Source organism: Rhinopithecus roxellana, chromosome 4, assembly GCF_007565055.1.
Source record: "Rhinopithecus roxellana isolate Shanxi Qingling chromosome 4, ASM756505v1, whole genome shotgun sequence".
NCBI lineage: Eukaryota > Metazoa > Chordata > Mammalia > Primates > Cercopithecidae > Rhinopithecus > Rhinopithecus roxellana.
The window spans coordinates 28,147,000-28,435,357 of record NC_044552.1 but is presented as its reverse complement, the minus strand read 5'-3'; the positions used below and the strand labels follow the sequence as shown (position 1 = coordinate 28,435,357).

Here is a 288,358-nt window from a genome sequence, read left to right as displayed (position 1 = left end):
TCCTCCTGCTTGAGGAAAGAAGAGAGAAGAGAAAAGGGGACTTTGTCTTGCAGCTGGGTACCAGCTCAGCCATAATGGGGTAGTGTACCAAGTAGGTTCCTAGGGTCCCCGATTCCAGGCCTTAGCTCCTAGATGACATCTCTGGACCTGCCCTGGGCCAGAGGGGGGCCCACGGCTCTGAAAGGAGAGACCCAGACCTGAGAGCATTCACCACAAGCTGACTGAAGAGCTCTTGGGCCTTGAGTAACATTCAAAGGAGCTTCAATATGTCTGGCAGCAGACTTCTCAGTCTGCTAGGAGAGAGAGGCATGACATATTTAAAGTGATGAAGGAAAAAAACTTTTTTTTTTTTTTTGAGACTGAGTTTTGCTCTTGTCACCCAGGCTGGAGTGCAGTGGCACGATCTTGGCTCACCACAACCTCCGCCTCCCAGGTTCAAGCGATTCTCCTGCCTCAGCCCCCCGAGTAGCTGGGATTACAGGAATGTACCACCACGCCCAGCTAATTTTGTATTTTTTTTTAGTAGAGACAGGGTTTCTCCATGTTGGTCAGGCTTGTCTCGAATTCCCAACCTCAGTGATCCGCCTGCCTCAGCCTCCCAAAGTGCTGGGATTACAGGCATGAGCCACTGCGCCAGACCAGGAAAAAATTTTTATCTTAGAATAGTATATCCATGAAAATATGCTTCAGACATGAAGGAGAAATAATTTCCCAAACAGAAAAGGCTGAGGGATTTCATCAACACCAGATGTGTCCTACAAGAAATACAAAAGGGAGTTCTTCAATCTGAAAGAAAAGGACGTTAACGAGCAATAAGAAATCATCTGATGGTATAAAACTCACTGAAAATAATAACTACAGAGACAAATATAGAATATTATAACCCTCTGATTATGGTGTATGAACTACTCATATCTTGAATAGAAAGACTAAAAGATGAACCTATCAAAAATAACTACAACTTTTCAAGACACAGACAGTATAATAAAATGTAAAGAAAAACAACAAAAAGTTAAAAACCAGGGAGATGAAGTTAGAGTTTTTGTTAATTTCCTCTTTGCTTGTTTGTTAGTTGGTTTTTGTACAGTGCTAAGTTGTCATCAGTTTAAAATAATGGGATATAAGATGTTATTTGTAAGCCTCGTGGTAATTTCAAATAAAAAACAAACTGGCTGGGTGCAGTGGCTCATGCCTGTAATTAGCCAGTTGTGGTGGTGCATGCCTGTAGTCCTTTGGAAGGCCAAGACAGGTGTATCACTTGAGGCCATGAGTTTGAGACCAGCCTGGCCAACATGGCGAAACCTCATCTCTACTGAAAATACAAAACTTAGCTGGGTGCAGTGGTGCATGCCTGTAATCCCAGCTACTCAGGAGGCTCAGGCACAAGAATTGCTTGAACCCAGGAGGCGGAGGTTGCAGTGAGCTGAGATCATGCCACTGCACTCCAGCCTGGGTGACAGAGCAAGACTTTGTCTCCAAAAACAAAAAAATAAGAAAAAGAAAAAATCTACAACAGATGCACAAAAAAATGCAAGAAACTAAAATGTAGCACTAGAGGAAATCGCCTTCACAGAAAGGAAGACAGGAAGGAAAGTCAGAAGGAAAAGAAGACCAGAAAACAAATTAAATGACAGGAACTTATCAATAATAACATTGAATGTAAGCAGACTAAACACTCCAATCAAACGACAGACTAAACACTCCAATCAAAAGACACAGAATGGTTGAATAGATTAAAAAACAAAACCCAATAATCTGTTCCCTACAAGAAACACAATTCACCTACAAAGACACAAATAGACCGAAAAATAAAGGGATGGAAAAAGGTATTCCATGCAAATTAAAACTAAAAAAAGAGAAAGAAATAGTTATATATACATATATATATATATACACACATATATACACACACACACACATATCTATATACACATATACACATATATCTATATACATATACACACACACACACACACACACACACACACACACACATATATATATATATATATATTTTTTTTTTTTGGAGACCAAGTCTTACTCTGTTGCCCAGGCTGGAGTGCAATGGCATGATCTTGGCTCACTGCAACCTCCACCTCCTGGGTTCGAGTGATTCTCCTGCCTCAGCCTCCCAAGTAGCTGGGATTACAGGCACCTGCCACCACGCCAAGCTAATTTTTGTAGTTTTAGTAGAAACAGGATTTTGCCATGTTAGCCAGGCTGGTCTTGAACTCCTGACCTCAAGTAATCTGCCCCCCCGCCCCCCGGCCTCCCAAAGTGTTGGGATTGCAGCCATGAGTCACCGCGCCCAGCCCTGAATTTTTTTTTTTTTTTTTTTTTTTTGAGACAGGGTCTTGCTCTGTTGCCTGGGCTGGAGTGCACTGGTGCAATCATGGCTCACTGCAGCCTTTACTTCCCAGGCTCAAGCCTATAATCCTAGCATTTTGGGAGGCCAAGGCAGGCAGATCCCTTGAATCCAGGAGTTCAAGACAGGCCTGGGCAACATGGCAAAACCTCATCTCTACAGAAAAAAAAAAAAAAAAAAAAAAATTAGCCTGGCGTGGTAGTGCACGTCTGTAGTCTCAGCTAGTTAGGAGGCTGAGGATGGAGGATCATCTGAGCCCAGGAGGCAGAGGATGCAGTGAGCCAAGATTGCACCACTGTATCCAGACTGGGTGACAGAGTAAGGCTCTCTCGAAAAAATTTAAAAAAAGAAGAAGAAAGGAAAAAAAGAAAAGTAGAAAAATTTCAAGTACATAACCTCATGATACATCTTAAAGAACTAGAAAAGCAAGGACAAACCAAATCCAAAATTAATAGAAGAAAATACATAATAAAAAAAAGATCAAGCAGAAATAAATGAAACAAAAACAATAGAAAAGATCAACAAAATAAAAAGTTTTTTTGAAAAGATAAACAAAATTGATAAACTTTTCCCCAGACTAAGAAAAAAGAGAGAAGACCCAAATAAATAAAATGAGAGATGAAAAAGGAGACACTACAACCAATACTGCAGAAATTCAAAAAATCAGTAAAGACTACCATGAGCAATAAATTGGAAAACCTAGAAGAAAAGGATAAATGCTTAGCTATATACAGCCTACCAAGATCAAACCATGAAGAAATCCAAAACCTGAATAGACAACAGCAAGTAATGAGATCAAAGGTATAATAAAAAGTCTCCCAGCAAAGAAAAGCCCAAGACCCAATAGGTTCACTGCTGAATTTTACCAAACATTTAAAGAAGAACTAATACCTATCCTATTCAAACTATTCCAAAAAAACAGAGGAGGAAGGAATACTTCCCGAATCATTCTGTGAAGCCAGTATGCCCCAATAACAAAATCAGACAAAGACACATCAAAAAGAAAACTTCCTACATGAAAATGTTCTTGGGAGAAAAAAAAAAGAAAAAGAAAACAGAAAACTACAGGCTAATCTTCCTGATAAACACTGATGCAAAAATCCTCAAAAAAATACTAGCAAATGGAATTCAACCACACATTAAAAAGACCATTCATCCTGACCAACTGGGATTTACTCCAGGGATTCAAGGATGATCCAAATATGCAAAACAATCTATAAGATACAACATATCACAGAATGAAGAACAAAAATATATGATCATTTTACCTGATACTGAAAAAGCACTTGATAAAATTCAACATCACTCATGAGAGAAACCTTCAAAAAACTGTGTATGGAAGGAACATAACTCAACATAATAAAACATATATACAACAGACTTGTACCTATTATCATACTCAATGGGGGAAAACTGAAAGCCTTTAAGATTTGGAACAAGATAAGGAGGCCCACTTTCACCACTGTTGTTCAACATAGTATTGGAAGTCCTAGCTACAGCAATCAGACAACAGTAAGAATAGAGTATCCAAATTGGAAAGGAAGAAGTCAAATTATCCTTGTTTGCAGATGATATGATCTCTTATATTTGAAAAAATCTAAAGACTCCACCAAAAAACTATCAGAACCAATAAACAAATTCAGTAAAGTTGCAGAATATAAAATCAACACACAAAAATCAGTAGCATTTCAATAAGCCAACAGCAAACAATCTTAAAAAGAAATCAAGAGAGTAACCCCATTTACAATTCCTAAGTTTATAGGAATAAACTTAACCAAAGAAGTGAAAGATCTCTATAACAAAAACTATAAACACTGACGCAAGAAACTGAGGAGGGCTGGGCTCATGCCTGTAATCCCAGCACTTTGGGAGGCCAAGGCAGGTGGATCACTTGAGGTCAGGAGTCCGAGACCAGCCTGGCCAACATGGTGAAACCCCATCTCTACTAAAACTACAAAAATTAGCCAGGCGTGGTGGTAGGTGCCTGTAATCTCAGCTACTCCAGAGGCTGAGGCAGGAGAATCGCTTGAACCCAGGAAGTGGAGGATGAAGTGAGCTGAGATTGCACCACTGCACTCCAGCCTGGGTGACAGAGCAAGGCTCTGTCTCAAAAAAGTGGAAGCGAGGAAAGCAGGGAAGGTGAGGGGAGGGGAGGGAAGGGGGAGGGAGGGAAGGAAGGAATAAAAGAAAAAAAAATTGGACACAAAAAATGGAAAGATATTCCATGTTCATGGATTAGAGAATCAACATTGTCTATACCACCCCAGCAACCTACAGCTTCAATGCAATCCCTATAAAAATACCAATGACTCCAGACTGGGTGACATAGGGAGACTGCATCTCTATAAAAAATTTAAAAATTAGCCGGGCATGGTAGTGTGCACTTGTAGTCCCAGCTATTCAGGAGGCTGAAGTGGGAGGATCACTTGAGCCTAGGAGGTTGAGGCTGCAGTGAGTCATGATTGTACCACTGCAATCCAGCCTGGGCAACAGAGCAAGACCCTGTCGCAAAACAAAAATAGATACCAATGATAGTCTTCACAGAAATGGGAAAAATAATCCTAAAATGTATATGGAACCACAAAAAAAAGAAAACAGAATAGCCAAAGCCAGCTGAGCAAAGAGAACAAAACTGGAGGAATCATGTTACCTGACTTCAAATTATACTACGGTGCTATAACCAAAACAGCATGAAATAAAAACAGACATTCAGACTAATGAACAAAATAAAGAACTCAGAAACAAATCCATACATCTACATCTACAGTGAACTCATTGCTGACAAAGGTATTAAGAACATACATTGGGGAAAGGATGGTCTTTTCAATAACTGGTTCTAGGAAAACTGGATATCCATATGTAGAAGAATGAAACTAGACCCCTATCTCTTGCCATATATGAAAATCAAATCAAAATGGATTAAAGACTTAAGTCTAAGACCTCAAACTATGAAACTACTACAAGAAAACACTGGGGAAACTCTCCACAACATTGGTCTGGACAAAGATTTCTTGAGTAACGCTCCCAAGGTACAAGCAACCATCGCAAAAATGGACAAATGGGATGACATTAAGTTAAAAAGCCTCTGCACCGAAAAAGAAGCAGTCAACAAAGTGAAGAGACAACCCACACAATGGGAGAAAACATTTGCAAACTATTCATCTGGCAAGGGATTAATAACCAAATAAATACGGAACTTAACAGCAAAAAAAATCTAATAATCCAATTAAAAATGGGCAAAAGACCTGAATAGACATTTATCAAAAGAAGACATACAAATGACAAACAGGCATATGAAAAAGTGCTTAATATCATGGATCACCAGAGAAATGAAAATCAAAACCACAATGAGGCTGCGTACAGCGGCTCATGCCTGTAATTCTAGCACTTTGGGAAGCTGAGGCAGATGGATCACTTGAAACCAGGAGTTCAACACCAGCCTAGCCATCATAGTGAAATCCTGTCTACTAAAAATACAAAAATTAGCCTGTCATGGTCACGAGTGCCTGTAATCCCAGAGGCAGAGGTTGCAGTAAGCTGACATCTTGTCACTGCACCCCAGCCCGGGCAACACAGCAAGACTCTGTCTCAAAAACAAACCAGGCTTGGCGCGGTGGCTCACGCCTGTAATCCCAAACACTTTGGAAGGCCGGGGCGGGTGGCTCATGAGGTCAGGAGATCGAGACCATCCTGGCTTACATGGTGAAACCCCGTCTCTACTAAAAATACAAAAAAAATTAGCCAGGCATGGTGGTGAGTGCCTGTAGTCCCAGCTACTCAGGAGGCTGAGGCAGGAGAATGGCGTGAACCTGGGAGATGAAGCTTGCAGTGAGCTGAGATCACGCCACTGCACTCCAGCTTGGGCAACAGAGTGAGACTCTGTCTCAAAAAAAAAAAACAAACCAAAACAAAATAAAACTACAATGAGATGTCATCCTACCCCAGTAAAAATGGCTTTTATTCAAAAGATAGGCAAAAACGAATGGTGGCAAAGATGTAAAGAAAAGGGAACCCCTGGACACTGTTGGTGGGAATGTAAATTAGTATAACTACTATGGAGAAGAGTATGGAGGTTCCTCAAAAAACTAAAGATAGAACTACTATATGATCCAGCAATCCTACTACTGGTATTTTTCCAAAGGAAATGAAATCAGTATGCCCGAGAGATATCTGCACTCTCATGTTTACTGCAGCACTATTCATAATAGCCAAGATTTGGAAGCAACCTAAGTCAACAATAATTTATTGTACATTTAAAAATAACTGAAAGAGGCCGGGCATGGTGGCTCACGCCTGTAATCCCAGCACTTTGAGAGGCCGAGGCGGGCGGATCACAAGGTCAGGAGATCGAGACCATCCTGGCTAACACGGTGAAACTCCATCTCTACTAAAAATGCAAAAAATTAGCCGGGCATGGCAGCAGGTGCCTGTAGTCACAGCTACTTGGGAGGCTGAGGCAGGAGAATGGCGTGAACCCGGGAGGCGGAGCTTGCAGTGAGCCGAGATCGCGCCACTGCACTCCAGCCTGGGCGACTAAGCTAGACTCCGTCTCAAAAAAAATAAAAAATAAAAAATAAATAACTAAAAGAGTAAAATTAGAATGATTATAACACAAATAAATAATAAATGCTTGAGGCGATAGATAACCGATTAACCTTGATGTGATAATTATGTATTGTATGCCTGTATAAAAATATCTCCTGTATCCCATAAACATATAACCTATTATCCATAAAAATTAAAAAGAAAAAAGAAAATAACTTTTAAACTATTACTCATTCAGATAGTGTCAACATTTTTTCAGCACTTGATTAACTTAACGATGAACTGAATAACTTTTACAGAATTAAATAATAAAACATATTTTCTGAATTGTATATAGACATGCGGGCAAAAATAAAATAAAATAAAATAGAAATAACATAGATCAGGTGCAGTGGCTCACACCCTTAATCCCAACATTTTAGGAGGCCGAGGCAGAAGGACAGCTTGAGCTCAGGAGTTCAAGACCAGCCCTGGTAACATAGCAAGACCTCATCTCTACAAAAAATACAAAAATTAGCCAGGTGTGGTGACACATGCCTGTAGTCCCAGCTACTTGGGAGGCTGAGGTGGGAAGATCGTTTGAGTCTGGGAAGTTGAGGCTTCAGTGAACTATGATCATGCCATGACACTCCAAACTGGGTAACAGAACAAGACCCTGTTTCAAAAAAATAAGTAAATAAAATTTTAAAATAAAGTATTTTCATCTAATACTCAAAGTTCAAATCACAAAAGTACTGAGGATCAAACATAAGTAACACTAGCAAAGCAGCCAACGGCAGCCAAAAGGCAGTTGCAGGCCACCTCTCACCATATAACTTTGAGATGGAGCAAGTGATTGAGAGAAAGTCCTCCAACCACAGCCATCTGCTTGTCATAGTTTGTAACACTGATCTTCCACACATTTTGTGTATCTTCCATGAACTCACTGTCAATGCTGCTCACGTAATGCCCCAGAAAACCCAGTGAGATAAATTAACTACTAAGGAATAAAATTTTGTCAGTCAGGTTAAACTTTATTTTTTACTTTTTAATTTTTTTTAAAAAATAGAACTCCTGGGCTCAAGCAATCTTCCCATCTCAGCCTCCCAAAGTGCTGGGATTACAGGTGTGAGCCACCATGCCTGGATGGGTTAAGCTTTAGAGGGCCACAGATGATTGTTCTATCTAAGAGCCCCACTGCACCCCTGAAACCAATTTTTAATTTCCAGAATAGGCAAATATCAAAAATAGATTAGTGGTTGCTTAGGAATTCGACATGGGGCGTGACAGCAAATGGATACAGGGTTTCTTTTAGGAGAAACAAAATGTTCTAAAATTAGATCATTGAGATGGTTATACAACCCTATGAATATATCAAAAAACACTGAGTTATATATTGTAAATGTATGAACGGTATGGTAAGAGACTGTATCTCAATACAGCTTCAAAGAAAAGAGCCAATTTTCACCTGTTTGGGGTGATATCATCTCAGCTGAAAATGCATAACCTAGGCTACTGGAGGAAGAAGGTTCCACAACCATGCTTCCTCTGCTGGAGTTGCTTAGAGGCAAAAGAACAATAAACTACATGGAATGAGCATATTATAGTATGGTGTAGAATTGGAATCAAATATAATTAACAATTATCGACATATCTAATTGTAAACACATAATCATATATGAGACATAAATGGTAAATAGTGTATATAAATGACTATAATTCTCTAGTGAACTAGTGGGAAGAGGATAGCCTGCCCTTAAAAAAGAGAAATAAGGAAAGCTTTTGGCTAACAGGCTTTACCCTAAGAGAAAACAGTTAAAAAGCAGGTGGTGCTCTCTTCCCTATCAATCACCAATCTTCTCTCAGAGGCCTGAAATGTGAGCTCCAGTTTGATTTTTTTCTTTTTTTTATTTTCTGGGGGAAGCCTTACTTCTATCTTTGCCATCCAGTTTGATTTTAAAAGACAGTGCTGTCCCACCTCAAGACAGTACTGACCCCAATGACCCATCCAGTTTTCGATCATTTCACCTCTAATACCAAGGGATAGGCGAGCATGTTAGTCAGCAGCTCCAACATCCAGGCTATCATACCCCTTAATTTTAAAAAAGCAACAGGTGTAGCCTTCAAGTAGTCTCTAGAGCAGCACTGTCCAAAGAACTTTCTGTGATGATGGAGGTGTTCTATGGCTTATAGACTATACTGAGCAACTGAAATGTGGCTAGAGCAAATAAAGAACTAATTTTAATTTTAATTAACATGAAAATGAACTTTTAATTGTAATTTTCATTTTAATGTAAATAGCTGCATGTGGCAATTTAATACCATATTAGACAGATAATTCTAAAGTAATGATATCTAATAGAAATATAGACTGGGGCTGGGCGCACTGGCTCATGCCTGTAATCCCAACATTTTGGGAGACTGAAGTGGGTGGATCACTTGAGGTCAGGAGTTCAAGATCAGCCTGGCCAACACAGTGAAACTCCACCTCTACTAAAAATACAAAAAAATTAGCCGGGCGTGATGGCAGGTGCCTACAGTCCTAGCTACTTGGGAGGCTGAGGCAGGAGAATGGTGTGAACCCGGAAGGCAGAGCTTGCAGTGAGCCGAGATTGCGCCACCGCACTCCGGCCCGAGCAACAGAGCAAAACTCTGTCTCAAAAAATAAAAATAAATAGTGAAATTAATGGCAATAATATTTATTTATTTATTTATTTTTTATTTTTGGAGACGAAGTCTCGCTCTTGTCCCCCAGGCTGAAGCACAATGGTGCAATCTTGGCTCACTGCAACCTCCACCTCTTGGGTTCAAGCAATTCTCCTACCTCAGCCTCCCGTGTAGGTGGGATTACAGGTGCCTGCCACCATGCCCAGCTAATTTTTGTTTTTTTGTTTGTTTTTTAAGTAGAGACGGGGTTTCACCATGTTAGCCAGGCTGGTCTCGAACTCCTGACCTCAGGCGATCCACCGCCCTTGGCCTCCCAAAGTGCTGGGATTACAGGTGTGAGCTACCAAGCCTGGTCAATAATATGTATTTAAACCAATATACCCAAATGTTATTTCAACATGGAATCAACATGAAAATAATTATTGAGGTGGTTTACACTCTTTTTTGGTACCATATTGTAAAGTACATGGATGTGCTTTGGTCAAGGAATATGCCTAGGCAGATGTCCAGGCCTGCATGACTCAGCAAGTTTAGAGCACCGTATAACTCCACCTGTTATCACAGCCATGTAGCCATAACATAGGAAGGCCATCCCTTGGCCCTGTACCACTATTGTCTGTAAAAGGCATAACTGCCCTGCTGATGCTAAGCTCTTGGGGCTCAGTTTGGCACAGCACAGCATGGCACGGCTCTTGTGCAGGTGCTGGCGCCCAGAGAGAGTGAAGCTACTGACCCCTGTAAGGGAGCAGGTGCTGGCACCCAGAGAGAGTGAAGCTACTGACCCCTGTAAGGGAGACTGGCTGTCTGGCAGACAGGCAGGGGAGAGCCAGGAACTGGGTTGTGCCCAGAGGGAAAGAGTTAAGCTGCTGACCCTGAAGGCAAGGGAGAGCCACCCACGCAGCTCTCTGTATGGGAGCACCCGGAACAAGCAGCCGGGACAGTGTGAGAGAGCTGTTGGTGAGAGAGCTAGCTGCTAAATAAAAGTACATTTCACCTCCCTCCCCCCCGACCCGCACTGCCCCCCCGACCAAGTGTTCTTTCAGCTATCTGCCCATCCACCCACTCCCCTTAACCTCAGCATGGGCTGGAACCTAACTCTGGTCATGACTTTGGCATAGTCATGGACCTCACACATATCTTTGAAATCCAATGTTTATTTTACCTTTACAGAACATCTCAATTTGAATCAGCCACATTTCAAGTGCCCAGTAGTCACATGTGGTTAGTGGCTACTGTACTGGACAGAACAACTCCAGAAAGTCTTGAAGCCCTTTCTATGTTACCTAGTTATCCCTTCCCCTTTCTCCCCAAATCCCAGACAGAGTTACAAGAACTCTCCCTGATCTCTGCCCCTATACCACACCTGGGTATGGTAGGCTGCGAATTATTCCCGTATTTTAAAATGTCTCATCTAAAACTTCCTTAAATTCCACCAAAAAGATCAATATAGTTTAATAAATGAATGGTAAAGCTACAGTCATTCACATCTTTGTATGATTACAGAACTCTGGCACTTGAAGAGAACAGTACTAAACATCCCTCATCAAGTGACAGGGTGAAACTCTCAATCGTGTACTCTTAATTAGGACTTCTGAAACGATTAAAAACAAAATCTAAACAATCAAACCAAAAAACACCCAAAGCCTTTAGGTAACACTTGGAAGAAAAAACTAAACAAAATAATACTTGTTTTAGTAACAAACTTCCAAAATGAGTGAGTGGCAAATTATTTTCTGTGGTGGTAAAAACAATCTTTGCACTGTCATTGCTCCTTTCTTTCCTTTCAGAATGAGAGTAGAGGAGGGTTGAAATAACTTTAACACCAAGGAGTAGTCAAGCAGGAGAGGCAGTGCTGCTTGGTGCCCCAGAAGAAATGAATAGGCAGGTCACCCAAGGAAACAGAGTCAAGATTTTTTTTTGAACCAGGATTTCACTGTGTCACCCAGGCTGGAGTATGGTGGCACAAATCATGGCTCACTGCAACCTCAAGCTCCTGGGCTCAAGCAATTCTCCCACCTTAGCCTCCTGAGTAGCTAGAACTATAGGGACATACCACCATACCTGGCTAATTACTTTTTTAAAAGATAGAGTCTCACTATATTGCCCAGGCTGGTCTCAAACTCCTGGGCTTAAGCGATCCTCCCACCTCAGCCTCCCAAAGTGTTAGGACTACAGGTGTGAGCCACTGCAGCTGATCTATGGCTAATTTTTAAATTTTTTGTAGAGAAGGGTTTTGCCATGTTGCCCAGGCTGGTCTCAAACTCCTAAACTCAAGCAATCCTCTCACCTCAGCCTCCCAAAGTATTGGGATTACAGGCATGAGCCACTGTGCCGGCCAGTGAATCCAGATCTTATTATAAGGTAAACAAAGCCTTCAGAGAAGATAAGCCAGCAAGAGAAATATCTATTTAATACCACATGTAAGCATCAAAAACCAAGAGCTGATGGCAAAGAAGAGCTTAAAGGGAACACAGAGATAGTTTTGAAGAAACAAGCAGCAGTGTAATAAAACTTAATATTAGCCTATAATCAAGGTCCTCCAAATTCAGCATATTGGCTCATTTGAGCCTGACAACAACTTTTTTTTTTTTTTTTGAGACAGAGTCTCGCTTTGTCGCCCAGGCTGGAGTGCAGTGGCCGGATCTCAGCCCACTGCAAGCTCTGCCTCCCGGGTTTTACGCCATTCTCCTGCCTCAGCCTCCCAAGTAGCTGGGACTACAGGCGCCTGCCACCATGCCCGGCTAGTTTTTTGTATTTTTTTAGTAGAGACGGGGTTTCACCGTGTTAGCCAGGATGGTCTCGATCTTCTGACCTCGTGATCCGCCCGTCTCAGCCTCCCAAAGTGCTGGGATTACAGGCTTGAGCCACCGCACCCAACCGACAACATCTTTTGAGGTAAATGAGTGAGACATGATTTAACTCAATTTCACGAATGTGGAAACTCAAACAGGTTAAGCAGAAGATTAAGTGATTTCCCCAGGGCTCATAAAGGAAAGCAATGAATCAATTAGTTTTTTTCATGCTGAATAAATGTAAACACATACATAATGCTAGTTGTTCTAAGTATGTCGAGATTACAACATAACCTTGCTTGGGAAGAGAACATTTACACACGATAAATATTTAAACTGATCCCAAATCTAAAAATTCTGAGGTTTCCTATAGTTGAATTTACTTACCTAAAATCTCACCCCAGTCGTTTTCAACCTCTGATAAGCATTAGGATTGCCTAAGGAACTTTGGTGAGTGGGAAAAAAAGTTTACACTGCTTGAACTCTACCACGGAAGACTAATTTAGAGGTGTTTGGGGAGAGGCCCAACATCTGTATTTTATTAAGTATGACATGTGGTTCTACTGCACCCTAAAGGCTGAACAGCCCTCAAACAAACAGGGCTACCACAGGAAGGCTGAGGCCCAAGGAATGCCTGTGATTAAGGGAAACCAACCAAAGTACTCCACAGTGTCTTTTGAAAAGAGCCTTCATCCCCAGGCTCTGCCCTAAACTAGACAGTGACGTGGACCACCCAGCCCAGGCTCAGGCCTCATGGGGTACCTGGCTCTCGGGACTGGCTATCATCACAAATGTGCAGGTCCAGGCGGGAGATGAGCAGATGGTAGGAGGACTCTTTCACATCAAATTTCTCAAAGTACTGGCTGAGGCGGCTGCTGCTGCTGTTGCTGTTGCCCTGGCTGCCACCAAATGCCTGGGCCCAGGACTGCTGGGCACTGGGAGCTGGTGGAGTGATCTACATGTGACAGAGAGAGAAACAGGAAGTCCAGACCCTGAAAAGATCCTTTGTAGGCTTTCCTTAAGCTTTGGTCCAGCCTGAGGAAAACCACAGTTTAGCAAGATGTTCCTTCCCTCTCATAACTGTTGGCCTAGTAGCTCACTTAGGTCTGTTTCAATTATATCACCCAAACTCCCAAAGCCTAATTATAATTAGTCTAATAACCGTTGGAATACAGTTCATAGTTCTGAATTGCCCCCCCGGCTCTCGCCCACCAGGTCTTAGTGGACTGATGCTAAAATATTTCCTCTAGGATGTCTTCCCTAAATGCTCTCTTTCAGCCTGTGTAGTGAGATGCCTCTTCTTTGTGCTCTCATGGCATATTGTTTATTCTATTACAGCATATCACACCATACTGTAATAACTCATTTATGGTCCATCTTTCAAGACAGTGAGACCCCCAAGGACAGGAACAAGAGGTGTATTCCATTTTTCTTCTCCAGTGGCCAGCACTGTATACTTAATACACTGGAGGTACCCAGTGAACAGAATAAATAAAAAATCAGAGGTGCAGGCAAAGCCTATGAATAACCAGAAGTAAACAACAAATTTCCCAAATAAAGTCTAGATTCCACCTACATTAGTATGAGTTAGGTCTGGCCTACTGAGTCCCTAGCACACCAAGGGTGTCTGTTTCATCTCTAACCTGTACAGGTTCAGGGGCCAGGGTCTTTCTTTGCTGGGCTGACTTCTCCATGGCTTCACTCAGTGACTCTGCATACTTCATCATAGCCTTGAGCTGTGAGTCAGTTAGCACCCAGAGCAGGTCATCCAACAGGAACATCAGCTTGGAGGATATCACATTGCAATCTTTGGTCTGAGGAAGCCACAGACAACATGGGGTTTGTTACCTTGTTCATTCCAACTTTCAAAGTGTTGCCCAATCAGTTTCAGAAGCGGCTTTTCAATCTCCAATATGTGAAAGTATCAAGCACTTTGGAGAGACAATTTCTTACAAAACTACTAAAGTTTCCTTAATTTAAAAAAAAGCAGCAATAGTCAACTGCCAGGTGCCTATGTCAGTGTCCCTACATATGGGTAAAAATTGCAGTTTCCAAAACTAAGAAAACAGGAAGGTAGAAACAGTCTATTACTAGAGGATGTTGGGCAACACTGAATTATAGGCCTTTCCCCTTCAACTGCCATTCCAGGGGCCAGTAACATTCCAAACAATAAGGGAATACCAAATCCAGGCTGTCTCATAGTATAAAAGATGGAAGTTTTCATGAAGACAGAGAAGACACTTACTCTTCTTTTGAGGGCTATTTGGATCCTGCCTTGGTTTGTAATAAGCCTCAATGGAGTGGTGACTGGGTCCTGATCACCATTGTCTGTAGCATCTGCCTCAATTCGGAGTGTTTGCCAAGTTATTTCCTTAAATGTTAAAACCTGGGAGGAGAGAAAGTAAAATCCTTAATCCTGTGAATGAAATTAACCAAGCAGCAAGAAGTCCAAGGAAAAAAGACTGGCAAAGCAGAGACTCCCAGCACTCTCAGTTGGGATCCCACCAAGAAAAAGCAGTGAATTGGGGATCCATAATTAAGGAAAGGATGTAGCAGTAACACTGGACAGAAAGGCCTCTGGGCTCCCAGGAATGGGGAACATTTGAGGAAATCCACAACGTGGGAATAATATCCTTTAATTAGTCCGACTTTGAATCTTTCTCCATTCTCTCCCCTCACAATGACGGGGCTGTCACCTCTCCTCGGCGGGGGTCAGTGATGCGGGTAAGGCGAAGGTCACTCTGCTGCCAGTTGGGGTTGACACTATAGCCCTGGAGCTGCCACAATTCAAAAGAAGCGTGGAAGGCCTTGGAGTGAATCTTGATGGTGATAGAATTGACGATGATAAACATCCCTTCCACCACCTTTTCGGCAAAGCCATATTCACTACAACAAATGAGGTAGACCAACAATCAGAATCATGGGAGACTTTCTGCACAGTCTTTACGCGGGATGTTTAAATTATTTTATAATGATAATACAGTAGTCTTTTTTTATTTTTCTGAGACAAGGTCTCGCTCTGTTACCCAAGCTGGAGTACAGTGGCATGAGCACAGTTCACTGCAGCCTTGAACTCCTGACCTCAAGTGATCCTCTCATCTCAGCCTCTGAAATAGCTGGGATCACAGGTATGAGCCACTGGGCTTGGCTGCAGTACCTTTTTTTTTTATGAGATGGAGTCTCACTCTGTCGCCAGGTTAGAGTGCAGTGGCGTGATCTCGACTCACTGCAATCTTCGCCTCCCAGGTTCAAGGTATTCTCCTGCCTCAGCCTCCGGAGTAGCTGGGAACCATGTGCCACCACGCCCACCTAATTTTTGTATTTTTAGTAGAGACGGGGTTTCACCATGTTGGCCAGGATGGTCTCAATCTCTTGGCCTGGTGATCTGCCCGCCTCGGCCTCTCAAAGTGCTGGGATTACAGGCGTGAGCCACCGCACCCGGACAGTACTTTCTTTAATTATAAATTTTTTTTTTAAAGAATGGAATAAAAGAGAAAGAGTTGACCTTGAAACAATCTCCCTCGTATTAGAAAGAATAAATTGATAAATCTTTTTATAGACCACAAACTATCTAATATTTAGATAATGTCTGTGAGGGGAAGTATAACTACAGAAAAGAGACATAGGGTTTCTATAAAATCTTCAAAGACACGACAGCAAGACCTGGTCTCAAAAAAAAAAAAAAAAAAAAAAACTTCAAAGATGGAGCATACTCGGCAAGGGTAGTGGAAAGAAAAGCAGTACAGCCAGGTGAATAAGAGGTTCAAAATCAGTCCCACCTTGACCCTGTCAAATACAGTCATCCCTTGGTTTGTGAAAGTACTGGTTCCAGGACCCCCCAATACCACCTACCAAAATCTGCTCAAATCCCACAGTCACCCCTGAGGGATCTGCATATATGAAAAGTCGACTATCCATGTGGGTGGCACCCTGCAATATTTTTGATCTGCATTTGGTTGAAAAAAATCTGCATATGCATGGACCCCTGCAGCTCAAACTTGTGCTATTCAAGGATCAACTGTGCTTCCCAAAGAATATAGCTATACTTCCACAGTGAGAGGACAGAAATGGCAAAAGGAGAGGAAGGAAGGACATAAAGTCCCTCTAGATGTGAAGAAAACAGCAATTCTTGACATGTAGGTGAAATCACTGCTCATTACAAGAGATAAAAGGAGGTTTGAAAATTCAAACTGAAAAAATATATATATATTTGGAATTTATGTCACCAAGAACTAGTATCCCTAATGTATAAAGAACTTCAAAAAACAGAGAGAAAAAAGAGCAAGAGCCTGACAGAAGTGGACAGGTCACAGAAGAAATAAATGCAAATAGATATTAAACATAAAGAGGCTGTGCACAGTGACTCACACCTGTAATCCCAGCACTTTAGGAGGCCAAGGTGGAGGATCATTTGAGCACAAGAGTTTGTGACCGGCCTGGGCAACAAAGGGAGATGCCCTCTCTACAAAAACTCTCTACAAAAAAATTTAAAAATTAGCCAGGTGTGGTGGTGCATGCCCATAGTCCCAGCTACTTGAGAGGCTGAGATAGGAGGATCGCTTGAGCCCGGGAGACTGAGGCTGCAGTGAGCCAAGATTGCGCCACTGCACTCCAGCCAGGGTGACAGAGTGAGACTCTGTCTCAGAAAAAAAAAAAAAAGAAAAAAGAAAAAGGAGAAAAGAAAAAAACGCCAGGCACAGTGGCTCATGCCTGTAATCCTAACACTTTGGGAGGCTAAAGCAGGCACATCACTTGAGCCTAGGAGTTTGAGCTCAGCCCAGCAATATAGTGAGACCTGGTCACTACAAAAAATAGAAAAAATTAGCCAGGTACGGTGGTACATGCCTTTGGTCCCAGCAACTTGGGAGGCTGAGGTGGAAGGATCACCTGAGCCTGAAGAGGTCTAGGCTGCAATGAGCTGTGATCGTGACAATGCACTCTAACCCGAGTGACAGAGTGAGATCCTGTCTCGAAAGAAAGAAAGAAAGAAAGAGAGAGAGAGAGAGAGAGAAAGAAAGAAAGAGAGAAAGAGAAGAAAAGAAAGAAAGAGAAGAAAGAGAAGAAAGAAGAAGGAAGGAAGGAAGGAAGGGAAGGAAGGGAAGGAAGGAAGGAAGGAAGGAAGGAAGGAAGGAAGGAAGGAAGGAAGGAAGGAAGGAAGGAAGGAAGGAAGGAAGGAAGGAAGAAAAGGAAGAAAGAAAGGAAGAAAGGAAGGAAGAAAGAAAGAAAGGAAGGAAGGAAGGAAGAAAGAAAGAAGGAAAGAAAGAATAAAAGGCCGGGCACAGGGGCTCACGCCTGTAATACCAGCACTTTGGGCGGCAGAGGTGGGCAGATCACAAGGTCAAGAGATCAAGACCATCCTGGCCAACATGGTGAAACCCCGTCTCTACTAAAAATACAAAATTTAGCTACATGTGGTGGTGCACACCTGTAGTCCCAGGTACTCAGGAGTCTGAGGCAGGAGAATTGCCTGAACCCGGGAGGCAGAGGTTGCAGTGAGCCGAGATCACGCCACTGCACTCCAGCCTGGTGACAGAGCAAGGCTCCGTCTCAAAAAAAAAAAAAGAAAGAAAGAAAATGATCCTCAACCTCACTCATAAATGAAAACTATGCTGAGAGTCACTAGATTTATGACAAAGGTGACAGTGCAGTGTGAAAAAGATAGTTTTTTCAATAAATGGTGCATGGTCAGTTTGCAGCTATCCATAAAGAGAAAAATTAATATTGATGCCTACCTTCACCAAACAAGAACAACAAAAAATCAGTTCCAAGACAGACTAGAGATTTAAATGTGAAAAGCCAAACAATAAAGCTTTTAGAAGAAAATATAGGAGACTCTCTTCCTGCCTTAGGATAGAAAGATTCCTTAAACAAGATACAAAAAGTGCTAACTATAAAGTGAAAAAAAAAGATATACAAAAGATATACTGGACTACATCAGAATAATTTCTGTTCAATAATTTAAAAAAATGAAGAGTGGGCCAGGCACAGTGATTCGTGCCTGTAATCCCAGCATTTTGGGAGGCCGAGGCAGGTGGATCACCTGAGGTCAGGAGTTCGAGACCAGCCTGGCCAACATAGTGAAACCCCATCTCTACTAAAAATACAAAAATTAGCTGGACATGGTGGTAGGCACCTGTAATCCCAGCTACTCAGGAGGCTGAGGCAGGAGAATCACTTGAACCCAGGAGGTGGAGGTTGCAGTGAGTTGAGATTGCGCCATTGCACTCTAGCCTGAGTGACAAGAGCAAAACTCCGTCTCAAAAAAAAAAAAATTAAAAAAAATAATTAAAAAAAAATAACAGTGATCAGTATCTTAGTATTCCGTACTGAGTAGAAGATATCTACAATACATGTATCTAACCCAGTACTTGTTTTCAGAATATACAAAGAACTTCTACAAATTAAGAAAAATACAACCCAAAGATAAATGAGCAAAACACTTACACAAGTGCTTTATGAAAAACAATATATCCAAAATTCCAATAAACCAATCATTGGAAAAATATAAATTAAACCATAATGTGATACAACTACACACCCACCAGGATGATTAAAATGAAAAGATAGACAATACCAGATATGGAGCAACTAAAACTTTCATGCAATGCTAGAGGAAAAACTGGTGCAATCACTACGAATAACTATCTAGCAATATTTACAAAAAACAGAAACCATAAGCCAGCAATTTTACTGCTAGGAATATAAAATAGAAACATGTACATATGTTCACAAGATATACATACAAGAAGGTTCACAGCAGCACTATTCTCTTTTATTATATATTTTTAACTTATATGCAGGAAAACTCATTCTTTGTGGCGTATGGCTTTGTGGGTTTTGTTTTGTTTTTTTCCCTGAGACAGTCTTGCTCTGTTGCCCAGGCTGGGGTACAGTGATGTGATCTTGGCTGACTACAACCTCTGCCTCCCAGGTTCAAGCAATTCTCCTGCCTCAGACTCTGGAGTAGCTGAGATTACAGGTGCGTGCCACCACGCCCAGCTAATATTTGTATTTTGTTTCAGTAGAGACGGGGTTTCACCATGTTGGCCAGGCTGATCTCGAACTCCTGACCTCGTGATCTGCCCACCTCAGCCTACCAAAGTGCTGGGATTACAGGCGTGAGCTACTGCACCCGGCTGGCTCTGTAGTCTCAAACTCCTGACCTCGCGATCTGCCCACCTCAGCCTCCCAAAGTGCTGGGATTACAGGCGTGAGCTACTGCACCCGGCCGGCTCTGTGGGTTTTGACAAATACATGGAGTCATGATTGACCACCAAACTCATCAGAGAGAAGAGTTCTACAAGCCTGTAATCCCGGCATTTTGGGAGGCTGAGGCAAGTGGATCACCTGAGACCAGGATGAGACCAGCCTGGCTAACATGGCAAAACCCTGTCTCTGCTAAAAATACAAAAATTAGCCAGGAGAGGCCAGGCATGGTGGCTCACGCCTGTAATCCCAGCACTTCGGGAGGCCGAGGCAGGCAGGTCACAAGGTCAGGAGTTCAAGACCAGCCTGGCCAACACAGTGAAACCCAGTCTCTACTAAAAATACAAAACAAAACAAAACAAAAAACTAGCGAGGCGTGGTGGCAGGCACCTATAATTCCAGCTATTTGGGAGGCTGAGGCAGAAGAATCACGTGAACCTGGGAGGCGGAGGTTGCAGTGAGGTGAGATCGTACCACTGCCCTCCAGCCTGGGTGACATAGCGAGACTGTCTCGAAAAATAGAAAAAGTAACTGGGTGTGGTGGTGGTGGCACACACCTGTACTCCCAACTACTCTGAAGGCCGAGGTGTGAGAATCGCTTGAACCTGGGAGGCAGAGGTTGCAGTGAGCTGAGATCGCACCACTGTACTCCAACTTTGGCAACAGAACAAGACTCTGTCTCAAGAAACAAAAAAAAGAACCAGAAACTAGAAACGTCTACAACAGAACGGATTGTGGCATATGCAGGTAATGGAATGGTATACAGTAATGAGGAAGAATGAACTACAAATATATGTAACAAAATGGATGTCTCTCACAAACATAATGTTAAGCTAAAGTAGTAAGACACAAATGACTATACATTTACATAAAACAGCCATGCTGTAGCATATAACAGTACTTTATTCCTTTTTAAGGTTACAACATGCCTGAACCTTGAAAACATTATGCTAAGTGAAAGAAGTCAACCACAAAAGACCACATAGTTATGATTTCATTTATATAAATGTTCAGAATAGACACAGACAGTAGATGAGTGGTTGCTTAGGGCTAAGGCAGGGAAGAATGAGGAGTGACTGCTAGTATGTATGGGGTTTCTCTAGGGTGATGAAAATGTTCTAAAATTGATTGGGGTCATGGTTGTACATCCCAGTGAATACAGTAAAAACCACTGAATTGTACACTTCACACGGATGAATGTTATGGTATGTGAATATATTTCAATAAAGTGTTTTCTAAATTATGTTGATTATGTTGACTTCTTTGGCTTTCTTTTTTTTTTTTTTTTTTTAAAACAGAGTTTCGCTCTTGTTGCCCAGGCTGGAGAGCAATGGTGCAATCTCAGCTCACTGCAACCTCTGCCTCACAGGTTCAAGCGATTCTCCTGCCTCAGCCTCCCAAGTAGCTGGTACTACAGGCATGTGCTACCACTCCTGACCTCAAATGATCCACCTGGCTTGGCCTTGAATCCTCAAACATTTTATTCTATCTAAAAGCAGAAAGATTACTGGGGTCTTGTCAAAAGGACACAGGAGCTCACTTGGAAATGCTCTAACTGGCCAAAGATGGGGAGATATGAACATCAAGAAGAATAATGACTATAAAGGTACAACATACAAAAAAATACATATAAAGAGTAAATGTAGGATGTAAAGCCAGGTGCAGTAGCTCACATCTGTAATCATCCTAACACTTTGAGAGGCCAAGGTGGAAAGAATGCAAAATGTAAAAAGAATATAAAATGGTAAGCCACTCTGGAAAAGTTTGACAGTTTCTGAAAAAGTTAAATCCTCCCCTAAATACCATAACTAGGTATTTACCCAAGAGAAAGAAAAGCACACATGACCACACAAAAACTTGTATACAAATGTTTATGGCAGCATCATTCATAATAGCCAAAAAATGGAAATAAAATGACCATCAACTAGTGAATGGATAAACCAACTGTGGTATACCCATACACTAAAATGTTACTCAGTGCTACGGTCTGAATGCTTATGTTTCCCCAGAATTCATCATATGTTGAAACCTAATAGCCCAATGTGACAGTTTTAGAGATGAGGCCTCTGGAAGGTGTTTAGCTCATGCAGGAAAAGTCCTCATTAATGGGATTAATGCCTTTAGAAAAGAGGTCAGAGACTAGGCTCAGTGGCTTACGCCTGTGATCCCCGCACTTTGGGAGGCCAAGGCAGGTGGATCACCTGAAGTCAGGAATTTGAGACCAGACTGACTAACATGGTGAAACCCCATCTCTACTAAATACAAAAAATTAGCTGGGCATGGTGGCACATGCCTGTAATCCCAGCTACTTGGGAGGCTGAGGCAGGAGAATCGCTTGAACCAGGGAGGTGGAGGTTGCAATGAACGGAGATCGTGCCATTGCACTCCAGCCTGGGCGACAAGAGTGAAACTCCATCTCAAAAACGAAAAAAAAAGAAAAGAGGCCAGAGAGAGACCTTTCACCCCCTTGGAAGTATTCTTACCAAGAAAACAAAAGCAAACAAAATGAATCAGGGCAAGCCTTTAAATCTACCAGATTAAATGAGAAACATTTTCAATGACACCTTGATGATACAATCAGCCAGAATACAAAACAAGGGAAATTCTTTAGAAAAGATTATCTAATTCCTACAAAGAATAAGTGGTATATTTAAAAATGTGTGTGTGGTGGGATATAATTAAAGAATTTTAAAAGGCCTATCGCCCAAATATAAAGTATGGACTTCTTTTGATCCATATTGTTCTGTAAAAAATATATATATTTAGGCCAGTCACAGTGGCTCACACCTGTAATTCCAGCACTTTAGGAGGCTGAGGCAGGTGGATCACCTGAGGTCAGCAGTTCAAGACCAGCCTGGCCAACATGGCAAAACCCCATCTCTATTGAAAATACAAAAATCAGCCAGGTGTGGTGTCAGGCACATGTAATTCCAGCTACTCAGGAGGCCAAGGCACAAGAATCACTTGAACCCAGGAGGTGGAGGTTGCAGGGAGCCAAGATCGTGCCACTGCACTCCAGCCTGGGTGACAGAGCGAGACCTTGTCACAAAACCAAAAAAAGAAAAAAAATATGTATACATATATATATATTTTAGAGATAATTCAGGAAAATTGATTACAAAATAGGTATTAGATGATATTAAGGAATTCCTGTGGGGTTTTTTGTTTGTTTTTGAGATGGAGTTTTACTCTTGTTGCTCAAGCTGGAGTGCAATGGCACGATCTCAGCTCACTGCAACCTCTACCTCTCGGGTTCAAACAATTCTCTTGCCTCAGCCTCCTGAGTGGCTGGGATTACAGGCATCTGCCACCACACCCGGCTGTTTTTTTTTTTTATTTTTAGTAGAAAAGGAGTTTTTATTTTTAGTAGAAATGAGGTTTCACCATGTTAGCCAGGCTGGTCTCGAATTCCCGACCTCAGGTGATATGCCCACCTCAGCCTCCTCAAGTGCTGGGATTACAGGCGTGAGCCACCACACCTGGCCTGTTAATTCTTTTTAATGTGATAGCAATATATTTTTTTTCCAGTCCTTGTCTGTTAAAGACATGATATGAAAGTATTTGCAGGTGGGTTCACAACCAGCCTGGGCAACATGGTGAAACCGTCTCTACCAAAACTACAAAAAATTGGCCAGGTATGGTGGGGCATGCCTGTGGCCCCAGCTACTTAAGAGACTCAGGTGGGGAACCACTTGACCCTGGGAGGCAGAGGATGCAGTGAGCCAAGATCACACCACTGCACTCCAGGCTGGTTGACAAGGTGAGATCCCATCTCAAAAAAAAAAAAAAGTATTTGCAAGTGGAATCATACGGTTTCTGAGATTTGCTTTCAAGTACTATAGTGTCCACATGCACATACATACACATACACAAACTGGCAAGAAAAAGAAAAAAGAATGACAACGTTGGGCACGGTGGTTCACATCCATAATCCCAGGGCTTTGGGGAGGCTGAGGTGGGAGGATCGCTTAAGGCCAGGAGTTCAAGACCAGCCTGGGCAACATAGTGAGACCCCATTACTATGAAAAACTAGCCAGGCATGGTGATGTGTGCCTGTGGTCCCAGCTACTTGGGAGGCTGAGGTAGGAGGACTGATTGAGCCCAGGAGGTCGAGGCTACAGTAAGCTGTGATCACACCACTGCACTCCAGCCTGGGTGACAGAGCAAGACTCTATCTCGGGAAAAAAAAGAAAAAACAGAAGAATGACAAAGTGTTGATAATTGTTGAAATCAAATCTTGGGTATATGGGGGTTCTTATACCATTTTCTCTACTTTAGTGTAAGTTTGAAAATTTCCATAATAAAAAGTTTTTATTTTTTAACTAAAAGGGGATCTAGAGCAATTGATACATTGGAAATAACAGGGTTCAAAGCAACTAACCTCTGTCCTGAAGCAAGGGCAATGGGAGACTGTCCATTGGGGGGCCGAGGATCCTCACATGTCTTCATCTCCACCTCTACCTTATCCAGACACTGAAATAAAAGTCAAGAAGAGCTAAGCATTTACACAAATACACACATAGCACAATGACAGCACAGACTGTGTCATTCATCTCTGTGCTCCAGAGCCTAGTCAAGTGCTATACCCACAGCGGGCAGACAATCAATATTTACTGAATGAATGAATGAATGAATGAATGAATGAATGAACGAACAAACGAACGAACAAACTAAAATGCAAGGAGAGTCCTCATTTTCCCCCTTCCATTTCCATTAGCAGCAGAACCTCATGACAAGTATGGGATGAGCTCAGAGCAAAAAGATAAAACACAAATCCAAGTTGCAGGAATATTATTGTTCCTGGGGATTCCAGTTTTCGGGATAAAGACACACATTGTCCAGCCTCTGAAGGACCCTCAACTGATAATCGTTCAACAGTCAATCCAAACTAAACTTTTTTTTTTCTTCTTTTTTTTTTTTCAAGACAGAGTCTTACTCTTATCGCCCAGGCTGGAGGGTGATCTCAGCTCACTGCAACCTCCACCTCCCGGGTTCAAACAATTCTCCTGCCCCAGCCTCCCGAGTAGCTGGGATTACAGGCACCCACCACCACTATACCTGGCTAATTTTTTGTATTTTTAGTAGAGATGGGGTTTCACCACATTGGTCAGGTTGGTCTTGAACTCCTGACCTCAGGTGATCTACCCACCTCTGCCTCCCAAAGTACTGGCATTACAGGCATGAGCCACCACACCCAGCCCAAACCAAACTTCTAATTTTTCCTCTGTCAAGATTTCAAGGAGTGCCAGGCACAGTGGCTCACGCCCGTAACCCCAGCACTTTGGAAGGCTGAGGTGGGTGGATCACCTGAGGTTAGGAGTTCGAGACCAGCCTAGCCAACATGGCAAAACCCCGTCTCTATTAAAAATACAAAATTAGCTGGGCATAGTGGTGCATGCCTATAATCCTAGCTACCTAGGAGGCTGAGGCAGGAGAACTGCTTGAACCCAGAAGGCAGAGGTTGCAGTGAGCCAAGACCATATCATTGCACTAATGCTTTAGTGATAAGAGCAAAACTCCATCTCAAAAAAAAAAAAAAAATTTCAAGGGAAAATAGGAAAGTCTAAGGTTAGAGCCTAGGCAGCCATAATTGTTACACTAAAACTGAGAAAACAACTGAGAAGTCCTGGGTCTTGTGTCCCAGTGCTAATCCTATACCACACAGCAGTTCCAGAGTAAGCCCAGACAATAGTCACACTGTCTCAGAGAGAAGCTCACAGGGACATAAGGAGACACCCACCATTCCTAAAAGGGTTAGCCTATCATTTTCTCCCTCATCTTCTAAAAGCCTACCCTGGCCATCCCCATTTGATTACTTGCAATCAAGAAAGGTCATTACCAAGCAAATTGGGTGTGTCTTCAACTTTGTCCACTGGATCTGAAAGAGGAAAGCAAAGTCTCAGGGCTGTGGTAGCTGACCCTCCAGAAGGCAGGCCTGCTGGCCGAAGAGAACAGCAGCATTCTGACCCTCATTCTCACCCGGATGGAGGCCCTGTTGCAGTAGACCCGAGTGATGGCTAACCAGGTGGGCAGCTCCAGTACATTCTGTAGAACCTCTTCATCCAGCTCCAGGTTGGTCAGCTGACCCTCCCCTTTCAGGGTGCTCAAGTTGATTTTGTCTGGGGAAAGATTCTTAGTGAACCTGAAAAGAGTAATGATAAGAAGCTATTATTTCCATGGGAATCTGCTAACTGGGTATTACAGCCAAAACACTTCTAAATCTAAAGAAAAAATTAAAGAACATTTGTTAAGGCTACTCAAGTGAAGCAGTAGGAGTGAAGGAACACAGAAATCTGTAACTGGTTGTGATCAATTAGTTGTAAACAACACCGTACTCAGACCAGCCAGAACAAATGTACTCGGACCACACTATCTCTACACCATAAAAGATGTTAAGTGAGACCTATGATTCTACTTATGATTGTGTCATCACCCTACTAAAGAACCTACGATGAGGATTCTGGGGCAATAGCTGTAGCAATGGCAATGTAGTCTTTCAATATTTCTGAACCCTCACATAAAAACAGACAGAGGGAGCCAGGCACAGTGGCTCACGCCTATAATCCCAGCACTTTGGGAGGCCGACGCGGGCGGATCACTTGAGGTCAGGAGTCGAGACCAGCCTAACCAACATAGAGAAACCCCGTCTCTACTAAAAATACTAAATTAGTCAGGCGTGGTGGCGCATGCCTGTAATCCCAACTCCTCTGGAGGCTGAGGCAGGAGAATCGCTTGAACCTGGGAGGCGGAGGTTGCAGTGAGCTGAAATCGTGCCATTGCACTCCAGCCTGGGCAACAAGAGCAAAACTCCGTCTCAAAAAAAAAAAAAAAAAAAACAGAGGGCCAGGCGTGGTGGCTCATGCCTGTGATCCCAGCACTTTGGGAGGCTGAGGCAGGAGGATCGCTTGAGTCTAGATCAAGATAAGCCTGGGCAACATAGCGAGACCCTATCTCCACAAAAAAACAAACAAAAATTAGGCACGGTGGTGCATGCCTGTAGTCCCAGCTACTCAGGAGGCTGAGGTTGAGGCATGAAAAGCAATGGGGGCTGATTTGACACAGTAACTGACACTGTCCACTGCAAGGGATCCTTAGTGAGACCCCAAGGAGCTGGAGCAGTCTAGTCCTATGAACTCATGAAACTAACCTTCCCAAGCTCCTTCCTCGGAAAGGACTCCCACACAGAAAAGAATTAAAAATGAGCAAGATAGGGATGACAGAAATGAAGAAAAGAGGTGGTCTAGACAAAAGTAAGGGAGGGGAACAGAGACTTGTTATCTCAGGAAGCAAGCTGTTATATTTTTTAGCACTACTTGAAATAACAGAAGAGGGAGCTACATGAAGTTAAGGATGTGAAACAGTACCAGGCTAATTATCGGCTTATTAAAGCAGGGTAAAATGAAATCCCAGACCCCTACACATATCTTTACTGATATGAAAAAAGAACAACCAGTTCTATAAGTCTTCCCAAAGAGACTAAACTTGAATGTCATCAAGCCACTGGGTCCGGCTGCTAATTTGAAGGAAATACTGAGGACAGATGAAAACTGCTGAACTACACTGTAAGTGTGCAATCAGCAAAATCTAGACCACAGGAAACTCTATCAGTCAAATGGTCTTGAAATAAAATATTCGCACAGGCCAGTCCTCTCACTATTCCTCACTGCTCCAGTCCTCGCTCCTGTGCTCTCACCAGCCACTCCCTTTCCCTCCACACCACTATCTGCCAAGCAAGGCTGAACTGGAGACTTCTCCCTGAGGCCTTCTTTCCCTCACTGCTGTAACTCACATTAAACTCTTTTATTCTCCATTCCTGGAATCTGTAAGGCGTGTTTAGTTCATAATCATATGACAGAGTCTTGGGATGTTCTCTAATTCTCAAACGCATAGTATAACCACCCCTGCTCAATTAGATTAAGCTCTTCAAGGTAAGGGGCTTAGTCTTGGCCATTCTTCCTCATCCAAATGGTGACCCAACAGAATGCTGGCCCACATATCTCTTAGCTAACTGCCCTGCTGGCTAACTACTCCCAGTTCCCTTCTCTCATCTTTTTGGCTGGATCAATTTAAGGCCAGTTCCTCATAGCATAACCCTATCTCCTGTAAGACCAACTGTCTAAATTAATCTCACTCCTGTAATTCACTGCTGCTGCCTGTCATAGTCACTATTTTCACCCCAATCATGAATTGTATTTTGTCCACCAAACTTAACTATACTTTGTGTTTACATATATTAGATGCTAACAGTTTAGAGTTACATATTTATATATTTACCAACTTTTTTCACTATATGTATCTTTTCCTTTTACTAAACTGTGTTTTAGTGATTTTGCTTTTCCTTGGACCATAAAATCATGATGTGCCAAAGTTTATCTTTGCAATGTTTTTCTAAAGTACTTAAGAAGGTACTATGAAAACAGCTCTTTAACAATTTTTAAATGATAGTAAAAATCATTTTTAGAAGTTTGTGAACATGCAAAACAATACTGTATGATATTAAGGGATACACAGGAATGCACTGGCATGATGACAAATTTAGGAAAGTGCTTACCTGTTGGGTAAGGGGAGGGGTCGACAGGAAGCTTCAACTGTATGGATAACGCTTATTTCTCAAGTTGAGAGGTGACTGTATGGCTTTTCATTATGCTACTCCATACCTTTTGTATGGCAAATATTTTATAACAAATTTTTCTAAGATTTCTATCAATTATCTATTTACGTACTTAGTGTTGGGAATGCTATTCCTCCACTAAGTCTCTTTTTTTCTGAGACAGGATCTCACTCTGTCACCCAGGCTGGAGTGCGGTGGTACCATCATGGTTCACTGCAGCCTCGACCTCCTGGCCTCCGGTTATCCTCCCACCTCAACCTCCCTAGTAGCTGGGACTACAGGCACACATCACTACGCTCGGCTAATTTTTATATTTTTTGTAGAGACAGGGTTTCGCCATGTTGCCCAGGCTGGTCTCAAACTCCTGGGTTCAAGCGATCCACTTGCCTATCAATGTGCTGGCATTACAGATGTGAGCCATTGTGCCCAGCCCCATGGGTCTCTCTTAATCCTACACGTCTTGCTGGGCCTGTCAATAATGCATGGTCCTAACCACTTCTTACTCAGGCCTCTTCTCAGGATTGTGTTTGCAGAGAACAGCTTTGAGTAAGGAAATAATCTCTCCCACTAGGACAAAGAATAGGCCTGCTTACCATTTACTATAAAAGCAGTGGATTCCCCAAGTTCAGTGTTCTATTCCTATAACACATATGCAGGCATCCATCTGGACCCATTCATGTCACTCCCATAGGACTCTGGGGGCAAGGAAAATTGACATAAACATTATACTTATTATGCTGCTTGCTGGGCCGTGAAAAATAGGCTGTGAGTAATAAAGTCCTTTGTCTCTGATCCAGAAGTCTTGTGTGTTCTGCCAGCATCCATGAAACAGTAGGAGTTAATAATTAGCTTCTAAATATGGTAAAATAAAATCCCAGGCCCTTATACATACTTCTGCTGATTTTAATTCACTTAAAAAAATTTAATCTACATTTACTGAGTATGAACTAACTTTATTCTCTGAACCAAAAAGACAAGTTTTCAATAAATGGTTCCTTTCCTCTAAAAACAACTTGCCACAGAGGGAAGGTGGTTATTTCTCTTCCAGAAAGAAATGGCTTTTCAGTCCTTTTCTTAAACAAATGGCTATCTACAAGAAAATAGGACTGGGGCACGAAGGAGAAATAAACTAATCTACATACTTCCTAATAAGACAACAACAGAAGGAAGTAAAGGAAGACAGTGCATGCCCCTAAGAACTCTTGAGGAGACAGACCTGAGAGAAGGGAAAGCAGAAAACAGAACTCAACATTATTTGTAATCACTAGGCACAGGCAGGCTTTCAAGTCTCTTATGTATTTAAATAAAATATTATAATTATTTCCTTCTACTGTCCTAGCAACCCTTCCTCTAATCTTAAGTGGTCCAGGGAAGCCATATCAATCCAGAAACTGGGGCAGGACATACTTCAGAAGTACTACTAGTTTTAGAAAGATAAGAATGTTTTAACAAGCAGAATGAATTTTACAGACTACAACTACATGTCTCCTCCTCTCCAACCGCACAGATTCTGATAAGATGTTACCTTTCTACCCCAGCTGAGAATTCTTGTAGAAATGAGCCACTGTCAGGGATGGGAGTAAGGATCCCTCTGAGAGGCAGGAGTAAGGAGAAAAAGCTGAGAACCACTAAGATAAACTGCTCTTTCATATGATAAAAAGCCATTTTTATTTTATTTTTTGAGACAGTCTCACTCTGTCATCCAAGCTAGAGTGCAGTGGCGTGATCATGGCTCACTGCAGCCTCAGCCTCCTGGGGCTCAAGTGATCCTCCCATCTCAGCCTCCAGAGTAGCTAGAACCACAAGTGCATGTCACTACACCCAGCTAATTTTTTTTTTATTTTTTGTAGAGATGGGGTCTCCCTTTGTTACCCAGGCTGGTCTGGAACTTCTGGGCTCAAGCAATCCTCCCACCTCAGCCTCCCAAAGTACTGGGATTACAGGTGTGAGCCACTGTGCCCAGACACTTTTAAAGAAAACAAAGTGAGATGGACCTTTTCAAACTGATGACTTCTCTGAAAAAAGAGAAACATACTTCAGATAAAATAAAACATAAACACAGTCAAGAATAAGTTATACTGTTAGCTAGCACTGACATTCTCAGAGTGATTATACTAAGTGCTAAGTATCTAATTTCTACGTTGTGTTCTTTGCAAAATCTAACTCTATTTACAGTTCCATATAAATAAATGTATTTTTCAAGCCTTAACAAAAAAAGTGTATCAGATTGTATTACATTTCATCCTAACCTTGCCAGATTTTAGGGCAATGTGTCTCAAACTATGGTCCTCTGATCACATGGATCTTAATTACTTCGGAATGCTTATTTTAAAATGCAGGCTGGGCACGGTGGCTCACACCTGTAATCCCAGCACTGGGAGGCCGAAGCGGACAGATCACTTGAGGCCAGGAGTTCGAGACCAGCCTGGCCAACATGGTGAAATCCCATCTCTACTAAAAAATCACAAATGAAATTAGCCAGGCCAAGGTGGGGCATGCCGGTAATCCCAGCTACTTGGGAGGCTGAGGCATGAGATTCACTTGAACCCGGGAGGCAGAGGTTGCAGTAAGCCAAGTTTGCACCACTGTACTACAGCCTGGGCAACAAAGCGAGACTCTGTCTCAAAAGAAACAAACAAATAACAAAATAATAATTGTATGTCTTTTTGCCCCATAGGCTGGACCAGATCAATATCCTTTTGTCAGCTAAAAGAAAATTTCATTTTTAAAACATAATTTGGCCAGGCGCGGTGGCTCACACCTATAATCCCAGCACTTTGGGAAACCAAAGCAGGAGGATCACCTGAAGTCAGGAGTTCGAGACCAGCCTGGCCAACATAGAGAAAATCCATCTGTACTAAAAATACAAAAATTAGCCAGTCATGGTGACACATGCCTGTAATCCCAGCTACTAGGGAGGCTGAGGCAGGAGAATCACTTGAACCCAGAAGGCTGAGGTTGCAATGAGCTGAGATTGCACCACCACACTCCAGCCAGGGCAACAGAGCAAGACTCTGTCTCAAAACAAACAAACGAACAAACAAAAAACAACTTATTTTGTACACCACAAGCGGGAAAAGGCATTATTCTCTGGCCTGGACCAGCAAAACCAAACAACAAATAAACATGACATTTTACTTTGCACCAGGCACTGAATAAAGGGTCTTTATAACATCTCAATTAATCTTTGCAATATCACACATGAAGTATGCATTATTATCTCCATTGCTCAGAGGAAGAGCATGAGGTTCAGATATGAAGCAGTTTGCCCCAGATGACAGGGCAAGAAGAGGTAGTATAAATCCAGGTGTGCTCACTGGCTTTTACTTCTATTAACATTTTAATATTATGAAGTTTCCCCAAAACACACTTGGCACAGAATAAATTTATAAGGTATCTCAGACGTGGTTGGAGGACATTCTTTCACTTTTTATAATCTACCATAGACTGCTTAACCTGTGTAAGAGGAATACATCTAAACTTTTTTGGTAAAGTTAATAGTGTAACTCCATCAAAAACCTTTCTGCACTTCACCAACTCAACCAGATTAACAAACTTTTTCTTAAGTATGCCCAGGGCTAATTTACCACCATTCCAGCAGTGACACCCAGTCTCTAGCAACACGCTGACAAGAGACCACAGAGGATACTGTGCCATCAGGTCTAAGATTAACAATACAAGCAAGTAATCACCAAAAGCTGAACAACACTAAATAACCAAGAGTTCTTCAGGCACTCGAAGGACTGCTGATGCTGCATGCACGTCTGCTGGGCCACCATGAGCAGTTCTCCTGTGACTGTAATAATGACATAACATATATATGCTTTTTCACCTATGAGTTTACTTTTAGGAGTCAACAAAAAATGGATACTGCCTTATTCGAGCTTCTCAAAAAAGGCAGTAAGAATTCTTTAACTGATTTTGCCTGCATTTTAGAGCAATACCAAAGAATAGGTTTAAAAAAAAAAAAAGATGGCCGGGCACGGTTGCTCACACCTGCTAGTCCCAGTACTTTCGGAGGCCAAGGCAGGTGGATTGCTTGAGCCTAGGAGTTTGAGACCAGCCTGGTCAACGTGGTGAAACCTCATCTCTACTAAAAATACAACGACTAGTTGGGCATGGTGGCACACCTGTAATCCCAGCTACTTGGGAGGCTGAGGCACGAGAATCGCTTGAACCCGGAGGTGGAGGTTGCAGTGAGCTGAGATCGTCCCACTGCACTCCAGTCTGGGTGTCACAGCAAGACTCTGTCTCAAAAAATAAAAATGATAAAAATAAAAATAAAAGATTTTTTAAACGTCACGTGATCTCTCTGCTTCCGCCTCCCAGTGCTGGGATTACAGGTGTGAGCCACCACGCCCGGCCTGCTTTTTAAAAAATGGGCCTGTTGTTGGGTAGGGTTGGGGAGGTTTGCTCAGCGAAGGAAACCACACCTCTGAGAATTATACAAGAGGCCCAAGTTTCAGCTCTCTCATCACCTGGAGAGGGAAAAAAAAGCTCAAACTCTGCCTATAATGGAGTACAACTGGGTTAAACTGCAGCAATGTGATGATAAAACCAATTATTCCAAGTCACGTTCAATTGCCAGTCTAAAATTCACAAACTGCAACCGGATACTGAATTCTTGAGAATCATTATGTTGTATACTTCTCTTTCTATACCCCATAGTCCCTGGCAAAAAAAAAGAAAAAAAAAAAAAAAAGCATTTCTGTTCCTAATTGAGGATAGTATCATTCCGAGTCCAAGGGCAGCTAAAAAGGCTAATGGCAGCCTGCTATTTATTCCACTTAAAGTATGTGGGAAAACATTTTCTGGCCATCTGTTACTGTTACAGAGTGTAAAAGCTAAGATGAAATCAGGTTGGAAAAACAGATTTTGATCAAGTTTCATTTCTGCCAGAGGATTGCAATCTGCCAAAGAGACGACAGGGAAAGGCTCTCAGATATCTTTGTGAAAATGTACCACAATGTTGGGAAGTGAAAATTCTTAGATTTGCAGATTCTCAGAATTTCAGAGCTAGAAGGAATCTTAAACAATTGTTTAGTCCAAATCTACATTTGCCAATGAGGAAACAAATGGCCAAAAAGTTTAATGACTTGCCCAAGACTCACAGCTAGCCAGTGGTAAAGATGGAACTAAGTAAATAACAGAAATGGGACTTAACCCGGCATTCACTCCACTCTCACAATACCCTGCCCTCTGTAATTCAGAATCTTTTATTGCGAATAATAGGGTCAATAAGTTGCAACAGTCAGGCGGCTTCAGCTCTAAGAAATTGAACCCTCCTGGGAGAAATAAAAAAGTTCACAAATACACTTTGCTTCCTTCACCATTTTTTCCATTGAGGAGGTGATCACAGCCAGAGCCTTGGCTTCTAAGCTTCCTACCCAAATCTACAGCAAAATATTTTCACTGCTAAGCCACACCACAGGCTTCTCTTTAAACAAAGATATAACACAACACTGAAGCAGTTGGTTTGGATAGCAGGATTCTCTTCATCATCCAAACAAAACATATCAATCACTAATATAGCTAATGCTATTTCATCCCAGATAATCTGATAGAATAAGCCATTCAATCTTAGAGATTTGTCCTAATAGATTTTACTCTCAAAACTTCTTCATTGGCCAGGTGCAGTGGCTCACACGGATAGTCCCAGCACTTTGGAACTGCTCTAAGCCAAGAGTTCAAGACCAGCCTGGACAACAAAGTGAGACTCTGTCTCTACAAAAAAAAAAAAAAAAAATTTAATTAGCTGGATACAGTGGCTCATGCCTGTAGTCCCAGCCACTCAAGAGCTGGGGTGGGAGGATCCCTTGATCCTTGGAGGGTGTAGTGGGCTATGATGGTGCCTCTGCACTCCAGCTAAGCAAGAGAGTGAGACTGTGTCTCTAAAAAACACTGCATGACAGTATGACACGCCTTTCTTAGGAGAAAGTTCTTTCCTTCTAAATTTTCGTTTGTTGTTTACAATGTTGGGTTTTTTAACTGTTGTGTTATTTAAGGTGCAATTTCCATACAGCGGCTCATCTTTTGTCTTTTTTTTTTTTTTTTTTGAGACAGAGTCTCACTCTGTTGCCCAGGCTAGAGTGCAGTGGTTCAATCTCAGCTCACTGCAACCTCCACCTCCCTCCTGAGTTCAAGAAATTCTCCCTGCCTCAACCTCCCAAGTAGCTGGGATTACAGGCTCCTGCCACCACGCCTGGCTAATTTTGTATTTTTAGTAGACATGGGGTTTCACCATGTTGGCCAGGCTGGTCTTGAACTCCTGACCTCAGGTGATCCTCCCACCCTGGACTCCCAAAGTGCTGGGATTACAGGCGTGAGCCACTGTGACTGGCTTAACTCTTTTTTCTTTTTTTAAGAGCTAGAGTCTCACTCTGTTACCCAAGCTGGAGTACACTGGCACAATCACAGCTCTCTGTAATCTCAAACTCCTGAGCTCAAGTGATCCTCCCTCAGCCTCCCAAGGAGCTAGGACTACAGGTGCACTCCACTACACCCAACTGAGTTTTTGTTTGTTTGCTTGTTTTTGAGACGAAGTCTCACTCTGTTGCCCAGGCTGGAGTGCAGTGGCACGATCTTGGCTCACTGCAAACTCCACCTCCTGGGTTCAAGCGATTCTCCCGCCTCAGCCTCCTGAGTGGGTGGGATTACAGGCCTGCATCACCATGCCCAGTAAATTTTTGTATTTTTAGTAGAGACGGGGGTCTCACCATGTTAGCCAGGCTGGTCTCAAACTCCTGACCTCAAGTTATCCACCCACCTCAGCCTCCCAAAGTGCTGGGATTACAGGTGCCTGGCCTTTTTTTTTTTTTTTTTTTTAACATTTTTGTAGAGACGGTCTCAATATATTGCCATGGCTGAACTCCTGGCCTCAGAAGATCCTCCCATTTCAGCCTCACGAAGTGTTGAGATTACAGGCGTGAGCCATCGCACGTGGCTATGACTCATGTCTGAACTTTCTATTTTGTTCATCTGACCTATATATATTCATGCCAATACCACACTGCCTTTAATACTGCAGCTTCATATTAAGCATTAAAAAATCCTTTGTGTTCATTTGTTCAGATTATTCTGACCATTCTAGGTCCTTTTCATTTCCATATAAAATTTCACATCAGCCTGCCTATTTCTGTTTTTTAAAAAATCTGCTGAAACTGATTGGGATTACAGTGAATCTTAGCTCAATTTAGGGAGACCTGACATGTCAACAATAATGAGCCTGTCCCTGTCCCTGAACATCATACATATTGAATGTTTATTTGCATTTCTCTAGACTGCCAATGTCGCCACGTACAGTCTACGTTTGTGTGTGTTAACTTTCAATAAATTTGATAAAAGTTTGGAAAAACTTTTGGAGATTTGTAACAACTTGAAAAAACTTGCAGACAAACCTCATAGCCTAGAAATATTTTTTAAATTAAGAAAAGGTTAGGTACGTCATGAATGCATAAAATATATGTAGATACTAGTCTATTCTATCATTTACTATCCTAAAGTTTATACAAATCTATTATAAAAAGTTGAAATATATCAAAACTTAAGTGCACAAATACTTACAGACCATACATGACACCATTTGCAGTCAGGAGAAATGTAAACAAATATAAAGATGCAGTACTAAATGATAACTGGCCAGGCACAGTGGCTCACACCTGTAATCACAGCACTTTGAGAGGTCCAGGCAGGAGGATTGCTTGAGCCCAGGAGTTTGAGACCAGTCTGGGCAACATAGTGAGACTCGTCTCTACAAAAAAACAAAATAATTAGCTGGGCGTGGTGGCACATGACTGTGGTCCCAGCTACTCAGTAGGCTAAGATGGGAGTATCGGTAGAGGCTGCAATGAGCGATGATCGTGGAATGCACTCCAGCCTGGGTGACACAGTGAGACCCTGTCTCAAGTAACTACTAAATAATCATAACTGCATAAAATTAACTGTAGTACATACTATACTGCTGTAATAATGTTATAGCCACCTCCTATTAATACTGCAGTGAGCTCACGTGTTATGAGGATCTGCTTAAAATGTTGTCTCATGTCATCTCAGCAGAGCAGTTCGTCTCTCCAATAAATTGCATATTGCAGTAAAAAAGTGATCTCTTGTAGTTCTTGTGTACATTTCGTGATGCTTAGTGCAATACTGTAAACCCTGAATAATACCATGGGACCCACACAAAATGCCACTAGTGATGCTGGAAATACTCCCAAGAAGCAGAGGAAAGTCATGACATTATAAGGAAAAGTTTAACTGTCTGATATGTTCTATAGATTGAGATCTGCAGCTCCGGTACCTGCCACTTCAGAAAGATGATTAATCTTGTAAACAGATGATGTAAACTTGTGGAATGCATAGATTTAGTACAGTACTGTAAATGTACTTTATCTTCCTTATGATTTTCTGAACATTTTCTTTTCTCTGGCTGACTTTATTGTAAGAATACAATATATAATACATATGCAAAATATGTGTCAATGAACTGTTTGTCATCAGTGAGGTTTCCAGTGAACAGTAAACTATTAGTAGTAAGTTTTTGGGCCAGGCGCGGTGGCTCACGCCTACAATCCTAGCACTTTGGGAGGCCAAGGCAAGTGGATCACATGAGGCCAGGAGTTGGAGACCACCCTGGTCAACACGGTGAAACCCCATCTCTACTAAAAATACAAAACTTAGCCAGGCATGGTGGCACACTCCAGTACTCGGAGGCTGAGGCAGGAGAATCGCTTGAACCCAGGAGGCGGAGGTTGCAGCGAGCTGAGATCGCAACACTGCACTCCAGTCTGGGCAACACAGCAAGACCCAGTCTAAAAATAAAAAATAAAAAATAAAAAGTTTTTGGGGAGTCAAAAGTCATACATGGATTTTCGACTATGCATGGCAACTGGGACCCCTAAACCCCACTATTGTTCAAGGGTCAACTGTCTTTTATTAAGAACTTATTAATCTTTGTTCACAATGAATATTGATCTGAAACTTTTGTTTCTGAGACAGAGTCTTGCTCCATTGCTCAGGCAGTGGTGCAACTGCTGCTTACTGCAGCCTCAACCTCCTGGGCTTAATCAATCCTCCTGCCTCAGCCTCCTGAGTAGTTGAGACTAGTGGCATGCGCCACCACGCCCAACTAATTTTTTAATTTTTTGTAGAGACAGAGTTTTGCCATGTTGCCCAAGCTGGTCTCAAACTCCTGGGCTCAGGATCCTCCCTCCTCAGCCTTCCAAAGTGCTGGAAATACAGGGCTGAGCCACCAAACCTGGCGGTCTGAAGTTTTCTTTCCTTATAAGATCTTTGTCATGTTTTTCTTATCAAGGTCATGCTGAATTTATCAAACAAGTTTGGAAATATTTATTTCCTAAAATAATTTCTGTAAAATGGGTATTATTTATTTCTTAAACGTTTAAAAGAAATCACCAATGAAACTATATGAGCCTTTATTCAAATAATTTTGTGCATTTCACTTAAGTTATTGAATTTACTGACAAAAAGATGTTCAGGCTAGGTGCAGTGGCTTACACCTGTAATCCTAACACTTTGGGAGGCTAAGGCAGGATGGTTCTTAAGTCCAGGAATTTGAGGCCAGTCTGGGCAACATGATGAAACCCTGTCTCTACAAAACATAAAAAAATTAGGCATGGTGGCATGCACCTGTAGTCCCAGCTACTAGGGAGGCTGAGGTGGGAGGATCCCTTGAGCCCAGGGGGTCAAGGCTACAGTGAGCCGTGACTGTGTCACTGCACTCCAGCCTGGGCAACAGAGTGAGATTCTGTTTCAAAAAAAAACAAAAAGATGTTCATAATATCCCTTAACATCTTTTTAACATCTGTAAGATCTATAATGATATCCCCTCTTTTACCGCTGACAATATTTATGTTTTCTCTCTTTTTTCCTTGATCAGTCTTGCTAAAGGTGAACTAAATTCATTAATCTTTTCCAGAAACAAAACAATTTTTGGTTATATTAATTCTCTGTTTGCCCTGCTTTTAATTTCACTGATTTCTTTTCTTTCTTTTTTTTTTTTTTGAGACGGAGTTTCAGTCTTGTTGCCCAAGCTGGAGTGCAATGGTGCGATCTCGACTCACTGCATCCTCCGCCTCCCAGATTCAAGGGATTCTCTTGCCTCAGCCCCCTCCAGAGTAGCTAGGATTACAGGTGCCCACCACCATGCCCAGTTAATTTTGTATTTTTAGTAGAGATGAGGTTTCACCATGTTGGTCAGGCTGGTCTCGAACTCTTGACCTCAGGTGATCCACCCACCTTGGCCTTCCAAAGTGCTGGGATTTCAGTCGTGAGCCACCACACCCAGCCCACTGATTTCTATTCTTATTATTAGACAGAGTCTCACTCTGTTCCCCAGGCTGGAGTGCAGTGGTGCCATCTCAGCTCACTACAACCTCTGCCTCCCGAGTTCAAGCAATTCTCCTACCGCGGCTTCCCAAGTAGCTGAGATTACAGGTGCCCACCACCACACCCAGCTAATATTTTCTATTTTTAGTAGAGACGGGGTTTCAACATGTCGGCCAGGCTGGTCTCGAACTCCTGACCTCAAATGATCCACCCACCTCAGCCTCCCAAAGTGCTGAGATTATAGGCGTGAGCCACCACACCCAGCCTACATTTTCTATTTTGACAGATATTCCCATATTTCTTTCATAGACATGATATGGATTTACATTCTCAACAAATCTAACTCATTGCATATGTTTCCCACACCCATGGTAGCTGTCTAGCCCATGACTTGCAGCACTCTCATTTACTGCCATTCCAATACTGGGCCAGTTGAAAGGACAAGGATTCCCCAGAGGTTCTCTTTTCTTAATTCTCAACAGTAGTCTTGCTGAACATTCTAATTCCCTCCTCTAAGCACAAAGACTTGCTAAAACCTACCCTGTTTAGCTCAAGTCCTAATAACCTGTTTGGCTTGAGCCAGTCTTCTTTCCTAGAAGTGAATACCTTCAGGCCAGGCGCAGTGGCTCACACCTGTAATCATTCTAGAATTAGAACTCAGAGCTCCTCAGTGACTCTATCTCAGAGATAGCAACCCTCTACCCGCTTTCAATTATTTGACCATTCAGCTCCCATAGTGGTTAGGGCCCAAATTCTTTCCCTACACTAGTCCTGAAGATACTATATCTCTTGACTCACGTATTGGCATGGCTCACTTTGTTAGGAACATTTCTCGTCATCCTAACAGCTCCCTTAATTTCCTTTACTTCCATTTCTTGACAATTCCCAAACCTACATCTAGGATAATAATTGATATACTGTGAATATTAGACTCCTAGTGTTAAAACCTACATGCAGGCTCTAGATTACCCCAAGTGAAAATGTACTTGCTCAGAAAAGGAAGGCCTATTCCACTAACAGGCACTGCTTGTTATTCACTATTGGATAAGAATAGGTTATCTGCCAGGTGCAGTGGGTCATGCTTGTAATCTCAGCACTTTGGGAGGCCAAGGCAGGTGGATCACTTGAGGTCAGGAGTTTGAGACCAGCCTGGCCAACATGGTGAAACCCTGTCTCTGCTGAAAATACAAAAATTAGCTGGATGTGGTGGCAGGAGCCTGTAATCCAGCTACTCGGAAAGCTGAGGCAGAAGAATCACTTGAACCAGGAGGAGGAGGTTGCAAAGAGTCAAGATTGCACCACTGCACTCCAGCCTGGGTAACAGAGCAAAACGCCATCTCAGGGGAAAAAAAAAAAAGAATAGGTTATCCATGTTACTGCCTCAAACAGCTATTTAGAGAAGTGTAGCATGTATCTTTGAAAATTGCCCAAGGAAGAAACTGAGGATAAGAAAATTTATACAGTAAGGCTGTCGTTAATTTCTGAGCAGAACTGACCTTAACTTAGACCAACATGTATGCTTATGTTAAGAGGCAAAGACTGCGCAAAATGAGCTCTTTTACATATGGTGGTGAAAGAAAAGCCCTGTCAGACCTCTGAGTTGTTTCACCTGGGCAAATGATTGCACGAACACATACCTGAGAGCAGCACATTCAACTGGCTAGGGTAATGGCCTCAAACCATATAAAAGAACTGTGGAGGATACAAAACAGAATTTAAAATAAAAACAAAGGTCTCTAACCCTAAGGGCTATGAGATCCTTAAGAGCAAGAACTGGGAAATTTAGTCTATGTCAAACATAAAGTTTAGGAAAAGGATGCTCAATTAATACTTAATGACTTGATAACAATACAAAGCAAATAAATGACAATTGCCAAATAGGTGGAATGAGCTATCCAACAGTCCATCTGCATTCTTCTACACATTGCAAACTAACTCTAATATGTCTGATTAACCAGACTTGTTAAACCAAGTTTAAGACTATCATCTGTAAATATGAAAATAAATCTCTTTGTGAGGTTGAGGTAGAAGGCACACTCTTCCCATTAGAGATAATTAGGTGTGCAAAGTGCTTAAAAAGGTGACAGAGAAATAAATACATTTTAAAAGCCCAGTCTAGAAGTTTTATAATAAAATTAGGTCGGGCGTAGTGGCTCAAGCCTGTAATCCCAGCACTTTGGGAGGCTGAGACGGGCGGATCAAGAGGTCAGGAGATGGAGACCATCCTGGCTAACACGGTGAAACCCTGTCTCTACTAAAAAATACAAAAAAACTAGCCGGGCGAGGTGGCGGGTGCCTGTAGTCCCACCTACTCGGGAGGCTGAGGCAGGAGAATGGCGTAAACCCAGGAGGCGGAACTTGCAGTGAGCTGAGATCCACTGCACTCCAGCCTGGGCGACAGAGCGAGACTCCGTCTCAAAAAAAATAAATAAATAAAATAAAATTAACATCCAGGAAAAATGAAAAAGGATGCTATTGCTCTGAGAATAAAAATTATTTTTAAAATAGCTAATATTTAATAATTGCTTACTTTATTCTAAATACTGCTGTAAGCACTTTATACTTTTTCTTTTTTTTTTTTTGAGATAGGGTCTTGCTATATCACCCAGGCTGGTCTTGAACTCCTGGGCAGGCTCAAGCAATCATTCCACCTCAGCCACCTGAGTAGCTGAGAATACAGGCATGCACCACCACACCCAGCTTATCTTTTTTTTTTTTTTGAGACAGAGTCTCGCTCTGTTGCCCAGGCTGGAGTCCAGTGGCATGATCTCAGCTCGTTACAACCTCCACCTCCCAGGTTCAAGCGATTCTCCTGCCTCAGCCTCCCAAGTAGCTAGGATTACAGGCGTGAGCCACTATGCCTGGCTAATGTTTGTATGTTTAGTATAGACGGGGTTTCACCATGTTGGCCAGGCTGGTCTCAAACTCCTGACCTCAAGTGATCCACCTGCCTCAGCCTCCCAAAGTGCTAGGATTATATGTGTGAGCCACCATGCCCAGCCATCCAGCTTATATTTATACTTTTGTTTTTTTTTTTTTTTGAGTCACGATCTCACTCCATTGCCCAGGCTGAAGTGTAGTGGCACAGTCCCAGCTCACTAAATCCTTGACCTCTCGGGCTAAGGTGATCCTCCCAAGTAGCTGGGACTACGGGTGTGTGCCACGATGCCCAGCTAATTTTTTTTATTTTTTGTAGAGATGGAGTCTTGCTATGTTACCCAGGCTGGTCTGGAACTTCCGAGCTCAACCCATCCGCCCACCTTGGCCTCCCAAAGTGCTAGGATTACAGGTGTGAGCCACTGTGCCCAGCCTATACATTTTAAATTAATGTATTTCTCTCAATGACCTCATGATGTAAAAGATTACTATTATCGCCATTTTATATATGAGAAAACTGAGGCATAGAAAGGTTAAATAACTTGCCCAGGTCATAGAGCTAGTAATTGACAGAGCTAAGATTCAAAATCTGGCAGTCTGGCTCAAGAACCTGCAGCCTGGACTAAACCATACAATCTCCCTGACTTTTAAAAAAGTCAACACAGGGGTAGAGGTTTGGAGATGTTTCAGTTGCCTCAGATCAAAGGCAGTAGCAACTGAAGGCAGCAGGGAACAAGCTGAGCCCTATCTAGATGTCTTGGCATAGTACAAAAGGCCTCTATGATCTAGTTTCTGTCTTTCCAATATCATTTCTAGCTGTGTTCCACCCTCGAACCCTACATTCGAGTGATACAGAACCATACGCAGTCTCCTAAATGCACCCTGCTGCTTCTCAACTCAGTACCATTGTTCATGCGGCTCCCTCTGCCTGGCATCACCTTCTTCCCGTCTGTGCCACTCCCCACTCCAACCCCCCAGCTCTGCAGATACTTCTTAATGCATTACTGGGCTTTTTGCTTATAGACCTACTGGCAGTTAGGTCCTTTAACAGAAACCTTGTCTCATTTGTCTTTGAGTTCTTACTGCTTGGCAACCAATGGCAGATGGGCAATAAAGTTTGCCTAAATAATTAATGAATAAATAGTCTCCAAAACAAGAGTCCTCAAAGGTAGCTCAGTGTCTGGGTCCAGCTGACAAAAATGATACACTACCTGAACTCTCCAGGCCAGGCATCTGGGAAGAGCTGAGACACTACCTACAGATGTGTATCCAATATTCCTGCAGCAAACCTTCCTTAAAGAGACAAGGAACCTCACCTGGGCTCAGAGGACTAGGGAGCCAGAGCCTGCCTGAAAGGAAGACAGTGTGGGGATTTACTGAGGCTCAGCAAAACGATACACATACTACTATATACTGCAAGGCCTCTAACTTCGTATCAGCCTCTGTGAAGACACTTTCTCAAATGAAATGTGTTCCTCAACTGCAGCCCCTTCTTTCATCCAAGTTTAAAGAAACATTTAAAAAAGAAAGAAAAAGAAAAAGATTTATCTGAGAAGGAAAAATGAATGTTTTCAGTATTGCTGAGGAAAGCACCGAAACAGATGACCAGAAGCAGTCAGCTTGGATTAACTTATTCCCTCATTTGGATTTTCTACATATTAGAACTCTTCAACTTTCAAATGACTGATACATACCATGCTCCCCAGACCCATGTCCTGTCCCCACTGCCACAGACACCATTTTGGAAAAACAAAACAAACTGGGAACTTTTGGAGTATCTGTGGATTCAGAAACTGTGAAAGTAAGGGTAGCTTAGAAGAGCAAACCTAGTAGGACATATTCTGAATTAGATCTGGTTATTTATTTGGTGGCATTCCTGCTCCAACATATGTTCTCTACTTTTCCTCCTGATTTAGTTGAAATCATATCCTAAAGATTTGAGGATTCTGGTGAAAAAGCAAGGGAAACTGAGCATGCAGACCTGAGCAGGTTGGGGGTACGGTAGCAAAGCACTGAGGGCAAAATCAGAGCAACTAGGGGTATGAGAAAAGAGACCTCCAGAGGTGAGGAAGAGACATATAGTAGGGAAAAAAGAGAGCGTACAAGAGCAAACTTTAGCTGTTTCAAAATTTCATACAAAAGAAATTTCATACTAAGTCAGCAGCTTTCAACCCTAACAGACTCAACTCCTTTATTTATTTATTTTTTTTAACTTTACAATGCCTCTCTTAGTTACTAAAATTATTATTCTTTCTTTTTTGATACAGGGTCTTGCTCTGTTGCCCAGGCTGGAGTGCAGTGGCGCGATCACAGCTCACTGCAACCTTGACCTCCCAGCTCAAGCAATTCTCCCACCTCAGCCCCGCAAGTAGCTTGGACTACAAACACATGCCACCATGCCCCATACCCAGTTAATTTTCGTATTTTTTGTAGAGACGGGTTTCACCATATTGCCCAGGATGGTCTGGAACTCCTGAGCTCAAGTGATCCGTTCACCTCAGCCTCCCAAAGTGCTAGGATTACAGGTGTAAGCCACTGTGCCCAGTCTCTCAGTGATTTTTTTTACATATAATATAATCTACTTACTTACATAATTTCAAAAAAAAGTAAAATGCAATGTCCAAAGTATAATATAAAAGGAAAATAATTTACAATAAAATCATTTGTATTTCAACATGTAAGTGCTCCAACACCACTGTACCAGAAGACAGAGTTGTCAGATGTTTGCATGCAAATGTGGTATCACCAGGATTTGAACTACTAAAAATGCAGTCAGGCTGGGCACAGTGGCTCACACCTGTAATCCCAGTACTTTGGGAGGACGAGAAGAGAAGATCACCCAAGATCAGGAGTTCAAGACCAGCCTGGCCAACACGGTGAAACCCAGTCTCTACAAAAATAAGCTGGGTGTGGTGGTGGGTACCTGCAATCCCAGCTACTTGGGAGGCTGAGGTGGGAGAATCACTTGAACCCAGGAGGTGGAGGTTGCAGTGAGCCGAGATTGCACCACTGCACTCCAGCCTGGGCGACAGGGCGAGACTCCGTTTCAAAAAAAAAAAAAAATTAGCTGGACTTGGTGGCGGGCACCTGTAATCCCAGCTACTCGGGAGGCTGAGGCAGGAGAATTGCTTGAACCCCAGGAGGCAGAGGTTGCAGTGAGCTGAGATCGCACCATTGCACTCCAGCCTATGCAACAAGAGCAAAACTCTATCTCAAAAGTAAATAAATAAATAAATTAAAATACAGGCATACATAACTTTATCATATTGGTGATTCCAATACCAAGAGTAACAGCATTTTCCAAAATGGTGACAAACTCTTGGTAAAGTTCAAAACAATCTTCCCTCATGGTAGTTTCCTAAAATATTCACCATACTTTAAAGCTGTGCAATACTTTGTGCTTTTATGTAAAATAGAGTTAGATTCTAAGTTCATTTAATCTATACAGTTGATTCAGCTACATAAACATCTAATGACATTCAAAAGTCAAAAAAGACAAGGGACAATGCTTCTTTATGTGAGATTATTCCATGTACTGCAGGACATGGCCCTTCACTCACCAAACGCTAGTCATAACCCTCAATCACTGTGACAACCAAAAACAGTCCTTGATGAGATACGATGATCTAAAAGAACTTACTCCAAGGAATGGGGGGAAAAAGTATTTTTCCCCCTCTCCCCAGCTCCTTCAAGTACAGTTCCCTAACAACCAAGACCCAGAACTTCATATAGTAATCTTATGTGGCTTTTGCAGGCTAATGTAGGGAACTATTCAACATTACATCACTATTTCTACCGGACTACACACTCCAAATTTCAAACTTAGAAAAAACTGTTGGGAACACAGTAACACAGTACTTCTGTCAAGTCTGACTTAAATACATTGATTGCCATCAATGCCTCCACAATTTTTTAAAACGATAGGCTGGAATCCAAGCTACATATAACCAATGCACTCTAAAGACCAAGCATACATATAAAAAGATTGCTGTGTAGGCAAATGAAACAACAGTCAATTCAACAAATATTTTATAATATATCTAAGCCTAGCCAGGTGCGGTGGCTGTAATCTCACGCCTGTAATCCCAACACTTTGGGAGGCTCAGGTAGGTGGATTACTTGAGGCCAGGAGTTTGAGACCAGCCTGGCCAACATGGTGAAACCCCATCTCTACTTAAAATACAAAAAATTAGCTGGGCACGGTGGCATGTGCCTGTAATCCCAGGTACTTAGAAGGCTGAGGCATGAAAATTGCTTGAACCTGGGAGGCAGAGGTGGCAGTGAACCAAGATTTCATATATATATATGCCTTATTTTTGTGACAGATACAAACTACATACCCTTTACCTAAACTACTAAGATGTATTATTATTTTACACTTTAGTTTTCTGCTTTACTGTAGATACTGATTGATTCTACTGCTTATAGATACTGGGAAATGTTCTTTTCCAGTATTTATCTGTATTTAGCACCAGTACTTTAATATGTGTTCACAACCAGTACCAAATACTTGCCCTTACCACACAGAGTTAAAAAGTCCCTTAAAGATATGGGATGAACTGGATTTCCTTGTCCTCCCCTCCCTACAACCGCCATTACTCCCCAAGTCTAAGGTTCTCCGAGTTCTGAATTCCAACCATGCATTCTCACTACATATATCTTCTCCCACTTCACCCACTCAACGCATCCTCAAACTCTCCCATTTCAAAGCAGCCAAGACACACATTCCCTGCTATTTTAGAGGACACACTACAGTGGGTATAAAGAACTCAGCTTTCTTTTCAGTAATCAATGCCATACTCAGATTATTCAACCAGGTTCTGCATTAGGTAAGGGTACCTAAATAACCTCTAATATTTTTTTTACCCTAATAAAGTATGTTATCTTCTTAGACTTTGTATAAGTAAATCCTCTAAAGGCCCAAGCCAGTATATACATTTCAGCTATTTCAGCTACACTGAGGTCAAAGTCTCCTCCTTGAGGTATGTGTTGCCATGAAAAAAAAAAAAGATAAATAGGAACAACTTTGGTTCCTTCTCTGCACAAGCATCAATGCAAAAGCATTAATCTCAACCTCTCTGTACTGAAAGACTAAGAAATGTAATTTCCAAATATCTAAATGTCTACAGAATTAGACATCTGGAAAAGTCTGGCATAACCTTGAAGATGATGAAAAAAAAAAAGCATTATCTCCAAAAAGTAACAGTCATCTCTCTTGAGCTACTCTAATAAGATAAATAGTAATGGTTATTGTTTATGGAATACTTTTCCAGGACCAAGGAGATTTATACATTTCTAATCTCTAAAACATTATGCGTTATTATGCCTATTTTACAGATGAAGAAACTGAAACTTGGAGAAGCTAAAAAACTTGCTGAATGTCTGGCTTAGAAGTAGCAGAGTCAAAATTCACAGCCACCTTTTGGAATCCAAAGCCTGGTTCTTTCTGCTACATTGATATGCTTCTCAATTTTTCAAAGCAGGTAATTTTCATTACTGTAAACCATATATTATGCTATTGTATGTCAAATACATACTACAGTATTTGCTTCGAAAATTTTATTGCTGTTAAATACTTTTTTTTTTTTCTCCAGACAGGGTCTTACTCTGTCACCCAGGCTGGAGTGCAGTGGCATAATCTTAGCGCACTGCAGCCTCAGCCTCCCAGGCTCAAGTGATCTGATCCTCCTGCCTCAGCCTCCCAAGTAGCTGGGACTACAGGTGCAAACCACCATGCCTGGCTATTTAAATTTCCATTTCTTTAATAAAGATAAAATGCTATGCTAATGGGGCAAGATTACAAAGTAAGTATGAAACTATTTCATTACTATCTAGGGTAACCTAGGCCAGGCATGGTGGCTCACGCCTGTAATTCCAGCACTTTGGGAGGCTGAGGTGGGCGGATCACTTGAGGTCAGGAGTTCGAGACCAGCCTGGCCAACATGGTGAAACCCTGTCTCTACTAAAAATACAAAAATTAGCCAGGCCTGGTGGTGGGCACCTATAGTCTCAGCTACTCAGGAGGTTGAGGCAGGAGGATCACAGGAGCCCAGGAGGTGGGGGTTGCTGTGAGGCAAGATCATGGCACTGCACTCCAACCTGGGCAACAGAGCGAGACCCTGTCTCCAAAAAAACAAACAAAATCCAGGGTAGCCTAAATATCAAATATTTAACAAAAACCCAAATGCCTGGAGAACAGCCCCTCCCTTCTCTTAATCTACGTGATTGTCATTTTGACAGAGGGCTGAGCATTACATCCAATCCAAGTAAGAAATGTTGTAGTTAATGGTCAGAAATAACCCTAATTATTTTCATCATACCTTTGTAATATGAACATTTCTCCAAAAAAGATCTTACATTTTCAAGGTTCTGACATTTGCTTGTGACTAAAATTTTAAATACCTCAGAATCTAAAAACTGAACTGACAGCAAAATAAAATACCGACCTGGTTTACCACAGACAAAGTGGAAAAAAAAAAGAAAGAAAGAAAGAAAGAAAATTAAAAATACATTCACCAGAATGGCTACAATGAAAAATGCAAAGCACTTGGGAAGGATATAAAATAATCAGATCCCTCACACACTTCTGGTGGAAATGTAAATTGGTATAGCCACTTTGGAAAATGGTTTAGTGTATCCATTGAAGCTGAACATATACATATTCTACAATCTAAAAATTCTACCCTACATATATTTCCAACAGAAATGTGTACATTTGTTTAAAGGACATGTACTAGAATGTTTCTAGTAGCACTGTTCATAACAGCCCTAAACCGGTAAACTATCTAGAATTCCATCAACAGTAAAATGTACAAGTAAACTGAGGTATTATCACACAATGAAATGCTACACAGCAATGAAAAATAGTCTACAACTTGATGCAAAATATGAATCTCACAAATGTTGCACTAAAGAAGTCAGACATAAAAGTATAAATATAATTCCATTTACATAAAGTACAAAATTGACAAAACTAATCTATGCTGTTAGAAATCTGGACACTGGTTACCCTTTGGTGGAGGTAATGACTGGAAGGAGACACAGGGCAGGGTGGGAGGCTTCTCAGATGCTGGTAATATTGTTTCTTCAGGTGGCTGCTAGTGACATGAGCATGTTCAGTTTGAAACATTCAATAGATGAGAGGCATTATGGCAGCAGAGTAGTTGAAGAGCACAGCTCTGGAATTGGAATGCCTGCATTTGAATCTCTCTATCACTTACTAGTTACAACTTTGGGTAAGTTATTTAACTTTTCTGTGCTTCCTTTCTTCATCTATAAAATATGCCTAATATGTACCTCATAGGGCTATTACAAGGACTAAATTGTCTTAAGATTTGTAAAGTGCTTATTAGCCCAGTGGGTTATTATTAAATACTTGCTAAGTAAATAAAAGTGCTTTTATTCTGAAGCAACACAAGAAAATGAGAAAGGGAAACAAACACAGGATTTAACTATTACTAGAAAATGCATGAAATAATTATTTTGGAAAAGAACGTGATAATAACTACAATCTAATGTGAAAAGAACATGACCTGAAGTTGTGACTAGTCCAACAAGCTTCCACCTAAGTGGACCTTGGAAAAGTAACAGCCTCTCTGCGCCTGGAATTCCTCACTGTCAACCGGAGCCTGGCCCTGATGATCTGTAAGATCTTTGCTGCTCCTCAGTGCTCATCAAGATGATGAATGGAGGCAGTCATCATGAACTAAGAGGGCTAAATTTGCAGTCAGGCTCTCTTATTCTCCAAAAGAAATGCTGAAATCTTCTATGCCTCTAAATTTCGTCTAACATGTTTTTAAAATATCTATCATGTCTATCAGCCATGTCTCTATCACTGAGGTTCACATTTCCTGCCACCATTTAAAATAAATAATTAAGGCTCCTGATAGGTTTTTAAAAGAGCCGGCTGGGTTTCTGTCATCCATGCCATCACAGTGGCCCGAACTTCTTTGGCTTCGTTATATAACGACTATTTATTAAACATCTGTTTATATGTCAGGCACTATAATAAAAACTTTATCCCCAATGTGCCAAAAAAAATCGAATAGATACGTATTATTCTTCCTCCTTCTTATCTTTTACAGATAAGAAAACTAAGGCTCAGAGCCGGGCGCAGTGGCTCACGCCTGTAATCCCAGCACTTTGGGAGGCCGAGGTAGGCGGATCACAAGGTCAAGAAATCAAGACCATCCCAGCCAACATGATGAAACCCCGTCTCGGTGTTCGCAGCCGCCGCCGCGCCGCCTCTCGCTCGCTGAGCTCCAGCCGAAGGAGAAGAGGGGGTAAGTAAGGAGGTCCCTGTACCATGGCTCATACAAAGCAGACTGCCCACAAATCGTCCGGTGGTAAAGCACCCAGGAAGCAACTGGCTACAAAAGCCGCTCGCAAGACTGCGCTCTCTACTGGAGGGGTGAAGAAACCTCATCGCTACAGGCCTGGTACTGTGGCGCTCCGTGAAATTAGACGTTATTATAAGTCCACTGAACTTCTGATTCGCAAACTTCCCTTCCAGCCTCTGGTGCGAGAAATTGCTCAGGACTTTAAAACAGATCTGCGCTTCCAGAGCGCAGCTATCGGTGCTTTGCAGGAGGCAAGTGAGGCCTATCTGGTTGGCCTTTTTGAAGACATCAACCTGTGTGCTATCCATGCCAAACGTGTAACAATTATGCCAAAAGACATCCAGCTAGCACGCCGCATACATGGAGAACGTGCTTAAGAATCCACTATGATGGGAAACATTTCATTCTCAAAAAAAAAAAAACTCTCTTCTTCCTGTTATTGGTAGTTCTGAACGTTAGATATTTTTTTTCCATGGGGTGAAATGGTACCTAAGTATATGATTGCGAGTGGAAAAATAGGGGACAGAAATCAGGTATTGGCAGTTTTTCCATTTTCATTTGTGTGTGAATTTTTAATATAAATGCAGAGGCGTAAAGCATTAATGCAAGTTAAATGTTTCAGTGAACAAGTTTCAGCGGTTCATCTTTATAATAATTATAAATAGCCGGGCGCGGTGGCTCAAGCCTGTAATCCCAGCACTTTGGGAGGCCGAGACGGGCGGATCACGAGGTCAGGAGATCGAGACCATCCTGGCTAACACGGTGAAACCCCGTCTCTACTAAAAATACAAAAAAAAAAAAAAACTAGCTGGGCGAGGTGGCGGGCGCCTGTAGTCCCAGCTACCCAGGAGGCCGAGGCAGGAGAATGGCGTAAACCCGGGAGGCGGAGCTTGCAGTGAGCTGAGATCTGGCCACTGCACTCCAGTCCGGGCGACAGAGCGAGACTCTGCCTCAAAAATAATAATAATAATAATAATTATAAATAAACCTGTTAAATTTTTCTGGACAATGCCAGCATTTGGATTTTTTTAAAACAAGTAAATTTCTTATTGACGGCAACTAAATGGTGTTTGTAGCATTTTTATCATACAGTAGATTCCATCCATTCACTATACTTTTCTGAGTTGTCCTACATACAAGTACATGCTTTTTTTTTTTTTTTTTTTTTTTTTTTGAGATGGAGTCTCGCTCTGTCGCCCAGGCTGGAGTGCAATGGCTGGATCTCAGCTCACTGCAAGCTCCGCCTCCCGGGTTCACGCCATTCTCCTGCCTCGGCCTCCTGGGTAGCTGGGACTACAGGCGCCCGCCACCTCGCCCGGCGAGTTTTTTTGTATTTTTTAGTAGAGACGGGGTTTCACCGTGTTAGCCAGGATGGTCTCCATCTCCTGACCTCGTGATCCGCCCGTCTCGGCCTCCCAAAGTGCTGGGATTACAGGCTTGAGCCACCGCGCCCGGCCAAGTACATGCTTTTAATGTTGTCTGTCTTCTGTGCTGTTCCTGTAAGTTTGCTATTAAAATACATTAAACTATTTTAAAAAAAAAAAAGAAAGAAACCCCGTCTCTACTAAAAATACAAAAATTAGCTGGCCATGGTGGCATGCACCTGTAGTCCCAGCTACTCGGGAGGCTGAGGCAGGAAAACCACTTGAACTCGGGGGGCAGAGGTTGCAATGAGCGGAGACTACACCACTGCAAAAGGCTGCCCTGCTGATTAGTGGCAGGACTGGAAGGTGAATCTGGCATGTTTGGCTTCAGAGTCCATGCTCCTTCCATTAACGATAGACGCTTGACTTTCTTTAAAATCTATCATATTTCTTCTTACTTGTATGAAAGGTCATTAGCTTAGGTAATCTAAAACAAGAAAAACCTAATTTAGTGAAAAATCAATTTTGAATATTTTTTAAATGATTACTTTGTGTTTCTAAGAAAAGGTTTCTTCCAAAGTCTATTTAAATGAATGCTGGGCATTAAAGCTATTTGCATTGAGCAGCAGTCATGCAAATCATGAGTTAAAGCCTTTAAAAGACATTTATATTTCCCCCAGTGCCCAGATTAGTGCCTGGCCTAGGGTAGGCATTTAAGAAAAGCATATTGAATACCATTCTCTTCAAATCTTGTTTACCAAAATACTCTACTACTAAGGAGGGTGCATTCCAACAAGATACTTTATCATCTGAAAAACTTCATGCCCCAAATCAGCATAATATGACTAACTAGTATATCCTCTCCGCTGTGGGCCATTCTCCTCTAAGTCAAATGGCACTGTCATCACTAGCAACAAGTAACTATCAAACACCTACAGTATTTATTTAATACAGTATATCTTTATTTAACTTGGTACGCCTTCCCTTCTCTCTCTTTCCCCATCACGTTTGGGAAGCCACAGAGTCATAGTTCCTCCCCAGGCAGGCCAGCCTGTATGTGGTAAAGACTACACAGAGACACAAATGTCACATGTGATTAGGCAGCTTTTCCAAGCTAAACAAACACAAAAGCCCCAAGAGTTTGGCCTTTCCCCCAACAAGACTCATAACTTACCACCTCTTCCTGCAGCCCTGAAATTGCAACTGTAACGTGACCTCTTCCTCAGTCCCCTGCCCAATGCTGAGAAAATCAGAAATTTTCCCCAATGTCTGTGATACTTATTCCTACTTCATCTACTATTTTAAAAAGGCACTGTGTTCACCAAGGAATGTGTAAGAATATACTGCTAAGATTTTTCTTTATAAACTGTATGTTCAGGCTGGGCACAGTGGCTCACCCCTGTAATCCCGGCACTTTGGGAGGCCAAGGCAGGACTGCTTGAGGCTAGGAGTTCAAGACCAACATGGGCAACATAGCAACTTGGTCTCTACAGAAAATTTTAAAAATTAGCCAGGGGCGTGGTGGTGCATGGTCTCAGCTACTTAGTAGGCTGAAGCAGCAGGATCATTTGAGCCTGGGAGGTCAAGGCTTCAGTGAGCCATGATCGTGTCACTGCACTCCAGCCTAGGCACAAAGCAAGATTCCGTCTCTAAAAAACAAAAATAAGGCTGAGTGCGGTGGCTCAGGCCTGTAATGCCAGCACTTTGGGAGGCAGAGGCAGGCAGATCACGAGGTCAGGAGATGGAGACCATCCTGGCCAACATGGTAAAACCCCATCTCTACTAAAATACAAAAAAAAAAAAAAAATTAGCTGGGCATCGTGGTGCACAGCTGTAGTCCCAGCTACTCAGGAGGCTGAGGCAGGGGAATCTCTTGAACCCGGTAGGTGGAGGTTGCAGTAAACTGAAATCGCATCACAGCACTCCAGCCTGGCGACAGAGTGAGACTACATCTCAAACAAAACAAAACAAAACAAAACTCTATGTTCATAGGAGTGCACAGAATATCTGTGCACTACAGAGAAAAGTGTACCAGAATTAGGTTCTGTTCCATTACCTTACCTTCCTATGCAACTCGGGCAAGTCACTTACACTTCTGTAGGCTTTGGTTTCCTCAGCCATAAAATGAAGTATGGAACTAGATCAGGGATTATTCACCTAGTTCCAGGATGCCTTGAGGGATTCAGGCATGTGCTTCAGGAGTTTATAACTGCTCCTTCCTCTCAAACTTATATAAAAATCACCTGTTTGCATATATGAATTTTTTTCCAGAGACAAGGTCTATAGCTTATATCAAATTGTCACACAAATTGTGATCCAAAAAATAACCATACCTGTGTTATTGAGCACATACTGTATGTTAGGCACTGTGCTAAGTCCTCACATATATTAATTCATGTACTACAATAACCTGTTTTAATTTTTAATTTGTGGGTACACAGTAGTGTATATATTTACGGGGTACAGGAGATGTTTTGATGCAGGCATGCGATGTGAAATAATCACATCATGGAGAACGGGGTATCCATGCTCTCAAGCATTTATCCTTTGAGTTACAAACAATCCAATTACACACTTTATCTTAAAATATACTAATTTTTTTTTTTTTTTTTGAGACAGAGTCTTGCTCTGTCACCTAGGCTAGAGTGCTGTGGCACAAGGCTCACTGCAACCTCCACCTCCTGGGCTCAAGTGATCCTCCTGCCTCAGCCTCCCAAGTAGCTGGGATTACAGACGTGCACCACCATGACAGACTAATTTGTGTATTTTAGTAGAGACAGGGTTTCACCATGTTGGCTGGGCTGGACAAATAGTAGGTCTTATTCATTCTTTTTTTTTTTTTGTACCCTTGAAGTAGATACTGTTCTTATTCCCGTTTTAGAGAAAGTAAATCAGAAAGAACCCAGGATCTTAACAATGCTATAATAGGTGAGATCATCTCTAAGCCCTAAAATTCTGTGTCCTTTCAAATTATACAATTTTCTGTTCCATTCTGCGATCTTTGGTCATGCCCCAAATACTACTATATCTTTACACAAAACAACCAGACTCATGGAACATCTAGATTACTATTACCTGAAAAAGAATATATTACGTTAATCTGAGTAAAAGGTCCAAAGGCACTTTCCAGCACCAGCCTCCAATGTGCAATTTTTCTTTTACTACGTTGTGATTAACCAAAAGATGGATCTGGGTCTAATTACTAATTAAAGTCTCAGATCAAAGTAACAGTAAATAAGCTAGAGTGTCAGCCAGGAAAAGGGGATGCAGTGGCAGGAATAGCATCTCACATACCGCTTACCAAAGCAATGAGAAGACCCAGAAAGAAACATCAGTGCAAGCCTGGGTGTCCCATGTTGACCGACATCTCCCCTCACCCCTACCTCCTGAAAACCACTGACCACTGTGCCTCCAAGCCCTGGATCACTCTCCACTTGAGATACAAAGGCTGATCAAGGTATTAACCAACTCCAGCATGAAATAAGGAGTGAAAACTAAGTGAAACCTAGCTCCCAATTTTTGTGGCCACTGGTTCTGACAACCCGCAACCGGAACACGGGGTTCAGCAGTCACTCGGCTACAACTGAAAACTGTTTTGCCGGCCAGCCTCCTCATGCCAAATCACTCAGAGACATAACATTGCTTAATAAAAGGCTGCAAAGCTGAAGCGGATGTTGTTGGTTCTTTTCACAGGCTGTCAAAAAACCTCCACATCTTAAAGGGAAGGTTGCGGAAACTTTATCCCCAACTCTCATGACCTTTCTCCAATTAGGCTGTGTAATGAAAAGAAAAGCAAAAGAGGGAGAAAGAAGTCCACAGGAACGACCCTGGGTGCTGGGCTTTTCCAAAGGTGATGCAACAGGGTCAGACAGAAGAGGAGGAGGTGGTGGGTGCTCCTGGGAAAGAAAAAACCAGTCTTGGTGTTGGAAATCTAAGGGGAAATGGCTTAGCAGGACTGGTGGCAGCGTTATTTAGAACGGGCAGGGGCACAGGATCTGGGAGAGGAGGGCGGTCAGAGGCCTGGAGGAAGGCGCACGGGCCCAAAGGCAGGAGAGAAGACAGCTGGTTCCGGCAGGCAAGGGTGGGCTTCGTGGGGGCCTCGGAAAGACGGTCAGGGGAACACAGGATGACCTGCTCGGAGGTGTGGGAGGTGGGGACAGCAGGCCAGGAGAGCCCTTGAGGGGAGAGAAAAAGTCCAGGGGGCTGTTAGGGTGGGAAGAAACTAGCGGCACCCGCGCCAGGGCAGGAGGGCCCAGCGCAGGGGAAACACAGAGCGGCGACAACGGTGGGCGCCGGCGGGCGCGGGGTGCAAGCTGTCCGGGCTCGAGTTAGGCAGGGCTGCCACGGAGTCCCGGCTCCGGGCTGGAGAGAGGGAGACTGGGCCCGGAGCGCGGCGTCAGGGAGGAGGTGGGAGAGGTTAGGAAGGGCCCGGGACCGCCGGGGGCCGACGCTGGCGCTCTCACCGGGACAGGTGTTTCAGGATCTGCTTCTTAATGATCCCGGCCATGCCGGAGCCGCGGCCCGCGTGGAAGGCGGGTGGGCGGGCAGCTGTGGCCTCCTCAGTGGTGAAGAGGCGGCCCCCTCACCTCGTCGCGGCGTGAGCACCGGACACAGCCGCCGCAGCCGCCATGGCGCTTTCTCGCCCCTGTTTGGGCGCCTGGCGCTCCGCCACGATCCCACCCACCTGCGCGGCGCCGCGGCCGCCGGCCCAGAACGACGCGAAGATCGCGCGCCACCCGCCGGCCTTGCTTGCGGCGGCCAGAGGCGCTCGCTGTGAGGGGCGGTGGCGCGCGCAGCGCGGGGGCGGGCTGGCTGGAGCCTCCTCCCCCCGCGCTCCCATCTGCCTCTCCGGTCTGAAAGGTTTCTTTCTCCTCTGAGGGGTGTGCGGTTCCTTTCGCACCCGGCAGTCGCCTTGAAGCCTAGGAGAAAGGCAGGGTAGCTGTAATTTTTGCAGAAATTCGTTAGATCATTGCGCAGCTCCCGGATGCCAGCGTCCGCCTCTCCTTTATTTCCCTCACACATTCACTCAGTATTTGTTGAGCACCAGCTGTACTCCAGGAATCAGGCTGGGGACTAAAAAGTAGTATGAAGGACCTCACAGACCCGTAGATGGGAGAAGCGAACCAACCGCTGCGGTCAGCTGCGAAGGGCTTTGTGCTGCAGAGCTGGGAAGGGGGCGCCGTCACCCTCTTGGTGCCTCCCTTAGCCTCCGATCCTGAACCGATGGGCAAAATGTATTCACTCAAGACCTGAGCGGCGCACTGCAGAAGCACTCCCTCCCAAATGTGGGGTCAGAAGAAAATGAGACGGTCAGTTGTTAAAATGACCTCGGACTTTAGAGATGAGCATCTTCACTGTGCAAATACTGAAACGGAAGCCCTGGGAAATAAGAGCTTTCCCAAGGTCACCTACTTAGAGCCACCCAGGACTAGAACCCAAGTATTCTGACTCCCAGTCAAGTGTTACTTCCACTCTATTTCATCCATACGCTTAAAAGTGTAACCCATGGCCGGGCGCCGTGGCTCACGCCTGTAATCCCAGCACTTTGGGAGGCCGAGGCGGGCGGATCACGAGGTCAGGAGATCGAGACCATCCTGGCTAACATGGTGAAACCCCCGTCTCTACTAAAAATACAAAAAAAAATTAGCCGGGCGTGGTGGCGGGAGCCTGTAGTCCCAGCTACTGGGGAGGCTGAGGCAGGAGAATGGCGTGAACCCGGGAGGCGGAGCTTGCAGTGAGCCGAGATTGCGCCACTGCACTCCAGAATGGGCGACAGCGCGAGACTCCGTCTCAAAAAAAAAAAAAAAAAAGTGTAACCCACATGCCGGCGACACCCGTAGACCCAATGGCAAGGATAGAAAGGTGACAGTTCTCTGGACTTAAGCCTTCAAGCAAAAACTTGGGGAAAAAAAAGAAAAACAAAAACCTCTTGAGACAGTCTTATTCCTATAATATTAGCCGGTCTGTCCACCGGCTAATATTGCATTTTAAATGTAGTCATTCTTTAATATAAAACCAAGGACATTCAACCATGTCTCTGTGTCTCCCAAAACAATTATTTCCCTCAAAACAATTACTCCCTAATTCCAGAGAGAGTCTAAGCACGGTAAACCATACAAATGTTAAATTTTGAAAATAAATAATCAGGCCAGCCGCGGTGGCTCTCCCCTGTAATCCCAGCACTTTGAGAGGCCGAGACAGATGGATCGCTTGAGCCCAGGAGTTCGAGACCAGTCTGGGTAACATGACGAAATCTCATCTCTACAAAAAATACAGAAATTAGCCGGGCGTGGTGGCACGCGCCTGTAATCCCAGCTACTCGGGAGGCTGAGATGGGAGGATCCCTTGAGCCTGGGAGGCAGAGGTTGCAGTGAGCTGAAATCACCCCACTGCACTCCAGCCTGGTCGACTGACAAAAATAACAGACCATGCATTCCTATGCCTATCCCTTAGTCATAGTAAGTTCAATTTTCCCCAGAAGTCCCCAAAATATTCTATAAAAGGGAAGCAAATCATCCTCGGTCCGGGTACTTTACTACCCACTCCCCTCCTGTAGGATTGAATATCATTAATTGTCCCTCTGCCCACCTCTCACCAGAATATATAACAGGGACCAATAGGGCCTATAGAAGAGGTTTCTTGCCAATGTTATCGGCCATTATTACTTTTTCCCAATTCGGTCCTCAGCCACAGGGGCCTCACAGCAATTTTTGCATTTCAGGCTTCCTTTGCTGGAGCACCCCAGCAAAGATTAGACATCTGAATCCGCTATGTAAGGCAAAACCTACCGCATGCTCAGAGACTCAGCGTCCTCACTGAATGCGTCATCACGACTGGTGAATGAGTTATTTTTGTTGAATGCAAAAATTCGTGCTCTACAAAAATATGGCCTCTTTAGGGACCAGGAAATAGGAGAGTTGATATTCTCACCAACAGTATTAATGTGTTTATCCTGCCTTGCAATTCTAAGAATCTGAGACATATAAAGACAAAAGGAATCTGAAGCCAATCCATACATTTTTTTTGAGTTAAACATTTTATATTGAGATGATTATAGATTAACATTCAGTTGTAAGAAATAATACAAATAGGCGGGGCGCGGTGGCTCATGCCTGTAATCCCAGCACTTTGGGAGGCCAAGGCGGGGGGATGACTTGAGGTCAGGAGTTCGAGACCAGCCTGGCCAACATGGTGAAATCCCATGTCTACTAAAAATACAAACACAAGCCGGGCATGTTGGCGGGTGCCTGTAATCCCAGCTACTCGGGAGGCTGAGGCAGGAGAATTGTTTGAATTCGGGAGGCGAAGGCTGCAGTGAGTGATCATGCCCCTAATTGGGTAACAGAGCAAAACTCTATCTCAAAAAAAAAAAAAAAAACAGAAATAATACAAATAAGTCCTTGTATCCTTTACCTAGTTCTCCCCAATAATAACATCTTGCAAAACTATATTGCAGTATCACAACCAAGATATTGACATCAATAGATAATATACAGAACATGTCCATCACTGTTGCCCTTTTTTTTTTTTTTTTTTTTTTTTTTTTTTTTTGTAGATGGAGTCTTGCTCTGTCGCCCAGGCTGGAGTGCAATGGTGTGAACTCAGTTCACTGCAACCTCTGCCTCCCAAGTTCAAGCAGTTCTCCTGCCTTAGCCTCCAGAGTAGCTGGGATTACAGGTGCATGCCACCACACCGGGCTAATTTTTCTATTTTAGTAGAGACGGGGTTTCACAATGTTGGCCAGGCTGGTCTCAAACTCCTGACCTCAGGTGATCTGCCTGCCTCAGCCTCACAAAGTGCTGGGATTACAGGCATGAGCCACTGCGCCCAGCCACTGTTGCCCTTTTATAATCACCCCAATCTTCCTCCAGTACTCACCACTTCCTTAACCCCAGCAACCACTAATGTATTCTCCATTTCTATAATTTTGTAATTTTGAGAATGTTATATAAATGGAACCATACAGTATGTAATCTTTGGGGATTGTACTTTTTCTTATTATTTATTTTTAATTATTATTATTATTTTTAGAGATGGGGTCTCGTTCTGTTGTTGCCTGGGCTGGAGTGCAGTGGTGCAATCATAGCTCACTGTAGCCTCCAACTTCTGGCCTCAAGGGATCCTCCCACCTCTGCCTCCTAAGCGGTTGGGACTACAGGCACATGCCACCATGCCTGGCTAATTGTTTTATTTTTGATAGAGACAGGATCTTGCTATATTTCACAGGCTGGCATTGAACTCCTGGGCTCAAGGAATCCTCCCACTTTGGCCTCCCAAAGAGCTGAGATTACAGGTGTGAGTCACCATGTGCCCGGCCTGAGGGTACTTTTTCCATCAGCATAATTCTGTAGAGATTCATCCAGGTAGTTATGTATATGAATAGTTTGTTCCTTTTTACTTATGAGTAGTATTCCATGATATAGACATACCACAGTTTGTTTAACCATTCACCTGCTGAAGGACATCTGAGCTGTCTCCAGTTTTTTATTATTATAAATAAGCTTGCTATAAATATTTGTGTACAGGTGTTTGTGTGAGCATAAATTTTTCATTTTGCTGGGATAAGTGCCCAGGAGTGCAATAGCTGGGTTGTATGGTAGTTGAGTGTTTAGTGTATCTAAAAACTGCCAAACTGGTATTCAGAATGACTATATCATTTCACGTTCCCACCAGCAGTGTGTAAGTGATCCAGTTTCTCTGTATCTTCACCATCATTTGTGTTGTCACTATATTTATTTTAGCCATTTGATGGGTGTGTAGTGATATCTCATTGTAGTTTTGATTTGTATTTCCCTAATGGCCAATGACATTGAATACCTTTTCATGTGATTTGCCATCTGTATATCTGCTTCAGTTAAATCTCTCTTCATGTCTTTTGCCCACATTCTAATTGGATTTTTTTTTTTTTACCCTTGAGTTTTGAGAGTTCTTTATATATTTGAAATATTAGTATCTTGTTGGATGTGTCATTTGCAAATCTTTCTTTTTTTCTTTTTTTTTTTTCTGAGACAGGGTCTCACTCTGTCATCCAGGTTGGAGTGCAGTGGTGCAATCACATTCACTGCAGCCTCTACCTCCAAGGTTCAAGCAACCCTCCCACCTCAACCCCCTCCCACCCCACCGAGTAGCTGGTACTAAAGGTATGTGCCATCACACCCAGTTAATTTTTGTATTTTTTGTAAAGACAAGGTTTCACCATGTTGCCCAGGCTGGTCTCAAATTCCTGGGCTCAAATGATCCACCCGCCCTGGACTCCCAAAGTACCGGGATTATGGGGGTGAGTCACCACGCTGGGCCTTGCAAATATTTTCTCACAGGCTGTAGGTTGTCTTTTTTCCTCTTTTTTTATTTTTTTGTTTTTGAGATGGAGTTTCATTCTTGCTGCCCAGGCTGGAGTGCAATGGCACAATCTCCGCTCACTGCAACCTCTGCCTCCTGGGTTCAAGTGATTCTCCTGCCTCAGCCTCCTGAGTAGCTGGGATTACAGGCATGTGCCACTACACCCAGTGGCTTTGGGAGGCATGAGATGGAGTCTCACTCTGTCGCCCCAGCTGGAGTGCAATGGCGTGAGCCACCACACTGGCCTTTGTCTTTTTTCCTCTTAATAGGTGTTTTGTGGCCAGGTGTGGTGGCAATGGCATGATCTTGGGCTCAAGCAGTCTTCCTCCCTTACCCTCCCTGGTAGCTGGGACTACAGGCCCATGCCACTCCACCCAGCTATTATATATATATGTGTGTGTGTGTGTGTGTGTGTGTGTGTGTGTGTGTGTGTGTGTGTGTGTGTGTATATATATATTTTGAGACAGAGTCTCGCTCTGTCACCCAGACTGAAGTGCAGTAGTGCAATCTCGGCTCATGGCAACCTCTGCCTCCCAGGTTCAAGCAATTCTCCTGGCTCAGCCTCCTGAGTAGCTCGGATTATAGGCGCCCGCCACCACGCCCAGCTAACTTTCATATTTTTAGCAGAGATGGGGTTTTGCCGTGTTGCCCAGGCTGGCCTTGAAATCCTGGACTCAAGTGATTTATCCACCTTGGCCTCCCAAGTGCTGGGATTACAGGTGTGAGCCACTGCCCCTGGCCCAATTGGGCATATTTATGTGGATCTATTTCTAGGATCTCTATTTAGTTTCATCGATCTATGTCCTTCTCCCAACACCAGAGTCTTGATAAGTGTAGCAATGTAGTAAGTCTTGAAATCAGGTAGAATCCTCCCACTTTATTACTTTTTTGTTTTTAAGAGACAGTGTCTTGCCCTGTACCGAGTACAGTGGTGTGATCATAGCTACAGCCTCAACCTCCTGGGCTCAAAAGATCCTCCTGCCTCAGCCTCTGCAGTAACTGGGACCACAAGTGTGTGCCACCATACCCGGCTAATTTTTATTTTTGTAGAGATGGGGTCTCAGTATGTTGCCCAGGCTGGAGTGCAGTGCCATCTCCAGGTGTTCCAAAGTGTTGGAATTACAGGCATAAGCCACCACACCTGGCCTATTCGCTCTCAAAATTGTTTTTGCTATTCTAGTTTCTTTATCTTCCCACTAAAATTTTTTATTTTTATTTATTTATTTATTTTTTGAGACACAGTCACCCAGGCTGGAGTGCAATGGAACGATCTCAGCTCATTGCAACCTCCGCCTCCTGAGTTCAAGTGATTCTTATGCCTCGACCTCCTGAGGAGCCAGGATTACAAGTGCCTGCCACCACGCCTGGCTAATTTTTGTATTTTCAGTATTTTTGCATTTTCAGTAGAGACAAGTTGGCCAGGCTGGCCTCAAGCGATCTGCCTGCCTCAGCCTCCCAAAGTGCTGGGATTACAGGCGTGAGCCACTATACCTGGCCCAACCATTTAATTTTCAGAATAATCCTGTCTATATCTACAAACATCTTGCTGGAATTTTGATAGGAATGGGGTTAAAAGTATATATTTAATTAGGGTGAATAAACATATTTATTATGTTGAGTCTTCCAATTTATTTATTTTGATCTTCTGTGATTTATTTCATCAGCACTATGTACTTTTTAACATACCCAGCCTATACTAGTTTTATTAGATTTACATCTATTTTTTTCTTTTGAGCAGTTATTTTTAATGTATGTGTCCATGTGTTCATTGCTAGTATACAGAAAAACCATTATTTTTGTGTGTTTATCTTGTACCTTGAAACTTTGCTGAACTCACTCATTAGCTCTTTTTATAGGTTGAAGCAGTATTTTGTAGTATAAGGTCATTTTGTAGATTCCTTGATTTTTTCTTTTTTTAATGAGATGGAGTCTTGCTCTGTCGCCACCCAGACTGGAGTGTAGTGGTGCTTTCAAGACTCACTGTGACTTCGACATCCGGGACTCAAGTGATCCTCCCACCTTGCCTCCCAAAGTGCTGGGATTACAGGTGTGAGTTACCTTCTTGGAATTTTTTATGTACACAATGATGTCATACGCAATTGAGACAATTTTGTTTCTTCCTTTCTGATCTGCATGCCTTTTAATTTTTTCTGGTAGCTAAAACTTCAAGTACGTTGTTAAAAAGAGTGCTAAGAGTGGACATTTTTGTCTTATTCCCAAACTTAGGGGCAAAACATTCAGTTTTCACCAACACATAGATCAGCTGTAGATTTCTGTGAATGCTCTTTAACAAGTTGAGGAAGTTGTCTATTTTTCTCTATTTTTATCGTGTTGAATTTTGTCAAATGCTTTGTCTGTATGAAATGCTATGATCGAGAATTTTTCTTATTTAGCCTGTTAACATGGTGGATTAAATTTAACTTTTTTTTTTTTTTGAGGCAGAGTTTTGCTCTTGTTGCCGAGGCTGGAGTGCAATGGCACGATTTCGGCTCACCGCAACCTCCGCCTCCCAGGTTAAAGCGATTCTCTTGCCTCAGCCTCCCAAGTAGCTGAGATTACAGGCAAGCGTCACTGTGCTCTGCTAATTTTGTATTTTTAGTAGAGACAGGGTTTCTCCATGTTGGTCAGGCTGGTCTTGAACTCCTGACCTCAGGTGATCCACCTGCCTCAGCCTCCCAAAGTGCTGGGATTACAGGCGCTAGCCACCGCGCCCAGCAATAATTTTTTTTTTTTTTTTTTTTTTTTTTTGAGACAGAGTTTTGCTCTTGTTGCCCAGGCTGGAGTACAATGGCATGATCTCCACTCACTGCAACGTCCACCTCCTGGGTTCAAGTGATTCTCCTGCCTCAGCCTCCCTAGTAGCTGGGATTGTAGGCATGTGCCACCACGCCCAGCTAATTTTGTATTTTTAGTAGACACATGGTTTCTCCATGTTGATCAGGCTGGTCTCAAACTCCCGACCTCTGGTGATCTGCCCGCCTCAGCCTCCCAAAGTGTTGGGATTACAAGCGTGAGCCACCACGCCTGGCCTAATGATTCTCAAATACTGAATCAGCCTGCATCCCTGAAACAGATCTTTTGGTCATGGTATATAATGTTCATATATTGCTGAATTCTGATTGCCAATATTTGGTTAAGGATTTGTGTGCATTTCCTAGATGGCTGATGTTGAACACCTTTTCATAGGTTTTTGGCCATTTGTAAATCTTCTTTGGAAACAATGTCTGTACAGATCTCTTGTCGATTTTTTAATTGTCTTTTTGTTGAGTTATATTTCTTTATATATTGTAGATACAAGTCCGTTACACGATATATTATTTGCAAAACTTTCTCCCATTCTATGAGTTGTCTTAACTTTCCTGATAGAAAAATGAAGTGCAGGCTGGGCGCGGTGGCTCACGCCTGTAATCCCAGCACTTCAAGAGGCCGAGGTGGGCAGATCACCTGAGGTCAGGAGTTCAAGACTAGCCTGGCCAACATGGTGAAACCCAGTCTCTACTAAAAATACAAAAAAGTTAGCCAGGCGTGGTGGCGCACGTGTGTAGTCCCAGCTACTCAGGTGGCTGAGGCAGGCGAATCGCTTAAACCTGAGAGGTAGAGGTTGCAGTAAGCTGGGATTGTGCCACTGTACTCCAGCCTAGGCAACAGAGCGAGACTCCATCTCAAAAACAAACATAAAAAAAGACAAAGAAAAATGAAGTGCAAAAAAATTAGATGATATCCAGTTTATCTTCCCTCCACTTGTGCTGCTGTGCTTTTGGTGTCGTATCTGGGAAATCACTGCCTAATCTGAAGACATGAAGATTTACATCTACATTCTCTTCTAAGATTGTATAGTTTTAGCTCTTACATTTAGGAATATGATCCATGTTAATATGACCCATATATAATTTTTTTTTTTTTTTTTGAGATGGAGTCTCACTCTGTCGCCCAGGCTGGAGTGCAGTGGCACGATCTCGGCTTACGGCAAGCTCCGCCTCCTGGGTTCACGCCATTCTCCCACCTCAGCCTCCCGAGTAGGTGGGACGACAGGCGCCCACCACCTTGCCCGGCTAGTTTTTTCGTATTTTTAGTAGAGACGGGGTTTCACCGTGTTAGCCAGGATGGTCTCGATCTCCTGACCTTGTGATCCGCCTGTCTCGGCCTCCCAAAGTGCTGGGATTACAGGCATGAGCCACCGTGCCCGGCATAATTTTTATATATGGTATGATGCAAGGAATCGACTTCATAATTTTACATGTGGATATCCAGTTGTCCTAGCAACATTTGTTGAAAACATCATTTTCCCCATTGAATTGTCCTGGTGAAAATCAACTGATGACAGATGTTAAGGGTTTATTTCTGGACTCTTAATTCTATTTCATTTATCTATATGTCTATTCTTATGCAAGTACCACAGTGTCTTGATTAATGTAGTTTTGTAATAAGTTTTAAAATAAAGAATCTATTGGCTGGGCGCGTGGTTCATACCTGTAATCCCAGCACTTTGGGAGGCCGAGGCGGGCAGATCACGAGGTCAGGAGATGGAGACCATCCTGGCTAACACAGTGAAACCCCGCCTCTACTAAAAATAGAAAAAAAAAAATTAGCTGGGCATGATGACAGGCGCCTGTGGTCCCAGCTGCTGAGGAGGCTGAGGCAGGAGAATGGCGTGAACCCAGGAAATGCAGCTTGCAGTGAGTCAAGATCACGCCACTGCACTCCAGCCTAGGCGACAGAGTGAGACTCCATCTCAGAAAAAAAAAAAAAGGATAGCCGCAAACAATACATTGTTAGGTGAACCAATGTGTAGAACAATGTGTATCTTGGAGATCTTTTCCTATTGGTACACAGAACTTCCTTATACTGTTTTAACAGGCATAGTATATGGAACTGTGTATTGATGCATGTATATGCAACATGGTATATGCAACTGTATTATACTTAAATCAGCCCCCTATCATTGGACATCTATATTATTTCCAATCTTTTGCTGCAATACATAATACACATACATGTCAGTCATTTCATACATGTGCAAGTCTACCTGCAGGATAAATTTCTAGACATGAAAATACTAGGTCATAGATACAGTTATTATAATTCTGATAGATACCGCCAAATTGCCTTCCCAGAGGGTATAATAGTTTTCATTCCCACTTGCAATATGAGTTTTAAGGTTTTTTGTTTGTTTTTTTCTCGAGACGGAGTCTTGCTCTGTCACCCAGGCTAGAGTGCAATGGTGCAATCTTGGCTCACAACCTCCGCCTCCTAGGTTCAAGCAATTATCCTGCCTCAGCCTCCCGAGTAGCTAGGATTACAGGCGCACACCACCACACTCAGCTAATGTTTTGTATTTTTTAGTAGAGACGGGGTTTCACCATGTAGGCAGACTGGTCTCAAACTCCTGACCTTGTGATCTGCCCACCTCGGCCTCCCAAAGTGCTGGGATTACAGGCATGAGCCACCACGCCCAGCCGAGAATTTAAGTTTTACACTTCACTGAATATGAACAGTGCCAATGGCTTCCTTTCTAGATGCTTCCCTGAAAATATGCTACTTTTACAGCCTACTTATGTAACAAACAGAATTCTAAAAACACATTCTGGGCCAGCCACAGTGACTTACCCCTGTAATCCCAGCACTTTGGAAGGCCAAGGCAGGAGGATCACTTGAGCCCAGGAGGTCAAAGCTGTAGTAAGCTATGACTGAGCCACTGCACCCCAGCCTGGGCAATAGAGTGAGAGCCTATCTCAAAAAAATAAACAAATAAAAGCACCTTCTGTAATATAGAAATCTGTGTAATTTTACTAATGCTACAGAAAGTTTTCAGGCCAGGTGTAGTGGCTCACGCCTGTTACCCCAACACTTCAAGAGGCTGAAGCAAGAGGAATGCTTGAAACCAGGAGTTCCAGACTAGCCTGGCCAATATTGTGAGACACTATCTCTAATTTAAAGTTGTTTGGGTTGCTTTTTGGTTTTTTTTGAGATGGGGTCTCGCTCTGTCTCCCAGGCAGTAACAGTGTAATAATCTCAGCGCACTGCAACCTCCGCCTCCCAGGCTCAAGCGGAATCCTCCTACCTCAGCTTCTAGAGTAGCTGGGACTACAGGCGTGTGCCACCACACCCAGCTTATCTTTGTATTTTTTTGTAAAGATGGGGTTTCCCCATGTTGCCCAGGTTGGTCTCAAACTCATGGGCTCAAGCAATCCACCCGTCTCAGTCTCCCAAAATGCCGGGATTACAGGCGTCAGCTATCACACTTGGCCCTTTAGTTATTATTATTTTTGATTATTATTATGTCATTTATTTATTTTTTTGGAGACTCTGTTGCCCAGGCTGGAGTACAGTGGCACAATCTCGGCTCACTGCAACCTCTGCCTCCCAGGTTCAAGTGATTCTCCCACCGCAGCCTCTTGAGTAGCTGGGATTACAGGCACGTACCACCATGCCTGGCTAATTTTTGTATTTTTAGTAGAGATGGGGTTTCACCACATTGTTCAGGCTGGTCTGGAACTCCCGACCTCAGGTGATCTGCCCGCCTCAGTCCTCAAACTGCTTGGATTAGAGGCGTGAGCCACCATGCCCGGCCTTAAAGTTATTTTTTAAAATAACTTTAAATACGTTTTTTAAAAAGGAGAAACTTTTCACATTATTTGAGCCCAAGGAAGAGGGGAGCTGAGAGAAAGGAGGAGAAGCTGAGTTTAGGGCAATTCTTGCCATTCTTAGCTGACACGCACACAACAGGAACTATTTTCCCTTACTTCAGCATAAAAGACTTAAAATTTTCCACTTACTATACAAAGTGTTATTCATGTGAAAAATTAATCGAGCTGTTGATTGATTTAACCAACAAAAGCTCTGCAAGTGCTAGATTTAGTGCTGTACAAGATGACTTTACTAATAAAGGGAGGATGCCTGAAGAGATTTACTATATAGCTAAGGAAAAATAATCTCACGCAGAGGATATGCTGAAGAGATAATTAGCTAGAGAAACAGAACTGGAATGTTTCATTTCCTTTATGATACACAGAAAACACGGAGAGGAGGAAAAGAAAGAGTTGACAATTTTATTTTCACATTTCCCAATATAAATGAAAACTGCATCTTTTTTGTCCTACTTCTCCCCTCCAAAACTATTCTCTGATAGGACAGGGGAGCAAGTCTTCCCTATGCTGTTTAGAAAACTCAGTATTACAGCAGCATGATCTCCTGGTGAAGCAGAACAGGTAATATAAAACTGATACAATGAGGCCTCCCCTCTATCCTTATCTGTCTGGTCGAGTCATTCCGGGCCGAGTGGGCACCATCATGGGACGGGCAGGAGGTCTCATCATTGGGGGCCCAGGCATCATTGGCATGTGGCCTCCCATGGGCGGCCTCATTCCAGGAGCTGCAGGACAAAACAAAGAAGAGGGAAAAAAAGGGAGTCAGAAAATATTATTTAGGGAGAGTTTGATGGGACTTCAATTAAGAACAAAAAACGTAGCCCCCCTTGCAAAATACTGGAAAAAAGACATACGTGACAGAAGAAATGCAACAAATTTATCACATCTGTAAATTACTTAGACATTCTCAGACAAAAAAACAAAAAGGTCAACACAAGAACCATATGGGAATCATGATCTAATGATAGTAAGGGGAAACTATTAATAGACTGCTTTCCAGAAATCACCAGGGACACTAGTTCCCTAAACTGACCTTTTTTTCTCACTCAGGGAAATTCACAACTAAGTCACATGTTTTTCAGTCAGCTCTTTTAATCAGTGATATCCACCATATAACCAGGAGCTATTTCCTGAATGTACACAGGCACAGAGGACAATCTTGCCACTAAGCGTTTGTTCGGAGTTGTAGGAAAGGTAAGCAGGAGGCCCATGCTGGGAACCTGTTAGTAACCATACTTAGCTCAAGTCAAGAAAAATAATAGGCAATAATGTGATTTATAACAATTAGTGCACACAAAAATCTGATTTTTCTAATGCATTTCAGAAACTATTAATGAATTTTTTAAGTGTCCCATCAATAAACCAGCCAAATAAATGAGCCAGGGAGGGGAAGGCAGGCAGAGGGGTCGGAGAGGAACACAGGTAGTTTCAATGGAATCGATAATGTTCTACTTCTCAGCTGGGTGGTGGGTTCATGGATATTAATTTTACTATTATGCCCCATAATTTCATGTTATCTATATTCTTTTTAAACATCAAATTTTACCAATTTATTTTTAACTAAATAATTTGGATTAAAGGTTTGCAGCAAAGGGTTCAAGAGAAAACTACATTCAAACTTGAATATAGCCTTATCACAAATAGTGAAACACAAGAATATGCAAAGACACAAAATCCAACAGGTACAGAATTTAAGACCAATTTAAACAGGAACAGAGAATACTACTAACTTCTAAATACCACATAAAAGCCCATGCTTAACCTATATTTAAGAATTTCTTAGAGGAAATGGATGGACATAGACCAAAGATTAAAAACTGGCAACTTGTTTTCTTTGGTTTCCATAGTGGATTTACTTTGAATCAGTTGACAACATTGGGATTTCATACGAAAGAGTAGATTCCTTTTTTCTTTTAAACTTTTTATTATGGAAATGTTCAAACATACACAAGAATAGTAAAGAAGAGTATAATGAACATCCATGTATCCATCATCCAGCTTCAACAATTATCCACTCATGGACAACTTTATCTCTACTCGCCACCCATTCCTATCCCTGTCCACCCTCTAACTACTCAATTATTTTAACACAAATCCCACAATCTTATCATTTTATCCTGGCTTGAAAAAACAGAAAACAAAAAGCAAACTCAGGAGAAAAGGCAACACCAAGCCTGTATTCTCGAATGTCAACCACAGGCTGAAGCTGAGTTCTAGAAACCTTCTTTAGACGAATCATGCATTCCCCAGTTCACCACATCCCTAAAACCTCTAAGAATTTGAATTTGTGAGCCTGGGTTAAGGAAGCTAAAGTCATTGAAGTCATTTTGATTGTGCTTTGGGCTCACAAGTCAGTAAGGCAGGAACTCTCTTTATCTATACTCTCCCCTTCCTCTAAGTGATACCCACAGCAGACATACTGATACTTCTGCCTAGGAAGCTACTCTAGTAACTTTGCAGCTTGTTTTTCCAGAGGAGTTGGAGGTGTCGGTCACATCTGTTCCCAAACCTGATTATGTCAGTTGTAGTTATTACTCTAATTATATATATATAATTTTTCTGCAAACCAATTAAATGAGTGTGAAAAGAGAACAGCTTCTATGAAAACTAACTTAATACTTAGGAAGACTCAGATAAACTATCACCAAAAAATGCTCAACAATTTGGTAGGCAAAATAATCATAAAAGATTGGAACTAGATTATATCACAAGGTTTCAGAACACTTCAAAGAAATGAAACTAAAGTTGGTGGAGGATGTGTTATAGTTATGGCTTACTGGTTAATGCAATAAATATACAGTGTTCCAATCATTAGACACACTCTTAAAGCAAAGGTCCTGCTCATGTATCAGAAAGATTTGCAAATTAACGTATGTTTAAACTGACATTAAAATAAAACGTTTGAAGTGTAAGATTTTCTACCCCTCCCCAAATAAAAAACCAACCACCAGGCTGAAAGCTTTTTAATATAATGATGTGGCCAAGTTAAACTGCAAGATTAAACAAGCAACAAGAGGTGGCTCTGCTCCAAATCAAAACTGAGAAAATGTATCCATAACCTTCCCCCTCCCCACAAAATGGAACAAGTTCATCAACCCTTCTCTTCAGTATAAATGGCCAAAAGCCAGGGTGAGGCAAGGAAACAGAAGAGAAGAAAATAAAAACAGACGCAACCTATCCTGCTTTTAGTAGCACAAGGTCACTGGATACCATCCAATTATAATGATAAACCAAGTATTTCTTTTTCTTTACCATTAATAATTGACCAAATTTAATTTGTTACAATAATACATTTAGACAGCTAATTAGACAATTTATGTAAATATTCCACCCTCAGAAGTGGAGCACAACTCCCCATTTTCAAGCTTTGGCTACACATACTAACTTCCTTCCATTAAGTGTCAGTTATGCATAGTGACTAAACTAAATGGAGCAAACTAGAAACACAATGGAGCAAACTAGAAAGACAAGACATTCAAACTTACCAGGTCCCACTGGCATCATCCCAGGAGGAGGAGGGCCCATCATTGGCATCATGGGAGGGCCCCCCATATGGGGTGCTGGCATCATACCAGGGCGAGGAGGACCCGCTGAAATAAAGAATGGAGCCTGTGGTTAAGGTGTGCTCACATATTAACATTTTCTCTTCTCTTTCTTTTCTTTTTTTAGACGGGAGTTTCACTCTTGTTGCCCAGGCCAGAGTGCGATGACACGATCTCGGCTCACCGCAACCTCTGCCTCCCAGGTTCAAGCAATTCTCCTGCCTCGGCTTCCCGAGTAGTTGAGATTACAGGCATGTGCCACCGTGCCCAGCTAATTTTGTATTTTTAGTAGAGACAGGGTTTCACCATGTTGGTCAGGCTGGTCCCGAACTCCCAACCTCAGGTAATCTATCCACCTCAACCTCCCAAAATGCTAGGATTACAGACATTAGCCACTGCACCCAGCAACATTTTCTCTTCTTAATCAAACTAAAAGGATCTCATGAACTCCTTCATATAAGTCTGCCTAGACAGAAGAATAAAATAAAGTCAGATTCCCTAGGTTAAGAAAAATCAAGATTTTAATTTAAAAAAACAAAACAAGGGGATGGAGAGGTTGTACCTTCTATAGGGCTTGTGACAAAAAGCTGATGGACTTAAGCCTTAAGTATTTAATTTCAGATCCCTTTGTAAAAAATGAAAACATGGTTTTAAAAGATTCTTTGGAAATACAAAGACTTATATGCAGGGATGTTCCTGACAGTATCATTTACAATACCTAAAATTTGGAACAACTTAAATATCCAATAAGAAAATAGTGAGGCAGGCTGGGGGTGGTGGCTTAAGCCTGTAATCCCAGCACTTTGGGAGGCTGAGGCGGGCAGATCACGGGAGGTCAGGAGTTCGGGACCAGCCTGGCCAACATGGCAAAACCCCATCTCTACTAAAAATACAAAATTAGCTGGGCATGGTGGCATGCACCTGCAATCCCAGTTACTTGGGAGGCTAAGGCAGGAGAATCACTTGAATCCAGGGAACCCAGGAGGCGGAGGTTGCAGAGAGCTGAGATCATGTCACTGCACTCTAGCCTGGGCGACAGAGCAAGACTCTATCTCAAAAAAAAAAAAGAAAGAAAGAAAGAAAATAGTGAGGTAAATTATGGTAAATTCATACCATAGACTATTCTGCTATCAAAAATAATGGAGTTGAGTGTCAGCCAGTCAAGGTAGAAAAGGAGAGAGAAGTAACCTTGGAGTTGCTATGGGCTGAGGCCTGACCAGGTCCTAGGATGGCAGGTGCCCAGAAAAGGTTTGGCAGGACATTAGTGGTCCACCTACATTAGTGTGCAACTATTACAAACAGCCTACTTCCCTGGGTTTATACTCGCGACTGTGTACAAGATTGAGTCTAGGTCCTGTATGTGATTTCAGTCTGACCCCTCCCAGGAGAGCCACAGTACAGTACGATCCAGTGCAGCACTCAATCTCCTCTTGTTTGTCACACAGAAACAACAAACTTTCCCAGAAAGCTGGGCCCATGATCCACTTTACTTTCAATGATCTAATTCTTACCTTTCTTTTTTTTTTCTTTGAGACACAGTCTTGCTGTGTTGCCCAGGCTGGAGTGCAGTGGGGTGATCTCAGCTCAATGCAACCGCCACCATCCAGGTTCAAGCAACTCTCCTGCCTCAGCCTTCTGAGTAGCTAGGACTACAGACGTGCACCACCACGCCCAGCTAATTTTTGTATTTTTAGTAGGGATGGGGTTTCACGATGTTGGCCAGGCTGGTCTTGAACTCCTGACCTCAGGTGATCCACCTGCCTCAGCCTCCCAAAGTGTTGGGATTACAGGTGTGAACCACCACACCCAGCCTAATTCTTATGTTTCTAAGATACAGATTTTGGTGTTAGGTGGGTTAGAAAATAGGGCAAAAGACTAACGAGTTTATCAGCTATTTCAGTCCTCTAGTGCTGTGCTCATAGAGTAAATAATTTAATGTACCTAGCAACTCCTATTCATGTATTAGCTCATCTAATCAGAGGTTCATTCTGAGCTTTCTTTCCATTTAAATCTGTCTTAGATCCACAACTGGGATGCCACAAATACAGTACTTAGTGACAATGCAATCAAAAGTTAACTCTAAAGTTATTTTAGAAATCATATCACTAAAGTTGTTTGCTATTACTACATGCATCTATATTCAACATTTATATATTTATACATTTATATTACTATCTACATACAAATGCAACAGCATTTGAAAGCCAACGGTGAGATAATGTAACCTAATAAAAGGATAGCCTGCCCCATCACACCCTTTAAGATTAAAACTTTAAACTTACGAAGGCTGGGGGGAGGTGGTATCATCGCCCCTGCAGGAGGAGGAGCAGAGAATGGAGTAGGAGGTATCTTTCCTTGTTGAAATGCAGCCGCTTTGGAGATGAGGGCGAGAAAAAAAAAAAAAGATGAATAAGAATTCAACAACCCAGTAACTAAAATAACCACTTTCTTTTAAGTCTTTGGTGGTTCCAATTACTTTACTCTTGCTAGCTGTCCTCTAAAATTATTACATCATGGTTCTACAGTTTTAAAATCATTTTTAGGTATTCAGCAGCTAAAATTGCAATTAATTGGTTTATTGATTCATGTTTTCTACTTAGCATTTCTTTTTTTTTTTTTTGAGACGGAGTCTCGTTCTGTCGCCCAGGCTGGAGTGCAGTGGCCGGATCTCAGGTCACTGCAAGCTCCGCCTCCCGGGTTTACGCCATTCTCCCGCCTCAGCCTCTCGAGTAGCTGGGACTACAGGCGCCCACCACGTTTCTTGTATTTTTTAGTAGAGACGGGGTTTCACCGTGTTAGCCAAGATGGTCTCGATCTCCTGACCTCGTGATCCGCCCATCTTGGCCTCCCAAAGTGCTGGGATTACAGGCTTGAGCCACCACGCCCGGCCTCTATGGCTAAATTAAATATGGGAGACTGGAGTAAAAATGTCCTGCCTATCAATGTCTTTTCTTTTTGAGACAGAGTCTCACTGTCACCCATGATGTAATGCAGCGACACAATCGCAGCTCACGGCAGCCTCGACCTCCTGGGCTCAGGTGATCCTCTCGCTTCATCCTCCTGAATAGCTACAGGTGCATGGCACTATGCCTGGCTAACTTTTGTATTTTTTGTAGAGACTGGGTTTCACCAAATTGCCCAGGCTAGTCTCAAACTCCTGAGTTCATGCAATCCACTCATCTTAGCTTACCAGAGTGCTAGGATTATAGGCATGAGCCACCATGCCTGGCCCTATCAATATCTTTTACCAAAGAGGAAGAGTCATCTTTAATCTGTAGATGTAGTTTATAACCAATTCAAGCCATTCGTAGTTTTGTTTGAAAAAGTGTATGTAATACATGCTCAAAAAGCTAGGCTTTATAAAATTTCTATCCTTCCTATGTATGCTGTCCTAGGTCAAAATAATACACTATGTTGGTTTACCAGTTTGGAAATCAATGCACTAAACTAGGATATTCAAAACATACAAAGATTTCAAACTATAAGCCTGCCCCAAAAGAGTTACGATTTTTAAGAAAATCTAATACAATCAATTAAAATTTTTTTTTCAGATGAAGCATAAGAGAAAACAAGAGAAACTGAAGATCATCTATATTTGGTTTTAGAAAAGAATCACAAATAAATATTAGAATACACACTTACAAAGTCTGTTCCTGACATAAGCTGTCCATAGCCCATCCCACTCCACCCCCACCAATGCAAAGGAAATCAAATTACTCATCAATTACTGATAATTCATGGGATCAGATCAAAAAAGTGACCTAAGTGGAGATTTATGAATAGCTTATTATCCATATGCCTCTGAACAAAGCCTGTGCGATCACAGGGATTATATCCCAATATGGACTTTTTCAATCAAAAAGGCCTCTCTCACATCTTTTGTAGGAGGACAGCTTGTAAAGCCTGAAGTGGGGGAAGCAAAGTCACAGACTTAGTAGCAGGCTCTATGTCAACATAATCAGGGATTTCATGAGTGTGTCCCTGAGGGGCTCCCCCACTCTTCTCAAAAAGTCCTCCACTAAAAATGTTTATTATTCTGACTATCCTTAAAACAAAAACAAACACATGTACTCAAGCTGAGTGCAGTGGCTCCTGCCTGTAATCCTAGCACTTTGGGAGGTTGAGGCAGGAGGATCTCTTGAGTTCCAGAGTTAAAGACTAGCTTGGGCAACATAGTGAGACCCCGTTTCTACAAAAACTAAAGATTAGCTGGGAATGGTGGTGTGCACCTGTAGTCCCAGCTACCTGGGAGGCTGAGGCAGGAGGAATGCTTGAGCCCAGGAGTTCAAGGCTACAGTGAGCTATGATCAGGCGACTGCACTCCAGCCTGCGTGACAGAGTAAGACCCTATCTCTAAAAAAATTAAAATTTAAATTAAAAAAAAGTTTATTCATCCTAAATTATTTTGCTGCCTATGGAAAGTAACTACAGAATATACTGTAAATCTTTTCATGCTAAGAAATTTCTAACATCTTTTCAAATAAGGGGAAAAGATTACATCATGGTTTATTTTTTCATATGCAGTGGGACAATGGGGCAGGTGTGGTGGCTCATGCCTATAATCCCAACACTTTTGGAGGCCCAGGCAGGAGGATTGCTTGAGGCCAGGAGTTCAAGACCAGCCTGAGCAACAAAGTGAGATCCCATCTCTATACAAAATTTTACAAAATTAACCTAGCATAGTGGTGTGTACCTGTAGTCCTAGCTACTCAGGAGGCCAAGACCGGAGGATCACCTGAGCCCAGAAATTTGAGGCTGCAGTGAGCTTTGATTATACGACAGCACTCCAGTCTGGGCAACAGAGTGAGACTCAGTTTTTTAAAAAAATTGGGACTGGGCATGGTGGCTCACGACTGTAATCCCACCACTTTGGGAGGCCAAAGTAGGTCAATACTTGAGGTCAGTAGTTCAAGACCAGCCTGGCCAACATGGTGAAACCCCATTTCTACCAAAAACAAAAAAAATTAGCCAGGTGTGGTGGTGTGCGCCTGTAGTCCTAGCTACTCGGGAGGCTGAAGCAGGATACTCACTTGAACCCAGGAGGCAGAGGTTGCAGTGAGCTGAGATCGCTCCAGCCTGGGCAACAGAGCAAGACTCAATCTCAAAAAAATAAATATATAAAATAAATAAATAAAATCAATTTAAAAAACTGGGACAATGTCTGAGGTTTGCTCCATAATAATCCAGGAAGGAGAAGGAGTAGGTGACAGTATTCAGTGTCTCTCTTGGCCAGAAACAATTTTGCCTCCCAGGGACACTACACAATGCCTGGAGATATTTTTAGTAGTCACAACTGGAGATTGGTACTGGCATCTAATTAGCAGATGCCAGGCATGCTGTCAAAAATCCTGCAACGCACAGAAAGATCCCCACAGCAAAAGATTATCCAGCCTTAAACGACAACAGTATCAAGGTTGAGAAACTCAGAATAAATGCAACAAGAGTGCTACAGCTGAGTGATGAGAAATGAAGGGTTAGGAAATTCAGAATGGGAGGTTCATTAAGCTTGTCTATTTTTTTTTTTTTTTTCAGACAGAGTCTCGCTCTATCGCCCAGGCCAGAATGCAGTGGTGAGACCTTGGCTCACTGCAACCTCCGCCTCCTGGGTTCAAGCGATTCACCTGCCTAAACCTCCCGAGTAGCTGGGATTACAGGCATGCGCCACCACACCCAGCTAATTTTGTATTTTTCGTAGAGACAGGGTTTCTCCACATTGGTCAGGCTGGTCTCGAACTCCTGATCTCAGGTGATCCATCCACCTCGGCCTCCCAAAGTGCTGGGATTACAGGCGTGAGCCACCACACCCAGCACCCACTTGTCTATTTTATTTGAAAATTTTCACAATAGTTTTGCCTTTTTATTATTTATTAATTATTACTATTGTTTTGAGACAGAGTCTTACTCTGTCGCCCAGACTGCAGTGCAGTGCAGTGCAGTGGCGCAATCATAGCTCGCTGCAACCTCCGCTTCCTGGGTTTGAGCTACTTGGGAGACTGCCTCAGTCTCCCAAGTAGCTGGGGCTACAGGCAGGCACCACCATGCCCATCTGAATTTTTTGTATTTTTAGTAGAGATGGGTTTTCGCCATGTTGGCCAGGCTGGTCTCAAACTCCTGATCTCAAATGATCCACCACCTCCTCCTCCCAAAGTGCTGGGATTACAGGCGTAAGCCAGTGTGCCCGGCCAGTTTTGCCTTTTTATTACTTTTTAATTTTAAAAAAATGTTTTGGCTGGGATTACTGGCGTGAGCCACCACACCTGGGCTAATTTTTGTATTTTTAGTAGAGATGGGGTTTCACCATGTTGGCCAGGATGGTCTCCAACTCCTGGCCTCAAGTGATCTGCCCGCCTCAGCCTCCCAAAGTGCTGGGATTACAGGCATTAGCCGCTGCACCTGGCCTACTGCTTTTTTAAAAAGTCACATCACAAAACCCATATTTGCTTGCCAGCTTGGAGTACAATGAATGATTAAGAAAGGCTGTGATTCAAATACACCAGGATGATCTAAACTAAAAATGCAACATCTCCTTCAGTTAGTGTCCTAGACCCAATAAGCCAGAACAAAATGTTCCTAATAATAAGAGCATGGGATGTACAACAGGGATCCGAAACATATTCAGACTATTTTGTTACATCAAGTAATTTCTTTTTGACTAGTACTCTGTCAGGACTACAAATAAAACATTTAAATATAGTCTCAAACTACTTGGGGAAAACCACAATCCCACTCCTCATCTGTTCCTATTAGAATAGGAACACACTTCTAAAACCTGTGGATTAACTACAAAGGGGCTTTATAGAAATTTGCTATAAAATCTGGTGTTAATAGATAAATATTAAGCAACTCCATTCTTCTCTGCCTCACTTCCCCATCTAACCTTATTGCTGTCTCTGATTGCTCTATCCTCAATAATAAATATTAATGTGTTCTTATATCCTTGGGAAACCAATGACCTTCCACTTCTTTCATTCAACATATCCAAATGCTCCTATTTATCATTCAGAATGAGTTGCCTCTGTGAAAAACACCACAGACAGGGACAAGAAAGAATAGGACCATTTTACCACATCAGAACAAGAGACTGAAGCATACTTGTTTTGTCAATCAGGCTCTGAGCCTGCTCTTCCATCCATTTCTGATAATAGTCTTTCACATTCTCTTTGTGTTTCCTTCCACTGCAGTGTGTCTTTCTCACAGATGGCTGCAAAATAAAAAGATCATATCAGACATAGAAACAAATGTCCAACACTAAAAATTTAATAAAGTTTTGCCTTTATATAAAGTAATGTGTCTAGTATCAGCAGCATTAGCTGGCTGCTACAGTATTACTTAAAAACATTATCCAGCAACATACTGTGGTAATTTTTTTACTATATTATCTAGACCAGAGGTCAGCAAACTATGCCCCATTGGCCAGCCACTGGCTTTTGTGTTAAAAAAAAAAAAAAAGTATTGGAACACAACCACATTTATCTCTATCTACCTTTTTTTTTTTTTGAACAGGGTCCTGCTCTGTTGCCCAGGATGGAATGCAATAGCACGATCTCAGCTCACTGCAGCCTCAACCATCCGGGCTCAAGCAATCATCCCACCTCAGCCTCCTGAGTTGCTGGGACTAGAGACACGAGCCACTATGACCAGCCAACTTAATTTTTGTAGAGATGACGTCTCACAATGTTGCCCAGGCTGGTCTCAAACCCCTAGGCTCAAGTGATCCTCTCACCTTGGCCTTCCAAAGTGCTGTGATATTACAGGTGTGAGCCACAGAGCCCAGCACATTTATTTACATATTGGCTACAGCTTCTCTCTACGAGGAACAGTTGAGTAACTGCAGCAAAGGTGGTGGTCCCAGCTACTTGGGAAGCTAAGGTGGGAAGGACGTTTAAGCGTAAGAGATCAAGGCTACAGTGAGCCAAGATCACTCCACTACACTCCAGCCTGGGTGACAAAGCAAAATCCTATCTCAAAAAAAAAAAAATGTTCCTGGCTGGGCACAGTGGCTCCAGCCTATAATCCCAGCACTTTGGGAGGCCGACGCGGGTGGATCACGAGGTAAGATCGAGACCATCCTGGCTAACATGGTGAAACCCTGTTTCTACTAAAAATACAAAAAATTAGCCAGGCATGGTGGCAGGCGCCTGTAGTCCCAGCTACTCAGGAGGCTGAGGCAGGAGAATGGCATGAACCCAGGAGGCGGAGCGTGCAGTGAGCCAAGATTGTGTCATTGCACTCCAACCTGGGAGACACAGAGAGACTCTGTCTCAAAAAAAAAAAAAAAAAAAAATTATTCCTTGTCCTCCCAACCACTGCTTACATTAATACAACAATGATGCCTTAAGCCTAACAACAAAATCATGACTAGCAGCCAGTCGCAGTGGCTCACACCTATAATCCCAGCACTTTGGGAGGCCAAAGTGGGCAGATCACCTGATGTCAGGAGTTCAAGACCACCCTGGCCAACAAGGTGAAACCCTGTCTCTACTAAAAATACAAAAATTAACTGGGTATGATTGCACGCGCCTGTAATCCCAGCTACTCGAGAGGCTGAGGCAGGAGAATCACTTGAATCTGGGAGGTGGAAGTTGCAGTGAACTGAGATCATGCTACTGCACTCCAGACTGGGCAACACAGTGACATTCCATCTCAAAAAAAAAAAAAAAAAATAACTAAAAATCAACCAAAGTCCAAAAGTTACAGCACTGAATGTTTTTACACATTTCTTTCTTTTTTTTGGTTTTTTTTTTTTTTTTTTTTGAGATGGAGTCTCACTATGTCACCCAGGCTGGAGTGCAGTGGCGAGATCTTGGCTTACTGCAACCTCCGCCTCCCAGGTTCAAGCGATTCTCCTGCCTCAGCCTCCCAAGTACCTGGGACGATAGGTATGTGCCACCACAGCCAGGTCATTTTTTTTGTATTTTTGGTAGAGATGGGGTTTCACTACATTGGCCAGGCTGGTCTTGAACTCCTGATCTCGTGATCCGCCCACCTTGGCCTCCCAGTGCTGGGATTACAGGAGTAAGCCACCATGCCCGGCTGTTTTTACACATTTCTAAGTCCACTACAGGGATCTGTAAAATCAATCACCATAGAAATTTTCTATTTTTGCAAGACATCACTTTAGAAGGAACAAGCGTTCATGACATTTCTCATGAAAAGACATTTTTAATATAAAGAAATACTTTTCAGTTCTCTGAATTCTGGCATTAGCAAGAAAGTGAATAATAGGTATATGAAACTATAATGCCAAAAAAGGGCAGAAAGGCACAGCCCCCTCATTAACAATTTCAGAAAATTATCTCCAGGGGTTTTACCTAGAGAGGGGGTAAAAAAAAAAAAAGGACTAGGGATCTATAAGCACAAACTGACAAGCTACTAAAAATACCAATTTATCAGAGCATTCTACTCCAGGACAATGTATGAAAATACACAGAACTTGGCTGGGCACAGTGACTCTCAGCACTTTGGGAGGCCAAGGCGGGACTGTTTTTTCATGGTGAAACCCCATCTCTACTAAAAATACAAAAACTAGCCGAGTGTGGTGGTGCAGGCCTGTAATCCCAGCTACTCGAGAGGCTGAGACAGGAGAACTGCTTTAACCCGGGATGCAGAGGCTACAGTGAAACAAGGTCGTGCCATTACACTCCAGCCCGGGAAATAAAGCAAGACTCCATCTCAAAAAAAAAAGATAATATACAGAACTGTAACAACGTCTTCAAGAGGAACCACCCGACTTAAATGTTCCACATCTCTACTAATGCTGTACTACATCTGACCATATGTTAGAAAGAATTCCAAATAAAGTGACAATAGAAAAATCACTGGCCAGTTTCTTCCGGCCACTATTCAAGATAATCAAGAGTTATAATTTAGACTAGTCTGGGAAACACAGCGAGGCCTCAGCTGTAAAAAGAGTTATGATTTAATCAGATTTCTACAGAGGCAGCAAAGCATAGAGCTGCAGTGTTCAGGGCACGGTACACAGACATCGAAGGGTCTCTGAGACTCTTTCACGAGGTCTGCAAGGTCAAAGTGTTTTCATAATAGTACTAAGCCATCACTTTCCTTTTTCACTGTATTGACATTTTCATTGATGATGCCAAACTCCTGGTACTTCAGAATGAATCAAGGCAATGGCACCCGACTGTATTAGTGATCACTGTATTCTTCAATGTATGTACTCACAGGGGGAAAACAAGCTAGTTTCACTAAGTGAAATTAATGAAGCAACACAATTATTAATTTTTATTAAATCTCAACCCTTAAGTTCAAGTCTTTTTAATATTCTGAGTGACAAAATGGGAAATATAGACAAAGCACTTGTGTTGCATGCCAAAATATGATGCTCTTTCAAGGAAAAGCAGGCATGTAACTGTTCAAATTATGAGCTCTACCAGCTGCCTCTCTTGAAGTCCTGGGCTCAAGCAATCCTCCTTCCTCGGCCTCCCGAAGTGCTGAAATTACAGGCATGAGCCACCATATCCAGCCCAGCTGCCTCTTTGATGGAACACCATTTTTATTTGAGAGTGACAGGCACAAACCATATATTCAGACTTCTCAAAAATGAATGGAGTGAGCCTGTCACTTCAAAGAGAGCAATGGAAAGTACTGCCAGTGATAGAATTTCAGCTATTAAGCAAAAATCAGAATTTTGGAAAATCTTATCTGCCACCATAAGCTTGACAGCTTCCCAATATTTAAAGATGGTTCTGATTAGATTGTGACATTAATTAATGTGGGTTTTCATTAAATAATCAAATGTGTCCACATTTGAAGCCTGGCACTAACTCAAGTCAATCAACTTTTCCAAATAACCAATGCACATTACAAAATCATGCATGGCAAAGATCCACTCAAGTGCTCTTTAGACCACTAAATTTTTTTTAAGAGGCGGGGTTAGCTGGGTATGGTGGCTCATGCATGTAATCCCAGCACTTTGGGAGGCCAAGGCAAACAGATCACCTGAGGTCCGGAGTTCGAGACCAGCCTGACCAACATGGAGAAACCCCGTCTCTACTAAATATTCAAAATTAGCCGGGCGTGGTGGCCCATGCCGGTAGTCCCAGCTACTCAGGAGGCTAAGGCAGGAGAATCGCTTAAACCCGGGAGGTGTAGGTTGCAGTGAGCCGAGACAGTGCCACTGCACTCAAGCCTGGGCAACAAGAGCAAAACTCCGTCTCAAAAAAAAAAAAAAGCACTAACAAAACATTCTACTTTAACTGCTGTATTATTTGATAAGCAGGTTTTTTTTGTTTTGTTGTCCAGGCTGGAGAGCAGTGCCTGATCATGCCTCACTGCAGCCTGGACCTCAAGCGATTCTCTCATTTCATCCTCTTGCGTAGCTGGGACTACAGGCACACCACCATGCCTGACTTGTTAAGCGGTTTTTAATCAAAGTTACTCTAGGGTGGGAAATAACCTCCAACTATTTTCTACAAGCAGTTGACCTTAAACCTCAGCAGGTGGGAAAGCACAACTTGCATCTTTAAGAAAACACAAAACTCATTTAATTATTACACATAAGGCTTTTTGAAAGTATGGATACGCCACTTACAGAGTCATGGGTGAGGTATGTATCGCAGTAGTCACAATAAAACCTGAAAAGAGATGAAAGGAAGAAAAAAAGAGATGACAACCAGCTAGATGCCCATCCACGGAAGCGCTGTTCATGGAAGATAAAAACCAAGACACAAACAAAAAGCCCGACCTCCTCACGACTCAAAAGCGTCAAAGCGTCGACATACAAACCAGGCTTTTTTTGTTGCCTTAAGCGGGATCCATCTCCACTCTAAAAAGGGGTGTCCAGCGCTCTCCATCTCCCTATCTCCGTTCACCTGCCCCAGATACTCTCCCATCCCATGAGGTTTCAGAAACCAGAACCCGCTCTCCGCTCCTGCATAGGGGCCACAACTAGTGACTACAATCACCCTCAGATTTCGGGGCCCCACTCACTTGGGCATGTTGCTCTGCAGGACGTTGGCCACTCCGTTACGTGACGCCCGGAAATGACGCTCACAGTCAGCGACTACACCGCGGAACCCCACGAGACTAGCGAGAAGACCCGAAGCCCTCGCCACCAGCAGCCGAGCGAGGGGCGGGGCTTTTCCCTTTCTTCCTTTCATCTAATAGGAAGGCGGGAAAGGGGAGCACTACGGGTCGCTACGAGGTTCCACCCAAGCTCTTTTAATCTTGTTTCTCGATGCTTCCGGAAGAGCGTATTTAATCTTTCTGTAAATATCTAATGATTCTCTGCAAAGCGCATGGGGCTGCTATAAATGCTGAAAAAACAGCAGTGAACAAAATGGGTAAAAATTCTTGTCCTCGTGGAGTTGAGATTCTAGTGAAACAAGACAGATATTAAAACCAACAGGAGCCGGTGCCGTGGCTAGCGCCTGGAATCTCAGGTACTCCGGAGGCTGAGGCGGGAGGATCACGTGAGCCCAGGAGTTGGAGACCAGCCCTGGGCAACATAGCGAAACTCTTGTCTCTACAAAAAATTTTAAAACTAGCCGGACGTTGGCCCGACGCGGTGGGTCACGCCTGTAATCCCAGCACTTTGGGAGGCCGAGGCGGGCGGATCGCCTGAGATCAGGAGTTCGACACCCGCCCGGCCAACCTGGTGAAACCCCATCTGTACTAAAAATACAAAAATTAGCTGGGCGTGGTGGCGGGCGCCTCTAATCCCAGCTACTCGGGAGGCTGAGGCAGGAGAATGGCTTGAACCCGGGAGGCGGAGGTTGCAGTGAGCCGAGATCACGCCATTTGCACTCCAACTTGGGCGACAGAGTGAGACTCCGTATCAAAAAAAAAGAATTCGCCGGACGTGGTAGCGCGCGCCTGTGGTCCCACCTACTCGGGGGACTGAGATGAACCCAGGAGGTCATGGCTATAGTGAGTCGTGATCGTGCCACTGCACTCCAGGCTGGGTGACAGAGTGGTACCCTGTCTCAAAAAAATAGTAAATATTTATAGTAGTCGGTTAGGTGGAGCAAAGTGAAGCAGGGAAGAGGGGAGTCCAACTTTACAGATGATAGAGAAAGGTTATCTCTTGCCTTTTTTAAATTTATTTTTTGTTTTTGTTTTTTGAGACGGAGTCTCACTCTGTAGCCCAGGCTGGAGTGCAGTGGCGCGATCTCGGTTCACTGCAAGCTCCACCTCCGGGGTTCAGGCCATTCTCCTGCTTCAGCCTCCCGAGTAGCTGGAACTACAGGCGCCCGCCACCTCGCCCGGCTAATTTTTTGTATTTCTAGTAGAGACGGTGTTTCACCGTGTTAACCACTCTGGTCCTGAAGAACTTCTGACCTCAAGTAATCTGCCCGCCTCTGCCTCCCAAAGTGCTGGGATGACAGGCGTGAGCCACCGCGCCTGGCAGGTAATAATTCTTGTAGGGTTCAAGGAAGAATTACATGTGAAGATCCTTGTAAGTGTTTAATACAGTGTACACACTAACCCCTCCACAAAAGGTAATTATTATTATTATTATTTTTATTTATTTTTTTTTTTTTGAGACGGAGTCTCGCTCTGTCGCCCAGGCTGGAGTGCGGTGGCGCGATCTCCACTCACTGCAAGCTCCGCCTCCCGGGTTCACGCCATTCTCCTGCCTCAGCCTCCCGTGTAGCTGAGACTACAGGCGCCCGCCACCGCGCCCGGCAAATTTTTGTATTTTTAGTAGAGACAGGGTTTCACCGTGTTAGTCAGGATGGTCTCGATCTCCTGACCTCGTGATCCGCCCGTCTCGGCCTCCCAAAGTGCCGGGATTACAGGCTTGAGCCACCGCGCCCGGCCAGGTAATTATTAAATAGAAAGAAATTGATAGAAGTGACTTTTGTAGAAGAAGTAACTTCTACCCTACGTTCTCTAATGGTAGAATTGCAACCAAATAATAATAATAATTGCTAGTTTATTTGAATGTTTACTATGTCATAGGTTCTTTAAACGCATTGATTTACTTAATCCATTCAACAACCCTATTTCAGATGAGGAAACTGACCTTTAGAAATAGTAAGTACCACAAAGATTACTTCCTGGTCCTAAGAGGAAAGTGAATTATGTAATGAAGTTATCAGGCTCTTACCACCCTAATACCGTGGTAAATCTTAACAGAACAACCACATATTACGTGTCTCCTGCTGGGATGACAACATTAAGTGGATACCATCTACTATGACATATTCTTTTTTTTTTTGAGAAAGGGTTTCACCCTGTTGACCAGGCTGGAATGCAGTGGTTCCATCACAGCTCCCTTCAGCCTCCGCCTCCCGGGATCAAGCAATCCTCCCTCTTCAGCCTTCCAAGTAGCTGGGACTACAGGCACATGCCACCATACCCTTGTTAATTTTTTTATTTTTTTGCAGAAAAAGGGTCTCAAACTCCTGACTTCAAGAAATTCTCCCACCTCAGCATCCCAAAGTTCTGGGATCGCATGTGTAAGCCTCTATACCCAACAACTATGACGTATTATAAAAATGTTAAGTACCCACAAAAATTAAAAATATTTTTAAAAAAATGTTTAACCTAGATCTAACCAAGTTAACAGGATAGGCTATAGGATCAGCTAAAGGAAAGCAAAAGGCAGCAAACAAATTCTGGCAGTAGGATGTTGTAAGGACAACTGGCCTCTTTCCTTCACCAATTTAGGAAAAGGTATTTTTCTAGATTTAAATATTAAGAGACATAACAACAGATGTAGTGTATTATGTAGATCTAGATCCTAGTTTCGACAAGGATCTGCAAAAGGACATTTTGCAGAAAATGCCTGGGTCTTGATGTTGCAGTTCCAGAAACCCACCTTTGTCCAGGTACCTTCAGTTGATTTTCCTCAAGGGAATGAATTCATCAGTTACGTTGTTTATTTTGTTTTGGTTTTCGGTTTCTTCTGAGACTTCTCACTCTGTCACCCAGGCTGGAGTGCAGTGGCGCTATCTCAGCTCACTGCAACCTCCGCTTCCCAGGTTCAAGAGATTCTCTTGCCTCAGCCTCCCGAGTAGCTGGGATTACAGGTGTGTGCCGCCACGCCTGGCTAATTTTTGTATTTTTAGTAGAGACAGGGTTTTACCACATTGGCCAGGTTGGTCTCGAACTCCTGACCTCAAATGATCTGCCAGCCTCAGCTTCCCAAAGTGCTGAGATTACAGGCATGAGCCACCATGTTCGGCCTATCAATTATGTTTTGATTTCTTTCTGATTTCCCTCTGTGCTGACCCTGGCCTTTTTTGCTTCCAAGTCTATTCTTCACTTTTCCCCTGCTCTTTTCAAAATGGCAGTGGAAGCCAGGTGCAGTAGCTCATACCCGTAATCCCAGCTGCTCAGGAGGCTGAGGTAGAAGGATCACTTGAGCCCAGAAGTTGGAAGCTACAGTGAGCTATGGTCTGGCCACTGCACTCCAGCCTGGGTAATGGGGCAAGACTCCATCTCTATTTAAAAAAAAAAAAAGGTCGGGTGTGGTGGCACACATGCCTGTAATGCCAACACTTTGGGAGGCTGAGGCGAGCAGATCATGAAGTCGAGATCACGACCATCCTGGCCAACATGGTGAAACCTCATTTCTACTAAAAATACAAGAATTAGCTGGGCATGGTGGTGCACACCTGTAGTCCCAGCTACTCGGGAGGCTGAGGCAGGAGAATGGCTTGAACCCAGAAGGTGGACATTCCAGTGAGCCGAGATCACACCACTGCACTCTAGCCTGGCGACGGAGTGAGACTTTGACTCAAATAATAATAATTTTAAAAAGTCCCTGGCGGACTGACTCCATGAAGGCTGCATGGGCTGGACTTCTGTGCTGGTTGACTTCCAAGCTGAATTGCTGGGCTCCATCAATTGGAGGCATTTTCTGGAGACTGGAGAGATCAAGGAAAAAGTCAGGGTATCTCCTACTCTGACACCACCTCCAAGCCAGAGTATCCATCCTCTCCCCACCCCTCAACATCAGGGTGTCTCCTACAACCTACTTGGATCTAACTTGCAGTTGGTCCTAGACCCTGAGCTCTGGTAGCACAATGTTGTCCTTCTGTCCCTCCAGTATAAGGGTGGCAGTAGCTTCTTGCTGTCACTCATCTCTGTCTGGGCTATTTGACTATTCTCTGTTTGGCTTTTTGTCTCTGCCAATACCTGTATAAACCATTTATCTGGATTAAGTTCCCTGTGTTTTAAAGACTTAGAATGGTTTTCCAGGTTGGACCTTGACATATATGTATATATACACATATATATGTATATGTATATATATGTGCTCAGAGTGACCTTATCTCCAAGTTCCAAGGGGTATCTCCATCATGTCCTGCCCATGGGCCCTGTTATCTTGTAAAGCAGTGCTTTTCACACTTTTTCTCTGAATGTTCCAGGCAACTGAGAGAGTTCATTTGTCACCCTCATTCCTCTAGGTCTGTAGCCAAAATCCCAAGTGCCTACCTGAGCTTGAAATGCCCTTGAACTCTTGTGCGCTTGTGTGGTGTCTTAAAAACTCACAATGTTAGTAATCTACTTAATAACACATCTATGTTGGTCTTAAGGTATTTTACATATAAAATGTATTTTATTTACTTATATTTGAATAGGTAGTATATACACATGGTACAAAATTAGAAAACCACAAAAATATTTCCCAGCCACATCCTTGTTCCCAGTTTCCTTTCTTTTTCTTTATGTCTTTTTTTTTTTTTTTTTTTTTTGAAACAGAGTCTCGCTGTCTCCCAGGCTAGAGTGCAGTGGCGCGATCTCGGCTCACTGCAAGCTCCACCTCCTGGGTTCACGCCATTCTCCTGTCTCAGCCTCCTGAGTAGCTGCAACTATAGACGCCCGCCACCACGCCCGGTTAATTTTTTTTTTTTTTTTTTTTTTTTTTTTTTTTTTTTTTTTTTTTTTGTATTTTTAGTAGAGACAGGGTTTCACCGTGTTAGCCAGGATGGTCTCGATCCGGACCTCGTGATCCGCCCGCCTTGGCCTCCCAAAGTGCTGGGATTACAGGCGTGAGCCACCGTGCCCGGCCTTATTTTTTTTATTTTTATTTTTTATTTTTCTAAGACAGGAGTCTCCCTCTGTCTCCCAGGCTGGAGTGCAGTGGCGCCATCTCGGCTCACTGCAAGCTCCGCCTCCTGGGTTCCCGCCAGTCTCCTGCCTCAGCCTCCGGAGTGACTGGCACTAGACCGTGCCCGGCTAATTTTTTGTGTTTTTAGTAGAGACGGGGTTTCACCGTGTTAGCCAGGATGGTCTCCATCTCCTGAACTCATGATTCGCCCGCCTAGGTCTCCCAAAGTGCTGGGATTACAGGCATGAACCACCGCGGCCTGCCTCTTTTTTGTTTTTTGTTTTTAAGAGAGATGGAGTCTCACTCTGTAGCCCAGGCTGGAGTGCAGTGGTGCGCTCTTGGACCACTGCAACCTCCGCCTCCCGGGTTCAAGTGATTCTCCTGCCTCAGCCTCCCCAGTAGCTGGTACTACAGGTGTGCACTGCCACGCCCAGCTAATTTTTCTAATTTTGGTAGAGATGGGGTATTTCACCATGTTGGGCTGGTCTTGAACTCCTGGCCTGAAGTGATCCGCCTGCCTTGGCCTCCTAAAGTGCTGGAATTACAGACGTAAGCCACTGCACCCAGCCCCTTGTTCCCAGTTTCTTACATATCTTTCCAGAAAAAGATTATCCATACGCTAACAAAAATATGTTTACTGGTTCTATTTTACAGATACATAGTATTTCGTTGTGTAGATGTACCTCCATATATTAATCAGTCCTTTATTGATGAGTGCTTAAATTGTTTCCTGTCTCTTTCTAATTCAGTGATGCTGCAGTACATCATTAATTCACGAATTCACAGACGTGCAAATATGTTTATAAGATAAAGTTTGGGCTGGGTGCTGTGGCTCAGACCTGTAATCCCAGCACTTTGGGAGGCTGGGGGGGGTGGGGTGGGGGGGTGGGGGGTGAGGTGGGGGGGTGGGGGGTGGGGTGGAGGGGGGTGGAGGGGGTGGGTGGAGGGGGGGGGGGTGGGGGGGGGGTGGGGGGGTGGGTGGGGGGTGGGGTGGGGGGGTGGGGTGGGGGGTGGGGTGGAGGGGGGTGGGGTGGAGGGGGGGTGAATCACCTGAAGTCAGGAGTTAAAGACCAGTCTGACCAACATGGTAAAACCCTGTCTCTACTAAAAATAGAGAAATTAGCCAGGTGTGGTGGCATACACCTGTAATCCCAGCTACTTGGGAGGCTGAGGCAGGAGAATCGCTTGGATTCAGGAGGCAGAGGTTGCATTGAGGGAAACCGGCGCCATTGCACTCCAGCCTGGGCAACAGTGAGACTCCGTTTCAAAAAAAAAAAAAAAAAAACATCGACTGGGTGTGGTGGCTCACGCTTGTAATCCCAGCACTTTGGGAGGCCAAGGTGGTTGGATCACCTGAGGTCAGAAGTTCGCAACCAGCCTGGCCAACATGGTGAAACCCCATCTCTACTAAAAATAGAAAAATTAGCCAGGTGCGGTGGCACACACCTGTAATCCCAGCTACTATGAAGCTGAGGCAGTAGAATCACTTGAACTCAGGAGGCGGAGGTTGCAGTGAGCCGAGACTATGCCATTGCACTCCAGCATGGGCAACAAGAGCAAAACTCCATCTCAAAAAAAGAAAAAATAATAAAATAAAATTCTAGGAGTGGAATTGCTGGCTTGAAGAGCTTTCTTTGCATTTGTAATTTTGAAAAATAATGCTAAATCGCCCTTCACTGTGTTTATATTTGAGAGTGCTTTTTTACCCTTTCTATCTGATAAATAAAAAATGGCATCACGCCTGTAATCCCAGCACTTTGGGAGGCCGAGGTGGGCGAGTCACCTGAGGTCAGGAGTTTGAGACCAGCCTGACCAACATGCAGAAACCTCGTCTCTACTAAAAATACAAAATCAGCCGGGCATGGTGGCACTCGCCTGTAATCCCAGCTACTCAGGAGGCTGAAGCATGAGAATCGCTTGAATCTGGGAGGCAGAGGCTGCAGTGAGCCGAGATCAGCCACTGCACTCCAGCCTGGGTGAATGAGCAGGACTCTGTCTCAAAAAAACAAAAAATAAAAATAAATAAATAAATTTTCCCACATATTTTTCTTTTCTTTCTTTTTTTTTTTTTTTTTTTTTTTTTTTTTTTTTTTTTTTTGAGACAGGACCTCTAACTTCATCTCACTAAAAGAGGAAAAAAAGAAAGACAGTCTCACTCTGTCACCCAGGCTAGAGTGTGGTGGTGCAGTCACAGCTCACTGCAGCCTTGGCCTTTTGGGCTCAAGCAATCCTGCCACCTGGGCCTCCCAAATAGCTGATACTATATGCACATACCACCATGCCTGGCTAATTAAAAAAATTTTTTTAGAGACAAAAGTCTTGCTATGTTACCCAGGCTGATCTTGAACTCCCGGGCTCAAATGATCTTCCTGCCTTGGCCTCCCAAAGTGCTGGGATTTTAGGTGTGAGCCACTATGCCTAGCTCATTTTTTCTAATTCTTTTATTATTTCTTTTTCATGTTTATATCCTTTATCCATCTGGAACTTACTTTAAAGTAAGGTATGGAAGAGGAATCTATGCTAATTTTTCTTTTCACAAACATCAACCTAGTTATCCTAGCACCAGTTTTTGAAAAATCTACCATTTTTCCTACTAATTTGAAATCCTATTTTATTATAGGCTAAACTCCTCTATATATTCTATTTCATCTCTGGGCTTTCTGGTCTGTTTCATTGGTCTATTGATGTGCCTCTACCAAGTGTTTTAATTATTACAACTCATATCTGTTATTTTAGTATAACAATCTATGTAAATTAAGCAGTTGAGTTACTTAGCTTTATCCCTTCCTAAAAAATTCTTCCAGTAGGCCGGGTGTGGTGGCTCATTCCTGTAATCCCAGCACTTTGGGAGGCCGAGGCAAGTGGATCACCTGAGGTCAGGAGTTCAAGACCAGCCTAGCCAACATGGCAAAATCCTGTCTCTACTAAAAATACAAAAAATTAGCTAGGCATGGTGGTATACACCTATAGTCCCAGCTACTAGGGAGGCTGAGGCAGGAGAATTGCTTGAACCTGGAAGGCGGAGGTTGCTGTGGGCCAAGGTTGTGCCACTGCACTCGAGCCTGGGTGACAGAACGAGACTCTCTCCCAAAAAAAAAATTCTGTTAGGTTGGGCATGGGGGCTTACAGCTGTAATCCCAGCACTTTGGGAGGCCGAGGCAGGCGGATTACAGTGTCAGGAGACCAGCCTGGCCAATATGGTGAAACCTCGTCTCTACTAAAAATACAAAAATTAGCCAGGCATGGTGGCAGGCGCCTGTAATCCCAGCTACTCGGGAGGCTGAGGCAGGAGAATGGCTTGAACCCGGGAGGCAGAGGTTGCAGTGAGCCGAGATCGCGCCACTGCGTTCCAACCTGGGCGACAGAGTAAGACTCTGTCTCAAAAAAAAAAAAAAAAAATTCTTCCAGCAGAATTGACTTTTGTGTTTTTCATGTAGGTTTGGCACATCTGCTGGCACAATGTGGTATAACCCTATGGGGGAAGAGTTGCCAATTAAATGTATAATGTCCTATTAAATTTGAATTTCAGATATGCAATAATTTTTAGTATAAGTATGTCCCATGCAATTATTTTTTTCTAAATCTGGAAACCCTACTATAGGGTACTCTATTAAAAAGAAATTTTCTAGTTGCAGATGACAAAACCCTATTTAAACCTGCTTAGGTAAATAGGATATAGGGGCTCAGAAAGCTGGGACATTGAAGGGTAGATTTATCCTCAGGTGTGATTGACCCAGGGCCTGAAATAATGTCACTTGGTCTCTTTCTCCATTTCTCATCTCTGCTTGTCTACTTCTCTTTGCCCACTGGCCTCATCGTCCCACGTTGCAACCTGGTTTCCTCCACACAGATGAGACAGCCTCATATATCTCCAAACTTCCATTCTTCTAGCACATAATGCCAGAAGCCAGGGAAGGACCTAAATAAGCACACTTATACGTCAAGAGTCCTCCTTAGTTGGGAATGAGTGGAAAATTGTGATTGCCAGTTCCACTTAAACCTCAGGGAGAGAAGGAGGATACCCAAAACTTCGGGGAGTACTGTTGTCAAAGAAGAAGTATAAAAACACATCCTAGACCCAAAACGGTATGTACAACTGCAACCATTGGTCATCCCTAACCCAGTCTACAAAGCCTAACTCAAAGGAGGTACCAGTTTAAGGTGGTAATTTCCATTGTCACCACCAGAAGACTTGAGTCCTCAGTTCCATAGTAACCTACACCTTCCTCAACTCTCCTGTATCTTTCCACAATGCTGAAACACAAAAAGTAATACTCAGTTATTCAACAAATGTTTACTGAGCTTTCTCTTTGTGTTCAGGTCTCTGTTGGCCACCATTAATAGGAAAATGAGTGACACACTGTGCCCATCATCAAGTTTACTGTGGGATATAAGCATTTAAACAAAGAATTACAGCATTTTATGGTAAGGACTATAATAAGACAACTTTATCAAAAGGCAGTAGCACAGCCTCTAGATCCAGTCTGCCTGTGTTTGAATCCCAGTACCACCACAAGCTGCTGCTTTGATCTTGGGAAAGTTGCTTAACCTCTTTGTGTCTTGGCTTTCTCATCTGTAAAATGCAGATGATAATAGTACCTCCTTCAGAGGGGCATGGCTGTGAGGGCCGATTAAGATCATTCTCAAAGCACTTGGCTGGGTGCGGTGGCTCATGCCTGTAATCCCAGCACTTCGGGAGGCCAAGACAGGCGGATCACAAGGTCAAGAGATTGAGACTATCCTGGCTAACACGGTGAAAACCCATCTCTACTAAAAATACCAAAAATTAGCCAGGCGTGGTGGCGGGCGCCTGTAGTCCCAGCTACTCAGGAGGCTGAGGCAGGAAAATGGCATGAAACCAGGAGGCAGAGCTTACAGTGAGCTGAGATCGCACCACTGCACTCCAGCCTGGGGGCTCAAAAACAAAAACAACAACAAAAACAAATAATAAAGCACTTAGCACTGCGTGATAAGCATGCAGTAATTGGTGGACAGTGTTGGGACTGTCAATAAGAATAAGTACTCAAAACCCAGGTCTCTTGAATTCCAAATCCAGGAATCCCTCCAAGCCTCTTCAGGGTCACACAGGGGATGAGCTGTGGAACTGGAGAGGCATTTTTCTCCCAATAAGATACTTCAGCTTCACTTTGTTGTTTTGTTTGTTTTCACTGTTTTGTTTTTCTAAGACCACCAGAGCGGGTACAAAAGAACCAGCGACTAGCCAAGGGTAGGAGCAAAACTGCAAGTTTATTTTGGTCACCTAGCTTCAAGGGAAGAAGGTGGATAGGGAGAGGTCTGTTGGCCCCTGACAAAAGGGGCCCCCAGAGTCACCCGTACAGCTCTCGGACGGAGTTCCAACAGTCCCGACCGCAGTGGGGAACCGACCGCAGTGGGGAAGCTGGGAAGTCCGCGCGTGGCGATCCTCCGGAGCGGCTTTTCTAGGAGTGGGAGGGCGATAGGCGGGGCACGGGCGTGTCCCGGGGCGTTCCGCAGGTGCGACCAGGTAAATCTTGGTCTCTTCAGATTGACATCACCTGGCGCATGCCTAGTTGGTCTGCACCTTCCCGGGTCGCCGGCTGGATTTTCGCGCGCGCGGGAAAAGTTGGGGGGGGATGAAACCCCGGAAGTGTGCCATCTTGCCTCCGTTCATCCAAACAGTCCAACCTTTTATTGATAATAGTGATAAAGGGGCGCCGTGGTCTGTCTGGCTACTTCCTGCTGTTAAGGGGCGCTGTTAAGGTTGGGGCCCATGGTTGGCATTTGGACGTACGGATGAAGAATAAAATAAAGCACAGTATTAGTATAGGAACGAGGTATGGAAGCATTTGAGGGTTTGAATGTTAGTGTCTGCTAGGCCTGACTTGCTAACATAATAGCAGCACTCTTCTCTAAGGAAGAGACAAGTGCCTCCTTTTTCAGCTGTAAACAAGCCTAGGGCTTGCCTGTTTTGGGCAGCTACTTAGGCTATTGAGGTAGTTCGGCGCTGCAGGGAGGCCAGGCTTTCAGCTGATTCCAATAACTAGAGGGAGGAAAAAGAGCCCGTTTTGACGGGAGTGGCGTAGTGGCATGGAAAGTTGCTGGAAAAGCTCTGCTACTTCTGCCTGGCTGTATAGAGTTAGACTGGGGACCAAGGACACGGGGACATAGAGGGATCAATTAGTGGCTGTATGGTTAAGAGTTTTTGAGAGAGATCAGTTGCACGAGAAATAGCCTTCAATGGGGGCTGTTTTGGCCTCCATTGGGTGCCTGAGTATGGTTACCTCAGGATGAATTTGGAGTTGAATAACGGAAAGGAAGGATTGGGCAGTTGCACGAGAAATAGCCTTCAATGGGGGCCGTTTTGGCCTCCATTGGGTGCCTGAGTATGATTACCTCAGGATGAATTTGGAGTTGAATAACGGAAAGGAAGGATTGGGCAGTTGCATGAGAAATAGCCTTCAATGGGGGCCGTTTTGGCCTCCATTGGGTGCCTGAGTATGATTACCTCAGGATGAATTTGGAGTTGAATAACGGAAAGGAAGGATTGGGCAGTGGAGATGTTCGATGAAGGTTAGGAGACGGGAGAGCCACTGCTCTGGACTATTGTCTGGAGGTAGATATGGGTCTGGGGTTATGTATTGAAAGTCTGATAGGTTTATGTAGAGGATGGTGAGAAAGCGAGCTAAGCGCCAGGGGTCAGGGAGCATGAACTAGTTAAGAAAGTTTTGTAAGTTTGAGGCGAGTGGGGGAAAGTTGAACTGATGTCCACTGATTGTTCCCAGTGGGGGCCCTTTTTAGCTGGGAAATATGAATCCAATGCGTGTGTCCTAGGAGTTTTGCTGCTGTATGTGTAGACAGGAGGACAATGTATGGGCCTTTCCACCTGGGCTGTAAGTCTTTGGCTTGGATATCTTTTATGTATACTTGGTCCCCAGGACTGAGGGAGAGATGTGGGTTGTAGGCATCTGTTGGAGGAGGGTGTGCTAACTCAGCATGTTGTCTTAGGAGTTGTCTGAGAAGAGTGAGATATGGGAGGTAGTTCGCCAAAGGGGCTGGCAGGGAAGGTATTTGTTGGAGGGTTAGGGGCCGTCCGTAGACTAATTCGAACGGACTGAGGCCTGTTGGGCTTTGAGGTGCTGCCCGCAGCCGGATCAGGGCTAAGGGAAGGAGAGTTACCCACGACTGCCGGGTTTCGATTGAGAGTTTGGTGAGCTGCTGTTTGATGAGTCCGTTAGCCTTTTCTACCTTACCAGAAGACTGAGGCCTATAAGGGATGTGGAGTTTCCAGGTGATGTGTAGGAGGGCTGCCACCTGTTGGACTACCTTAGAGATGAATGCTGGACCATTGTCAGATTGAAGAGTGACCGGGAGGCCAAACCTAGGAATAATATGTTCAGTGAGTATACAGGCAACAATGTTAGCGGTTTCTCCTGTGGTAGGATAGGCCTCAATCCACCCGGAAAAGGTGTCCACAAGGGTTAAGAGGTATTTGAATTTTTTATGTCTTGGCATATGTGTAAAATCAATTTGCCAATCTTCACCTGGTTGGTGTCCTCTGAGTTGATGGCTGGGATGGGGATTACGCAATGCGCCTTGAGGATTTGCCCTTAGACAGGTAGAGCACTGCTGGTTGATTGTAAGTAAGTGTTTTTGTAGTGTTGGACAGTGGAGGAGGGGATTTAGGAAATCATATAAGGCTTTGGGTCCTATATGTAAAGAATTATGTATGTCTGTTAGAATGGTATGGAGTTGTGTTTCAGGAATAACTAGTTTGTTATCAATATAGATCCAGTCACCTGTAGCTAGTTTGGCTGTTGGATTTTGTAATAGCTTAGCCTTTTCTTCCTGAGTGTAATTAGGGGCATACTGGGGGGAGAGAAAACAGGCAGAAGGAGGCTTAGGAGTGGAAAATCCGGCGGCTGACTTGGCAGTGACATCAGCGAAATTGTTGCCAGCTGCTAACGGGTTAGATGAAGTTTGGTGCCCTTTACAATGTATAATGGCTACCTTGGAAGGTGCCGACAGTGCATCTAGTAGTTTGAGTATTTGGTTTTTGTTAATAATAGGGGTACCGCTGGTGGTTAAAAACCCTCTCTCTTTCCAGATGACTGAATGAGTGTGTGTGATTAGAAAAGCATATTTAGAATCTGTGTATATGTTTACTGTTTTTCCTTTTGATAGTAGGAGTGCCTTGGTTAGTGCAGTGAGTTCTGCCTGCTGTGATGTGGTCCCTTGTGGTAGGGGTTTTGCCTCTAAAACTGTGGAAGAGGTAACTACTGCATATCCTGCCTGTCTGTTTCCTTGAGGGTTGATAAAGGAGCTGCCATCCACAAATAGGGTTAGTTGTGCATTCTGAAGGGGCTGGTCATGCAAGTGTAGGTGGCTGGGGGGGCTGAGCCTCCAGAACCTCAGGACAAGAATGTTTAGTATGGGGTGGTTTAAGAGAGTCTGGTAGTAAAGTGGCTGGATTTAGAGAGGAGCAAACTTCTAAAGTAACAGTGGGGTCTTCTATGAATAAGAGATGGAAAAGTTGGAGCCGGGATGGAGTTAAGTGGCTAATACTTTTATGAGAGATGAGATCCTGAAGACGGTGTGTGAAGAGGACTGTTAGATTACTACCTCTAATGAGCTTTTTTGCTTCCTGGGTCAGGCAGGCTGCCGCTGCTAGCGCACGCAGACAGGGTTGCCAGCCTTGTACAGTTGGGTCCAGCTGTTTGGATAGATAGGCCACAGGACGGTGGGTGTCACCGACAGGCTGGACTAAGAGACCAACTGCCACTTTCTGCCTTTCATCTGTAAAGAGTTGGAAGGGACGCTGGAAATCAGGCAGTGAGAGAGTGGGTTGTGAGAGAAGGCAAGCTTTTAAGCGGGTGAAATGAGTCGAGATTAACTTGGGGTTGGACAAAGGCCCATGTGGGGTTTCTTTAACTGCGGCATATAAAGGTTTGGCTAGGATTCTAAAATTGGGGATCCAATGTCTGAAGAAACCTATTAGACCTAGGAAGGATTGAATTTCTTTTGCATCTTGAGGGGGAAGAAGGTTACGTATTAGGGCCATGCGGTCGGTAGTTAGTGACCGGGTTGTTGGGGTGATTTCAATTCCTAAGTATATGACGGTTTGGCAAGAAATTTGGGCCTTGTGTTTAGATACTCTATAACCTAATGAGCCTAAATGGTTGAGGAGAGTTGCAGTGTCTAGAAGAGAGTCTTGTTTGGTAGGGCTACAGATTAGGAGATCATCTACATACCGCAGAACTTTGCTATTAGTGAGAGGGCAGGAGGCAAGGTCTTTTGCTAAGGCCTGACCAAAGAAATGGGGGCTGTCCCGGAACCCTTGTGGGAGGACTGTCCACGTCAGTTGAGTGGAGGTATGTGTGTCTGGGTCCTCCCATGTGAAAGCAAAAAGGAACTGGCAGTCTGTGTGTAGGGGTATGGTAAAGAAAGCATCCTTAAGGTCTAGCACAGTAAAATAAGTAGAATTGGTGGGGATATGGGACAGAAGGGTGTAAGGGTTGGGAACTACAGGGTGCGTGGGACGGGTGGCTTCATTGACTAGCCGAAGATCCTGTACTAACCTATACGTTCCATCTGCCTTTTTTTTTTTTTTTTTTTTTTTTTTTTTTTTTTTTTGAGACGGAGTCTGGCTCTGTGGCCCAGGCTGGAGCGCAGTGGCCGGATCTCAGCTCACTGCAAGCTCCACCTCCCGGGTTCACGCCATTCTCCTGCCTCAGCCTCCCGAGTAGCTGGGACTACAGGCGCCCGCCACCTCGCCCAGCTAGTTTTTTGTATTTTTTAGTAGAGACGGGGTTTCACCGTATTAGCCAGGATGGTCTCGATCTCCTGACCTCGTGATCCGCCCGTCTCGGCCTCCCAAAGTGCTGGGATTACAGGCTTGAGCCACCGCGCCCGGCCCCATCTGCCTTTTTAACTGGAAGTATTGGAGTGTTACAGGGGGAATGTGTGCGGACAAGAATATGTTGGCTAAGTAGTCGCGTGATAATTGGCTTTAAACCTTGTAGATGTGTCGGAGAGAGAGAGAATTGGGGGCGGTTTGGGAAACAAGTGGGATCTTTGAGCTTGACGAGAACTGGTGGGTGGTGAGCAGCTATGACTGGGGTGGAAGTGTCCCACACTTGAGGGTGTACAGAAATAGGGAAGATGGGGGGTGGGGGCGACATAGGAGGAGCCTGTGCACTTGCACAAAGCATGAGCAACAGGTCATGAGGGGGTTGAAGGGGAGTGGATGAGTTGGTGGGAATGTATATGGAGGCCTTTAAGGTGCTCAGGATGTCTCGGCCTAGTAAGGGGGTAGGGCATGAGGGTATAATGAGGAACGAGTGCGCAAAGTAGTTGGTGGCCAGGCAGCAATTAAGGAGTGGAGTTTTTCGTGGGGTGGATGGCTTTCCGTCTACTCCTACTACAGAGATAACGGATTGAAGGCTAGGTCCAGAGAAGGACGGCAAAACAGAATAGGTAGCCCCGCTATCTATTAAAAAATCAATTGTCTTACCCGCTACCAAGAGAGTTACCCGCGGCTCGGCGAGGGTGATGGGGGTCCCCGAGTCTCGGCACCTTCAGTTGTCGTCGTCGTCCAGAAGTAGGAGCTGGAAGGAGCTCCCAGGATCCTGGGAAAGGGGGTCACGTGGAGACGCAGCACCTGTTCTCAGGGTGGGGCAATCAGACTTCCAGTGTCCTCCCTGCTGGCAAGCAGGGCAGGGGGCTGCTGGTGGACGAGGGTTAGGACATTCATTGGCCCAATGTCCTGACGCCTTGCACTTATGGCAAGGCTGCGTTGGGGCTCGGGGACCTTGCGGACACCTGTTGGCATAGTGTCCCGCCTTGCCGCACTTATAGCAGGCTCCTTTCGTGGCCTTGGAGTCTGCGGAGTATGTGCTCTCTGGTCTGGGGTTACAACTGGGCCGTAAAGCCGCTGCTAGGAGCTGGGCCTTCTGTTTGAGGCGTGCCTGTCGCACTGCCTCAGCCGTCTCCTCTCTGGAGTTATAGACCTTAAAGGCTAATTTAACCAGGTCTTGTATTGGTGCCTGAGGACCATCCTCTACCTTCTGAAGTTTCTTACGAATGTCAGGAGCTGATTGAGAAATGAAATAAGACGCCAAAATGGTGGCCCCTGTAGGGGAGGCCGGATCTAACCGGGTATATTGGGTTAGAACCTCAGTCAGCCTATTTAAGAATGTGGCTGGATTTTCTTCTGGATTTTGAATAATTTCTTTTAATTTGTTAAAATTTACAGTTTTGTTTGAGGCTGTTTGCATACCAGCCAACAAACACTGAACCATTATGTCTCGCCTACGGCGCCCAGGCTGGTTTGCTTGATAGTTCCAGTCCGGGTCTGCCGAGGGGACTGCTTGCTCCCCTAGTGGGATGGTGGCGTCAGTTAAATGTAGTTGGTTGGCGTGCTGCCTGGCGGCCGCTAGGATGCGCTCTTGCTCCTCAGGGTTTAGGGTGGAGGTTAGGATAACCTGGAGGTCATGCCAAGTTAAGTCATAGGCCTGACAAAGGTATCCAAATTCCTTTATGTAGACGGTGGGATTAGCTGAGAAATCCCCTAAACGCTTCTCAATTTTGGAAAGATTGGACAATGAAAAAGGGACATGCACTCTGACTACCCCCTCCGCCCCAGCCACCTCTCGCAAAGGTGCTAACACTGTAGGAGGGTGTGGGCAGATATAGGGGACTCAAGACAGCCAGTTGGGGGCCCCAAAGGAGGCACGGGACCGAGTGAATTACTAGTAGATAAGGAGGAGGAAGGAGGAGTCTGGATGGGGGGAGGAGGAGGAGTCTGGGCAGGAAGGGAGGGGGTGGAGAGAACAGGGAGAGAAGGAGGAGTATAGGGACGAGAGCTTAAGGCCCAAAAGCCTTGTACGTAATTAATTTCAGACCACTTGCCTAGCCTGGCAGAAATTGCTGAGGTCGATCACGCCACAGTGGAAAGGAAAATTAACCGCTTCCTCCTAAGGTCTTGTTCAAGCTGTAAGGTTTTTAAATTGGCTAGGAGGCACCCCAAGGGGGTGCTCTTTGGAAATTTGGACTGGGGGTTTCCCATTTGTTTCCTCTTTACCGACACAATGGACCCAATGGACATGGGAATGGATCCCTGCCTGGCTTCAAAGCGTCCTTTGGAACCAGCAGAGACAGACGAGAGGCTCTTGAAGCCTAAGTGGAGATTACCTTCAGGTGGACGTCTCCGTCCTGAACGGGTCTCCCGAGCCACTTGGTGGCTCCAAATGGACCCCGGACCTGCACAGGATTTCTGGCCGAGGGAGGTAAAGAGGAGACAAGGGCACTTACCCCAGAGAGGCCGTGGGAGTGAGGGAAGCGGGTCTCAGGTCCTGGTCCGTCTGCGGCGTGGAGCGAGGAGGAGGAGGAGGCTCCCCAGACCCTGGGGGCCCTGAGGAGGGGTCTCCTCCCGGGTTTCGGCACCAACTGTTTTGTTTTTCTAAGACCACCAGAGCGGGTACAAAAGAACCAGCGACTAGGCAAGGGTAGGAGCAAAACTGCAAGTTTATTTTGGTCACCTAGCTTCAAGGGAAGAAGGTGGATAGGGAGAGGTCTGTTGGCCCCCGACAAAAGGGGCCCCCAGAGTCACCCGTACAGCTCTCGGACGGAGTTCCAACAGTCCCGACCACAGTGGGGAACCGACCGCAGTGGGGAAGCTGGGAAGTCCGCGCGTGGCGATCCTCCGGAGCGGCTTTTCTAGGAGTGGGAGGGCGATAGGCGGGGCACGGGCGTGTCCGGGGGCGTTCCGCAGGTGCGACCAGGTAAATCTTGGTCTCTTCAGATTGACATCACCTGGCGCATGCCTAGTTGGTCTGCACCTTCCCGGGTCGCCGGCTGGATTTTCGCACGCGCGGGAAAAGTTGGGGGATGAAGAACCCGGAAGTGCGCCATCTTGCCTCCGTTCATCCAAACATTTACATCTTGTTTCTACTCCATCATATCAGGTTCACTTTGTAGCCATCGTTGCCTGGTGACCCCTCCATCAGTTAGGCAGTCTTCAAAATCTACAATTCTTAGTTCCATTGCCAGACCTCAGGGCCGTGAAGTGCAGGGGAGAGACTGAATTCCAAAGACAGACTTGCCTCTGTACTCCGAGTGACGCTTCCAGAACTGTTGATCTGTTTGTTGATGGATGCCTCATTGAGAAAGATCATACCATTGTGGCCTTCCCTGCTAACTTTTCATTTTGAACTGAGAGCTTGTGGCCATGAAGTGGACTCAGAAGGATAAAACTGGATGTTTCTATTTGGAAACAACAGTGGGATATAGGGTTATAAAAGCTCATGCCAGGCCTCCCAGGTAGGTGTAAACATAGCTGTGGCTGGGAACTCGTGACTGTGGCTGGCAATCTTCATCCCACTTTACCCTGCAAGTGAAATTGCTTGGGAGGTGACCTAGCTGCTGCTTTCCAAGGCCATGGGTATCTGAAGACAAAGCTTTATCCACCTAGCCTGGGCAAATGAGAACAACGCTAAGACTACGATGAGGATGCCCATCTGGCACCTACAAGGTGGTAGCAGACACCATCCATATTTGCCTGGCTATGTGGGAGGGAAATAATTACTCATTAGTTCTGCTGTTATTGTCCTGGCTCCCTCACAGTAAACAAAGGGCTCACTACTGGGAATAGAAAAGGCCAAAGTCCCAGGGCCTAGGGAACATGTTCTTTGTTGAACCTCTTTATTAATCTAAAGCTGTTGGACCAACAGGTTGTGGTGTTAGGTGGAAGCTGGGCAGGCACTAACCACTAAGGTAGAAGAACTGGTTTGGCAGGGTGGTTTTGAGTAGCAGCTTATCGAAAAGGTGTTATTACTCCTTTATTTTTTGAGACAAGGTCTCAATCTGTCACCCAGGCTGGAGAGCAGTGGTACGATCTCAGCTCACTGCAACCTCTGCCTCCCAAGCTCAGGTGATCCTCCCACCCCAGCCTCCTGAGTAGCTGGGACTACAGATGCATGCCACCACAGCTTTCGCATTTTTTTGGAAAAACGGTTTCACAATATTGCCCAGGCTAGTCTTGAACTTCCGGGCTCAAGCTATCTGCCTGCCTCAGCCTCTCAAAATGTTGGGATTACAGGCATGAGCCACCCCGCCGGCCCTATGGCTCACTCTTGAAATGTCTTTTCTTAGATAGATATGATATTTGGTCAGGGACTATTCTATCAGCACAGGAAGCGTTGAGTCTGACTCTAGGGGTGCCAAGCTGGAAACAGGAACATGAGTGGCCTCTGTATGGCTTCCTACTCCAGTAGAACCTGAGGTTGTGGTTGGGAATGAGACACATACACACACCCACACCCACACACATATGCCATTCTGCTGCCCTATGGCATGTTATCTTTTAGTGGCTTGGCTTTTACTGGGAGAGAAGGGAAACTAACATTTATTAAGCACCTAGTTTGTGTCAGCACTAGGCAATGTGCTTTCATTATGTTATCTGATGGGATTTGATTTTGAAGCTTTTTTTACTGATAAGGAAACTGCGACTGAAGAAGATGATGTAATCTGAACAAAATTGCATGGTTAATATGTGGGAAAAATATAATTTGAGCCCAAATAGAGTCCAGTGCTTACCCACTTTCCATTGAACACACTGCCTGTACACCTGAGACCTCCACAGTCCAGGCCCAAGTGCAACCTGCCCCAAGTAACTCCTTTGCTGCAGTGGCTGAAGCTCATTTTTTCAGATAGAGACTTCAAATCACCAACATGTAGCCCCCAGCTGGAATGCCTTCCACATAAAAGGGATAGCTCCCCTAAAAGGTATATCTTTTATATATTTTTTTAACTTTTTTTTTTTTTTTAAAGATGGGATTTTTATGTTGCCCAGGCTGGTCTTGAACTCCTAGCCTCAAGTGATCCTCCTCCCTCAGCCTCCCAAAGTGCTAGGATTATAGGAGTGAGCCACCACACCTGGCAAGTGTATCTTATTGTATGTAAGTTATACCCCAATTAAACCTGACTTTTTATTTTTATTTATGTACTGATTTAGAGGCAGGGTCTCATTCTATTGCCCAGGCTGGGGTGCAGTGGCATGATCATGGCTTAATGTAACTTTGAACTCCTGGGCTCAAGCAATCGTCCTGCCTCAGCCTCCCTAGGAGCAGCAGCTAGAACTACAGTCACACCACTATGTTTGTTTTTGTTTTTTGTTTTTAGGATTTTTTCTCCTTTTTTGAGACATGGTCTCACTCTGTTGCCCAAGCTGGAGTGCAGTGGTGGGATCACAGTTCACTGCAGCCTCAACTGCCTGGGCTCAAGGAATTCCCCTACCTCAGCCTCCTGGGTACCTGGGACCACAGACATGTGTCACCATGCCCAGTTAGTTTTTTTATTATTTGTAGAGATGAGGTCTCACTGTATTGTCCAGGCTTGTCGAACTTCTGAGCTCAAGCAGCCCTCCTGCCTTGGCTTCCCAAAGTGCTGGGATTACAGGAGTGAGCCACCACTCCTGGCTGGACATCTAGTTAATTTTTGAATTTTGGGGATTATAGGCATAAGCCACCATCCCAGCCTATTTATTTAAGTGTAGTCAAAGCAGTGAGGAAGGAGGAAAGAGTAGAACAGCCAGGTGCAGTGGGTCACACCTGTAATTCCAGCACTCTGGAAGACTGACATGGGAGAATTACTTGAGCCCCGGAGTTAACCAGCCTAGGCAGCATGGAGAGATCTCTTCGCTACCAAAATGAAAAAAAAGAGTAGAACAAGGAGTTTGATCTGTAACTTGGAGCAATCGATTAACATAACTCGCTACCTTGGGACTAGCCTGACTTTTTTTTTTCTTTTTTTTTTTTTTTTGAGATGGAGTTTCACTGTTGTTGCCCAGGCTGAAATGTAATGGCATGATCTCAGCTCACTGCAACCTCCACCTCCCGGGTTCAAGCGGTTCTCCTGCCTCAGCCTCCCAAATAGCTGGGATTATAGGCGTGCACCACCATGCCTGGCTAATTTTGTATTTTTAGTAGAGACTGGGTTTCTCCATGTTGGTCAGCTGGTCTCCAACTCCCGATCTCAGGTGATCCACCCACCTTGGCCTCTCAAAGTGCTGGGATTACAGGCATGAGCCACCGCACCCAGCCAGGACTAGCCGGAGTTTTTAAAAGATGTTGGATATATTATATAAAGAGCTCCTACAAAATAACAATAAAGTTACCATCAACTCAATAGAAAAATACAAATGAAAAGGAAATATATATATATAAATGTCCTTTATACAGCTGAAAAAATACTCATCCTCACTATCAGATTAATTTAAATTAAAAATTACTGAGATACCATTTATCACTTACTGGATTACTGGATTAGTAAAAATTCAAAAAATTGACATCACTTTGAATAGCCATGCCTATAGGTAAATAGGAACCACCATACATGTGTAAATTGAAACAGTTCCTGTTGAAGACAGTTTAACAGAGTCTATGAAAATTCCTTGTGTATATACCTGGTAACTCACCAATTCCATTTCTAGGAATTTATCTTACAGTTATAGTTACAGGAGTGCAAAACGATGTGTATACAAGATTATTCATTGAAGCACTGTTTGGAAAAAAGAGCAAAAGTCTATAAACTTAAATGCCCATCAACAAGGGCCTGGTTAAATACATTATGGGACATGCATACAGCAGAATAGTACGCACCTATAGGAAACAATGAGAAGTAGCTGTGTATACTGACATGAAGAACTCTCAAAGATATATTAATTGAAGAAAGCAAGGTGCAGATCAGTGTTTATAGTAGAGACCATTTATATAAAAAAGAGAGATACTATCTATTTATATGATTTTATAAATGCATTACAAATCTCAAAGGATCACAGAGCTTTGGGAGGCCAAGGCGAGAGGATCACTTGAACCCAGGAGTTTGAGACCAATTTAGGCAACATAGAGAGACCTTCATCTCTACAAAAAAGTTTTGGGTTTTTTTTTTTTCTTTTTTTTTGAGACAGTCTTGCTCTGTTGTCCAGGCTAGAGTGCAGTGGTGCGATCACAGCTCACTGCAACCTCTGCCTCCTGGATTCAAGTGATTCTCCCACCTCAGCCTCTCAAATAGCTGGGATTACAGGCACATGCCACCACATCCAGCTAATTTTTTTTTTTTTTTTTTTTTTTTGTATTTTTAGTAGAGACTGGGTTTCGCCATGTTGGCCAGGCTGGTCTGGAACTCCTGGCCTCAAGTGACCCATCTCCTCAGCCTCTTGAAGTGCTGGGCTTATAGGTGTGAGCCACTGCACCCAGCCCAAAAAAGTTTTTTGTTTTTTGTTTTTAATTAGCTGGGCATGGTGGCACATACCTGTAGTCCCAGCTACTTGGGAGGCAGAGGTGGGAGAATCACTTGAGCCCAGGAGTTCAAGATTACAGTGAGCTATGATTGGACCACTGTACTCCATCCTGACCCTGATCCAGTGAGACCCCGTCTCAAAAAAAAAAAAAAAAAAAAAAACTCTCCAAGGAGCTAAGAAACTAGAAACAGTGGTTATCTGTTGTGAAGGGTAGAGGTGGGAGGGATATATTTCACTCTACACTTTTTCAAAAGTTTGATGTTTAAACTATGAATTTTGCCGGGCACGGTGGCTCACGCCTGTAATCCCAGCACTTTGGGAGGCCGAGGCGGGTGGATCACAAGGTCAGGAGATCGACACCATCCTGGCTAACACAGTGAAACCCCGTCTCTACTAAAAATGCAAAAAATTAGCCGGGCATGGTGGCGGGCGCCTGCAGTCCCAGCTACTTGGGAGGCTGAGGCAGGAGAATGGCGTGAACCCGGGAAGTGGAGCTTGCAGTGATCCGAGATCGCACAACTGCACTCCAGCCTGGGCAACTCAGTGAGACTCAAAAACAATCAAAGAAGAAAAAAAAAAAAACTATGAATTTTAAAAATTAAGTTAATCATTGTTAAACAATAAAGAAAGGAAATAAAAAGAAAATAACATGGTGGGAGGGGCCCACCACATGTCATGGTTGCCATTATGGGACCATTTCTTAGAACCACACCCTACAGGCCCAGTGTGGTGGCTCACGCCTGTAATCCCAGCACTTTGGGAGGCTGAGGTGGGTGGATCACTTGAGGTCAGGAGTTCAAGATCAGCCTGGCTAACATGGCGAAACCCCATCTGTACTAAAAATAAAAAATTAGCCGGGCATGGTGGTGTGTGCCTGTAATCCCAGCTACTTGGGAGGCTGAGGCAGGAGAACCGCTTGAACCCAGGAGATGGAGGTTGCAGTGAGCTAAGATGACGCCACTGCACTTCAACCTGGGTGACAGAGCGAGACTCCGTCTCAAAAAAAAAAAAAAAAAGAAAAGAAAAGCCACACCCTACAAACTGCCTTATTCGTCATACAGGCTCGTCATTGGAAGAAGTGACATGCAGTCTCCCAGACTAGAAACCTTGTACTCACTCCCAGACTGGCAACCTTATAGTCACTCCCAGACTAGCAAACTTGTAGGTACTCCCTGCTCCTCCCAAATCCTTCCAATTGTGCAATGGGCAGGGCTGCTTCGTTGGGTCAGCACAGAGTGCAGATGATTCGGCTTGGTTGATGACTCTAATCTAGGATGTGTCAGTGACACGTGAGGATTATTCTGCTTGGGAAAGGAGGCAGTGAAATCAACCTTAGATTTATGTCCCGAGAACCCCAGGCTATTGTTCCTAACCTTCTTGGATATCTTTTAAAATCCTTCATTTGCTCGCCAAAGAAGTCTGTTTGGACTTCTCGACTCCTGAGTTTAAAGAAGTGGGTGCTTGTTTGATTCGACACTAATGTGAAGTACTAGGGACCTGTAATCTGGGAGTAAGCAGAGATTTCTTAGGACATAGAAAACCACAGTCATCTGAAAATTGGATAAATTAAACTTCATCAGAATCTATTAATAAAACTTCAGCTCATGACATAGACTGAGAAAATATTCATAAACATTTATTTCATGAAGGAGTTGGATCCAGAATATATTTTTTAAACTCTTGCAAATCAATGAAAAAAAAAAACATAAGTTTTTAATGGGAAAAGACTTGAACAGGCCGGGCGGAGTGACTCATACCTGTAATCCCACCATTTAGGGAAACCAAGGAGGAAGGATTACTTGAGCCCAGGAGTTTGCGATTAGCCCAGGCAACATGGTGAGACACCATCTGTACAAAATAAAAACAGAGGGGAGGATTGTTTGAACCCCAGAGGTTAAGGCTGCAGTGAGCTGTGATTGCACCACTGCATTCCAGCCTGGGCAACCGAGCAACCGAGCAAGAATCTGTATCAAAAAAAAAAAAAAAAAAAAAAAAAAAAAAAAAAAAAGACTTGAACACTTCACAAAAAAAAAAAAATATATACAAAAGGCCAAAAAGCCCATTTAAAAAGCGCTTGAAAATAATATTAATCATTATGGAAGCACAAAGCAAAACTACAAAGAGATATTATCACAACCATAATGGCTACAATTTTAAAAATAGAAAGTAGGGGCTGGACATGGTGGCTCACGCCTATAATCCCAGCACTTTGGGAGGCCGAAGCAGGTGGATCACCTGAGATCAGGGGTTCAAGACCAGGCTGGCCAACATGGCAAAAACCCATCTCTATTAAAAATACAAAAAATTAGCCGGGCATGGTGGTGCGCATCTGTAATCCCAGCTACTAGTAGGGTCTGAGGCAGAATTGCTTGAACCCAGGAGCAGAGGTTGCAGTGAGCTGATATTGCACCACTGCACTCCAGCCTGGGCGACAGAGCAAGACTCATCAAAAAATAAATAAATAAATAAAGTAGGGCTGGGCATAGTGGCCACTAGCTGTGTCTGGGCTGTCAACTGGGAATGAACACTAGGGAAATCGCAAATCGCTGGGGTAATGGAAATTGTGGAAGTGTCCTATATGTTGATAAGAGTATGGATTACATGAAGGTAGGCATTTGTCAAAACTCAACAAATTGTGCACTTAAGGTTTGTGCAAACAGGCCAGGCTCGGCGGCTCATGCCTGTAATCACAGCACTTTGGGAGGCCTAGGCAGGCAGATCACCTGAGGTCAGGAGTGTGAGACCAGCCTGGCCAACATGGTGAAACCCTGTCTCTACTAAAAAATACAAAAAATTGGCCGGGCACAGTGACTCACGCCTGTAATCCCAGCACTTTGGGAGGCCAAGGCGGGCAGATCACGAGGTCAGAAGTTTGAGACCAGCCTGGCCAATATGGTGAAACCTCGTCTCTACTAAAAGATATAAAAATTAGCCAGGCATGGTGGCATGTGCCTGTAGTTTCAGCTACTCAGGAGGCTGAGTCAGGAGAATCACTGGAACCCAGGAGGTGGAGGTTGCAGTGAGCCAAGATCAAGCCAATGCACTCCAGCCTGCTCAACAGAGCGAGACTTTGTCTCAAAAAAAAAAAAAAAAAAAAAAAAAAAAAATTAGCCAGGCATGGTGGTGGGCACCTGGAATCCCAGCTACTTTGGAGGCTGAGGCAGGAGAATTGCTTGAACCTGCGAGACAGATGTCGCAGTGAACCAAGATTGCGCCACTGCACTCCAGCCTGAGCAATAGAACAAGACAGAGCAAGACTCGGTCTCTGAAAAAAAAAAAAAAAAAGAAAGAAAAATTCAACATTTTGGGAGGCTGAGGAAGGAGGCGTGAGCCCAGGAGTTCCAGACCAGCCTAGTGAGACCCTGTCTCTGCAACAAAAAAAAAAGTTTTAAAAATTAGCCAGGTGTGCTAGTGCACGTCTGTAGTCCCAGCTACTCAGGAGGCTGACCAGGGAGGGTCACTTGAGCACAGGAGGTTGAGACTACAGTGAGCTGTGATCATGCCACTGCCCTCCAGCCTAGATGACAGAGCAAGACCCTGACTCAGAAATAACCAAACCAAACCAAAATAAAATGTTACTGGAAAAAGGGTCCAGGTCCAGACCACAAGAGGTCTGGATCCTGCACAGAAAGAATTCAAGGTGAGTTGCAGAATGCAGTTAGAAGAGATGGTTTTTTGACAGCTACTGAGTTACAGCATGCAATGCCCTCAGAAAGCAGGAGGAACTTCTGGTTTTAAACTTTTTTTTTTTTTTTTTTTTTGAGATAGAGTCTTGCTCTGTTGCCCAGGCTGGAGTGCAGTGGCGCAATCATGGCTCACTGCAACCTCCACCTCCTGGGTTCACGCCATTCTCCTGCCTCAGCTTCCCGAGTAGCTGGGACTACAGGCGCCCGCTACCATGCCCGGCTAATTTTTTGTATTTTTAGTAGAGACAGGGTTTCACTGTGTTAGCCAGGATGGTCTCAATTCTGACCTCGTGATCCGCCCGCCTCGGCCTCCCAAAGTGCTGAGATTACAGGTGTTAGCCACCACACCCAGCCTTTTTATTTTTATTTTTATTTTTTTTTGAGAAGGAGTCTCACTCTGTCACCCAGGCTGGAGTGCAATGGCATGATCTCGGCTCACTGCAACCTCCGCCTCCCAGGTTCAAGCGATTCTCCCACCTCAGCCTCCCGAGTAGCTGAGATTACAGGCACCTGCCATCATGCCCGGCTAATTTTGGTATTTTTGTGGAGATGAGGTTTCACCATGTTAGCCATGCTGGTCTTGAACTCCTGACCTCAGGTGATGCTCCCACCTCAGCCTCCCAAAGTGCTGGGATTACAGGCACAAGCCACCGTGCCTGGCCTAAACATTTTTTTCTTTTTTGGGGGACAGGGTTTTGCTCTGTCACCCAAGCTGGAGTGCAGTGGTGCAATCACAGCTCACAGCAGCCTTGACCTCCCAGGTCCAAACAAACTTCCCCCCTTAGCCTCCTGAGTGGCTAGGACTACAGGCACATGCCATCAATGCAGGAATTTTTTTTTTTTTTTTTTTTCAGACGGAGTCTCACTCTCTTGCCCAGGCTGGAGTGCAGTGGTGCCATCTCAGCTCACTGCAACACCCGCCTCCCCGGTTCAAGCAATTCTCCTGCCTCAGCCTCCAAAGTAGCTGGGATTACAGGTGCCCGCCACCATGCCTGGCTAAGTTTTTTGTATTTTAGTAGAGATGGGGTTTCACCATGTTGGCCAGGCTGGTTTCAAACTCCTGACCTCAAGTGATCTGCCCGTCTCGGGCTCCTTAAGTGCTGGGATTACAGGCATGAGCCACTGCACCCAGCGTAGGAATTTTTTCTGGGTCGCTCTGCAAGCCGGGGACCTCTGGCTGGTGATGCCCCGGCCAAGCCTTGCTCCAGCACACTACCTGCTGCAGGAGGCTGCCCGCTCATTTGGCCCACCCAGGCCAGGTCTGGCCTTGCACACTGGTTCCCAACTTCTTGTCCTGTGCCCAAGAAGAATGAGGATGCACTGACCATCAAAGAGTGAGCAAGGTCGGGAGTTTTATTGAGTGATGAAACAGCTTTCAGTGGAGAGGGGACGTGGGGGTGGTCCCCCTACCCAAAGGCAGGAAAGTCCCCTGTGTAGCTGGGTCTGGGGAATTTTACAGACTTAGAATGGGAAGTGCATGCGGATTGGTTTGTGAGCATGCAAAAAAGGTTAAAGTGAAGACACCACTCACAGATGGGCACAACAGTGTAGAAAACCAATTAGGAAAGGGTAGATACATGTAAAATAGGTGAAGGGTGGAGATCAATCAAAGGAAGGCGCACCAAACTGGAAGACAAGCTCTCAATCTGGTCTGAGGATTTCACTTGTAGATTGACTTTCAGACTTTAAACTGTCTTCAGGTCGGAGGTGGGGTTTCACTGGGAATCCGCCCCATCTGCCTAGGCATTTGGCTGCCTCTTGTCCCTATCACCACCGCACCTAGCTAATTTTTTTTTTTTTTAAAGATGGGGTCTTGTCATCTTGCCTAAACTGGTCTTGAACTCCTGGGCTCAAGAGATCCTATTGCCTTGGCCTCCCAAAGTGCTAAGATTACAGGTGTAAGCTACTGTGCCCAACCTATAATTTTATTTATTTATTTATTTATTTATTTATTTTGAGACAGAGTCTCACTTTGTTGCCCAGGCTGGAGTGCAGTGGTGCAGTCTTGGCTCACTGCAACCTCTGCCTCCTGGGTTCAAGCAATTCTCCTGCCTCAGCCTCCCAAGTAGCTGAGGATTACAGGCACCCTCCGGCATGCCCAGCTAATTTTAGTATTTTTAGTAGAGATGGGGTTTCACCATGTTGGCCAGGCTGGTCTTGAACTCCTGATCTCAGGTGATCTGCCTGCCTCGGCCTCTCAAAATGCTTGGATTACAGGTGTCAGCCACTGCGCCAGGCCTATAATAATAATAATTATTATTGTTGTTGTTGAGATGGAGTCTTGCTCTGTCGCCCAGACTAGAGTGCAGTGGCACGATCTCAGCTCACTACAACGTCCGCCTCCCGGGTTCAAGCTATTCTCCTGCCTCAGCTTCCTGAGTAACTGGGATTACAGGCGCCTGCCACCACGCCCAGCTAATTTGTATTTTTGGTAGAGACAGGGATTCACCATTTGGTCAGGTTGGTCTTGAACTCCTGACCTCGTGATCCACCCACCTCGGCCTCCCAAAGTGCTGGGATTACAGGCGTGAGCCACCATAACAGGCGGATGGAGTCAGTTTTTAAAGTGGTGTCACCTTGGCTCTCCTATGCTCCTGCTTCCCTAACATAATCCAAAAACTAAAAAGATTTCTCTACCTCATGTCCATCTGCCCCCACAAAAAGACCCCGTAAATAAATATTGACTATAGTTGGTAGATAAGGCTTGAGTAAATGAGAAGACATACTGAAGGTAATGGAAACCAGTGTTCCTACTGTTAGAAAAGGAAGCTACAAAAATGGGGAGGAGGAAAGTACTATGTGATGTTGGATTAGACTTGGAGGTATCAATATGAACTCTTGGCTTTATACACATTTCCTGGCTTTGTCCACTGAGAGAGCATACAGAAGCAGCCACATACCTAGCTCCCAGATCTTGGTTTCTGAATTCCATTCTCCAACAAAAGGAACCAGGGCTTCTGGGAGAACAGACTGCTGCAGAGAAACTGTAAGATGAACCTGAAATATCTTCTTATGCTACAAAGTAAGAAAATGCTCAAAGAATGTTGGGGATATATCAAAAGAACAAAGAAGCCAGTTTAAGGGGCTCCTGCTGGCCAAATCTGGGACAATCTGGCCATCAAAAATAAAAGACAATCCAAGGCCAGGTGCAGTGGCTCATGCCTGTAATCCCAGCACTTTGGGAGGCCAAGGCGGGCAGATTGCCTGAGGTCAGGAGTTTGTGACCAGCCTGGCCAACAAAAACACAAAAATTAACCAGGCATGGTGGCGGGTGCCTGTAATCCCAGCTACTCAGGAGGCTGAGGCAGGAGAATTACTTGAACATGGGAGGCAGAGTTTGCAGGGAGGCAGAGATTACAGTGAGCCAAGATTGTGCCATTGCACTCCAGCCTGGGTGACAGAGCAAAACTCCATCTCAAAATGAATAAATAAATAAATAAATAAAATAAAAAATAAAAGACAAGTCGCTGCAGTGGTTCATACCTATAATCCTAGCCCTTTGGGAGGCCAAGGTAGGAGTATCCCTTGTGCCCATGAGTTCAAGATGAGCTCTGGCAACATAGCAAGATTCACTCTGAACAAAAATTTTTAAAAGTTGAGTGGGTGTGGTGGCTCATACCTGTAGTCCTAGCTACTCAGGGTAGTTTGGGAGCTGGGTGAGGTGGGGGATCACTTGAGCCAAAGAGGTCAAGATTGCAGTGAGCCATGACTGTGTCACTGCTCTTCAGCCTGGGTGGCAGAGCGAGAACCCTGCCTCAAAAAATAAAAAATAAGGCCGGGCGCAGTGGCTTACGCCTGTAATCACAGCACTTTGGGAGGCTGAGGTGGGAGGATCACGAGGTCAAGAGATCAAGACCGTCCTGGCTAACATGGTGAAACCCATCTCTACTAAAAATACAAAAATTAGCTGGGCGTGGTGGTGTGTGCCTGTAGTCCCATCTACTCGGGAGGCTGAGGCAAGAGAATCGCTTGAACCCAGGAGGCGGAAGTTGCAGTGAGCCAAGATCACGCTACTGCACTCCAGACTGGCAACAGAGTGAAACTCTGTCTCAAAAATATATATATAATAAAATAAAATAAAAATCAATAAAGATGGTAGTGAATTATAACCCAATTAATAAAATATAGATCTACAAATGTATTATGATATAAATAAATAAAATGAATACATAAATAAATGGCGAAGAAGGAAAAGATCTTCCTTATGGTAGACTTACATCTACTAAATATTAAAGAAACAATGCAGTTAGAAAATCAGCATGGAGGCCGGATTTGGTGGCTCATGCCTGTAATCTCAGCACTTTGGGAGGGCAAGGCAGGCGGATCACCTGAGGCCAGGAGTTCAAGACCACCCTGGCCAACATGGTGAAACCCGTGTCTCTACTAAAAATACAAAAATTAGCCAGGCCTGGTGGCACACAGCTGTAGTCCCAGCTACTTGGGAGGCTGAGGCTCGAGAATCACTTGAACCCGGGAGACAGAGATTGCAGTGAGCTCAGATCGCTCCATAGGACTCCAGTCTGGGTGACAGAGTCAGACTGCCTCAAAAAAACAAAAAAAGAAAAAATAATCACGGATGCTAAAACTTGAGTGTTAAATCATAATGAGAAACAGCCTCAAGGCATATCCTCACAAATTACTTGTTAATTATATGGAGGAAATTAATAACTTTACAGAGAGCATTCTGGTAGTCCCACCATTAATCAAGTGATTAAAATCAACTATCAATTTTAGGACAAACCAACTTTATATACCTCCTGAAATGAATATTATAGTCCTGTATAACTGCATAATTTGAACCTAACCATAAGGAAACATTAGCCAAACAAAAGTCAAGTGAGATTCTGCAAAATAAATAACCGTACTTTTTTGCGGCAGGGTCTCGCTCTGTTGCCCATGCTGGAGTGCAGTGGTATAATCATAGCTCACTGCAGCCTTTACCTCCTTGGCTCAAGCAGTTCTCCCACCCCAGACTCCCGAGTAGCTGGGTCTACAGGTGCTCACCATCACGCCCAGCTTTTTTTTTTTTTAGAGACGGGGTCTCACTATGTTGTCCAGGTGGGTCTTGAGTATTTTTAGTAGAGACGGGGGTTTCACCACGTTGGCCAGGCTGGTCTCGAACTCCTGGCCTCAGGTGATCCTCCCTTCTCAGCCTCCCGAAGTATTGGGATTACAGGCATGAGGCACCACACCTGGCCAATAGCTGTACTTTCCAAAAATGTCCAAGTCAAGAAAGACAAAGTAAGGCTAGAGAACTGTTCCAGGTTAGACTAAAAACACATGATCCTGAATTGAAAAAATATGATCCTGAACTGAAGATTGTCTTGAGAACAGAAATGGGTTAAATGAATACTATTTAGACAATTGCCAAAATTTGATTATGGATTATATTCATTTCCTACGGCTGCTATGGTGAATTACCACAAATTTGGTGGCTTAAAATAACACACATTTGTCTTCTTATAGCTCTGGTCGAACTCCCTGTGTACTGGTAAAGCACACATTGTCTCCAGTTTACTCTTTTTGTTTTGAGACGGAGTTTCGCTCTTGTTGCCCAGGCTGGAGTGCAATGGCATGATCTCAGCTCACTGCAACCTCCGCCTCCCGGGTTGTGATGGGATTACAGACATGTGCCACCACACCCAGCTAATTTTGTGTTGTTAGTAGAGGTGGGTTTTCACCATGTGGGTCATGCTGGTCTCTAACTCCTGACCTCAGGTGATCCACCCACCTCAGCCTCCCAAAGTGCTGGGATTACAGGTGTGAGCCACTGCGTCCAGCCACCAGTTACAAAATGGGGCAAAATATAAACACATGGGAAATCTAGGTAAAGGTACCATTTTTGCAACTCATCTGTAAGTTTGAGATTATGTTAAAATTTAAATGGATCAAAAGAATAAGTATTAGCAATAATATAGGCAGGGATATAAGCATAAATGTTCATGTCATTTCTAAAGTCAGTGGGATAAGTTCCTAAGTAGAGTCAGAACACTGTTAAATAATAACACTTCTTTGCCTTTGGAGGATGCTTATTTTCCAAATCATTTCACAGCTATTGCCTTATTTGCTTCTTGCAATAACCACAGGAAATCAGAAGAGCAGATGTTTTTATTCCTATTGGACAAATGAAAAAACTGAAGCATGAAAGAGTTAATTGAATCACTTAAGATTCCACACATGTAAGTGGCAGAGTTCGAGATTAGAAACTCTCTTCTGATTCTCCTATGCTAGGTGTAAAAGAGTAGTCAAGAGTGGTTATAGGTACAGCTTAAGACAGACCTGTACTGAAAATACACTTGAGTCCCGGCTACAACTTGTCTAGCTGTATTACTCAGGGTAGGCAAGGTTATGTAGTGGTGACAAATAAACCCTGAAATATCAACAGCTTAACAGAACAAAGGTTTATTTGTTGCTCCCATTTACAGTGTAATGTGGGCCAGTCAGCTATTTTTTTTTTTTTTTTTGAGACAGAGTCTCGCTCTGTCGCCCAGTCTGGAGTGCAGTGGCGCGATCTCAGCTCACTGCAACCTCCGCCTCCCGGGTTCACGCCATTCTCCTGCCTCAGCTTCCTGAGTAACTGGGACTACAGGCGCCCACCACCATGCCCGGCTAATTTTTTTGTGTGTGTATATTTTTAGTAGAGACAGGGTTTCACCGTGTTAGGCAAGATGGTCTCGACCTCCTGACCTCATGATCCGCCTGCCTCGGCCTTCCAAAGTGCTGGGATTGCAGGTGTGAGCCACCGTGCCCGGTCTCTTTTTTATTTTTATTTTATTTTATTTTATTTTTTTTGAGGCGGAGTCTCGCTCTGTCGCCCGGACTGGAGTGCAGTGGCCGGATCTCAGCTCACTGCAAGCTCTGCCTCCCGGGTTTATGCCATTCTCCTGTCTCAGCCTCTTGAGTAGCTGGGACTACAGGCGCCTGCCACCTCGCCTGGCTAGTTTTTGTATTTTTAGTAGAGACGGGGTTTCACCGTGTTAGCCAGGATGGTCTCGATCTCCTGACCTCGTGATCCGCCCGTCTCGGCCTCCCAAAGTGCTGGGATTACAGGCTTGAGCCACTGCGCCTGGCCTCTTTTTTATTTTTTGACAGGGTCTCACTCCGTAGCCCAGGCTGGAATGCAGTGGCACGATCACAGCTCACTGCTGCTTCAACCTCCCAGGCTCAAGCAATCCTCCTACCTCAGCCTCCCAAGTAGCTGGAACCACAGATGCACACCACCTCACCCAGCTAATTTTTGTTATTTTTTGTAGAGATGTGGTCTCCCTGTGTTGACCAAGCTGTACAGTCAGCTCTCTTGAGAGGCTCTCCTCCAAGCAGTTACTCAGGGATCTAGGCTCTGTCTTTCGGAAGAATGGCTGGGATGGATCCTTTGTTTCTAGCTGTGCAGATAAGGAAGAGAAAGTGGAACTTTGTGTGGAATGTTTTTAACCTGGAAATGGGGCATAGCACATCCAAAATCTATGGACCCGAATTCAGTCACATGGGTCCACCTCCAAGCATGGAGTTCTGGGAAATGCAGTCTTTCTGTGTGCTCGGGGGAAAATAAAACTGTTCAGGCCAGGTGCAGTGGCTCACACTTGTAATCCCAGCACTTTGGGAGGCCAAGGAGGGCGGATCACCTGAGATCAGGAGTTCGAGACCAGCCTGGCTAACATGGTGAAACCCCATTTCTACCAAAAATACAAAAAATTAGCTGGGTGTGGTGGCGCATGCCTATAATCCCAGCTACTTGGGAGGCTGAGGCAGGAGAATCGCTTGAACACGGGAGGTGGAGGTTGCAGTGAGCTGAGATCGCACCATTGCACTTCAGCTTGGGCAACAAGAGGGAAACACCATCTCAAAAAACAAACAAAAACCAGTTCAGTGCATGCCTAAGTTTGACTCTGCCATACTAGCTATTGTAAACTTGAGTAATTTATTTAATCTCCTAAATATTCTCATTCATCAAATGCAGACAATAATACCACAAAGAGTAGTTGTATTGACTGAAGGACAAAATGTACATGGCATGTATAGCACAGTGCCTGGCACTGTAAATCATAAATGGGAGTTATTAGTTTTTGTTTGTTGTTATTAAGACAGGCTCTCCCTCTGCCACACAGGCTGGAGTGCAGTGGCACGATCACAGCCAACTGCAGCCTTGACTTCCCTGACTCAGGTGATCCTCCCACCTCAGCCTCCTGAGTAGCTGGGACTATAGGCACACTCCACTATGCCCAGCTAATTTTATTTATTTATGTATTTATTTATTTTTGTAGCGACGGGGTCTCACTATGTTGCCCAGGCTGGTCGTGAACTCCTAGGTTCAAGCCATTCTCCTGCCTCAGCCTCCCAAAATGGGGGAATTCAGGCATGAGCCACCATGCCCAGCCAGTTATTAGTATTATAGAATTTTTCATGTCTCTTACAGTCCTGGTTATGTCAATTCCCTGGCCAGTAGTGGAGATTACTCATGCCAAACCTGTCCACGTGGTATTCATTTGTTCCTTGCTCTCTGCCCACAATGTAATGTACGTTGGTTTCATCAAAAGGAAAGACTAAGGCCTTGGAGCAGGGCCCACTTGGCAGGATGTAATGTGAAGAGCAGTGGGTTACAAGTGTCATTTTGCAAGACATGCCCTAATGCAGAGGCTTGGGAACAGTGGAGGCAGCCATGAACCCCCTGGGGGGGCTGAGATGGCCCCTCTTGTTGTTCTTAACAACAGGTGTTGGCAGACTTCCAACAAAGCTGCCAAGGAGTCTTTTCTCTCTAGAATTTAAAGGGAGAGGACAGGGTGGTGTCTACAGGAGGTGAGGGGCAGCAGCTGCCCAGAGCTTACAGCTTTCTCCATACTCAATGCCACTGTAATTTAAGTGGCTCAACTAAGGCCTGTCCAAAAAGGCCCACATAGGAACACCCTGCACCCTCCTGAAAAACAGAACATGGAGACTCATGAGCAGGATGTAGGGTTGACTCCCTGCAAAGAGTCATGCATGACCATTTATTTTCTGCTGGGTAGAAATGTCCCTTTCAGTTTGGAAGTGGGGACTGAGAGCCAGAATTTGGGAACCCAAGCCCTCACAGACCTTACTCCATTCCCGACACACAGCCAAACCATGATTTGGCCCCAACACAGAGGGCTGCTTAACTTTCTAGTTCTTGACCAGAGTTGAGAAGTTCAGCACATTTGGCAAACAATGTAATTCATGCTGGTGTAGCCAAATTAATCCTCTTTTAGGTTAGCAGATGTCCAAGTTTTCTTTGTTTTACATACTAGTAGATTTGGGCCGGGCGCAGTGGCTCACGCTTGTAATCTCAGCACTTTGGGAGGCCGAGGCGGGCAGATCATGAAATCAAGACCGTCCTGGCCAATACGGTAAAACCTCTTCTCTACTAAAAATACAAAAATTAGCTGGGCGTGGTGGCATGCACCTATAGTCCCAGCTACTCGGGAAGCTGAGGCAGGAGAATCGCTTGAACCCAGGAAGCAGAAAAACTAGCAGATTTGGGAACACAGTAAAGTAAAAACTCAAGATTCTAGATCCATTTTAAAAAACTAATTTATTTATTCATTTATTTATTTTTGAGACGGAGTCTCACTCTTGTCACCCAGGCTGGAGTGCAATGGTCAGCTCACTGCAACCTGCACCCCAGGTTTAAGCGATTCTCCCACCTCAGCCTCCCTAGTGGCTGGGATTATAAGTGCCTGCCACCACACCTGGCTAATTTGTTGTTTTTTGTTTTTTGTTTTTTGACACCGAGTCTTACTTTGTTGCCCAGGCTGGAGTGCAGTGGCACGATCTTGGCTCACTGCAACCTCTGCCTCCTAGGTTCAAGCGATTTTCCCACCTCAGCCTCCTGAGTAGCTAAGATTACAGGCGCCTGCCACCATGTCCGGCCAATTTTTGTATTTTTAGTAGAGACGGTGTTTCACTATGTTGGCCAGGCTGGTCTCGAACTCTTGACCTCAAGTGATCTGCCCACCTTGGCCTCCCAAAGTGTTGAGATTACAGTACAAGCATGAGCCACTGCTCTCAGCCTTAATTTTTATATCTAAAAAATTTTTTTTTTCATAGAGACAGTGTCTTGCTTTGTTGCCCAGACTAGTCTCAAACTCCTGGGCTCAAGCTATCCTCCTGCCTCTGCCTCCCAAAGTGCTGGGATTACAGGCATGAGCCACCGTGCCCAGACTGCCTAGCACTGTTTTTATATAAATAGTGCGTTTATTTGGAACAGCTTGCTGCGTAGGTAGATTAAAGCTGTCTCCAAGTCACCCCATGGTGCCACTGCTACCACCCATGACCAGGCATGAAAATAAATGTGTGGAGAGCACTTGAAATCAAAGGTTGTGCTGGGCACAGTGGCTCACGCCTGTAATCTCAGCACTTTGGGAGGCCAAGGCGGATGGATCACTAGAGACCCACCTAGGCAACATGGTGAAACCCCGTCTACTAAAAATACAAAACTTAGCTGGGCATGGTGGCGCATGCCTGTAATCCCAGCTACACCGGAGGCTGAGGCAGGAGAATCTCTTGAGCTTGGGAGGCGGAAGTTGTGGTGAGCCGAGATCGTATCACTGCCCCCCAGCCTGGGTGACAGAGAGACACTCTGCTCAAAAAAAAAAAAAATTAATTAATTAATTAATTAAAATTAAAATTTAAATTTAAAATAATTTAAAAATTAAATCAAAGGTTGTGGCAGACTGCAGTTACCACCAGCATTTTCTGAAGAGTCAAGAAGTGATATAGCAGAAGTTGAGACTACAAGGAAAGCAAGGAAAGTTAAGAAGAAAGAGGACGAACTTGCCAAAAGCAAATCTACACTTAAGGGCACTGAATCCCTCTCTACTGGTTCTGGGGAGACTGGCTAAAGAAACCCTGTTGTTAAAAAGGTTTTCCTGGGAGGAGAGTGCAACATGCGGCCATGACTCCAGTGACCCAGTTTCACATTCTAAGACCTTCTAGTTCCATTTATGTAACCCTATGAACATTTCTTTTTTTTTTTTTTTGAGACAGAGTCTCACTCTGTCGCCCAGGCTGGAGTGCAGTGGCACGATCTCGGCTCACTGCAACCTCCACCTCCCGGGTTCAAGTGATTCTCCTGCTTCAGCCTCCCGAGTAGCTGGAACTACAGGCACGTGCCACCATCCCCGGCTAATTTTTTGTGTTTTTAGTAGAGACGGGGTTTCACCATGTTAGCCAGGATGGTCTTGATCTCCTGACCTCGTGATCCGCCCACCTCGGCCTCCCAAACTGGTGGGATTATAGGCGTGAGCCATCGCACCCCAGCCTCCTATGAACATTTCTTTTTTTTTTTTTTTTTCTTTTTCTTTTGAGACGGAGTCTGGCTGTGTCGCCCAGGCTGGAGTGCAGTGGCGCGATCTCGGCTCACTGCAAGCTCCGCCTCCCGGGTTCATGCCATTCTCCCGCCTCAGCCTCCAAGTAGCTGGGACTACAGGCGCCCGCCACCACGCCCGGCTAATTTTTTGTATTTTTAGTAGAGACGGGGTTTCACCGTGTTAGCCAAGATGGTCTCGATCTCCTGACCTCGTGATCCGCCCGCCTCGGCCTCCCAAAGTGCTGGTATTACAGGCTTGAGCCACCGCGCCCGGCGAACATTTCTTAATAGTGACTGTCCTGATCTATCCATTAGGGCCAATGACCCAGACTACCTCACAGGGTTGTTGTGCGGTTCAAATGAGATAAGGATGTGAGTGTATAATAGATGCTTTGATTTAGTTTGGTATTTTAATTTCAGTTTAACTAAAAGCTTCTGAGCTTCTTGGAATTTCCGATAAAAAGTTTAGGGAAACACAATAATTTCAAATCCAGCTTACTCCTTTCTGACCTCCCCTTCTTCTTCCCAACATATATCCCTGTCTAGAAAGTCCCTATAAGTTCTCTCTTATAATACAAACGTCCCTGGGGAAAAGACAAGAGCTGACATATTTCCAGATAACACCTTAATGGTCCACATATGCTTCAGTTAAGGACTGGGATGGTGTATGAGTTGGGCCCTTGAGAAGGAAGGGAGGACCCCCTGGAGGCTTAAACTCTGTAAAGAGATACAGAAAGCTGATGGCAGACTAAGTAGAAAGCAAACCTGGTCAACTTCCCAATTTTTCTGAGGGAAAAACCTGACAGAACAGGGCCATATTTCAGCAATTTTGTTGTATGTGCCAATTCCTATCTAAAGGGTTAGAATTGTTTGTTTTCTTCTCTTGTAAGATATACATAATTTACACATGTAAATGTCTAAATTATTTTTAGGCTGGATGTGGTGGCTCACCCCTGTAATCCCGGCACTCTGGGAGACTGAGACAGAAGGATCCCTTGAGCCCAGGAGTTTGAGACCAGCCTGGGCAATGTAGGGAGACCCCGTTTCTATAAAAAATACAAAAATTAGCCCAGCATGGTGGAGTGTACCTGTAATCCCAACTACTTGGGAGGCTAAGGTGGGAGGATAGCTTGAGCCCAGGAGGTTGAAGCTGCAGTGAGCCAAGATCATGCCACTATGCTCCAGCCTGGGTGGACAGTGTGAGACACTATCTCAAAATAATAAATAAATAAAAATTTTTAAAAAATCAAAATCCAAAAGAAAAAAAAAGAAAGTAAGACAGAAAAAAAAAAAAAGAAAGCAAAGCAAGGATGGATGATAATAGTCCCTCCCTGAAACTAACTTCCTCCTTGCTCAGGAATCAAACCCTAATTTTGTAAGACTAATGAAAGGTTGCAAGAATAGGATTATGGGAGGGGCCTGAACTCTGCTAAAATATGGGCATAGTTTCTATGAGCCCTTACTGCTCACGGGTCATGTGGCCAGAAGTCACAAGATTTGTGATTTCCCAATTGCTCCTATAGATAACATCACTATTGTAGAGCCTAAGGTTTTTTTTTTTTTTTTTTTTTTGAGATGTTTTTCAGACTAAACCTATCCAGAATTGTGATTCATGACTCACCAGATCCTGTGGCCCCCGCTGTCCAGGGGTGCACTTAGCACATGAGGACGCCTGTGATTCTGCCCCTATGAGTTCATCCCCAACCAGTCAGCAATACCCATTCCCTAACCCCCGCTCATCAAATTGTCTGGGAGACTGATTTGAGTGATAACTCCAGTTCTCTTGTGTGGGCCAGCCACATATCAATCAAACTCTTTCTCTACTGCAATGCCATGGTCTCAGTGGATTGATTTTGTCTGTACACTGGGGCAGGAAGAACCCATCAGGCAATTACAATAGTATTTTGATGAATTGCTTTTCTTAGTTTTAATATAGTCCAATCTATCAATTATTCTTTTTATACTTGGTATTTTTTGTGTCCTGTTTAAGAAAACTTTGGCCTATTCTCACTTTGGTTTTTTTTTTTTTTTTTTTTTTTTGAGGTGGAGTTTCACTCTTGTTGCCCAGGCTGGAGTGCAATGGCACGATCTTGGATCACTGCAACCTCTGCTTCCCAGGTTCAAGCAATTCTCCTGCCTCAGCCTCCCGAGTAGCTGGGATTACAGGCTTGGGCCACCACGCCTGGCTAATTTTGTATTTTTAGTAAAGACGAGGTTTCTCCATGTTGATCAGGCTGGTCTCGAACTCCCAACCTCAGGTGATCCACCCGCCTCGGCCTCCCAAAGTGCTGGGATTATAGGCATGAGCCACCGTGCCCAGCTTATTCTCACTTTTTTAAAAATAGAAAATTATGGCCGGGCGCAGTGGCTCAAGCCTGTAATCCCAGCACTTTGGGAGGCCGAGACAGGCAGATCACGAGGTCAGGAGATCGAGACCATCCTGGCTAACACGGTGAAACCCCGTCTCTACTAAAATACAAAAAAAAAAAACTAGCCGGGCGAGGTGGCAGGCGCCTGTAGTCCCAGCTACTCGGGAGGCTGAGGCGGGAGAATGGCGTAAACCCGGGAGGCGGAGCTTGCAGTGAGCTGAGATCCGGCCACTGCACTCCAGCCTGGGCGACAGAGCGAGACTCCGTCTCAAAAAAAAAAAAAAAAAAAGAAAGAAAATTATTATTTTCCAAGGTAAATTGTACTTTGGTAGACCAAGGTGAAAGAATTGCTTGAAGCCAGGGCAACATAGTGAGACAAAAAATAGTCTCTACAAAAAATTTAAAAAATTAGTCAGATGTGGCGGCATGGGCCTCTGATCCTAGCTACTTGGAAGGCTGAATTGGCAGGATCACTTGAGTCTGGTGGTTGAGGCTGCAGTGAGCCATGATCATGCCACTGCATTCCAGCCTGGGTGACAGAGGGAAAAAAAAACAACCAAAACCAAAAACAAAAACAAAAATTGTAAAAAATGTAGGGCCTGGCCTGGTGCCTCAATTCCTATAATCCCAGCACTTTGGGAGCCCGAGGTGGGAGGATCACCTGATCCCAGATGTTTGAGACCTGCCGGGGTAACATAGTGAGACCTTATCTCTTCTTAAAAAAAAAAAAAAACACTTATGGACTTATAGATTATCAAAAAGAAGAAAATTAATCACCTATAATGCAGCATCCAGAGACAGAGCTTTATAAACATTTTGGTGCATACTCTATTATTTATAAATGTTTATACACATACTTTTTTTTTTTTTCTCAAAAAAAACATGACCTCTAATCCCCAGCACTTTGGGAGGCCAAGTTGGGAGGATCACTTGAGGCCAGAAGTCCAAGAACATCCTGGGCAACAAAGCGAGAGCCTGTGTCTCCAAAAATGAAAATAGAAAATTAGCCAGGTACAGTGGTGAACACTTGTGGTCCAAGCTACTCAGGAGGCTGAAATGGGAAGACAGCTGAAACACAGGAATTAGTGGCTGCAGTAAGTTGTGATCACACCACTGCACTCCAGCCTGGTAGACAGAACAAGACTCTGTCTCTTAAAAAGAAAAAGAAAAAAAAAAGGATGAAACTGTCCTTGCTTTTAGTAAATTTTTTATTTTTATTTTTAATTTAATTTAAAAAAATTTTATTTAGAGACAGTCTCACTCTGTCACCCAGGCAGGAATGCAGTGGCGTGATCTTGGCTCACTGCAACCTCTGCCTCCTGGGTTAGCAATTCTCCTGCCTCAGCCTCTCAAGGAGCTGGGACTACAGGTACCTGCCACCGCATCCGGCTAATTTTTGTATCTTTAGTAGAGAGGGGGTTTTGTCACGTTGGCCAGGTTGGTCTCGAACTCCTGACCTCAGGTGATCTGCCATCCTTGGCCTCCCAAAGTGCTGGGATTATAGGCGTAAACCTCTGCGCCCAGCCAATTTTTTTTTTTTTTTTTTTTTTTAAATAATAGACACAGTCTCACTATATTGCCCAGGCTGGTCTCAAACTCTTGGGCTCAAGTGATCCTCCCACCTCAGCCTTCCAAAGTGTTGGGATTATAAGCATGAGCCACTGCACCTGGCCTAGTTAATTGTTTAAAACTTAACATTTTATTTAAAAATACTTATCTTCATAAATTTTAATGGTTGTATAATACTCCCATATATTATAGGGATATACCAAAAGTGTCAGGCCAGGCGCTGTGGCTCACGCCTGTAATCCCAGCACTTTGGGAAGCCGAGGTGGGTGGATCACCTGAGGTCAGTAGTTCAATACCAGCCTGGCCAACATGGCAAAACCTCGTCTCTACTAAAAAATGCAAAAACTTAGCTGGGCATGGTGGTGGCGAGCACCTGTAATCCTAGCTACTCGGGAGGCTGAGGCAAGAGAATCACTTGAACCCAGGAGGCAGAGGTTGTAGTGAGCCAAGATCGCACAACTGCACTCCAGACTGGGCAACAGAGAGAGACTCCATCTCAAAACAAAACAAAACAAAAACAAAAACCCAGAAGTGTCCTTTTTAACTAGTAAATTTTACATAGTAAAATGTAAGCAAACAACATCAGTTACACTAAATGGAACTCTTTAGGAGTTCCCTTTGATTGAGGATCATTTGAGAAATCCACCAAGCCAGTTGTATATACTGTCAGAATTTTAGGCTCAGGTATACTTCTGATTCCACGGCCATGGGAAAGTCACCTAATGTCGCTCTACCCTGGAATTCTCCATGTTAGATAAGAGGTCTCAGAGCAAATAATCACTGAGATTTGCTCCAACTCTGAATGTCCGAGGATTCACCCATAACTGAGGCTGTTGCAATGTGTCTTTTCCTTCCGTAGTGTTTTTGCTGACTCACTTGTGACCCAAATGCTCCATCAGGTCAGAGGAAACATGTATACATAAGAAAAACCCTTGGGAAACTCAGTGGCAAGGTAATCATGTCCTTGGAGCAAAATAAGTGCGAGGGATAAACAACACAGCTTTGCTTAAAACCAGCTGCCCTTGTGTGACCTGAAGGGGCTTCCCTAGAGAGGAGCTAAGAAGTGAAACTTTGCTTTTTGTCAGAAGAAAAGTGATTTGAAGAATTAAGGACTTTCAGGAAGGAAAATCACTGCTACGTTTAACTCTCAAAAGTTGAGGAGGCCAGACGTGGTGGCTCATGCCTGTGATGCCAACAATTTGGGATGCCAAGGTGAGAGGATTGCTTGAAGTCAGGAGTTCAAGACCAGCCTGGGACACATAGTGAGACCTTGTCTCTATTAAAACAAAAAACAAAAAACAAAAAAACCGGCAGCGGGGGTGGTGGTGGGGGAAGAATCCCGAATTTAAAAAGATGCCATAAAAGGTACAAGGGTAAGGTATTGCAAAGACCTATTATTAAGGGGGTTGAGGGCCGGCACAGTGGCTCATGCCTGTAATTCCACTTTGGGAGGCAGATTGCTTGAGCCTAGGAGTTTCAGCCCACAGTGAGCTGCGATCGCGCCACTGCACTCTAACATGGACGGCGGAGTGAGACTCCGTTTTGGGGGAAAAAAAAAAAAAAGGAGTTGAGCAGAGGAAATACTAGGTGAACTCCACTCACTCAGAAATGTCACCTTGAATTACCAGGATGATAGTCAAGGGTCTGATTTGGAAAGTGAAGGTCAGAAATCTGAATTTTGGTTGGTGTTTATTTGCTCACCACATTGCTGTGGACAAATCACCTCTCTGAGTCTGTGTCTCCATCTGTACCATCTGTAAAATGAAAAAATGATAGTATCACATAAGCTTGTAGAGATAATTATGGAGATAAGCGGCTTGAGGCAAGTAAAGTTCTTAGCCAGTCCTGGCATGTGGTGAGCGCTCACGTTTTTTTCTTTTGCAGTTAAAATCATTGAGGCCAGGTACAGTGGCTCACACCTGTAATCCCAACACTTGGGAGTTTGAGGTGGGAGGATTGCTTGAGCCTAGAGTTCAAGACCAGCCTGGGCAACACAGAGAGACCCCCCCCCCATCTCTAAAAAATAAATAAATAAAAATTATTTTAAAATGAAAGTAAAATATCGAGATAAAATTCACAATCCAGGCCAGGCGTGGTGGCTCACACCTGTAATCCCAGAACTTTGGGAGGCTGAGGTGGGCGGATCACGAGGTTAGAAGATCAAGACCATCCTGGCCAACATGGTGAAACCCCGTCTCTATTAAAAATACAAAAATTAGCTGGGCGTGGTGGTGCGTGCCTGTGATCCCAGCTACTCGGGAGGCTGAGGCAGCAGAATTGCTTGAACCAGGGAATCGGAGGTTGCAGTGAGCTGAGATTGTACCACTGCACTCTAGCCTGGTGACAGAGTGAGACCCTGTCTCAAAAAAAAACAAAAAACAAACAAAAAAAAACAAAAAACAAAAGAAAACAAAAAAATACTCCTTAAAGTTTATCCTTTGAAACTGTACAACTTAGTGATTTTTCATATATTCACAAGACTATGCAACCATCACCACTAACTAATTCCAGAACTACCCAATTTTCATCACCCCAGAAAGAGACCCTGTGCCCATTAACAGTCATTCTTCATTACCTTTGCTACCCCTAACCCCTGGCAACCACTGATCTACTTTCTATCTTCATGAATTTCCCTATTCTGTACATTTCGCATAAATGGAATCTACAGCATGTGGTCTTTTGTGATGGGCATCTTCCATTACCATCAAATACTGGATATCGTTGTTGTAGTTATTCCTATTTCCTATACATTATTTAAAAAAAAAATAGAGGCCAGGCGCAGTGGCTCACATCTGTAATCCCAGCACTTTGGGAGGCCAAGGTGGGCAAATTACGAGGTCATTAGCTGGGAGTAGTGGCAGGCGCCTATAATCCCAGCTACTCAGGAGGCTGACAGGAGAATCGTTGAACTGGGGAGGCAGGGGTTGCACTGAGCTGAAATCACGCCATTGCATTCCAGCCTGGGTGACAGACAGAGACTCCATTTCGAAATAAATAAATAAATTAATTAATTAAAATTACTTTACTTTTTTTGTTGTTGTTGTTGCTGTTGTTGTTGAGACGGTCTCACCTTGTCACCCAGGCTGGAGTGCAGTGGTACAGTCTTGGCTCATTGCAGCCTCGACCTCCCTGGCTCCAGCAATCCTTCCATCTCAGCCTCCTGAGTAGCTGGGACTACAGAGACAGATGCCGCCACACCTTGCTAATTTTTGTATTTTTGGTAGTGACAGGGTTTCGCCATGCTGCAGAGGCTGGTCTTGAACTCTTGGGTTCAAGCCATCCACCTGCCTTGGCCTCCCAAAGTGCTGGGATTATAGGCATGAACCACCGTGCCTGGCCCCAACAAATCAAATAGCATAAACTTCAAATGATATAATAGATAAAAAACCTCCTTGCAAGGAAGAAATTGCTACAGAAATGTAAGAATTAATTTACCCATTGGGGAATTCACTCTTTTGTGGGACTGGAGAGGTGCCCGCAGGAACTCTCCAGAGGGAAGATAAAATCATAAAATTCTGAAATATGACAGGACTGCAAATATCCTACTATTATTCAAAAATAGATTACCCATTTTAAAAATGTTCAGTTGACTTTTCTCCAAAAGCTTTTTACTTGCTGGACTAAGTTCTCTTTGTCATGAGACCTGCCACTACCCTGTCCAAGTCGACAGTTTCCCTCAAACCTTGGAGCCATGCTGGCTCTGGATGTGAAACACAGAATCAGAGCCATGGAGGATCATAAAAGGAGGACACCAGCCTCTCCCTTAGGCCCAGCCACCAACAGTGCTCTTTGACGTGCCCCAAAGACACACGCTGAATCCACCAATAGATCTTCTGGAGGCAGAGATTACATTTGATTTCTAGTCTTAATTTTGCTCTTTTGTAATATAGAAAGAACAGAGTTAATTTTTATTTTGTGTGTGGGTTATGACTCATTGGGGACTTGCCCATGCAAATGGTCCTGCCTAAATGTAGATAACAATTTAACAACAATCATAACCCTCAGGATCATTAGCTCAGACTCTAAATGAAAAACTCTCTTCATTCACGGAAGTAATTACTCTCCTCTGCATTGACTTCCAGAGAATTTTGTAAAGCCTTGCGAAGAGTCTTCTCAGTTTGCTATTTGATTTATCCTTCTCATCACAAGTCACGGGTATGTATGACTCTCAGAAACAAAAGAAGGTTAGGAAAGATTGTTGAACTGCCTTTTCGTCATACAGCCTGTGTGATGCTAGACAATTTTACCTCCCTGCTCAGTACTGCCCTCCTCTTATATTAAAATTTTGAGGCCGGGCGTGGTGGCTCAAGCCGGTAATCCCAGGACTTTGGGAGGCCGAGACGGGCGGATCACGAGGTCAGGAGATCGAGACCATCCTGGCTAACACGGTGAAACCCCGCCTCTACTAAAAAAAAAAAAACTAGCCGGGCGTGGTGGCAGCCGCCTGTAGTCCCAGCTACTCGGAGGCTGAGGCAGGAGAATGGCGTAAACCCGGGAGGCGGAGCTTGCAGTGAGCTGAGATCTGGCCACTGCACTCCAGCCTGGGCGATAAAGCAAGACTCTGTCTCAAAAGAAAAATTTTGAAATATTTGAAGAGGTAGTAGGATATGGTTGTTAAGAGATGAGACTCTTGTTCTGGGAGTTACCAGAGAGAAAAAGAAATAAAGTTAATAAGTAGAAGATTTTTAAAAACAAAAAAGAGAAAAATTATTATTATTATTGTTATTATCATAGAGACAGAGTCTCACCATGTTGCCCAGGCTGGTCTCAAACTCTTGAGCTCAGTGATCCACCTGCCTCAGCCTCCCAAAGTGCTGGCATTACAGGCATGAGCCACTGCACCCAGCCCAAAAAGATAAAAATTAAAAAAAAAAAAAAAAAAAAAAAAAAGATCAGACTCTGAAGCCAGACCATCTTCAAATCCCAGGATCACCACTTAACTAGATTTGTGACATTGAGCAAGTTTCTAATCTCTGTACTTCAGTTTTCTCATCTGTAAAACAGAGATAATCATAGTAACCGTAGGGTTGTTGAAATGATTACATTAGTTAATACACGTAAAGAATCTTAACAGTGCCAGTCACATAGTGTTTTCTGCTTATATACATATGTATACATATACATATACGTATGTATGAATAACAATATAACAAAATCTGAGTCTTTACACATAAATCCTAACATTAAGCCATATGTGCTTTAGCTATTTTTTAAATAACTAAAATATGGCCAAGTATGGTGGCTCATGCCTGTAATCCCAGCACTTTGGGAGGCCGAGGTGGGTGGATCACCTGAGGTCAAGAATTCAAGACCAGCCTGGTCAACATGATGAAACCCTGTCTCTACTAAAAATACAAAAATTATTCAGGCTTTGGTGGTGGATGCCTGTAATCCCAGCTACTCTGGAGGCTGAGGCAGGAAAACTGCTTGAACCTGGGAGGCGGAGGTTGCATTGCAGTGAGCCAAAATTGCGCCATTGCACTCCAGCCTGTGTGACAGAGACTCTGTCTCAAAAAAAAAAAAAAAAAGAAAAAAAAAAGAACTAAAATATTACAGAAATAATTACACCCTACTAGTATCCCTCTTCTATTACATTTCTTCTTTTTCTTTCCTGAGATAATCATTATCCTGAATATTGATTATCCTGAATGTATGATTTATTATGAATCTACTGTTTATCTTTTTTTTGAGACAGAGACAAAGTAGTGTCATGAGTGTGTACATATGTCCAAACTCATCAGAGTGTACATATTGAACATATGCAGGTTTTTGTATATCAGTTACACCTCCATAAAGCTATTAAAAAATAATGGTATCGCCACTGCACTCCAGCCTAGTGACAGAGCGAGACTCTGTCTCAAAAAAAAAAAAAAAAAAAAAAAAAAATGGTATCATATTGAGGCATCCTTTTGCCACCACTCTTTTCATTCAACTTTATAGTATTTACTCATGTTGCCACATGTAGCTACTTCAGCCAATTTAATTGGTATAGATGTTTCATTCATGACTATATCACAATATATCTTCCTTGACTATATCACATTTTCTGTACTATTGGACATTTAGACTGCTTCCTATTGTTTGCTCTCATAAGCATTGTTGCAGTGTACATGTTTTTAATTTAAAATAAAATTTTTTCCAAGACAGTGTCTTGCCCTGTCACCCAGGCTGGAGTGTAGTGGTACAATCACAGCTCACTGTAGCCTCAACCTCCTGGGCTCAAACAATCACCCTACCTCAGACTCCTGAGTAATTGGGACTACAGGTGCATACTACTATGCCTGGCTAAGTTTTTGATTTTTTTTTTTTTGTAGAGGGGGGTCTCACTATGTTACCCAGGCTGATCTCAAACTCCTGGGCTCAAATCATCTTCCAGCCTTAGCCTCCCAAAGTTCTGGCATTATAAGGGTGAGCCACCACACCTAGCTGCAATATACATTCTTTTTTTTTTTTTTTTTGAGATGGAGTCTCACTCGGTCGCCCAGGCTGGAGTGCAGTGGTGTGATCTCGGCTTACTGCAAGCTCCGCCTCACGGGTTCACGCCATTCTCCTGCCTCAGCCTCCCAAGTAGCTGGGACTACAGTCGCCCGCCACCACACCAGGCTAACTTTTTTGTATTTTTAGTAGAGACAGGGGTTTTACCGTGTTAGCCAGGATGGTCTCGATCTCCTGACCTTGTGATCTGCCCGCCTCGGCCTCCCAAAGTGCAGGGATTACAGGTGTGAGCCACCGCGCCTGGCCTGCAATATACATTCTTATATGTCTTCTTGGGTACACGTGTGAGAGTTTTCTAGAGCATATACCTAGAAATAGAATTGCTGGGATGTAGGGGAAAACTCCTCTTCTACTTTCCTAGATACCGCCAAATTGTGGCTGTGCTCAGTGGTTGTCCCAATTTTCACTTTCCCAGTAGAAAATGAGCAGTGTTCTGTCTCTCCACTGTTAGCAATACTCATTAATGTTGTCAGTTTCTTTGTACGTCAAAGGGAAATCAATATTTATGGTTGTACTTCCTAAAGGTCTTCTATAAACAAATGGAATGTCTTGTGAGATGTTGTTGCCCCCCCACCACTATGTGTTAGACGTCATGCTAAGTGCTTTACTGCTTTACATACATTCTCTTATTTAAGTCTCATTTTTTTTTTCTTTCCGAGATGGAGTCTTACTCTGTCTCCTAGGCTGGAGTGCAATGGTGTGATCTTGGCTCACTGCTACCTCTGCCTCCTGGGTTCAAGCAATTCTCCTGCCTCAGCCTCCCAAGTAGCAGGGATTACAGGCACACGCCACCATGCCTGGCTAACTTTTGTATTTTTAGTAGAGATGGGGTTTCACCACGTTGGCCAGGCTGGTTGCGAACTCCTGACCTCAAATGATCCGCCTACCTCAGCCTCCCAAAGTGCTAGGATTACAGGCATGAGCCACCACGCCCAGCCTAAGTCTCATGTTAACTATAGAAGGCAGGTATTAGGAAACAAGACTTAAAAGGGGTAATTAATTTATCTGATGTCACATGACTGGTAGGTGACAGGGAAGGATTTGAAATCAAGTCTATTAGACTTCAAAGGTCCTTTTGTTGGCCCAATGCTGAGCTGCATACATAATCTGTAGAAATTGTACTATATCAACTTTTTGTTTTCATTATTTTGGAGAGAAGCAAGAATATTATTAATATTAGACTTTAATTTTACATCAACAACAACACTGTGTAACCAACAGCACAGGGAAGAGGTAGTGGAGAGAGAAGATGGTCTGGCTTCCTGTTCCTTAACTAGCCTAGACTTTAACAGCAGAGCCCAAGCAACCTAGGAGCGCCTCACCTAGCCTCTTCATGAAGTGAAAGGGATGGGAATTGGAAGTCAGAGGCTCATAACTTAAAGAAGGCTGATGGCAAGCCTGGGGAGAGGCCTGGAAATGAGGCAGGGGCTTTGGGCTGTGAAGAATCCCCTAGAGCAGGTCTTTGGCAGAGAACATGCCCCTGGCCCTGCCCAGGATGGATTCCTTGGCGGCGTCATATGGGTGCTCCTTGGAGGGGATCTCCAGGATGACTGGGATGGAGCACTGGTGGGCATCCAAGGCATGCTGCACCATCTCTGTAATGTACTGGTTGACAAGGATGATGCCAATGTCGTCCCGTTTAGAAACTGCTGGAAAGTGTCTTTGATCTCACTGATGGTTGTATGCTTCTTCAACACCAGGAAATTGGGATGGTAGTTCTTGTTAAGCTCCCCTATGCCACCTGGCAGGAAACCAGTCACCGTGTCCTGGTCTCCGAACTGTCTTTTTAGATGAGGAGTTGAGAACTGGAATGTACTTTTATGTACATGAAAGTTATAGAGGTTGGCTAGGCACAGTGACTCACATCTGTAATCCCAGCACTTTGGGAGGCCGAGGTGGGCGGATCACCTGAGGTCAGGAGTTTGAGACCAGCCTGGCCAACATGGTGAAATCCTGTCTCTACTAAAAATATAAAAATTAGCTGGGCATGGTGGCACGTGCTGTAGTCTTAGCTACTTGGGAGGCTGAGGCAGGAGAATCACTTGAACCAAGGAGGTAGAGGTTGCAATGAGCCTAGATTGTGCCACTGCACTCCGGACTCAGTGACAGAGCGAGAGCCAGTCTCAAAAAAAAAAAAAAAAAAAATTTATAGAGCTCAACTAAAAGTCTGGCACTATGTTAATATGGGAGAAGTTGGGAGTGAGTGGGAGGTGTAGACAAAACAAGGTTGGCTGTCAGTTGATAATATTGAAGCTGGGTGATGCATACATGGGAGTGCGTATGCTATTTTATTCACTTTTTTGTTTGTTTCTTTGAGACAGGGACTTGTTCTGTCACCCGGGCTGTAGAGCAGTGGTATGATCACAGCTTGCTGCAGCATCAACCTCCCAGTTCAAGCAATCCTCCCACCTCAGCCTCCTGAGTGGCTGGAACTACAGCTGCACACCACCGCACCCAGCTAATTTTTTTTTTCTGTAAAGTTCTATCGAGTTAGTAAATTTTCCTTTTTCTTTTTTATACAGATGAGGTTTCACCATGTTGCTCAAGCTGGTCTTGAACTTCTGGCCTCAAGCAATCCACCTGTCTTGGCCTCTCAAAGTGCTGGGATTACAGGCATGAGCCATTGTATCCAGGCTACTTTTTTTTTTTTTTTTTTTTAATAAAATTTCTCTCTGTGCTCAGGATGGAGTGCAATAGCATGATCATAGCTCACTGAAACTTTGAACTCCCAGGCTCAAGTGATCCCCCTGCATCAGCCTCCTGAGTACCTAGGACTATAGGCATGTACCACCACAACTGGCTAATTTTTTAATTTTTTTTTTTTTGGTAGAGACAGGGTCTCTCAGCTGGGTGCGGTGGCTCACACCTGTAATCCCAGCACTTTCAGTGGCCGAGGCGGGCAGATCACCTACGGTCAGGAGTTCGAGACCAGCCTGGCCAACATGGTGAAACTCCATCTCTACTTAAAATACAAAAATCAGCTCGGTGTGGTGGTGCACACCTGTAATCCCAGCTACTTGGGAGGCTGAGGCAGGAGAATCACTTGAACCCCAGAAGCAAAGTTTGCAATGAGCCCAAATTGCGCCACTGTACTCCAGCCTAGGTATACAGGTGCTAAACTCTGTCTCAAAATAAATAAATAAATTCCATAATAAAAAGTAACATACAATTTTTTTTAAAAAGGCTAGCATCATGTTTAACGACATATTCGCAGATTTAGGTATTGAATGAATTTGGGTCTCTGATGTGAAAATCAAAACTTAGTAATACAGCATCTTTATAAAACACTTTATAGTTTGCAAAATATTTCCAAATTTTGTCTCACAACTACTCTCAGAGGTAGATGGAGAGTACCCCCGAGATGATAATACTCCATTTCAGAGAAAAGAAAAGGGAAGTTCAAAGCAGTAGATCTGGGACTTTAACCCAGTTTTTAACCATGGAATTCAGTGATCTGCTCCTTTTATTCAAAATGGTTACAGCCCTATGCTTTTTCTGATTATAACAGTAAGCCTGGGAAACAGTGAGACCGTATCTCTACTTAAAAACAAACAAACAAAAAATGTAGCTAGGCATGGTGGTCTGCCCCTGTAGTCCTAGCTACTTAGGGGTTGAGATGGGAAGATCTCTTGAGCCCAAGTGTTTGAGGTTATACTGAACCATGATCATGCCACTGCACTACGGCCTGGGGGACAGAATGAGACCCTGTCTCTAAAATAATAATATATGTATATAATTTTAAAACAATTTAAACAAATTACAAAGAAGAAAAATGTGACCCCACCACACAGAGATAGGTATTGTTAACATTTTGTATATTCTTCAAAATTTTGTTCTTAATTTTTTTTTTTTTTTTATTTGAGATGGAGTCTCTCTGTTGCCCATGCGATTATTCTGACTCAGCCTCCCGTGTAGCTGGGACTACAGGTGCACACCCCCATGCCCCACTAATTTTTGTTTTGTTTTGCTTTGTTTTTGACAGAATCTTGCACTGTCGCCAGGCTGGAGTGCAGTGGTGCGATCGTGGCTCAATGCAACCTCTACTGCCTGGGTTCAAGCGATTCTCCTGCCTCAGCTTCCCAAGTGGTGAGGACTACAGGCACAGGCCACCATGCCCAGCTAATTTTTTTATTTTTAGTACAGACAGGGTTTCACCATGTTGGCCAGGATGGTCTCTATCTCTTGTACTCGAGATCTGCCTGCCTCGGCCTCCCAGAATACCGGAATTACAGGCGTAAGCCACCATGCCCGGCCTGTTTTAAATTTCTTTTTACAAAAATAAACATATGACATAGTTTTGTAATCTTCTTTGTCCCTTGAACAATTATGTAGTTTAAACATGTGCCCGTGTCAATAAATTCAGATCTGCATTTATTACATGGCACTCTTATAACTAGTTTAACTGATCTCCTTTTGTTAAGCATTTAGATGGTTTCCAATTTTTCAAAATTATGAACAATAGCAAAATAAACTTTCTCGTATCTTGGCTCATTCATTATTACATTAGGATTCATGACTGGGAGTGGAAAATCTGGGTGAAAGCATTTAGAAGAATTTTGTAACATATTGCCACCAATCTCAGAAATGTATGGATTTATATTCTCAACCATCCAGTGGGGTTTTTTTCCCCACCAATTCATAGTTGCTTTTCTTGAGACAAACGGAATTCAAACACACCAGTGAAAATACAGAGTTTAATTTGCTGACCTGTAATCGAGTTGAACTATTGAGCAAACCATTAATAAACGATTAACTGTGTTTGCTTAAAGTAATGATCTTCTGCCGGGCTCAGTGGTTTATGCCTGTAGTCCCAGCACTTTGGGAAGCTGAGCCAGGAGGATGGCTTGAGCACAGGAGTTCAAAACTAGCCTGGACACTAGAGACACACCTTGTCTCTACCAAAAATCAAAAACTTAGCCAGACATGGTGGCACGCACCTGTGGTTCCAGCTACTTGAGTCCAGGAGGTGGAGGCTGCAGTAAGCTGAGATCGTGTCGTTGCACTCCAGCCTGGGCGGCAGAGTAAAACCTTGTTTCAAAAAAAAAGAGAAAGAAAAGAGAAGAAAAGAAATGGTAATGACCTTCAAGCTTTAATGTGCATTAGAATCACATGGTGATTCCTGGGCTCTATTTCAGACACACGGACTTATACTGTAGGGATCTGGGACCCAATAATGGGCTTTTTTTTTTTTTTTTTTTTTTTTGAGACAGAGTCTTGCTCTGTCACTCAGGCTGGAGTGTAGTGGCACAATCTCGGCTCACTGCAACCTTCACCTCCCAGGTTCAAATGATTCTCGTGTCTCAGCCTCCCAAGTAGCTGGGATTTACAGGCGCCCACAACCATGGCTCATTTTTTAATGTTTATTTTTAGTAGAGACGGGTTTTCAACCATATTAGCCAGGCTGGTCTCAAGCTCCTGGCCTCAAATAATCCACCCACCTCGGCCTCCCAAAGTGCTGGGATTATAGGCATGAGCTGTTGCGCCCGGCCAAGAATGGGCTTTTTGTTGTTGTTGTTTTTGAGACAGAGTTTCACTCTTGTCTCCCAGGCTGGAGTGCAGTGGCACAATCTCGTCTCACTGCAACATCCACCTCCTGGGTTCGAGCGATTCTCCTATCTCAGTCTCAAGTAGCTGGGATTACAGACGTGCACCATCACACCCAGCTAATTTTTGTATTTTTAGTAGAGAAGGAGTTTCGCCATGTTGGCCAGGCTGGTCTCAAACTTTTGACTTCAGGTGATCTGCCCACCTTGGCCTCCCAAAGTACTAGGATTACAAGCATGAGCCACCGTGCCTAGCCAAGAATGGGCTTTTTTTTTTTCCAACAGATGGAGTCTCGCTCTGTTGCCCAAGCTGGAGTGCAGTGGCATGATCTCAGCTCACTGCAAGCTCTGCCTCCTGGGTTCACGCCATTTTCCTTCCTCAGCCTCCCGAATAGCTGGGACTACAAGCGCCCGCCACCACACCTGGCTAATTTTTTTTTTTTTTTTTTTTGTATTTTTAGTAGAGGTGGTGTTTCACTGTGTTAGCTAGGATGGTCTTGATCTCCTAACCTCGTGATCTGCCTGCCTCAGCCTCCCAAAGTGCTGGAATTACAGATGTCAGCCACCATGCCCAGCCAAGAATGGGCATTTTTAACAAGATCCACTGGCTCCCAAGTGACTGAGATTTAGGGAATTAGACTCCTGAGATACTAGCTTAAGGATACACATAAGGATAGGTGAACAGTGTGCTGATTATGGACCTGTTTAGCTTTTGGCCACATGAGGTCTGGTGAGAGAAAGGAAATATTAACTTATTCTCTCTAGTCTTGACCTCTTCTACCTCATTCTGTCTCCGTCTCTCTGACACACAGAGACACACACACAGACACACACACACTCTTTTTGGAGGAAATGAACATTTTACTTTTGGGGATGCCTTTACAGCAGTCTGCTATTATCAGTTACAAAGAGTTGCTTTCTAGTGATTCCTGTTTAGGGCTTTCTGTTTTGTTTTGATTTGCTTTCTTTTTCAAGCAGGCATCTTTGATGTTCCTAACCAGTTAAGCACCTGACAGTCACTTGATTTTTCCTTTTCTGTAGAAACTCACTTTAAAGCATCCCAGAAGTTCTGCAGTGTGAGATTCGAGGAGATTGGAGGCAAATGAGTTCAGTGAAATTCTACGGGGCCTCTGAAAGGAGGCCCCTGAGTTGTCATCACTTGTTAGCATGGCCCTTCAAAATTCAAACTGGCTCTCTAGGCATTTTCCTTTCCAGGATAGCTCCCCTTTGCTAGCTTCAGGAAACAGCTTTTTAATTTTCTCCTTGAAGGTCTATTTTTGACACAAAGGCTTCATTTTTCATAGAACCCTGCAGCTTTTCTGTGTTTGGAAGCCTGGCAAAGGCATCAGACATGTGACCCTCCTAGGCAGGTCTGCCCTTGAAAAATGTATGCTAAGGGGAGGGCTGAGCCCTTCTTTCTCCCTACCCAGATGCCTGCCTGGGCCCACTGCCGAGGACCCCGGCCAGCTGTCGCATGTCCAGCCACAGCAGCATTACCCACGGTATGTAGAGCCAACCTGTGTCTCATCTTTTCAGGGTCAAGCTCATGCAGACAAGTTATTTTTCTGATAAGTGACTCCTATTACTGGGAAAGGACCAGATGAGTGCCATTTATCCTTAAAAAAATATATATATATATATAAAATTATTCATTCACAGACATTTTTCATTTATGCCAAATGTTTATCTCTACCAGACGCAGTATACTTCATGGTAACAAAACCAAAGGACCAATTAAAAAACAACACTTTGTTGAAATATAATTTACATACAATAATATGCACCCATTTAAAGTGTACAGTTTGGCGGGGCATAGTGGCTCATGCCTGTAATCCCAGCACTTTGGGAGGCAAAGGTGGGTGGATCACTTGAAGTCAGGAGTTCTAGACCAGCCTGGCCAACATGGCAAAATCCCATCTCTACTAAAAATACAAAAAAATTAGCTGGGTGTGGTGGTGTGCGCCTGTAATCCCAGCTACTTGGGAGGCTGAGCCTGGACAATTGCTTCAACCAGGGAGATGGAGGTTCAGTGAACCAAGATTACACATTGCACTCCAGCCTGGGTGACAGAGTGAGACTCTGTCTCAAAACAAAACAAAAAGGTGTACAGTTTGATGAGATTTGATAAATGCATATATCCATGTAACTGTTACCACAATTCAGATATAGAACAATTCCATTAACCCAACCCAAAAGATCCACTCATGCCCCTTCCCAGTCAATTCTCTGGGCCTCCTCCAAGCTCCCCTACAACTCCAGGCACCACTGGGGTCACTTTCCATCACTATAGCTCAGTTTTACCTATTCTTGAACTTCAAATAAGTGGAATTACACAGTGCATATTCCTTTGTGTCTGGCTTTTTTTGCTCAATGTTTCTGAAATTCATCCATGTTGCTGTACCTATCAATAGTTTACTCCTTTCGATTGCTGAGTAGTATTCCATTGTATGGGCATATTACAATTTGTTTATCCATTTGCTTGTTGATGAACATTTAGGTTGTTTCCATTACTTGAATACTGCAAATAAAACTGGCATGAATGGGCCGGGCGCAATGGCTCACGCCTGTAATCCCAGCACTTTGGGAGGCCAAGGCAGGCGGATCACCTGAGGTCAGGAGTTCAAGACCAGCCTGGCCAACATAGTGAAACCCCATCTCTACTAAAAATACAAAAATTAGCCAGGTGCGGTAGCACACGCTTGTAGTCCCAGATACTTGGGAGGCTGAGGCAGGAGAACTGCTTGAACCCAGGGGGCGGTGGTTGCACTGAGCTGAGATTGCGCCACTGCACTCCAGCCTGGACAACAGAGCAAGACTCCATCTCAGAAAAAAAAAAAAAAAAAAACCTGCTATGGATGTTCATGTATAAGTATTTGTATGGACATATGCTTTCATTTACTTTGAGTAAATAGACAGGCGCAGAATGTGGGGGTTTTATAGTAAGCATATGCTTAACTTTTAAAGAAATGGGGCATCAAAGCATGATGTAGACTGATTAAAAAAGGAAATAAAAAGAAATGGGACAGTTAAAAACATCTCATTTTTTGTTGTCAATTCTATATTATATGCCAAGAATGTCAACTCCTATTATATGTCAAGAATTCCAACTTTCTATTCTTATAGTTCATTTGGAAAGAGAACTGTTTTGAGTAAGAAGTCTGGGCCAGGACACCTTGACCTCGAGAGTTCAAGACCTGCCTGGGCAACATAGTGAGACCCTGTCTTTAAAAAAAAAAAAAAGAGTCAGAAATCTAGGGCTTGGCGCAAGTAGCTTAGCTCTAGACCTGGAGTTTGAAAAGGGAGTCATTTAGCTTTTTCAGAGCTTCGATTCCCTAATCTTTAAATTAGGGCTAATAATTTCTTATGACAACGAAAAATTGGAAGTAGTCTCAAACGTCATCAATAGGTCACTGGTCAAGTGAAACGTATCCTTAAATTGGAATACTATGTAATCATTAAAAATAATAATGGAGCTGGGTGCAGTGGCCCATGTCTGTAATCCTAGCACTTTGGCAGGCTGAGGCAGGAGGATTGTTTGAGCATAGGAGTTAAAGACCAGTTTGAGCAACATAGTGAGATCTCATCTCTACAAAAAAATTTAAAAAGTAGCTGAGCTTGGTGGAGTGTGCCTGTACTCCCAACTGCTCTACAGAGTGAGGTGGGAGGATCGCTTGAGCCCAGGAGGTCAAGGCTGCAGTGAGCCGTGATTGTGCCACTGCACTCCAGCCTGGGTGACAAACCAAGATCCTGCCTCAAAAACAAAAACCAGAAAATAAACAAACAAAATTAAAATAAATATAAATAATGACATAAATATACATTTACTGATGTGGAAAGCTGTTGTCAGCATACTCTCAGTGAAAAAAAGCAGCCTAGAAAGGCAGAGTATGATCCCATTTAGTCAAATTATACAAATGGAGAAACAGATGAAAAACATATTTACTCAAATATTAACAGTGGTTATCTCTGAGTAGCGGGATTTAGGGTGATTTTTACTTTCTTTTTATTTAATTTTTTTTTTTACAATTTCTATATTGCTTAATTTTAGTTGCAACAAGCATGTATGAGTCTTTCAAAAAAAAAAAAGTTACTAAAAAACAAGCCAATGTAATTTGTTTTTCCTGAAAATGAGATAAGAGAATACATGGATATATTGAAAAACTATAAGGTATTACTAATGACATAGCCAAAGAAAATAAAACATTGAAACAATGAAAAAATAAGGAAGGCCGGGCATGGCAGCTCACGCCTATAATCCCAGTGCTTTGGGAGGCCGAGGTGGGCGGATCACTTTAGGTCAGGAGTTCGAGACCAGCCTGACCAACATGGAGAAACCCCACCTCTACTAAAAATATGAAAATTAGCTGGGAGTGGTGGCATGCGTCTGTAATCCCAGCTACTCAGGAGGCTGAGGCAGGAGAATCGCTTGAACCCAGGAGATGGAGGTTGCCGTGGGCTGAGATTGCGCCATTGCACTCCAGCCTCGGCAACAAGGGTGAAACTCCATCTCAAAAAAAAAAAAAGAAAGGGCCGGGCGCGGTGGCTCAAGCCTGTAATCCCAGCACTTTGGGAGGCCGAGACGGGCGGATCATGAGGTCAGGAGATCGAGACCATCCTGGCTAATACGGTGAAACCCCGTCTCTACTAAAAAATACAAAAAACTAGCCGGGCGACGAGGCGGGCGCCTGTAGTCCCAGCTACTCGGGAGGCTGCGACAGGAGAATGGCGTGAACCCGGGAGGCGGAGCTTGCAGTGAGCTGAGAGCCGGCCACTGCACTTCAGCCTGGGCGGCAGAGCAAGACTCTGTCTCAAAAAAAAAAAAAAAAAAAAAAAAAAAAAAAAAAAAAAAAAGAAAAAATAAGGCAAAAAGTAAACTGTCAAGTGTTACATAAATTTAAGGTATTGGTATTTTTTTTTAAGTTTGTTTTGTTTTGTTTTTTGAGACAGACTCTCACTCTGTTGCACAGGCTGGACAGCAGTAGCATGATCTTGGCTCACTGCAACCTCTGCCTCCCAGGTTCAAGCGATTCTCCTGCCTCAGCCTCCTGAGTAGCTGGGATTACAGGTGTGTGCCACCATTCCCAGCTAATCTTTGTGTTTTTAGTAGAGGCGGGGTTTCACCATGTTGGCCAGGCTAGCCTTGGCCTCCCAAAGTGCTGGGATTACAGGTGTGAGCCACTGTGCCTGGCCAAGGTATTGGCATTAGTATTTATTAGCTTAGTCTCCTCTAAAAGGATCTTGAAAATCATCAAAGTAATCCCATAAAAGAAAGTAATGATGGCTACTTACAAACACAAGTAGGCTGAACATAGTGAAAATGTAAAATCCTTAGGATTGAAAGAGGCTGGGTGCAGTAGCTCATGTCTATAATCCCAACACTTTGGGAGGCTGAGGCAGAAGGATTGCTTGAGGCCAGGAGTTCAAGGCCAACCTGGCCAATATAGCAAGACCCTGTCTCTATTATAAAAATAATAAAAATTTTAAAAAAAAAAAAGGACCGAAAGAAATCTGGAGTAAAGAGAAAGGCACAGGTTTCTTTCTGATCCTTGGGTTAAATCTTGGCTTTCTCAACATCTGTGTCTCTTTGAACAGGGTATTTAAACTTTCAATTTCTATTTCCTGATCCGCAAATTGGAAAAATAATAATGATCTCATTTTGTTGTGAAGATTAAATGAACCAAAGTACTTAATGTGATGGACCCTGACACATTGGAGAGTTCATTAAATATTTGTTCCCTTTTTTCTCCTTTTCTTTCTTAACTTTACCTGAGATGCAGACAGCAAGATGTTGTACACATTGGAACCCAGTTGGTAAAAAAGAGTGAAGAGAATGATTATAATAAAAGGGGAGAGGCTCTGGGTTTTTGTTTTTGTTTTTTTAACATGAGGGAGAGATAAGGAGTTCATGTTTACTTGGAGGATGTTTGACTTGGCAAACTAAAGGGGCCAAGAAGAGAAGGGGAAAAAAAAGAAAAGAAGAATGGACTACTTCTGGATGTATCTAGGCCAAGGGACGTGAGATAAAGACAGTCAGGTTTTCGTCTGCATTCTCCCATTCACCATAGTAGGAAAGAAGAGACCCAGGGTCTCATGCTTTACCCAGAAGAAAAAATAGTACAATAGGCTGGTGCCTGCCATTTGAGTATCTCTTGAGTAGGGCAGTAGGGTAGAAGAACTGGAAAAACCCCAAATGTGGGGGTCTGGTCCTTTCCTATCATGCTTTGGGAGGATATTGAAAGTGGAGGGTTGCTCTTCAACCTCACCTATTCACTTCCCAGAGAAAATATGCCCCCCCAGGTAGAACTTAGATTGCATTTCCGTTTCCTGGAGTGACTTCTAGATATGTTTTTGCATTCAGTACAGAAAACAGGAAGCAGCAAAAAGAGCCAGGGTCTTGGCCAGGCGCAGTGACACACGCCTGCAATCCCAGCACTTTGGGAGGCTGAGGTGGGCAGATCACTTGAGGTCAGGAGTTTGAGACCAGCCTGGACAACATAGTGAAACCCTGTCTCTACTAAAAATACAAAAATTAGCCAGGTGTGGTGGCAGGCGCCTGGAATCCCAGCTACTTGGGAGGCTGAGGCAAGAGAGTCGCTTGAATCCGGGAGGCAGAGGTTGCAGTGAGCCAAGATTGCACCACTGCACTCCAGCCTAGGCGACAGAGTGAGACTCTGTCTCAAAATAAGTAAATAAGTAAATAAGAGCCAGGGTCTTGGCGAGGTTCAAAGCTTCTAAATGACTTTGTCATAATGCTTTCCCTTACTAGCCTGTTCCTCAAACTCTGTGGAGGATCATCCAGGCCTCCTGAGTCGAGTCTCCTGGAAGGCATCTCTGGGCACCCCAACCTACCCCTTACTCTTCCCTCCTCCCAAGTCCTACAGCTTCGTTGTCTACTTCCCATTTGGCACTTGAACATATGCAGCTTTGCACGGTTGTCTGCCTTTATATAGTTATTTATAGAAATGTATGTCCTTGTCTCTCCCAATGTCATGTAAGACTTTAATATTTTACATTTACAAATGCTTATGCCTACCTCATTTAAACCTCCATTCTTGGGAAACAAACACAGAATGGAAAGTTTGGCTTGTGCTAGTTGTAGCCATACATTAAATTCCAAACTTTTTTCTTTTTTTTTTGAGATGAGTCTCGCTCTGTCACCAGGCTGGAATGCAGTAGCATGATCTTGGCTCACTGCAACCTCCGATTCCTTGGTTCAAGCGATTCTCCTGCCTCAGCTTCCTGAGTAGCTGGGATTACAGGCATGTGCGACCATGCGCAGCTAATTTTTGGATTTTTAGTAGAGACAGGGTTTCACCACGTTGGCCAGGATGGTCTCGATCTCCTGACCTCAGGTGATCTGCCTGCCTTGGCCTCCCAAAGTGCTGGGATTACAGGCGTAGGTTACTGCACTCGGCTGGGTATCTTTTATCATTTAAGAATACATTGCAAGGCTGAGTACGGTGGTTGATGCCTATAATACCAGCACTCTGGGAGGCTGAGGCAGCAGGACTGCTCAAGCCCAGGAGTTCCAGGCTGGAGTGAGTTATTTCGCCACTGCATTTCAGTCTTGGTGGAAAAGCAAGACCCCAAGTGTTTAAAAAAATTGACATGCAATTCTTACTTCCCAAATAAAGGCTTTAAAGATCATCCACGTTAACAGAGATAATAGAGATAATTCTGTCTCGTTATACTTTTTTTTTTTTTTTTTGAGATGGAGTCTCACTCTGTCTCCCAGGCTGGAGTGCAGTGGCACAATTTTGGCTCACTGCAACCTCTGCCTCCCAGGTTCAAGCAATTCTACTACCCCAGCCTCCCGAGTAGCTGTAATTATAGGTGCGTGGCACCATACCCAGTTAATTTTTGTATTTTTAGTAGAGATGGGGCTTTGCCATGTGGGCCAGGCTGGTCTCAAACTCCTGACCTCAGGTGATCCGCCTGCCTCAGCCTCCTACAGTGCTGGGATTACAGGCATGAGCCACCACGCCTGGCCTCTGTCTCATGATTCTTTTTTTTTTTTTGAGACAGAGTCTCGCTCTGTCGCCCAGGCTGGAGTGCAGTGGCCAGATCTCAGCTCACTGCAAGCTCTGCCTCCCGGGTTTACGCCATTCTCCTGCCTCAGCCTCCGGGTAGCTGGGACTACAGGTGCCCGCCACCGCGCCTGGCTAGTTTTTTGTATTTTTTTTAGTAGATACGGGGTTTCACCGTGTTAGCCAGGATGGTCTCGATCTCCTGACCTCGTGATCCGCCTGTCTCGGCCTCCCAAAGTGCTGGGATTACAGGCATGAGCCACCGGGCCCGGCCCTGTCTCATGATTCTTAGTGGACCAGCCAGTTGAAACATTTATTTTATTTTATTTTAGTATATTTTATTTTTTATTTTATCTTATTTTATTTTATTTTATTTTATTTTATTTTAAGATAGGGTCTTGCTGCATTACCCCAGGCTGGAGTGCAGTGGCACAATCTCTGCTCACCGCAGCCTTGACCTCCTCTGTTCAAGAGATCCTCCCACCTCAACCTCCCGAGTAGCTGGGATTACAGGCATGCACACCGCCCCCAGTTAATTGTTCTTATGTTTTATTTTTGTCTCGATATGTTGACAGGGCTGGTCTTGAGCTCCTGAGCTCAAGTGACCCTCCTGCCTTGGCCTCCCAAAGTGCTGGGATAACAGGCGTGAGCCACCTTGCCTGGTCCTATTTATTTATTTGGAGATGGAGTCTCCCTCTGTTGCCCAGGCTGGAATGTAATAGTAGGTTCTCAGCTCACTACAATCTCTGCCTCCTGGGTTCAAGCGATTTTTCTGCCTCAGCCTCCTGAGTAGCTGGGATTACAGGCACGCACCACCACGCCTGATTAATTTTTGTATTTTTAGTAGATACTAGCTTTCACCATCTTGGCCAGGCTGGTCTCAAACTCCTGACCTCAGGTGATCTGCCTGCCTGGGTCTTCCAAAGTGCTGGGATTACAGGCATGAGCCACTGCACACGGCCATATTTATTTAAATACAGAAAAGTATAAAAAAGAAAATTAAAATTATTATTAATAATTCTCTATTAATATTTCCAATCTCTTGCTATGTGGATAAGTTCATATAGTATACTAAATTACATACTGTTTTCTTCACTTAACGTAGCATAGGCAAATCGTATGGTAAAAATTCTTCAACACATGCTTATTGTCAAAACTTGGAAAATGTAAAACAAACAAACAAACAGGGCCAGGTGCAAGAGCTCACACCTGTAATCCCAGCACTTGGGGAGGCTGAGGCAGGAGGATAGCCTGAACCCAGGAGTTGGAGACCAGCCTGGAGAACATGGCAAAACTTTGTCTCTACAAAAAATACAAAAATTAGCTGGGGGTGGTGGCATGCACCTGTCGTCTCAGCTACTCTGGAGGTTGAGGTGGTAGGATCGCTTGAGCCCAGGAGGTGGAGGGTGCAGTGAGCCGAGATTGCACTGTTGCACACTGCACACTCCAGCCTGGGCAACAGAGCTAGACGAAAGAAAAGAAAGAAAAAAAGAAAGAGAGAGAGAAAAAGAGAGAGAGAGAAGAGAGAGAGGGAAGGAAGGAAGGAAGGAAGGAAGGAAGGAAGGAAGGAAGGAAGGAAGGAAGGAAGGAAGGAAGGAAGGAAGGAAGGAAAGAGGGAGGGAGGGAAGGAAGGAGGGAGGGAGGGAAAGAGGGAGGGAAAGAGGGAGGGAGGGAAGGAGGGAGGGAGGGAAGGAAGGAGGGAGGGAGGGAGGGAAGGAAGGAAGGAAGGAAGGAAGGAAGGAAGGAAGGAAGGAAGGAAGGAAGGAAGCAAGCAAGCAAGGGGAGGAAAGCTGGGCACAGAGGCTCATGCCTGTAATCCCAGTACTTTGGGAGGCCGAGGCGGGCGGATCACTTGAGATCAGGAATTTGAGACCAGCCTGGCCAACATGGCGAAACCCATCTCTACAAAAAATATAAAAAGATTAGCTAGGCATGGTGGCTAATGCCTGTAATCCCAGCTACTCAGGAGACTGAGTGAGGCAGGAGAATCGCTTGAACCTGGGAGGCGGAGGTTGCAGGTTGCAGTGAGCACAGATCTTGTGACACTGCACTCCAGCCTTGGCAACAGAACGAGACTCTGTCTCAGAAAAAAATAAAAAATAAAGTAATAGTAAATAATAATTAACGGTGGGCCTGGTAGCTCATGTCTGTAATCCTAGCACTTTGGGAGGACGAAGCAGGTGGATCACCTAAGGTCAGGAGTTAGAGACCAGAGATGGTGAAACTCTGTCTCTATCAAAAATACAAAAAAATTAGCTGGGCGTGGTAGCAGGCGCCTGTAGTCCCAGCTACTCAGGAGCCTTAGGCAGGAGAATCGCTTGAACCTGGGAGGCAGAGGTTGCAGTGAGCCGAGATCAGGCCACTGCACTCCAGCTTGGGTGACAGAGTGAGACTCTGTCTCAAAATAAATAAATAAAAATAATAATAGTTATTATTTTTTGAGACAGTCTTGCTCTGTCGCCCAGGCTGGAGTGCAATGGCGAGATCTTGGCTCACTGCGACCTCTGCCTTTCGGGTTCAAGCGATGATTCTCCTGCTTCAGCCTCCTGAGTAGCTGGGATTTCAGGCGCCCGCCACCATGCCTGACTAATTTTTTTTTTCTTTTTTTGAGAGAGTTTTGCTCTTGTTGCCCAGGCTGGAGTGCAATGGCATGATCTCAGCTCACTGCAACCTCTGCCTCCCAGGTTCAAGTGATTCTCCTGCCTCAGCCTCTAGAGTAGCTGGGATTACAGGCATGCACCACCATGCTGGGCTAATTTTGTATTTTTAGTTGAAGCGGAGTTTCTCCATGTTGGTCAGGCTGGTCTCAAACTCCTGACCTCAAGTGATCTGCCCGCCTTGGTCTCCTAAAGTACTGGAATTACAGGCATAAGCCACCACGCCTGGCCAATTTTTTTTGCATTTTTTAGTAGAGATGCAGTTTCACCATGTTGGCCAGGCTAGTCTCGAACTCTTGACCTCATGTGATTCATCCACCTCAACCTCCCAAAGTGCTGGGATTACAGGCATGAGCCACCATGCTTGGCCAATAGCAATATAATTTGACCTCACCAATAACATTTAAAGAAAATCATTGAAAATTTTATGCTTTTTTAAAAATAAAACAGTCTGCTTTCATGGGGACAAAAAACCAAAAAAACAAAAACTACCAAGTTAATATATACTCACTGTAAACATTCAAGCAGTATAGAAATTTAACATAAAAGTAAACATTCCCCATAGTTTGGGTTGCCAGAGTTAGCAAATAAAAATAGAGGACACAAGTTAATGTATAGGATATATTTATACTAAAAAATCTTGTTTATGTAAAAGTGTAAAAATATGTAAGAATGATATTGTATCTTTGTTTTAATTTGCATTTCTTATTCATGGAGTTTAAAATATTTTCATTCATTTTTCCAGCCTTTAATATATATATTTTTAAGAGGCAGTCTTGGCCGGGCAAGGTGACTCATGCCTGTAATCCCAGCACTTTGGGAGGCCGACGGCAGATCACCTGAAGTCAGGAGTTTCAGACCAGCCTGGCCAACATCGGTGAAAATCCGTCACTACCAAAAAATACAAAAATCAGCCGGGCGTGGTGGTGTACACCTGTGGTCTCTGCTACTTGCGAGGCTGTGGCAGGAGAATTGCTTGAACCTGGGAGGCAGAGGTTCCAACAAGCTGAGATCTCACCACTGCACTCCAACCTGGGCAATAGAGCAAGACTCTGCCTCAAAAAAAAAAAAAAAAAGGGAGACTGAGTCTTGCTCAGGTGCCTAGGCTCCAGTGCAGTGGCACAATCACAGCTCACTGCAGCCTCAAACTCCTAGGCGCAGGCTACCTTCCTGCTTCAACTACCTGGAGCAGGTGGGACTACAGGTGCGTACCAGTTAACCCAGCTATTTTTAAAAATTTTTGGTAGAGATGGGGTCTTGCTACACTGCCTGCCCAGGCTGGTCTCAAACTCTTGGCCTCAAGTGCTCCTCCCACCTTGGACTCCTTATTGATCTTTTTATTTTTATATGTAACTTCAAAAATTTTTTTGAGACAGCATCTCCTGTCACCCAGGCTGGAGTGCAGTGGCAGGAACATGACTCGCTGCAGCCTCAACTTCCTGGGCTCAAATGATCTTCCCTCCTCAGCCTCCCATGTAGCTGGGACCATGGGTGAGCACTACCATGCAGGATTAATTTTTAAATTTTTTGTGGTGTGGTGGTCTCACCATGTTGCTCAGGCTGGTCTCAAATTCCTGGGCGTAAGCTATCCTCCCACCTACTCATTTATCTTAATAGCTTTTTATTTATTACATAAAAATATTAGGGCACAGTGGCTCATGCCTGCAATCCCAACACTTAGGGAGGCCAAGGGAGGAGGATCCCTCAAGCCCAGAAGTTTGAGATCAGCCAGGGCAACACAGTGAGACCCTGTCTCTACAGAAGGTTGAAAAAACAACATTAGCCAGGCATGGTGGCACCCACTTGCAGTTCCAATTTCCTGGGGGAGCTGAGGTGGGAAGATTACCTGATCCCAGGAGTTCAAGGCTGCAGTGAGCCGTGATCCTGCCATTGCACTCCAGCCTGGGCAACAGAATAAGATCTTGTCTGAAAAAAAAAATTTTTTTTTGAATTATGTAGAGTTTAGGTGTGGGTTAAGACCTTAGTACTGTATGCGATTGACTAAGAGTTTTTAATTTTTCCCTAAATCAGCATTCTAATGGAGTCACCAGGTTCCAATAATATCGTCTTTTGGATCCTTGGTCAACACAATTTCCATCCATGAATACTGCAAGTTAAAACACTTTCTAGAAGTCTATGGTCCTAACATCAAATTAGTTCTTGGGTCAACTTTTTAATTTTTGTGTAAGGTCCCAATTGAACTTAATGTAGAAAGGGAATGTAGCAGGGTATAGTGAATGGAGTGCTAAACTGGGAGTCTGGAACGCCCTTTCCAGCTGTGTAATCTTGGGTGAATCATTTCCTCTCTATCCATTTCAATGTCTTCATCTGTAGAATGGGGAGGTTGGACTCGACAGTCTCAGTTCCTTTCAGTTATTGAGATTTTTATAATCGTTCTGTCTCTATTGCACCATCCAAAAGATTAGGACAAAACATGTTCATCTCTGAGTCCCAAATGTGCATGACTCCAGAACCTTAAAAAGCCACTGTAGTTTACTCTCTTTTGGTAGTGGGACAGAGGAATGCGTTCCCTTTCCAAAACATCCAGGCCGCCGACACATTACTACTTATTCCAGTTGTTTTTGAAATTGTGGAAAACACAATTCATAAGGAACCAGAAATCTGGGTTCTAGTTTTGCTGCTCTGTATTTCTGTACAACGCACGTAAGCTTACTTCCCTTATTTGCAAAATAGAGGGCTACTTGAAGGCAGAAGACCATTTCTCACTCATCCCCCCACCCTTCCCCGCCTTGGATCTAGCAGTGCTGGGCAATTCGCGGTGTTTCAAAAACATTTCCTAACAGAAGAGGGCAGACAAGACAGCCTCTTTACTTCCTTTCTCATTCTTTGACAGAGCTTGACCGGGAAGGTATACAGTATATACAGAAATACTTCGTCTTCTATTTTAAATACAGAACAAGGCATGCTAAATTCTCATGACTTTATTTTGATAGGGTTGTTCCTGATGGAGTGGGTGGAAGGTTATGTGTGGTGTTCTTCTAGACCTGTGATGGATGTTTGTATCGAGACCTTTTTTATTTTCCGGAGACACGATGCTACCGTTGCATAACACAAACAGCACCGATAAACTGTAGTAACAGCAAAGAGTGCCCGGGAATCAAGGCTTTAAGGCAGCATTCCTCTGGGAAAGCGGCTCTTCAAACACGTCCTTCAAGCGTGAGTGGCAGACTCCTGGCTGGGAGGGCTGAGTCCTGAGTGCACTTTGCTACCTGACCTTGGCACTGTCTCCCTCTCCCGGGACTTCAGTTTCCTCACCTGCAAAACGGTAGAGTTGTCACAAACGAAAATCCCTGAACTTCTTCCGCAGCCCCAGGCTTCAACAGCTCTCCTTGAAGGTGGGGACCCGTCGGAGAAAGGGTCTGGACAGAAACTCCCCCACACGGTTGGACCATCTCTTTCCTCCTTCCTACTTTTCGCCCCTTCGCCCCGCCCCGGTGAGGTCACGCGGGGACGTCACGGGTTTGTGACGACACGAAGGGGCGGGCCTCCGGGAGAGGAAGGGGCGGGGCCTAGGCGGGCGACGCTTGCGCAGTGGGCGCGGCGCGGGAGGAGGCGGAGGCGGCGGAGTGGCGAGAGGCGAGAGGCGGCGGAGGCGGCGGAGCTGGGGGGGTGGGAGGGGGGGGAGAGTGAGTGAGTGGCAGAGTGAGTTTACCCCTATGAGACTGTGAGAGGCCCGGGGCCTACCTCAAAGGAGCGGGGTCACGACGCTAGCTAGCAGCGGGCCCCCTCCCGGTCCCCGGGCCCGGCGGCGCGGCGGCGGCTCGGTTGTGAGGAGGCGGGGAAGCGGGTGTCCGGGCCCCGCCATGGAGGGCATGGACGTGGACCTGGACCCGGAGCTGATGCAGAAGTTCAGCTGCTTGGGCACCACCGACAAGGACGTGCTCATCTCCGAGTTCCAGAGGCTGCTCGGCTTCCAGCTCAATCCTGCCGGTTGCGCCTTCTTCCTGGACATGACCAACTGGTGAGCCGGCCCCGCCGTGCCAGCGCTGGCAGCGGCCTCGGGGCCCCTAGGGGAAGGGAAGGGACTCTCGAGCTCGGCGGCCGGGCGAGCCAGGCGGGTACTGAGGGCCACCCCCTTCCAGGGACGGGTAGGACAAGTGGGGGAGCACCGGGGGCATAGGAAGAATTAGAGGGCTGAGCAGGGCTAGAGGAGAGTTAGGGGCCACGGAGGCAGAAGGGGCGGAAGGGAGATGGTGTGGGCAGCTCCTAAGGTTTTTCGAGGATTAGGGGCCAAGGGCCAAGGGACGTGGGATGAGAGGAAAATACTTAGGCATTCAGGCATAGTGGGTAGACTTGGGAGGAAAAGGGTTATGGTATTGGCTGAGACTAAAAAGCACAGGAGATCTGGATTTGGGGAGGGGGGGAAAAGGTTGGGGTTTGGAGTGAGGGGCTGAGGATGCCAGGATTGGGCGGAAACTATAGGGAAGGATTAGGTACTGTGGAGCAACCTGAGCACTGGAGAGGCTTGGGAGTTAGGAGCTGAGAACAGATTAATTTGTGTGTCTGTCTCTTTCCATCTGAGGATAGATAGGGAAAAGGGGGTGATATTATAAGGGAAGACAAGGGTGTATGGTGAGGGAGATGACTTTCTTAAGAGTTATGCCAGGGAGGAGTAGGATCTGCTAGTAAATTGACACATGGAGGACCGGGAGTGTTAGACTTGGGACAGGGCCTGGGAACCACCTTAGGAAAAGTGGGGGAAATGAGATGATCTTGGGGGAAGGAACTTTCTGAAGGGACAGGACTCCTGGCAGAGGGTTCATCTGGGGCCACCAGAATGCTGGGAATGGAGAGGGGCTTATTTGAAAGAAAACTAAGTTGACAGATGTTTGGGAAAATGGAGAACTTAGGCTGGGAGCCAAGTGTTTTTGTCTTCACCTTGTAGAAGACTGAATTGGGGCAGAAGACTATCCGACGTAAAGGAGTGTTTCTTGGCTTTGAAAGTAGCACTTGCTGTTGTTGATAAGCCAGGCTTCCCCTTGTACTCTGAATAGAGGTTGTTGGATTCACTCGGAGGCAGAGTTGGAGCGGAGACGATTAGACTTTCTTTGAAAGGATTTCAGGTGAAACAACTAATATGTCTTTGGGCAAAAGGCAAAAGGTTCAGTGCCCTTTGCTCTGTTGGGCATTCAATCTCCTGACATGTGGAATCTTGTTTCTTTTGGCATCACTTGCACAGCCAACCTCTCTTTTATTCCTTGTCCACTGAATGCCTCGAGCAATGCTGGAAAAGAGGCTGTAAACCTACTTTTTATCCCGCTCCTAACCTAGTCCTACCCTGGATGATGCTCATCTGTTAGTAGGAGCCTTGTAGCCATGGCTGCACCAAAGGTGATGTGTAAATTTTTTTTTTTTTTTTTTTTTTTTTTTTTTTAAGACGGAGTCTCGCTCTGTCACTCAGGCTGGAGTGCAGTGACGCAACATCGGTTCACTGCAACCTCTGCTTCCCAGGTTCAAGCAATTCTCCTGTCTCAGCCTCCCCAGCAGCTGGGACTACAGGCACACACCACCTCGCCCGGCTAATTTTTTTGTATTTTTAGTAGAGATGGGGTTTCACCATATTGGTCAGGCAGATCTTGAACTGACCTCAGGTGACCCACCTGTCTTTGCCTCCCAAAGTGCTGGGAACATGTGTGAGCCACTATGCCCCGCCAATTTTTTTTTTTTTTTTCCCTGTGCATCATCTTTGATGGGTCTTACTATTTTATCTTTAAGGTCGATTATTACAGCAAGAGCAGGTTTAAATTTCTAGATGTTTAGAAAACTCTTTGGATGCAGGAGATAGCCTTTAGAATTAATCATTTGTAATCTCCGTTTGTATCTGTTACATCTGATGATCTCAGGCAGGGAATATAGCCTACTGTAGTTTTCTGACAGCTAACCTGAGGTGTTTAGTCAGAGAGACATGGGTTATTGAACACACTGAGAACTATTACTCTGGTGAAATTTAGAAGTAAAGTTATATCTTGAAGAGAGTTGTTCTCTTGCCTGACTGCTTCCCACCTCCGGCTCTTTTTCTTCCTTGTTTACACTAGTTCAGCATAGGAAACTTGGCATATTGTTGCTGCTAGTTTGGTAGGAGAGGATCGTTATTTCTCCCAACCCTTTGTGAATTGGACCATTTTTTTTTTTTTTTTTTTTTTTTTTGAGACGGAGTCTAGCTCTGTCGCCCAGGCTGGAGTGCAGTGGCGCGATCTCGGCTCACTGCAAGCTCCGCCTCCCGGGTTTACGCCATTCTCCTGCCTCAGCCTCCGGAGTAGCTGGGACTACAGGCGCCCGCCGTCTCGCCCGGCTAGTTTTTTGTATTTTTTTTTTTTTAGTAGAGACGGGGTTTCACCGTGTGGACCAGGATGGTCTGGATCTCCTGACCTCGTGATCCACCCGTCTTGGCCTCCCAAAGTGTTGGGATTACAGGCTTGAGCCACCGCGCCCGGCCGAATTGGACCATTTAAACACTGCCCTAATAAGTTTTAAGTTCTTTAGAGTCAGTCTTTATTAGTATAATTATTATGGCTACAAAAGCAATGTAATGAATTTTATATGTTTGAGGTGTATTTAACATCTAAGATTTTTCTTAGGTATTGTGGAAAGTGAATAGGTGAGGCCCAGTGTGGATAAGAAAAAAAAAAACTTAAAAGGCTGCACACCTGTAATCCCAGCACTTTGGGAGGCTGGCTGAGTCAGGAGGATCACTTGAGTCCAGGAGTTTGAGACCAGCCTGGGTGACATAGTGAGATCCTGTCTCTACAAAAAATACAGCAAAATGAGCCGGACATAATGGTGTGCTACTTGGGAGGCTGAGGTGGGAGGATCACCCTGGGAAGTCGAGGCTGCAGTGAGCTGAAATCGCACCATATATATATATATGGACTATAAAACTTGTATTTGAGTTTTTACACGAAAAACTTCAGTTCAAAGCCATGGAGTAGCATATATGTTGATGACATGTTATTTCTGTATAAAAACAAGTTACATATATAAGCAAAGGAGTGAGCTGTTAAGAAAATGTGTTCTGGGCCAGGTGTCGTGGTGCATGCCTGTAGTCCCAGCTACCTGGGAGCCTGAGGTAGGAAGATACCTGAGCCCAGGAGGTCGAGGCTGCAGTGAACCGTGATCATGCCACTGCCCTCCAGCCTGGGTGGCAGGATAGGACTCTGTCTGGGGGAAGGAAAAAAAAGTGTTTTGGCTTTAGAGAAATTGAGAAGTCGGAAGTCAGTAGCTTCTTAGAAATCCATGCAGTTAAGTGATAATTCAACTTTAAGTCACATTACCTTATTTTTTGGCTATATAAGGCGTGTTCTTTATTTTCTTTGAAAATAAAATGAAAAATCACTTCTGAACTAAAAGCAGGAAGGCTTTTCATTTTTTTCTTTCTTATGAAAGATAGCGCCATAATCTAATACTGTATTTTTTGGTTCCTGTGTTTACCTAATTCATCTTGACAGTTTTGTATTTTATTTTTTGAGACAGGGTCTTATTCTGTCGCCCAGGCTAAAGTGCAGTGGCGCAACCACGGCTCACTACAGCCTCCCAGACTCGAGCAATCCTCCCACCTCAGCCTCTTGAGTAGCTGGGACTACACATGTGTGCCACCATGACTGGCTGATTTTTTATTTTTTTACTTTTTATTTAATTTAATTTTTTTCCTTTTTCTCATGTCAGATGGGTAATGTGCACATGTCGTATAACAAGATTCAAGGTTGGCACATCTCACGCATCCATGTAAACACCCAATCATCACGCATATGAATTACAAAAGGATCAATTTAAAAATTTTTTTAGAGATGGGTTGCACTATGTTGCCAGATCTAGTCTCGAACTCTTGGGCTCAGTCCTGCCTTAGTCTCCCAAAGTGTTGGGATTATAGACGTGAGCCACTGTGTCCAGCCAAGATTTTTTTTCAAACAAACATCCATCATAATTAATAAAATCTAGGTAAATATATATACACATAGTGTGCATGCATGCATACATCACAGTATTTGTGTGTGTTGCTCAAGTAAAAATCTAAAGTCTAGACGTGTGTTGTTTTAAGCATCACTTAATTTCTAACTGGGCAACTGTTGACATAGTCCTAACACAAGTTGACAAAAAATCTCTCAGCTTGCTGTGATGATTAACCTGTTGAATTGAAGATGATTAATCTTACTGTGACTTCATAAGTGCCTGCTTTGGGTTGTAATAAATACCATTCAGTTGTCTGATGTCTATTAAAAAATAATGTGGTAAATTAAAAATCATTGTTGAAAAGCGAAGACCCTCAGTCTTCTAAAATTAAACCTGAGTGCAGTAGCTCACTCCTATAATCCACTTTGGGAGACCAAGGCAGTAGGATTGCTTGAACCCAGGAGTTTGAGACCAGCATGGGCAAGATAGTGAGACCTCAATCTCTACAAAAATAAAAAAAATTAGCTGGACAGGGTGGCGCTCACCTGTAGTCCAAGATAAGTGGGAGGCTGAGGTGGGAGGATCAATTGAGCCTGGGAGGTGAAGGGTGCAGTGAGCCGTGATTGTGCCGCTGTACTCCTGCCCGGGTAAGAGAGAGAGACCCTGTCTCAAAAATAAAATAAAATAATAAAACCTGAGTTGGAAAGGTTATGCTTTTGTGATGAAAAGTAAGAATTTTGTCATTGTTGAAAAACTAACTAAATGGAATGTTTTGGCCTTGTAGGTCTTCTACCCTGTTAACATATATTTTTTTGGTCTTAGGTTGACAACATTGTGTAGATATTTCTTTTCTTTTCTTTTTGAGACGGAGTCTCGCTCTGTCGCCCAGGCTGGAGTGCAGTGGCGCCATCTTGGCTCAATGCAACCGATTCTCCTGTTTCAGCCTCCCAAGTAGCTGGGACTATGGGCACCCACCACCACACCTGGCTAATTTTTGTATTTTTAGTAGAGATGGGATTTCACCATGTTTGGCCAGGCTGGTCTCGAACTCCTGACCTCAAATGATCCACCCACCTTGGCTGGGATTATAGGCGTGGGCCACTGCACCTGGCCTCTGTTTGTTAAATTTAGAACCAAATATTGTTTTCAGTTGAGCATGTTTTGAGGCATTTACACCTGAGCTGGCAGCCATACTGCTGGAGATTGATGGAATTGCCTGTTAACAAAAGTAGTCAATTTTCAGTTCCTAAGTGAGTATGTAAAGTGAATAAATGGTATGGTGAAAGTAAACCCAATATCTAAACCAAATTGAAATGACTTGTAGATTAATATCTGCAGTGTTCTATAGCTGGAATGTCTTTCAGAGATACTATTGGGCTGTGAATACAGAACTTGAATTCTAAAACTGGAAACTGACTTAAGAGATTCTGTAGTTTAGGCCAGGCTCTGTGGCTCATGCCTGTAATCCCAGCACTTCGGGAGGCCGAGGCGGGCGCATCATGAGGTCAGGAGATTGAGACCATCGTGGCTAGCATGGTGACACCCCGTCTCTACTAAAAATACATTAAAAAAAATTAGCCGGGTGTGGTGGTGGGCGCCTGTTGTCCCAGCTACTCGGAAGGCTGAGGCAGGAGAATGGCGTGAACCCAGGAGGCGGAGCTTGCAGTGAGCTGAGATTGCGCCTCTGCACTCCAGCCTGGGCCACAGAGCAAGACTCCGTCTCAAAAAAAAAAAAAAAGAGATATTCTCTAGTTTATTCCAGCTTTTCCTGCAGATTTGTATCCAGCCCTTCTAAGATAGTCATCTGTCCTATTCTTGTATCCCTACGTGCAGAGATTTTCATGATACCTTATTATAATGTTTAATTACTTTCCAGTTAGAATTATGTTAAAACTAAACCTTCCTTGCTACGATTTAAGCCTTTTTCGTTTGTGTATGTCCTCCTTGGAGATGGAGGGAGGATATCTAATAAACACTCTGTTAAGAGGTCAGAAAGCTTCTATTAATTGAAATTACTAAAAGTTTTCAACTATGTAAAATTTAAACATGTTCAATTTAATGGGTTCATGTTTTTTAATGTAGTCTAATTGGCCTTTTTTTTTTTTTTTTTTTAATGGGAAACCAGCAAGATTCAGAGGAGAGCTTACCTCACTTTTTTTTTTTTGAGACCGAGTCTGGCTCTGTCGCCCAGGCTGGAGTGCAGTAGCCGGATCTCAGCTCACTGCAAGCTCCGCCTCCCGGGTTCACGCCATTCTCCTGCCTCAGCCTCCCGAGCAGCTGGGACTACAGGCGCCCACTACCTCGCCCGGCTAGTTTTTTGTATTTCTTTTTAGTAGAGACGGGGTTTCACCATGTTAGCCAGGATGGCCTCGATCTCCTGACCTCATGATCCACCCGTCTCCGCCTCCCAAAGTGCTGGGATTACAGGCTTGAGCCACCGCGCCTGGCCGCTTACCTCACTTTTTAAGAATTTGTGGTAAAATATATATAACAAAATTTATCCTTTTAATTTATTTATTTTTTATTTATTTATTTATTTTTTTGAGACACAGTTTCACTCTGTCCCCCAGGCTGGAGTGCAGTGGCGCATTCTCGGCTCACTGCAACCTCTGCCTCCCGGGTTCAAGCAATTCTTGTGTGTCAGCCTCCCAAGTGGCTGGGATTACAGGTATGGGCCACCACCTCTGGCTAATTTTTTATTAGTAGTAGAGATGAGGTTTTGCCGTGTTGGCCAAGCTGGTCTCAAACTCCTGACCTCGGGTGATCCACCTGCCTCGGCCTGCCAAAGTGCTGGGATTACAGGCGTGAGCCACCACGCCCACATTTTAATCAGTTTAAGGTGTACAGTTCATTGTTACATTAGGTGTTCATTGTGAGTTGTTTAGTATTAGTGACAAGAGTCAAATAACTCTTCTAGATTTTTATACGACATTAACTTAGGAGTTAGTACTGGCCTTATTTCTCAGTATAGCAGTAGATAAAATATCTTTTAATAGCATATAGACAATGTTTCTCTACCTCCTAATTAGGCTAGTGCTGTGCAGTTGTGGTATTGCAACATCCTAGGTTGCCTGCAGGTATCTTCAGGGAGCAGTGTGTATGTTTTGGAATTCTACTTGCGTCCTCTATGGATGGAACAGATGTTTACAGAAAAGTAACTTAGGGCCGGGCGCGGTGGCTCAAGCCTGTAATCCCAGCACTTTGGGAGGCCGAGACGGGCAGATCATGAGGTCAGGAGATCGAGACCATCCTGGCTAACACGGTGAAACCCCGTGTCTACTAAAAAATACAAAAAATTAGCCAGGCGAGGTGGCGGGCGCCTATAGTCCCAGCTGCTCAGGAGGCTGAGGCAGGAGAATGGCGTGAACCCGAGAGGCGGAGCTTGCAGTGAGCTGAGATCCGGCCACTGCACTCCAGCCTGGGCGACAGAGCGAGACTCCGTCTCAAAAAAAAAAAAAAAAAAGAGAGAGAGAGAAAAGTAACTTAGGAAAAATATTTCCGTAAAATATAATGTCCTATTAACTTTCTCAACATTGTCAGAAACACCCTACTAGATAAAGATATCACCACAAATCAATGAAATGAAATTAGAATCTAGGTGTGAAAATCAGTTGTGCCTCTTATCACACAGTGCCTTCTCTGCCTGTTAATCCGTTTCCCAGTCACCCATGCTAAATGAGTTTCTCATCTACGCCGTGGTTTATATGTGTAAATCTAGGAAAACGTTCCTTTATGATAGAGATAATACTTGCTATTAATATTGGTTTCCTTAAATAAATGTGTGTCAAACAGTAGTTTTAGGAAGAGGGCAAGGAAGGGCTACATAACAGCCATAGAATATTTTGTACTCTATTGCATTTTTTTAAAAGGTTGAGAGTTCTTTGGACATTCTATCAATTGATTGATTGATTGATTGATTGAGACGGAGTCTGTCTCTGTTGCCCAGGCTGGAGTGCAGTAGCAGGATCTCAGCTCACTGTAACCTCCGTCTCCTGGGTTCAAGCAATTCTTCTGTCTCAGCCTCCCGAGCAGCTGTGATTACAGGTGTGCACCATCACACCTGGCTAATTTTAGTATTTTTTATAGTGATGGGTCTAACCGTATTGGCCAAACTGGTCTCGAACTTCTGACCTCAGGTGATCTGCCCACCTCGGCCTCCCAAAGTGCTGGGATTACAGGTGTGAGCCACCACACCTGGCCTATTTTTTTTTTTTTTGAAACAGGGTATCACTCTGTCACCCACACTGGAGCACAATGGTGCGTTCATAGCTCACTGCAGCCTGGACTTCTGGGGCAAAAATGATCCTCCCACCCCAGCCTCCCAAGTAGCTGGAACCACAGGCATGCATCATCATGCCCGGCTAATTTTTTTTTTTTTTTTTAATTTTTGTGGAGACTGGACCTCCCTATGGTGCCCAGGCTGCACTTTTTGTTTGTTTGTTTTTTGAAGAGACGAGGTCTCACTATGCTGGCCAGGCTGGTCTTGAACTCCTGGGCTCAAGTAATTCGCCCACCTTGGCTTCCCAAAGTGCTGGGATAACAGGTGTGAGCCACCGTGCCTAGCTCTTTTTTTTTTTTTTTTTTTTTTTTTTAAGAGACTAGGTCTTGCCCTGTGGCCCAAGCTGGAGTGCAGTGGTGATGTTAGTTCATTGTAACCTCAGACTCCTGGTGTCAAGTGATCCTCCCACCTCAGCTTTGGAGTAGCTGGGACTACAGGTCTACGCCACCCACACCTGGCTAATTTATTTCGTTTTGTAAAGAGACGGGTCTCATGTTGTCCAGGCTGGTCTTGAACTCCTGGCCTTAAGCAGCCCTCCTGCCTCAACATCCCAAAGTGCGGGGATTATTTTCCAGTGTTTTTGGTCTTTTTTTTTTTTTTTTTTTGACGCATGCACATTGGGACTCTTGGTATAATGTAGAATAGTTTACAAATAGAGCAGCCAGGTTCACTTTATTTTTAAAGGAACACAGTAAAAAGTACGTTGCTATCCTGCAGAAAGTCTTCTTTTTGCTGTGCTGTTACTGTAGGACTTGCATTTCTGAGCATACATCATGTCAGAACTAATCACCATTATGGCCAGAGTGGGCAGAGGTGGTTTCTTTACCACCTCCCATTTCCCATTAAATTTATCTGTCATGTAATAGCAAAAACTATCAACCAGGCAATATTAAACAAATGTATTTTGGTTAGATCCCTAGCAGGTGGTGTAATGCAAAAGCAGAGGACAGCCCGTATCATAATTTTCTTTCGAATGGGAAACTCACATACCTGAGACTATCAGAGAAAAGTTATAGGATAATAAGAAGAAACATTCATATCTTAATTCTGTATTAACAGTAAACTTTCAGAACAGATAGGAGTGGACTGAATTGAATAGAACCAGCAATTCACAAGGATTGAGTGCCAGCTATGCGCAAGTTGCTTATAAGTTTTCTGTCATCCCAGCATTTTGGGAGGCCAAAGTGGGCAGATCACTTGAGGCCAGGAGTTTGAGACCTGCCTGGCCAACATGGTGAAACCCTATCTCTACTAAAAAAAATACAAAAAATTAGCCAGGCATGGTGGTATGCACCTGTAATTCCAGCTGCTTGGGAGGTCAAGGCAGGAGAATCACTTGAACCCAGGGGACGGACGTTGTAGTGAGCTGAGATCACACCACTGCACTCCAGCTTGGGCAACAGAGCAAGACCCTGTTTCAAAAAAAAAAAAGTAAGTTTTGAAATGGTTGGGGGATTAGAATTGATGGAAAAGCAGCATATTATAGTCAGAAGATATTTTCCAGGTGAAATCAAGGAAGAGCAGGTGGAGCAGGAGCCATATAGAAGATTGGCTTGTCTAGAATGTGGTTAATGAAATAAAGGCATGACAAGATGCAGAGCTCACTTTTATTTTTGATTTGGAATATCGTTGATTTTTAAAATAAGATTGTGAAATTGATGCCATGTAAAATTAGCTATTTTATTTTTATTTATTTAATTTTAATTTTTTTAGAGACGAGATCTCATTATGTTGCCCAGGCTGGAATGCAGTGGCTGTTTACAGGCATGATCATGTAGCACACTACAGCCTTGAACTCCGAGGCTCAAGTGATCCTCCCACCTCAACTACCTGAGTAGTTGCGACTACATGTGTGCAGTACTGTGCCTGGCAAAATTAACTTTTAAAATGAACAATTCAGTGGTGGTTAGTGCATTCACAGTGTTGTGCAGCCACCACCTCTCTCTTGTTTCCAAACTTTTTCAAAACCCCAAAATGAAACTTTGTTTTTTTTTTTTTTTTTGAGACGGAGTCTTGCTCTGTCTCCCAGGCTGGAGTGCAGTGGCCGGATCTCAGCTCACTGCAAGTTCCTCCTCCCGGGTTTACGCCATTCTCTCGCCTCAGCCTCCCAAGTAGCTGGGACTACAGGTGCCCGCCACATTGCCCGGCTAAGTTTTTGTATTTCTTTAGTAGAGACGGGGTTTCACCGTGTTAGCCAGGATGGTCTCGATCTCCTGACCTCGTGATCCGCCCGTCTCGGCCTCCCAAAGTGCTGGGATTACAGGCTTGAGCCACCGCGCCCGGCCCCCAAAATGAAACTTTACATCCATTAAGCTGGTGTAAAGGACTATTCTCTCCTCAGCCATTGGCAATGAGCAGTCTGAGTTCTGTCTCTGTGTATGTACCTATTCTGGATATTTTCTTTTCTTTTCTTTTTTTGAGATGGAGTTTCACTCTTGTTGCCCAGGCTAGAGTGAAATGACATGATCTCGGCTCACTGCAACCTCCGCCTCCCGGGTTCAAGTGATTCTCCTGCCTCAGCCTCCTGTGGGTATTTCATGTAAATAGAATTGTACAGTATTTGTCCTTTTGTGTCTGCGTCTTTTTGTTGTTGTTGCCAGCCTAGGCTGGAGTACAGTGGCGTGATCTCAGCTCACTACAACCTCTGCCTCCCGGGTTCAAGCGATTCTCTTGCCTTAACGTCCCAAGTAGTTACAACTGGGATTACAGGCATGCAAGATCACACCTGGCTAATTTTTATATTTTTTGTTGAGATGGGATTTCGCCATGTTGGCCAGGCTAGTCTTGAACTTCTGACCTCAAGTGATCCATCTGCCTTGGCCTCCGAAAGTGCTGGGATTACAGGCATGAGCCACTGTGCCCAGGCTTTTTTTTTTTTTTTTTTTTTTTTTTTTGGTTTCTTTTAATGAAGCCTATGTTTCTTGCCATGGCATCTTTCATTTAGCATAATGTTTTCAGGGTTCATCCATGTTGTAGTATGTATCGGTACCTCATTTTTTTTTTTTTTTTTTTTTTTTGAGACAGGGTCTCATTCTGTTGCCCAGGCTGGAACGCACTGGTGCTATCATGGCTAACTGCACCTTTGACTCCTGGTCTCAATCCATCCTCCCACCTCAGTCTTCCAAGTAGCTGGGATATAGGCATGTGCCACCATGCCCAGCCAATTTTTGTATTTTTTGTACAGACAGGATTTTGCCATGTTGCCCAAACTTGTTTAGAACTCCTGGGCTTAAGGGATCCACCAGCACTGGCCTCCCAAAGTTTTGGGATTACAGGCATGAGCCACCCCCCAACTCCCACCCCGGTGTCACTCTTTTTTATGGCTGAATAGTATTCCATTGTATATACATATCACAACTTGTTTTATCCATTCATTGGTAGACATTTGGTAGACATTCTGTCTTTTGACTATTCTGAGTAGTAAAGTTTTGAATATATGTGTGTACCTGTATTTGTTTGAGTACCTTTTTTTAGTTCCTTTGAGTATGTATCTAGGAATGGAATTTTTGGATCATATGGTCATTCTGTTTTTGAGGAATCACCAAACTGTTTTCCACAGTGGCTGAATCATTTTACATTCCCAGCTGCAATGTGTGAGTTGGTCCCAATTTCTCCACATCCTTGCCAACACTTGTTATTTTTCTTTCTTCTTTTAAACTTCCAGTTTAATGGATTATATATGTGTATGTACATATATATGTATATGTGTGTGTGTGTATATATATATATTTTTTTGAGATGGAGTCTTGCTGTGTTGCCCAGATTGGAGTGCAGTGGCGCAATCTTGGCTCACTGCAACCTCCACCTCCTGGGTTCAAGCAATTCTCCTGCCCCAGCCTCCCAAGTAGCTGGGATTACAGGTGTGTGCCACCACGCCCGGCTAATATTTTTTGTATTTTTTTTTTTTTTTTTTTTTGAGACGGAGTCTCACTCTGTCGCCGGGGCTGGAGTGCAGTGGCCGGATCTCAGCTCACTGCAAGCTCCGCCTCCCGGGTTCACACCATTCTCCTGCCTCAGCCTCCCGAGTAGCTGGGACTACAGGCGCCCGCCACCTCGCCCGGCTAGTTTTTTGTATTTTTTAGTAGAGACGGGGTTTCGCAGTGTTAGCCAGGATGGTCTCGATCTCCTGACCTCGTGATCCGCCCGTCTCGGCCTCCCAAAGTGTTGGGATTACAGGCTTGAGCCACCATGCCCGGCATTTTTTGTATTTTTAGTAGAGACGGGGTTTCACCTTATTGGCCAGGCTGGTCTCAAATTCCTGACCTCAGGTGACCCGCCTGCCTTGTCCTCCCAAAGTGCTTGGATTATAGGCGTGAGCCACCACGCTTAGCCAATATTTTTCTTTTTAAAACTGTAGCCATCCTAGGGGGTATGGATTTGTGCCTTATTATGATTTTGGTTCTTATTTTTCTAATTACTAATTATATGAACATATTTTTATGTGTTTGTTGGCCATTTGTATATCTTCTTTGGAGAAATATCCATGTAAGTTCTTTGCCCATTTCTTTCCCCCACCTCTAGAGGAATTTTGTTGATGGCTCTAGTTTATTCCTTCCCAAAAGACCAACAGCAACCAGATGAAGTGGACTTAACCATAGGATTGTATTGTCTTCGTAATAAAATTAAAGATGACATTTAGAACTGGATCACTTGGTCTTTTCTCGTCTTATCTCCTCCCAGTTCAGAATGCTTGTATGTCTTAAAAGCAAGCATTCTTGTACATCTGCAGTTGGGTTCAATGCACTCTAGCCTCAGCACAATCTTCTTTATAGTTATAACCTTTTTCTGGAAAATTGGCTTAGTCTGCCCATGATAGCCACCCTGCTTTCTGTCATAATGCTGCTTTCTCTGGGCTACAGAGAATCCTTGCCTTTCTTATACTGTTACTTTGTGGGGTTGGTGTTTGCCATACTTCTTACAGAGAGTCTGGTGGCTTTTAGGGGTGTTCATTATGTTTGCTGGAGCACTGTCAGCACAAAAAGGCTTTGCCCATTTTTAAATTGGGTTGTCTTTTTGTTGTTCAGTTGTAAGAAGTCTTTATATATTCTGGATACGAAACCTTTATTGGTTATATAAATTGCACTATTTTCTCCCATTCTGTAGACTGTCTTTTCACTTTCTTGACAATGTCCTTTGATGCACATGTTTCTAATGTGCTGAGGTCCATATCAATTCTTTTTTTCTTCGCTTGTGTTTTTGATGTCGTATCTTAAAATTCATTACCAAATCCAAGGTCATGAAGATTTATCGCTTTGTTTTCTTCTAAGAGTTTTATAGTTTTAGTTGTTTATATTTAGGTTGTTGGTTCATTTTGTATATGGATATCAGTTTTGTATAATTAATTTTTGTGTGTAGTATGAGATGGGGACCAGCTTTACTCTGTGGAGCTTAATTTTGATCATGTTTCTGCTCTGGGAATGGCTTCTCATTAGCTGTGTACTAAATATATCCTTTAAGTGTAGTAAATATATATTTTGCTCTCTTCAGCCATCACTAAAAGTTGGGCCAGAAAAAAAGTGTGCAGGATTTTCTGGTTGGGGCAGAAAACTTACGAATGTTCCATTGATATTCAAAACTAGATGTGTTTAAAAGGTCAATTTGCCAGGTGCGGTGGTGCACGCTTGTAGTCTTAGCTACTTGGGATGCTGAGGCAGGAGGATTGCTTGAGCCCAGGAGTTCTGGGCTGTAGTGCGCTATGCCGATTGGTTGTCTGTACTAAGTTCGTTATCAATATGGTGATCTCCCGGGAGGGAGCAGGAGACCACCAGGTTGCCTAAGGAGTGGGTGGGCCAGCCCAGGTTGGAAATGGAGCAGGTCAAAACTCCCGTGCTAATCAGTAGTGGGATTAACATCTGTGAATAGCCACTGCACTCCATAGCAAGACCCAGTCTTTAAAAAAATAAAAAATTTAAAAATAAAAATCATTAAAGGTCAATTTATCCTTTTCCTTACTCCAGCCAGTTTTTCTTTCTAACTTTTCCTTGTTCTGTTTGTAGCTCCAGTGGTCTCCCAGAAATTAGACTTGAACTGAGTTATCTTTAAGGTCCTCTCTTTCCTGGAGACCCCAGTTCATTTGCCAAATCCAGTTAATTTTCACCTGGATTTGGTAGTGTATTTCCCAAATGTCTCTTTTTTTCCATTCCCACTGCCACTGCCTTAGTTTGCAGATTATGTTACTAGTTTAACAGAGTAACATAGGCATAGTCCAAATCGGTTTTCTACATGTGGCTTTCTTCCTTCCAGTCTATTTTGTGGACATACCACTACTAGATCAATCTTTCTAAATCACAGCTTCAATCTAGGCCCTTCTTAGAAACCTCTAGCAGGGCCTTGTTGCTTACCAGATACAGAATAGCAAGTTTTAGCTTGACATTCATTCAGGACCCTGCAAAGACTGGTCCTAGTTTACCTACTTCTACCTTTCCTGGCATATCTTTGTAATGAATGTTCTGCTTTTCTCAGCTCTGTTCAAACTAGTCTGTTGCTCATTCCCACATAAACTTTTGCTCTCCCAGTTTTAAACTTGTTTCTCCTACTTAGAATGCTATTCTTTCCTTTCTACCTGAAGAAGTCCTATTGTTTTTCTGAAACTGACATACTGATCCTGTTCCTAGTAGTGTACTCTTATTTGAACTCCACTCTCCTTTTTATAGTGTTTATTATGTATAGAAACACACTTTTAAGAGGACAGCGCCCCCTAACAGCCTTTGTTTCTCCCTAAGCCTTTTATGCACTGCTTTTACATAGTAGGTGCTCAGTAAACATTTGTTGAAGTAATGTGTGAGGGTAGATGGGAGAAAAGGCTTAATTTTTTTCTTATGCCTATGTTACTCAGTAGTTTAGACGTGAATGGACAAAAATATTTTGTAAGCTCTCTAAAGTTCTCTTAGATCATTGCTATTGCGTTTCCATTGAGGAGAAGCTTTAAAAAGTCATATAAGTGCATAATAAGTTCAAATAGTTTAGAATAGTCTAAACAGAGGTTGCAAACTAAAATATGTTTAGGTGCCAGATGGGTAACAACTGAAGGTGTGTGAACTGGAAAGCCTTGCCTTTGTAAAGAGCATGTCTGATACTTGCCTTGAATATTGCCCTGCTAGAATGGGGGCCCAGTGTTAGATTTTTCAATTTTTTTCAAGAGAAGTAAAAAATATAGGTTTTTATAGGAAATGTCCTGGTTTTGTTATTTTTTTGGGGGGGTGGGGTGCCAAGTCTCGTTCTGTCACCTAGGCTGGAGTGCATTGGCAGGATCACTGCTCACTGCAACTTCTAGTCCGCCATACACCTCCCTGGTCTCTAAGTGATCCTCCCACTTCAGCCTCGCAAGTAGCTGGGACCACAGGCACCTGCCACTATGGCTGGTTAAGGTTTTGCATTTTTAGTAGAAACGGGGTCTTGCCATGTTGCCCAAGCTGGTCTCAAACTCCAGAGCTCAAGTGATCTGCCCACCTCGGCCTCCCAAAGTACTGGGATTACAGGCATGAGCCACTGTGACCGGCTGAAATGTCCTGATTTTTAAATGTTGGCAATTAATTCAAGTATTTTTAAAACACTGAAGACCAAATATAAAGCACATCTGTAGGCAGAATGTAGTCCTTGGGCTACTCATTTGTAACCCCTGTACTAAAGATGAGAAGCATAAACCACTCCTGTTTCCAGATATAGCCACTGCTATTTCTTCTGACCTTTTAGAAAATTTCTGTGCATTATATTCTGAGCTGAGATTGCCCCATTGCACAGAATATTCTGTGCAATATATATATGTGTGTATATATATAAAACATAAAATTTTCTATGCATGTATATGTGTATAAAATTATATATATAAACTTTTTAAACAGCTGTAGTTACTGCTGTTGATTATCTTTACTCTTCAGAGTAGTAGATACCAAGGCCCTTATACCTCCATTGTTTGAGTGGGAACTGAATTTAGTTGTCAAGGTACTTGGATAGGCTGATCATATATACATATATGTACACATACACATGTATACAAATACACACACACTTGTTTGTATTTATACACGTGTGTGTGTGTATATATATTCTTTTTTGAGACAGGATCAAAAGGCAGGTTTTTACACGAAAGGTCCTGGTTTTGTTTTTTTTTGTTGGGGTAACAGGGTCTTGCTCTGTCATCCAGGCTGGAGTACAGTGACATGTAGCCGGCTCCAGCAGTCCTCCCACCTCAGCATCCCGAATAGCTGGGACTACGGATGTGTGCCATCATGCCTGGCTAATTTTTAAAATTTTTTGTAGAGATGGGGTCTCCCTATGTTGCTCTGACTGGATTTTTATTTTATTTTATTTTATTTTCACATCAGAGAGATAATGTGCCAATGTCATAACAAGGTTTGAGGGAGGCACATGTCTCACATAAGTGTGAACACCCAATCATCACGCTTATAAACTACAAAAAAATCGATATTTTAAAAAATTAACAATGTTCTGGGTTTGGTGGCTCATGTCTGTAATCCCAGCACTTTGGGAGGCCGAGGCAGGCAAATCGTGTGAGTCTAGAAGTTTGAGACTAGCCTGGGCCACACAGGGAGACCCCAACTCTACAAAAAATACAGAAATTAGCCAGGCATGGTGACATGCGCTTGTAGTCCCAGCTACTCAGGAGGCTGAGATGAGTGGATCACTTCAGAAGATGGAGGTTGGCCAGGCACAGTGGCTCACACTTGTAATCCCAGCACTTTGGGAGGCCAAGGCGGGTGGATCACGAGGTCAGGAGATCGAGACCATCCTGGCTAACACTGTGAAACCCTGTCTCTACTAAAAATACAAAAAAGTTAGCCGGGTGTGGTGGCAGGTGCCTGTAGTCCCAGCTACTCGGGAGGCAGAGGCAGAAGAATGGCGTGAACCCGGGAGGCAGAGCTTGCAGTGAGCCAAGATTGTGCCACTGCACTCCAGCCTGGGCGACAGAGCAAGACTCCATCTCAAAAAAAAAAAAAAAAAAGATGGAGGTTGCAGTGAGCTGAGATTGCCCCATCGCACTCCAGCTTGGGTGAGAGAGCAAGACCTGTCTTAAACAAGGCTGGGCGTGATGGCTCATGCCTGTAATGCTAGCACTTTGGGAGGCCGAGGTAGGCGGATCATGAGGTCAGGAGTTTGAGACCAGCCTGGACAACATGGTGAAACCCCGTTTCTAGTAAAAATGTAAAAATTAGCTGGGCGTGGTGGTGTGCGCCTGTAATCCCAACTACTCAGGAGGCTGAGTCAGGAGAATCGCTTGAACCCAGGAGGCAGAGGTTGCAGTGAGCTGAGGTCGCGCCGTTACACTCCAGCCTGGAAGACAGAGGAAGATTCTGTCTCAAAACAAAACAAAACAAAAAAACAGTGTAGTGGTGGACTTTGTCATTTGAAATATAGTAAAGTCGCTTCTCATTAAGCAACAAATTCTTATCCAGTAATTATGTATAATTTTATTAAAACTTAGTTTTGCTTTGTTAAGAAGTCAACTATCTAGTAGTAAACTCATCTGACAATATTATTTACATGATACTGTCGGAGAACAAGAAACCCAAAATGCAACAGGACTAAAACTGAAAAGGTTTAACTCTTTATTTTTATTTTTAAAATGAGACAGGGTCTTGCTATGTTGGCTGGCTGGTCTCAAACTCTTGGAGCTCAAGCAGTTCTCCTGCCTTGGCCTCCCAAAGTGCTGGGATTTCAGCCGTGAGCCACCACACCAGGTGAAAGGGTTTAACTCTTTCTAAATCACCTTGTGCAGAGAAGATGAATACGTTTTTCACTTGTTGGAAGGGTAATTGATTTAGTAAATGGTGTTCTCATTTGCTAAAGTTAATGTTTGTCTTGGGAGTGGGAGCAGTTTATTCCCAGATATAGAGGATCAACCCCACTATGTACTGAGGTTTTAAAAACCCACCTTTTAAAATGAATAGTTGTGCTTTTTTTAGTGTGTTTTGAGCCTCAGGTCTGTCAAGTGTTTCTGAGGGTTCACACTTGAATTATTGTGCTTGAGGTCAGTGATTCACAGCCTCTTATGAAGCAGCCACCTTCTAATGATTGATTGAGTGATACATGATGTACTTCTAAAGTGCTTTCTGGTCAGCGTTTTATTTTCTAAAGTAAATTTTATTTTTTACTTTTTTTTTTTAAAACACTTTGATAACAGGCCTTGAGAAGAGTGGAAACGACTGGCTGGGGGTTGGGGTTTGCATACAACTGTGACAGGGAAGCCCTACCTTATTTTTCAATTTTTAAAATAATTGTATTTTATTATGACATAAACAGTGCTTATACTTCAAGTTGCCTGCTTGGGTCTCTTCCAGGTGTACTTTTTCTTTCTTTCCTGTTCTAAAGCCTTTTAAAATAAACTTCCAGTCCTGCTCTGAAGAAGAAAAATTGTTAGAATCTGAATGTCAGCAAAAAGTTAAAAAAAAAAAGTTAAAAAAATAGAAAGAAAGAAAAATAATAAAAAATAGGCCAGGTGTGGTGGCTCACACCTTTGGGAGGCCGAGGCATGCAGATCACTTGAGGTCAGGAGTTCGAGACCAGCCTGGCCAACATGGTGAACCCTTGTTTCTATCAAAAATACAAAAATTAACCAGGTGCCTGTAATCCCAGCTACTCAGGAGCTGAGGCAGGAGAATCACTTGAGCCTAGGAGGCAGAGGTTTCAGTGAGCTGAGATCGCGCCACTGCACTCCAGCCTGGGCAGCAGAGCGAGACTGTCTCCAAAAAAAAGAGACATGATTTATGTTCATTGCAGATAAATTAGAAAGTTCTGATAAACAAAACAAAACAAAAAAACACAAAAAAGCCATAATAATGGGACCCAGAGATAAAAATGTTAACCTTTTGATATATGTATATTCTAATAACATATTTTGTGTGTTGTACCTGTGCTTGCTTTATAAAAGTGGAACATTTACTATATTCTAGATACTGTTTTAAGTGATTTATATTTAATGTATAATTTAATACAATAATTCTAGGAAATGAATACTGTTATCCTCATTTTTTACAAAAGGAAAAGAGGCTTAGAGAGGTTAAATAAGCTAAAGTCACATGGGTGGAAATGGAATTCAAACATAAGTAGCCTGTGCTTCTGATTAGTGTGTTTCACACATTGTATGAGTTTCCTAGTGTTGCTTAAGAAATAACACAAACTGGGTGGCTTAAACCTACAGAAAGTAACTTCCTTGTAGTTTGGGAAGCTGGAAGTTCCAAATTGAAGGTGTTAGCAGGTCCATGATCCCTCTGAAGTTTCTAGGGCAGCATCCCTTCTTGCCTCTTGTTAGCTTTTGGTGGCTCCTTCCAATCTTTGGCCTTCCTTGGCTTGTAGCTGTATCACTCTAGTGTCTGCCTTATTAGTCACGTGGCTTTCCTTATGTGTCTCCAAATCTCCTTCCCCTTATAAGGATACCAGTCAGCTGGATGTAAGGCCCACCCTAATCTTGTATGACGTCATCTTAACTGATTACATCCCTGTTTCCAAATAAGGTCACATTCTGTGGTTCTGGGTGGATGTGAATTTTGGGGAGATACTATTTAACCTATTGCCCACCTTGTTGTGCAATCTGTTCTTCACTGAATGATATCTTATAACCGTTTTCCCAGTCTTAATAAATACAGTTCAACACTTACCTTTAAAAGTTTTGTAGTGTTATATAGATATGATTAATAATCTTTTTGTTGGGTATCTAGATTGTTTAATTTTTTTTTCAATGTAATTTCAGTGTTGAACATTTCTCGTAGTTAAATCTTTGCTTGCATCCCTATTTCCTTACAATTTATTCCTAGAATTAGATTGCTGGGCTGAGGATTGCTGGGCTAAATATAAACATGGCTTTTAATGCTCTTAATACTTAATTGCCAGATTGTCTTACACCTCATAAAGATTGGAGGCATTTGTGTTTCTGCCATTACCATAACGAGTGACTATTTCTTTGACCATCTCATCAATGTAGCACATAATATTTTTTTTTCCAGTTTCATAGGTAAAAAAATGTGATCCTGTTTTAATTTGTATTTTGCCATTCCTTTTTTTTTCTTCCCAACTTTTATTTTAGGTTCGGAGGTACACGTGCAGGTTTGTTATGTGGATAAATTGCGTGTCATGGGATTGGGTGTACAGATTGTTGCCCAGGTAGTAAGCATAGTACCTGACAAGTAGTTTTTCGATCCTCACCCTCCTCCCACCCTTTTTTTGTCATTTCTCATGAGTACTTTCACGTGCTAAAGGTCTGTTGTATTTATCTTATGAATTTACTGAACTTGCACTTTTGTCTTTTTTCCATGAAGAGCTTTACCTTTTTGGGAAATGAAATTTCTTTCTTTTTTTTTTGAGACGGAGTCTGGAGTGCAGTGGTGTGATTTTGGCTTACTGCAAGCTCTGCCTCCCGGGTTCTTACCCTTTTCCTGCCTCAGCCTCCCGAGTAGCTGGGACTACAGGCGCCCACCACCACGCCTGGCTAATTTTTGTGTTTTTGTATTTTTAGTAGAGGTGGAGTTTCACCGTGTTAGCCAGGATGGTCTCGATCTCCTGACTCTGTGATCCGCCTGCCTCGACCTCCCAAAATGCTGGGATTACAGGCATGAGCCACCTCGCCTGGCCAAAATTTCTTTTTTTATACTTGATTGTAAAAGTAATAATGCTGGATATAAAAACCCAACAAATTCAGAATGAAGCCCTATCGGGTAGTACTATGCTCTCTTTCTGAGTGATGAAATCATTTGTATACCAAACCCCAGTGACATGCAATTTACCCATGTAACAAACCTGCACATGTTTGTACTCCCTGAACCTAAAATAAAAGTTGAAAAATAAAAATAAATTAGGGCTGGGTGCTGTGGCTCATGCCTGTAATCCCAGCACTTTGGGAGGCCAAGGCGGGTGAATCACCCAAGGTCAGGAGTTCAAGACCAGTCTGACCAACATGGTGAAACCCCGTCTCTACTAAAAAATAGAAAAAATAGCTGGGCATGGTGGCAGGCACCTATAATCCCAGCTACTCGAGAGGCAGAAGAATCGCTTGAATTGGGAAGGTGGAGGTTGCAGTGAACTGAGATTGTACCATTGCACTCCAGCCTTGGTAACAGAGCAAGACTCCGTCTCAAAAAAAAAAAATTAAAAATGTAAAATTAGGTAATATTAAATATGTCAGTTCTCAGGCCAGATGCAGTGGTGCTCACCTGTAATCGCAACTTTTTTTTTTTATTTTTGAGACAGGATCTCACTATGTCGCTCAGGCTGGAGTGCAGTGGTGTGATCACAGCTCACTGCAGCCTCGACCTCCTGGGCTTAAGTGATCCTCTGACCTCAGCCTGTCATGTGGCTGGGATTAAAGGCATGTGCCACCACACAAGGCTAATTTTCGTATTTTTTGTACCTTACGGGTTTTGTCATATTGCCTAGACTGGCCTCGAATTCCTGGGTGCAAGCATCTTCCCACCTCAGCATCTCAAAGTTCTGGGATTATAGGCATGAGCCATGGTGACTGGCCTGTTTGGTTTTTAATAAATGGCATTATACTTTGGGGAACAGCAACAACAAAAAACGGTAAAGCTGCTTGTAATACTAGAAGCTAATAACTTGTCAGTTTGTGTTCATATACATACATATATAGCTACTCATATGCATATTATATATTTCAAATTGAAATATAATCGTGTATACATACTGCTTTATATCCTACTTTTTAACTTAAATATATTATATTTATCTTTCCATATCTGTTTTTCATGACTCCTAGCATCCCTTTGAGTATTCTGTAACTTAATCTGTCATTTATTGATTTTTTTCACTATTATAAATATCCCTGTTCACTTCATTATTTTCATCTCTCTCTCAATTCTCTCTCTTTTTTTTTTTTTCCTTTGAGACAGAGTCTTCCTCTGTCACCCAGGCTGGAGTGCAGTAACGTGATCTCAGCTCACTGCAACCTCCGCCTCCTGGGCTCAAGTGACTCTCCTGCCTCATCCTCCCTAGTACCTGGGATTACAGGTGTATACCACCATGCCTGGCTAATTTTTGCATTTTTAGTAGAGACGGCTTTGCTGTATTGGCTAGGTTGGTCTTGAACTCCTGACCTCAGGTGATCTGCCCGCCTCGGCCTCCCAAAGTGCTAGTATTACAGACGTGAGCCACCATGCCCAGCCTTCAATTCTTTTTTTTTTTTTATTGTGACATAAAACCCATGTATTTATTTAGAGCAGATTCTGAGAAGCGGAATTGGCAGGTCAAGGTATGCCCTTTTGAAGGTTCTTGATAAACATTGCCAGATTGCCTCCAAGAAGTATGTACCAATTAATTTTAACAGGCAGTAGAAAGCCTGATTTTGGATAATTATGTTTTTATCTTTACCAGGTAGATTTATCTGATAGATAAAAGGTGTTACTTGTTTTATTTTGTGTTTCATTGATTGCTAGTGAAGTCTTATGTCTTTTGTGTGTGTGATGGCTATATTTTATATATGTACTGAAATTTTTGTTTTGAAAAAAAGTATATTTAGCTGGGCGAGGTGGTATGCACCTGTAGTCCCAGCTACTTGGGAGGCTGAGGCAGTTGGATCACTTGAGCCCAGGAGGTCGAGGCTGCAGTGAGCTGAGATCGTGCCACTGCACTGGAGCCTGGGTGACAAAGTGAGACCTTGTCTTTAAAAAAAACTTGCTCTCTCTCCATATATATATGTGTATATATATGGAGAGAGAGAAAGGGTCTTGCTTTGTTGCCCAGGCTTGAGTGCAGTCCTGGAATCATGGCTAACTGCAGCCTCAACCTCCCAGACTCAAATGATCCTTTGGCCTCAGCCTCCCAACATGCTGGGGTTACTGGGATGAGCCACCTGTGCCCAGCTCTATATATGATGTTCTCAAACTTGATTTTTAAATTTCACAGTATGTTATGGACAGCATGTTTTTTGTTTTCTGTTTTTGTTTTTTGAATGGATGCATGGTGTGTCCATTGTGGTTGGTGATATTTTATTTAACCACTACTTTGTTGGTGGACAAGAGTTTTGCTACACTCTTAACTAACTGAAGAGTTATCTGTATCTTTACCTTGATGCTGGCCTAACGGGTTAAAATGTATTCATTTTAATCTGTTTTTCTGTATTTATGAATGAGATTAGATATCTTTCCATATCTTTATTGGCCTTTTGTAGTTTTCTGTGACTTGTGTATTTTCCTCTCTACCTCTCTCAGATTGTTATTCTTTTCTTCATTGATTTATGTGAGCTGTTTGCATATTAAGGAAAATAGTTTATTAGATTTTGCGGTTCCTCCAGTTTGTCTTTTAACTTGGTTTATAATGTTTTTTACTGTGTGGCACTTTTTGGGTGAATTTTTATGACATTGACTCCAGCAGTCTTTTCCTTTTTGATTTCTGCTTTAAAGTGCGGCGGCGGTGTGTGTGTGTGGGGCGTGGTGGGAGGTGGAGAAATAATTCTTTCCCTAACTGTTATATAAAATTCACTTATGTTTTCTTTATGACTGCATAATTTACATATAAATATTTTATATAGCTGAAGTTTTTTCAATGTTAGTATCTTAACATATTTTCCAGATGATTAGTCAGTTTTCCCATTCATTGAAAAATATACATTTCCCTGATGATTAGAAGTGCCATCTTTATCATATATGAAATGCTTATATATATTTGGGCTTGTTTTGCACTTTTTTTGTTGTTGTTTTTGCTATTTATTTTTTTGAGATGGAGTCTCGCTTTGTTGCCCAGGCTGGAGTGCAGTGGTGCCTTCTCAGCTCACTGCAACCTCCACCTCCCAGGTTCATGTGATTCTCCTGCCTTAGCTTCCTAAGTAGCTGGGATGACAGGTACCCACCACCACACCCGGCTGATTTTTGCCGACAATCAAAAATTTAGTAGAGACAGTGAAAGTAGAGGCAATAGAGACAGTGAAACTCGCCATGTTAGCCAGACTGGTCTTGAACTCTTAACCTCAGGTGATTAGCCTGCCTGGGCCTCCCAAAGTGCTGGGATTACTTGCGTGAGCCACCGCACTCAGCCTGTTTTTGCACTTTTTCTTGAGTAGCATTTGTGTGCATGTCCAGTTTTTCAGGGCCTCAGTCAGAGTTAAAAAATTTTTTTTGTGTGCATATGTGTGGAGATGCGGTGGGGGGGGGGGGGTCTCACCAACTTGCTCATGCTGGTTGTGAACTCCTGGGCTCAAGCGATCCTCCTGCCTGGCCTCCCAAAGTGCTGGGATTACAGGTGTGAGCTGGTGTACCCAGCTGAAAGTCAGAGTTTTAATGTTTACTTAAAGGTGTTTTTTAAGGGGAAGTACATTTCCTTATTTAATTTTCATTTTATCCAAATTACACATGTATGGTTTAAAGAGTAAAGTAGTTCTGTGGGCTTGTTAAAAGCAACAAGGGGTTCTAGTTCTAGACCTTTTTCTTCCTTGACTCCCCAGAGGCAATCTGTTTCAATCCTTTCAGCTGATTTTTGGGTTTTTACCTCTCTCTCCATTTTTTTTAACCTTTAATCATTATCTGTTGATTTTACACAGGGAGATAAGGATTTTGCTTTGTGATAGCCAATGTTGTGGTGAAGATCAAAGTTCAAAGCCTCTGCTGCGTGACATTTGGCAAGTTACTGTCTCTGTGCCTCAGTTTTCTCATATATAACATAAGGGCACCAGTTGTTAAATGGGAATTAGGTAAATTGATAGTATAAAGATTTGGGGGCCGGGCCCGATGGCTCACATCTGTAATCCCAGCACTTTGGTAGGCCGAGACGGGCAAATCACCTGAGGTCAGGAGTTCGAGATCGGCCTGGCCAACATGGTGAAACCCCGTCTTTACTAAAAATACAAAAATTAGCTGGGCGTGGTGGCGTGTGCCTGTAATCCCAGCTACTCCGGAAGCTGAGGCAGGAAAATTGCTCGAACTCGGGAGGAGGAGGTTGTGGTGAGTCAAGATCACACCATTGCCCTACAGCTTGGGCGACAGAGCAAGACTCTGTTTCAAAAAAAAAAAAGATTTGGACCTCTGCCTGACCCATAGTAATTTTCAGTTTCACTCACCCCATTTCCTGTTCTCCCATTTTAGTTATTTGTAATTTGGCTAAATCAGTTTTCGTGTGTGTGTGTTTGTTACTGTTTTTGAGACAGGATCTCTCTGTCACCCAGTGGCACGATCACAACTCATTGCAGCTGTGACCTTGTGGGCACAAGCGATCCTCCCACCTCAGCCACTCTAGTACCTGGAACTACAGGCGTGTGCCACCATACTCAGCTAATTACAAAAAAGAAACTTTTTGTAGAGACAGCTTTGTACTGCATTGCCCAGGCTGGTCTTGAACTCCTGAGCTCAACTGATCCTCTTGCCTTGGCCTCCGGAAGTGCTGGCATTATGGTCATGAGTCACCAGTCTTATTGTTTATCTCATTATAGTGTTTAAGTGTTGATCAGCACTTGAGCCATTAGTGTTCTTGGATTACTTTTCTTTCTCGACACAATATTTTGCTGCCCTGAGCGTGATACTTGTCTTGATTTTTGGTTCAGTCTTTTTTTTACTATCCTCAAACTCCTTACTAACTATATATATATAATTTATTCTCAGTAGTAGGCTCTGACACTGTAGATGTTCTGTCAGTTTTATCTTTTTGAAGATTCTTTTCCAGAACGTTGGACCTACTCTGATCTGGACTGGTTGAGCTCTAGGTCTGCACAGATCTCACCCCTGGGGTTTCTTTCAGCCTTTACGGGAACCTGTGTTTCCTGGACCCCAATTTTTTTTTTTTTAAGCTTCCTGAGAGGGTAAGGGAGATAAAATTTGAAACTTTTGCATTCTGAAATTTTTCTTGCTTTGATACTTAGCTGATATCCCAGGTTTTGCTGGGGAGCAGTTTTTTAAGTTTGGAAATATTTTTCTCAGCATTTTGAAGGCACTGATCCTTTGTGTTTTCAGTGGTAATGTTGAAATATTCTGACTCTTTGTTCTTTGAAAGAATCCTGTTCCCTCTCTGAAAACTTTTGGTAACTTTGCTGCGTCCCTAGTGTTCTGAAATTTGATGGTAATGCATTTCAGCATTCATTTTCATATTATTTTGTTCAGCTTTGGTGAGCTCTTTCAGTCTGGAAACTCTCTTCTCTTGTTATTGGAAAATTTCTTGAATTGATCCTTTAATTTCCTCTCCTTCCTTTTCTCTGTTCTCTTTTATTGGAGCTCCTGTTTTTTCAGATATTGAACTTTCTGGTCTGGTTCTGTAATTATGTTTTCTTTTTACCTTTTGACAAATGTTTTCTTTGTTTTCTGGGTGATCTCAGCCTTGTTTCCTTCAAATTGTGTTTGTTTATTTATTTATTTATTTGGGACGGAGTCTTGCTCTGTCGCCCAGGCTGGAGTGCAGTGGCGCAATCTCGGCTCACTGCAAGTTCCGCCTCCCGGGTTCACGCCATTCTCCTGCCTCAGACTCCCTAGTAGCCGGGACTACAGGTGCCCGCCACCACACCCGGGTAATTTTTTTTTTGTTTTTGTATTTTAGTAGAGACGGGGTTTCACCGTGTTAGCCAGGATAGTCTCGATCTCCTGACCTCGTGATCCGCCCATCTCGGCCTCCCAAAGTGCTGGGATTACAGGCGTGAGCCACCGTGCCTGGCTGTGTTTTTTTATTTATTTACTCTAGTTTTGTTTGTTTCATATTAGATGCTTTCCATAAATATACTGTGGTTCTTGACTACATACACCTATTTAAAAAAATTTTTTTTTAAGAGACAGGTTTTCTCTTTGTTGCCCAGACTGGTCTTGAACTCCTGGGCTCATGCAATCCTCACACCTCAGCCTCCCAAAGTGCCAGGGTTAGAAGTGTGAGCCACCACACCTGGCCCACTACATACTCCTGTTTAAGAGTGGAACACAAAAAGAGGATTTGGGTTGGGCACAGTGGCTGACACCTGTAATCCCAGCACTTTGGGAGGCCAAGGCAAGTGGATCACCTGAGATCAGGAGTTCGAGACCAGCCTGGGCAATGTGGCGAAACCCCCATCTCTACTAAAACTACAAAAATTAGCCATGCATGGTGGCGCACACCTGTAGTCCCAGGTACTCAGGAGGCTGAGCCAGGAGAATTGCTTGAACCCAGGAGGCGAAATTTGAAATGAGCTGAGATTGTGCCACTACACTCCAGCCTGAAAAACAGAGCGAGACTCCATGTCAAAAAAAAAAAAAAAAAAAAAAAAAAAAAAAAAAAAAAGGTGGAAGCTATGGGCATGACTATGACTATAGGGTTTAACTGTGGGCTTAACAGCCCCACCCATTTCCTTCACGGTGGAGCGGTCACTGGGCTATGCAGTGTTGTGACTACATTAGAGGATCTGAGGCCTAACTAGTGGGTTTAAGCAGATGTATAACCTCTCCTGTTTTTGTACATGTGGTTATTCCTGAACCGTTTTGGGATACTTATTGTAAACCAGGTTGCTGCTCTGCTTTTCCCACTGCTGGCTAAGGAAGATTCAACTTTTTCAGGTTGGCTAAGTCGTTTATCACTTGTCTACTTCCCAGTTCCCTTAATTAAGTTGCCTCAGTTACCATTTTGTCCTAGTGAATTCACGCCTTTTTCCCCATCCCTGTATTTTAGGAGGGCTTAGGAAGGGAGCTGAGGCTAATGCATGCATTCAGCCTTCTGTCTTTAACTGGAAACTGAAAGGAAGTACTGGATTTGCATCTAAAAGTTTTTATTCTGCCTTTCATTCTTACAATTTATATGGTTTTTTGGATATGATGTAACCTTTTGGTATACCAGTTGAATGATCCATTAAGTTTTGACAGTGTTATTGCCACATATATTATACAGATAACTTTCTCCAAATAGACTGAAAGGCTGAAGAACAAACTGTAGATGGTTATCTCTGGTTGATGGGATTAGTTGTTTTTGTTTCTTTATGCTCTTACTTTATTTTTGCTTTTTTTGGGACAGGATCTTGATCCTCACCCAGGCTTGAGGTGCAGTGGTGCGATCATGGTTCACTGCAGCCTCCACCTCCCAGACTGAGTTGATACTCCCATGTCAGTCTCCTGAGTAGCTGGGTCTATAGGCACATGCCACCACACCTGGCTACTTTGAATTTTTTGTTGCCCAGGCTGCCTTGAACTCCTGGGCTTAAGTGATCCGCCTGCCTCAGCCTCCCAAAGTGGTGGTATTACACACCCGGGGCCCCGGCCTTTGTGCTTTCACTTTAATTTATAAATTTTTCTATATTAATATGCATTACTTGTATAATTGGGAAAAATAGTATTTAAGTAGAGAAAAAATTGCTAGTTAATCAAATCCTTGGATGAAAGTTGGCTTTAGGGATCAGTGTGCACCTCTGTTACTTAATCCTAAATCTGTCAAGAGTTGTGCTGTGTCTTTTACCTCTTTTAGGTAATCTGCAATTAGAAACACTAATTTTAGGGGGTGTGTATATCATTTCTCCTTAACTTTTCTTTTCTTTTTTTTTTTTGAGACGGGGTCTCACTCTGTCACCCAGGCTGGAGTGCAGTGGCTCACTGCGACCTCTGCCTCCCAGGTTCAAGTGATTCTCCCACCTCAGCTTCCTGAGTAGCTGGGACTACAGGCACATGCCACCACACCCGGCTAATTTTTGTTTTTTTTTTTTTCGTAGAGATAGGGTTTCACCATGTTGGCCAAGCTGGTCTCGAACTCCTGACCTCAAGTGATCTGCCCGCCTCAGCCTTGCAAAGTGGAAGTGGGTGGGATTACAGGTGTGAGCCACCGTGCCCGGCCCTATCCTCATCTTTTAATTTTGAAGATTTTCTAACCAAAGAAAAGTTGAGATACTAACACAGTGATTTTGTATACTCTTCACATAGGTTCGCCAGTTATCACCATTTTGCCACATTTGCTTTATCTTTACTGAAGTATAATTTGTATACCATAAGTTAACCCATTTTAAATGTATAATTCAGTGATTTTTAGTAAGTTTATCCGTCTGCAACCATCACCCCAATCCAGTTTTAGAACACTTTCATTAAACCAGTAAGATTTTTTTTTTTGTTTACAGTTAATCCATACCCACCCCCCCAGCCTTAGGCAACCATTAATCTTTTTTGTCTCTAAAGATTTGCCTTTTTGGCCAGGCGAGGTGGCTCATGTCTGTAATCCCAGCGCTTTGGGAGGCCGAGGTGGGTGGGTTGCCTGAGTTCAGGGGTTCAAGACCAGGCTGGCCAACATGGTGAAACCCCGTCTCTACTAAAAATACAAAAAATTAGCCAGGCGTGGTGGTGGGTGCCTGTAATCCCAGCTACTCGAGAGGCTGAGGCAGGAGAATCACTTGAACCCAGGACGCAGAGGTTGCAGTGAGCCGAGATTGCGCCATTACACTCCAGCCTGGGCAACAAGAGCGAAAATCCATCTCAAAAAAAAAAGAGTTGCCTTTTCTCCACATTTTTTTTTAAGTGGAAATCATATAATGTGTAGTCCTGTATCTGACTTGTTTCTCTTAGCACAGTGTTTATGATGTTCATTTGTGTTTTAGCATATATCAGTATATCATTCATTTTTGCTGAGATGTGGTATGGATATACCACATTTTGTTTACTTATTTATGTTATGTTAATTAGTTTTGTATCTAGGTGTGTTAAGTCTGAAGTCAGATGACTAAGTGGTCAATTTTATGTATGTTTGAATTTATGGTTAATTGTGAGGCCTTCACACACAGTTATTCATGTTATTACACAATTATTACAGGCAGTAATAAAAGTAACAACCACATCGATGGTTCCGGAGACGAATGCACAAGTCGTGTGGTTCTGGAAGTCTTTTGACTGGCAATTGGTGGGAGGGGTGTTTGTCGATGTTTCTCTTGGGCAGAGCCTCCACAACAGCTGCCTTGTCAAAAGAAGGCCTTAGACTGGGCGTGGTGGCTCACGCCTCTAATCCCTGCACTCAGGAGGCCAAGATGAGAGGATCACTTGAGCCCAGGAGTTTGAGACCAGCCTGGGCAATAAAGTGAGACCCTGTCACTACGAAAAAAAAACAACAAAAAAAAAGCTGGGTGTGATGGTACACATCTTTAGTCCCAGCTACTCTGCAGGCTGAGGCAGGAGGATCACTCGAGCCCAGGAAGTTGAGGCTGCAGTGAGCCATAATCATGCCACTGCCTTCCAGCCTGGGCAACAGAATGAGACTGTCTCATGAAAACAAGACTCATGCCTGTAATCTCAGCACTTTGGGAGGCCGAGACGGGTGGATCACCTGAGGTCAGGAGTTCGAGACCAGCCTGGCCCACATGGTGAAACCCCGCCACTACTAAAAATACAAAAAATTAGCCAGGTGTGGTGGCGGGTGCCTGTAATCCCAGCTACTCGGGAGACTGAGGCAGGAAAATCGCTTAAACTCAGGAGACAGAGGTTGCAGTGAGCCAAGATTGCGCCATTGCACTCCAGCCTGGCGACAAGAGCGAAACTCCATCTCCAAAAAAAAAAAAGAAAAAGAAAAAAAAAATTAGCCAGGCATTAATTTTTAAAAATAGTAGCCCTAGCTACTTGGGAGGCTGAGATGAGAGGATTGCTTGAGCCCAGGAGTTCTAGGCTGCAGAGAGCTATAATCCTGCCACTGCACTCCAGGCTGGGCAACAGAGTGAGACTGTCTCCAAAAAAGAAAAAAGAAGGTTTCAGAGTTCTCACAGGTAGCCTCTGAAGGCGTCTTGGATAAGGCTGAGTCTTGACTGTTTTTATGATCTTTTGTAGATGGGTCTATTATTATTATTTTAGCCACTTTTTATCAGTTTATTTTAGGTCTTGGGTGGCACCATGTAACAAAAGTAGGTGTTATCTCAGTCTGTTACGCATGTGTTTATCAATTTGAGGGGTGAACATCACTGTGGGCTGAATGTTACTTGATGTGAGAGAGTATTTTGAGACATTAGGATCACAGATCATTATGTCAATTTATAAGTTGATGTACATTTGAATTTTTACTTACTGGCTATATTATGAATAAAACTGCTGTGAACATTTCACTTGTGAGACTGTGTGGACATATTTTTAAATTTCTCTTGGGTAGATACATAGGAAAGGAATTGTTAATTTGTATGGTAAAGTTATGTGTAGCTTTTAAAGAATCTGCTAAACTGTTTTCCAAAGTAATTACCATTCTACATTCTTAGCAGCATTGTATGAGAGTTCTGTCAAGCTTTTATACTTTTTTTTTTTCCTGAACCATTTGAGATAACTTGCAAGGATTGTGAGATTTCACCTTTAAGCCCTTCAGCAAATACATCCTGAGAGAACAAGAGCATCATCCTACATGACTACAGTATCATTGTCACCCCAAAGGAGTTTAACATGGAAACAAAAGTTTTATCCAATATATAGCCCAGTTTTAAATTTGTCCCCAGAGTGCCCTTTACAACTTTTCTTTTCTTTTTTTTTTTTTTTTTGAGACGGAGTCTCGCTCTGTCGCCCAGGCTGGAGCGCCGTGGCTGGATCTCAGCACACTGCAAGCTCCGCCTCCCGTATTCACCCCATTCTCCTGCCTCAGCCTCCGGAGTAGCTGGGACTACAGGCGCCCGCCACCTCGCCCGGCTAGTTTTTTGTATTTTCAGTAGAGACGGGGTTTCACTGTGTTAGCCAGGATGGTCTCGATCTCCTGACCTTGTGATCCGCCCGTCTCGGCCTCCCAAAGTGCTGGGATTACAGGCTTGAGCCACTGCGCCCGGCCACAATTTTCTTTTTCTTAAGATGGAGTCTCGCCCTGTTGCCCAGGTTGGAGTACAGTGGCGCAATCTCAGCTCACTGCAAACTCTACCTCCCAAGGTTCAAGCGATTCTCCTGCCTCAGCCTCCCAAGTAGCTGGGATTACAGGTACCCACCACCATGCCCAGCTAATTTTTGTATTTTTAGTAGAGACAAGGTTTCCCCATGTTGGCCCAGCTGGTCTTGAACTGCTGACCTCAGGCGATCTGCACGCCTCGGCCTCCCAAAGTGCTGGGATTACAGGTGTGAACCACTGCGCCCAGCCTAAAGACCATACTCTAAAAGAAAAAAAAAAAATTATTTCATTGTGGTAAAATCTGCATGACATTAAATTTACCATTTTAAGTATACAGTTCTGTGGCATTAACTATATTGGCAGTGTGCAACTATTACCATCATCCACCTTTTTTTTTTTTTTTTTTTTGAGACAGAGTCTCATTCTGTTGCCCAGGTCGGAGTGAGTGCAGTGACACAATTTCGGCTCATTGCAACCTCCGCCTCCTGGGTTCGAGCAATTCTCCTATCTCATCCTCCCAAGTAGCTCATTACAGGCATGCACTACGCCCAGCTAATTTTTGTATTTTTTGTAGAGATGAGGGTTCACCATGTTGGCCAGGCTGGTCTCGAACTCCTGCCCTCAAGTGATCTACCTGCCTCTGCCTCCCAAAGTGTTGGGATTCCAGGCGTGAACCACCACATCCAGCACCAGCATCTATCTTAATCTGTGCTTTTTTTCACTGTTAACATTGCCTCTGTTTGTTCTTCAGGGTACTTTTAACCATCTGAAATTAGATTTAAAACTTTTTTGAAAAGAAACACTGAAGGAATCTGGAGGTTTAAACTTTTAGACTGCACCGAATGCTGGGTCAATGTTTTCCCTTTCGCATCAGCTCAGCCAGCTCCATTTCATGAAGAATTTCTTGTTGGCTAATAATAGCTGAGTATGTTGTTTTGAACAAGAATACCTGCTATCATGTCTACTTTCTGACACTGAATTGGAGCTGTTTGATCTATGCCTGCTGTTGCTCAGCCTAGTGGGCCGGTAATTTAAATGCTGTGAACTCTGAGAAGCTGTGTACCCCAAATTTGTGGCTGTGTACCTGCTTTATGGGTTAGCTCACTTGGGCTAAAGTCCACTTTCTGCCTTGTACTTGGGAAATGAATTTGCTTTGTCATCCTCCTCTCCACCTTCCTGCCAGGATTCCAGTTCGCTGCTTTCAGTTTCAGTTTGGGGTTTAAAAATGGTTCTTAATCTTTCTTTGGCTGAATTACCTGTGTAATACACATACAAATAAGCTTTGACTGTGGGATAAGTTGGAAATGTGTGAAAGGAGATTTGAGGATAGGAATGGATCTGCCTGAGTTGGGTAGCTTGACTTTCCCATTTACTAGTTGTTCCTACTGCAGTGGTCTTGAAGTCCTGTCCTGATGGCAGAGCCAAAGGTTGAAATATGACACAGCCTGGGGATGAGAATTGGCAATTGTCCTGAGTGCACAAATAGTTTCTTCCCTCCAAAACACATTTTGCAGCCAAGTGAACAGAAAACAATTCAGCAGGCTACTTACTGAAGACCTGCTGCAAAAAAATTGTCTTTTCAAAAAGGTAGACATACAGCTTTTCCAAAATGTTTTCAAAAGAGCAAATTGCAAACCAGGCTTATTTTTCTCCCATATTCTCCCTGATCCGTAAGTGTAATGCTAATTCCAGATGTACTTCTAAGCGTGTTTGTGGATGGTAGGGGCTGGATTTCCCCAAGTTTGGCCAGTCACAAACATCCTTCACGTTAGATCACTGTCAGCTAGATAGGAAACTGCTGAGAAGACTAAAGTCCAAGCTTTGTGTTAGCTAGTCAAGCAAACAGGTGCAGTTTGGCCCCAGCGAAGCTCTCTTTATGTAACTATTATCAAGCATATATATCATAGGCAGGGCATTGGTATTGTAATTTCAGTCATTACTGACTAATACGACAGGCCACCATTGCATGAGGCTTGACCTCAGGTACCTGCTCTAAATATAGCCTTCCTTTCTGGCAGTTGCAAGCACCTGGAGGAGCAGGCAGGCCCCCGGCAGAAAATTATTTGCTGCTATTAGCATTTCTGTTGATCAGTTGTGTACTGTCAGAGCTTGTTTCATGCTATGTTTATGTATAATTAAAAACAGCTCAGTGGATTCGTTGGTTTATGGTTGAATTATGTTTAGAAACATGCAGTTTGGATTGTTGTGTAGTGTGGGAAGTGGAGATGATGTCATTGGTTTGAGTAAGACCAGAAGAGAGGCAGTTAATGTAATTACCAACAATTTCCTTGATCTCTGTAATGAACATAGCCTACTGAAACCCTTTAGTGGTCCTTGGTTCCTGGCACTGATAACCAAACTGACAGTCACATGCTTCTGCTCAATTGCGAACTCTGGCTTATGTACTTGGTAGTTCCTTCTGTTGAAAGGGGATTTGTGAATAATTAAAAAGAACACCAACATTTACAAAATGATACTTCCGAAAAAGAAACTACAAATGGCTCTTTTTTTTTTTTTCTTTGTGAGACGGAGTCTGGCACTGTTGCCCGAACTGGAGTGCAATGGCGCTATCTCAGCTCACTGCAACCTCCACCTCCTGGGTTCAAGCAATTCTCCTGCCTCAGCCTCCCGAGTAGCTGGGATTACAGGTGCCTGCCACCATTCCCGGCTAATTTTTTGTACTTTGTTTAGTAGAGATGGGGTTTCACTGTGTTGGCCAGGCTGATCTTGAACTCCTGACCCCATGATCCACCCACCTTGGCCTCCCAAAGTGCTGGCATTACAGGTGTGAGCCACTGAGCCCAGCCTTTACAAATGGCTCTTAAACCTGTAAAAAGATACTCAGCCTCTCAAAATCTCACTGAGATATATATATTTTTAACCTATTAGATGGGAGAAATCCAAAATGTTAGAGAAACACCACTGATGAGCAAGTGGGGAAAATAGGCACACTCCTATATTTTTGGCGGGACCATTAGTGTATAACTTTTATTGAGGGAAGTTTGGATATATTTATTAAAACCACAAACTCTGTCACAGCAGTATCACTTACTAGGAATTTATCTCACAGATACACTTGCATGTATACAAAACTATGTGTGCTTAAACATATTTATGAAAGAGTTAATGACTGGAAACAAACTCAAAAGTCTACTGGTTAAATGATGAGCCATCTGTATAGTGGTTACAGCTGTAAAAAACAATGAGGATGCTCTTTATGTACTAACAGAGATGTTTCCAAGATATAGCATTAAGAGAATAAGCAAAGGGCATTGTATATTATGCTACCATTTGTATAAAAAAGAGGGAAAATAAGATTGTATATGATGTTTGCTTGAATATAAGAAAGTTCTGGAAGGATATTTAAGAAAGTAATATGAACAGTTATATCTGTGTGTGTGTTGGGGAAAAAAGAGAACATGGTTTTCTTTGTATGAAACTTCAAATTATGTGCACATATTACTTTATTTTAAAAAGTGGAGCTTCTGGCTGAGCTCAGTGACTCATGCTTGTAATCCTAGCGCTTTGGGAGGCTGAGATGGATGGATCGCTTGAGCTCGGGAGTTCAAGGCTAACCTGGGCAACATGGCGAAACCCTGCCTCTCTCTCTTTTAAAAAAAAAAATAAAAAAATAATAATAATACAAAATAAAAAGTTGTGCTTCTTTGAATTCCATAGTTATAGAGATCTCTTTTAATTGATTTCTTTACCCATTCTTGTTTTCCTGTGGGTAACAAGGGAGATATCCTCATACTGTTGCTGATGGTACTAATGTTTGTTACTTTCTATGTGGGAAGAAAGTGATACACAAATTTGTTGGTGCTGGTGGTTTTCCTGTTGTTCCTCAGCCAGAATACAAGGCTTTAAAGACTTGTATGCCAGGAGCCTCAGGTTCTGTGACAAACCCTAAGAAACAGGCTTTTTCCTTTTGTTTAACAGGATAATATCGTCTGGACGGTACTGAAGTCTGTTGCCTTTTCTCTTTTTTCTGTAGGAACCTCCAAGCAGCAATTGGCGCCTATTATGACTTTGAGAGCCCAAACATCAGTGTGCCCTCTATGTCCTTTGTTGAAGATGTCACCATAGGAGAAGGGGAGTCAATACCTCCTGATACTCAGTTTGTAAAAACATGGCGGATCCAAAATTCTGGTAAGTACATAATGGGCAATCATCCCTTGCCTAGTTTTCATTTTCTTAATAGTTAAATAAGAAGGAAATGTTTTAGCTTGTGTATGTGATTGTGTAACTGCGAGCTTTCTCTTACACATGATATGTAGCATTTTCTTGTACTGGTGTGATGACCAAACATTAGTGAAGTATCTCCTGCTCTAAAGTAGGAAGAAGAATTTATGTCTCATGCTTCTAAGCCACCTATAACTTAATGGGATCTAAACACAATCCAATATTGGTTTTGTTACTAGGAACTAGACTTGTATATGATGGAGTATTGTCTCCACCTGTACGGTTTTACTTCATCACTTTATTTCTGCTCTAATTAATCTTCCAGTCATTTCCAACAGGCTAGAGGAGGTATATCCTTGAATAGAACAAGGTAGTTGGAAAGAGCTGTGAGCATCTGCTCTTTTGAAAGCTCATTTTTTTTTTTTTTTTTTTTGCAACCAGAAGGATGATTGTCTCTGAAATTTCATTAGGTTATCTGAGACATTAATACCACTTTGAAAAATAGGGTAGGAAATACGGGAATTTGCTCAAAATGGGAGACAGAGAAATTGTTGGTTGAAAAAAAAAAAATACAGGTTGGGTGTGGTGACTCACACACAGAATCCAAGCACTTTTTTTTTTTTTTTTTTTTTTTTTTTTTGAGGCAGCATCTCGCTCTGTTGCCCAGGCTGGAGTTCAGTGTTATGATCATTGCTCATTGTATCCTTGACCTCCTGGGCTCAGGCAATCCTCCTGCCTCAGCCTCTCCCGAGTAGCTGGGACCACAGGCATGCACTACTATGCCCAGCTAATTTTTTAATTGTAGAGATGGAGTCTTCCTGTGTTGCCCAGGCTGATCTTGAACTCTTGGGCTCAAGCTATCCTCTCACTTGGATAGCTGAGATTACCTATGTGTACATTGCACATGGCCTCCCAGCACTTTTACAGGTCAAGGCAGGACAGGAGGATCACTTGAGCCTAGGAATTTAAGACCAGCTTTGGCAATGTAATGAGATCCTGTCTCTACAAACACTAAAAAGAAAAAAGAAAAAAATACAAGAAAAACATTGTTTTGATGTGCTGCAGCCTCTTTTAAGACACACTAGAAATAAGCTAACCATAGGCTGGGCATAGTGGCTCATGCCTGTAATCCCAGCTTTGGGAGACTGAGGTGGAAGGATCACCTGAGGTCAGGAGTTGGAGACCAGTTTGGCCAACATGATGAAACCCATTCTAAAAATACAAAAATTAGCCGGATATGGTGTTGGGCACCTTTAATCCCAGCTACTTGGGAGGCTGAGGCAGGAGAATTGCTTGAACCCAGGAGGTGGAGGTTGCGGTGAGCTGAAATCATGCCACTGCACTCCAGGCTGGGTGACAGAGTGAGACTCTGTCTCAAAAAACATTAAATAAATAAAAATAAATACATAAATAAGTTAACCATAGTTCTTTGAAAATAGTGTCTCTGTGTCTAAATCTTTCCTTTTCTTTCTCCTTTCCTTTCCTTTCCTTTTTCCTTTCCTTCCTTTCCTTTCCTTTTTCCTTTCCTTTCCTTTTTCCTTTCCTTCCCTTCCCTTCCCTCCTTCCTCCCTGCCTTCCCTGCCTCCTTTTCTTCCTTCCTTATTCGACCCCCTATTCTGCTTTCTTTGTTCTTGTTTCTTTCTTTCTTTCTTTCTTTCTTTCTTTCTTTCTTTCTTTCTTTCTTTCTTTCTTTCTTTCTTTCTTTCTTTCTTTCTTCTTTCTCTTCTTTCTTTCTCTTTCTTTCGTTCTTTCTTTCTTTCTTTCTTTCTTTCTTTCTTTCTTTTCTTTCTTTCTTTCTTTCTTTCTTTCTTTCTTTCTCTTTCTTTTCTTTCTTTCTCTTTCTTTCTCTCTCTCGCTTTTCTCTCTTTCTTTTCTCTCTTTCTTTCTTTTCTTCAAGGTCTCACTCTGTCACCCAGGCTGGGAGTGCAGTGGCGCAATCTTGGCCTCCTGGGCTCGAGTGATTCTCTTGCCTTGGCCTCGTGAGTAGTTTTGATTACAGATACGAGCCACCGCACCATGCCTGGCTAATTTTTTAAAGTTTTTGTAGAAATAGGGTTTCATTGTGTTTCTCAGGCCGTTCTCAAACTCCTGGGCTCACACTATCCTCCCACCTTGGCCGCCTAAAATGCTGGGATTACAGGCATGAGCCACTGCACCTGGTCTTAAATTATTTTCTAATGACTTTTGGGGGCAGGCGTTGGGTTTCGTATTTCTCGTCACATCTAATGACAATTTATGTTGACTGATGGAGGGTGTTTTAACTTTCTTATTATTAATGAGAACTTCAGAGAAATTCTGAGAGGTGGAAAACTAGGCAAAAGAGAGTATTTAGCTAAGAATATGTGGTTCTGGGGGTGCCCTGTCTAGCAAGTTAATTTGATGTGAGATGATTTAAAACTCTGGGGACTCAAATAAAGCTATAAAAGTGACCTTTTATTGATTTGGTTTACTTTTCAGTTCTTTACAATTCAGTTCTTTATGATGGAGAAAGACTGGCTAGACCAGCCTTTTATGTAAGAATGTACCAAATTGAATTGTTATTCTTAGTTTTTCTGGCATATTTAGAAGTAACTCTCCTTTGGAGGAAAGTTCAGTGTGTCATTGACCAAACACATAGTTTGGACTGACGCAATGTTGTGGATGACTCAGGACACCTGTGGCTTTGTAAAATTTCATTCGCCCCTTTCCTTTTTAGTTATAACAGTGGTGCATTGTTAGTTTGGGAGGTACATGGTAACAGAGGAAAATAGCCATATTTTCTATTTTTCTTGAAATTCTTACTTGTTCAAAGTCTACTATACTTTGCCTAATTTCTTTCTCACCTTGCTTAATTTTGCCTGCTTTTAAAAAATATCAAGACAATTTCTTCATTTAATAATAACTTTTATTTGTCATGTTTTTATTCTGAATTTAAAACCTGCTGTGTTACTGATCAAAAATGCTTTCAGAGGCTGGGTGCAGTGGCTCACACCTGTAATCCCAGCACTTTGGGAGGCCAAAGTGAGCAGATCACTTGAGGTCAAGAGTTCAAGACCAGCCTGGCCAACATGGCAAAACCCCACCTACTAAAAATTCAAAAAATTAGCTGGGCATGGTGTTGCACGCCTGTAGTCCCAGCTACTCAGGAGGCTGAGGCATAAGAATCACTTGAACCCAGGAGGCAGAGGTTGTAGTGAGCCAAGATTGCGCCACTGCCCTCCAGCCTGGGCAACAGAGCCAGACTCTGTCTCAAAAAAAAAAAAAAAAAGTTTTTTGGAATCTATCTATATATATTTTTTTAAATAAATGAGGTTTGGAAAGTGTGACTTATTCAAGTTTCATTTGTTTATTTTAAAGTGAAGCCAGTACCTTGTTTACTTATAGTGAAAACAGTGAAAATGGCCTGGCTTTCTGTGAGCTCTTCAGTGTTTTTAAATACTGAAAGTTGTTAGAGTACTGTTGAAATGTTTTAAATACCATCTTGTGGCAGACTGACCATTTCGTATTTCAGAAAGCCTCTTGATATATCTGCTTACTTACTAGACTGTTACTTGGGCTAATGGGGAGCTTGGGGAGGTTGGTATGCAGTAGTTAGAATGTCAAATCAGAACCCCCAAAGCCTACCTTTCATGTTGACTTACAAAAATCTCTATTGGTGGGCCTGACTGCTTTTCCCCTCTGCATTTGCTTTGTAACCTCAGTTTAAAACAGCCTCTGAATCTCTTTCCTTGTGTGAAAGGGCATTCTTGTGCCTGAACAGATCTTGAAAGGTGAGGTAGCAGTTGCTAGAGATTTTATCTTTCAAGGTGCTTTGAATAAATAGGTTTTCTCTTCTTCTGGAAGTTGCCCACCCAGCTGTAGAGTAGTTTTATGTCTATAAATTGGATGTTTTCCATTTGGTTAAGGAGAATCCGGCCACGCATAACTGAGTATCAGGCATGTTATTTGAGAGAGGAAGAACATGCATGTGCACAGGTTCTTTGGTGTCATCCTAATCTGGCCTGAGTTCTTTCTGTAAATAGAGTAGTAACATAGAAGTAGGGCAGGCCCTGGCAATTTTTCCTCTGGCTGTCTTACTCTCATTCATAACCTCCGTAAGAAATAAGCACTCACTGAAAGAGCTACATAAATAATAATTTTCATGCACTTCTGTCTTGTCATGTTTTAGGCGTGCTGGGCATTCAAATATACCACAGATGAGACTGATAGGGACCTCATATAGTTGTCCCAATAGCGTTCCCCGAAGAAGGCAAACGTCACACGCTGTTTAAAATTAAATTCCTGGCCAGGCGTGGTGCCTCAACCCTGTAATCCCACTACTTTGGGAGGCTGAGGCCGGTGGATCACCTGAGGTCAGGAGTTCAAGACCAGCCTGTCCAACATGGTGAAACCCCATCTCTACTAAAACTACAAAAAAATTAGCCAGTCATGGTGGCAGGTGCCTATAATCCTGCCTATTCGAGAGGCTGAGGCAGGAGACTTACATGAACCTGGGAGGCAGAGGTTGCAGTGAGCCAAGAACACGCCGCTGCACTCCTGCCTGGGTGGCAGAGTGAGACTCCATCTCATAAATGAATAATAAGATAAATAAATAAATAGAAATAAATAAACTTAAACTCCTAATATTTTTTAAGTCCTTTATTAGATTTGCAAAAACAGAACTGAGACATTTAATAACATAGATGCAGAATTTTAGGATTCAGACTTCTGTCACTGTGGAAGCATTGGAAGCTTAGTAAACCTGAGCAGAAAACTTGGGAGTTAAAATGAAAATTTGAAACTGTCCCTCTAAAAATATGAGTGGACAGAATTCTCTTTACCAGCACCTAGAGCTTCTCAGTGCTCTGTTGTACAATTGTAGTAAATATTAAGCTGAGCATGTTATGATAACCCTAGTGTTTCTCAGACTTTGGTGAAATTTTTGTGATTGTCATATGAGAGGGTATCTTGGGCATATTGATCCAGAGTTGTCTTTATTTTTTGAACTTCATAGAAGTGAATTAAAGGGATGGGAAAAGAACTTGAGAAAGAACGATTATTTCCTCCATTTTTCTTTTAGTGCATTAAAATAGTTAGCTTTCTACCTTTCTCTTCAGTATGATTCTAGAGAAGATAATTTTGCTTCTTTCATTCAACACATTTTATTATGTTCCAGTCACTTTATTAGGTACAAGGGAGAAATGGTCACAAGATTGATGAAGGTTTCTGCTTTCATGGAGCTTAATATGAAATGCAGTGTCCACACTTATAAGGGTTAAAAAGGAGATCATCATTAAGGTTTGTCTTCTGCATTGCTATTTGGATATTCCTTACTGTCTCCAGACTATTTCTATAATTGTATATACTTACTAAGTCCCAGGATTTCTGGGACTGTTGGACTTTTGATTTTTGTGATGCTTGCTACCATCTCAAAATTGTAACATGACAGGTTTTTTGTTTTGTTTTTACTTTATTTTAAAAAATAAAGTGATATTTCATATCTGGAGAATTACAGCCTTAATTATATACTTGATTGTGATACTTAACTAGGAATGTCATAAAACGTGGATTAGTTTTTCTTTTCTTCTAGATAGAAATCTATCCCCCATTAATCCAGTTTGCAACTGAGACTTAATTTGGAGCCCAGTTCTATTATACTTCTCGAATTCAGATTTCAGGTATGCTTAGTGTAGTCCAGACAACTCATTGTATTTCCCTTCCTTCTGTATCAAACATCATTATCTTTGACCTTTTCAGAGTTGTTTGACCTAACAGTTGTGACTATAAGAGCTATATGTATCATTGATAACGCTCAGAAGGCAGATGATTGGTTTTTCACTTCATAGCCAATGAACACTTCAGAGTTGTTGGTGGATAAGTCTTCCAGTTTTTTTCCCAGAGGCTCTTTAAATACTCCACTGAGAACTAATAGGTATCTGGAGTACCAAGAAGTGCAGGACCTTAGCCAAATGCCAGTGTTTAACGTTACCCACTTAATGTTTTACCGACTAACTCAGTTTCTCTGGAATATAGCAGCACTCCTTTTGCACAGCTAAGATGACCCAATCATCTCAGCTGCTTGTGGTTGTGCCTAGGAGAGCTAAGTCTTTTTCACACCCAGTCTTGGTTTGCCTTATTTTCTTGTAAGTTCAAAAAACAGACATATTTTTGGGTTTTCATAAAAACAGACATTATCTTGCTGCAGGTGTATGGGTATGTGTATGTGTGTGTATGTGTGTATCTTAAAGAATAACTGTGGATTTAGCCCCATGATAGTAGTATAGTTTTTCTCTTGGATTTTGGTCTTTAAGGAGACTGACATTTTGTAAGGTGCTTCATGTCAGCTGCTATTCTGCTTGTTGTAAGACAAATAGGCTTTTGCCAGACCTCAGAAATGAGGAAGATAAATTGCATGTATTGTCAGTGTATCATCCACAACCTTTCCAGCAGCAGTGGTTGCCTTTTGTAGGGTTAACTTAGGACATTTTGTTGGCAAATTTTTTAAAAAGAAGTTAGGCTAAAACATAGTGGCCACTGCTTTAGCTGCTACCCCTTAAGACCCAAGGAGCACAGAGGGTGCCATTCATAATGGAGCTGAGATTTCAGGAATGGAACTCTGGTTTCCTTTCTCTGTCTGGTTTATTTCCAGTAGTGAGCCATCAGGTATGTCAGAACTGGGCACTTAGAGAGCAAAGAACTGAGGCATCTTAGAGTACTGATAGCAGATAAATGACAAGCACCCTCTGTTCTGAGAGTCCTGCTATGTTCAACTTTTCACAGTGGTATGTTTTTATAATGAATGTATACATTCCAAAAAAAGATATATAGAGGTTTCTGTCTACAGTTAAAAAGGAGTTTATCAATTGCTGCATATTGGAGAGACTTCACGGGAAAGATCACATCTAGTCACTGTGTGGCTGCCTATACTGCTTGACTAGTGAGAACTAGTCAACACATAGATTTCTTATGAATTAGTTACATGAAAATAGGTACACAAGAGTGGATACTGGCTGGGCACCATGGCTGACGCCTGTAATTCCAGTGCTTTGGGAGGCTGAGGCGGGCAGATCACCTGAGGTCAGGAGTTCATGGTCAGCCTGGCCAACATGGTGAATCCCCATCTCTACTAAAAATACAAAGATTAGGCCAGGTGCGGTGGCTAACACCTGTAATCCCAGCACTTTGGGAGGCCGAGGCGGGCGGATCATGAGGTCAGCAGTTCGAGACCAGCCTAGCCAACATGGTAAAACCCTCATCTCTTGTAAAAATACAATAATTAGCCAGGCATGGTGGTGTGTGCCTGTAATCCCAGCTACTCAGGAGGCTGAAGCAGGAGAATTGCGTGAAGCCGGGAGGCGGAGGTTGCAGTGAGCCAGAGATCGTGCCATTGTACTTCAGCCTGGGCGACTCTTTACTCTATGAGAGTTACAGGTTAAATCGTGTTTGATTTAACCTATAACTCTGTAAAAATCTATCTCCCTTTGACACATCTGATTGACCCTTCTTCCCATCCTTTCCGCAAGTACCTCCAGCTGGTGCCAGGTGCCATTGTTCTTGCAACCACAGTTCATTGATGTTATCAGGGGAGATCACCCCATTATTTATATTTTCATCACCACCTGAGGTCTAAACTTTTACTGCCTTTTATATTCATGTGGTCTCTTGAGCTCTTGAGTATTTTATAGGTATGGACCCCAGAAGAAAAGTCATACTTCAGGCAAAAAGCAATTTTAAGTTGAGAATAATACCATTGAAATTACTCCTTGTGTGCTTCATCCTCTTGTTTCTGTGGAAAAACTGGCAACAATCAGATATACTGTGAAAATGGACATATGTTACCTTTTAGTAGAGAGAGCTGTCCCCTAAGCATGGGCCTGTGTTTCATCTCCATGGCTCTTCATGGACATCATTCTTAGGTTCTACAGATTCAGTGTAATGTGTGGCCTTCCCTGGAGTCACCTGAAACACTCATTGTCTTAAGGAACTGCCTTGCTTTTGCCTTATGTGCTTCTTCATAGGGTTAGATTATTGGTCAGAGGTTGTTGGTTCTGATAATTCCTTTTGATCAGTTGTGTGAGACAATATATGGCTCAGGTGTATGTGGTTAGGTTTACGTATGTATGTGAGAAAAAGAAAGAGGCCTCTTCTACAGTTTCATAATAAACTGCACCCGGCATAGGACCATTGATTGCCTAACATTTTTTTCTTTTGCTTGAACTCAGGGGCAGAGGCCTGGCCTCCAGGGGTTTGTCTTAAATATGTCGGGGGAGACCAATTTGGACATGTGAACATGGTGATGGTGAGATCGCTAGAGCCCCAAGAGATTGCAGATGTCAGCGTCCAGATGTGCAGCCCCAGCAGAGCAGGAATGTATCAGGGACAGTGGCGGATGTGCACTGCTACAGGACTCTACTATGGAGGTGAGTATGTCCTTGTGCAGCCCAGGGTGAAGGAACTAAGGTAACATCTTACAACATCCCCAGTGTTGCTCACAGAGCCTGTCAAATTGCATGACAGGGCATGGCCTCTTTTTAACAGTCACCCCATGCAGGTAAATGATTTGCATTTTATGACTAATTGATTTAGTCTAGTGCTCTTTCTTTTATCCTAGGAATATAATTTAGTGACCTGTATGAGGTATTATATTTTGCATTCTAAATAAATATTTAGTGCTGTTGTTTTTATTATATAAGCTGGTAGATGCTATAAGAGTACTAAAGGCAGTCCTTGTTCTCAAAATCTCTGGACACAAGTCATATAAAACAGATAATGCACAAAATGTGCATACTTCTTCCAACCTACTTGTCAAACTGCTAACATATCTCACTCCCTTCTCTTTATTGCCAGATTTTTTGAGCAGTGACCTGTACTGTCTGTCTCTTTCACATTTTCCATACACTCTTCAACCCAATTTATCTTTTATCCACTCCCCACTCCAGTGAAAGTTAATCGGTGACTACCCTGCTTCCAAATCCAATAGCCTGTTTACAGTCTTCATACCAGCTGACCTTTTAATGATCATTTGGCACCATACTACACATGTTTTTTGAAATATGTACTTTCTTAGACTCATAGGACATCTCTCCTGTTTCTCTTCCTCTTCTCTGTTCTTTCTCTGTCTCTGTCTATTCTCAACTTTACCCTGGGATTCCTAGATTCTCAGTTGAGCCCCATTCATGGTTGGTGACCTCATCCACCCATGTGGCTTCAGCTGTCACCAGTATACCATACACGGCGATGCTCAAATTAATATCTATAGCTGTGGCCTCTTTTCAGAACCCCACACCCATGTTTTAACTTGTTATGGGCAGAACTTTTAACATCTCCCAGACAGAATTTATATTTGCTGGACATGGTGGCACATGCCTGTAATCCCAGCACTTTGGGAGGCTGAAGTGGGAGAATTGCATGAACCTAGGGGTTCGAGATCAGCCTGGGCAAAACAGAGAGACCTTGTCTCTACAAAAAATAAAAATAAATTAGCCAGGCATGGTGATGTGAACCTGTCATCCCAGCTCCTTGGGAGGCTGAGGTGGGAGAATTGCTTGAGCCTAGGAGGTCAAGGTTGCAGTGAACCATGATCATGCCACTGCACTCCAGTCTGGATTACAGAGTGAGTCCCTGTCTCAAAACAAAACAAAACAAAAAAACCAACCTTATATCCTTCTCATTGGCACCCCCCCTGAGATAATCGGGTCGGAAACCTGGGAGCCATCATTTGTTCTGTCATTCCTAATCACAAACTGATTCCTATTGGTTGCACTATATCCTGTGTCCTGGAGATCAAAAACAAATAAATAGTACATAGTACTTGCCTTCAGGGAGCTCTTAACTGGACTCATGGCCTGTAGGCCAGTGGGACCTTTGGAGTTATTTCTAGAAGTCCTAGAATTAATGATCTCATATATGTTTTTGCAGCCAGTGGCAACTTTAGAAATGTTAATATTAGAGTCTCATAGTGCTTATGTGACATCATTCTTTGCCTAAAGCCTTTGTACCTACTGTAATGAAGCTAAACTCCTTGGCACAGAATATAAAGCTCACGATCTGGCCTGGCCTCATTTTCACTCCCATCTTCAGTTATCCCCTAACTCCCCAACAGTCAGTCCCCAAAGATGCCATATGCTTTCACTTCTCCATGCCCTTGCTCATTTCTCTCATTGCCTGAAATAATCCTTTTATTTCATCAAATTGCTGCTCATCCTCAAGGCCCTGCCCAAGTCACCTTTCCTCCTTGCTTCCTCCCCCTTGCTTACTCTCTCCACTACCCTAAGAAAATTCATCCTTCCTCCTTCATTAATATCATGCACATGCTTGTTACTATATTTAACACATTGTATATTAGGTATTTGTTTTGCTTATCCTATTTTTTCCCATGAAATTGTGAACAATTTGTTGAATAATTGAATAATCACATATCAAAATGCAGAGAGATTATTTGTCCCTTCCCTGTAGGACTCCATTTTCAGGCAGTGTCTGATAAGAATCCCCTCATCTGGGGTTGGAAGTGGTTTCTCCCACAGCTGAGCTCCTTTATATTAGCTCTTCACTTCTCACTCCTTTGTTTCTTCTCTTGGCACTTTACCTCTTTCTACCCATTTAGTTTGATAAATGTCTCATGTCACCTTTAAAACTGAAGGTGACACATGTCTGATTTATCTTTGTAACTCTCAGAAATGTTGAGCTTAATGCAGAATGGAGAGTGGCTACTTAGTAAATTTTTTAAATACATGCCACCATTTTTAAGGGGAGAAGAAGACAATATACATGACTTAAAAAAAAATCCCTTTGATGAAAAAATACTACGGCCGGGCGCTGTGGCTCAAGCCTGTAATCCCAGCACTTTGGGAGGCCGAGGCGGGCAGATCACGAGGTCAGGAGATCGAGACCATCCTGGCTAACACGGTGAAACCCCATCTCTACTAAAAAGTACAAAAAGCTAGCCGGGCGAGGTGGCGGGCGCCTGTAGTCCCAGCTACTCGGGAGGCTGAGGCAGGAGAATGGCGTGAACCCGGGAGGCGGAGCTTGCAGTGAGCTGAGATCCAGCCACTGCACTCCAGCTTGGGCGACAGAGCGAGACTCCGTCTCAAAAAAAAAAAAGAAAAAAAAAAAGAAAAAATACTACTTATCAATGTTCCCTAGTGGTTAAGAACGCTAGTCTTGTTTTATGTGTGTGTGTTTTTAGTGTTAAATTTAAAATAATTATCACTATGTGGGACATTACATTTTATACTCATAGCAACTCTCTCAAATTCAAAAGTAGTTGGAGTATAAATATGAGGGGACTTTAAAAAGATCTTGGAAAAATGGAATTAAAAGATAAAAGTAAAGGCTGGGTGCAGTGGCTCAAGCCTGTAATACCAGCACTTTGGGAGGCTGAGGGAGACAGATCACTTGAGGTCAGGAGTTCAAGACCAGCCTGGCCAATCTAGTGAAATCCCCTCTCTACTGAAAATACAAAATTTAGCTGGGCAGGTGGCTCACACCTGTAATCCCGCTACTCGGGAGGCTGAGTCAGGAGAATCATTTGAACCTGGGAGGCAGAGGTTGCTGTGAGCCGAGATCACGCCATTGCACTCCAGCCAGGATGACAGAGTGAAGGCTTCATATTTAAAAAAAAAAAAAAAAAAAAAAAAAAAGATAAAAATAAGATATATAAACTTTATTTCTCAGCATAAGCTTCATCAGGTTCAAGACACTTTTGTAAGTAATGATAACAGCCATTTAGTCCATCCCCAAAGAACTGAGGGTCCTAGGAATTTAACCATGTAAATGCAGGTGTTTTTACATTATTATTACAAGAAAACTAGGTGTCCATTAAAGATTTTTTAAGACTAGGAAACAAAAAGAAAGTAGAAGGAACCAAATCAGGACTGTAAGGTGGATGCCTAATGATTTCCCATGGAAACTGTTAGAAAATTGCCTTTGCTTGATGAGAGGAATGAGCAGGAGCTCATAGTGGAGAAGATCTTTTTCTGCTAAAGCTTTGGCTGACTTTCTTAAAACTAACACACACACACGTACTTTTTTTTTTTTTTTTTGAGATGGAGCCTTGCTCTTGTCGCCCAGGCTGGAGTGCAGTGACATGATCTCGGCTCACTGCAGCCTCTGCCTCCCGGGTTCAAGCGATTCTCCTGCCTCAGCCTTCTGAGTAGCTGGGGTTACAGGCACTCACCACCACACCCAGGTACTTTTTTGGTATTTTCAGTAGAGGCGGGGTTTCACCATGTTGACCAGGCTGTTCTTGAACTCCTGACCTCAGGTGATCTGCCCACCTTGGCCTCCCAAAAGTGCTAGGATTACAGACGTGAGCCACTGCACCTGGCCTCTCTTTCTTTCCTTTTTTTTTTTTTTCATTGGTCATCCAGGCTGGAGTGCAGTAGAACGATCATAGCTCACTGGACTCGAAGTCCTGGACTCGAGCGATCCTCTTGCCTCAGTCTCCCAAGCAGCTGGGACTACAGGCATGTGCCATGATACTTTTTTTTTTTTTGGTAGAGACGAGACCTCCCTATGTTGCCCAGGTTGGTCTCAATTCCTGGAGTCAAGTGGTCCTCCCACCTCAGCCTCCTAAAGTGCTGGGATTACAGGCGTGAGCCACTGTGCCCCGCTCTCAAAACAATATTAGTATTCTTCGGCCCTCTAGAAAGTTGACAAGCAAAATACCCTGAGGAGCCAAAAAAAAATTGTTGCTATGACCTTTGCTCTTGACTGGTGCACTTTTGCTTTGACTGGCCCACTTCCACCTCTTGGTAGCCATTGCTTTGATTGTGCTTTGTCTTTAAGGTCACAGTGGTAAAGCTATGTTTCATCTCCTGTTGTAGTTATTTGATAAATACTTCAGGCTTTTGATCCCACTTGCTTAAGATTTCCATTGAAAGCTCTGCTCTTGTCTGCAGCTAATCTGGGTTCAACAGTTTTGGTACCCATTGATTGGAAAGTTTGCTCACCTTTAATTTTTTAGTCAGAACTGTGTAAGCTGAATCAGTTGAGATGTCTGTGGTGTTGGCTGTTGTTTCTGCTATTAATCGTTGGCTCTGGTTCAGTTAGAGCACAGACAAGATTAATTTTTTCCTCCAAAATTAATGTGGATGGTCCGCTGCTATGGGCATCTCCAGCATCATGTTGTCCCTTCTTGAAACAGGTTATCCATTCATAAACTGCTGATTTCTTTGGGGCATTGTCCCCATAAACTTTTTTGGTGTGTGTGTGTGTGTTTTTGAGACGGAGTCTCGCTCTGTCGCCCAGGCTGGAGTGCAGTGGCACAATCTCGGCTCACTGCAAGCTCCGCCTCCCGGGTTCATGCCATTCTCCTGCCTCAGCCTCCCAAGTAGCTGGGACTACAGGCGCCCGCCACCATGCCCAGCTAATTTTTTGTATTTTTGGTAGAGATGGGGTTTCACCGTGTTAGCCAGGATATTCTCAATCTCCTGACCTCATGATCCGCCCGCCTCGGCCTCCCAAAGTGCTGGGATTACAGGCGTGAGCCACCACGCCCGGCCCCCGTAAACTTTTTGTAAAGCATCAGTGATCTTCCATAGTGGATTCAAACTTCACTATGAATTGGATGTTTACCCTTGCTTCAATTTTAGCAAAATTCATATTGCTTTGATAGGGTTTTTTTTTTTTTTTTGAACTGATGTCTTCTCCTTGGTGCCTCAAACTAGATGCTGTTCAGATTTGTTATAATAAGCTAGTATGAGTTTATTTTGATGCAAAAACAAATTGAAATCCATGCATAGTTTTTTCATAATACTCATTTTCCATGAATTTTTTTCATTTTTTTTTTTTAATTTGATTTTGTGCTTACCCACCATGAATTTTTTGAAGATGATTGGGGCAAAAACATTAAATTTTTAACTTAAAACTTCTAATTTTGGCCGGGCACGGTGGCTCAAGCCTGTAATCCTAGCACTTTGGGAGGCCGAGGCGGGTGGATCACGAGGTCAGAAGATCGAGACCCTCCTGGCTAACACGGTGAAACCCCGTCTCTACTAAAAATACAAAAAAACTAGCCGGGCGCGGTGGCGGGCGCCTGTAGTCCCAGCTACTCGGAGGCTGAGGCGGGAGAATGGCGGGAACCCGGGAGGCGGAGCTTGCAGTGAGCCGAGATCGCGCCACTGCACTCCAGCCTGGGCGACACAGCCAGACTCCGTCTCAAAAAAAAAAAAAAAACTTCTAATTTTAACTTAAAAACCCTTTTTTGGTCTTATAGTCTGTAAGTTGTTTCTCAGGACTTTGTGGAATCTAATGCCTTCAAGGGATTTTAATAATTCATTTGATTTTGTAGTTTTGAAGCATTTTTGTTAAGCTATGGAACCTTTTCTTTAACAGAAGTATATATGAATGCCTTCTTGTAAAATGGGAAAGGATAAAAATGAAATGTTTTCATTGAATTGGAGGCCTCCTTGGGCCTGTGTTTCCCAGTCCTTGTGTGTCTGGGGTGACTGCTGGAGCTCTGTGCGGTATAGTTTGCCAACCTTTATCTGCTCCAGTGAACAGTTTAATTCCATTTTATAAAGCACAGTATTTCACTGAATTCAAATTATTATTGGTTATAAAACATACCCTAGTATCAGTAACAGAAAGTGAATAGATTATGTATAAAACCTTAGCCATAAGCACAGGGAAAAAAATAAACTGCCATAATAACCATGATTGGCTCACTTGGCTTACTAGCTTATCGAGTGTAATATAGTGGTTAAGAGTATGGACTGTGGAACTCTGTTGCCTAGGCACAAACTTGGACAAATTTTCTGTTTTAACAGCAAAAGATTGCTTTTTGGAGGTTTCTGTTTTTGGTGGGGTGGTTGTTTCTGTAATTCTTTTTTTTTTTTTTTTGAGATGGAGTCTTGCTCTGTCGCCCAGGCTGGAGTGCAGTAGCGTGATCTCGGCTCACTACAACCTCTGCCTCCCGGGTTCAAGCGATTCTCTTGCCTCAGGCTCCCGAGTAGCTGGGATTACAGGCACCTGCCACCATACCCAGCTGATTTTTGTATTTTTAGTAGAGGTGGGGTTTCACCATGTTGAGTAGGCTGGTTTTGAACTCTTGACCTCGTGATCCGCCTGCCTCAGCCTCCCAGAGTGTTGGGATTACAGGCGTGAGCCACCGCACCCAGCTGCTTCTGTAATCTTTAGATGGTCTTCTTTAGGAAGAATCCACTCCCTTTATTCATTCATTCATTCATTCATTCATTCATTCATTCATTCATTTATTTGAGACAGAGTCTCACTCTATCGCCAGGCTGGAGTGCAGTGGCGTGATCTCAGCTCACTGCAACCTCTGCCTCCTGGGTTCAAGCGATTCTCCTGCCTCAGCCTCCCAAGTAGCTGGGACTGCAGGTGCGTGGCACCACACCTGGCTAAGTTTTGTATTTTTAGTAGAGAAAGGGTTGCATGATGTTGGCCAGGGTGGTCTCAATCTCTTGACCTTGTGATCTGCCCACCTCAGCCTCCCAAAGTGCTGGGATTACAGACGTGAGCCACTGCGCCTGATCCACTCCCTTTATTTTTATTTTTCGAATAACTCTTAGATTGTTTCAGTTCACGTTTCCTCTTACAAAGAATTTTTGCTGTATTCAGTCATTTACAGGTCTCCTGTAAAAGGTCTCCTCCACCCTGTTTCAGCTTCGTTGTGCTCTTTCAGAGTTTCTCAGTGGGCGTGCTTTTGGCATGTGGTGTGGACACTTCTTTATTGTGTGGGGCATATTACAAGATCTCTGGCCTCCTCCCACTTAAGATCTGTGGCTTCACCTGTTTATCTTGATAATAAACACTGTCCCCCACCACACAAATTTCTACCTTGCTAGGTCTAAGACTAATAAGTATCTGATTTTTGGCAGATTTATTTTCAAGGCCTAGCATTTTATCTTTTTTTCCCTCGACTTTGATACCCCTTCCCAATCCACCCCATCGAAGGATTAGCTTCTTAGCTTTTATCTAAGTAGCAAATACTAACAAATAGTAGAAAGTTCTTTTTTTTTTTTTTTTTTTTTTTTTTTTTGAGGCGGAGTCTTGCTCTGTCGCCCAGGCTGGAGTGCAGTGGCCGGATCTCAGCTCACTGCAAGCTCCGCCTCCCGGGTTTACGCCATTCTTCTGCCTCAGCCTCCCAAGTAGCTGGGACTACAGACGCCCGCCACCTCGCCCGGCTAGTTTTTTTTTGTATTTTTTAGTAGAGACGGGGTTTCACCGTGTTCGCCAGGATGGTCTCGATCTCCTGACCTCGTGATCCGCCTGTCTCGGCCTCCCAAAGTGCTGGGATTACAGGCTTGAGCCACCGCGCCCGGCCAGAAAGTTCTAACAAAGTCTGGTACTTACTATTTGTCAGGTATTATTTTGGGCTTTTTGCATATGTTACCTTGTGAAGTATTAGCTGCATTTTATGGATGAGAAAACTAAAGACCAGAGAGGCTTAAGGTCTAGTAAAAGTTGTAAATTAGTTATGAATTATAGTTATAAATTAACAAAAGTAATTTTATTATCTTTGTCATTAATTTGGCTGTCACTACTATTGGGGTTCAGAAGGAAACTGGTTCTAGGATATTAATACTTGTTAGAGTTTAGTGAGGGTGGAGTATGTGGTCCCGAAGTCCTCTGTCTACTTCCAGAGTGAGTGGGCATTGAGGTGAAGTTGAGATTGACAGGGCTATTCTTAGGTAGTTGGGTGTCAGTTTTCCCCAGAGAGTTCCTGGCTTCTAGAAGATACTCAGTTCTATAGGACGTTGGACTCTGGGCAAAGGGTAAGCAGCTTGAGTGATTGTCCCTGTTTTAGCCTAGATGCCGATAGTAATATGCTTCATCTCCTACTAAGAGTGCCGCCTTCCAGATTTCCAAAGGAGAGATTTACCTTGTACCATGATGGTTTCCTCTAACTCTCAGAGTCCTAGTTGTGAAATAAGCTAAATCAAGTGTAGTCTGGTTATCTCGTACTTAAGAGGGATTCCACTACTTGAAGTAGTTCTTGTTAAATACCTCACATGGGTCCCTAGGGACATTTCACATGTCGAGTAAATAACCTATGCATTATTCATTTGGTTTCTCAGAGTTTAGAAATGAAGCTCCCCTTATGAAGGTCCTAAACCACAATATGTCCCACATGTTAGGAAACTTATTGGGTGCACTATATAAGCTACACTGTTTATTTCCCAAACCTTTGTTAAGTTCTTCCTTTACTTTCTCCATTTTATAGCATGTCCTCCCTAACCAGGTAATATGAGACTTTCTTTCCGTATTTCTTGCTTATGTTTTAGTTAACATCATGTTATAAAAGAAGCTGTGGTTTCATACAAACTTCTTCATACTAGAATCGATGATGTCTTCTACTCACATGCTGTTCTGCCTGACATTTCTCCCAGTTATCTTGCCCTTTTGCTTATTAACCCCACATTTAAAACATTGTTCTTTTATGTTATGCATCCATAAGATGCTCATTGTTTCAATTCTGATCTCTAGAATTCTCTAATACCAGAAATATGAGTAGCCCTTGAAAATAAGATTTCATTTTTGATTTTTTTTCTTTTTTGAGAGAGTGTCTTGCTTTGTCACCCAGGCTGGAATGCAGTGGTGTGATCATGGCTCACTACAGCTTCGACTTCCTGGGCTCAAGCAGTCCTCCCATCTCAGCCTCCCAAGTAACTGGGACCACAGGCATGGGTTTTTGTTTGTGTTTTTGTTTTGTAGAGACAGGGTTTTGCCAAGTGGCCCGGCTGGTCTTGAACTCCTGGGCTCAAGCAGTCCTCCCACTTCAGCCTCCCAAAGTGCTGGGATTACAGGTATGAGCCACAGCAACCTGCCAGATATCATTTTTGATAAGTGAAATGCTCGCCTAAGCTGTGACTTGTATGGAAAATGTTTTAGAAGGAATGTTTCAAAATGTAAATGAGATCTGAAATTCTAAAATGTTATGTTACGAGATGATAGGCTATTTCAGCTTTGAAGAAGGAAACCTGCCGTTGGTTGCACTGCCAGCAGGTGGTGGTGATTGGTTGGTTGGTGGTCATTTCCAGATAGTTCTGTGTGAGTCAAAGGCAGTGTGAAGGCCCAGCACTTTGGGAGGCCAAGGCAGGTGGATTGCCTGAGCCCAGGAGCCCAAGACCAGCCTGGGCAATGTGGTGAAACTCCATCTCTACCAAAAATACAAAAAATTAGCCGGGCATGGTAACACACACCTGTAATCCCAGCTACTTGAGAGGCTGAGGTGGGAGGACTGCTTGAGCCTGGGAGGCGGAGGTTGCAGCGAGCCAAGATCGTTCCACTGCACTCCAACCTGGGCGACAGAGTGAGACCAGTTTAACAACAATGTGGAATGGCTGTACTGTTCAGATTAACCTCTAAAATGCACATATGTGGGTCTTGAACCTTCTGTGGGCCGTCAAAAATTTAAAAATCAGATGAAATAGTGATCCTTTGTAAACTGTAGTAATTAACAAGATATTGCATGTCCAGGCAGTAAAGCATCAAATGTTTACACTGCCTTGTCACTCGGCTGTGAGTAGTGTTAATGTGTGCTGTCAGTGCTAAAGATGTTTGCTTTATAATTAATTTTCTTACTCCTCAACACACCGTACACATATATAGAAAAGGATTTGGTAGAGGGCAAAAATATAATTTGAAGGCTGCATCTTTTTTACTCACGGTAGCCAGCGCCCTTCTGTTAAACAGAAGCTTCGTTAGTCTGAAATGTTGGATTCCAGAAATTCTGAATTTAAGGGAGTAGTGATACTTCCTTAAAGGTTTTTAAAAATCAAGTACAATTCTGTATTAAAATACTAGCATACTTACTGTTAAAAGGAAAATAAATAGTTGTAAAACCATTGACCATTTTAAAGATTACATATTTCAGCATAATTTGTATCTTAATAAAATCCTTAATTTTTGTATATATGCATTAGTAAGGACTATAGCTTAGGCCAGGTCTAATTAAATGTTTTACTTATTTAGGGAATATAGCCCTGTCAGAGTAAAACATTTGCAAATAGAGCTTACTGCACTTCCCCAGTTCTGAAGTGACAGTAATTTTAATATGCATCCTTGGTTTAATGATTACTTTCCTTGTAGGGGAGAGAGGTAGAGCCACTGCCATATTAAATGAACATATTAATTAGATGATCCATCTTGATTTCAGAGATATTAAAAATGAATAAAAAAGTAATACTTAAAACTTAGATATGTGTGTTTTCTCTTTACAAAAAAAAATATGTTGACATAAGTGCTGAAACCATTTCAGGTAAGAAATTCTTAAGGTTTCACTGAATTGTTGTGTGATGGGAGTTTTTAGTAAGTGACATTGTGTACACTTGCCCCTAGATCAGACTGGAATATGTTTCTTATAAATGAGGAAGTAAGCATAATTGACTTTTATTCAAATTATCGGTATATGCTATAAAACTAATGTGTATTTTTTAACATAATGTATAGGGCGGGCTTTTAAACTTTTATCTCATAGCTTTGTTTTTGATGCAGTTTATATTCCTTAATTACTGTTCAGAATGTAGTCATAACTTCATTCTTAGAAACCTCACATTAGCCTGGGGATCTTTGAAGAGGATAATCTCTCACTGAAAAGCAGATTGCATTCTGTTCCTGTAATGATGGTTTAACATCAGCCTTATAATGATGTAATGGGTTTTACCTTGAAATGGTAAGGATATTTTTTGGTTAGAAATTCATTAGTTTGTTCTGTGATTTTTATTTTGAAAAAATATTTCATTAGCTTTTTATTTTTCTCCTTTTATTGTTAAAGAGCTTATACTTTCCTTTATTTACTATGGAAATGTCAGTGTTGGACATTCAGCCCCAAGAAGGAATGTTGTGAGCCTACTGGCCTCTGGATTTTTTTTATTTTGATTTATTTTTACTTTATTTTTTTTGCTTTATTTTACTTTATTTTTTAATTTATTTTGAGAGAGAGTGTCTCACTCTATCAACCAGACTGGACAGTGTGAGCATCATAATTCACTGTAGCCTTGAACTCCAGGGCCCAAGCAATCTCCCACCTCAGTCTCACAAGTAGCTGGGACTACCTACCTGGCTAATATTTTCAAAACCTTTTTTGTGGAGCGGAGGTCTCACTGCATTGCCAGGGTTGATCTATAATTCCTGGCCTCAAGCAATTCTTCCTGTTCGCCTCCCGAAGTGCTGGGAATACAGATGTGAACCACTATGTCCAGTCTGGATTTCGCTTTGTAGTAACTAATATCCTGCCAGCTTCCTCTTAAGATTTCCAGGCCCAGCGTGGTGACTAACACCTGTAATCCCAGCACTTTGGGAGGCCAAGACGGGTGGATTACCAGAGGTCAGGAGTTCAAGACCAGCCTGTCCAACATGGTGAAACCCCATCTCTACAAAAATACAAAAATTAGCTGAGCATGAAGGCGGGTACTTGTAATCCCAGCTACTCAGGAGGCTGAGGCAGGAGAATCACTTGAACCCAGGAGGCCGAGGTTGCAGTAAGGCAAGATTGCACCATTGCATTGTAGCCTGGGCAACAGAGCGAGACTCTGTCTCAAAAAAAAAAAAAAAAAAAATTTCTAAGAGTTTCTTTTGTTTCTTTTGTTTCTTTCTTTCTTTCTTTCCTTCTTTCCTTCTTTCCTTCTTTCCTTCTTTCCTTCTTTCCTTCTTTCCTTCTTTCTTCTTCTTTCCTTCTTTCCTTCTTTCTTTCTTTCTTTCTTCTTCTCTTTTCTTTTCTTTTCTTTTCTCTTTTCTTTTCTCTTTTCTTTTCTTTTCTTTTCTCTTCTCTTCTCTTTTTCTTTTTCTTTTTCTTTTTCTTTTTTTTCTTTTTTTCTTTTTCTTTTTCTTTTTCTTTTTCTTTTTGACAGAGTCTCGCTCTGGATGCCCAGGCTGGAGGAGTGCAGTGGCACGATCTTGGCTCACTGTAGCCTTGACCTCCCAGGCTCAGGTGATTCTCCCACCTCAACCTCTCAAGTAGCTGGGATTACAGGTGCGCGCTGTTACACCCAGCTAATTTGTATTTTGAGTAGAGACAGGGTTTTGCTATGTTGCCCAGGGTGGTCTCAAACTCCTAGACGCATGCGATCCACCTGCCTCGGCCTCCCAGAGTGCTGGGATTACAGACGTGAGCCACCGTGCCGGCCAGATTTCTAAGAGTTTTGCTTGTAGTTTGTTTTGACATGATCTTGAAAGCAATGTAATTCTACAGTGGTTTGGTTTTGGCTCAGTAGATTTCACAGTCATTTTTACTTTTTATTTTCATAGTTTATCTTATATGTTTAGAAATCAGAAGTGATTATGAAAGTAAATTTTATTTCTGACCTGAGCCTTATTTGAGGACTTAAAAAATGTTTAATAATACATTTTATTTAGCTGACTATAGCCAAAATAGTTTTTCAACATGTGACTGTAGCTACATCCCAAGTACTCAATAGCCACATGTGGTCAGTGGCCTGCTTTTTTGGACAGTGCAGCTCTGTGGATGCTGGCTGATATGTTGTACCATTTTTTTTCTGTAAGAAATTGTATAGAATTGGTGTTATTCTTCTAAAGAATTTCCAGCAAAACCATTTGAACCTGGAGGTGTTTAGGTTTTCAATTACTAGTTAAATTTATTTTCATAGTTATAGGTCTATTCGGGTAATCTATTTCATCCTGAGTGACGTTGGGAAATTTCAAGGAAGTTGAATTTATGTTCATAGAGTTGTTTGTAGTATCATCTTATCCTTTCAACATCTGTTTGATGATAATCCCTTTTTTTATTCTTGATAGTTTGTGTGTCTTCTCTTTTTCTATCTTTTGATAGATTTCCCAATTTTCTTGGTCTTTGCAAAGAATCAGCTTCTGGTTTCATTGGTTTTTCTCTATTCTGTGTTCAATTTTATGGATTTCTGCTCTTTATTAATTCCTTCCTTCTTGATTTATTTTGTCGTTTCTTTTTTTTTTTTTTTTTTTTGAGACGGAGTCTCGCTCTGTCGCCCAGGCTGGAGTGCAGTGGCCGGATCTCAGCTCACTGCAAGCTCCGCCTCCCGGGTTCACGCCATTCTCCTGCCTCAGCCTCCCGAGTAGCTGGGACTACAGGCGCCCGCCAGGTCGCCCGGCTAGCTTTTTGTATTTTTAGTAGAGACGGGGTTTCACCATGTTAGCCAGGATGGTCTTGATCTCCTGACCTCGTGATCCGCCCGTCTCGGCCTCCCAAAGTGCTGGGATTACAGGCTTGAGCCACCGCGCCCGGCCTATTTTGTCATTTCTTAAGGTAGAAACAGATTATTGCTTTGAGACCTTTCTTCATTTATAAATGTTTAGTACTATAAATTTTCCTCTAAGTGTTGCTTTTAGTTGAATCCCATAACTTCTGAAATGTATTTTTTTTTAAATTTTTAGACACTGCGGTGAATGCAGAAATGTTTTTATTTTCATTCAGCTGAAAATATCTTCTAATTTCTCTTGAGACTTCCTGTTTGACCTACAGATTATGCAGAAGTGTGTTGTTTAGTTTTCAAACGTTTAGACATTTTTATCTTGCTTAATGTTAGTTTCTTTTTTAAAATATATTTTTAATTTTTATTTTTACTTTGTAGAGATGGAGTCTTGCTAACTTGTCCAGGCTGGTCTCATTCCTGGGCTCAAGCAATCCTTTTGCCTCTGCCTCCCAAAGTGTTAGGATTACAGGCATGTGCTCCCAGCTTTGTTAATAGTTTCTAGTTTAATTCCATTGTGGTCAGAGAATATCCTTTGTATGATTTCTTTCCTTCCCTCCCCGCCTCGTCTCTGCCTCCCCTCCCTTCCCCTCTCCTATTCTCTTCTTTTTTCTTTTTCCTTTCCTTTCCATTCTTTTCCCTTTCCTTTCCCTTTCCCTTTCTGACAGGGTCTCACTCTGCCCAGCTTCCAAGTAGCTGGGACTACAGGCGCGCACCACCATGCCTGTCTTGTTTTTTACTTTTTATTTTTTGTAGAGATAGGGTCTTATTTTGTTGTCCCAGTTGGTCTCAAACTACTGGCTTCAAGGAGTCCTCCCACCTTGGCCTCCCAAAGTGCTGGCATTACAGACTTGAGCTACCACACTGGCTGATTTGATTTTTTGTTTCATTTATTAAGGTATTTGTGACTCAGGAGATGTTCTCTCTCTTGGTAAATATTCCATGTGTACTTCAAAAGCATGTGTATTTTGCTTTGTTGAGATGAGTGTTCTATACATGTCAGTTCAATCCAGTTGGTTGATTTTGTTGTTCAATTCCTTTATATCTGTTGATTTTTGTTGTTGTTTACTAGTTCTATCTGTTACTGAGAATGGAGTGTTGAAAGGTCCAACTACAATTGTGGATTTGTGTTGTTACTTTTTTTCTCCTTTCAGTTATCAGTTTTTAATTCATGTATTTTGAAGCTCTGTTGTTAGGTACATAACATATTAGGATTATCTTTTAGGTGAATTACCCATTTATTAATGTATAATATCCCTTTTCTTCCCTGATAATTTTCTTTGCTCTGAAGACTTTTGATAATAGTATAGCCACTTTAACTTTCTTTTGACTAGTGTTTACAAGGTCTTTATCTTTTAACTTTCAACCTACATGTATCATTTTATTTGGAGTTTCTTATAGATAGTATGTAGTTGGATCTATTTTTTCCTCCAATCTAACAATCTCTATTTTCTAATTGGTGTGTTTAGACCATTCACATTTAATATAATTATTGAAATGTTGAAATTATTGAATTTAGTTGTATCACTTTATGTTTTGTCCTCTTAGTTGAAGACTTAGTCACATTGCTAAACTTATTAGTTACTTGTGATTAAATTGTTTTAAAAATGTATTTGCTCCAGCCGGGCGCAGTGGCTCACGCCTGTAATCCCAACTCTTTGAGAGGCTGAAGAGGGCAGATCACTAGGTCGGGAGATCGAGACCATCCTGGCTAACACAGTGAAACCCTGTCTCTACTAAAAATATACAAAAAAAAAAAAAAAATTAGCCAGGTGTGGTAGTGGGCGCCCATAGTCCCAGCTACTCGGGAGGCTGAGGCAGAAGAATGGCGTGAACCCAGGAGGTGGAGCTTGCAGCAGTGAGCCGAGATTGCACCACTGCGCTCCAGCCTGGGCGACAGAGCAAGACTCCATGTCAAAAAAAAAAAAAAATGTATTTGCTCTGATAAAAAGAAATACATGATTTATTATAGAAAATAAAGTCTAAAGAGAAAAGGAAACATTTGTTCTGCCATCCAAATATAAACGCTTTTAGTTTAGTTTAGTCTAGTCTAGTCTAGTTTAGTTTAATTTAGTTTGAGATGGAGTCTCGCTCTGTCGCCCAGAGTGGAGTGCAGTGGCGCGATCTTGGCTCACTGCAACCTCCGCCTCCCTGGTTCACGCTATTCTCCTGCCTCAGCCTCCGTAGTAGCTGGTACTATAGGCATGCGCCACCACGCTTGACTAATTTTTGTGTTTTGAGTAGAGACGAGGTTTCACCATGATGGCCAGGCTGGTCTCGAACTCCTGACCTCAAGTGATCTACCCGCCTCAGCCTCCCAAAGTGCTGGGATTATAGGCGTGAGCCACCGCGCCCGACCTAAACACTATTAATGTATGCATTTCCACATAGTTTTTTAAAATCCATGTATTAAAAGCAGAAAACTTCTTTGTTGTTTAAATATGGTATTGTGCTATATATCCTTATGTAACCTACTTTTTTCTGCCATTCACTAATGTTTTAGAACTTCTTCCCCTTAACATTAAATACTTTCAAAAACACAGTTTTTAGTAATTCCATACCATTCCACTAGATTACTATTAACTATAAACTATTATGGATTTCTTTTAATTGAGGTAAAATCCACATAATAATAAATCATTTTAAAGCATGCGGTTTAGTGTTACTTAGTACATTTATGGTGTTGTGTAACCATTATCTCTATTTGATTCCAATGTATTTTATCACCCCCAAAGGAAACCTCATACCTGTTAAGCGGTCGTTCCCCTTTTCTCCCTTCCTGCAGCCCCTGACAGCCACTAATGTTCTTTCTGTTTCTCTGAGTAGATACTTCTTTGTGCTGGGATAGGGCAAGATATATAAATAGTAGGCAAATAATAAAATGTATTAGGCCATGCATGGTGGCTCACTCCTGTAATCCCGGCAATTTGGGAGACCGAGGTGGGTAGATCACTTGAGGTCAGGTGTTTGAGACCAGCCTGGCCAACTTGGTGAAACGCTGTCTGTATCAAAAAATACAAAAATTAGCTGGGCGTGATGCTACATGCCTGTAATTCCTGCTACTTGAAAGGCTGAGGCAGGAGAATGCTTGAACCCAGGAGGTGGAGGTTGTGGTGAGCCAAGATCGCGCCACTGCTCTCCAGCCTGGGTGACAGAGTGAGTCCCTGTCTCAAAAAAAAAGATGGGGGGTTGGGGGACTGAGAAACACTGGTGAAGTTCATAGTCCAGGAGTGTAGGTTCACCAAAAGACTGAAACCTAATCACACCTTACCATTATGTTACTACTGGCTTCTTTACTACGGTTTCTTTTAGCCAGTACATCCTGTCTACCTTTCAGCAGGGCATACTAAAAAGCAAGAAACACAGTTTGGAGAAATTGAATAGCATCACAATCAGTTTTGGCAGGCGTGTTGGAATTATTAGGCTAGGAATTTTTTAAAAATCTGTAAATAGTATGCTAAGTTCTTCAATGGAAAAAGTAGATAACATGCAAGAACAGATGGATAATGTAAGCAGGGAGATGGAAATTCTAAGAAAGAATCAAAATGCCAGAGATAAACATTAACAGAAATGAAAAATGACTTTGATGAGCTTGTTAGTGACTGGACACAACTGAGAAAATCTCTGAGCTTGTGGATATGTCAATAGAAATTCCAAAACTGAAGAAGAGAGAAAAGGCTGAATAAAAATAGAACAAGCCAGGTACAGTGATGTGTGCCTGTAGTCCCAGTTATTTGGGAGGCTGAGGCAGGAACATTCCTTGAGCCCAGGAGTTCAAGTCCAGCCTGGGCAACATAGTGAGACCTCATTGCTTATAAAAACAAACCCAGGGCCAGGAGCTGTGGCTACGCCTGTAATCCCAGCACTTTGGGAGGCCGAGGCAGGCAGATCACAAGGTCAAGAGATCGAGACCATCCTGGCCAACATAGTGCAACTCCATCTCTACTAAAAATACAAAAATTAGCTGGGTATGGTGGTACACGCCTGTAGTTCCAGCTACTCGGGAGGCTGAGGCAGGAGAATCGCTTGAACCCAAGAGGCGGAGGTTGCAGTGAGCCAAGATCACGCCACTGCACTCCAGACTGGCGACAGAGTGAGACTCCATTTAAAAAACAAAACAAAAACCAGAATACAGTAACCTTCCCACCACCCTATCTACAGTTTCACTTTCCATGATTTCAGTTACCCATAGTCAACCACAGTCTGAAAATATCAGATGGAAAATTCCAGAAATAAACAATTCTTAAGTTTCAAATTGCATTCCATTCTCAGGGGCATTCCATCTTGCCCAGGATATGAATCATCCCTTTGTCTAGCATATCCACGTGTATGCACTATTCACTTGTTAGTCACTTAGTAGCCATCTTGGTTATCAGATCAACTGTTGGGATATTGCAGTGCTTGAGTCGAAGTAACTCCTGTTTTACTTAATAATGGCCCCCAAATGCAAGAGCAGTGATACTAGCATATTGTTGAAATTGTTCTATTTTATTATCAGTTATTGTTAATCTCTTACTGTGCCTAATTATAAGTCAAAATTTATCATAGGTATGTAGGTATAGGGAAAAACATCATATATATAAGATTTAGTACTTTCCATACTTTCAGTCATCCACTGGGAGTCTGGGAACTTATTTTCCATGGATGAGGGAGGACTGCTGTATCCACGAACTATGGGACAACTACAAAAGGCTTAACGTAACGCATAATGGGAATAACAGAAGGATAGTAGAGAAAGGAACAGAAACACTATTTGAAGCAATATGGCTGAAAATTTCTCCAAATTAATGTCAGACATCAAATCACAGATCCAGGAAGCTCAGAGAACACCAAGCAGGATAATGCCCAGAAAATGACGTGCCCAGAAAATGACATCTGGCATATCATATTCGGAAACTGCAGAAAATCAAAGATAAAGAAAAATCTTGAAAGAAGCCAAAGGGGAAAAATACCTTACCTATGGAGGAGTAACAGTAAGAATTATATATGATTTCTCCTCAGAAATGCAATCAAGAAGAGAGTGGAATGAAATATTTTAAATATTGAGGCTAGGCACAGTGACTTACGCCTATAATCCCAGCACTTTGGGAGTCTGAGGCAGAAGGATAACTTGAGCCCAGGAGTTCAAGACCAGCATGGCCAACATAGGATAATTAAGAAATATTACGAGCAACTCTGTGCCCACAAACTTGATAACCTAGATGTAATGGAATAATTCCTTGAAATACACAATTTGCCAAAGCTTGCTCAAGAAAACATAGACAACTTGAATAGGCTTTTTTGTCTGTTAAAGAAGCTGGATCAGTAATTAAACTTCTGCAACAGAAAGCACCAGGGCCAAATGAGTTTTCTGGTGAATTCTACCAAACATTTAATGAGGAATTATACTAATTCTCTTTTTATGTATTTTTTGAAACAGAGTCTTGCTCTGTCACCCAGGCTGGTATGCAGTGATCTCAGGTCACTGCAACCTCCGTCTCCCAGGCACAAATGATCCTCTCACCTTAGCCTCCCAAGTAGCTGGGACTACAGGCCTGTGTCGCCACACCTGGCTAGTTTTCTTTTGGTAGAGATGGTATTCCGCCATGTTGTCCAGGCTGGTCTTGAACTCCTGGGTCAAGCAATCTTCCTGGGATTACAGGTGTGAGCCACCACACCCAGCCTATACTAATTCTCTGCAATTTCCTTCAGAAGATAGAAGCAAATGGAATACTTCCTAACTCCTTCTGTGAGACCAACATTACCCTAATAACCAAACCAGACAAAAATTACAGGAAATTTCTCATGAACCTAGATGCACATATCCTCAATAAAATATTAGCAGATTGAATTTCAAAAATGTGTAAAAAGGCCAGGCACAGTGGCGCACGCCTGTAATCTCAACACTTTAGGGGGCTGAGGCGGGCAGATCACCTGAGATCAGGAGTTCAAGACCAGCCTGGCCAACATGGTGAAACCTCGTCTCTAGTAAAAATTCAAAAGTTAGCTGAGCATAGTGCTGTGCGCCTGTAGTCCCAGCTACTCGGGAGGCTGAGGTAGGAGAATTGTTTGAACCCGGCAGGTAGAGGTTGCAGTGAGTTGAGATTGTGTCACAGCACTCCAACCTGAGTGACAGAAACAATATTTGGAGTGAGATTCCATCTCAAAAAAAAAAAGCGTAAAAAGAATTACATGCAGGCCTGGGCGAGGTGGCTCACACCTGTAATCCCAGCACTTCGGGAGACTGAGGCTGGTGGGTCACTTGAGGTCAGGAGTTCAAGACCAGCCTGGCTGACATGGCAAAACCCTGTCTCTACTAAAAATACAAAAATTAGCTGGGTGTGGTGGTGCATGTCTGTAGTCCTAGCTACTCAGTAGGCTGAGGCAGGAGAATAGCTTGAATCAGGGAGGTGGAGGTTGCGGTGAGCCGAGATCGCGCCATTGCACTCCATCCTGAGCAACAAGAGCAAAACTCCGTCTCAAAAAAAAACAAAAAAAAACAGTTAAACAGTGGGCCAAAGACCTGAACAGACATCTCACCAAAGATGCACAGATGGCATGGCATATAAAAACTTATGAGAAGATATTCACCATTATATGTTTTCAGGACAATACAAGTTAAAACAACTATGAGATATCACTATACACCTATTAAGATGGCCATAATCCCAAACGCCAACAATACCAAATGCTGGCAGGAATATGAAGCAACAGGAATTCTCATTCACTGCTGGTGGGAATGCAAAATGGTACAGCCACATTCTCTTACCCTCCCGTCAGCAGCTGTGCTCTTTGGTATTTACCCAGAGATGTTGAAAACTTATATTCACACAAAAACCTGCACACAGATGTTTATAGCAGCTTTATATATAATTGTCAAAACTTGGATGCAATGAAGAAGACCTTTAGTTGGTGAGTGGACACATAAACTGTGGTACACCTGGACAATGGAGTATTACTCAGCACTGAAAAGAAATGAGCCATTAAGGCACATGGAAGAACCTTAAATGCATATTACCAAGTGAAAGAAGCTGATCTGAAAAGGCTACATACTGTTGGATTCCAACTCTATGACATTTTGGAAAAGATAAAACTGCGGAGACAGTAAAAGGATCAGTGGTTGTCAGAACTGGGGGCAGGGAGACATGAATAGGCAAAATACAGATTTTTAGGGCAGTGAAAAGTATTCTGAATACCACTTTTTTTTTTTTTTTTTTGAGATGGAGTCTTGCTCTGTCGCCCAGTCTGGAGTGCAGTGGCATGATCTTGGCTCACTGCAACCTCCGCCTCCCGAGTTCAAGCAGTTCCCCTTTCTCAGTCTCCTGAGTAGCTGGGATTACAAGTGTGCGCCACCACACGGCTTATTTTTATATTTTCAGTAGAGATGCGGTTTCACCATTTTGGTAAGGATGGTCTGGAACTCCTGACCTTGTGATCTTCCCACCTCAGCCTCCTAAAGTGCTAGGATTACAGGCGTGAGCCACCACACCCCACCTGATATATTAATATAATGGGGGATACATGTCATTGTACATTTGTCCAGACCCATAGAATGTACAACACAGAGTGAGCCCTAACATAAACTATTGATTTTGGTGATAATGGCATGTCAGTGTTGGCTCATTGATTGTAACAAATAGTACCACTGGTGCATTGTGTTGATAGGCAGGTTGTGCATATGTGGGGGAAATATCTGTACCTTCCTTTTGGTTTTGCTGTGAACCTAAAACTGCTGTAAAAAAAAATAAAATACGATCGGGCAAGGTGACTCATGCCTGTAATTCCAGCACTTTGAGAGCCTGAGGCAGGAGGATCGCTTGAGGCCCAGGAGTTTGAGACCATCCTGGGCAATATATTGAAAGACCCCCATCTCGGCCGGGCGCGGTGGCTCAAGCCTGTAATCCCAGCACTTTGGGAGGCCGAGACGGGCGGATCATGAGGTCAGGAGATCAAGACCATCCTGGCTGACACGGTGAAACCTCGTCTCTACTAAAAAAATACAAAAACTAGCCGGGCGAGGTGGCTGGGCGCCTGTAGTCCCAGCTACTCGGGAGGCTGAGGCAGGAGAATGGCGTAAATCTGGGAGGCGGAGCTTGCAGTGAGCTGAGATCCGGCCACTGCACTCCAGCCCGGGTGACAGAGCGAGACTCCGCCTCAAAAAAAAAAAAAAAAAAAAAAAAAAAAAAAAAAAAAAAATTTAAAAATTAGCTGAGCATGGTGACATGCACCTGTAGTCCTAGCTACTTTGCTGGCAAAGGTGGGAAGATTGCTTGAGTTCAGGAGGTCAAGACTATCAAGACTACAGTGAGCTGTGATAGCACCATTGCACTCCAGCCTGAGCAACAAACAGAGACTCTGTCTTGGAAAAGAGAAAAATAAAGAATCTGTTAAAAAATGCCTCTCAGCCGGGTGCAGTGGCTTACACCTGTAATCCCAGCACTTCGGGAGGCCAAGGTGGGCGGATCTCGGGGTCAGGAGATCGAGACCATCCTGGCTAACACGATGAAACTCCGTCTCTACTAAAAATACAAAAACTTAGCTGGGCGTGGTGGTGGGCGCCTGTAGTCCCAGCTACTCGGGGGGCTGAGGCAGGAGAATGGCGTGAACCTGGGAGGCGGAGGTTGCAGTGAGCCAAGATTGTGCCACTGCACTCCAGCCTGGGCGACAGAGATTCCGTCTCCAAAAAAAAAAAGCCTCTCAGTAAGAAAAAATAATGAACAGAAGAAATAATAACCTTTGAAGTAGGATAGACTGGAAGGACTTTCCCAAATATGGGAAACTTTACCAGATTTAGTCTTTTAACTAAATTAGATTCATGTTTGGTGATTGGGAGAAGATACTTCATTTCTAAACTGAAAGAAGGTGGGCAAAAGCACAAACTCTGGTTAAGCATGACTAGTACACTTTTGGCATTGTGTGGGAAAGAATGGGAGATAGATTGGAGATCATAATACTCTTTGATGAAGATTAGCACCCACTGGTCATCTGAAAGAGAGTCGAGTAGCTAACCATCACGGATCAAGGTGTACAACTTGAGCATGTCTGACCAAGAGAACATGTGTATACTCTGCACATCAGATGTGGGTGAGTGGTTTGACTGCCTTTTGTAGGACTGAGATGTCCAGATGCCCATGAGGGAGTTCTAAGTAACCCCATGAGAGATGTTGATAGAGATGTTAAATCAGCACCTACTCAGTCTGGTGCTGAATTAATGTCCCCCAAAGCTCTGTGCTCACATTTGAACCAGGAAAATACCTTGGCCCATGAAGGGTGTGTGGTGGAGATGAGAAGGAAGGGATGCTTGGTAAAGTTGGATAAGACCAAAGAAATGAAGAAGATAGTGGGAAGAAATAGGAAAAAAACGGGGGGGAAGGGAGGAGGAGGGAAAAAGAAGAAACATTTAGGAAGTTCTGCTTTGTTGCTATATTCAACTCCGACTTCTGTCAGTGAATTTGATGACTAAAGAGCTAGTGTAGGCTGGGCGCGGTGGCTCAAGCCTGTAATCCCAGCACTTTGGGAGGCCGAGACGGGCGGATCACGAGGTCAGGAGATCGAGACCATCCTGGCTAATACTGGTGAAACCCTGTCTCTACTAAAAAGTACAAAAAACTAGCCGGGCGAGGTGGCGGGCGCCTGTAGTCCCAGCTACTCGGGAGGCTGAGGCAGGAGAATGGCGTAAACCCGGGAGGCGGAGCTTGCAGTGAGCTGAGATCCGGCCACTGCACTCCAGCCTGGGCGGCAGAGCAAGACTCCGTCTAAAAAAGAAAGAGCTAGTGTAGTTCTCCTTGGAGAGAATGTTGAGGGGGAGAGGTTACTGTTTTATTTGTTCTGCTGGTTCTTGCAGTGGTCCAGCTAGGTTTGTGATATTGATGGGGAGCAGTTTCCTTGAAGCCAGAAACAAAGACCATCCTCTTTCAGGACGAGAGGGAAGAGAGATCAGAGTTAACACAATGTATTATCTAAGATCTCTAGGAAGCAAAAGCTTTCACTAAGAGTAACTAGTTACCATCAGTAATGATGTCTTATACTTTTTGTTCATAATTGTATCCAAGATAGGGTTTGAGTTTCTTTTAAAAGACCAATGAGGCTTATATCTTACTTTGTTTTTAGTTGTTCAAAACTAACAAATTAGCTCTGTAGAAGTTAAACCTCACCTTGGAAGATGTACCAGAGGAATGGGTGGTGGTTGTTTTTAAATGTTGGAATTTAAAGTTGAATTAGGTGGCCGGGCGTGGTGGCTCACACCTGTAATCCCAGCACTTGGGCCTAGGCAGGTGGATCACCTGAGGTCAGGAGTTCGAGATCAGCCTGGTAAACATGGTGAAATCCCATCTTTACTAAAAAAAAAAAAAAAAAAAAAAATTAGCCAGGTGTGGTGGCGCATGCCTGCAATCCCAGCTACTTGGGAGGCTAAGGCAGGAGAATAGCTTGAATCTGGGAGGTGGAGGTTGTCGTGAGCCGAGATCATGCCATTGCTCTCCAGCCTGGGCAATAAGAGTGAAACTGCATCCAAAAAAAGGGTGAATTAGGTAATTAGTTGGTAGTCTAGAATTTGACTTTCTGGTTATTTAATTAATAAATACTTGGAAGTATTTCTTGAGTATCTTATTCTACATTTTATCCTTTGATGAAAATCTCACGGGTATCAAGATGCACCAAGTGTGTCCCAATTATACTGGTTGGTAAATTCACCAGAACTGGTGAAGGAGGCTGGGCACGGTGGCTCATACCTGTAATCCCAGCACTTTGGGAGGCCAAGGTGGGCTGATCACTTGAGGTCAGGAGTTCAAGACCAACCTGACCAACATGGTGAAACCCCATCTCTACCAAAAATACAAAAATTAGCTGGGCGTGGTGACAGACACCTGTACTCCCAGCTACTTGGGAGGCTGAGGCATGAGAATCGCTTGAACCGAGGAGGCAGAGGTTGCAGTGAGCCGAGATCGTGACACTGCACTCCAGCCTGGGCAACAGAGTGACACTCAAAAAAGCAAAAACAAAAAGAAGTGTTGGAGGAGTAAGAGTACCAGCCATTTATATTCCTGTTTGCATACAAAATGGACAATATTTAAATGTTAAGCCTTTTTATCCAATGTTATATTTAAGTGCTTCTCAACATTAATGCCAAAATGATTTTATGCCAGCTGTGTAGATTTGCCTCTTAATGTACTGTAGCTATCATTTTGATTTCCTGCATATCCTTAAACACAATTGTACTTTGAAATTTAAATTAGTAATTAAAGTTCTTAAGTGTAGTTTCATGCTATATTATGTTTTTTTGTGGTAGTGCTATTACCCACTCAGATTATGCTTTTTTCATAGACTATAGAAGTTTAAATTATTAGGATAATATTTCCATCTTTTCTGCCAGGAAGTATTTTCTCCATGAGTATTAATTATTTTCTGATTAGTGGAACTCTCAAAACTGACCAGGGGTGGTGTGGGAGTGTTGCAAGATGTCATCAGTAAGCACTAGACCAGGAGTAAAGAAGATCTGACTTCTAATTCTAATTCTGCCACATAATAAATTACTGATTGGCCTTCAACAAATAACAGAATCACTAGGCCTCTGATGTTTTTGTTTTTGTTTTCATTAATTGTGGTAAAATAACACGTACGGTTTATTGTAACCATTTCTAAGTGTACAGTTCACTGGCAATAAGTATATTCACAAGCATCACCACTATTCACCTCTAGAACTTCATCTGCAATACTGAAACTGTGTACCCATTAATAATTCTCCATTTCCCTTCACCCCAGCCATTGGAAACCGCCATTCTACTGTCTCTGATTTTGACTACCTTACATACCTCACATAAGTGGAATTATATAGTATCTGTCCATTTGGGACTAGTTTATTTCACTTAACATTATCAAGGTTCATCCATATTATAGCATGTATCAGAATTTCCTTCCTTTTAAAGGCTGAATAATATTTTGGTGTATGTATATACTACATTTTGTTCATTGATCTTTTTTTTTTTTTTTTTTTTGAGACGGAGTCTCACTCTGTCGCCCAGGCTGGAGTGCAGTGGCCGGATCTCAGCTCACTGCAAGCTCCGCCTTCCGGGTTGACACCATTCTCCTGCCTCAGTCTCCTGAGTAGCTGGGACTACAGGCACCTGCCATCTCGCCCAGCTAGCTTTTTGTATTTTTTAGTAGAGACGGGGTTTCACCGTGTTAGCCAGGATGGTCTCGATCTCCTGACCTGGTGATCCGCCCGTCTCGGCCTCCCAAAGTGCTGGGATTACAGGCTTGAGCCACCGCGCCCAGCCTGTTCATTGATCTTTTACTGGACATTTGGGTTACTTCCACCTTTTGGCTATTGTGAATAATGCTACTGTGAATGAACATGGGTGTACAAATATCTCTTTGAGACTCTGTTTTCAGATCGTTAGGTTATATACCTAGAAGTAGAGTTGCTGGATCATTTGTCAATTCTATGTTCAATTTTTTTGTGGAATCGTATTGTTTTCCATAGCAGCTGCACCATTTACATTCCCCACAGCACACAAGGTTTCTAATTTCTCCACGTCCTCACCAACATTTGGCATTTTCTGATGTCTCTAGGAAGCAAAAGCTTTCACCAAGGGCAACTAAGCATTTTTTTTTTTTTAGTAGTAGCCATCATAATAGGTGTGAGGTGGTATCTCACTGTGATTTGATTTGCATTTCCCCAGAGATTAGTAATGTTAAGTATCTTTTTAAGTGCTAATTGGCCATTTGTATTTTTATAGAAATGTGTATGCAAGTTCTTTGCCCATTTTGAAATCTGGTTGTGTTTTCTGTTGTTGAGTTGTAGGAGTTCTTTATATATTTGAGATACTAACCCCTTATGACATATATGATCTGTACATATTTTCTCTCATTCCATGGGTAGCCTTTTCACTCTGTTGATTGTGTCATTTGATGCAGTTTTTGATTCTGATGTCCAATTTATTAGCTTTTGGTGTCATATTCAAGAGACCATTGCCAAATCCAATGTGATGAAGCTTTTGCCCTATGCTTTTTTCTAGGAGTTTTATAATTTTAGCTCATATGTTTAGGTCTTTGATCCATTTTGAGTTAATTTTTGTATATGGTGTAAGGTAAGGGTCCAACTTCATTCTTTTGCATGTGGATATGCAGTTTTCTCAGCATCGTTTTTTGAAAAGACTGTCCTTTCACTGTTGAGTTGTTTTGGCACCCTTGTTGAAATTATTTGACCATATACACAAGGTTTGTTTCTGGGCACTTTCTTCTATTCCATTGGTCTATATGTCTGTCTTTCTGCCAATACCACACTAGTTTGTTTGTTTGTTTTTGAAATGGAGTCTTGCTCTGTCGCCAGGCTGGAGTGCAGTGGCGCAATCTTGGCTCACTGCAACCTCTGCCCCCCTGGGTTCAAGCGATTCTCCTGCCTCAGCCTCCTGAGTACCTGGGACCACAGGGGTACACCACAATGCCTGGCTAATTTTTTGTATTTTTAGTAGAGACGGGGGTTTCACCATGTTTGGCCGGGCTGGTCTCAAACTCCTGACCTCAAGTGATCTGCCCGCCTCGGCCTCCCGAAGTGCTGGGATTACAGGCATGATCCACTGTGCCGGGCCACTTTGTGATAAGTTTTGACATCAGGAATAAGTTAGTCTTCTTTTTCAGAATTATTTTGACCGTTCAAAAATTTTTAGCTCTTAGTGATGCTAAGATTAAAGGATTCAGGTGGTAACAGGCTGATCCCTCCATTGCAGAGGTCTTACCCATCAATCAATATTTTGCATAGTGGTTTCATCAATTTGTGATGATTGCCTAAATCATTTCATTAGAAGTTACAAAGTAGTGATTCCTTCTACTTTTATTAGCTGGAATTCTTTTGAAGTGGAGGAATCCTTTTCTTCATCAACAGTGACTTATCTTGAAATTTAATTTCTACCAAAAAGACTGGTTAAATTCTTAATTCTTTACCTTTAGTTTTCAATTGTTAGAGTAAGAACATGATGCTCTCGTTGCTTTCAATGAAATTAATGAAGAAGAAGAATTAAAGGTTTGATTTGATTTCCCCCTTTTTGTAGGTGTCGTTATAAACTCTTAGATTCTATATATGAAACTTGTTTTAGTTCATTGCAGATAGTGGCTAAGGAATATGTATTTTTAACACATAAACCACATGATCTTGATGGAGGTGGTTGGTCTGCAGAGCAGATTCCTGTAAAGTAGTGTTATGGATTTTAAAACAGTTACTGTTTTGTTGTGTATGTCTTCCCTACCAAAGATGATATCCATTAAGAAGTTAGTGTCCAGTCTTATCAAAGGCAGATGTTATCAACATAATTTATCATTATTTTAAAATGTATTATTGTATTTGAGACAGGGTCTCACTTTGTCATCCAGGCTGGAGTGCGGTGGCACAATCGTAGCTTACTGCAGCCTCAAACTTACGGGCTCAAGCAGTCCTCCCACCTCAGCCTCCTGAGTAGTTGGGACTACAGGCACGTGCCATGATGCCCAGCTAATTTTTAAATTTTTTTTATAGAGACGGGGTGTAGCTGTGTTGCTATACTTGTGGGCTTAAGTGATCCTTCCTCCTTAGCCTCCTGAGAGGCTGGAGACAACAGGCATGAACCACTGTGCTCTACAATAATTTATATTTAAATTAGCAATATTAAATGTTAACATAGTAAGGAGGTCTCTTCTGCCTTCAATTTACTGTCATTGTTGTAGTTCTCCAGGTTAAATTAGACACACCTGATCCTCAGACGTTATCCTTAACAGTGACTCTAACTTCCAACAGGGCAACACAGTAAACAGTTCTTTAATGCTACTTATGGTGCTAAGTACTTTCGCATTAACAATTTGCTCCTTATTGAGCACCTGCCTTGTGCCAGTCACCATCCTAGGGAATTTACTTATCTCCATTTTTACAGTGTCCCACCTTGACCTAATTTTATTTTTTGAATATGTAAAACATTTTATGATTCCTAAGTCAAAACTCATTTACATAATACATTTAGATGGATTATAATATATGTCCATCCCTGCCCCCTTCAGCTAGTCCCATCCTCCTGCTATAGGGTACTCATTTTTATTCATTGGTTTTTTCTTTTAGCAAACACTATCAAATGTATATAAATTTGCCCCTTTTCTAACAGAAACTTATAACTACAGATATTGATCTTCATCTTAATTTTTTTTTTTTTTTTTTTTGAAACAGAGTCTTGCTTTGTCACCCAGGCTGGAGTGCAGTGGTGCGATCTTGGCTCACTGCAACCTCTGCCTCCTAGGTTCAAACGATTCTCTTGCCTCAGCCTCCCAAGTAGCTGGGAGTACAGGCCCGCATCACCATTCTTGGCTAATTTTTGTATTTTCAGTAGAGACGGGGTTTTACCATGTTGGCCAAGCTGATCTTGAACTCCTGACCTCAGGTGATCCACCCACCTCGGCTTCCCAAAGTATTACAGGTGTGAGCCACTGTGCCTGGCCACTTTTTTTCACTTAATATGTATATCCTAGAGAGCACTCTTAAAAAGTAATAGAGGCCAGATGTGGTGACTCATGCCTGTCTTCCCAGCACTTTGTAATGCTGAGGCAGGAGAATCACTTCAGCCCAGGAGTTGAAGACCAGCCTGGGCAACAAAAGGAGACCCCATTTCTACAAAAAGTAAAAAATTAGTCAGGCAGGGTGGCAAGTGGCCTATATGTAGTCCCAGCTACTCAAGAGGTTGAGGTGGAAGGATCACTTGAGCCTGGGAGGTCAAGGCTGCAGTGAGCCATGATTATGCCACTACACTCCATCCAGCCTGAGTGACACAGTGAGACTCTGTCTCAAAAAAAAGTTAATGGAAATCCTCATTTCTTCTGTGATATAGAAGAAATGAAAGTCCTTCTCTGTATATATTCTGTGTACCTACTGATGGACATTTGAGTTGTTTTAAATTTCTTGCTGTTAACGAATAATGCAGTATTCTTAATTTTCCTCTAATAGCTTCTTCCTCATCTCTCTGCCCTCATAGCAAAAATTCTTTGCAAATGTACCAGTAATAATTGTCTCCACCTCCTGATCTCTTACTCTCACAAATTCTGTGTAGCTCTCTATCCCCATTACTCCACTGAAACTGACTGCTCTTTTCAAGCTCTCCAGTGACCTTTGTGTTGCTACATCCAACGGTTTGTCCTTAGTGATCTACTGACTTGACTTACTAACAGCACTGGACCCAGCTGGTGACTCTGTCCTCTTGAAACACTTGTGGCTAGGCTTCTAGAACACCATAGACTCCTGGTTTTCCTTTATTGTCAGGGTCGTTCCTTCTCTATCTTTTCTGATGCCCTTATTATTGAATGAATACATTTCTTCTCCTTCCTTATGGTATCAGCTGGTGGCTGAGCTGGGTGGGCCCATTTCAGGGGAGGGCAGTCATGCAGGAGGGAAGACTGTAAGGAAAGGGGGGATGGGGTCTCTGCATCTATGAGCTGGGAGGAGGAGGAGGAGAGGAAGGCATCTGGGTTCAGAGATCACCAGGAGCAAGCCTGTAGTCTTGACAAAATCGGATTATTGAAATGATGCAGTGAGTGAAGGCACTTCGGAGGAACTGTGGAGTGCCGTCAAACAGGAAGGAGGAGGGAAACATCTTTTGTAGGGCTTGGGTTCTAGCTAAAGGATTCTGAGGAAGCTTTAAGGGATGCTTGGTGGGACAGGGTCAGTTCTGGATTGGTTGCTGTTTCTGAGACAGGATTAGGTAAAACAGGAATAATTAGGATTTAGGTGTTGACATGAAGCAAGGGCAGTTTAGCAACTGGGGATCCTCAGTAGTAGATGGCTATAGCAAACCAGGTCTGGAAGCATTATTGCTACTAAGGCAGTAGCCACACAAAGAGAGGGTCATTAGGACATTTTACTGCTGCTGCATGACCTTGGGAGAAATAATATTCCCTCTTAACTTTGTACTTGTCTTTATCTGTGTCTGTCCTCCCAGTCCAATTATGGAAGAGTTGCTTTTTCCTTTTTCATTCTGAACAGATTTTCATTTTTCAGCCCCAGCCAGGTTTTTACTCTTAATTTCATGGCACTGATTTCTTGGATTTGGGAAGCAGGGATCCTTGTTTCCTAAGATTTGAGGGAAATAAATAAGTGATTAAATGATTGCTGTACACTTCCCTCCCCGTGTTTAAAGGAAAACCTCATATTTTTGAAATAGGGCATAATATGGAAAAATTGTGAAATAGGAATAGTTTCTTTGTTGTTTCCCCTTCAGTTCTCCTTTCAGTGCCTTTCTTAGGCTTCTCTTCTCTCCTATGTGAACTTGTGCCCATTGGTTGATCGGATTTGTTGCTCTGATGATTAGATTTAAGGTAGCTTAATAGGTTTTTTGAGGGGCATTTGCATTTTAAAAGGACATTCCTGGGTATAATACTAAATACTAAGGAACAAGTTTCTAATGCACATTTGAGGCAAGAGGTGGTAGAGAGTGAGAATGGGTAGGGATGCGAAGTTTCCAGAGGTTGTCCTTCAGCAGTACTCTGCTGCTGGTGGGGTCTAAGCCTCAGAAATCAGAAGTCACTGAGAAGGTGATGAACTGGAGCCTGTCTCTACCCTTTTCCCCTTTAGGTGCTGAGGTGTAGGTGGCATGTTGATAGACGTGGTGAAAGAATCTGAGTGCCCACACATGTGTCGGGGAGCGTGGCTAATGTGCTGAGTAAGTTATGTGGCAGTGCAGACTAGAAGTTGAGACTAGAGATCAGCACCGGGACAACTGGAAGTTCCTTCTTTTCACAATGGTATCCACACACTGCTACCTTAGCAGTTCTGAGAGACACACAGAAAGATGTCAAGACCTGCTCATGATACTGACTTTTTTTTTTCCCCCAATTTAGAGAGCATGTACTGTTTATTAACTGGCTAGATTAGAAAAATAATCATGGTAGACGCCTTAGTTCATTCTTCTAATAAGCCTGTTGATCTGGTCTACCCTGTTTCCACCATCTCCACCTTCTACAAAATGGGTAGTTTTTTCTTCATTCCACTTCATGCAGAAGATAATTTGAAGGGCCACAGGAAGTTATTTGCTTCTTTGAAGCATTTTCCAACAGTATAGATCTCATGATCAAGTCCTCCATGCAGGTGTTGCCATATTTACCAAGAGGTCGAGCAATCAAGGTGTTGTCTGTCAGAGCAATTCACTTCTTACTGATTTTGCCATAACCATGCTTGTAGGTTAGTTCATTTACTGACTTCAGATTTGGGTACTCCTATGCAGTATATGGTTCTGCAATCCTCAGCATGTTAATTGAAGCCTGTTGAACTTCACAAAGGTTCCATTAAAGATTTGATGAAGGCAAAGAAGCTGCAACACGTTTCAGACCTTTGGGTTCACACCATTGATACCTCTGATCCTGATGATAAATGCCAATTTGGGTTCTGCAGATACATAGAAGTTGCTAGCTTTTCTTGCCATCCTCGCCATTTGAATTTCAGTTCTGTGCATCTGCCTGTATTCCTTGTGATAGTGCTCTGGTTTTTCATAGATAAGCTTCCTCCTTGCCTTTCAAAGCATCTTTTGGGCAAACTTCTTTCTCAAGCAATTGATCTTCAGCTCTGCAAAATTCCTTTGCTTTTTCTTAAGGGTTTCTGGCACAGCAGGAACCTTCTTCTCTTTGACACCCTCCATGGTTCAAGCCTGAAAAGAGCATAATACTGACTTTTGCACTGCCTACTGTTAGGACATGTTTCAGTCCACTTTCAAGCCTTTCTCACTGAAGCTGGACAGTACATAGCCAGCTTTTCTATAGAGATGAAATATGGGCCTGCAGCTTATAGCTCAGCAGTGGACTGTAGCCAGACCCCTTTTGTTTCTTAATCCTCAGGGAAAATGTGAGGTTCCTGTTCTGCTTTGAAGATCGGTTGATGTTCCTAAAGGATTTGAACCCACAACCTCCAAATCTGGAAGTGGCCTCCACCATAATCTTCATATTGACCTTCACCAGGCTTTGCCTTCTGACACCAGGGCATTCATGTCTCACAACTCCCAGGCACAAGGAGTGGTGTTTGCCCAAAGATCAGAAGCGTCCAGGAGTTTAGTCTTAGCTATACCTTTAACTACTGGGAGGTGTCCATGTGCATTAGATTTTTGAAAGTGGTACTTTCCCAAGTCTCCTGACCTTTCCCCTTGGGAAGCCCAGAACCAAGTGGAGGTCTGTTGATGAAGCAGTGTATTGTTTGGTTTAAGTGGTTTCTCTTTACAACTGCTGGTCAGAAGTAGGCTCTGGGATTAGTCAAGCAGCCTCAGCCCAACATCCACATCAAGATGATGGTGGTTCAGTTGTACGGTCATTGATGTAACCCTAGTTTGAAGACTGTTAACTGACCTGTAATGTTTTACTGGGAAAGGGAGCGTTTCCCTGCAGATAGGACTGGCTTCTGTCTTCAGCTGATAAAACAGTGTTTTTGAGGCTTCTGAAGGACTTGGGTACATGATGGTTCCCTGTTTTTGCCCTACTACAAGCTTGTTCTGCCCCTTGCTAGATATCAAAGCACTCTCTTTTGCTATTCAGTTCTCTCCATAGAGAGTGGTCTTCATCTCTTTTGCAGTTTTAGTTTTTGTTTATGTTTGAGATGAAGTCTCGCTCTGTGTTCCAGGCTGGAGTGCAGCGGCATGATCTCGGCTCACTGCAACCTCCCCCTCCCAGGTTCATGCGATTCTCCTGCCTCAGCCTCCCCAGTAGCTGGGATTACAGGTGTGTGCCACCACGCCTGGCTAATTTTTGTATTTTTAGTAAAGACAGGGTTTCACCATGTTGGCCGTACTGGTCTCGAACTCCTGACCTCAGATGATCCACCCACCTCAACCTCCCAAAGTCCTGGGACTACAGATGTGAGCCACCATGCCTGCCCTCTATTGCAATTTTACCTGTTAATTTCTGAAATATGATTTTCTGATACTGTACCAATTTTTTTAGTGGACTTCATATTTTGTAATCATTAGGTTTACAGAGAAGTTGCAAATACATTCTTTTTTTTTTTTTTTTTTTTTTTTTTGAGACGGAGTCTTGCTCTGTCGCCCGAGCTGGAGTGCAGTGGCCCGATCTCAGCTCACTGCAAGCTCCGCCTCCCGGGTTCCCACCATTCTCCTGCCTCAGCCTCCGGAGTAGCTGGGACTACAGGCGCCCGCCACCTCACCCGGCTAGTTTTTTGTATTTTTAGTAGAGACGGTGTTTCACCGTGTTAGCCAGGATGGTCTCGATCTCCTGACCTCGTGATCCACCCGTCTCGGCCTCCCAAAGTGCTGGGATTACAGGCTTGAGCCACCGCGCCCAGCCGAAAATACATTCTTATATACCCAGTTTTTCCTATTATTATCACCTTATATTATCTTAGTACACTTGTTAAGGACATCAACATTGGTATATTACTATTAATTAAACTCCAGACTTTATTTGGATTTCACCAATTTTTTCACTAATGACCTCTTTCTATTCCAGAATCCAATCTAGGCTACCATATTACACTTAGTTGTCATGTGTCCCCATCTCCTCTAGTCTGTGACAATTTCTCAGTCTTTCAGTGTTTTTCATGACCCTGTCTTAAGGAATACTGTCTTAAGGACAGTATTTTCTGTCTTAAGGACAGTAAATTCCTGTCTTAAGGAATACTGGCAAGTATCCTGTAGAATGACATGTAATCTGAGCTTGTCTGATGTTTTCCTCATGATTAGACTGATGTTACGGGTTTCAGGAAGAATACCACAGAGGTATTTGCTTTTTCTTAAGGGTTTCTGGCACAGCAGGAACCTTCTTCTCTTTGACACCCTCCATGGTTCAAGCCTGAAAAGAGCATAATACTGACTGAAAAACACTGAAAGACTGAGAAATTGTCACAGACTAGAGGAGATGGGGACACATGACAACTAAGTGTAATATGGTAGCCTAGATTGGATTCTGGAATAGAAAGAGGTCATTAGTGAAAAAATTGGTGAAATCCAAATAAAGTCTGGAGTGAGAAAGACAGTATTTTCTGTCTTAAGACAGTAAATTCCTGTCTTAAGGAATACTGGCAAGTATCCTGTAGAATGACATGTAATCTGAGCTTGTCTGATGTTTTCCTCATGATTAGACTGATGTTACGGGTTTCAGGAAGAATACCACAGAGGTAAAGTACCTTATCAAGGATATTTGATATTCATCTAATATCATTGGTGATGCTAACCTTAATGGCTTGGTTAAGTAGTATGTTTGCCGAGTTTTTCTATTGTAGAGTTACTGTTTTTCCTTTTCCCTATTAAATTTTTTGGAAGCAAATTGTAAGGCTAGCCCACTCTCAAGGAGGGAATGGGAGATGTATGAGATGTATGGAATTAAGCTCTACCTCTTGGAAACAGGGAGTATCTACATATATTGTTTGGAATTCCTCTGTGAGGAAGTTTGTCTCTTCTCTCCCACTTATGTGTATAACACATGTATCTTTTTTTTTTGGAATGGAGTCTTGCTCTGTTGCCCAGGCTGGAGTGCAGTGGCGTGACCTCTGCGCACTGCAAGCTCTGCCTCCTGGGGTTCCCGCCATTCTCCTGCCTCCGCCTCCCAAGTAGCTGGGACTACAGGCGCCCGCCACCACGCCTGGCTAATTTTTTGTATATTTAGTAGAGATGGAGTTTCACCGTGTTAGCCAGGATGGTCTCGATCTCCTGACCTGGCGATCCACCCACCTTGGCATCCCACAGTGCTGGGATTATAGGCATGAGCCACCGCTCATCAGCCAGGATTCATGTATATTTATTTTATACTTTGGATTGTGACTTAAAACTGTGTTATTTATTATGTTGCTCAAATTGTTCCAGCTTTGGCCAGTGGGAGTTCTTTCTGGTTGGTTTTTATGTCCCTATGACATGCCCTTATCCTTTTGTTCTTTGACCACTTTCTTTCTGGTACTATAGGATGTTCCAGATTCATCTTGTATTTTCCATGCCCTAGCCGTAGAATCAGCCATTTATCCAAGGAGCTCTTGTGCTTTTTATTGGAGAATCCTATATAGAAACCAAAATCTGGGCACTAGGTGTGTTCATTGCTACTGGGGTGTCATAACTTCTAGTCCTTCTTGGCAAACAGAGCTAGATAATACATGTATGCACACCGACTTTTGTATATAGACATATCTACAACTGATTCTGTATTTCTTCATCTGTCGTAACCAGGAACTTATATTGACATCTCTGACTTTAATTCAGTACCACAGCATTCATTTTTATAATGCCTGCCTTTCTTGCTTATCTATAGTATCTTCAAAAGTGAGAAACCTTGTTCCCACTATCTAACATCCTTTTACTTCTTTGTTCAGCCCCAGTACACATGGACAGCAGTTTCAGAATTATATCCCATCAGAAACAAATTTACCATTTGGGAATGTTGCACTGATTTTTACAATTTTATTTTACTGAAGAAATTATGGATGTGTGTATATGCTGATTATGATGTGATTTGACCGTGATGCTAGCTTTTATATGTATGCAGACATTTTTTATCTGACCATAATCTATAATGTCTTTGTATGTCAGTATCATTAAGATTACGGATGTGGGCTCCAAGTTAAACATTTTCCTTTTATTCTCTTACATTTATTTTTAAAATTTGATTGGTTTTGGTTTTGTTGTTGTTGTTGTTACTTTTTTTTTTTTTTTTGAGACAGAGTCTCACTCTGTCATCCAGGCCAGAGTGCAGTGACATGATCTCAGCTCACTGCAACCTCCAACTCCTAGGTTCAAGTGATTCTCATGCCTCAGCATGCTGGGTAGCTGAGACTACAGGTGCACACCAGCACGTGTGGCAAATATTTTTATTTTTAGTAGGGATGGGGTTTCACCATATTGCCCAGGCTGGTCTGGAACTCCTGACCTTAAGTGATCCACCTGCCTTGGCCTCCCAAAGTGCTGGCATTACAGGCATGAGCCATTGTGCCTGGCCTCTTTTACACTTATAGTCCAAGATTAAGAAATAGGAAAGCTGGCCGGGCGCGGTGGCTCAAGCCTGTAATCCCAGCACTTTGGGAGGCCGAGACGGGCGGATCACGAGGTCAGGAGATCGAGACCATCCTGGCTAACATGGTGAAACCCCGTCTCTACTAAAAATACAAAAAACTAGCTGGGCGAGGTGGCGGGCGCCTGTAGTCCCAGCTACTCAGGAGGCTGAGGCAGGAGAATGGCGTGAACCCGGGAGGCAGAGCTTGCAGTGAGCCAAGATTGCGCCACTGCACTCCAGTCTGGGCGACAGAGCGAGACTCCGCCTAAAAAAAAAAAAAAAAAAAAAATAGGAAAGCTATGTTCTCTCTTTAGTAATTTATGATGTATTTCTGCAAAAGGAAGTTTATACTATAATAATGAGGTTTTGTCATCTGTAAAAAGGACAAGTTGAATGAGATAACATTTACAGTACTTTCTAGCTCTAATGTTCTGTCTCTGGTGCTTTTTATTTTGATTATTATTTTTTGAGACAGGGTCTTACTCTGTTGCCCAGGCTGAAGTGCAGTGGTACAACCTCGACCTCCCAAGCTTAGGATATCTTCCCACCTCAGCCTCCCAAGTAGCTGGGTCTACAGGCATGTGCCACCATGCCTGGCTAATTTTTGGATTTTTTGTGGAAACAGTGTTTGACCATGTTGCCTAGGCTGGTGTTGCCATAGGCTGGTCTCAAACTCCTGAGCTCAAGCGATCTGCTCACCTTGGCTTCCCAAAGTGCTGGGATTACAGATGTGAGCTGCTGTGCCTGACCTCAGGTGCTTTAAAAGAAGATCTCCTTCAGGCCAGACATTTTAAAATCAGGGTCTCCGTTTGCTTTCTAAGTCCTCATTGTGTTCTCATGGCACATTATTCTACCTCCTTGGCTACTTCTTTGGGACATTTTGTGGTCCATTCTTCCTTTTGGTGCCAAAGATCATATGTCTGTGGGTAAAGATACTGTGGCTTGGGAAATGGGACTGACTTAACCATAGGTTTAGTTCCCTGGGTACTTGGGTTCCCACATTCCTGTTAGGTGTGTGTTTTTAAAGCTATACTAAAAGCTGGGTGTTCTCAGTCTGCTTTAACTTGAATTATGACCTTGAGCCCATCACTTTTACCTCTAGACTTCACATTTTTAAAATCTAGAAAATGAAGCAGTTTCACTGGATGATCTCTTATACTTGTGGTTTTATTATAACAGATGGTAAAATATCTGGCTAGCAGCGAGTTCTTACCTCAGTAATCAAGGCATTCTGGTAAGAATCGGGAATGGTCATTGTCTGTGAAACAAGCTTATTAGGCCATCCTTACCTTTACTTTGTCATTTGTTTGATTAAAAATAATGCAGTAGGCAGGGGGTGAACACATTCTGGAATGTAAGGTCTGGAAGTGGTACAGGATGACTGAGATTGTACAATGTAGAAGGTGTATTTTGCTGTTCATGATGACCCATTGCAGCAGTAACTTAGGAGGGTCAGAACTGATATTTATTGTTGGTATTTATAAATCAGTGGCTTCTCAAATGACTTTCCTTTTATAGCAACTATGTAGAATCTATATACAGAGCTGAGCAATAGCCAATGCAAAGAGAGGGGGAGGTGGCTTAAGTATGATAAGTTCTGGTGAGTCATACTAAAGACATTTTTAGCCAGTGCAGTGGCTTATACCTGCAATCCCATTACTTGGAGAGGCTGAACCAGGAGGATCGCTTGAGCCCAGGAGTTTAACAACCTGGGCAACATAGTGAGACCTCATCTCTACTAAAAATTTAATTAAAAAAAAAAAAGACATCAAAGAGAGAGAGAGAGAGAGAGAGAGAGAGAGAGAGGAGAGAGAGAGAGAGAGAGAGAGAGAGAGAGAGAGAGAGAGAGAGAGAAAGAAAGAGAGATAGAGAGATAGAGAGAAGGGAGGGAGGGGAAAGGAGAGGAAAGGAGAGGGGGATAGGGAAAGAAGTCTCACTATGTTGTCCAGAATGGTCTCAAACTCCTGGGCTCAAGTGATCCTCCTGCCTCAACCACCCAGAGTGCTGGAATTACAGGTGCTAGCCACTGCACCCAGCCTAATGATGCTTTAGTTCTAAAGAGGGAAAAGGGGTGGTGGTAGGTCATTAGTCTTATTTATGGATAATAGCTTTCTCATAAGCGTTTAGTTTCCTGAGCTAAGAGAATGAAGCATATGACCTGTAGCTGAGTAGCTATGTGCCAAGTCTATCGTGTACTTAAAAAGAATTTATTTTTGAAACAGATGGGTGGTAGACGAGAAGTAGGAGTAAAACTACAGGTTGAGTGAGTATCCCTTATCTGCAATGCTTGAGACCAGAATTGTTTCAGATTTTAGATTTTTTTTGATTTTTGAATATTTGTGTTATATCAGTTCATCATCCCTAATCCAAAAATCCAAAATCTGAAATGATTCAATGAGCTTTTCTTTTGAGTGTCAGATTGGTGGTCACAAAGTTTTGGGTTTTCGAATTAGGAATACTCAGCCTGTATTGTAAGACAGGGCATATCTGTTTGGGAAAAGCAAATAGTAGAGTGAAGGAATGCTATCTTTTGTTGGAAAGCTAGGATAGGAGAGCATGGAATGATTCGTCCTCAGACTGGCTGCGATTGGATTGACCCACTTCATTGGATTGATTTATGAGATTGAGCTTTGAACACAGGTCCTCTGACGCACTGTTCCTAGCACTGTCCCAGATTTTCAAGGGAAGTGGCACACTACATGTGCAGTGTTGTCAAGAGGTTTAACTTTTATGATGCTAGTTTACATGAGGATTTATATGTTCTTTAATGATATGTGTATCTGGAATGAATGCACATTCCTGTGAGTCATGCTGGTGGCTTTAATTTCCCCTTCTCAGAGGAGAAAGAAGTTGCTAATTCCAGGAGTGAACAGCAGATGTCACTGCATCTCCACTTACTAGGGTCTGACTCTTAGCTGTTTGGATACAGCCAGTTCTTAATACAGCTCCCAAACCTCTAAGTTTTTATGGTTGTGTGATACTCTGAGATTCCTTTTTTTTTTTTTTTTTTTTTTTGAGACAAGCTCTCACTCTGTCATCCAGGCTGGAGTGCAGGGGCACGATCTTGGCTCACTACAACCTCCGCCTCCCAGGTTCAAGCGATTCTCCCATGTCAGCCTCCCAAGTAGCCGGGACTACAGGCATGCACCACCACACCCAGCTAATTTTTGTATTTTTAGTAGAGACAGGGTTTTGCCATGTTGGCAAGGCTGGTCTCGAACTCCTGACCTCAAGTGATCCACCCACCTCGGCCTCCCAAAGTGTTGGGATTACAGGCATGAGCCACCATGCCCAGCCAGGCTGCCTTCTTTTGATATACAGCCCAAAGTAAAAATTTAGTATGAACACAGCCTAAGAGAGTTTTCCTTAGTTTCCTTCACTACTTGTTTTTAGTGTTTGTTCTAGGATTATATTATCTCTATTTCTAGGTAGCTAACTGGTGGAATGTATTTGCCTTTTTCTATCAACCTTTCAACAGTTATTTAGGAGCCTAGACAATTTTCTGTATTTGTTTTGAGTAGGGTTCACACAGTTAAAAGCTTCTTGGCCTTTCTGTATTTTGCTTTTTGAAAACCTTCCAGCAGGAATGTGCGTGTCTCTGTTCTCTGGAGTGAGGTGCTGAACATCAAAGGAAACCGCTACTTTCTTATTTTATTTGAACCCTTAGCTTTGGCACTTGAGCAAATCAAGAACTGAACTATGAACAAATGTCCTATGGTGCATCTATTTAAAAATACATGTATGGTTTAATTGTGGATAGGTGGTAGGGTTTCCCTCTATAGTCATGGACTGCATAATGATGTTTTGGTCAATGTGGTAGTCCCATAAAATTATAATGGAGCTGAAAAATTCCCATTACCTAGTGATGCTGTAGCTTCCATAACATTGTAGTTTATTTTTTAATGAATTTGGTGTAGCCTAATTGCACAGTGTTTATGAAGTCTACATTAGTGTTCAGTAATGTCCACATTCACTCGCTGACTCACCCAGATCAACTTCCAGGCTTGAAAGCTCCATTCATAGTAAATTCCCTAGACAGGTATATCATTTTTTATCTTTCATATCATATATTCTATTATTCTATGTTTAGATTTTTTTGTTGTTGTTATTTATTTATTTATTTTGAGATGGAGTCTCGCTCTGTCACCTAGGCTAGAGTGCAGTGGCGCAATCTCGGCTCCACCTCCCGGGCTCAAGCAGTTCTCCTGCCTCAGCCTCCTGAGTAGCTGGGATTATAGGCACCTGCCACCACGCCCAGGTAATTTTTAAATTTTTAGTAGAGACGGAGTTTCACTATGTTGGCCAGGCTGGTCTCGAACTCCTGACCTCAAGTGATCTGCCTGCTTCCACCTCCCAAAGTGTTGAGATTACAGGCGTGAGCTGCCACCCCCGTCCGTAATGTTTTTTTTTTTTTTTAAGACAGAGTCTTGCTGTGTTGCCTGGGCTGGAGTGCATTGGTGCAATCACAGATCACTGCAGCCTGTACCTCCTGGGCTCAAGCAATCCTCCCACCTGTGTCCCCCAAGTAGCTGGGACTATAGGCGAGCACCACCACAGTCAGCTAATTTTTAAATTTTTGGTAGAGACAGGGTCTCCCTGTGTCACCCAGGCCAGTCTCAAACTTCTGGTCTGAAGTGATCCTCCTGCCTAGACCTCCCAGAGTGCCCGGGATTACAGGCATGAAAAATTGCGCCTGGCCTTAGATATGTTTAGATACACACATACTTACTATTGTACTATAGTTGACTACAGTATTCAATATAGTAATGGTATAGTAACATGCTGTAGAGATTTGTAGCCTAGAAGCAATAGGCTATACCATCTAGCCTAGGGTGTGTAGTAGGCTCTACCATCTAGGTTTGTACACTCTATGATGTTCACACAGTGATGAAATTACCTGATACATTTCTCAGAACATACCTTCTTCATTAAGCAATGCATGACTGTATGACAGAAAAGCAAAGCAGGTGTTAAATTGGGTATTTTAGAAATACACCAAATTCTTGGTGGTTTTTGGTCAAATAGCCAGGGTGATAGTATCTTCCATTTTGTCTAGATAAGTGCTGGTCCTGGCGTGGTTATTAATAGGTCCCTCGTTCACTCTTATTTGTCCTAGTTTGAACAACCTATGGTCATTCTAAATTGCTCCCAAAGGGAAGAGCGTTGGTAAAGTTGTAATTCTCGTAATTGTAAGCATTTTAAAACTTCAGAACTATGCCAGTCCTGAATTTTCTGAGTTAAATACATGTAAAATAAAGTGAAAAACCGCAAAGAGGTGTTAATTCTAGGAAGAGTAACTTGATTTCTATATATTGATCGTTCTCTGGAATAATGATTTCCAAAGATGACAGTGCATTGGCATCAACTGGTAAGCTTTTTATAAATAGAGTTTCATGGATCTTACCACAGACCTCTGCTGAATTTATAGTAGAATTTGGATTTGACATTACCAAAAATGTAGCTATGCATGCAATGCAAATGTACCGGCAGCTTTGTTAGCAAGCTTTTAAAACTGGCATATAGAAGAATGTTTCATTCTATGGTTTGGATAATGTTTGGGGTTTTTGGTGGTGGCTATCTTGGGCCATAAGGGTAAGCCTGGCATTGACATGAGTTACCTTTTTGTTTCAGATGTCATCTGGGTGATTCTCAGTGTGGAGGTGGGTGGACTTTTAGGAGTAACGCAGCAGCTGTCATCTTTTGAAACGGAGTTCAACACACAGCCTCATCGTAAGGTAGAAGGAAACTTCAACCCTTTTGCCTCTCCCCAAAAGAACCGACAATCAGATGAAAACAACTTAAAAGACCCTGGGGGCTCCGAGTTCGACTCGATCAGCAAAAACACTTGGGCTCCTGCTCCTGACACATGGGCTCCTGCTCCTGACCAAACTGAGCAAGACCAGAATAGACTGTCACAGAACTCTGTAAATCTGTCTCCCAGCAGTCACGCAAACAACTTATCAGTAGTGACTTACAGTAAGGTAGGTGCCCTTGGAGAAGAGAAGGGGTAGGTGGTGGGCCTTGGGACTTGTGATACCCCTTCATGGCAAACCTAAAATCCTAGACTGCCGCTCCCCAGAGGAGGTTCTTTAAGACTGCTCAGCTCTCCTGCCTACAGCAACAACGCAAAAGCTCATCCCTTCTCCCCTTTCCCTACCCCCATCTTCATGTCCTGTGGATGTTGCTTCATCCACATTTATAATTTACTCCTGTCTCTCTGCTATAGTTTGGGTGTTGAAAGAGTGAAGTTCTTTACTTTTAATATTTATAAAAAAGAAAGAATGTTGCTCAATTATTTATTCTAAATATTGTTGTTGGGCTTTGTTTTATTTACCCTGTTTGCATGTCTTCTTGTTGATGTCTCTTCAGTCTTTTATAGCCCATCGACTTCCTTATCCACAATCCAGAGAGGTCCCAGTGATATTTTGACTTTTCAAATGTGGTGAATAAGTGAGAGAATTGTTTGTAGAGTTAACTGTGATTTTAAATATTCTGATTGTTGTGAGGCACTCTTCTAGGTGTTTGATTTCTTGATCTGTTTTCCTCTATGCCAGTTGATTAGTGTCTTCCATAGTTTGCTAAAGTGATGATGATTCCTGGTTGTTGGTTTTGGTTGGTTGAATAAAGCCCTCATGCTGGGAGTTCATTGTTGTAGGTGGTTCATGTGGTGGAGTCCTGTGAGCATTCCTGTGTATTCTTCTCTGAATAATAATGCTGCATATTAAGCCTAGCATCCTACCCATATTACCCCATAAACTGTTATGGCTGTCCTGGCTTCAATTCATGTTGGCATTCACCTTAAATTTTAAAAATAAAGTTTATGTTTATTTGAGGGGCAAGTGACTATGTTGTAAGAATGATATTTTTCTGACCAGTAGTTTTATTTTATTTTTATTTTTTATTTTTTCCAAGATAGGGTCTTGCTCTGTCACCGAGGCTGGAGTGCAGTGATGTAATCTTGGCTCACTGCAACCTCCGCCTCTCGGGTTCAAGAGATTCTCCTATCTCAGCCTCCCAAGTAGCTGGGATTACAGGCACCCACCACCATGGCTGGCTAATTTTTATATTTTTAGTAGAGACAGGGTTTCACTATGTTGGTTAGGCTGGTCTTGAGCTCCTGATCTCAAGTGATCCTCCCGCCTCGGCCTCCCAAAGTGCTGGGACTACAGACGTGAGCCACAGCGCCTAGCCCTTTTTTTTTTTTGAGACGGAGTTTTGCTCTTGTTGCCCAGGCTGGAGTGCAATGGCGTGATCTCAGCTCACTGCAACCTCTGCCTCCCGGGTTCAAGCGATTCTCCTGCCTCAGCCTCCCAAGTAGCTGGGATTACAGACATGTGCCACCACGCCCAGCTAATTTTGTATTGTTAGTAGAGACGGGGTTTCACCACGTTAGTCATGCTGGTCTCTAACTCCTGACCTCAGGTGATCCACCCACCTTGGCCTCCCAAAATGCTGGGATTACAGGTGTGAGCCCCCATGCCCGGCCTGACCAGTAGTTTAAATGTGGTCTAGATCAAGAGACAAATTAAGAAAACTGGTGATGTGAGTCCTCTTTCACATGCTCTAGTAGTAAAGACTTCTTTCAGTAGTAATAGCATAAGGAAGGATTGATTTATCGGTTGATTGGGTGGTCATTACAAAGGATTTTGTGGATTAGTGTTAATGGTATAGGACATAAGATAAGTAAATTGGCAAGAGAGTAAATTGCCTGTATTTGAGGAAAGACGTTTCACGTCTTAACGCTCTAATAAATAAAATATTTTCTTCTAAGCTCCTATTTCTCTAGTATTTTTTCTTGAATTTAACCCTCCAGAGTCTGTGACTGTTCTGAGTGGTAAATGGGCCAGCCCTGCGCTAAGCATACTTTGTTAGAATGAGAACTTGAGTCTGTTGGGTTTAATGGGAAAACTAACGTTGATTGAGGCAAAACAAACCAATTGCTCCTGTGCTTTCTCTGATGGAAGCTGCCTCACCCAACTACGAGCTTTCTGGCTTGGCCGTCACTGCAGTTTTAGGAGAGAGCTGTGCTGTTCCTGGCCAGGGCACTGCACTTGTCTTCTTGAATTGAGAGACCATTCATTGTTTTCCTCTCCTTTAGGGACTGATGCTTTTTAATCACCTCTGTGATGGTTGCACACAGTCATCACAGAAGGTTGGGAATCTTGGGCTGGTGTTTTCTGCCAGCTTTAATTGAGGTCCTACCAGGGGTTGCTTCTTTTGGAAGGACTGGACTAAGGTGAGGTTATTGACTTATTTCTTGAAGTTGATGAACTCCTGGTATTAATATGTTATCTAGTTTTTTTTCCCTGGACTTTGTAGGATCATTTAGAAGTAGCATTTACAAGAACTGTAGAGAAGAACTTCCCATTAGAGATAATATCCAAAAAGACTATTGACTATAATGCATTGAAAATGTGAAACTTAGATGCCAAAGAGAAATTGGAGTCTCCTTTTTTTCTTAATCTAAGCAGAATCCTAGAAAGCATTTATATGAAGCATCGAGCAGGTTCTCTGAAGGCATTTCTGGCTAAAGTTGAGTCAGCTCCACTCTAGCTCTTAGGGCTCCTTAGGAATAGAATAGGGTGTAGGAGGTAGTCATCAGTAAATATTCATACATCTGGGCACTGTTCAGAGCAGTGCACATCGTACATTAGGAGACTTGAGGAATAAAAGGATCCCTACCCACTAGGAGCCCACGGTACAGTAGGGGATATGAAACATGCACAAAGCAATTAGAGAGCAATTCAGTCAAAATGAAGTATGAATTTGGTCAGTAGAGAACAACACAGTCCAAATGTATAATCTGTGTTTTGGGGTGTGTGTGTGTGTGTGTGTGTGTGTGTGTGTTGTTTTTTTGAGATAGAGACTCACTCTGCCACCCAGACTGGAGTGCAGTGGCACAATCACAGCTCACTGCAGCCTTGACTTCCTGGGCTCAAGCGATCCTCCCATCTCAGCCTCCCGGGTAGCTGGGACTACAGGCTCATGGCACTACAGTTGGCTAATTTTTAATTTTTTTTGTAGAGATGGGGTCTCCCTATGTTGCCCAGGCTGGTCTTGAACTCTTGGGCTCAAGCGATCCTCTTACCTTGACCTCCCAAAGTGCTGAGATTATAGATGCAAGCCACTGCTCCCAGCCTATGTTGTATGTAATGGCTGAAAGGGTGCAGTAAGTTAGAGAAGCAGAGATGAAGTGGAGATGGAGTTGAAGGAAAGGGCTTTTCAGAGGATGGGTGAGACTTGGAAAGATGGACAGCAAGGACGCGGAGAACAGTTGAAGTGCCAAGGGCAGAGTGAGTAAGGGGCCTGCAGTCGCGAGGTATGGGTGATGGACAATGGGAGATAGGTTCAGTTGGTTGCAGTGTGTTTTTCTGATGAGTAGGGATTAAATAATTATACAAATTGACGTTGAAAAGAATTGGTTAAATGGAGGACATCTGTCATAAATATGAGTGGACATCTATCATAAATCTTTGCTAAATGTGAGCCTTAAATGCAGAGATAATCCTAAACATTTATATTTGGCTTGATAATATGTAATTTATTTATAAAGGCAGGCATGCTTGAGGTTCTGAAGTGTATACCTGACGAAGTGATGAGATCAGGTATATAGCAGAGTTATTTTTTAACTATTTGTATGGGCTAGGCGTGCTACCAAGTACTTTACATGTATCGTCTCATTTTTAGATGAGGAAACAAAGATGTAAAGATGATACGTTACATATATCATCTCATTTTTGGATGAGGAAACGAAAGCTTAGCTGGCTAAGTAACTTGCCTAGTATCACACAGCCAGTGAGAGGTAGAGCTGGAATTCAAGTCCAGGTGCCACATTACTAAAAGGTGTTTGATGGTAGGTGAACCTGAGCCTTCCCTAGATCCTCCTGTTGGGCTGGAGGTTGTGTTGGGGGAAAGCTTGCATTGAGTTGATGACCAGTAGTATCGAGGTGTGAATGAGGAGGAGTTTAAATAAGGTGCACAACCCTTATATAATCTGATCATTGACTATGGCATCTTTTGAAGAGCTCCAGTGTTTGCTGGGTCTTTAAAGTAGTGACTTCTTTTTCTGGTTGATAAAAAAGATAAAAGTATTTTTACACTGAAGGTACCCAAGCCATGTGGTGTTTATAGTAAATTAGCACCCTTTTATTTGTGAATGAGTGGAGAGGAAGAAAGAGACCTTTGGGGCTCTGGAATTGGGAAGTGTTTTCAGTTCAGCCCAGGTGCCATTTTGTTGTTGTTGTTTGTTTCTTTGTCTTTTGAGACAGGAGTTGTACTCTGTTGCCCAGGCTGGAGTATAGTGGCACGATCTCGGCTCACTGCAACCTTCGCCTCCTGAGTTCAAGCGATTCTCCTGCCTCAGTCTTTTGAGTAGCTGGGATTACAGGCACGCACCACCATGCCCAGCTAATTTTTTGTATTTTTAGTAGAGATAGAGTTTCACCATGTTGGCCAGGCTGGTTTCGAACTCCTGACCTCAAGTGATCTGCCCACCTCGGCCTCCCAAAGTGCTAGGATTACAGGCATGAGCCACTGTGCCTGGCTCAGGTGCCATCTTTATCGGCTCGGTAGGAGGGGTGCCTGAGGTGCTAGTGTCAGGGATCACTGATTTGGCAATAGATCTGATTAACTCCAGAGAAGTCCCTGCTTGCCATCAAGTCTGGGAAAGAACGTGATGCTCTGGAAGCCTATGACCACAGTTTTAGCAGGCAAGTAGTTTCCTGCTGCCTCCATAGTTACAATTTAACTTGCTAAGGTTGGTAGGATGAAGGTAAAAGATTGCTTTAGGCACCTGCACTATGAGGGCTGGGTGGATATGTCAACAGAATGGCACATCTGTCAGTGCCAGGAACTGGACACCCTGGAGTCCTTCCCAGCTGTTCTTGAGTCATCGTAAGCTCCCTGAACTCAGTGCTCTGTCCCTGGGGGGAACGCGTGCCCTAGCTGCATCCCACAACCCAAAGGGGTTTCTCCCTGTGGGGAGCTGTCAGAAGGAGTCAGAAAAGTAAGTATATGCTGACTCACCTCAAAGATTCATAAATCTGGCTCCCTGCTTTTGTTAGAAATTGGCTGGCCTTATTGTCAGCTCAGTTGTGACTGAACTATCTGTCCCAGATGAACAGTGAGATCAAGTACTGGTGAAGGCTAGAAAGTGTTTTAATTATCCCTTGTTATGTGATTAGCTGAAGAGCTTCTGATGATCAAGTCAGAGTAGGATGGGTGCTCACTCTGTTGACTCAAGGCTAACCTTGCTGTGAATTCTAGCACTGTGACTCATCTCTGGGGGGCCAGAGTAGCTTCTGTTTGGACAGTGCGAAACTGATGAAGAACAATTCACAGAGGTGTGGAAAGAGAAATAAAAGCCCTGTTAAAGTTACGTACACCTTTTTCTTATATGCCAGTAATTTTTAAGATTTCACTGTTTTCTAAGAAGGCCTTTACAGGGCAGTAAGACCCCAAATGGCCTGATTCAGGACAGCTGGGAATAAGAGTATGCCTGGCAGAATCGAGGGGCTGTTCTTTAGGACAGCTGCATGCTTTGCGTTCTTGCACTACAGGAGTAATGATTTACACTGGGAGCTGAAGAGGACCCCAAATTCACTTATTTTGTTTCTTGAAATATGGCTCTTATATTGTGTTTGTCCTTTCTTCAAAAAAAAAAAAAAAGTGTTTGAGGCTGGTATATGTCATATATTCCCCCTTTAAACTGGATTACAGTCTGAGCCACTGTTATTACTTCCATCAAATGCTGGTTCAGAAGGAGGAACTTATTATTATCTTTGTGGGGAGGTTCATCCCGCTTCTCCAGAGCCAGCCCTGCCAAGTGCCATCTGCTCGCGCGCTCGTGCTTGCTGGCTTGCTTTTGTGCTTATTCTCTTCCCCCACCCCCACCCCTTTCCTCTCTTGACAGTCATCCTGTAAAGCATTTTGTATCTGGAGCTAGCAGGACTCAGTCTGCTTCTGTTACATCAGAAATCAGCTCTTTTTCTCACCTGCTGCTATCTGTGTTGACTAAGGCATAGAAGAGTTCTTTTCTCTCCATCCAGGTGAGGGTTTAGAAACAGTAGTGGGGGCTGCTGGAGGAGGTTTGGAAAAGGCAGATCTTTTGTTCTATGGGCCTGGCAATGTAATGGCTTGTGGATCTATTATCTACTTTGAAATGGCCAAAAAGTTTAACGTAATAACAAGGGAAGGGTTTGGGGTGGCTTCGTGGAATTGGAACCAACATTTGCCCAGGTAGGTTGAGCAGAAGGCAGGTAGTTGGTGTCCTCAACTGGGCTAGTGCTTATGTGAGGCATTAAGAGGGCACCAGTGTAACCTTCCCACTGCCATGAAACCCTAGAATTGTCTTCATTCTCACATGCAGATCCTCTCCATGAGAGGTTCAAAGATGGTTCAAAGAGAAGCTAGATGGAAAATCGGTGTCACTTGGCCCTCTGGCAAGGAACAGGTAGTAAAAACACACTATTCTCATGCCAATGAAAGTATATTAATCAGAGCTGTAAAACTATCATTGATTGAGCACTTACGCACCAGGCGCTGTGCTGGGGACTTTTTTAAATTTAATTTTTATTATTAAAATTTATCAGTGTACGTAGTTTAAGGAACCAAGTAGTTCTACAAAGCTTATGGCAAAAAACACCAGTCACCTCCCTGCTTCCCAGCCTCCAGTTTTTATTCCCCAGAGACAATAGGCTTAGTGCTTGGTATGCATTACTTCATGTAGTCCACAAACAGTACCATGATAAAAGTGTTGTTATTATCACTCCTTTACTTATGGAGACTGGTTCAGTGATTTGCCTAATGTCGTGTACTGGGGTGATAAGACCAGGATACCAACAAAAGCAGTTATTTTTGACTGCTAAGCGTGCTCTGTTCTCTTAACATTGCACTGTGTTGCTTCCCAATTGCAGTGTTCAAGTGCACATTTTTATTAGCTGGGCCTACAGTTGTGGGCTTTCTGTAATGTACAGCTACATTTTAAATGAGGATCAAGGCAATTGTTGACCAAATATTATGTGACTTTACTATTAAACCTCTTCTCCCCACAAGCTATTGCTTTCTCTCTAGCCTCCAAGAAGGGAAAAGATTCCCTAGAAACCTTCGTAGTCACTTGGGTTTAGGTTTTTGTTGGCATTGAAATTTTCATTAACTCACTCTTGTTGCAGCAGATCTGTATTTTTGATGTCATACACACAAAAACCAAACCTGTCTATATTCCTTGATAGTGGCCACAAGATACAGTCTCTGGAGTCTTATTTTTCTGGGACAAATTAAAAATCTCTCTTTGAATGTACTGAGTATTTTAGAATTAGAACATACGTTAAGGGCTGTCCTACAGTTCCTTTAAAGTCGAGTTTTGTTTCTGTAAAGCCTATATGGAGAAACAATATTTTAGGCAGAGGATAACCAGTGCAAGCCCTGAAGTGGAAGTTTGCCTGGTGTGTTCAAGGGATAGCAGGGAGGCCAGTGCCTGGAGCAGAACCACAAGAGGGAGAGTAGAAGGAGATGAAATCAGGGGACAGAGACCAGATCGTGGAGCATTTTGTGGGTCCTTATAAAGTTTTGGGCTTTTGCTGAGGGTAAAGGGGATCCTTAAAAGGTTTTCAATAGAGGGGTAATATGTGTGACTTAATGCTATAAAAGGAGCACTCTGGCTCTTGTATAGTAAATACAGGGCAAGGGTAGGAACAGGAGGCCAAGAGGGAAGTTAATGCAGTCATCCAGGCAAAGAGTAAGAGTGGTTCAGATCAGGCTGGTGGCAGTAGAGGTAAGAGAAGTGGTCCATGTCTGGATCTATATTGTGTAGCTAGAGCTAACAGGATTTGCTAATAGGTTGGAAGGGGATGTAAGAGAGAATAAAGGATAACACCAGGGTTTTTGGCCTGAGCAACTAGAGGGATGGAGGTACCATCAATGGAGAGGGGAAAGGATGCGGTGGAAGTGAGGAAGAGATCAGGGTACCATTTTGGATACGTTGGATATTTATATAAACATCTAAATGGAGGTGTCAAGTGGGCTGTTGCATTTCCAAGTTGAATATAGAGTGTAGGAGAGAAGTCTAGGTGGAGATATACATTTGAGAGTTATGTCACATGGATGGCATCTAATGCTATAAGACTGAATGTGATTCCCTAAATGATCAGAGGTTAGAGTTTCTTAGCTGACTAAGACTGTTGACATTTTGGGCCAGTTAAGTCTCTCTTTTTTTTTTCTTAACAAGGCAAGGGTGTATGTGTCTTATGCGTTGTACAGTGGTTAGCAGCATTCCTGGCCTTTTACCCGCTAGATGCCAATAGTACCGCCCTCCCTCCCCACAGTGTAACAACCAGAAATGTTTCTTGACATTGCCAGATGGCCTCTGGGGGGCAAAATTCCCCCACTGGTGAACCTCTGGCATAATTAGAGGTCCAAGGACTGAGCTTGACAGTATCTATCTAACATGTAAACCATTTCATACTATCCATAGTGCCTTTACTGCTTTTATTCTTATTCTTCATTCACATTACTTGTGACTTATTCTTCATTCACTTTACTTGTGACTTTCATAGTTATAATCCTCATTTGAAAAAATAATAGGGAAGTATTATAAGTAACTTGCTCACATTCACACAGCAAATTAAAGGTGGGCTGCAGGCTGAATCCCGGGGATCCAGTTTGAGTCTGATGTGCTAGAACACACTACAATGAGGTTTATTGGCAAGTGAAGTTTGTTGGCTATTCTCTGGAGGTAGTTTATACACTTAGTGTCAGGTCGTAGAGACCTCTTCGTTCATTTGTAGGAACTGCAAAAGAATGTGAGGCCGGTAGGAAGCAACACAGAGCAACCAAGAGACCTGTCCCAGTTGGCCGGCAGATTAGCACACTCTGTACCAGAAGGGACTTGCCAGGAGACTCTGGGCTTAATATTTTGATGATTCTCTTTTGAAAACCCAGAAGAGCCAGTAAAGCCCTCCCAGCCTTGCTGATGTTTACATTGGCATGAATGTTGTGTGCATTTTTTAAATAAATTAAGCAAACACTATGGGCCTTAGAAAATGTCTTTTGTTGTTTGTAACATTACTATCTGAGAATAAAAAGTATCTCCAGGAACTTTCCTTTTTGTACCTCAGTAGCTTCCAAGCTGTCCAGCTCTATTTTATTTGCTTTGGGCTCTGGGCATTGTTTTAGATTGTTCTAATGCTATGCACTCTTGTAGCTGAAGCAGAGCTAATGTTCCCAAGATTGCCAGCATATTTTATTTTGGCTATAAGGGCTCATTCTCTTCCCCATACTCTGAATTCAGCATTTTAATTTCTGATGAAAGTTCTCAAAGTAGGACTAGTGAAATTATTGGTTCAAACAGATAAATATAATTCAGAAGTGTAAGAATGGCTCCTGGTATAGATGCTCAGGTTTCAAATGACTTGTTCTCAGCTAAGTCTGCTTTAATTGTATTCCAGCAGGACCAGAACAAAATGTAAGGTTAAGAACTGTTGTATCTCAGGAAAAATGGGAGCTTCCTTAGAGCTGTGGGTGTTCCCCTGCAAAGGTTTGAGGGTCTTGAACTTTTTGCTGTGATTTCACTGCCTAAGGGCCAGTTAAACCCGTTTGCTTTACACAGTCAATAATATTGACTGATATTATGCAGTCAATAATATTGACTGATATTTTTTCAGTCAGTAAGTGAGGTCTCCTGGGTGCTCAGCCACTAATCCCTATCTTCAAAGAATTTACTATCTGATAACATAGATGTGACTAATCCATAGGAAAGAAGAAGAGCCAGTGAAGATCAAGTATGTTGAGTTCTAGTTGACTTTTAAGTGATCATAGGAATTTGGGGACGGCCAAAGCAATAAGGCTTGGAGTAATCAGGAAAGTGATCCCTTGATGGAGGATGGATTCAAACTGAATTGGAGGGAAGAAGAACCACATGCAGGAAGGCTCAGAGGCAACCACAGGCAGGGTGTGTTCACAGGACACTGGCCAGCTTGGCCGTGGTGAGTGAGGTGTGCTTAAAGAGGGTGGGGTGCATTTTGGAGGAAGACCTTTAGAGACGGATGTGCTTAAGAGGGTCCGGGGCCATGCATTAGTTGGGCGCCCGGCTAGTTTTATGTATTTTTTTTTTTTTTTTTTTTTTTTGAGACGGAGTCTCGCTCTGTCGCCCAGGCTGGAGTGCAGTGTCCGGATCTCAGCTCACTGCAAGCTCCGCCTCCCGGGTTTACGCCATTCTCCTGCCTCAGCCTCCCGAGTAGCTGGGACTACAGGCGCCCGCCACTTCGCCCGGCTAGTTTTTGTATTTTTAGTAGAGACGGGGTTTCACCGTGTTAGCCAGGATGGTCTCGATCTCCTGACCTCGTGATCCGCCCGTCTCGGCCTCCCAAAGTGCTGGGATTACAGGCTTGAGCCACCGCGCCCGGCCTATGTATTTTTTTTTAGTAGAGACGGGGTTTCACCGTGTTAGCCAGGATGGTCTCGATCTCCTGACCTTGTGATCCGCCCGCCTCGGCCTCCCAAAGTGCTGGGATTACAGGCTTGAGCCACCGCGCCCGGCCTGGAAGACCTTTAAAAGCCAAGCAAAGGAGAGTTAACATTTAATATGAAAGGAGAGAGTGCCAGCAATGCTTTTGAGTAGGGGAGTGGCAAGACAAAACCAAATATAGCTGAAAGGAACCAAGAAGGAGAGAGACAGCTTATTCTCTTCCCTTAATCCAGCAGCCATTATGGGAGCTGTTGCCTGTCAATTAATTGTAAGATACACAGTGGAGATGATGGCTTGTAAGGAAAGGGTAGTTGACAGAAAGTTACAGGAACTTGAATGGAAATTCTGAGAGAAAGTTGGACCGGCAGCCTCACCGTGTGTCCTAGCAGGGTGGCTACATGACTGGGAACTTGAATAAGCTTCTCTCATGTGGGTGTCCTCCCCAGTGAGACTCTTACTGATTCTTTCTTCCTTTTTAGGAATTTCCTCTACCCTAGGAGAGTTCTGTATAACAGCATCCTACCTGGATTCTAGCACACTTGCTATTACATCAGATCTTTGGAGCTAGAATTCTGAAGCACAAATAGCTTTTTTCTGAAATCTTTACTAAAAGGGGAAGTCACATTCAGCTAGGATCCTCTACCTCCATGTAGAAACTTCGAATAATGTGTTTTCATTCACAATTATGTTTGAGTTTTATTCTTCATGGTTTTTAAAAAATTTGTAAGGGGAGTAGGGGTGGGTGAAGGCTGTGGGAGTTGCCTTTTGCCATGGGGGACTTTGGATGGATAGGAGGATGGATGACAGGGAGGATGTATGGAAGGATGAGGGATGGAAGGATGGATGATAGAGGAAGGATGGAGGGATAGATGATGAAGGGTTGGATGAATGGGTGAAGGGAGGATAAATCGGTAGGTGAGAAGTTCCCCAACAGGACTGTAGAGATAAGAGCAGCAGAAAAACTATTACAGAGGCAAATAAAAAAAGTTGTTTTTAAAGAGCTTTAAAAATACATTCAGCACACTAATAACTGAGTTAAATGTTTCAGCACAATCAGAAGGCCTGGTTGAACTGAGCTTGCCCTGTCATCAGCCCCTGAGCATAAAAGTAGGGTTTTTTCCTATTCTTTGACTGGTTCTCACGCTCATTCTCAGCCAGTGCATCAAATACATCTTTGAATTTTGGGAGACTGTCACATGCAAGTGACTTGAACAGGCCAAGTGTGGTGGCTCACACCTGTAATCCCAGCACTTTTGGGAGGCTGAGGTGGGTGGATCACCTGAGGTCCAGAATTCTAAACCAGCCTGGCCAACGTGATGAAATCCCATCTCTACTAAAACTACAAAAACTAGCTGGGCATGGTGGTACCTGTAGACCTGGCTACTTGGGAGGCTGAGGCAGGAGAATTGCTTGAACCCAGGAGGTGAAGGTTGCAGTGAGTCAAGATCACGCCTGTGCACTCCAGCCTGGGCAGGAGAATCACTTACTTGAACCCAGGAGGTGGAGATTGCAGTGAGTCGAGATCGTGCCTGTGCACTCCAGCCTGGGCAACAGAGCGAGGCCAATGTTAAATCATCTACAGAAGTCCTTCTCTCATGCTGATGTGGCCCTGCTATGCCACCAGCAAGCCTCCCGGAGGTAGTCAGAAGGCACTAAGGAAAGGGCCCTGGTTTGTACATTCCTGAGAGAGTGCTCATTGCCCTGCTCATTACTCCAGTACAGACTTAATTTTATTTCTAGTTAATGAGAGACTAATGGGTTTGATCAGGGCCTAGTCAGTTTCTGGCCCTTGCCAGCCAAGCCAGGCCTGTGAGCAGGGCCTCACCACACAATGTTTGCAGTACACAATCAGGACAGGACTTAGTACTAAACCCTGTATTCTTCTGTGTTTGTATTCAGTGTACGTAACTGATACAAAAGGAGCACTAGGAGGGAGAAGCACTGACCAGGACTGACCCAGGAAATGAGGAGGAGGAGGGTCCTTATGGTGTTATCTGATAATGCCATCAGTATACACCGAGAGAGCATATTATTTCTCAGCCATACAGCAAACCTGCTTGTCTTTTTATTAACCTGTGTGAACCTTCTTATTTATTTAAATCAAATCACAAATAAAAGCAAAATAAAGACAGGTATGTGAAAGTCCTGTGTTGTGATTTATCTAAACAACAAGCTTTCATGTAGAGAAAGAGTAACGCAAAAAACTCTCAACGAGATATCCTTTTTTTCATTAGCAATTTCAGCCTTCTTTTTTTTCCTGGAATGTTGAAAAACGGGCTGACTCACCAGTCAGTGTATTTCATAATTCATTCATTCATTTTACTTGAGTCTACTGTGTGCAAGGCAGAAATAAGTATCAGGAACAGCTTCTGTCCTCATAGAAGGGCAGCCTACTCTTCTGATAGCACTGCCCTGCCTACTGATGAAAATAGGTGAATACAGGTTAAAAAAAAAAATCTAACTGAAATAGAATGATTGCCTGTTTTTTAGTACTTTGGCATACAGTTAATGTTTTCTATCAGTGACACTTTTTTTAGTACTCCTTTTTGGAAAGGTTATTTTGACTTCTGTATAATTTTAGGAAGGACTCTAAGATATTGCAGGTTTACTCTCACATAGGATAAGTGATAACCAAGTCACTGGCTAGGAGTGATTCGACAGACACAACTATAAATGATTGTGTAAAACAAATCAGAGAGACAGTTATTTTTAGGTTTGCTTTGAGGGCAGGATTATAAGTACAAGATCTTAAATTTTCCTTTTAGGAGATTGTTAAGGATGAGACTGAGCTCATCTTTATGTCTGTGAATGTTCTCTAACAATAATTTAGAGCTGAGCACAGTGGCTCATGCCTGTAATTACAGCACTTAGCCAAAGTGGGAAGATGATTTGAGGCCAGGAGTTCAAGACCAGCCTGGGCAACATAGCGAGGACCACTCCCCCCTACCCCCCCCCCAACCAAAAAAAAATTTTTTTTAATTTTAGGAAATTAGCCAGATAATGGCTTGCAGTAGTTATTATTGCATTGTGGAGATGCAGTTCAGGACTTGGCCCAACTATTGTAATAATTCAGCTGGCCTAAGGCAAAAGTCTGTTTCCCAACACTGGCGAGCAGGAGGCGTTGCTGCCTTAGCTAATGACTGTGGAACCTGTGGAGCCTCTGTGCTTTAAGAAGGCTTGCCTGCTCTCTAGCCAAGTTGAACTTAGGTCCCCATGCTCATTCCTATGATAGCTGGTCAGTGAAAGCTTAGGGAAAGCTGAGGCAAAACAAGCAACACCTCAGCCCCTATGGACCTGAACAGTTTCATATCCCCTAGCAGATGTGGGGCTGTTCAGTGTAGCCTTTGGAAACCCATTTCTGTGTAAGTAGTGTATGCCCTGGGCAACTGGCCTTTAGACCTGGAGTCAGATACCAGAGTTTTTTTCTGAGTTTGAGTATTTATAGCCTCCATTAGCGTGGACAAATCAGTCTTGCTGCTGGTCCCTGTGTGATAGGACATGATTCTTCCTAGAGGGGAGTGGCTTTCTGCATCAAGCTTACTGGGTTTTTTGATTTTGTTTTTGTTTTGAGACAGAGTCTTGCTCTGTCGCCCAGGCTGGAGTGTTGTGGCGCAATCTCAGCTCACTGCGAGCTCCACCTCCTGGGTTCCTGCCATTCTCCTGCCTCAGCCTCCCAAGTAGCTGGGACTACAGGCGCCCGCCACCACGCCTGGCTAATTTTTTGTATTTTTTAGTAGAGATGGGGTTTCACTGTGTTAGCCAGGATGGTCTCGATCTCCTGACCTCGTGATCCACCCTCCTTGGCCTCCCAAAGTGCTGGGATTACAGGCGTGAGCCACCACACCTGGCCTCACTGGGTTTTATAATCAGGATGATGGCTTCGATTTTTGCTTGAGTCAAAGTTGAATTCAGGGTTCTCTGATACCATCTAATGCATCTGCCCTTTGATCTATTTTCCTTATTAGTAGTGGTACAAGTGTAACAGGAGGTATTTCATTGATTCCACGTTAGCTAAAATATTCGGCATCTGCTTTTACTGCAGATAAAAGTTGAAGAGTTGCTAGGCCCCAGAAGAGAGTGAATGTTACCTCTATTGCCAAATCCTACTTTTAGGCTGGGATTGTCGTTGGCTACCAGAACCCGTTACACCAGGTCTTAGAACTCCAGTGGAGGCCGGGCGTGGTGGCTGAAGCCTGTAATCGCAGCACTTTGGGAGGCTGAGACGGGCAGATCACGAGGTCAGGAGATCGAGACCATCCTGGCTAACACGGTGAAACCCCGTCTCTACTAAAAATACAAAAAACTAGCTGGGCGAGGTGGCAGGCGCCTGTAGTCCCAGCTATTTGGGAGGCTGAGGCAGGAGAATGGTGGGAACCCGGGAGGCGGAGCTTGCAGTGAGCTGAGATCGTGCCACTGCGCTCCAGCCTGGGCGACAGAGCTAGACTCCGTCTCAAAAAAAAAAAAAAAAAAAAAAAAAAAAAAAAAAAGAACTCCAGTGGAATCTGAAACGTGGATGGGCCTCCCATTTTGAAAGTACCTCCATCCAGAAGGTACCGCCATGGTCTTCCCACTTGGCCTACTGCCATAGGACTCCCCAGACAAGGTGTTCTTGGAATCTTTGCCAGGTTTTTCCTCTACAGCTGGTGTCATGTTGCCTGTGTTCTGTGATCCACATGAGACACCTATGATCCTGCATGTGGGGAGTCTAGATTGTAAAATAGGTTCCAAATAGAGTCGGCACCCTCTCTCTTCCTTGAAGTGATGGTAATTAATTTGGGGGTAAGGAAAATAGAGCTTGTTCATCAAACCATTTTTCTGTTCCACTTAACAACAACTCTAATACGTAGTTCACTGAGTAAAAGAGAATTAGGTAGCATTTTTCTTCATAAAAGGCATGGAACATCAGTAAATAGAGGATCAACAATAACCATAATCTAAACTAGTTAAATACCACACTGAACGGTCTGAGGGCCAGGGCACTCAAACAAAAATCTGAAAATGCACATGTCTTTATTCCTTTTGCTGCCAGTTGCATAGAACCTGCTTTATTTATCTGTTAAGTGGGAATATACAACAGCTTTTTGGCAAAGTCACAAACTCCCTTCTTCAAGTATTCTAGACAAATCACAAGGCCAGTACTTGCTTTATAAAGGCCCACATGAAGTGTGTAGAGCTTTGAACTGGAAAGCAGTTACATTTAGGGTAAAGGAGTAAATATTTCATAGGAAACATGCTGTTTGTTTTTTGAGTTTTCTCTTTTCTTTATTAAATGTATTATTTTTTTCCTAACTCTCAGAACCTGTGACTTTGTTTTATTTTTAAAAGAGAAGGTCTTACTCTGTCTCCCAGACTGAAGTACAGTGGCATGATCATAGCTCACTGCAGCCTCGACCTCCTGGGCTCAAGTGATCCTCCGGCCTCAGCCTCCTGAGTATCTGGGACTCCAGCCATGTGTCGCCATGTCCAGCTAACTGAAAAAAAAATTGCATGTGGAGATGGAGTCACACTGTGTTACCCACACTGTTCTCCCAACTCCTCACCTCAAGCAGTTCTCCCGCCTCGGCCTCCCAAAGTACTGGCATTGTAGACATAAGCAACCATACCTAGCCAGGTTTTCTTTTTGTGGTGCATTTTTTTTCCTGCACAGAGACATTTGAGCATTGTATTGGTTCTAACCCTTCAGGGAATTGAAGCTTTTGTTGCTTTTCTTGGGTAGTTCCAGATGAATGATTGTTGTTGGGAGCTGCTGAGTCAGGGCAGCTTGTTTTAAGCTGCTTTACTTTCTATTAGGTTGGTGCAAAAGTTAGTGCGTTTTTTGCCATTAAAAGTAATGGCAAAAGCCAGATGTGGTGGCTCATGCCTGTAATCCCAGCACTTGACTCTGTCTCGAAAAAAAATAAAAATAATGGCAAAAACTGCAATTACTTTTGCACCAACTTGATACCTCTGATGTATGTGACCCTCCTACTAGGCCTTGCAAAATGGAATCTGAGAGCCTTTTGCTGCCCCAGCCCACACTTGCTTGAGTGAGTGGATGCTGTGGCTGCTGAGATGGTTGGAGCCATAGCTCGTCTGCTAGAGGCATGGTTGGCTCGGGCTGACAGCCATGTGGCATTTTGGCAAATGCCAGCTGCTTCCCTCACCAGTGCTGCTCCCTTAATCAGGTTGCCTCACCTCTCTGAGCTTTGAGACCATACTTGTCTCCTTGGATCTTTGTGAGGGTAAAGAGAACGTGTTAGGTGCTACTGTAGCACCTGGCACGTAGTGGATGCCCCATTGGTGTTGGCCTGTCCGTTCCCCAAATCATCTCAGGATTTTTTGTTTAGTTTAGTGATACCACCAAGCAACTAGAGACATTACTTCTGGTTTTGGGAGGCTTTATATGGAAAAACAGAAAGCAGGGATTGGGGAGGAAGCACACGTCATGGTCCAGCATGTTCATGGTTCGTGCAGCTGCTTTTGATGTTGGCGTATCTTGATGTCTCATTCTTATGAGGGGAAGCAAGACTGTGAAGCTTCTTCCGCTCAGCCAAGCAGCATAGAAAGTGCCTTTGGGAAGTTGGAATAAACCTTATCATGTGGCAAGGGAGAGCTAGTTTGGGGAGAAGTAATACTGCAGTCCATCAGATTTGGTTTTGAATCTTGGCTCTGCCTCTTACCACGTGATTTTTTTTAAAAAAAATGAGACAGGATTGGCTGTCTCACACCTGTAATCTCAGCACTTTGGGAGGCCGACGGGCGGATCACGAGGTCGGGAGATCGAGACCATCCTGGCTAACACGGTGAAACCCCATCTCTACTAAAAATACAAAAGATTAGCTGGGCGTGGTGGCGGGCACCTGTAGTCCCAGCTACACAGGAGGCTGAGGCAGGAGAATGGTGTGAAACTGGGAGGCGGAGCTTGCAGTAAGCCGAGATCTCACCACTGCACTCCAGCCGGGGCGACAGAGCAAGATTCCGTCTCAAAAAAAAAAAAAAAAACTGAGACAGGATTTCCCTCTGTTGCCCAGCCTGGAGTGGTGCAGTCGCGTAATCATGGCTTATTGCAGCTTTGACCTTCCAGGTTCAAGTGATCTTCCCACCTCAACCTCCCAAGTAGCTGGGACCATAGACATGTGCCATCATGCCTGGCTAATTTTTTAAAAAAATTTTATAGGCATGGGTTCTGACTATGTTGTCCAGGCTAGTCTCGAGCTCCTGGGGTCAAGTGATCCTCCTACCTTGGCCTTACGAGGTCCTGGGATTATAGGCATGAGCCACTGTACTTGGCCTAACCACATGACCTTGAACAAGTCTTAGTCTCTGCAGTAAAATGGGTATCAGTGAAACAGGTGTTATAATACTCACCTGGCTTTTAGGGCAGAGGTAAGGATTAAAGGCAATGTAGGATTAGCCCCTAGTACTGTGCCTGGGACCTAGGTGCTAAATAAATAGTTGCTGTTTCTGTGTTTTTGCTGATACATGTGTTGTTAGCTAGCGGTAGCCTTACATCTGAAGTTAAGGTGCATAGAATGGCATATAAGGATCTTTAGCAGAGTGGTTGAGACACTTTTGTCAAGAAGAAAATAGGAAAGCTTTGTGGCCTGGGTGAAGGAAGTTTGGCACTGACTGATCGACCATCTGAAAGATTGGGGAGTTATCTCTCTACCGTCCCCTCTCTTTGGATGGTATGATTCAGTGAGAAACTTAGCAACTTGAAATGTACTAATCTTTGACCTGCTGAGGTTTTGTATGGCAAAGGCCCTCAGGCCTTGTCTGTGGATTGGGGCTTCCTTGTGACTCACTGGGAACCAGAGATTCTTGCACTTGGTTTGGTTGTCAAGTTGCACTGCTATGTCTACCATCACTGACTATCTTCACTCTCTTCCAGGGGCTCCATGGGCCTTACCCCTTCGGCCAGTCTTAAACGGGTGTCAGCAAGAAGAAAAATTAACAAAAGACAGAAGGCCTGACTTTGGGGGGTTAGGGCAAGGGGTTCCTCTGGATTGCAGACCACATCGCACAGACCCCTGGCTCTGACCCCCTCTCATCCCGGAAGAAGAGGAAGAAGCAGAACAGACTAGTTTTGAGTAAACTCAGTATGCATGTGTGAATGCTGAATCACAGGAATGGTGTTGAGGCTACCAAGAAGAAATCCATGCAGCCACTTTGGGTTTTGTTATAGGCATCAGTCTAACAAGTCATTAGGTCACTCGGGAAGGGGGAAAAAGTTTAAAATGGGGGAAAAAAGCCATCTTTTTAAACAAAAATTATTTTGCCTACAGAGAGGTTGTAGTTTTGAACACATGTTAATTTTTTTCCCTCTTTCCCCACTTTTCTTTTTTTAAATAAGGGGTAACATATTCTTTATAGAATAGTGCTTGCTCTGGAAGAGATTCAGGTGAAAAGTTGGCGTGGCATGTTTGAGGACTCTGCGGATCAGTGCTATAGGAGTACATCTGCCGTGCCACATGACTCCAGAAGTCTCTGACCCCATTTGTTTTTAATGGCATCAACCAATGAGTTATCACCCTTTTCCTCCTCTTTTCTCTTAATCTTCTGTTGATTTACACCTTTGACATTTGTATTCATCAACCCTGTGGCTTGTTAGCATCAGAACCTCTCTGAAGACCAAACTTCCCTGTGTGGCCAGGAGAGGAAGCCTTGAGGATAGATCTCGGGTGACGTGGGATTTTCTAAGCCCGAGAGGTGTCCTTCTGCACACCCTTGTAACAATTCAGATTGCTTTTCTTCCATGTTTCTCTTGGCAGAGAGAAATGCCATCATGCTTACTGCTCTTTTGGATTCTTCATGCAGTAGCTTCCCATTTGCTCTGGGAACAGTGCCTCTGTGCTGGTTATACGTATGCACCACGTGTGCACGCACGGGTGTTGGTGCAACTCGCCAGCAGGTGTGCAGCAGGCAAGCTTGAAGGTGGCCCATGCTTCTCTGTTGTCACACAACTCCTTTCCCTGTTTCCCTTCATTTGTCCTCTGTGATATTTTCACAACCTGTTAGTGGAGGCTGAGCTGTAGAGGTTGGAAAATACAGCCCCAAAAGGGGAATTTGTCATGGGGAAGGGCCAGCCACTGACTACTTGATCTTGGAGACCACATTTAGATGGAAATGAGAGGACCTCCACAGCCCTGCCTCCCTGCCAGGATGCTAGGTTATTGGCTGGGAGGTGGGCAAGTGGCAGCCCAGCTGAAGCAAGAGGTTGATTGGCTGGCTGCTCACTCAGGCAGGTGGCCCCCCGGCATCCTGTGGATTCTGAGCAGGTTGAGATGTGGATATCTCCATGGGAAGCTTGAACCAGGCTAGAACAGCTGTCTGCCAAAGATACAAGAATATGCAAAGTCCCTCTTCTCTTCTCACCCCCCTCCTTCCCTCAAGTCTTAGTTGGTTTGAGAGCCAGGGATATGGATCCAGGGTGCTGTTGCAGGGTCACCTGCCTGTTACCACACCCCCATCCAGCTGGGTTGTGGGTGAGGGTATGAGACAGGCAGGGAGACCAGGTGATGAGTGGCTGCAAGGAGTCATATAGCCTGGGTGTGGGTGAGGGTCTGCCTGCCTGTTTCTGTCTGGGTGTCTGAGTTCCAAAAAATGTGTGTTGTTTGTTCCTCCTCATCCTCTTCTGAGACTGTTGTTTTTTTAAAGCTTGAATGTGGGAGAAAAGCTTGTGTGAAATTCCCTCTTCACCTCCCCACCCCCCCAAAATAAAAGGGGGCATAAACTTTATTCCACTGGAGAAGCCCTAGGGGTGGGTGGAGCCAGCCTGCTGAGAAGTGTGGTGCAGCTGGGTCTGGGACTCGACTAGAGCTTACTCTGGAGCACCTACTTCCTGTGTGCATGGGAGTGTTCCATTCCCTAGCAGAGCAGAGGGAAGTCTCTGCCAGGTGCCCGCGCCACAGGCCTCAGGATGGCTTTTTGTCTGAGGGCCTCATTAGGCCCAGACTGCTGCTGCTGGTACCAGTCTCCTGAGACACTGCCTCCCTGGACCCCATGCATGCCCAGCTGTTCTTACTGCTTAGAAACCTTGAAGTAGCACATCTCCACTGTCCCTGGCAGGATTGTGGGAGGCTTCACAACCCCTGCTTTCCTGACTTCCTCATCTGCCCAACACTGGGTGCCCCTTCCCAGTTTCCCAGCAGGGGCTTCATGGGCCACCATCAGTGGGTCTGGGTCTGCCAGAGTCGTCTTGCTCTTCCTCTTGCTTCTAGGCAACCACACTTGGCAAGTTAAACGTCCCAAGCACCTTGTCTCCCTTCCCAAGAACAAACCATTTATGTGCACATCCTTGGAGGTGAGGTGAGCTCCTTGCAGAGGGCCAGAGGAAGTGCAGGTCATGGAATGCAGGCAGAGGGGTCCATGGCTTCCCCAGCCCAGGGAGGGTATCAGCATCTTTCATTCTCTCTCTCCTCACTGGTATGGGTTCAGAGCAATGCCTAGAGCCCCTCTCTGCTCCCCTGCCTAGTGGAGCGGTAGTGGCTACCTCTCAGCCCCAATAGTCCCTGCTCTTCTTAGAATCTTCACCAAGTGGCAGGCTACCTCTGGGCAGGACCACCTGCGTGTGGCACCCAGGAGGTGAGGCAGACACCATGGTTAGATGTCTGAACCCAGTTGGGGAGACAGAGGGGTTCAGACTTGGGAAGAATCTGTCAGTGTGCATGGAGTGAGGTGTGTGTGTGTGGATGGATGTGCACGTGTGCATGCCTTTTTTCTTTTTGCCATGAGGACAGTTGAATTTGGGGCGTTTTTTCTGCAAGAAGCAGTCAGCCTTCTCTCCCCCATAAGGACTGGCTGTAACCTTAAGCCCATCAAAGTTACTTCCAGCCTGGAGAGAACCTCACCAAACAGCTGGTGTGGCCTGAGGGTGGTCATGGTGGGAAATGGGCATGAGAATAAATACCTCCCCAAATTCAATCTGAGCCCAGCAGGAGAGGATGATAGGGTTGCCAGGGCTCAGAAGTGCAAGCTGATTCCCCACCCCACCCCGCCTCACCGCACCTTTCCTTTGTTTCCTTGGGTGAATGCAGGAGCAGCAGTGGCTGCCCTTCCCACCTGGACAGTGGTGTGTGTAGAAAGCCAGCTGGATGTTTGTGGTGGGGCCTCATGGTGCCTAGGAGGAGATAAAGATGAGGAGGTTTTTCCTTATTGTATAAATGAATATTTGTATGATTAAATTAACACACACACCAAAAAAAAAAAAAAAAGCTGTTTTCATGTGTGTTGGTGAGTTTTATTGAACCCTCAAGCCTCCTGTAAACTTGTGTGGCCCCATAATGGCTCCGTGATGTGTACTGTTTGGTCTCTGGGCCTTTCCCTTTTGCAGATGGGAAAACTGAGACCCTGAGGTTCATCATATGTTATGGAAATTAGTCCTGGGTTTATAATGGGATCTTCTGTGCTTTCTGCTGCCCAGTGACCAGGAAGGTAATGCACCTGCCTCCAAATGACCTGTAGGTCACCAGGGTGCCATGCCTCTGTTGATCACTACTGTATCTCCAGCACAAATAAATACCAGCCAAGTTAACACTGATCAGCCAGCAAGCATTGTTTGGGTTCCCTGCCCCAGGGACCTGAATGCAAGACTCTTCTTTCTCAGGGAGCACCCTGATACAGAGCCCAGAGTGAAATAGCCTGGGAGACTGGCCCAGAGACCCCTGGGGTGAGTGCCCTCACCCGTGACAGTGTACCTGCATCCTGCTTCCTTCCAGGTGCCCACAGCTGTTTGTTCTCTGCAGGGGAGCCCACCCCCCACTTCACCTGGGTCTTCTGGCAACTTCAGACCCACTCCTAGGCCTTCCCCAACACCCCCACTGCTGAACAGTTATTTGCTTGGCAGAATCTGTTTGTCTTTGGGGCTGTAACCTGTCAAGGAGTCACTAGGCCCTGGGAGAAAGGAGCTAGTTTGATGGTAGCTCCTGGCCTGAGCCATTCCCACGGGGGCTGGGTGACAGGGAGGGGGCTCTCAGCTGAGTCTGGGAGATGGCAGGGAAGCAATTGCAGTGGTCTGGGCCCAGCCCTTCTGGCAGAGCAAACAGGCACTCTCAAGTCTCCTCTGTGCCTCAGCCCAGGTTGTATCAGGGTGCTTCCCACCCTGTTCCTGAGAAGGTCCCTCCCTCAGGCTCTTCTCACGCAGGTTCCTGAGAAGGCCACCTGCTTGCTGTGACCCAGCCCTGTCTGGTTGCCAAGAGGATAGGTACTGAGGGCACTCGTGGCAGCCCCAGATTTTGGAAATGGGGAAGGAGCAGGCAAGACTGCTTAGAGATAGGAGAGAATATGTGTGAGTTTGGTGGTCAAGGGTGTTCAGAGAATGGATTCTGGCCAGTCAGCGTGACTGACTGAAGATGTATTAGTATAGAAACCAGAACCTGAAACTTAAAAAATACCTATATATATCCTTTTTAGCCCTTAGTTCTGAGACACTCTGATCTGGGGCAATGCTTTCCAATCTTGAACGTGTGAAAATGCGGATTCTGATTTAACAGGTCTTAGGGAAGGGAGCAAGATGCTGCATTTCTAGCAAGCTCTCATGGATGCCGCTGGTCCAACCACACAGGAGGTCCAGCCCCCACCCCACACCCCAAAATCCACCCAGCCTGTGGGATACTAGCCAGGGATATGTTGGCCAGGCCCACTAGGACTTGAAGGAGCCGAAGTCATCGGGAACAGGAATGTTTAAAATGGGAGCAGTGGTTCCCCAGCATTTCCCAGGGTTGATTCAGGCTGTGATTTTTGACTTAATCGTGATTTCTGGTGTGCTGCCCTTCTGTCACAAACAACAAATGTCTGAGTATTCACTGTAATTGTGGTAATATTGCCTGACCATTATTGGCCGATTCCTGTTAAACAATTTATGAATATGAAACACCTAATTTAATCCACAGCTGTCCAGATGAGGCAATCAAGAGCAGATAAGCCTGGTGCTCAGTGTGTGAGCAGCTAACATCTCTAAGTGTCTGGAGTCCTGTACAAGTGGCAGTAAAGCTGCCTTGGGGAGCACGGAGTAGACCTTAACTTAGTCCAGGGGTGTCTGGGAAACTTCTCTGAAGAAATGACACTGAAGCTGAGACCTGAAGAATGGGAGGATGGGACAGAGCTGGAGGAAACAGCCTACAGGAAGATGGGAGAGGGCAGTGTACTGGAGAGGCTGAAAGGAGATCAGTGCCTCAGAGAATAGGGGCTTCCCAGTTATTGCCCCAGCCCGGCCTGGGAGAGCTCTGCCACCCTTGCTCCTTGGCACTTTGTGAACTCATTCACTTATTGAACATCATTTATGTGCTAGGCACTATTCCAGGTGCTTGGGATATAGCAGTCACCAAAAAAGAAAAAACCCTGCCATCATGGAGCTGTGTTCTAGTTGGAGTAGACAGACAAGGAACACAAATGTAGTGTGTCAGGAGGTGACAGGTACTATGGAGAAAAAGGATAGGAGTTCTGTTGAGGGAGAGAGGATAACTATTTCATACAGGACAGTTGGGGAAGCCTTACCTAACACGCAGAGACTAAGCCTTATGAATACCTGGAGTAGGAACGAACCTCCAGGCAGAGCACCGCAGGTGCAGAGGTCCTGGGTACGGCCAGCAGATGAGGTCAGAACGCTGAAGAGGTCAGATTGTGTGGGGCCTTGAGGTGACTGAAGTGGCCGTGGCTTTCATCCTGTGTGAGATGGGAGCCATTGCAGGTTTGTGAGCAGAGGGAGGAGCACATCTGGAATCCCCCTAGCTGCTGTGTTGAGGATAAACTGTGGAGGAAAGGGTAGGTGCAAATAAACTAGTAAGGTGGTTCCTGGGGAGTGACAGTGAAGGAGGTGAGAAATGGTTGGATCCTCATTACGTTCTGAAAGTGGAGCCAACAGTATTTGCTGATGGGTTAGATGTAGAGGAGCAGAGAGAGAGAGAGAAACGACCCCTGAGATTTGGGCCCAAGCAACTAAGATCTACTTAATAGATTGACAAGTTACTGTTAGCTAAGAGGCAGGACCACATGGGGAGCAGACTTGAGGGGAGAAATCAGGAATTCTTTTTGGACTTGTGCAGTGTGAGATGCTCAGCAGGCATTCAAGAAAGGGGCCGGGCTGGCAGCGTGGATATACAAGGCTGCAGCTTAGAGGCGGGGTGGGGGAGTCCTCAGAGTGAGATGGAATTTAAAGCCTCATCACTGGTTGAGGTTATCAAAGGAGTGAAACATTGGACCTTATCTGTTGCTCCCTCAAAGCCTACTTTTTGCCCCAATTCTTTCTGCAAGGATCTTCTCTGACCAAGAAAACCTCTCCTCAGACTCAGAGCTCTGTTGACTGCAGTTGACGTCTCTTCTGTCCTTTTCCTTAGACTCTTGTGCCCCCACCCACTCCCTGCTGGTCACAGCAGACGGTTATGCAGTGGATGAGGGAATGGATGGTGTCCAGGCCAGGAGTGACCCCACCCAGGAACCAGGCTGCAAGGGCATGGAGGAGTGGAACCACAGCCCCAGTAGGGCCTAGTTTAATTCCTGTGGTCCTTCCTCCCAAGCTCCAGTCTGGGGCCCTGAAGCCAAATCCTAGAAATTCCTCCTGCTGGGCTGTGAGCGAGAAGCCTGAGAAAAGAGGGGGACTGTGTCTGCCTTGGGGCCTAAGAAGAGAAGCCCTGCAGGGGCCATGTTCACCTGCACCAAGCCCCCGCCCTGGTCAACAGTCGAGACACCCTGGATCCCTGATGGGCTGGGGTGCCACGGCGCAGTGTCTCTGAGCAGCCAAGGCATCCCCCTCTGCACCTTATTCCCACCTCAGTCATGGGGCAGCAAGGGCCAGGGAGGAATTTCAGCCGAGCTGTGAGGAAATCCTTGTCTCATTCTGTGGCTGCTGATGCAAGTTGTGGGAGCATGAGTGATCGTTGGGGTGCTAGGAACATGGCCGCCTCAGCTGCTGTGAGGGTGTGTTTATCAGCAGAGGGTGCCATGGGGCCCAGACCTCACCTGGAAAGGATGAACACTGCCCTGGCCTGGCCTCCCCTGCAAGGGTTTCCCAAATTCCCACCCCTCAAGGGCAAGTGTTGCCTCTGCCCTCCACCCAGGTGGGTGAGCTTCAGTCTGAATCTAGGCTCTGCTGTTTATCAGCCATGTAACTGTGGTCAGTTTATGTAGGCTTCAGAACTTCAATGTCCTCATCTGTAAAATGAGGATAGTTTCTACCCCAGAAGTGTCATAAGAATTAAAACCATCCTATAAATGTTTAGCATCATATCCCTGGTACATGGTAAGTATCCAGTATGGGGTGACCTGCCAGAGATGTCAAGGCCTGGGCCCCCAAAGAGAGGGGACTGGAACACTGGGCATGTGGGAGGCAGAATCAACAATATCTGTAGCCTGTTCAGGGGTCTCTCTCCGGACCACAGCTCTTATCTGAGGCAGACCCTTGCTTTATGAATATTTCTTGGTTTGGGGTGGGAGTTGGAATACAGGGATGCAGGAAAGGAGCATCCTGGAAGAGGGTTGAGGAGATCTGATTTATTCTTTTTTTTTGAGATGGAGTCTCTCTCTGTTGCCCAGGCTGGAGTGCAGTGGCGTGATCTCGGCTCACTGCAAGCTCCGCCTCCCAGGTTCACGCCATTCTCCTGCCTCAGCCTCCCGAGTAGCTGGGACTGCAGGCGCACGCTGCAACACCCGGCTAATTTTTTGTATTTTTAGTAGAGACAGGGTTTCACCATGCTTAGCCAGGATGGTCTCAATCTCCTGACCTCGTGATCCACCTGCCTTGGCCTCCCACAGTGTTGGGATTACAGGGGTGAGCCACCGTGCCCAGCCCTGATTTAAGGAGAGGAGGCTGCACTCAGCAACAGCATACGGTGGGCTGTCAATACATACTTGTTGAATGAAGAAGAAACTGGGGACCTGCCTTCTGCAGGACTGGCCTGATTTCTGGAGGTGGACACTGCCCACCCCAGCTCAAACGGTTCAGCTCAGACCCCAGACAGTGTCAGGGGCTCCTGGAGAGGGGTGGGGGTCACAGATGTACCTGTGTGTAAAAATGATAGCCCAAAAACGTATGCCTGAGAACTGCTTTGATCACTGCAGTTTACCACTTCTGAGAGGAGTACGGGGGCCAACACATCTGCATCCAGGTGTCCACAAGGACCTGTGTAAGTGCCAGGGCCAGGAATGGAGGCCAGGGCCACAGGTGGGCACCTGATATTTACTGGTGTCAGATAGCACCCAGACCTTTCAGACACTGCCACCTCTTGATTTCATGCTGTTTCTTTCCCGCTTCTGTTTGTGAGATAGAGTCTTTCTCTGTCACCCCAGGCTGGAGTGCAGCGGCATGAAACAGCTCAGCATGAAACAGCTCAAACGGCTCACTGCAGCCTCACCTGGCTCAAGCAATCCTCCCACATCAGTCTCCCAAGTAACTGAGACCACAGGCACACTCCACTACACCCAGCTAGTTTTTAAACATTTTTTGTAGAGATGGGATCTCACTATGTTGACCAGGCCAGTGTTGAATTCCTTGCTTGAAGTGATCCTCCCACCTCTGCCTCCTAAAGCACTGGGATTACAGACAGTGTGCCAATATGTCCAGCCTTCTTCACTTCTCCTGCTTTCTCCCACCTCTCCCCCACACATTTCAGCTTCCTGACAGTTGAACACACTCTAACCAGGGGCCCGTGGCCATGGAGATGAAAGCTTGGGGTCGGGGATGCCTGCAGAGAGGTGGTGGGTTTGCAGGAGTTGTCAGGGTGGGTTGGGAGGGAATCTCTATGTGTGTTGAACACCTGCTGGGTCCTGTGATGTACGTCATCCAGGGCTGATGAAGAAACATGTTTCTGATGGGGAGATAGGACCTAGGAGATGGGAAAAGTGAGCACCAATAGGGAATCCAGGCTAAGGGTCCTGTGAGTGAGGCCCACAGCAAATATGCCAGGCAGGAGGGTCTGGGAGAGCCAGGCCTTGCCCCAGTGCTTTGGGATGGTACAGTCGCCATTCAGAGCATCCCCAAAGATGAGACAGCACTACCTTCCCCAGAGTCCCACAGTCTGTGTGGACCACTCCTAGCCCAGGCTTTCTCCACAACACCTGAGCCAGCAGGGAGAGCCAAGGCACCCCAGGGGGAAAAACATCAGTGACTGGTTGGGAAACAGGAACCGACTCCAGCTGGCTCCCATCCCCAGGCTGGGCAGCTAGGGTCCAGTGGGGTCCAATCATAGTGGTGGTGGTTGGGCCTGAGGGGAAGCAACCTTGGCTCTCAGGACTGGTTTGCATGGAGGAGAGGGTAATTTGCATCTTTGAGGAGTTGCAGCTGTGGGAAGGGATGGGGCGCTGGGAACCTTGATCCAGGCCTTCAGTCTCCTGCTTCCTTCTGGGTGAGGGGGAGGCGAGGAGCACACCCTGCTGCTAGCCAGTCCCTACTTTACTTCATGTAAGGAGCACAGCTGGGTCCTAGAGTCACTGTCTTGAGGTGCAGGCTCTGTCTTGTGTAGAACATGTGGATTCAGAGCACAGAAGCCTCCACATACCTGCACATGCACACAACCATTCACAAAGCATGTAATCCAGCATACCTGTGCAGTTCTGTGCACTGCTCACATGGGGACATAGGCACATGCAGTACATGTGCATCCACATACTGACACCCAGGTGCACACTCATTACCGTTACCTTAGTTCATACGCAGACACATCACACCCACAGGGTCACATAATCTCACACCAACCACACACAAGCCTACACATTCACACATTCACACTGTAGAGTCATTTTGAAACTTTTTCCATAAGTCAGGCATGGTTTACATTCTTTCTATTCCATCTTCACAACCTCCAGAAGTAAGAACTAATTTTTCCTTGTGATTGAGGTATAATTTACATACAGTAAAGAACACAGAACTTACAGGCTCAGCGTGATGACTTCTCTCCTTTGCACGCCCTGCATAACCATTGCCCAGGTCAAGATCTAGAGCATCTAGAGCATGCCAGAGCCCCAGCAGCTCCTGAGTGTGCCCTCCTGGCCAACAGCTCACACAAGAGGAGCTGTTATTCTGATAAGGTAAGTGCCACAGTTATTCCCATTTATTAGGTTAGAAAAACTGATGCTCAGCCCCGTGGTCACCCACTAAGTGGCCAGACTGAAGCTCTCTGACTTCAGACCACTACATAACATAAACATCCAGTAAATACCTCACAGTAATAGAGGGCCATGATCACAAAGACTTGGAAAAGCAACCTTTGTTTTTTCTACAAAGAAAGCAGCAGAGAAAATTTAAGCTTTGTAGAGTGTTGCGAACCTTGGAATCAAAACACAGGTTCCATTCTGTGATAGGAAACAGCACATCACAAAGCATTTTCACACAAGGCTTGTTTGTAGTTTTTAGTGCGGGATATTCCATTTTTCCTTATAGGCCTCACTCCTGAGCAAAGATGTCTTGCTAGTTCCTCTCTAAGCAGATTTTCTTTTAGAATTCATAGCTACTTTTGAGTATTTGACAATGAATAGAAACCTAACAGCAGCACCTGTTTTGTCAACTGTGCCCTTCTGAGGGTGCATATTGGTTCATAAAGGATCGGCAAGGTCTGTGAGCTCAGGGGTTGCAGCTCCTGTCCTGGGGCGGCGGATACAGGACTCGACGGGCACACAGAGCACAGTGTGCCCACGGGGATGGGTTATGCGTTCAGGGACACTTCTGCTCTAGAAGAAGCCACTCAAGCATTTTCATTGTGCCCTTCACCTGTGGTAACGCTATTGGCGAAGGTTGATATTTATTTGTTCTGTTAATAAATATATATTGAGGGCTTAACCTGCCTTGTGCCCAGTAGTGCATTAGGTGCCGGGGATACAGCAGTGAAACAGACAAAAAAATCCCTGCAGCATGGAGCTGATGTTCAGTAAAACATGGTGAATCAGGTGACGAAAGATGATAGGGAGAAACAAGAGGAGATAAGAAAAGGGGAGTTGGGAGTGCAACTTTAATCATTTATTTTACCTTTTTAAAAAATAGAGTCAGGGGCTGGTCGTGGTGGCTCATGCCTGCAATCCTAGCACTTTGGGAGGCCAAGGTGGGCAGATCATTGGAGGTCAAGAGTTCGAGACCAGCCTGCCCAACATGGTGAAACCCCATCTCTACTAAAAATAACAAAATTAGCTGAGCATGATGGCACGCACCTGTAATTCCAGCTACTCGGGAGGCTGAGGCAGGAGAATCGCTTGAACCCGGGAGGCGGAGGTTGCAGTGAGCCGAGGTTGCGCCACTGCACTCCAGCCTGGACATTAGAGTAAGACTCCATCTCAAAAAATAGTAAAATTAAAAAAATAAACAGAGTTGGGGGTCTCACTATGTTGGCCAGATTGCTCTTCAACTCTTAGCCTCAAGCAATCCTCCCACCTCGGCCTCCCAAAGTGCTGGGATTACAGGAGTGAGCCACCACATCTGGCCAGGAGTACAACTTTAAATGAGAGGTCAGGGAGGTCCTCACTGAGAAGGTGATGTTTGAGGTGGTGTGTGAAGCAGCCGAGGGTAGCGATCATTGTGAATATCTGGGAGAAGAGCATTTCAGGCAAGAAGAACCGCCGGAACAAAGCAAAATAGGTGTCCGTTGTATTCAGATGCCAACTATGGATTTTGTACAGATTCTGGCACCTGTCCTGCCTTTAATGCTGTGTGACTTTGAATTTGCCCTCTCTGGGCTGTCTCTTCACCCACATGATGTGAGGTTTAGGTAAAGAACTGCCCTGTCCACCTGAGCCCTCTCTGTCCTTGCAGGCCTGTCCTTACCAGTGGGGGTATCTCCTAGAGATAGGGAGCCACAGACCACTTCTGTAGTCTCGTCACAGGGCGTGACAGTTCCATAGTAATGCCTCTGGCCTGGTCACCTTCACCCCAGGGCCACCACAGCCTCAGTCCAGGGCTGTAACCCAAGGGTGGCAATAAGGAAAACTCTGGCATGGTTTATAGACATTTGAGCATTTTCTTTTTTCTTTTCTTTTCTTTTTTTTTTTTTTTTTTTTTTTTGAGCTGGAGTCATGCTCTGTCGCCCAGGCTGGAGTGCAATGGCACGATCTTGGCTCACTGCAACCTCTGCCTCCCGGGTTCAAGCGATTCTCCTGCCTCAGCCTCCCGAGTAGCTGGGATTACAGGCGCCCGCCACCATGCCCAGCTAATTTTTGTATTTTTAGTAGAGACCGCATTTTGCCATGTTGGCCAGGCCAGTCTCAAACTCCTGACCTCGGGTGATCCACCTGCCTCGGCCTGCCAAAGTGCTGGGACTACAGGCATGAGCCACCATGCCCAGTCAAGCATTTTCAAATATTGGCTGTGTGTACTTGGGAGGATAAGTAACATTACTGGAGATCTAATTGTGCCTCGTATGTTACATGTTCACCTGCAAATTTATTTTTGAGAGGAATAGTGGATGAGAGCTGAGTCTGGGGTCCCTCTACCCTTCCTGGACACTTAAGTGGGAGGCCTGGGTCATCTCTGGAGGACCTGTCTCCTAAGTACTCTGGACTTCCTCTCAGGGTTGGCTCCATATCTCAGCCACTTCCCTTTCCTTTGTTCAGTTTGCTTCTCAGAAGCCTCTCTTAAGGAGAAATTGTCACCTAAGACCATCTTGGCAAAGGAGAGGGCAAAGAAGGAGATATTGACAGACCCTCTTGAGTCACTTGGGAATTGCATTCAGCTGCAAGTAGCATGGTCCTGAGCGATAGTGGCTTAGACAAGATAGGGATTTATTTTTCCCTCATTAGATGTAAAGCCTGAGGGTATGTACAGGGCTGGCTTCCGTCCTTAAGACAGCCACTACAGCTCCAGATATCACATCCCCATTCCAGACACAGAAGAAAGACTGAATCAGCCCCCTTTGTAAGGAACTGCCTTAGAATCCCCACCTGATGACTTTCATGTATATCCCATGGGCCAGAACTTGGCTACTTGTTCCTTCTATCTGCAAGAAATGCTGTCATCATTGTGTCCATAAAAGGAGGCCGGGTGTGGTGGCTGACACCTGTAATCCTAGCATTTGGGAGGCTGAGGAGGAAGGATCACTGGAATCCAGGAGTTTGAGACCAGCGTGGGGAACATAGCAAGACTTCATCCCTAATAAAAATTTAAAAATTAGGCCGGGCATGGTGGCTCACGCCTGTAATCCCAGCACTTTGGGAGGCCGAGGCAGGCGGATCACAAGGTTAGGAGATCGAGACCATCCTGGCTAAGACGGTGAAACCCCGTTTCTGCTAAAAATACAAAAAAAAAAATTAGCCGGGCGCGTTGGCAGGCGCCTGTAGTCCCAGCTACTCGAGAGGCTGAGACAGGAGAATGGCGTGAACCCGGGAAGCGGAGCTTGCAGTGAGCCGAGATCACGCCACTGCACTCCAGCCTGGGTGATAAGCAAGACTCCATCTCAAAAAAAAAAAAAAAAAAAAAAAATTTAAAAATTAGCGGGACAGGATGACACACGCCTGTAGTACCAGCTACTCAGGAGGCTAAGGCGGGAGACTCACTGGAGCCCAGGAGTTAAGAGGCTACAGTGAGCCATGATGGTGCCACTGCACTCCAGCCTGGTTAATGGAGCAAGACCCCATTTCTAAAAAAATAATTTTAAAAAATAGAAGAAGAAAACAGATACTGGGGAGGCAACTAGCACTCTCTTCCCTACACATGCCCTGTACTCTTCCATCTCTGATCTTAAAAACTGCATGCTGGACAAATGCCACGAAGAGGAAACTGTTGAGAAAATGAAACTACTGGGGAAGGGAGGGCCCACTGAGAACCATCCGAGTAACTGACCACCGCTAGTCTTCGCTGGACACCACGAACCACACTGTCCAAACCTCCTTCTCCCCTGTCAGTAACGGCCAGCCCCCCAACTATGAGATGCTCAAGGAGGAGCACAAGGTGGCTGTGCTGAGGGCGCCCCACAACCTGCTCCCCCGCTGTCCACCGTGATCCACATCTGCAGCGAGACCTCCATGCCCGACCGTGTCGCCTGGTCCCTGTTCAACCCCCTCTTCATGAACCCCTGCTGCCTGGGCTTCATAGCATTCACTTACTCCATGAAGTCTAGGGACAGGAAGATGGTTGGCGGCCTGACTGGGGCCCAGGCCTATGCCTCCACCACCAAGTGCCTGAATAACAGGGCCCTGATTGTGGACCTCCTCATGAGCATTCTGCTCATTGTCATCCCATTGTTGATCTTCCAAGCCTATCGATCAATCAGGAGGCATCATCCAGGCCAGGAGCTTTGTCCATGACCTGAATCCCACATACTCCACCTTCCATTCCTTGCCCTGCCCCGGAGCCCAGTCCTGTATCAGCCCTTTATCCTCACACACTTTTCTACAATGGCATTCAATAAAGTGCACGTGTTTCTGGCGAAAAAAAACCCTGCATGCTGGCCGGGCACCGTGGCTCACGCCTGTAATCCCAGCACTTTGGGAGGCAGAGGCAGGTGGATCGCCTGAGGTCAGGAGTTCACGACCAGCCTGACCAACATGGAGAAACCCCATCTCTACTAAAAATACAAAATTAGCCGGCCTTGGTGGTGCATGCCTGTAATCCCAGCTACTCGGGAGGATGAGGTAGAATAGCTTCAACCCGGCAGACGGAGGTTGCAATGAGCTGAGATCGCACCATTGTACTCCAGCCTGGGCAACAGAGCGAGACTCGAGACTCCGTCTCAAACAAACAAAAATAAAACTCATGCTGTTTTCTCCACCTCTGGGGCCTTCCACCCTCAACCCACCCCAGCTAGGTAAGGAGCCGGCAGCTCAGTATCTAACCTGCTGGGGTTGCCAGTAACAGAAACTCGCCAGGGTTGCTCAGGTAAAAGGAGGAGGGTGGAGAACTCAGAACACCAACATATTGTATCCATCAGAGGGGGGCGGAGGGGTGGGGCCTTGCTACCGCCCCCACCCTCCCCACTCAGCAGGGACCGGAAGCAGGTGTGGATTCTCTGGGAAGCTGACTTGAGGGGCAGCACTGCCCACAGCGAACAAGCCAGGCCTAGCCCCTGCCCCCAGGGTGCTGACATTCTGATGGGGGAGAGACAGGCAGCACACAGACCAAACCTAAAGATCGTTTCAGGCTCTTGGTGCTAGGAAGATAAACAGCTTAGCGTGGGAGAGAGAAAGCTGGTGGCTAGGGAGCACCAGGCGCGCCGTCAGCACTCGGGAAACGTGTACTGAAGGTAGCCCTCAGGAAAGGGGCCCGGAACCCAGGGCTGTAGACCCTCAAGGCGCAGGGGAGGACCCCTCAGATCACAGCTCAGGTGGAACACTCCAGATGTCAGGGACCGAGGCCCTCAGCCTGGGGCCTCACCCAAGCCTGGAGAAGGGAGGAGAGATCCCAGGGTGTGGGGGAGTCCTGCCCTAGTCCTGCCCTAGTACTGGGATTGCTCAGAGGAGCTGCTGGGTCCAGAGACCCAGCAAATGCCAAGGGTCCAGGACTGTGGCCCCCTTCACAGTTTTCCCTAGTGGTCTGGGTGGGCCCTGGGTGTGCCGATGAGTGGTAAACTCCAAGATCTACTGGGGAAGGCAGGTAGGGCCCCCCTCTCTCAACATTCCGTGCCCAGGACAGGCCCTCTGGGCAGCTGTCTGGCTTAGAGGGAAACCAGCCCTAAACCCAAACCGATGATGTGGGACGAGCAGCCCTTTCACCACCAGGGCACAGCCGCTATGCCCTGAGCATCCTTCTTGGTGGAGAAAGACGCCCAGGGTGCTGAGGAAGAAAAGACACTGGCCGGCTCCCCGAATTCTCCTTCTGCAAGTCCTGCAGCTCCCGACCTTGTCTCTGGACACCGTACCTCTGAGGCCCTTAGGAAGATGGAATGAACTCACCGTTGAAGGTGTTGATGCTGTTATCACGAATTAATGCCTCACCTCCACAGGCCATGCGTGTTCTCAGGCAGAAGCTCCCTGGAGCTTCACACGGACAGTCTATAGAGAATGCTCATCCCCACCTGACCCTTGAGAAGACTGAGACTCAGACGGGAGGTAAATTGCTCAACCCCCCGCCCCTGCCCCAGGAAAGGGGCAGTGGCTATAGGGGGTTGGGGTTGGATCCTGCAGCCAAGGGTCATCGATGTCAGCTGAGGACTTTGTCCTGTGGCAGCAGTGAGCACTGTGGGGGTATCACATATATCCCCATGATAAAAACCAGCAGCCCTCTCTCACACCCTCACATCCGTCCCTGGGACTACTGTCTATCCTGAGAGTGTGCACAAATACAATCTCCACTTTTCTCTCATCTGTCCAGAAGCTATAGTACATTATCTCCCTTTTACAGTACAGGAAACTGAGTGCCAAGGAGGTTGAGACCCTGCTCCAGGTTTCAGGGTGTCTGGGCTAGGTCCTCTGCCCCAGACCTGCCCTTTGCCCCCATCACCCATGTATGGCAGTGCTGAGAAGTGGGTAGGACATAGGCTCTAATGTCACTTATACCTGGCCTGAGTTCATACCTGCTGGCCAGGTATGAACTTGGGCAGTTTGCTGATCTGCTGGGCCTCAGTGTTCTCACCCATGAAATGGAGCTACTTCCTGCTTCATAGGGTCAGACTATGCTGGACTTAGGCTCACTGAGGTCCCCGCCCTCCTCTGGGGATACAAGACCTCCCCAGCCCTCACAGCACTACTCTGGGGGCTAAGCAACAGCTTGGGGTGGGGGGTGTGGGGCAGCTCCCCACTGTGCCTGGTGCCCCCTTCCCTGTCCTGGCCCTATGCCGGCTAGGCCCGCCCAGGCCTCATCTTCCAGATGGCACTATAAAGCCATCCCCAAACCTGGCCCACACGGAAGCAAACAGCCCCTCCCAGGAGGCCACACCCTGCTGGAGACCACAGCAGCATGTTCCCGTTGAAGGATGCCTGGGGACAGGTGTGAGGGGCAGCAGTTCAGAGCAGGCTCCTCCTTTCTGGGAAGGGGGAGGGAAGCCAGTCTGAGCAGGGAGCTGTGAGAGCTGGGAGGTCTTGAGACCTCAGCCATCCCCTTGCCTTTCTCTTCCTCATCCTCCTTCCTCTCTCTCCTTTCAGTTCTCTGGTCCTCCTCTTCTGGAGAGACAAACTGACCCACTTCCAATCAGCTGTGTGACCCTGGGCAGGTCAATCTCTCTGAGTTTGAGTTTTTCCCTCTGAAATGGGGATAAGCACTCAGCAGCCCCTTCCTTGGCTGGCTGTGAGGGCTGAAAGGATGTTTTGGGAGGCATCCCTAGTGGTGAAGGAACGATACAAGGCCTCCCCAGCCCTCACAGCACTCACCCTGTGTTCTCTGCTGTCCACGTGTTCGCGCAAAGGTTGATCTTTGACCTAAGAGGTCAACAGTGTTGTCTCCGTGCCTGAGGAAACCGAGCCCGGGGAGATAAAGGGCTCTCCTGAGGTCACAGAAGTTGTCTGTCCACCCGCCTCATTCATGTATGTGCCTCACAGGTGAGAAACCCTGCACAGAAGGCTCGGCACATGCTTGTTTCCTTCCCCTTCCTCACACCTCTCCAAGGCTTGGCCCAGTCTTCACAGCCCGGCTCCCAGCCTGCCTCTGCCTCCCAGCCTCTCAGACCCCCACGTGGCCCCTTTTCCCACTCCTGGGGTTCTTTCCTGTCCCTGTTTCCCTGACACTTGCCAGGTGCCAGGTGCTGTTCTCACCTCCCTAGTCAGACCGTGAGCTCCCAAGGCCACGGTGGCTCACACCTGCAGTCCCAGCTACTTGGGAGGCTGATGCAGGAGTTCAAAACCAGCCTGGGCAACGTAGCAAGACCCCATCTCCACCAAAAAAAAAAAAATTTTTTTTAACTAGCCAGGGGTGTGTGTACCCATGGTCCTAGTTACTTGGGAGGCTGAGGTGGGAAGATTGTTTGATCGCTTGAGTTGGAGGCTGCAGTGAGCTATGATCGCGCCCCTGCACTCCACCTGCGTGGCTGAGTGAGACCCCAGCTTGAAAAAGAAAAGGAAGTAACGAATGACTGTGTGAGTGAGGGAGCAAGGGGGTGAAGGAGGGTGGGGTGGTGTGTGAGGTTTCCTCACCTGCCAGTAGGGACGCCTAGGAGGTTTGTGAGTGACACCCGAGATGCTGGGTGGGTCCTGCTTCCTGCAGCTGCTGCCAACTGTGTCCCAGACTGGGCGCGGGGATCCTGGCTTCTCTGACATGACGCAAAAGCCGTGTCAAGAGGGCGGAAGAGTTTAAGGGTCACCAGCCAGCGGGGGGTGGGGGCGGGCAGCTTCTGAGGTCACGCAGGGCTGCTGGGTCCAGTGAAGGGCACGGACGACAAGAGGTCAAAACCAAAAGTGGAGCTGGGCGCGGTGGCTCAAGCCTGTAATCCCAGCACTTTGGGAGGCCGAGACGGGCGGATCACGAGTTCAGGAGGTCGAGACCATCCTGGCTAACACGGTGAAACCCCGTCTCTACTAAAAATACAAAAACTAGCCGGGCGAGGTGGCGGGCGCCTGTAGTCCCAGCTACTCGGGAGGCTGAGGCAGGAGAATGGCGTAAACCCGGGAGGCGGAGCTTGCAGTGAGCTGAGATCTGGCCACTGCACTCCAGTCCGGGCGACAGAGCGAGACTCCACCTCAAAAAAAAAAAAAAAAAAAAAAAAACCAAAAGTGGAGAAAGGGGCTGGACAGAACAGCCTTCCTGGGACCGACTGACCCTGGGATCCCTCATTCAGGTTGGCCCCTGTATGGGCAGGAGAGAGTCATGGCCTGGCTGTTTCTTATCAGCTGTGTGTCCCTGAGCAAGTTAATGAACCTCTCTGGGCCTGTTTCCTCATCTGCAGATGGGAGTATGATACTCTATAGGGTTACTATGAGAAGTCATATGTAGAAAAGCGTGAGTCCACAGTGTCTGCACCACATAAAGGGTTTGATAAATTCAAATAGTGATATTATTATTACATTAATAAAGGCACAGAGATCATGAGAGACCAAATTGAAGGCACTCAGCAGGCAGAAGCCAAGGCGAGACCAAGACTCCTACTTGGTGACTCCAGCTAGAGGCAACAAAGCATGGGGTTGTGCACGAGGCTCTGGAGCCAGGCTGCCTGGGCTCCCGGATAGCTCTGCCTCACTCACAGGATGTGTTACCTCAGGCAACCTCCTTAACCTCTCTGTGCCTCAGTGTCCCCATCTGTAGAATAGAGATTATAGTAGCACACCTGCCTCATAGGGTTGTGCAGAGGATTCTGGAGTTAGTATGTGTGAAGCACGTGGAAGAGTGCCTTGTACAAAGAAAACACTCCATAGGCTTAACAGACACAGTGCTGTGTGACCTTGAGCAAGCCTCTCTCCTCTCTGGGCCTCCACCACATCCCTGTAAAATGAATCATTAGACAGGTTCAGCCTGAGGCTCCTCCGGGCTCTGAGGTCCGTAGTTCTGGGGAGGGGAGTCACACTGGGCGCAAACACCCCTTCCTATTTTTACAGTTCCCACATGCCTGAGGACAGGGTCCCCCGCAGTCTCTGTCCTCCCTCTCTCTGTCTCCTTTCCCCTCCTTAAGGCTGGCAGCCAAAGGAGAGAGGCATCCCTAGTAGTGAAGGAGCTGGGTAGTGAGTGTCAGTCATATGGTTGGGACAGTAGGGTTGAGAGAGGAGAGGTGATGAATTTCCTCCTACCAGCCTTCCGTCCTGTTCCTGCTTCCACTAGTACCCTCTGTCCTCACAGCTGGGCAGCTGGGCCAGGCCCCTGCTCATCTCCAAGTGGGGTGGTGCCCTCACAGGCAAGCCTGGCTTGCCCCTCCCTTAGGAGGGGACCCTCAGAGAAGCCCTCTCCCCCTCCTTGGCCCCGTAGAGCTGGGCAGGTGCTGCCTGGGAATGAAAACGGAGTCTTTATGAGTCAAGCCCTGAACGTGCTGTGTGATTCAGGCAGACCACTTACTCTCTCTGAGCCTGTCTTGGGGTCCGAGCGCAGGGCAGGCCGTGTCTCAGCCCCTCCTGTGGAACTGGTGATAGGAGTCACCACCCAGGGAGGTAAGAGCTCAGTGTCCCCCAGCCCCAGGGCCTGCCTTGGGTGGTCTGCATCACCCTCCTCCCCTTTGCCCCTCCTACTTGACAAGGCTTGAGTCACTTCAAGGGAGTGGTGCCCCTGACTGGAACCCCAGGGTGAGGTGGAAGCGGTTAGAAACCCCGCACCAGGAAGCAAACCCTACTCCCCATCACCCCTCCCCATCCTCCTCCTCCCCACAAGCCTGTGGCCATTGTTGCCCAAGACAATCAGATCTTACATGGGAACCGGGAAGAGGGAACCTAGCCCACACCCTCTGCCCTCCTCAGGGGCGTTTTCAGACCCACCTCAGCCCCAGCCCCAACTCACCACCTGCCTCTCCATTGGTACCCCCGGCCCCAGCAAAGTCCATCCATCCTGTTCATTCCTTCAGTCTACGCACAGCTATCTGCCAGGCACTGCACTGGGGTCCAAGGATGCCAGGCACATGAGAAAGAACCCTGTGTCTATGGGCTCCCAGACCACGAGGCCAGCAGACAAGGAGGACTGTTGAATAATGCCGGGTATGGCTGGGCACAGTGACTCATGCCTGTAATCCCAGAACTTTCGGAGGCCAAGGCAGGTGGATCACTTGAGGTCAGGAGTTTGAGACCAACCTGGCCAACATGGTGAAATCCCATCTCTATTAAAAAAAAAAAATACAATAGTTAGCCACGCCCGGTGGCGTGCGCCTGTAATCCCAGCTACTCGGGAGGCTGAGGCAGGAGAATTGCCTGAACCCGGGAGGCAGAGGTTACAGTGAGCTGAGATTGCACCACTGCACTCCAGCCTGGGCGACAAGAGCAAGACTTCGTCTCAAAAAGAAAAAAAAAAAAAAGTCTGGAAGCAAGAGCTGCTGTCAGCCCTACGATGGCAGGGCCTGTTTTGTTGACGGTTGTATCCCCAGTGCCTAAAACATCTCGGTAAATGTTAGAATAAGTAAATGTTTGGCGAGAGCTGCTGGCAGCCTCTAGGGCTGAACCAACACACATGGTTGTAAAGTGAAGCAAAATGGGCAGCTGGGGCAGGATCACAAGGGCCTTCCTGCCCTAAAACTCCTCGTGCTTTCTCACGGGGCAGCGGGAGCCATGGGAGATGGTTACCAGAGGGGCAGCCCCCACCTCACCCTCCATTCCCTTCCCGTGACTCTCACTTGATCCAGAGCATGGTCCCCCCAGCTGTCCTTTCCTTCATCCAAGAAGTCGGTATCTGTTGATTTGTTGATATAGGCACATAGTAAACACCTACTGCATGCCATTGTTGTGCTGTGAGCTGGAGGTGAGTCCAACAGTCCTGCCCACACATTACCCACAATCCAGGACGGGGACTCAGAATGTGGGGTTTGTGGAGGTGCTTCGACTGGTGGGGGGTGGTCTGTGAACCCCTGGGATTGCGCGCACGCCTGTGTGTGTGTGTGTGTGTGTGTGTGTGTGTGTGTGTGTTCTGAGATTCCATAGCTTTTAAGCAGATTCTGAAGTGACCAGAACCCACCCATACAGGTCAAGACCCACATGTGTGGGGAAGAGGTTGCTTTCCCTGGCATTGCATGTGGACCCCAACCCTACCCCATTTCCAGCAGCAGTGAGGGCACCAAGCACTTCCATGTAGCGGTGGTGCTGCTGTCTGGCAGGAGCGTCCTGCCCAGCCCAGGCCCCGTGGGGCAGCTTCAGCTATTTCGGCTTAGGATGGTTCCTGGGAACTCTGGCTGTCACTCTGTGTGGGAAGTCGCCGTGGGGGAGGGGCAGGTCTCAGGCCAGGGACAGGGCAAGGGCAGTAGGATCAGTGGGTCAGACCAACACAACCGAAGGGGCACAGATGCTCCCTGAGTGTGGCAGTTGACAGAGGGGCATCTTTCAACACAGTCCCGCCTTCCTTCCTTGCCCACCCTAGTGCTCAGAGCCACGCAGTGATTTTTTTTCCTTTAATGTCCCTTTCCCCTTCCACCATCCTCATTCATTTGTTGGTTTGTTTGTTTGTTTATTTGCTTGTTTATTATTTAAGACAGGGTCTCACTCTGTCAACCAGGCTGGAGTGCAGTGGCGTGATCTTGGCTCACTGCAACCTCCACCTCCTGGGTTCAAGTAGTTTTCATGCCTCAGCCTCCTGAGTAGCTGGGATCACAGACGTGCACCAGCACGCCTGGCTAAGTTTTGTATTTTCAGTAGAGACGGGGTTTCACCATGTTGGTCAGGCTGGTCTCGAACTCCTGGCCTCATGTGATCTGTCTGCCTCGGCCTCCCAAAGTGCTGGGATTACAGGTGTGAGCTGCCACCCCTGGCCCCGCATTTATTACTTTCATTTATTCTTGGGCACCACTTAGAAGAAAGACGTGAGAGTGTTTGGAGCACCAAGCTCTTGTGTCACTGAGCAGGGTTGTGAGGTCACTGGGGGGCTGAGAGGAGCCAGGGGAGGCCCAGGCAGGCAGGGGGCACAGGGCCAGGCAGGCTCCTCCCTGAGGTCCCCTCACCCCAGGGGTCAGCGTTGTGGAAGGTGGGGCCCTGCAGGGGGAGAGGGGCTGGGTGGGATTTGAACGGGCTACAGAACATGGCAGGATGCAGTGGAGGTTATATGATGATGTTATTCCTCAGGGTTCTGTCTGCCTGAAGCCTAGAGCAGGAGGAGTTTGTGGGAAGAATGTACCTAGTGCATCTCAGCATCGTCCAGCAGAGAGGATGCCCTGAACTCTCAATTATGCCTCAATTTCTTCTTCTGTAAAATGGGGACAGTGTAGACACAAAACTATAAGGCTGAGGACAAAAATAAGTGAGTTCATCCATGTGACATTACTGGTAATAATTGTGATCTTGGGCTGCCAGTGGGTTCCCAGTATTCATTATATTATTAAAAATTAAGAGGTGGCCACACATGGATCCTGGGGAGTGTGTGTCATAAACCAAGGGTTATGGTTAATACAGTGTGCACCCGAGGTCCTGAAGAAAGCCTCTGAGGTGCTTGTCACCTGCTGAGTGCCAGTCTGCATGGCCCTAAACTCCAGCCGTAATCAGTTGAGGGTGAGACAGAGGTCCCTGAGGGGAGAGAGCCCGCTGTTGACAGAGTCCCGGCTGCGTGCCAGGTGCTGCACTTCTCCTCATTCCCTCCTTACAGTATCCCTTGGAAGAAGGGATCCTTGACCTTCTTTCACCGAGAAAGGAAACTAAGGCTGAGAGGGGAAGTGACTTGCCTGAGGACACTCAGCAAGAACACAGCAGAACTGGGACTTGAAGCTCCGTCTCCACACTCAGTGCTCTTTCCCCAACAGCCTAACTGCCTTAGGCTTCTCCGACTCAATAGGAGCATTGCCCTGAGAGCCTCTGAACACCATCACCTCCCCAGGACCCAGCGGTGACAGCGCACACAGGAGCCTATTAGCGAGCTCCCTTTAGCACCCACTTCTCATCTGTCTCCTGAAAGCTCATCCAGCAGGAGCCAGGCCCCTGGGGAGTGCCCATCCATCCATCCTGGCTCATGACCCCACCCTCCACCATGCCCAAGGCTGCTCCCTTCTCCCTTCAAGGCCACTCATCCCTTCACAGGAGGGCAGGTGCACATTGGGAGTGAGAGGGTGGGAGACAGGAGGAAGGGGCCATAGAAAGGAGCTTCTCCTGGAAGAACAAGCCCTCGAGGTCAGGCCACTGGTGGACCAGAAGTGAGGGGAACAGAGGACTGACACCAGGCAGGGGCTGCTGAGACTCTAAGGGAGCTGGGGTGCTGAAGCCAGGCCTCCCAGGTCATAACGCCATCCATGTGCACTCTGCAGTCCCTGCACCAGCACCTGAGCCCCAACTCTCAGCTCCAAACAAGTCCTGCCCACCCCGCTAGGCTGCAAAAGGCAGCCAAATGGCTGTGGACATTTGTACCCCCATGCTCAATTCCCCCACCCCTCATCCCGAGATAGCTAGAACTGTCTTGCCCAGGGCCCTGACACTGTCCCAGCCTGGGGATAGCAGGAATAGGGGGAAGAGTCCTGTCTGGGCCACTGAGGTCCTGGGCTCTAACTCCTGCTTGGTTCTGCTGCCATCATGCTGTGTGGCCTCAGGCAGCTCACTGCACTCTCTGAGCCTCACTAAAAAAAAGAAAAAAAGAAGCATGTTAGACTGGTGGATCTCCATCTCTTCGCTCTTCCCTCCTGTGTTTGTGATTCTAACTCCACAGTGGGACAGGGCTAGACTCCTTCTGGTCTTGAATCAAATGTCACCTGAAGGCCAGCGTGGTGACTTATGCCTATAATCCCAGCACTCTGGGAGGCAGGTGGACCACCTGAGGTCAGGACTTCGAGACCAGCCTGGCCAACATGGTAAAACCCCGTCTCTACTAAAAATACAAAAAAAAAAAAAAAAAAAAATTAGCTGGGCGTGGTGGCTTAGCTGGGCATGGTGGTGGGCACCTGTAATGCCAGCTACTCAGGAGCCTGAGGCAGGAGAATCGCTTGAACCCAGGAGGCGGAGGCAGCGGTGAACTGAGACTGAGATGGCGCCACTGTACTTCAGCCTGGGCAACAGAGCAAGACTCTGTCTCAAAAAAAACAAAACAAAACAAATGTCACCACCACGCTCCACCCAACACACTTAAAATTGCCCTCAACACTTCCCACGCTCCTTTCCTGCTTCATTCTGGTCCCACCGCAGCAGTTCCCACCTCCCGACAAGCAATATCCACTTCTTTGTGTTTATTTACCCCGTTTCCAGCACTAGCACGTCAGCTCCATGGGAGAGCAAGATTGGTCTGTCCTGTTCACTGCCGTGTCCCCCGTGCCCAGAGTGTAGTAGGTGCTCAATAAACATTTGCTGAAGGTGTGACGGGGGTGAGGGGGGCGGGGGGTGCTAGGATCAGGCCTGAGTTTCTAAGCAAGCTGGATAGGGGCATGAGGAGGGGGAGGAAGGTGTGCTCACCGCTTGGCTGAGAGAAGGATGAGAGTTCAGGGTAAGGAGGGAAGAAGTGTCCAGGAAGTGCCCACCTGGCAGTGATGGGGCCGCCGAGGTCCATGTGTGTGAGTGCAGGGGCCCCCTTAGGGGTTGGAGGGCCAAGCCTTCCTTCCCTACAAGTTCCCACCACTTCCACCCCACTACCCTCCCTACCCCCAGACGTAGTCTTCTCTGGGCTGAGGCGGAAGGCAGCGGCTGGACACAAAGGCATAACAGCCCTCCCTCCGAAAGCTGGAAAGCGCGCACCTCTGATAAGTTGGGTAAATTTCAAAGGGGCTAATGGGCGGGGGGAGACGGCTACTGATAACGGGGCCAGAGTGCTGCCAGCAGCCTCCCCCCAAACTTCCCACCACCCGGCAGGCCCAGCCCCCTAGCCGGCCTGTGAGCAAAACAGGTTCCGATTGTGCTCTTATCTGGGCCTGCGGTTTTGTAAGGCCTGGCTGGCTCTGCATTAATGGGGGAAAGGCAGCGGTCAGCTCTAGGGTGTGAGCAGTGATGTGGGGCCCCTCCACCCCCCACGACGGGCCTACTGGGCTGGGGGTGCACCTGGTGCTCTGTTTGGGGGGGTGGGTCAGGGAGGAGCAGCAGACACACCAGACCATATGCAGTGGTGGCTAAGAGTGGGGCTTTGCACCAGATCCTGGCTCCTCCCCTCATTGTGCAAAGTACTAAGCCCCTCCCCTGTGCCTCAGTTTCCTCCCTGAGGTTAAAATAGGGATGTTAACGATAGGGGTGCTACCTCAAAGGGCTGTTAAGATAATTAAATAAGCTAACTGCTCTGAAGCAACCAGCATGGCACTTGGCTCCCAGTGAGCACGGAGAGGTGAGATGCTTGGCCAGGGGACCCGGGAAATGCGCGGCCAGGGCTTCAAGGCCCCCACAATCTAACTCCACGGTGCCTCCTCACTTCACCTCCTGCCACCTGGAATGCACACAGAGACCTGCAGAGCTCACACCCTTGCCTTCTTTGTGCCTTGCTCAAATCCCACCTCCCCAAAGGAATCTGCCCTGACCACGGTATTCAGCGCTGCTCCCACAGCCCACCCACTGCTCCAGGGATCCTAGGCCCTCCCAGTCATGCACGCATCACCCTCCAATGTACTATGCAATTTACTCATTTGCACCTTTCCTGTTGACAGTCCTTCTCTAGAATGTAAGCCCAGTGAGGCTCTGCTGTATGCAATGAACTGTGCCTGGCCCCCAGTAGTCCTCCAACACATGCCTGTGGAGGGAATGGATTCATGGGGCAGGCGCAGGCCACCCTGCTCCCCATCATAGGGCGGAGGTGGTAAAGACGATGCCGTCTGTGTGTCCTGTCTGTTCCCCAAGCTAGGGCTGCAGGGTTCTCAGGCTTGGCACCTAACTCTGGCAGGAGCCCTGCCTGGCTGTGTCCACACGGGAACTCTGAGGACCCCAAGGGCTGGGGCCCTGGGATGGGATGAGGCCTCTTCAGATGGCCTCCCAGGTGTGAACTGGCAATGGGGGTGGGTACAGTTAGCCCTTGGCTACTGGAAGAAATGGTCCATTTGCTCAGCCCCTAATAGAAGCTTGGGGTCCATTCGCTCAGCCCCCCCTCAGGAGCTTGGGGTTGCTCTCTGAGGAGTCAGTCAGGAGATGGCATTGATGGAATGAGGCCTGAAGCCCTTCCACCTTTCATTTTTCCCTAGAATGGAGAGGGTCACTCACTGTGACTGCATCTAGTAGGTGTTCATGAAACTAGTAAGTCTGCAGATGGCTACCCTTGGGAGTCATCACTGCCCTCCGAGGCAAGAAGACCCTGAGCAATTGTGGCCACCAGGCCTTGAACTATCCTCAAAGGCAGGCTGTGCCCAGCCACTGTGCCTGGCCACCCTGGCCCCAGTGCCTGTATAGGGCCTGGCGGCACAGAGCAGGTGCTGGTCTGGGCAGAGCAATGTGTCGTGGCCCAAGTGTGCCCAAGGGGGGCCCTGGCATGCTGCGGTTGCTGGAAGTACCTCATTGTATGGCCCTGAGAACACAGCCACCACCTCCTGGGCTATTTCCCAGTCCTTGTTCACCATCCAGCTGCAACATGGTGTCTTGGAAAGAGGATTCCAACAGATCCAGCCTGAATCCTTCCTCTGCCCTTATCCAGGCTTGACTGGGAATGTCAGTGAGCCTCTTTTCCCTATCTGTGAGTGAGACAGGCAATGAACCCCTCTGGCAGTGGACTCGCTAGGATTGAATGAGATAACGCATGCCATGTGGGAGCACAGATTGGGGTCTGGATTCAGATCCCAGCCCGGCTGTGTGTCCTTGGGCCTGGTGCCTGGCCTCTCGGTCCCAAGGTCTTTGTACCACGAGACAGCTGGGTGGTTTCTGGGATCCCACCAACCAAGTTTCCTGCCCATCCTGTCCCCTCGGACCCTGTCTAGGTGACCAGCCTCAGGCTCTTCACACCCCAGCAGTGGGCACTCTCCCCCAAGCTGTCCAGCCTTTTCGAAGCTAGGGCCTGGGTCTGGGGTTGGGGCCTTGTGTCAGTCGGGAACTAACTGGCAGCTGCATGTCCCTGTGGCTGGCATGCGTCCCAGCTTTGTCTCTGCCACCATCCCCAGTCTAGCTCATCAGAGAGCAGGACGCAGCGAGGATGGGAGCGCAGGCAGATGGAGGCAGAAAGAAAGCTAGGAAGGCAGGAATCCGACCAACAGACTGACTCAGACAGATTGCGCTTTCCAGAGCGTGTCCACTTCTGCTACCAGTTGATATTCACTCATCACAGTGCTCCACCCGCAAGGTCAGCAGGGCAAGTGTTATTATCGCCATTCACAGAGGAGGCGAGGGAGGCCCAGAGTGCTTCAGACTCGCTCATGATCCCTCCGCGCGTCAATGACAGCGCTGCACAGAAACCGAGACGTGGGCCTGAGTTCCACCTGTTGCTCTCCACACTTGCCTCTGATGGGTCAGTGGCCAGAGAGGACCAATGTGGGGAGGAAGCTCAGGCCAACTGCTCCAGAAATTAGTGTGTTGGGTCTGATGCTGCCGGCTTCCCTAGAATCCCTGCCTTCAAGGAGTTAGAATCTTGGGAAGAAAGAAATAAGAAATACTGGGGAAAGAATTAGAGAGCAAAGACTTGGGACATGTGAGGTCTGCGAGGACTCGGGGGGACAGGGAGAGGCTTTCTGGAGGAGAGGGCTCTTGAAACGGGCCTCTGAAGGATGGGGGGTCTCTCCACCAAAATAGGAGGGACTCAAGTCCATTTGAACGACAGAAAAAGGGAACGGCTGCTTCATCCAGGTGTTCCCACAGCGACGTCAGGAGGGTGTCTGGCTCCCGCTGGCTCCTCCTCTTCTGGGCTGTCCATATTCTCCCTGGGGGTAACAGCTCCTGACTTAACACGTCAAGGCTTGGAAACTCTAGTGGCAAGAGAGAATTTGTTATCTAAGTAGATTGGAGAAAAGTTCCAGGACAGAGTCACACTGGGCCAACTGGGGTTGTGTACTGGACCCCAGATCTGGAAGGGGTGGACACGGAGCAGGCATCACCCACAACAGATGAGTGGGGTCTGGATGGAGGGCAAACAGGAGGGGGCACATTTAACCAGCTGAGAGCTGGCCAGAGGAGGATTAGAGAGGAGTCCAGCCCAGGGAGCTGGAGGCAGGAAGTCTAGTGGACCCAGTGACCTGTTCCAGGGACCCGGGACTTGGCCCTGAGAGGAAGTGAGAGTAGCAACAGGGTTTTACAGGGCATGGGGCAGTCATGGAAATTAGGGATTTGAGTTTGAATCTGCTTCCCAGCTATGACGTTGGGCATGTACAAGCCTGAATTTCTTCACTTGAAAAATGGGCATGTGCCTGGCCCAATGGCTCATGCTTTTGGAGGCTGAGGCAGGCAGATAGCTTGAGGTCAGGAGCTCAAGACCAGCCTGGTCAACATGGCGAAACCCCGTCTCTACTAAAAGTACAAAAATTAGCCAGGTGTGATGGTGCGTGCCTGTAATCCCAGCTACTCGAGAGGCTGAGGCAAGAGAATCACTTGAATCCGGGAGGCGGAGGTGGCAGTGAGCTCAGACCAGGCCACTGCACTCCAGCCTGGGTTACAGAGTGAGACTCTGTCTTAAAAAAAAAAAAAAAGAGGCCGGGCGCAGTGGCTCAAGCCTGTAATCCCAGCACTTTGGGAGGCTGAGACGGGCGGATCACGAGGTCAGGAGATCGAGACCATCCTGGCTAACACGGTGAAACTCCGTCTCTACTAAAAAATACAAAAAAACTAGCCAGGCAAGGTGGCGGGTGCCTGCAGTCTCAGCTACTCGGGAGGCTGAGGCAGGAGAATGGCATAAACCCGGGAGGCGGAGCTTGCAGTGAGCTGAGATCCGGCCACTGCACTCCAGCCTGGGCAGCAGAGCCAGACTCCATCTCAAAAAAAAAAAAAAAAAAAAAAAAAAAAAAAAAGAACAAAAGAAAAGAAAAATGGGCATAGCAACATCTACCTGTAAATGTTGCTGTGAAGAGTAAGATGGCATTTATCAAACACATGGCCGGGTTCGTGGTCAGCAAGGCACTGGAACAGGGCAACCAGGTTCATGGGGCACTTTGACCAGCATTGTCTCCCTCCTCACAGTAGCTCTCAGGGTTCTTTGGATATGGGAGGTGACCGTTCAGCAGATTTCAGACACTTTCCTAAAGTCACAAAGCTGGAAAATGACAGAACCAGGACATATACTTGATCAAATCCCAAGCTGGTGCCAAGACATCATGCCCAGTGGATCAGGGTGTCAAGAAGATGTGTGTCACCCAGAGTTCCCTCATTGGGAAAGCTGGTCTTTCCTCCCCTGAAGCCCACCAGCATTGCCTTAGATGGGCACCCAACCCACCTTGGGCACACCACTGATGTCCACCCCAAGCAGCCTCTTGGAGGCTGGGCCTGTATGAGCCCAGCTGAGCAGATGGAGGAGCCCTCCCTTGCTCCCTCTTGGTGGACCTTTTCCAGCTTCCAGAGGCAACATTTGTTTCCCTACTCCAGGCTTAAATGGGTAGAGACCCTGTCCACAGCTGGTACGGCTTAGCTGGGCTCATCCATTCAGGAGACCCCTGTGAAGTGCTCCCTTGGGCCTTGAGTGAGGCCACACCAATAAGAATTCCCACTTAATAAAAGTGAAAAGTCCATTTCTCTCATAAAAGTCCTGAGGCAGGCAGTCTGCAGCTGGTATGGAGGTTTTACATAATCCTGAAAGACCCAGGCTCCTTCTGGCTCGCTGCTCTACTGTCTTGTCCTCATGGTCTAAGATGGCAGCCAGAATGCCAGCTATCACAGCTGCATTCCACCTAGCAAGACGGAGGAAGGATAAATAAGAATGGAGTAAATGGTACATGCCAGCTTACTTTTAAGAAAGATTCCTAGAAATCTTGGCACATAACATTTCTGTTTGGTCATACAGTCACATCTAGCTGCAAGGGAGGCTGGGATAGTCTTTTTTTTTTTTTTTTTTATATACTTTAAGTTCTAGGGTACATGTGCAGGTTTGTTACATATGTATACTTATGCCATGTTGGTGTGCTGCACCCACCAACTCGTCAGCACCCATCAATTCATCATTTATATCATGTATAACTCCCCAATGCAATCCCTCCCTCCTCCCCCCTCCCCATGATAGGCCCCAGTGTGTGATGATCCCCTTCCCGAGTCCAAGTGATCTCATTGTTCAGTTCCCACCTATGAGTCAGAACATGCGGTGTTTGGTTTTCTGTTCCTGTGATAGTTTGCTAAGAATCATGGTCTCCAGTCTTAATTCTAGGCAGCCATGTGCCCAGGTAAAAACCAGGCCTTGGCCAGGTACAGTGGCTCATGCTTGTAATTCCAGCACTTTTAGGAGGCCAAGGTACAAGGATTGCCTGAGGCCAGGAGTTCGAGACCAGCCTGGGCAACATAGGGAGACCCTGTCTCTACAAAAATAAATAAAATACAAAATAAAAATCAAGCCTTGTTTACTGAGGAAAAGGGGAGAATTGACAGCTATGTCTGACACCTTATCCACTCAATAAACAATTTTTTTTTCTTGAGCTTTGCTCTGTTGCCCAGACTGGAGTACAGTGGCAGGATCTTGGCTCACTGCAACCTCTGCCTCCTGGGTTCAAGCGATTCTCCTGCTTCAGCCTCCCAAGTAGCTGGGATTACAGGCACCCACCACCACGCCCAGCTAATTTTTTTGTATGTTTAGTAGAGACAGGGTTTCACCACGTTGGACAGGCTGGTTTTGAACTCCTGATCTCAAGTGATCTGCCCGCCTCGGCTTCCCAAAGTGTTAGGATTATAGGCATGAGCCACTGCGCCCAGCCTCAATAAATATTTAATTAGGTCTTCCTCGTACTTACCCACATTATAGTGCTTATAGTATGATTAACAGCTTAGCATCTCATGAGCACCGAACAGTGCCAGGCATACAGTAGGTGCCTGTTAAGCAGTGGCCATTATTATTAATGCATCAGAATGCTGTGATATAAGCCAGGCTTCTGTGAGAAGAGGGAGGAGGAAGGCCTGGCCAGCAGAGAAGCAGGCACAAAAACGCACTCTAGGGGAAGGAGGTCCACCTGGAAACGTAGCGTGTCTTTATTGACCCTGGAGGGCTGGACCACTGGGGATTAGGAATGGTCGAGTGTACCATTTCAGGACCTTGTGTTACCTCCCCTTCCTCCACTCCGTCCTACCTCAGACTTCTCTGGGGAATGACTGATAACTGATCCTCAACCAAGGTGCCAGTGACGACAACAGCCAAGTACAGGGCTCTCTGGGGGTGCAAAGTGCAACCTTACGTTGGAGAATGTGGATATTGGTGAAGGTGAGGGGCTAGTTCTAAAGGCCTTGGGATCCCCTGGAACCCCAGAATCCTCATGCTGTGGGCAGTTACACAGTTACTCCTGAAACAAGAGAAGAATCAGCATTATCTAGAACTTTCTCCCCTGTCAGAATGGAGGTAGCAGGTACGTGAAACCCTTCTGAGATGATTTGGAGAAAGGAAGGCCCAGCCTCCAGGGACAGCCTTCAGCCCACCTGGCAGGACATGGAGGAAGCCAAAAGCTGGAATGTGTGGCCCCCGCGGGGCTCAGGGAGGTAGAGGGGCTGGGGCAGCAAGTGTTTGGTGGTGGGTACCCCTGTCCTGCGTGGCGTCCCTGCCATCACCCTTTGGGGCTGTGGGAGAGTAAGTTGCTGCTGGCTGGTGCCCCACTGCGGGCCTCGGAAAGCGAGCTGAGTCCTTCCTCACCGCCACTGTGTGACAGGTCTGCATGAGGACCCTGTGGGGCATGGAGAACACAGTTCCCACCAGGTCGTGGTTGGCCCACAAGCCTCGGGACCCCTCCCCAGGGTTCTCTGAAGCTCTCTCCATCCCTGGCCTAAGTAGCCAGACA

The 288,358-nt window shown here is 44.4% G+C and overlaps 4 protein-coding genes, 2 non-coding genes and 1 pseudogene across 10 annotated transcripts in view; 2 read left to right on the top strand and 5 right to left on the bottom strand.

Annotated features, from left to right (window-relative positions):
- Window positions 1-55,939, bottom strand: part of UHRF1BP1 (UHRF1 binding protein 1) — a 77,132-nt gene extending 21,193 nt beyond the window's left edge. The window contains exons 1-8 of one of the 3 annotated variants that reach the window (XM_030929271.1): window positions 55,553-55,939; window positions 25,534-25,696; window positions 25,394-25,432; window positions 23,936-24,027; window positions 15,045-15,234; window positions 14,594-14,734; window positions 13,992-14,162; window positions 13,111-13,303 (exon numbers count right to left, since the gene is read on the bottom strand). In XM_030929271.1, the coding sequence (XP_030785131.1) occupies window positions 13,111-13,303; window positions 13,992-14,162; window positions 14,594-14,734; window positions 15,045-15,234; window positions 23,936-24,027; window positions 25,394-25,432; window positions 25,534-25,696; window positions 55,553-55,596 (1,033 nt within the window). In that variant the 5' untranslated portion in view covers window positions 55,597-55,939. Of the gene's footprint in view, window positions 1-13,110; window positions 13,304-13,991; window positions 14,163-14,593; window positions 14,735-15,044; window positions 15,235-23,935; window positions 24,028-25,393; window positions 25,433-25,533; window positions 25,697-28,758; window positions 28,847-55,552 lie in introns of those variants that run through there. The other 2 variants (XM_010389615.2, XM_030929272.1) reach the window with 2 other exon arrangements.
- LOC115896960 (histone H3.3-like) lies at window positions 49,414-50,147 on the top strand. Its single transcript, XM_030929279.1, has one exon. It carries the CDS (start codon window positions 49,692-49,694, stop codon window positions 50,100-50,102), a length of 411 nt encoding a protein of 136 aa, XP_030785139.1. The 5' UTR covers window positions 49,414-49,691; the 3' UTR covers window positions 50,103-50,147.
- An 11,518-nt stretch (window positions 55,940-67,457) lies between the features above and the next one.
- SNRPC (small nuclear ribonucleoprotein polypeptide C) lies at window positions 67,458-82,774 on the bottom strand. 2 transcript variants are annotated; one of them, XM_010389607.2, is made up of 6 exons: window positions 82,567-82,774; window positions 82,169-82,211; window positions 77,710-77,818; window positions 72,900-72,989; window positions 70,561-70,665; window positions 67,458-67,800 (listed from the first exon to the last, which is right to left on the bottom strand). In XM_010389607.2, exons 1-6 carry the CDS (start codon window positions 82,734-82,736, stop codon window positions 67,676-67,678), a joined length of 642 nt encoding a protein of 213 aa, XP_010387909.2. In that variant the 5' UTR covers window positions 82,737-82,774; the 3' UTR covers window positions 67,458-67,675. The 2 variants fall into 2 exon arrangements, with proteins under 2 accessions (XP_010387909.2, XP_030785138.1); XM_030929278.1 differs by lacking the exon at window positions 82,567-82,774 and adding an exon at window positions 82,363-82,464.
- Window positions 82,775-131,505: 48,731 nt separating this feature from the next.
- On the bottom strand, window positions 131,506-150,407 carry LOC104658141 (annotated as a pseudogene).
- Window positions 150,146-259,369, top strand: ILRUN (inflammation and lipid regulator with UBA-like and NBR1-like domains). 2 transcript variants are annotated; one of them, XM_010358060.2, is made up of 5 exons: window positions 150,163-150,563; window positions 186,469-186,623; window positions 194,837-195,034; window positions 237,347-237,696; window positions 256,048-259,369. In XM_010358060.2, the coding sequence occupies exons 1-5, from the start codon at window positions 150,406-150,408 to the stop codon at window positions 256,081-256,083; spliced, it is 897 nt and encodes a 298-aa protein (XP_010356362.1). In that variant the 5' UTR covers window positions 150,163-150,405; the 3' UTR covers window positions 256,084-259,369. The 2 variants fall into 2 exon arrangements, with proteins under 2 accessions (XP_010356363.1, XP_010356362.1); XM_010358061.2 differs by lacking the exon at window positions 194,837-195,034 and having other exon boundaries at window positions 150,146-150,563.
- On the bottom strand, window positions 154,259-154,364 carry LOC115897203. Its single transcript, XR_004057131.1, has one exon. It is a non-coding gene; the product is annotated as a small nucleolar RNA U13 (small nucleolar RNA).
- On the bottom strand, window positions 167,087-167,190 carry LOC115897198. Its single transcript, XR_004057127.1, has one exon. It is a non-coding gene; the product is annotated as a small nucleolar RNA U13 (small nucleolar RNA).
- Window positions 259,370-288,358: the final 28,989 nt, after the last annotated feature.

What these genes read in the sequence shown, in the direction of transcription:
- SNRPC (XM_010389607.2), bottom strand. Translation starts at nt 82,736, where the DNA reads ATGAAAGGAAGAAAGGGAAAAGCCCCGCCCCTCGCTCGGCTGCTGGTG. An exon ending in CATACCTCACCCATGACTCT is followed by an intron (nt 77,819 to 82,168) that starts GTAAGTGGCGTA and finishes TTTATTTTGCAG; the next exon opens with CCATCTGTGAGAAAGACACA. An exon ending in GATGATGCCAGTGGGACCTG is followed by an intron (nt 67,801 to 70,560) that starts GTAAGTTTGAAT and finishes TTTGTCCTGCAG; the next exon opens with CTCCTGGAATGAGGCCGCCC.
- LOC115896960 (XM_030929279.1), top strand. Translation starts at nt 49,692, where the DNA reads ATGGCTCATACAAAGCAGACTGCCCACAAATCGTCCGGTGGTAAAGCA.
- ILRUN (XM_010358060.2), top strand. Translation starts at nt 150,406, where the DNA reads ATGGAGGGCATGGACGTGGACCTGGACCCGGAGCTGATGCAGAAGTTC. An exon ending in TACAGGACTCTACTATGGAG is followed by an intron (nt 195,035 to 237,346) that starts GTGAGTATGTCC and finishes TTTTTGTTTCAG; the next exon opens with ATGTCATCTGGGTGATTCTC. An exon ending in CAGTAGTGACTTACAGTAAG is followed by an intron (nt 237,697 to 256,047) that starts GTAGGTGCCCTT and finishes ACTCTCTTCCAG; the next exon opens with GGGCTCCATGGGCCTTACCC.